The 218289-nt window shown below is 44.1% G+C and overlaps 3 protein-coding genes across 30 annotated transcripts; 2 read left to right on the plus strand and 1 right to left on the minus strand.

Annotated features, from left to right (window-relative positions):
• Window positions 1–2224: 2224 nt before the first annotated feature.
• Window positions 2225–119929, minus strand: C5H11orf24 (chromosome 5 C11orf24 homolog). 25 transcript variants are annotated; one of them, XM_068944630.1, is made up of 10 exons: window positions 119855–119929; window positions 118072–118202; window positions 51678–51799; window positions 38271–38390; window positions 38111–38193; window positions 37893–37941; window positions 36460–36582; window positions 10363–10615; window positions 5237–5353; window positions 2225–4062 (listed from the first exon to the last, which is right to left on the minus strand). In XM_068944630.1, the coding sequence occupies exons 7-10, from the start codon at window positions 36529–36531 to the stop codon at window positions 2903–2905; spliced, it is 1602 nt and encodes a 533-aa protein (XP_068800731.1). In that variant the 5' UTR covers window positions 36532–36582; window positions 37893–37941; window positions 38111–38193; window positions 38271–38390; window positions 51678–51799; window positions 118072–118202; window positions 119855–119929; the 3' UTR covers window positions 2225–2902. The 25 variants fall into 25 exon arrangements, with proteins under 25 accessions (XP_068800731.1, XP_068800726.1, XP_068800743.1 ...); XM_068944625.1 differs by lacking the exon at window positions 37893–37941 and adding an exon at window positions 61431–61923; XM_068944642.1 differs by lacking the exons at window positions 118072–118202; window positions 119855–119929 and adding exons at window positions 41478–41611; window positions 54467–54494 and having other exon boundaries at window positions 10363–10561; window positions 51683–51799.
• A 285-nt stretch (window positions 119930–120214) lies between these two features.
• On the plus strand, window positions 120215–148591 carry KMT5B (lysine methyltransferase 5B). 4 transcript variants are annotated; one of them, XM_068944617.1, is made up of 10 exons: window positions 120215–120947; window positions 126930–127172; window positions 128029–128176; window positions 138310–138475; window positions 139782–139891; window positions 141324–141490; window positions 142199–142218; window positions 142394–142530; window positions 145188–145384; window positions 145915–148591. In XM_068944617.1, exons 2-10 carry the CDS (start codon window positions 127013–127015, stop codon window positions 147381–147383), a joined length of 2574 nt encoding a protein of 857 aa, XP_068800718.1. In that variant the 5' UTR covers window positions 120215–120947; window positions 126930–127012; the 3' UTR covers window positions 147384–148591. The 4 variants fall into 4 exon arrangements, with proteins under 4 accessions (XP_068800718.1, XP_068800719.1, XP_068800720.1 ...); XM_068944618.1 differs by lacking the exons at window positions 120215–120947; window positions 126930–127172; window positions 128029–128176 and adding an exon at window positions 129746–129768; XM_068944619.1 differs by lacking the exons at window positions 120215–120947; window positions 126930–127172; window positions 128029–128176 and adding an exon at window positions 133379–133407.
• A 36862-nt stretch (window positions 148592–185453) lies between these two features.
• On the plus strand, window positions 185454–209474 carry CHKA (choline kinase alpha). Its single transcript, XM_068944644.1, has 12 exons — window positions 185454–186434; window positions 191324–191435; window positions 198528–198581; window positions 202665–202778; window positions 203356–203489; window positions 203787–203891; window positions 204241–204299; window positions 205546–205633; window positions 206542–206650; window positions 206835–206941; window positions 207226–207307; window positions 208045–209474. Exons 1-12 carry the CDS (start codon window positions 186091–186093, stop codon window positions 208102–208104), a joined length of 1368 nt encoding a protein of 455 aa, XP_068800745.1. The 5' UTR covers window positions 185454–186090; the 3' UTR covers window positions 208105–209474.
• Window positions 209475–218289: the final 8815 nt, after the last annotated feature.

The raw sequence follows: 218289 nt of genomic DNA on the forward strand, positions 1-218289 counted from the left end.
CCTATTCCACCTCTGTAATTATACCATGCATATACTCAAATCATTCCTGAAGGTGGTGGTGGTGGTGGTTTTTAAACAAGCAGACTTTGAAAGCTGCTTGTTTAAAAAAGAAAAACAAAAAACCCTATTCTTCTAGAGTTTTAAGTAATGCACCCTTTCTCTCTTTCCCTTCCCCCCAAAATATCAACAACAGGGCTCTGATATTGCCTCAAAGAGGACACAAAACCAATGCAACTTCACAAATTCCTGCTCTATTCCACAGAATCTGGTGTCCAATTTTAAGTCTTCTGCTATGAAGAAATCCAGGGATTTCATAACAGTGCAGTAGTTACTGGAAAGCTCATACAAAAGTTTCCTGTTTCCAGGATAAGCAATTACGAGTTCGATGATCATAGTTTGCCTTTGTGGAAATGGCTCAGGCAACTTTAAGAAGAAAATTACTGCGGACCACTAGCAGAGGACCTGCAACATTGAACCTTTAAACAGGAAGGCACTTCCTATAGAGAGGAACTCACTTGTACAGCCAGGGGAAGTGCAAGGGAAGAGCACTACTGCCTGGCTCCACCCTATCTAAATGCATTTATCTGAGATGCCTAAACGGAGAGAGAGAAAAATGAGCTGAATCTGAGGTAACACCCATCTCTTGGGAGATGGCAGGGACTTGAGAAGTCAACTCTTATCTCAGTATCTGGAATAAAGTGCAAAGACCACATGCTTAGGTCTGTGGTTAGCGCCTCACTTGCTTAAGTCATGCAATTAAGGTGAAACTTGAGTTTACTAATTTACAGTTAAGTCTGCTGTAGAGCAGCATCTGCCTGATGTCTGCTGACAGCTTAAAAGAGTTGTGTTCAGAGGTGAAAGGTCCCAGACATCTCAATAGGGTATAACTCCTCAGCTGCTCTCAGGGATGTTCCTGACACTTGGTTGCATCAGACACTGCACGCGGGCAGTTCCTAGAAGATAGAGAAAATCAGCACTCAAATTCCCTGCCACAGAGAACCGGGACCAATTCCAAAATAGCCTCAAAGTACAATTAAAAAAAAAAATATATATATATATATATACACACACACACAGTCCTGCAAACTTTTCTTCAGGAAGAGTGGTGTGAATTTTATGGCTTACACTTCAAACCTTCCAAGGAGGGAGGCTCCCAAAACCACATCATCCTTTTACCTGGAGAGATGCTCTAACCTGTTGGCATGCGGATGCAGCCAGTGCAAGCGCACCATAAAACTCAACCCAACACTGACAACCACATCAGTTCACTTTTAGAGAGATCTCTTCTCTTTCCTCAGCCCCTTCTAGTTACCCACCCCACACTCCATTTCCTGAAACGTTGTCCTCAAAACCACAAAAGTGGCAAATAAGCCTTTTAGATTGGCAAAGATTCAGGAAACTACCTCCCATTCATTTCTTTTTAACTATCCCTCGTCTCTCCTGCTGCTTGTGCTATTTGCAGCTGTCTTTAGAGCACTTTCAGCTTGAAGATGAACTAGAAGTCAACAAGGTAGCTTCCATCAGGGTAAAATTCCATCCAAATTCTAAACCACCAAGGGATTTGCATAAATAACTGAACCAAAACCAATGATCCCAAGCCTTAGGTTTGCCTATTATCCTGCTCCCATGTAATCTTGAGGCTGGATAAAGTAGAAAAAGCAAATTCATTCAGAGAAGATAAAAGCTATCAAATCTGGTTAAAAAAAAAAAAATATATATATATATATATATATATATATACACACAACACATCTTGATCTAGCCTTTTGCTATTTATATTTAAGTTTCACTCAAATAAGATGCATAAATCACTGCAGAATACTTGCCAAGAATTGAGTGTTTTCTGTTCTCTCAGCTGCAGATCTTAGTAGGAGGTCAGATGGGGGGGTGTATGTGTACGCATGTATAATAGGGATTCCCACTTATTAGCAACTCTGAGCTAGTACTGAAGGAAAAAGAAAAAAGAGCACCTGATGGCTTATGCATAAAAATTAATAAGCTATGCTAAGGTGAAAGATTCCGCATACCTGGTAGACTTTGCAGCATTATGGTTGCAAAGAACAGAGGTCCAACTTTTAAAGATCAGCATCTTCTGTGACACGCCTGCACCTCCAGTGCTGTCTTCAAACTCCCTGTACTTGAAACATTAAAGTATAGCTAATTTGTGCAAGCCAAAAATCTCTCTCTTGCTTCTAAACTAGCAGGGACAGGAATGAAAACAGAATTGCAACAAGACATGCCCTTCCAGGGCTGCATTTATTGAGTGAATACAAAAATAAGATCACGTGAGTGCAGAGGCACAATAATCCGCTCCACAGTGAAAAGCCACCTTGGGTTAGCAGTAAACAGAGTGTTTACAGCACCTTGTAAACAGAACTCTTTACAAGCAGGAAGCATATCAAAACATGGTGCACACTGGATTAAAAGTTCCCTGTTGTAGCAATACTTCACACATCTGGTGAGTTCAAAGCACTTCACAAAAGGTGCGAGCTCCCTCTGTTCCGTTTTACAGAGAGGAGCACACATGATACCAACAAAACACAAAGAACTTACAGTGTAAACAGTTGAAAAAGCGCCACATCATTCCTAGAGGATGACAGCTCACCTCATGTTAGGATCATTTTTGCAGTGAAAAATAATGGCCAAAGCTATTCCGCATTATGGAAAAGTTTTAAAAATGACTACTTTCCTACCGCAATCTGTTGCAAAGTTGAATAAAAAATATATATATATATATACTTTTTGTTCTTAATACAGTACATGGCATTTCTCCTAAATTGCACCAGAAGTAAATTTGGAAGCACTTTCAGTTTGTCTTATAGGCAAATGGGAAAGAAAACCAAGTCAGACAGGCTTTCAATCTCCTTTCCATCTCTCTGCCCCAAGTTTTAGCCCCAACCTTTCACATCTCTGAGTCCACATACATTCCATTGATCAAGTAATCCACTTGCGTGTAATCCTTCTTTTTGTAGCTCTCGTAGGCCTGCGTAAGGAAGAGAACTATAACAGTTATGAAAAAAATCGTACCAAATAAAAGCACTGCGAGAAGCGAACTTTTGTCTACCAAGTACTGAGTCAGAGGCTCAGCAGCAATGAGAAGATACCCGTGGTCTGTGTCCTGAGTTCCTGCAAGGCCTGAAACTGTTGTTCCAGGGGCATTTGCTGGAACTGTGGTCATACGCTTAGTCGAGGGAATGTGAGACATTGACTTTATCTCATGCCCAGTTGTAGCTTGTGTTGTAGGTGCAGTTGTTGAAACCACCGCACTTGTAGCCAATTTACTCAAGGTTGTTGTGGCTGTACTTTCTTCTGGCTCTGGATTTAGTGATGTAACATCAGGTATTGGATTACTGGAATGTGATCTCACCGAAGTAGTGAGTGCAGCAGTGCGAGCAGCAGCAGATGATGATGTTCGGGCATCAGGAGGGATTAGGGTGGTTGTTGCTGTGTTTGTGCTTGGTATCTTTGGGACAACTCCAACAGTGGTGACAGTACTAGAAGGGGAAGTGCGGGCAGCTTTGTTAAACTGCTCTGATGGAGGCAGAGTGCCTGCTTCGGAAGTGACAGCAAGGGGAGGAGAAGGGGATTCTGATATTGGACCAGAGCTACTATTTCCTGATTTTTCGGTGGTGGTCATAGGCTTGGTGACGTTATTGGATACAGAAGCAGTGACGTTATCAGAAGTGGGAGAAGAGGCAGTGGAAGACATGGCTTTAGTAAGGACATCACCAGTACCTTCAGAGGCATTTGAAGCTTTGACACCTGTTTCAGAAGCTGCAGCGAAGACAGTTGTATTTATACCATTTGTGGTTGCAGCTGCAGCAGTGCTGGTAGTCACTGGGGTGGTGGCAGCATTGGTTGCAGTTTTCCCTGGGTGTGTTGTTTCAGTATCATTTACAACCCCAAGCAACCGCCTTGAGTGAATCTTGTGAGTCCAAGCGGTTGAGGAAAGCAGGTTTTCTGTGTTTTGTTGTTCAGTCATTGCATTCACCATCTTCTCCATCTGCTCTGGATACCTTTGGTGGTGAAACAGGTCTGTTCTCCTCTTCCTAAGGACAATTTCTTTAAAAAGACAAAAATCATAGAGTTTCAAAACAATAATTAATAAAGCTCTCAAGCCCAAATCTGATCTCGTGGCCGCACGCAAACCAGAACAGACATTCTGAAGTAGATGCAGCACAACTGGAATAAATCAGTCCTAAAGTCAGCAAGAACATGAAAATGCAGATCCCTGCTTTTATTGCACATAATCCTTTTGGGTTACTCTTTTCATCACAGACCTTTGGCATTTGCTCAACCAGGGAATTAATTCCCAAAAGGGGTGTGATGAAGTACAGAGCTAGAATGTAGAAACATTTGCTCAGCAGAAGCAGCATTACAAATGCCAGTTATGATCTGTGAAAGCTCCTGAGATGACACCTCAAGCTCTCATACAGTTACCCTGCACCAACACAGCCTTCACGCGTGGAGTCATACTTTTCACCTCTCAAAATTGTCTGGAAATTTCCACTTACGCCTTTATGCTTCAGGAGAATTCCCTCCAGAACTAGTGATCTGGATTTCTAGTAACAACCCCACCTACTCATCACAGGACTAGCTGCTAACCAGAGAAACCTTTGCCAACCCAAAAGAACCATGAACAAAGCTGTGTCCTTTTTCTTGTTTGCTTTTTGTTTTTAAAGCTTGTGTACAGCAAAGTCTTGAAAAATACTTCAGAAGATTGATTCCCCAATTACCAACAAGTTCCATTTTGCTCTTGTGTCACTTTTAATTAAAACTGAAGACCTTGGTACGGGAAAGTCACAATGAGCAATTGCTACTAATTCTGCTCTGATTATACAAGCAGTCTGCTGCCTCTGGCACAGCAGTCCTGGCAATCTCAGGAAAACCAATGCCAAGCCATTTCCCCGTTTCTCAAAAAATATAAATACATCTGCTATGCCTTTATTTTCCAAAGGACAGAGTGTGGGGTGCCAATGGCACGGATGAATGATGCCTTTAACATGGAAAGGCCAATAGAGGCTCCTCAAAGACACATCACACATGTAAATGACAGAGTCACAACAAGGCTAGAAAAGCAATTTTCCCAACGGACCAAGTCTATCTACAGAATCATCCTGAAGACATTTCATGACCCATCTTCCCTCAGCTGGAAGCTAGCCAGGGTCTAAGGGTAGGAATTTAAGGTAAAAGCACCAGATCTACGATTTCGCAGGACCCTGAAGCATGGCATTACCTCCAAGCAGATCTTTGATGTCTTGTTCTCTGGCATCCTGACACACACCTAGCTGGCGACACTGCAGGAAGATACAGCGATTCTTGTAGGGCACGGACCAATTGCAGTGCCATTTACCTAAAAACAGCAGAGGGCAAATAAATGGCTAATTGACACTGAACCCCAAAAATCCCATATGCCAAAATAAAATTTACCTTAGTAGGGCTATTAAAAACCATACCTGACCAAAGAATGCTCTTTCAAAGTAAGAAAATAGATTGCTACACACAGTATCATAAACACGCTCTACTTCATGGCTGTGACTCCAAGAAAAATTGAAGAATGAAAAAGCTGACAGCTGGAAGGCTGTCCTTAAAGGATCCTGAGTCAAGCTTGGTGAAAACAGTTGGAAAAGCAATGAGATCGACACAACAGCTTCAGCCCATCTACAGAACTCCCTATTGTTGTCTTGGGTAAAACACCCCCTAAAGAGGGCAATTTGCTCACGCAGACAGGGACAAAGACAGAGAGTGTGCTACAGTTTGGATAGACCCCATCTAAATGCTCACATTTATCTGAAGTGTCTTAATGAGAAGAAAAAAAAGGAAGTGAGCTGAACCTGAGGTAACACCCATCTCCCTTAATGGGAGCTGGCTCTTATCTCAGCACCTGCAGTTGGCGGAAATTCACTCATCTGCTGAAAAACACCACTGGCCAGAGGTGCCATCACATAAATTGTCTTTTAGCATGTTAGATCCCAACATAAGCTAAATCAGCTCATTTAAGTCACCACAGCAGGAACTTTCCTGGCACTCCTTCTAATTTGTTTGGGGGTGTGTCTGCATACGCACAACCAAACTTTGAAGAAAGGAATAATTCCCCTCTAATCAGCACTGCTGAGATATGTCAAACACTGTGCCCAGTTTCGGGCTCCCCAGCAGAAGAGAAAAAAGGGTACTGACAAACTGGAGCGAGTCCTGCACAGGTAACCTAGCTGGTTGCACGGGGGGCTAGAGAACATGATGGACAAGAGCCTGAGAGAAGTTCGGCCTGAAGAACAGAAGGCGAAGAGGAAATCCCATTGCTGTCCCCAGACACCTAACGGAGGGAAAGAGAGAAGACGGAGCCCAATTCCTGTTGGCGGTGCACAGGGATAGGGTGAGAGGCAACAGACAAGTTGCAACACAGGAAATTCCAGCTAAACATAAGGAAGACAATGTTTCCACCACTAGGTCAGTCAAACGCTGGGCCCACAGAGGCTGAACATTCTCCATCAGGCATTGAGCAGCCTGATCTAAGTTGGTTTTGCTTTTGAGCAGGGACCAGAGACCTTAAAAAGTCCCTTCCTGCCTAAATTATGCTGTGATTCTATTCAGTATCTTATCAGCATATAATTAATTTCTGGTACTAGGAAGTAACATGTGCTCTAACAAGGAACACAGGAGAAGATAGCAGTGATCAGTCTGGGATGAAGCAGATGTAATCCACTGACGGGTGGCCAGTTGGACACACAAGCGTATGATAGGAGCAGAAACTCATTTTTGTGTTTGGTTAGAAATGTGAGAAAGGGCAAAGTACATGCACATGTGGCACATATGGCTATATTTAAAGCTCTTATCTACAAAGGCAATTACCCTCACTGAGGATTAAAGCTATGGGGAGCTTGAACTTTTCATAATAAAACATTTACGTTACCACAGTTATTAAAAGTGCTTCTGGAAAATTTATGAACTTAGAGATCCCCCTACCACCAACTGCATTCTGCTTTGACAGCCCTAAAGAAGATAGGAAAGTGGGATTTTACTGACTTGGAAAAAGGTTAAGAAAGTGACTGAAGCCATTTGAACCCTTCAAAAAGTGGTACTTAAAAGTCAAAAAGCAATAAAATGAAGAACTTCTCTATGTGACTGTTGCAGGAGACAGATCAGCAGTCCTCATAAATTAAAATCCACTTCTCATATAGAAATGAATACGTTTAGACACGCTCTGATTTCCAATGCCACGAACTTGGCCCGCATTGATAAGCCATGCTAGCGCAGCATCACAGGCCATCTACTGTAAACTGTAGAATTTCTCACTTCTTGGGAAGGTGAATACAAAAAGCCAATGGCGTTCCTTCCCTTTTCGCTACTTATCTAATTAAAACAGTTCAGAAAGGTCAAGAGAATAACAGGGTCAGCATGGTTAAAGCATGCCAGGTTCTGCTGCCATCAGGACTGCACCCAGCTGCCCAAGATTTCCCCATTGCTTATCAGAACAACTGAGTACCTCTTTACAGATGAACTCACTAGCGCTCCCTCTGACATAAACCCAGAGCGAGGTTCCCACTCATATCTTCATTGCAAGACACTTGCCACCTAGTTTTTTTTTTTTTTTTTTTTTTGCTCACTTCCAGTTTCTTTTTTTCCTGCTCTCTTCTAATTGGAAGAGCAACAAAGGCTATTCCAAGCCATTTTAAGAAATCACACGGGCAGCAGACACCAGGGTCTTGCTGCAAATGGTTTATTTCATTTTTAAACTTGCTGTTGTTGGAAAGAAGTCTCAGCTTCCAAAACAGGAGAGCAAACATCCCCGCGGGCAGGTGGATGCAAAGCATGCGGGTGTATTGTGTTAAGTTGGGAGCAGGGATATTCATTTGTGCAGAGAGGTCATATTTTCCCTTTATTTTCCCCAGAGAGTGCCGGATGGGCCAAAAGTATTACCAGGTGGCTCTGCTCTCTGAGATGTTCCCATTACAGATCCAGACTGGTCACTGCAGATGAAGCTTGGAAGAACTCTGAATATGGGCTGGGGATGCAAAGGGAAGAGCACGAGTTTACCCAACCTCCCAAATGCGAGTTCACTGTGCTCATTAGGCATCTATCTGGGAATTATGGATTGCCAGCTCCTTGCCAAGGCAGGCACTTTCTCCATCACTTATCACTTACCCTAGCAGCATCTGGAGGCTTCAACTCATTGCATTAGACAACGTATACTGGTCACAGAGTTACTAGCCATGCTGTCAGCCCTAGAGAACTCTGCTGCTTTTACTAGCACAAAATTGAAGCGTCAAACTGTCTCATGACGTGGGTACAGCTGTGCCATGACATCTCCTTCCTGTCTCTGTAAGGAAAAAAGCTGCTTCTGAAGTAAGGTACCTTTTTATTAGTTTAATTGTACATCCTGGTCTCTGGTGTGACTACTGGAAGGCTTTGCTGCAATCGCTAGACCAGCGACCATCCCCCTTTCTGTAGGGCACACTGGAGATGTGAATGCACTGGCCAAAGGGGCTCTTCTCATGATAGTTACACTGCTTCTCTAAGCTAGATATATTCTATCAGCAAGGGGCCTTCTGCTGATATAAATTACATCTACCAAAGAGAGCTTAATCAGTTAGGAGTGTTGTTTTTCCATTCCTCTAAGCAACGTAGCTATGAAGAAGAGGAAAAGCTAACTCCCTAGAGCTATCTGCCTTGGCTTAGGACTTAAAACTATAGTACCTTAAAAATAACAACCACTGCTCCTTTGACAGCTACATAGGTGTTACAATGCTGATGTCTAGGACTCTCAAGCCTCCTATTTGCAGTGAAATAGCAAAAAGGCACAAAAATAAATACATTGGGGGGGGGGGGAAGCTGAGAATGAGAGCTATAAAGCTGATCTTAAAGCCTAAAGCTAATCATAAAAAAACAGAACTCCCTAAAAAAAAAAGAGTTCAGGCCTTTCTCTCCAGATGATCTCTCAGCATGTGGTATATATTTGTGCGAGGAGTTTGTATCTTTTCCTCAGACACCAAGTTGTGCAACAGACTGCCTCCAAGAAACAGACAGGAATGAAACTGCTTCAGCTGCTTCCACGCAGCACATAAAGCCTGGTAAGAACAGGTTATACTTTGGGGTTTAATTTTAAATTGTTTCCTGAAGAGGGGCCCATGTTACTTAATTCGAAAGGCTTACCCACCTTTGCCCAAAGCTAACACTCAGCTGGACTCATTCTGTAAGAAACACCACGTCAAGAGAAAAAGTGAAGAGTATGAAAAAGCAACTGAGGTCAACAACAAGGTGAAGCACGCACTCGGACTGTGTCCCTTCCCACCCCTGATCAGACTAACGTCCTTATTTCCCTCAGCTTCCTCCTCTGGAAAAGGCAGCTGATAGCACCCTTTCTACCCTCACAAAGATACTGTGAGGTTAAGATGATATTTGGACAGTGCTTACAGATTCTCAGGTGGAAGACACAAACACGTAGTATTACAGATCCTAAATGCCAGTAGAATCAGTGTGAACAAGTCATCTCTGTATGGTTTACCACTTGAAAGAGCAGAAGCTAAAGTCTTCTAAGCCCTGGTGCCTGGGAGACAAACCCATTCACATCTAACCTCCTAAACTAGAAGCTTAATTTGTCAAGGTGCTTTCTACTGTGAAAGAATAGAGGAAAACCACGTTTGAGAACTCTGAGCATGAAAAAAGGCACCTTGATGATATTTTATCAATCTGAGTTCTAAAAGAAACATCAGACATTCATCCACCTGAGTCAAGTTCTCACCTGTACCATAGCAGTCTGATTCATTGTAGGTGCTAAAAGTTTTCCACATATGGCTAGGTAAGTTAGGGTCCTTAGTAAGGACACCTCTGAAATTTAAGAGTTTAATGCTTTTTAAAAGACAACTCAGAGGGAAACACGTCAGAGAGAGACTAGAGGAAGACTCTGATCTCCCCAGCCCTGTTTAACCCCATGCTCAGTTGCAGGAAAATTAACAACTGGTTTCTTCTAAGGCAGAAGGACACAAATACCAGTGAGCAACAACTACTCGTTCCAGTGCAGCTGTCTACTATAGCACTGTTCACCTGCAAACATCTGGCAGCATGGAGTGATCAGCCTTTAAGTTAAGTGTCCTAACACCATTTGCACGCTACCAGTGCACACCAAGTGCACATGCATGCTGCTTCTTACTAGGCTAGAAAGGCCCTGGGAAATGGTTGTTCTGGATTCAATTTAACTAAAGCTGTCAGAAATTCTTTAGCACCACAGGACTGCACACAGAAGCCATAATTGTAAATGCCTGTAAACAACTGGAATTAAAAAGGATAGTTATCAGGGCAGCAGAAGAGACCTTTAAGGAAGAAAAAAACCCAGCCAGAATGCCTACTAAAGGGCAATAACCTCACCTGAAGCAGCTGGGCCTTTACACGCTTGCCTGCATTGCTTTTCTGTTGTCAGCCTGTTTATTCGCACTATGTGGGCTCCTCTCTCTTTCAGGACAGAAACTCTGTTCTCACACGCACAGAAGGAAATCAGCAGGAGGAACACAATGGCGGTCCACATCTTCAAAGCTGGCCTTGCAGGGAGGCTTCTGTTCCCAGGAGCCTGTAGTACAGAAGGATGTTTTCCTATATCATCCTCAGATCCAATGCGATATACCTATTTTTAAAAAGGGAAAATGATCAATTTATACCAAAAGTTTGCCCCTAAAGTGTTTTATTAAATACAATACATTCCTACCAATAGGCGTGAAAGAGTTTGCAGAAGGAAGGCAAGTATTATTATATACAATATATAGGCAATGAAGCAGAGGGGAAAAGACTATTCCCAAATTCACACAGAGGATCTCTCTTCAGAAAGAGTACTTTGCTCTCCTCCTTCAGACTCCAACAGAAAACGACTCTTAACTCAAAAGCTGCAGGCAGTAGGTTATATACTTTCTTCCTTTTAGTTTCCCCAAGATCCCAAGGTGAGGTTTTAAAGAAACATGTGATGTAACTTCTACAGTCAAGAACACCATAAAGGACAGAAGCAGCTCCGCTGTCTGTTGCTCTGATTTCATTTGGAGGATCTACCTGACTACTGTCAAACCAAATCCTACTGGGGCTACAAAACAGCACAAGGAGGATCAGCAGCATGCGAGGAGCGGAAAGAGAATACTACTTCTGAAAGTGGTTCACCCATTTCTGGGATGTTAACTGACACCTCAAAGCAACAAATATGCAGGAGGTGGCTAACACAGGTGCAGAACTGCTCATGGCTAATCAGGGCTTCAGAGTCAGACTGGTGGGCTTAGCTTAATACAGAGCCAACTTGGAACAGAAGTTACACACACACACAAAGGAGAATCTCGGCTCAGAATCTCTCCCTTTCCACCAAAATCGAGACCAAGTTGATTAGCCCTTCTGAAACACGCCACATCAGTCGTTCGTTAGGAAAGCTGAATTCAGCCTCCAGGTTCTGCTAAGTTTTCAGACTACAGGTGAAAACAGACCACTGCTGGTCCACAAGAAGCAACATGCGTACAAAGCCAAACCTGGAAAGCCCACAGGGAGCAGGAGCACAGACATCCCTTTTGACTCATTCTGGGAACCCTAAGGTTGTTCCCAGGTTCAGCAGAAGGCTTTTCACCAGCTCAAGGACACTGATAATAAAAAGGATCCACAAGCTTGGAATATACCTAGAACCTGGCCCTGCTTTTACACCAAATCAAACCAAGCATCAGGCTTGGTTCATTCTTGCTTTGATTTTCTTGCCGATTACAAGAGCGATTAAAAAACTTCTTAATTCAAAATAAGTAAAAGCCAATAATTCACATCTTAAGCGATTTCTTCAGTAGCAGCTGCTGTGTCTGTGTAATTTCACACCCACAGTGGTCTTCATTTCCCCACATAAAACAATAATTACGCAATGTCTTTTCTTCATTACCGCTAGACAGAAGACTTCTGTCCCCACAGATGGTCTTTCACCCTTGAAGTCACTAGAGCAGACTTTAGTGCATTTCAGAGCAGATCCTCACTTTCTATCTGGAATTACCCTGGTGTTTTCAAGACTTCTTAAAACTTTATGTAAGCAGGTACTTCCAAATAGTCCAGCCTGGACCAGACTAATTGCTTGGTCTCTTCTCTAAGGAGCTTTTAAGGGCAACTCTCCTCCTCACTGAAGAAAGCCTCAGTCCTCATCCTGCAGTTGGGAAAAGAAATCTCATGGCCTTCAAAGAGTGCTGAAGCTCAGTTTTGCCAGACAGCTCAGAAGAGCACGTAACTCTGCAGATGAAGACACAAACACCGTTCATAATAGAACGAGCAGCATGCGTGAACGGTATAAAAAGCAAAGTAAAAACTATTCAGTCTCTTAGGCAAATTAAGACCCTGATTTAGCCATCCATGCAAGGTTTGCCCTGAGCTTTCTCACCGGCCCAAACCGTACTTGCAAATTGAAGAGGCCGAGTTTAGAGCCTTTGGATTCCAAAAAAGCCCAGGTAACACTCGTCAGCTTTGATTTCCAAATTGCCACGTTTTGATGTCTCAACCACTGAACTTTTATTTCCAAGTTTTCACCTCGCTCTGCTTTGTAAAGCCCTGAACAGGGTAACAAGAGTTTTAGCCTCAGAACTACCCTGCCTGGAAAAGGGCAAAGTATACATGGCTACCTCAGTCTTCACAGAGGACACACAACATGCAAGTCCACATTGCACCATCCAGGTCAGAGATAGGGACAAAACTTGATACTAAATTGTAGCGCCTCAAACTCAGCATCCCTAATCACCCTACAAGCTCCCTAAGGAAACGCAACACGCTCCCCAAAGCCCCCTTCCTGCCAACCTTATATTTACTCTGGGAAAAAGAGCTATTCTGCACCCAAAGGACCTTGAAAACATACTGAGCGTTCCTACATCTTCTGCGCTGCCAAAGAGCAGGGGAGCCTGAAACCACCGACGTGCATCACCAACCTTAGCTTGCACACTGCTCTATGGCCTTCTCCCTGGAGGAGACATGAACAGTGTCACACTGGTTTTGTGCAAGCAGGTTTCTCTCTCCAGCCTGAGGTTCATGTCTTGGTTTTCCCATCTGGCAGCTGGAAATATTTCCCAGTCTGACTTGGCAAGAGAAGCCGTGGCAGGGAAAGGCAGCTCATCAGCCCCATCTAGCCCTGCATGCCGGGGACTGCGCCTGCTTTCCAGCCAGCACCAGCTTGACTGGAATCCCACTCCCATTTCACACCAGTACGCGCAGTGCAGACCCACTTACACCAGCTCAAATGCCTGGCCCTGCCACGCTGCATCAGCAAGAGACCCCCTGACCTACCATTGTGCAAGGCACGATGCTGACAAACTGACATCGAGCAGGTACGTACACTTAGGCAAACGGTAGATGGGACCAAAGACTTCCAGATTCTCTTTTTCTTATATTAGAAACAGATGGAGACAGCCTACTTGCCTCTAAGACAGGGAACAGGAGCCAACATGAGGACCCAAAGGCACCAATGGAAAAAAGTGAAAAGAAACATTTGTGTTTTACTCTGCCTCATCACCTGCTTTTGCAAGAGAACATTAGCTGGAGTTGCAACAGCTTCAGTGCGAGAGGAGACAACCTGTGTGACACACACGACACAACCCTCCCCCCCCCCCCCCCCATGACATGGTACACGAGGATCAGCTGCTCAGCAAAGCTGCCCAATTTTCAAAACAGGATTGGTAATGGGAGTTCAAGTTACTTAGCCAAGGAAACTCTGATGTTTTTCCCCATTGTTCTGAGTTCCAAGACTCTTCCACAACTTCGCCTTAGTGTTTTGCGTTGCCATCAGCCTAACACATTCTGTAGTTTAATCATTACAAACTCCAGCTGGGAAGACATGGAAGAGAGAAGGGGAGGATGTGACATACTCTGTCTGCAAGAGACCTTCTCCTTGAGCTGACAGATCCTCATTGCTGACAGACAGCAACTTTGCGCTCTGATCTGTGACTCCTTCAACTTACAGCGAGTGATCCGAGTTCCTTCATTGCCGCTGCAGACACCCCACAAAGACACTCAGAACGCCATTTGTCAATCTGCACATCCATCAGGCTATGCAGAAACGGCTGCAGTTTTTGTTAAGTGACAGATCACAGGCAGAGAGTTAGCAAATATTAGGGGGGGGGAAAAGGCACAAAGAACAAGTTTCACATTTTAAAGAGAGTCCTGCTTACATTTACAATACCTTTTCAGAGTAAAAAGATATATATGTAAAATAATACTTTATAGCCTAGGAAGTGACGCTGAGAACGAATAGGTTATGCAATTATGTAAGCATTTACTATGTTAAAGAACATGGTAAAGGATAACAGCATCCAGTACATCTGTGAATTCATGAATACAAACACAGAGAGCTCTCTTATTAGTAAAGCCAGAAACAATCTATAATAATATCTTCGTAGCCATAGCAACCACCCCCCAAAAGGATAAACATCTCCAGTTACATTTTGTAAATGCAGATGCAATAGCACTTCACAGTTAAAATCTCAACCTTTTCAGGACCAAGAAAACCATCTTAATCAATCTTAATTGACCCAAAAACTAATACATTCGTAAGATCACATGTTGATCGCGCTCGAGGTCTAGAACTCTTGTATTAAAACAGCCTCCTGTCCACTATGAACAGGGATGCTCCGTTTCCCCAACCAAGTTAAGCCACCAGAAGTCCATCCCATCACAGCTGGTTTGGATCTCGCTTAACTGCAACAGCTCCAGGGGAGCTCCAAAGTCCTCTTCCCAGGCAACTGACAGCCTTTCTGGGCTAGAAAAGCACCAGTTCCTGGGGAAGCTCCAAGGACAGACACGTAAGGTTTATCTGGCTTCAGAACAATTCCTCTTTTTGCCCTCACCAAGCACAGTCTCTCCAGTTGATGCTCATTAAAAGCACGGGGGCATCTCAGGCCAAAGCTCCCCTGCTCTGCTTTGCAAGACCCACAGCTAGTAAGAGCAGCAGCCCAAAGCTTTTAAGAGCACTTTATGAGCGGTGGGGCAGAGAGGGGTTGATTTTCAAGGCCTCTGCCGATCCTCCACAGAAAGGCCCAATTTCAGAAGAAAGGGTCAAGTCAGGCCCTGTTTCGAGCACCCAAAATTAACCGAGAAGGGGGGGAAGGAAGAAGAAAAAAAAAAAAGGAAGAGATCACAGGAGAGGTTTTTGAAGACAGCAGCCCAGACACATGATGCCTCTATGCCCTCGTGCGACATTGCCAGTCCCCTAAGAAATGCTGTACCGGACACTCAGCAAAAAACACATCCTGTGCTCACTCAAGTGAGAGATTCAACAGCTCCGTCTGCAACAAAGAGGGTGCAAAGTCATCAGCACCGTCCCAGCCACCGTGGTGATCTACCTCGGTCTAAATAGCTTCAGTTACCCACAAAGTTCTCCTCCCGCAAGCTCTCCTGCCCACCATGAATGCTCCTGCAGCTTTTGACAGACGCATGGCTTACGAGCGCTCTCCCATCACCACGATCTAAGTTGAGCTTCATTCAGGTCTGAAAGGTCTTCCTGAGAAAAGACAGCATCCAAATTAACACCTTGTCCACAACGAGCTCTTCTCAAAGGGAAGCTATGACCACGAAGCCTTCTAATTGCTGGGTGTTAAAACTGCTAAAATGAGCACCAGTAACATAATCTTAATCCCCTTCCAGACGGGGGTGCTGTTTTCCAAACATGGCTGGGGCCCAGCACATAGGTATGATGACTGAAACACTACAAAATAGCTCTGACCCACATGGAAGAGCCACAGCCACCCACAGCTAACATGGGATTAAAGACAGACAGAGGTGCTCCCTCTGCACACATTCAGATGCTCAGAAGTTGGTAAACAACGAGCAGTTTGGAGGAAAGGTACTGCCTTTTAACGGAAATTAAACTGTTTACTTCTTTTGTTGGAAAGTACTGGCTTAATGTACAATTTGCATAATTTCCAAGTCATTTTTTCCCCCCTCTTGGCACTGACACATCCTTACAAGCTTAAAATAATGTTAAAGGTTGTTTAGCAAATCATAATAGTGCCTTTTCATTTTTATAGGGGAGAGGGTGTGTGCACGCACGTAGTACACAAACACAATACATCAACTATAAATACAACAGACAAGCAAGCAGCTCATTTCCAAGTCCAGCATAGGGATAATCAGATGCAGTCATACCTTAACGCAGTCCAGATGACACTTTGGATGCTGTATCAAGCATAAGAAATTTTCTTCCCCCTCCACTTTAGCACAATCCCATATATCCAGATAAATAGCCGCAATTATTACTTACAGATCACTTTTCCTGATTTAACCACTTCCTTCTATAATTACAAGCAATGGGATTTTCTTCCCTGATATTTCCCCCCACTACATTTCTAGCCAGTCCCATATGGCTCTATTTGTATTCAGAGATTCCTAGTAACTCCACTGAGCATCTACCCCGCGCAGCTATGCTCCAGAGAAGTTCTAAGTAGAGTTTCCTCAACCACGCTGCTCCTCAGAAGGCATCCTCTGGCTTAGTCAGAGACAACATGAAGGAAGAAACACTAGTATTCCCATCAGCACAAAGTTCCTGAAAGTCAGAGCAAAATTCACTCTTTGAGAACTACCTGCTTCATCTACTGAGCATCCCCAAGGAAATTAAAAGTCAAACTAAACCACAAAAGAAAGCAAACGAATAACACCTGGGAAAAGGCAGCACTCAGAAGAGTGCAAAGCCTACTTTTACCATCTGCAGCTATAACTCAGCAGGGAACAGGCACACTGGCAAACCAGAATAACTTTGAGTCAACAGCTGAGTGACTGATGACTGTGCAACGTACACACACATCCAGAGGGCACTGCCTGCTGGCTTTCAGAAGCGTTCCTCCCTCCTTGCTCATTTCCCTGTACTCAGGCCAAAGAATCTGTGCAAAAAAACGCAAAGTATTACTTCAAACAACATCCACTTGATTGGGGTGGCGTGGCAGAAGGAGAGTGAACTCTGTGGAATATAAACCCCTCCTCTCCATGCCCTCCCAGCTAGTCTCAGTCGCTCCCGGTTAAGCGGGCACAAGGTGCCTGCAGTGGCTGAACAGAGGTGGAGCCCAGCAAGATGAGAAAGAGGGACTCAGAACCAGACAAAAAAGACAAGGAAGGAGGGTGAGCATGTTTTGGAGATCACGGGCACAAAGGGAGCAAACGGACAAAAGCACTCAGGGCAAACACGATGCTTTGAGCCGTTATCGAGGAGCCAGCAGACCAAAGATTCGTACTTAGGAGCGTGCACAGACTAGAAACGAAATAAGGTCAGAGAGCTGCTAAGAAGTCCTCTCCCTTTCCCCTGGACCATCCCTGCCAGTTTTGGAAGGAAGCTGGGGAGGAAACTGAGATTTTGTACAGGAACCGGCAGGAGGGCACAGAGCAGGCAGGGTGCAGACACACTCACTCCAGGGGGATCTGAGGAAAGGCTGCAGCCCCCAGCACGCTGCACAGCCGCAGGTAGCACACTCTTGCTCACTGCACGAAAGGTATCTGCGCAGCCCACGCTCCCAAGGAGCCACGGGCTGGGCCTGTCGCAGAGAGCAACGCAACACAGTTCCCTGTCCTTTGGGGATATAACGTGAGAGGACACAGTGCAGGATCCTAGGGGCCTCAGTATAATCACAGAGCAGAGAAAACAAGGCTAGGACATACTTTCACAAACAGTGATGCTACTCTCCCATCAAACTGCAAAGACACGAGGCCTGGTCTCAGCTTGCTTGTCAGCTCTCGGCAAAAAAGTGTTATATTGTCAGCTCTCAAAAGAGTGCTATATTTTGCTCTTTGGAAAACCGAATTAAAGCAGGCTTTGCTAGAGACGAGCACTTTTTGTTCTGTGAATCAAGGCCAGAATGCAGGAGCCAAGGATCTGGGCTGCAATCTTGAGAAGCGTTCGGCTTTCCAAGCTTACCTTTAAGGCGAAGATGCACACACGCACAGGTTTTTGGCGAAGCTGCAGTCATGCACAGAAGAGGCAGCACGAAGGTAAAACAGGCCAACTTTTGAATTGAGTCGGCCTAAGCGGGAGGAGAAGAATGGAAGATGAGGGTAATGGTAGGAAAATATCATGGACTTATCCCAACAAGAAAACATAGTTTCGCTTGTGATTTCTCTCTACAGCAGTGCCTGTCATATATGAATTATAACAGCCCCAATGCAATGCCAAAGCCGGCTGGCTGGGGACGTGCAAGAACATCATCACTTTGTTACAGCGTTAAAAGCAAGAATAGCTGGCCCTTCAGAGCATTTTCAAATGATTTCCCTATGTTATGCAAAGAACCTGCCTCAGAGCAAGTAAATCCAGCTTGAACTGTGAATTCAAAACCGCTGTTAAAATGTCCTCCTTATCTCTCCTGTTGACTCACCAGCCACGTGTCTGAGCACAACCTGTTTCTACCAAGCGTCACACATGACAAACAGCAAAGGACAAACTGAGCAGAGGTCGCGAAGCAGAGAGCACGCTAGAGATTACAGGGGAGGAAGAGCATTGCCAGTGACTGGGGAAGAGAGGTCACTGGTGTGCACCCAGTTCCTTGGATTGTACTTCCCAGGACACTGTGTGAAGCACCCCACCTCCTTAGAAAATCCAGGCTAAAGCAAAGATGTTATGGTCACAGGTTAGATCGCTGCCCCAATACAGGCTCTCTGCGCCCACATCGCTTCCAGTGTTAACAAAGTGCTCTGCTTGGAGGAAGACTGGTGTGCAAAGTGGAAAATGCCATGCTTTCAGAGGCAGTTCTGAAGAAAAACATGCCTAGAAATCAGTCGAGCCTTAGGGCATGGATGCATCAGCCAGGCTAGCATGGTAACTGAAGGTGGATCTGGTTAACACCTGGGACTGACATGAGCCCTACAGACCTCAAGGCTTCCGCTAATGCCAAGCGGATAATCTTCACTACCCAGAGCGGCTGACAAACTTTCTACTAACTCATCGCAGGGAGATGAAAAAGATGAAGGGGGACCATAAAGACACTCTGTCACTGCAAGGCTGGTCTAGAAAGTTAACAGCACTGGATTATCATCTCTCTCAAGCCCATTAGCTAATGCAGCACCAATTGCTCATGGCAGTTTGGTCCAGTGCTGCATCACAGGCGACGGACAGGCCTTGCTGGGGCCAGACACCCAGACAACAAGGGTGGCATGAGGACCCAAGCAGAGCTCATCTTGATCAACTTGTCCTGCAGGTCTGCCAGAGCAGGGCTTATCAGTGACCCACTGCAACAGAGCTGACCCTGCAGGTGGGTACATTTTCCCCAAAAGCAGCCTAGCCTGTTCATGGGACTGATTTCTGTAAAACATTGCAGGCCAAAGAGCCCACTGCACCTCAGAGAGGATGAGGCCCTCATCCAACACTAGGATACAAGTTACATGTGCTCTGAAATACGATTCAAAGAATAAACGTTGCCAGCTCAAGTCAGGCAGAATGTCATTTATATTCCTTCTATCACACAACTTCTTTAAAGCTTGACACCACACAGCTGGCTAAGTATTACAGAAGAGCTGGCACATTCCTCCGTGTCAGCAAGCACTCCTTACTGCAGCAGGCAGAGTATAATATTAGATGGACCACTGGCTCAGTCTGCTACAGCCTTTCCTGATGTTTCTCCTGTTTAGCCTCTCTTTCCCTATACAAGTCCACAAAAAAAAAAAAAGTAAAACAAAAAAATTCCTGCAAAGTCAAAGAATACCCAGAGAGACTCCATCACAAAGGAATCTGTTAACGAGAACAGCCAAATAAGTGAAAACATTTTAATTAAGCAGCCTTAAAATTATACATCCTCTCCCACCTTAAATACAAGCCATCTCCTTCAGTTTGCAGCACAGTCTCTGCCTGCGGCTGAATCCCCCATCAATCTGCACAACATGCACCCCACAGTAAAGCTGACTGCAATGTCTGCAGTAGGCATTTACAAGCTCTGGGGAATGAGCCAAAACACACCAATAGTTGCAAAGGACGAACCCAAAAGAACAGAGTATCCTTGTTCAGAGCATCCAACACACACTCTAGATGCACATCGACTGTCCTAGGTGGGAGTTAAGCTAGAGAGTGAGGGATAAACCAGCATCACGGAGCAGGCCACCTGCAAGAGGGCTGCTCTATCCTCTGGCAGTATCATGTGGCAACAATGCTCTTTGGAAGAGGTCTGTAGCTGCTAAAAATCAGTATTTCTTCAGGTGCCACATATTACTTTCTGCCAGAAAATCCTTTCTTCTGCTTGTGAACACCAAAAATAACAGAATTAGAATACATACCTTAAGGTCTCCTTCAAAGAGGTGAAATACCTCACAAATTGGGCTGAGAAACTGCACGTTCACATTGGGATTGGGTTGGCAGGTGAAACTTTCACCACTATAAAGCGCTTCAGGCTCCTGTGGTGACACAGGCACATTACATTACACAGGGCCAAGCTCCCTGGGGACAACTGGGAGAAGCATCTGCACAAGACTGATACCACCGCGATCCTGCAAAAGGCATGGAAAGCTGTTTCCCATGCAACATGGGGACTAACTGCAAACTCCGAGCAGCAGCTCTCAGTCATGCAGATATTAAAGTAACCCTTAAATTTCAGCGTTTTCAGCAAGTCACTCAACCTTCCTTTCTCCGTCAAGAACCCAGAGAGGCAGGAGGTTTTGGTGGTCAGAGGCCATGTCTAACACCTGCCGAGACCCGACTTCAGGTCCCTTCTCCATTTCCAGCTTCCTGCGGAAGCGACGCAGGGCAACTGACTCGCAGTCTTGCACAGATTTAGCTGCAGTGGTTTTTGTGGGCAGTTTTTACTTTAGTTAGTTTTGTTCTGAAGATGTTATCAACTTTACCCATCTCCCAGATCAGACCGCCTCTATCTTTCTGCGACTCAGTTCCCCCACCTGCACTTCTTTCACAGAGCTTGAGGAAGACAAGCACGTTGAGGAAAAAACAACAACAAAAAACCCAAATCCCACCAGATAGCAGGGAGTTGGAGCAGAGAGCATGTGTAGCAGACAAAATCTTGGAGAGAGCACTTTTTCAGAGAGGGCTTCTGAAGAACAGGTTATTGAGAATCTGCACAAATACCTAGAGGTTTGAGCAAGAAATAAAAAGGAAAAAAGATGATGTTCCCAACCTACCTGGCTCAGGATACACAAGTGGCCCCGGGCTATTTAACCCCACGGACTGCTTTTCTAACAGCTGGTAGTGATGGATGGAGAATAAGGAACAATGATTCCCATACCTTATGGGCAAGCTGATCAGAAAATACCTCATCCTCAGCGCTAACAGTTTCTATGCATTTCTTATGCCACTGATGCAGAGAGTTTGCTGGCATTGGTAAGGCTTCATGCCCATCACACTTTGCCTCTGACAAAATAAATGTTAAGGCCCAAAACCCCTCCCCTCAAAAAATCACATCATTATCCATCATCTTCCCTCATCCCTGTTCAGTTCTATGCTCTGCATCTGAGATGGTGATAAGTACTACTCAGTAGGACGCTTTCCCTGTGAAAAATGACCAGGCAGCTCTTTCATTTATGAAAATGTGGCTTGTTTTGGAGTATCTGAAACAATCCAGTTTTAATATAAAGAAAAATGAACTGCCAAAGGCTAACTGCATAAAGCTGGGATTGGACAATAAATCTATCAACACAAATACCTCCGAGGAATAAAAATGTGCACTATGGCTCAGCTGCAACCTTCTCCGGTCTGACCTGTAGAAAAAGAAGCTAACAAATTTTCAGACATACTCCTATCTCATGAGGACAGGAGATCACGCGTAGGGCATTTTACGCTGCATGTTTCAAATTAAGTACGACTTTCAACAAAATCCCCAAGGGAACCACCCCCACAGGCCCCTGTAGGAACTCTGCAGCCACCAAGCTAGTATTGTGGGAGGAGATGAAGTGGGCTAAGAGGCTAGCTCATGATTTGGGTTTCTTGATGTGCCTGCAGAAGCCGATGCTTCGTGCTTGCTGAGAGATGGCCATCGGAAACTAGAACCAGCCCTCTCAAGGAAAAACGCAGCGCATGCTCAGTGGAATAACTTGCGTCTGAGCCGCTGTTAAATTCAAAACTGCCAAGTCTGGAGTTAACAGAGGCCTCCACAAGAAACGATTTCAGCCTGAAGGTACAATTAAGCAAATGTTACTTTTGGAGCAAATAAAACTGAAAACGCATTAAAGTCTGGTCACCTCACCTTCCTCCAAGCCCTGCAGAATTGTACCACAGTCAGCAATTTCCTGGCAATACAGGTCAGGTTAATTTTCACTAAGTTGATAGTTTCAAATACTACCTTCTGGTTCAGAGATTTTTGAGAAATCATTAAGCTCCTCTATAGGTTCACACAGCTGTAATAACAACTTTAGGCATTTAGAAACAGAAGACGTGTCTCCATCCACAACACAAGAGTTCTGCAAGTTTGCTCAGGAATTTAAGCCTGTGCAGTTTTGAGCAGGGTCACGCACAGAAGAGATGGCACCCTACGATACAAAAGCTTGAGGCAACACTGAGAGCGCAGAAACAGAAGAAAATTCAGGCAGCCTGGAAATGGCCAGAACGTGGTCCCAGTGCAAGGACCGAAGAGGAACTTCTGTTCAATGCTAGAAGAATTGGCAGCAAGGACCTTTTGGACCATTTTTGGTCATTTCTCCTTTCTGCAGGGGAGCAGGACCTTTGTGCAAATCCTGAAATATAGAGACAACCTGAAGACACCTAGACTAGAGTGCTCTCTTCTTTTTGGGCTAACAACCCTGTTTGTTTAAAAAAAAAAAAAAAAAGTAGATTTATACAGAAAGGCTGCCAGGTGAGATGCAGCAAAAAGACATTCCAGCTTATCACAAGGTAGCATTATACTAGAAAGCTTTTCACCCTATATATATATTGGCAGAGATCAACAGAATCCTCCCAAACTCTCAAAGCTGGAAAGACATTTATAGCAAGAACAAATGAAGGTTGCTGGCCACATGCCTCCCTGCTTTGTGATTTATACAGCTTGAAAGATGTGGAAATCACAGGGCAGGGTGGGTGGGGAAGCTTAGCCAAGTCCCTTCTTTCCCAAACAAAGGGAGAAACGAATGCAACAGCAGCTCTCGTAACCCTTGCTGGCCTGCCCAGCTGTAGGTTCTTCGTAGCCGATAAAAGCCCTCTCCAAGCCATGCACCAATCTAAATTTAACTTAGGAGTCATCAAAACCTAGAGGAAAAACATCCTTTCCTCTCCCACACTCTTTACCCCTGACGTGTTTTTAAAGCAAACGCAGTTCTCGTTGATCTCTGCAGCCACCAAGACAGCATCTGAAGAACTGCTTCAGCCTAGCTCAGTACTAGTGAGCTCATCACACAGGCAAGGACGACAGCGCTGAGCGCCCTCGGCTAGCTGCTGCTCTGAACCTGAGCTCAACGCTTTCCCAGTGAAAAGGTCTTTGTACTAGTCCTTTATTTACGGGAGAGCTGCACAGGCAGCAACAGGTTCTTCTGAACCTTTCCAGGCTTGATCTGGAAGCTCTATTTATTCATCTTCTGCCACAAGGACCCCAAAGCCATTTCACAGGGTTACCTGCACACCACAGACATCCCCGGGCAAACAGCAGAGCAGCTGGCAAAGAGATTACTACAACCGCGACAGACACTAGTTTGACTCGTACCAAATACATCGAAGTGAAAAGCTGCATTTTGCCGATAATCTTTCTCTCATGGGGTGTTCAGTGTTTTACTAGACAGACGGGGTCCAAATGCAGCATTCCTTCCAGAGCACCCTTTGATGACTCCATGCTTATCTCTGTCCTCAGTTTTTACCCAGTAGCACATCAGGATATAATCTACATCTCTGAAATCTTACCTGCTTTCTTATCCCAACTATATCACATGACCAAATAAAAGATATGAGTTTGCCCCACAAGCTTTGCCTCAACACAAGAGAGTTTCACAGCTTCAGAGTTTGACTGTTTCCTCCTCATCCTTGAAAAGATGGTCCATTTTTTAAAAGCTACCACCCACTTGAAGGGGTGATCTTCAAAAAAAAGAAAAAAGACAATCACCAAGACAAATAGAGCTCCATGGATTTCATCAGCATAGAACAAAAACGCTTTTTTTCAAATTATTTTTGTGCTGCAGGGAAATTGCAAAGGCAGAACATGGCTGGAAGAGAAACGTCCCAGATTTCAGACAAAACAACAGTGCTGTTCTCTCCTGCTCCCTGCCCAAGTTGCTGAAAGTTTCCCTCCCCTTTTCAATGCAGCTCACATAAAGCTGCAGGCTCTGAGGAGGGGTCTCCCACAAGGGAGCACAAAAGAGAGACCATCTCCACCGGCAGCTGCATCTAGAATTAAAGTACACAAGCATCCACAGGAGGGATTAACAAGGCTTTTGTAACAACTCGCACTTTAAACTCGCTCATTTTCCCAAGAGGACGGATGAAACTGAGCAGTCAGGCGACTCGTACTTTCAGCATTCAATGGAAGGATCTTCACTGGAGTGAGCTCTCTTCAAACAAGCTTCATCTGAAACCGTGGAGAAATTAAAGGCTTCCTCTGCCCTACAAAGCAGTACTTCTACCTCCATCAGCTTCCTGACAAAATCCAACTTCTTCCTCAGCACTCAGTTCCTTGGACATTTGAGCCACTTTACAGGAGAGCGCTTTGATTTCCATTGCGTCATCAGGTATATCTGCCCAAGCAGAGAACAGAGCAGAAAAAGTGCCCTGCAGTGAGGATTAAAGGTTCAAACTACATTATTTACTGTGACAGGCGCCTGAAGAGGAGTTATGGGCGGAATATCATTGCTTACTAAATCCTCTACCACTGACAGGTCAAGAGGGAAAGTTCTCTCTCCCCACATATTAATGTCTACACCATCAAATAACCTGTAACCACCTAAACTATTTGTCCACCATTTCAGTCTTTGCTTTTCAAAGGCCCAGCATAATAAGAATCCTTCACTTTTTTCTTGCATTAACCTTCCAGAAGGTGAGAGGAAAAAGTGAATCAAATCACTGAAGACTAACTCCACCCTGTGCCTCTGGAACGCAAGGGTCAGAAGGGAGCACGCACCCTTTTTGCCAGCACTCATCTTCAGTCCTTCAGAAACTCACGTCTTCAGCAGTAGTGAAGCAGCCAGATGTACTAAGGACAAATTAGTGGTATGCAGCTTTTTAATAAAGCAGCACAAGGAAATAAAACCATTAGCTTTAAACTGGCATTACAAACTTGTTCCAAGCTGCTGTAACAGAGGTCATTTACAGGGTCTGAAATACAGTGATAAAATGGTGAGGTTAAGTTTCCTTACAACAATTGTGCAAGCATCTTCATTTTTGTCCAGTGAGAGGGTTTGTACTTTAGCTTGCAAAAAAAGTAAATCAAGCTGTTTACACCTAATTCTTCTTTGCTCACCTACTCTCTCTTCACCTTAACCTTGTTATCAAGGTGATAGCACAAGTAAGAATATACACACAAGTGCAATAAAATTGCCTGTGGGCTCTCTACCACCTCTTGCACATCACCATACAGAAAACACTACGATAAATTTGAGCAGGTATTTTATTTACACATTTTCTCCTGCATTCCTCCTTCATGAAGATGAATCATCAGCATATGAAATCCACTCAGTTATCGCTACACGTTCATTGGATGAAATTCATTGCATCTTGCATGGTAGCAACTGTAAACATGAATGCTTGAATGCCCTGTGGTATATACCTAATGAATCTCAATTTTAGACCATGTATTTTAAATTTAGAAGGCATCTCTGCAGGTGTAATCTAACTGCTTTCAATTTGGTTTTGCAAATAAATGAATGTGTCCCAAGACATACAACAACCTAAGAGCTCACTTAGCACAAGGGTTTGCAGTTTCCAGTCAGTTCCCAGGAGACAACTTGCCCACCCCACAACAGTTTGTATGACATCTGTTTCTAGTTTCAGAGAGGTCAAAGACTGACTGGAGAACCTACCACAGAGAAAGAAGGAACTTGCTAATGGTGGCAAACCCTCCAGCAGCAAGGCAGAGGCAAAGAAAAAGAAAACCAGGTATTTTCTGTTTATATTTTATTCTAAACATCTCCCTTTCATCCAGACATCCCTTTTGAGAATGGGTCATCAGCGTATGAAATCCACTGCTGTTACAGCTGCGCAGTCACTGAACAGATTTCATTGCAACACCAACACGCCTGCTTGAGTGCAATGCAGTATATACCTAACAAGTAGCACGAACTAGGTGTCTTACATGCGTCTGTGGACACTGTTACAATTTTCAAGGGCAAGCTTCCAAAGTAGCAGTCACAAAAACACAAATCCAACTTCCAGATGTTGGAAGATTTCTAAAGCCTAGAAACCCCTGTTCCCTTTGCAACTGAGGGAAGGGCAACAAATGGGAATCCATGAACACAACAGGGTCAAAAGCTGTCATTCGCTAAAGAGCGAATGAAATCAGTGCTATGCAACCCAACTCCTATACTTCGGCTTTTAAAGTTAGCTGGTAACAGAAGCCATCCGTTTTAAGGCTCCATCCAAACCACATGCTCCTTTAAAATTCAAGTAGCAGGTGCCCCAGAACATTATCAGCTCTTTCCACAGAAGCATATTGCCTTGGGCACCAATTCTTCAAACAGGTGAAGCATACGTTTAACTTGATACATGAGAGTAAGCCTAGCAGAACCAATGCAACCTGTGACCTGCATAAAATGAAGTCATATAACTGCTGGCAGGTTCAGTACACTTCCTTTTCACATCAGTATGCAAGTTACTTAGCCCTGCAAGAATTTTTTCTTCCTTTTGGGGGGAGGGGGGGGAACACACAACCGAACACACAACCCTTTTTCTAGTCCCTCTTTCATACATACCCCAGTGAGAAATGCCACCTGAAACAGGACTAAACGGACATGCAGGATGCCATTGCTTTCTCATTCAGCATCCAGGGACTGCATCTCTGGACCAGATTTGGGACTGGCCTCTTATCATCCAGCTCGGGCATCTCAAAGGAGCAATGTGCAAAGGTGACGTGCAGCAGCACTGCCTCCCCTTCACCTCGCGAACCCTGGGCTCACCGGTGCAAGATAACCAAGGCAGGCTCACGGTCAGCAACAGCAGACACTGCCAACACGCATGAATCATCCGCTGGCCCATAAAGTTGCCTTCGGCTGTGGGTCAGCGCTCCACCCTGTTAACAACTTGGCAATAATCAGTCATGACAAGCTGCCCTGCTGGCTTTGCTGCCTGAAATGTGCTTACTAGTCAGGTGTACTCCAGACAAGGTCAGTGATGCGCTCCAGCCTTACTATGTGCCTAGTTTAGCCAAGTCTGCTGTCTCAGAGACAATCACCGCAGTCAGAGCGCATAGAGCCTGCTCTACCCATGATGAAAAAATAAACTGTAAGGTCATCCCTTGAAAGATATTGTAATAAGCTAATGAGAAAAAGATATAGTTGTTGGTGCTAATTATCGCTTTGCTTCATGGCTTCAGGAAGAGTCAACACAGCTTTTGTAGCAAGAAATCCTCTTTCAGACCTGAAGAAATCTTTGAAGCCATACTCGTGAATGACGTAGTACACTTGGATTTCTATAAACTTTTTTGTTGAGGGACCATTTCATAGCTCTAATGCAAATCAAAATACAAATAAAGGCTTTCACACAGATTGATGACGGGTTAAAAGAATAGAAAACAAAGAGCAGAAACAGTCAGTTTTCACAATGACAAGGGGCTATCAGTGAAGCTCCATAGATCGTACTGGGGCCTCCGCTATTCAATACAAACACTGCAACATTTATAACCAAGGCCCAGAAACAATGGCGTGGACATATAATTCAGGTAACAGAAGTCAAAACCTCTTGCGGAGATGCGTCGCTTCAGGGATTCCCTACAGGTATCTCTGAGCACGTTCTACTGGTCAGTTCCTTCAAGCTCTTAGCAGTACACTGGTTTCAGCTGGATGCCAAGGCAAAGGAAAACCATAAGCCCTTTTTAACACAACAGCACGCAAGCACATACTAAAGCAGCGGCAGCAGGCTGGCTCTTGTGCCGAGGGGTAGCGAGACTTCATGGCATGCACGACCGTGATCACAGGGCTACCTACCTCATCTCTCCTGCAAGGCCACCAGCTCAGAGGGGAGACAGGCATCCTTCCCTGCACAGGAGGTAATCTGAGTTGTTATTCTGTGCAGAAGCAACAGAGTAACCCTGCAAGAGTTCTCTTTCCTGTTCGCCCGTCCACAACTCTTGACTGTCTCAGTTCTGCAGAGATTTTAACTTCACAACAGGCAAACTAACTTTATTTTACACCAGGTGGCTTGGCCAGAGCAAGGACTTCCAATTAGACATTGAAGAAGCTGTCTGCACAGTTTTAAACAGACAAAATACACCATACTGAGACTTGCCCTCACACCTGCATAGTGGCGAGGATCGCTTGTCGGCTGCGCTCGCACACCCCTGCACAAGTCACGTCTGTTCAACTCCCAGAACGTCACACGTAAGCGCAGATGCAGTCAGGGCACAACCACATTGTCCCCAACACGTCATCTCCCCAAGAAAAGCACCTTTTGGAAAAGGAAATCACTTCTGGAGCAGAGCACAGGCCGTGCAACAGCCTTACTGAAGGCAACAGAGACAGGAGGTGGCCACCCCTTCCAAACACCTCATCCCAGCAACAGCTTTGCAAAGCAAGGAGGAAGGCAGGCACAAGAAAACCTATCTGCTTTCTGCACCGAGATGCGCAGAAGTCTGTGCCTTCACATTGAAGAAGAGACATGAGCAAAAGCAGAAAAAAGGTGAAAAAAATTGAGGCTTTTTTTCTTTTTTTTAAAACAGCAAGTAAAAATTCAGGGACTTAAGTCTGCCTTTTCTAACACATTTCCTCTGCGTATCAGTCACTGTGGCTTCCCTCATAAAAGCAGCATTTGAAAAATGCATCAATTCCTCCCAAAATACAAGTCATAACCTTAGAACAGAAGCATCAAACGCAGAAATGAAGGACAGTTCATATATAGACTGCACCAACGGCCACATGTGCTTAAATGTACAGTCAGGAAGAGCTGCAAAGTTCAAGGGCACATATGGCACCTCACTATAAAATAAGAAGTGGTCTCCTCTCATAGCACTTAACCTCTTGTTCCCGAAAGACCTCTGCAGAGCAGCACCGTGCTGAGACAACGCAGGAGCTGCCGGTCCTGCGAGCAAAGACATTGCCAGGCATGGCAAGCCTCTGAGCATACATCAGGCTTAACAGTCCTACCTAAGCCTAAACAAGCATCACAAAGAAGCTACTCCACGTCTACCTCAGACCAAGGAAGTTAGAGACCTATCCCACAAAGGCTCCACTATAAAAGGGATTGAAAAGACTAAATAGGTTTTGTGCATTTCAGAATACTCTAGATAAACAATCGGGATTCATTTACAAAAAAGGATCACTGCCAAAACATGCTTGGGGAGAGAGCACATTTGCTCATTCCAAAGCTGATCAAGTTTTCAGGTTCAGACTAGCTGGGCACGCCTACAGGCCCAGCACTCTTCCACATGTGCACGAATGAGATATTTTCCAAACAAAAGCAATTAAGAAATGAAACCTGGGTAGACTTTTTTTTTTTTTTAAAGAACATACAGAGAAGCACACTGCTCCTTTATTAAGCCTCTTTAGGTTAAGGAATGACAGAACCCCACAAAGATTCGCACAGGTTACTGTAAACTCTTGTTGACAAGGATGAACAGTTTTAAAAAAAACAGGAGGAAGTGATAACCTGAAAGAAAACTGGTCTCAGCAGGAAAAGCCCTGGATCAACCCAGCTGAGAAAGGAGGAAAACAAAATATTTAGAGCAATGCTTATGGTCTACCATTAAGTTACCAATTAGACAAGCACCCGGAAGACCCTGGGTAGAGATTTAGGGATTACATGGGTATGCTCTCTGTACTGAGATTGGGAATTTCGACTTATCACAAGACATCTCTCATCCATCAGAAACTCCCACTCTTTACCCATTTAGGCGAGCCAATTTCCTGGCAGTCTTTAGGTAAAAAAAAAAGAGATTTTCACTTCCATGATATTTCTGCATGCTCTGCTTGTTAATCAGACATGGGAAATCGGGTCCAGGTGCTACTGCCAACACCCACTTCTGTCAGAGGGGGAAGGTGTTCAACTATGCCACCAAGACAGACATGCTGATGATGTAAACAGCTTTCACCAAGCAGATTTGCTGACACAGATATACCAGTGTAATCTTTGTAACCCAGGTCGGGCCATTACAAGACAGGGCATCGGTCCAAAACAACACGGTTTAGGCGAGACTGAGGCCAACCCTTTCTCATCTCACAGCGGGGAAAAGGAGGCATGAGAAAACCGAGCGATTTGCCCGTTGCTATAGGAGAAACTGGTCAGAGCTGGAAACTGAAGTCACACCTTCTGAAATGCAGCTCAGTGCCTGAGCTGCAAGAACAGTCTACTTTTCACCTGAAAGCACATATTTACTAAGAATGTCATTAAATCCATCTCAGGAACATCCCCAAAAAATCTGCTGTGGGGGTTTATCTTTTCCGAGGAAGAAGGCAAAGGGAGTGTTTGCATAACTAAGCATAAATCCCATACACATACAAAGAAAAACTAGTTGTGAATAGCATCCAGGGAATAATGTAAAAAAAAAAAAAGAGTCAGGAAATGAAGAATATAGAGGCAGCAAAACATGCAGTAAGCAAAAAATGGTAAGTCTGCTCGCCAGTTAATGGTTGATTGATTTCAACCAGACCTCCAATATTTCCTTTCAACCAGTTTGCACTCACTAACACTCCCATTAGGTCTTTTCTGCGTGTTCATGAATATAGGTCCTGTTCATCAACAGAGACGAATTTTGCCCTCACCCACCTACACATACCCAGCTCCTGGTGACTTCTACAAGATTTCCCTTCACTATTAGACTTGCTTCACAGCAGCTTCAAATCAGCCCAGAAGGAGTAAAAGAAAAAAATTTAAAAAAAAAATCATTTTGAGGGTGGAAATTTAGCAGGCAAACACTTGCAACTGTTTTCTTGCCAGCAGGAGGAGTCATTGGGCCTTTAGGGGAAACAAAAGCCAATATAAGCCTTGACACAGAAGGGGTACAGCTGAAAGCATAGGGGGAAAAAAAAAAACATGTAAAATATTACCAGAAAGCTACACCTCTGAGACTGTCAAAGCATTTTCACAAAGAGATGGAGGAGAAGAAAGGTTTATCCTGCTTTCTAATATAGAGAAGCCAGACAAAGATAGATAGAGGGGAAGGCTCAGCAAAAAGAACATGCTTAATCCTATTAAAATTAATGAGATTTCAGCCCGGTCTCCACACAAAAGTTATATTGGTTTAGCTAAAGTGGATTTAAACCCAGATTTGGTTAAAGTGGTGCAAATTCTCCCCAAACTAAACAAACATAAAGCCACCCTAAACATGTACACAAAATTCCATGTAAATACTCATCCAGTTCACCAAACTAGTTTTTTCTCCCTCCTTTTCTCCCCCCCCACCCCCCCAAAGTAGATAAAACCAGTGCACCTCTCTATCGGAAGTACGTGCTCAAAAGCATAAGCAGTTCTCAAGGCCTGGCACCGAGTCAGCTGGAGGCCAGGGAAGGCAACCCCAACACCCTCCTCCTCCATCGCTGCAGATGCGTCTCCCATCTATCCAGCCAGGCGAATCCTCACTGTCACACCTTGTACTACACAGCAGTACACCTAAAGGGCTCGGAAGGACTGTAGCCTCTCTCTGCCCAACTTTGTATGCATACATAGACATAGTTCCTGATCTCAGTCAAGTTAAAGCAGGCAAACGTTATCAGGTACATGGCAGGGGTGGATAGTCTCTCCCGTTCAGGGGGAGAGGAAGGAAGAAGGAACAGCAGCGGCAGGGCTCAGCCTTGCATCGCTATGCGTAGCTCACGGGGCCTGCCGTACCTCTGCTTCCCTCTCTGTAAAGTTAAGGAATAAAGAAAGTAGCTACAGGGACTCAACGCTTGCAAAATCAAAGGAAGTTGGATGCAAAAAAAGTTAAAATTCAGCCACAAGCAGCAGCAAGCCAGGGTAGGTAACGGTCCTCCTCAGCCACATCTGCTAAGAGCAGAGCACAGCTTGGGTGTCCTTTACAGGACACAGCCTCAGCTAAGACTCCTCAAAGGTAGGAGCTGTATTAAGGCACAGAGATAAACCAGGCCCACCACTACAACTAGCACTGGCTGCCTAGATCTAACTTCCTTTTCAAATGGAGGATCAAATCCAAGCCCCAGCTGGTTCCTCAGGCAGATGTGATGAGAAGATATGTGGCAAGACCTGTAGTCCAACAGCACATGAGGGACGGGCCAGCAGGCTGCAGACTGCCCGTCCCTCTAGCACAGGAGAGGCAGGTTCTTCTCCATCTTCCCTCTAACAGAGGCATGGAATGGCAAAGACTTCAAATCCAGCAGTATAAAACCCGCATTTTCTGTCACTGTTCCTCGAGCTTCTCTTCTCATTGCCCCTGCACCTCATTTTCTCTGCTGCAAGTTAGCCAAAAAGCTACAGCCAACTCAAGTCAGACAGGAGAGAGCCCTTTGGAGCCAGCTATCACAAGGGTGTAAAACAATTGTCAGGCTTCGCTGAACAGGCTTCTCAGCTGCTTGCCTGGCTAGGATAGTACAGAGGGAGGCAATCTACAGGGAAAAAGTTAAACGTACACTTCGCCAAAAAGATGAAACGCCCTAGCCTGGCTTGCTTGGTGCTTCAGTATGAGAACTGAGCTAAGAATCCATATATTTCTGGCTCTCTGCCCTGTTCCTTCCTTCATACCACATTGTCCTACTAGAACAATTAATAAAGAAGAAAGCGCCCAATGTGCTTTCCAAGCGCTCAACAAGTTTTCATTTGAACCGGGAGGAAAGGACACAATTGAAAAGCCGGTCTCTCACACTGCCTTTTATTCCACGCATAGCGCATTATGCAAAGCGCAGTCAGCGACTGCTTCTCCCACCATGGCAACGCAGTCATCGCCGAGGTGGCAGGAGCTACGGCACAGCAGCGCATTGCGATCCCCTTCCGATAGATGACATTGATGACATTGGAAAGCATCAGCTCAGTGCCAGTGCAGCAACAGCCCCGGTTCTGAGCACTGAAATGCATGATCCGATCTTTGAGGCACAGCCAGCAATGACAAAGAAAAACAAAGCCAGTACAGGCGACAGAAGACCACCAGTACTTTTGGCAGTATGCTGATTTGCATCCAAAACTGACTGGAGAAAATGTCATTTCAGTGATAACTGCAATAGCAACATAGCAATGCCATCAGCTAAGGGCAGAGTTTCTAAGAATAACCTTAAAGAACTGAAGTAATGAGGAAGCCAGGCAGCGCAACAGCAAGCAGTTTAGCGCTAGCTCCACTCAACATAGCAGTGAATGGAAACACAGTTTCACTGAACATTAAAACACTTTGCAGTTCTTGTCACCTGCTTATGGTGACAGGGCCTGGACTAAGTGTTCACAGGAACATGCCATAATTGGAGGAAGGAAAAAAAAGAGGGGTGTATTTTTAAGCTAGATCATTTTTCTGATACAGTCCCCCATGCCACCAACAGCAGCATTGAAAAGACTGCAGGCAGAGATGCATAAACTTCTCAAGTCACAGCAAATTTGTTGGAAAACCATATTCTGACTGGCTAAAGTCCGCAGAGCAAGCCGGTGACACAGCCAAAAACAGAGCTTGTGAATTCATGACTCCCAGCAAGAAAGAGTCATCTCGAGAGCCTTACTTTGATGCAAAAGGTGCTTATGGGAAGGAGCCCCTGCACCACACCAGATGCAGCATTTTAATCCAGAAAAGGGATTTATCAAAGGCACTCTGGGGCCTTACCTGCATGGTGACCTTCGTGGATTGTCAGCAGTCAAAAGCTGCAGGCACCAGGACTGACGTTTCCAAAGTACACAGCTAGCTTCAACCTGCAATCACTTGCAGCCTTACTACCATCCCTGTACATCCAGCAACATCCTTATACCCTAGCAGTCAAACTCCACCAATTCCTGTGAGTCTGATTCACAGAAAGGGAGCAATAACTTCAGTCCGAGGAAGCAGAATTTGCATAAGGAACGAATGCATTTTAAGTGCTTGCAAACTCCATATGCTCTAAAGGAAAAAGGGCTAGGAACATCACAGTTTACTTTAGAGGTTTTGTTGGCTTTCCAGCCAACAAGGTCAACAGTCCTTTGAGGGGCATTCTAGATCCAGACTGGCTGGGTATTATTTGCAGAGCAGGTGTGACAAAGGGTTACACCTGCAGGATGGACTGGGAGCTGGGAAGGGAAGCAAACACACTAAGCTAGAGCACACAGATGGCATCCAGCAACAGCACATGCAGCGAGGATACTGCCTTCCCAGTCCTTCAGCTGCTGAGCCGCTGCCCCTTCTCAGGCCCGCAAGGGAAAGCATACCTGCCCCTGCGCCACGGCAGGCTGGTGGGAGGACAGTAACTGCCAAGTTCAGCCTCTTGGAGATTGTAGCTTTTTCCTGACGATCCGTATCGTGGTGAACCATTTTTCTCCCATAGAATTACCTCTCGTTGACCCCATTTTTATGGTTTCGAGTCACAGACTTTTAAGAGGAAAAAAAGCCACGCATATCATCTAGCTTGGCTTCCTAAGCAGCACAAGCCATGGAGTTGCATCCAGCAATTACAAGGGGGAGGAGAGGGTGGGGAGATATCTCACCTACCACATAAATGAACTCTGCACCAGCTGTGTGTTAATAGGGATGAACACCTCTTTCAGAAAGACATCAGATCTTGATTAAAACACTCCAAAGGGCAGAAACTCAGCTGGGGTAGACTGTCATTACTCTACAAGGGAGCTGTAACAATTTACACCAGCTGAGGATCTGCACGCAAGCGCTAGCAAATTCATCACTTTTTCCTCTAGCTTTCCCCAGTGCATAATCGCTCGGGCTGTTAGAAGTTTGTATCAAATGTAAAGTAACAATTAAAGAGGAACAGACACAAGCAGTGTCTGAACATGCGCACGTGTGGGGTCCAGCTATAGGAGCAGGCCTCCGATTTAGTTACACGTCAGAGCAGGAGTTGAGCATGGCTATTTACCACACCCATGCAGGCAAGGCAGAAGTACCATAGGGATATTAGGGCTGTGAGAAAATACACATGCAAGGCATCCATCCACCCGTGTGATTGCTCTGAACAATAAGCATAGCACTGCTCCAAGCCCAGCACATGCACGTCAACCAGGATGAAGCAGCAGATGAATACACCTGCTGCTCTGGTTTGCAAGCGCACAGTGGAGTAGCAGGTTCATTCTGCTCATGTCCAGCTCTCCCATGATTTATCACTGTAAATACTGTGACATAAATCCTTACTGGAGCTGCTTTATGGAGCCTTCAATTTACAAAACTGTTTTGAGCCTGGACAATACTATACAGAACACGTGCTCAGTTGAACACCATGGTTTTACTTGGCGTCAAAGGGCGTGGGGACGTCAGCAAAACTGTATGCTTAAAGCTTAATGGAGAAAAGTTGTAGGGAAAGGGGAAAAAAACAGCAAGAAAAACCACCCAAACAAGTCAAGTCTTCTCCATTTCTTCAGGCAAAGTCTTGGACATTTCTAGCATACATTGCTTAAAACACAAGCACCTCCGTTCCTTAAATGTCCCTGCAACACTGTCCCTTAAAAATTTAGTCAGCCCCACACTCCTGAAAAGTCAGTTACCACATTTAAAAGGGTAACCCTTTTAAGGTATAATGGCTATATACTTTCTATAAGGTAGAAGGTATAATGCCCTGTAATCCAGTTTATGTAGCCAGAGGTTTTTAAATGCATTATCAGGCCTTCAGCATGGATATTTTTCATCACTGAAGCTTGAAATTTCATCCGCAAATTATTTCCATCACCTTTGAAAAGTCTGTGCCAGGAGACTTAATTTAGAAGGCAAAGGCTGCAGGTTGCATGGAAGCTCCAATTAGAATTTCAATAGCAGATAACCAGATGCAAAGTCTGTTTTCTGGCAGATGGTTTTATAAGTCCAGCAGGGAATTTACAATTAAAATAAAAAATGAAGATGTCTGCACCAACGTGTTAAGAGGCACGCAGTCTGAAATTTCCCCCAGAAAAACACAAAAGGGGTGCATGCATGCCTCTGCATGTATACAAATATCTTTTTTTTTTTTAAACTAGAGCCAAACAGCAGACATGCACAGCAAATGCATTAACCTACTATAGACCTGAAAACTAATACAAGTAGATCGCTTCTAAACTAGCCATTGCCATGTAATGGATCGCATTAACATATAGAATAGTAGATGATTACAGTGGAGAAAGTATGATTAGAGTAGAAATACATGAATTTGTGAGAGATACAGACTGGGTGATCAACATGCATCTTCACCTAATTTTCAAAGCTACTCAACTGCTGCAAATCCTCTAGGGTCAAACACCAAACACTCGATGTCTCCAAGTTTACCTCTCCCAGTAAGGGAGCAACTTAGATCAAGGTGGAGGATTAGTATTTCTGTAGGGAGGAAGGGTTGGTTTCTCCTATAAGCAGTCACTTAACTCACTTTACCAGGAGGCAGGAGTGCTCTTGCATGGCCAAGCCTGGCAGGGATGCATTCAGCTAACACAGAGGACATCAAGGCACCTTACTCAAAAGGCTCCTGAGACGAGATTTTTCTTTGCCAATCCTAGAAGAGAAAGTTTGAGAGAGAGCAGAGACAGATGTTAAGGGATTCACTGAAGCTGCCAGAACAGGAACCACAGGACGTTCCCCACAAGATGCTGTACTGGAGAGCTTGATCTCAGAACAGTATTTACTGGAATCCAACTGAATATCCATGCTAGCATGCCCACGGTACAATTAAAGGTACTGGAAACCTTTACTTTGGGTATGATGAGATGAAAAACATCAGTACGATACCATGCAAAATGGGATACCATTTACAAAGGTAATTTCAATATTATATTCTCTACAGTATTTGTTTAGATACAAGAATCTTTTACGTACACACTAAGTCTTTTGTATGAGTGATCTGCTACAGACACCTTAGTTTTGAGGGGGTCTATAATGAAGCAAAAGGAGTAAGATTCACTATAAATCTAACAGGTACCAGCAACAGCCACAGCTGGGAGTAAAGCTAGATAAAGTTACGTTTATGAGGCACATCTCACCAGTACAGAGCTTCCCCTAAAAAAGGGGCAACTTAAGGTCTGCAGCTTGCAACGACTGTCACGTACTCAACTTCCTAGAAACCCATCCTACTGCTAAGGTCCGCTGGGCCTTAAAAGCCAGGCCTGAAGATGTTACAGTTGAGACAGCGGATTACTTGGGGAAGGAAGGCTCAAGGGACGCCCCAAGATTAAACTACCTACTGTGGTGCGGTGCACTGCGGGGGGGGGGGAGGCCAAACGCGAGGGGTCACCGGCGGCGCTACTCGGCCGGGCCGGCGAAACCCGCCTCGCCCCGCCGCCCGCTGTCCCCGTGGCGACCCCCACGGCCGCCCGCACTACCGACGCGGAGGAGCCCGGCCGCCGGGAGAGGCGCTTACCCCGGCGGCGGCCGCACGCCCGGCAGCGGCGCGGCCCGCGGGCAGGAGAGGAGAGCGGCCGCGCACCGCACCGCAGCGCCCCGCCACATGCCACGGCCGCGCCACGCCCCTGGCCGGGCCACGCCTCCGCCGCTGGTTGGTCCGCCCGCCTCCGGCCCCGCCCCGGACACGCCCCCTCCAGTCTCGAACCCCGCCCCCTGCCGCCGCGCCGGAGGGGCGGGGCTTCCCCGCGCCCCGGAAAAGACAGACCCGGCGGGGCGGCCGGCGGAAGTGGCGCGCGCCGCGGGGGCGGGGCTTGGGCCGGCCGGGGAAGAGGCGGGGGGCGCCCCCCTCCCCCGCCGCCGCGAGGGAGCGGGAGCCGTTGGAGCGCGTCACTAACGGTCCGCGCCGCTCGCTAACGGCCGCGGCGGCGGTGAGGGAAAGGCGCGTCGCCGTCACTGCGCGCTTACCTCTCCCCGGCGTCTCTCTACGGCGCTGCGTGGAAACCGCTTGACTTTTCTGCGGGAAGCGGAGGGTTAAACTAACTCACCTCCCCCTCCCTCCCTCCCCTCCTTCACATCTCTTCAGACGCTGCTTAGATTCCCTTTATTTATAGGGGAGCCTCTTCGCTATCACCACGCAAATGCCCCAGAGGGGCGCTCCAGGCTCAGACCCCTATGTTTCGTACCTGCAATCTAGGACGTGCTGGCCAACTCTCAGAAGGCAAAAAGGTGCTTTCGGATGAGGCTCTTTCTCCTTAGGCTGCATTAACTGGATAGAAAAAGACACAGGGTAATGGTTTCTTGCTGCCGGGGATGCGATACGCATCCTACTCACGCTCAACTTACCAAGTAGTGCACTAGCATCCGGACATAACTCTTCTCACGTATTCCTTAAACTATGCCAATCTCTGCTTTAGTAGACACGATGCTCCGTCCATGGCAACGGTACTGTTCCAATGGAGAGCGCTGCCGAGTTAAATACGAAAATAAATAGCATAAATCAGATCCTTGTTCACTATTTCGGCATTTCTAGCGGATTTTCTTTATCCTGCCTCTTGCCTATGCCAAAAGTTTGCGCACCACCAGTCTACAGCTGCTTCGGTGTATAATCAGGGGAAACACTAGCAGCAGCAGAGCTTTGATGCTGTCAGGCACTGCAGAATATATATGTATATATAGGTACATATATACACACACATATACCTCTCTCTGTATAGACGCACACATGCGTGTATGATGTCTGAGGGCACTCGGAAGCAGGGGGCTGACTCCCTGAAATGCCAGAACACACAGGACTTAAGGACTGTAAGACACAGGCCTTTAAGCCCTAGATGCCCATTTTAGATCAAGCGCATTAAAGGCGGCCCCGGCGGGTTATTTCCCGATGGCCCAGGGCCGAATCTTCTAGGTGCGGCGAACACCTTTGCGCGCACAGGCACAGTCCACATTGTGAGATGCTTTATGTAGCGATGGTGACATTGAACAGGTGAAGAAGGAGCCCTTCTTCATTTGAGCCCTTGCTACCTCAAATCACCTAAGGATTTCAGCTGCTGCTGCTAGTCTGGCCATAGATGAAAGCGATGCTGAAATCATTCACACGTTCCTATGTAATTTTAGAACGCAGAAATTTGCTTTTAGAAACGAGCAATGAGGAGGAGGCAGAGTTGATCCCCTGCAACGACAGTTAATTAAAAGCAGACAAAATGCAGAGCTGGCCAGCACTGCGTACAGACACACTTTAAGCTGAGATCTTAGTCCGTACATATCTGTCTGTATATATCATATCGCTATATCATTCCAGCATTCACGTAAGATAGCGAGATCTACTGGAATATTCCCCCCCGCCCCCCTTCCCAGAGAAGGGGGAAGGAAGGGAGAAGCCCTACAGCTCAAGAGAATTAGAAGAGACAGTTGAAAGGGGAGGAAGGATTGTGTGCTGTAGGACAGATTATCTGACAGGACCAAGCACAACAATGGAGCAAATAACGTGAAGCTGTTGAGCAAGCAGAAGGGCAGACGGCCCTGCGGGTTCAGGTAGCGGGGAACAAGCACATTCCTGGGGGAAAAAGTCTCAGGAAATAAAGGAAAGCGTGCGTGGAAAAGCCCAGATACAGAATTGAAGTCTGGGGAAAATGCAGGTATCGAGGAAGAGCTGCGATCGTGCAAACAAAGAGAACGTGATGGCACGAAAGTGCCCTTGCTCACCTCTTTCCCTGTGAGGCACAGGGAACGCCTGTCATTCATGCTATTCCCCTTTGAGCATCCCAAAGGGCAGTATTTTGAAATGTGTTTAAAGATCTTTGCAACTCTACATGCCTCCTGTGAAAAGCTTGGGTGCTAAGATATGCTGGCAATAGCAGGTTTTCATAGAATATAAATGAGGGCTAAGCCACTGTTGATCTTTCAGTTGGTTTGTATTTATTCCAAATTGTCAAGAGAGCAGAGATTATGGGATGTAATGAAATGCCATCAAAGGGGATTGGGCTGGAGATGCAGTAAAGGAGATTTTCGGATATTGGTTTAAACAGAAATGGCTCCAATAAAGTCAAGCTATGTCTCAGATGTTAACCCATTCAGGGATTTTGCACTGCCTGAGCTAGAGACCAAAAGGCAGGTCCATGTTTAAGAAGTATCATACTGCTGTTTTAAGAACCGTGGGTGATTGGGATACGGAGTATTTGCTCTTCTGGGCTACTCAAATAAACCTAGCCAGAGGATGCAACGCAAGGAATAGTCAGGCACCACCTGTTACATCTAAGATGGAACCAAGTCTCTTGAAACATGTGGAAGCTTGAACCTCCCTGCCCTGCAACGGCCTTTTTACTTCAGTGGTAAGACAGGCCCCCACCCTGAAGGGGGAGAGCTGGAGAGAAAGCTATTCTGCTCCCATCTCCCTAGAAGCACAAGAATCATCCCTCCAACTCTGTGTGCAACAGATACAAGCTACTATAACGGTTTAACTTGGTACGGGCCAGAATCACCTCTGATATAATTCCAAATTAAAACAAGAACCTATTTAGCCCACTCTCTTTTTTTTTCATAATCTTTTCACAGAGGACAGGCCTCTGCCAACTCTCAGGCTGCAATTAGGGAAGAGTCTGGATGGAACTGTTGGCAATATGTTTGCAGAGTACTAAATACCATTGAATATGTTCTGTAAATATTTACACTTGGAGGAAGAGATTTGTTCTTTGCATAGTTTGCATGTTGGCATCTGCTCCGCTGAATAAATTACTAATAAAAAAATTACATTATGAAAAAACACCCATGCTTGTTCTTTGGGGCTATTCCATTACAGACAAGGAGGAAGCACATTGCTTGGAAATTACACTGTACACAAAATTTTAGTACTGGACTATGCACCATTGCTCTGTGGAACTGAGGCAGCACGCACTGCCAGAGTACAGCTTTTCCTAGAGAGGAACCCTGGGCTGAGACAAAGAGCATTTTAGCTGGGGAAAGAGTCTTACCTGCAGCCAACTGTACAATGGCTCATTTTGCCATGACAGTCTTGAAGGGATTTGGCCACAGGTCTTCTCTTGTGTTGCATCTTGCACAGCCCTGAATTCAGTCCACCCAAGTCATGACTGTTGCCAATTTTGAGTGTTTTCTGAACATTTTAGCTTCCTGAACCAAGATACTGCAAGAGAACCTCGACTATCATTTTAAAATGGCCTTGGTGTGAGGAAAGGTCTGAAAACGTGAAGCAAGTGCCCCTAAAAGTAGAAACATCAAAAAGCAAATCTCACCTTCAGTGAGCTAAGCTCCTCATGTCTGAGCACTGGTATTGCTATAAGTGACTACCGTCAGTGGATAAGTCAGATTTCATAATTAACATTCCAAATACTCTTTATAAACTTATTTTCAAGCCAACATTTTCATGTAACATCAATTGCAGCAATGTGCACCAAATTAAGGAACTGGTCACGGGACAGAGCATCTAGTTAGTTGCATGTTGTGTTACTATAAAAAATAGAACGCATACAAACAGCTAAAAATGATTGGCTCTGTATATCCACTGAAGGTTCCTACCATGGATATAACATTACTCACAACCCATCAGGATGCTCCAGTTATGTTCAAACTCATATAGCTGTCCCACTGGCATCATTTTACTGCAGCTTCACCATGAAAAATGGATAGCGTGCTCAGCCAGAAATCCTGCCTCTCTGAAGCCATGGGAATCCCTGAAGCACAAGTTAAAACATACATTAATTTCTCACAGCTAAGAAGCAGCAGGAAAGATATTTCTAGCAGTGCATTATCAGACGTACATTGTACTCGACACCATAGCACAACTAACGTCCTGTACTTAACTCACTTTCTTCCTACTGGCTAGTATTGACTACTAGTGCAACCACCAGCTAGGCTTCCCCCCCACTTTTTTGAAGGGTAGACCATTGATGGACTCGAAGAGAAAGTAAGTGCTGAGGGCAGAGGGAGCCTAGGACTGAAGACAGCCACAGCCTGTGCAAGAGATAAGGCAGAAAGAAAGTAGGCGCCAGCAAGCTGTTAAGGCAAGGCCCAGGCAGCTGGGAGCCCAAGAGATGGTCACAGCTACACCCTGGTTGTCGGCTGGTGCCAACAGGAAGCCTTTAGGCTGTGCAAAGGAGCTGGTGGAAGCAGCAAGGTGGAAAGCAGCTCAGGAGAGGTTTCTAAACACAGTCCCACGATGTTACCCTGCTACCATGGAAAAATCACCATGCCAAGGGCAAGTTTCACCCACAGCAAACGTGACGTCCATGTGATGCCAGGGTGGCAGCACAGCCGCAGCTAAACTCTGGGCTGCAGTCAGTGGCTATGCTCCATCAATGTGGCCTGATCTACGCTCCGGTAGGTAAGTGGGGCCACCATACATCACAGGGGCATAGAATCAAACCGTAACTGGAGCCTATGATAGGAATCCCTTCAAATTCCCCAAAGGAGGAGGCCAAATCTGAATTTCTTGGTTGTTCTAACATTTGGATTTTTCCATGACACAGTGGCTCCAAAATTAGAAGGAAGGGGGGAGCATATGCTATTTTCCACTTCTGGTTTGCAATGCTCCTACTAATTTTGTAGAAGCACATAGATGGACCTGTTGTGACAGATATCATACACACACAGAATAAGAGCTGGTCCTTATTCCTAAAGAATTCACCCTGAAGACAACCAGACATGCTTCATCATCACTAGTAGGGGGTGGAAAAAAGAGATGTTTTAAATGTGTTAACTGATGAATTTTCTCTTAACAGAAAGCTCAACTTATGCTTTGACTGGCTAATCCAACGTGCCTTGTCCACACCAGGATTGTAAGCACACCTCTCCTTCTGGCCTAGGTATGACCATTCACAGGAGTAGAAGGGTTGAGAGAAGTGTCGTGCCAAGGACATAGCCAAAAATCTCATAAAAACTGCTATTGACCTGATTTCTGCTCCACTGTGTTTTGCTCTTCCACAGCGATTTCCAAGTGCTTTGCACTGGCTGCTTCCCTTTCAGGAGGGCAGCCCAAGTTGATGCAGAGGGTGTATTTGGGAATAAGAGGTAGGTAGTCCCTTCGGAGAGCAAAGCTTGAAAAGCAACATAAGCAAGAATCCAAACAGCAGAAAAAGTGTGTTGCTGAGCTGGGTGGAAGGGAACAGGGAATCACCAGCCACAGGAAAAAAAAAATTAATGAGAGCAATCACCAAATCGCATGTTTGACTAGAGGTGCTGGGAGGAGTTTTGACCTGAAGGATTAAAGAGTGCTTAAAAAATAATAACCTGGAACCTGAGCACATATTGTGTGTTGCAAGCAGGGTTTGTCCTGCTTTGAGACCAGTCACAACACAGAATCAAGTTCGAGTGCCACCTTCCCAAAGGGGAAGCAGACTTTGCACCCTACTCGATTCCCTGCATGCAATGAATTCAACTCAAATATGATGTTTCCCGCTTTAAACCTCCTTCTCCCTCCCTCTGCACTCCACACAACAGTACCTTGATCCCATGCCAAGAACACCTGAAGATTATGGGCAGCTGAAGCCAGAGTTGACTGAACGCTGTGTAAACAGTGCTGTAGATTTTTTGATTTTTCCAGTGTGTGTGTGCAGGCATTGGATTTGCCAATGAATTTGGCATTGTTTTTTTTCCTCTGCTCTCTGCCTGAACAGTAGCATCCATTGAACCATCACCCTCCTGCCCTTAGAAAGGCAGAGAATGAAGAGACTGTAGCTACTTACATAACTCAAAGAAACAAAGATTATTACAGCAATGCCTGGCGGTGCTGCTCTCAGGCACATGTCTAACAGCGCCTCTGTTAGACACCATTCTTTCCACCACCCTTCCAATCTAGGGTTTATAGCTTGTATTTAAAACGTGAGGTGAACAGAAACTTGGCACAAATGAACTCAGCTTACAACAGAAGCATTTTTGGTTTGTTGTGCTAATAAAGTTATTTTAAAATAAGCCTTTTGACTGGATTTAAACATGTCCTGAGACTTCCCTAGGTAGAGACAGAGACTGTATTATTAACAAGCCATCATAGTCTGTACTTTTAGATTAAAAAAAAAAAAAAAACACAACCCAAACAAATCACACAGCAGTCTAAACAGTGAAAGTACTGATGGAGGAAGAGGTAGCTGATCTAATGATGTAGCATCAGCAGAAACACCTACTTCTTTTTAAATAGGAGAAGACAGAGCAGCAGTACACAGTGCCATTACCCTCTTTGTCCTCATATCAGGTATAGCCAGTGCAGGAGAGGGCAGTTAACCAGTAACATGCTTTCTGGTGATTAGTTTCCTAAATAACAATCTGTTTAGCATTAACCAAGCTGATTATGTATTTTCCCTCTTCAATGTGGGGGACATATACCAGCTGTGGCGAGGTTCAGTAACCACCTAAGGCAGGAGGAAGCAATTACAGTGGAGGACACTGCAGGTGCTGGATTAGAGTTTCCTCTGCAGCCCATGAGCACACTATTGGTTTCCCAGCCTCCACCCAGGAAATCTCAGGACTGCCAAAAAGAGGAGCAGGATGGTGGACGGAGATTTCCTGAACACTGGGAGTTGTTGGACTGACTGGAAAGCAGGCTAGACAAGGGGGTGCATACACACATCCAAGGGATGACTCCCCTTCCCTGAGCCTGTGAGGAAAGAGAGAAGAGTTAAAGCTTCTTCTCCTCACTGCTTTTTTTCCCCTCCATTTGATTAACCCATTGCAAAGAAGTCAGACAAAATGAATGTCTTGGATATGTGCCACCCTTCATGCCCCTTTGGCAACAGAGATGCCCCTACTGGGGAATAAAACCAAAAGGGGGGGGGGGGGGAGGGCAGAGCTGAACTCGGTCTGAAAAGCCTCAGCACCAACACTCACCCATCTTGTTTAAGGCTTTCTCTGACTTTTTCTTCTGCCCTCGTCCCCATTCCAGAAGCAAACCAATGATGTTCAAGTTGCGTGTGTGTACCCTCACATGCCACATGCAAATACAGCAGGCCAACTAAGGGGCTCTTTTGCCTTCACAGTTAGCATCAGCTCGTGGGGAACATGCCCTGCTGTCATACAGCAAAGCTGCAGTACCCCACAGTCCTCCTCCACGTGCTCCAGGCTGGGGTTGAGCCTGCCCTCGCACACACACAAGTGCCCACACAGGCACTTTGCACAGGTGACAGATTAGGGGACACGGAGCTGTCCTTCCAGTATCACAACCGTCCTTCCGCAAGCCTTTACCATAAGGCCACTTTAAGGGGCGCACATCCGTTAGCTGGACCATAGTCACTGCTCAACCACATGGACCACTTCTGAGGGGAGCTGGGTTCAGTCCCTGACTTACACACACCAACAGCTATCACAGGCCCTCTAGGGCCCCTGTCTTAGCTATTGTCTTGACCACCACAAAGAGTTCTTGTCTGTCTAGACACAACCACTGCTCCTGGGACTCTCTCCCCTCAGTGGCAGTTGCCTGAGAGGTCGACCTGTTGGCTAATGATAGAGGTCTTCAGCCAGATCAGTAGAGGTTGCTGGTTTAAGATGACAGTGGTCTTAATGTTCCTGTGACAGGTCATCTTCTATGGGCTCCTGGCAGTTTCACCAGTAGATGGCAATACAGAGACAGAGAAAGACACACACACTCACTCTGCTTCTGCCTTACCACATGTCCTGCTCTTGGCAGATTTGCTGGATGGAAACAGAAACAAGGAGCAGAGGGTGGAGTACCACCCCCTCCTGCAGCAAGGCGCATCTCTGCCTACTTTTTCCCAGCTATTGTGGCCAGTTTAACGAGAGGCCCCACTCTGCCCCTCCACCTGCGTTTTTCAGGTAGAAAACGGTCCCACCAAGATGAACATTTCAGGTTGCTTTGTTTCTTCTGCCCAAATGTCAGGGTTATTTGAACCCAGCAGCTGAGGGAATCCCTCATTGCTCCTGGCTGTATAACTTCCTCCTGGTGGCTTTGCAGAGCCTCCTCCTGCCAGGGAAGCTCTCAGGGATGGCACCCCCCCCCCCCCACTCCAAACCCATAGCCCCCATGTCAGCAACATCTGCACTGCTCACCAGTTGCAGGGTCAGTTTCCTAGCAGGAGCAGCAATGCCCCAGAAGTATCCCTCACATCCCAGAGGATGCCATTAGAGCTGTGCTGGGGACAAGAACACTCCTGCTCTCCTTTGGCTGTACTTCTCCTACATATCTGTGCCCCTTGTGAAGGGGAGGATGGTGTAACACAGCTGCAGTTGGATGGTGTTAGCATGCTAGTAGGGGAGCCTTACTCCCTGCCCCACAAGTTGCCACCAGTTCCTGGGGTAAAGCTGGGACATTTTGAACACCCCATGCACCTCTCTGCTTGCATGTGTCAGTGTGGATAGCTGTGATATGTTGTGCTCAGCCTGCAAAGCTCTCCACAGTCTGAAAGACATGCTCAGAGGTTCAAAGCATCATCCATCCATGCCAGACAGCACACAGATACCTTTGGCTGTAAAAGGGCAGCACACCACATCTGCCAGATGATTGATGTAGTGGCAGAAGAGGCATTTTAGCTGCTTGGTAAGTTATGCATCTACTTTTGACCTTTATTAACTTCAACTTCTGTTCCCTAGGCAAAATGCTTCTGTCTTGGCCTGTAACCAATCTTCTCAGCTGTCTGTTGCTAGTACACAGTTGTGGCACGCTCTGGATTTCATGGTACAACCTGGGTTGTTTGTGAGGTTCCCTAACATGCTGGATTCATGGCAAATGGACCTCCCTTGATATATGCACAACCGAAAGACCACTTCACACAAACAGTGCAAAATAGACCGTCGCCAGCTTTTGAATGTATCCATCAACTTTCCCTCAGGTCTGGTACATTCCTACTGCTCCTTTACTCTGTCCTTCAGATCCAAAGTGCTCTACAATGGACTGCTCTGCCAGGGCCATTTGATTCCCCTTCCCCCCTTCACTGAAAGCAACCCCAAGTGCATCTGAGCTAGTGAGGCTTGATTTCTAGAGACAGGCATCTCATGATTAGATGCTCAGGTGTATAGTAAACCACAAGCATTGACCAAAGCTATTTTTCTGTTGGACAACTTCCCTAGGACTGTTTATTTTCCACAAGACTTACAGGAGCTTAGTACCTTGTCAAACAGGAAAGTAGCCTAGGGACTGGAGAGATCTTAAGGAAGGGCATATAAAATGAACACATACAAAGACAGTAACTCTGTAGCCTATTCTCCTTGGAAGGTCTGTCTCAATGGAAAAGACTTGACCTTACAGCTGCAAAGACCCCTGATCATGGCAGTTCCTCGCCAGCCTGTTCCAGGCTGGCAGAAAACATGTACTGCCTTCATAGTTATAACTAGGTCATTTCACTCTGAAGCCTAACAATAACCACTTAAAAACGTCAGTTCTTTAAAAGTGACACTCAGCTGCTCAAAGAATGAGGATATTCTTCTGTGTCCACCCTGTAACCACACATCTAGATAGTGTTAGGAAAAAAGTCTCTCCAAAAACATACACACAAAATGATATACATGTCCCTAAATCAGTGGGCAGATATTTGCTTTCTTTGGCTTCTCATGCTTTGTTCTCATTAGGAGAATAGACTGAATGCAGAAGCTTTACCTAACAGCAAACTACAGAGTATGCCCCATTAATATTGACACTTACAATTATCTGTTGTCCTCTATATGCAGCCTAAGTGTTGTTTTCTAAGTGGTGCTAAACATATGCACTTACACCAGAAAACACTCCTAAATACAGAGTTGCTATAGAAGGGGTCACCATCCGTGTTCAGGACTTCATAGCTCACCCTGAATGAGAAAACCACCACTTCTGGGCAAACATTGACTCATGATGACCCTTGGAGTTCTGCTTGTCCACAGGAATGACCACCTCTAGCTTGTACATATGCAGAAAACAGATAGCGAGAGGTGTCCCCAGGGTCATCTCTTGATTCAAGTGACTCTCCTATCTCTGAACTCTTTCTGTTCAGAGCCAGGTGTAAAGTACATTTGAAACTGCTGGTCCTTTTGGCTCCTTGATCTGCAAATGTAGAGCTGAAACACTCCAGGCAGACCCTCCCATGCCCAGGATGGGGAGATGCATTGTAGTAATCTAGACAGCAGGAAAAGTATGCTTGCTGCTCCAGGCTGACCCCTATGGTAATCTCTATTTTCTAAATCCAGAGTGCGGAAACTCCAGCCTTGCTCTTCATCAAGGCCATTGGTTTGCTCAAAAGGTATTTGCTAGAGATAAGAGGGAAATCACTACTGAAGGGGGAAATAGAGTGGCCAGGTATGTGAGGGGAGAGGAAAGAAGAGTTTAAGCAGGAGTTGTTGAATGATTTCCTAAGAAATATTTTTACACCAAAGTCCATCAGGTCTGCAAGGAACAATGGTAGTCAGACTAAATCTGCTTTTCAGAAGAGGATACAGAGGGAGGAAAAGGCAAGTAATCACACTGTACTGTCTGAAAATTGTGCCCAAGGGCAGCACAGTACTGCCAGGTGGTTCATATCCTGCAAAAACCCTCACAAACTACAGGGGAGTATCTGCCACCATGAGTCATACGGCATGGGCTGAATTACTTGGCCACAGGCCCATTCAATCAAGACACTTTATTAATACAACCACATAGAAGGACAAACACCAAAGAATAAAGAAATTGTCCCAAACTGACAAGAGAGGGTGTGAAACAGGAGAGAATAAGACAGGCGGTGTCTTGGATAGGGGTGTGGCAAACATGGCAGAGCCCCAGCTGAACACAAACACCCAGAGTCTTGCTGTTACAAAAAGGGCCAAAACAACTTCAGGATGAGTTAAAAGGGGAAGAGCAATTACAGATGTGATTTTGTCTCCCATGTATGACACTGTCAAGACCCATGCTGGTATGCTATGGCCTGTTCTGTTCTTGTTTATTAAAGGACATTGGCTAGCTGGAGGGAGCTATACTCTGTCGGAGCAGAAGAGTTCCATTTCATCAGATCCCAGAAACCATCCTTGGGCTGGCAGAAGCCATGCAGATTGAACATTCTCGAGGAAGAGGAGACAGGACAGGTTACAAAGCTGACAATTCAAAGCTCCTTTCTTGCCTTTTACTCTCATGGCTTTTCCCAGATTGGAGGGAAAAATACAAATACATGACTAGTCCCTCTATTTCCCTAGCCCCTTTCCTTGTAGGTAGTCACAGCATGGTTGAGGTTGGCAGGGACCTCTGGAGATCATCTAGTCCAACTTCCCTGCTCCAGCAGGCTCCTCTAGAGCAAACTTTCCAGGATCACATCCAGACGGGTTTTGAATATCTCCAGGGAAGAAGCTGGGCAACCTGTTCCAATGCTCTGTCACCCTCACAGTAAAGAAGTTTTTTCCTCAGGTTTAGATGGAACTTCCTGTGGTTCAGTTTCTGCCCGTTGCCTCTTGTCCTGTCGCTGGGCACCACGGAGAAGAGGCTGGCCTCATCAATAAGCCATCATAATAAGCCAGTTCAACAGCTGTTAGGTCACTGGGGCTAGTAGCCTTAGCCAAACATTTCATGCCAAGAGAGAAAGAGCAGCAGGTGAGGAGGGAGCCAGTGGAGCTTGTATCAAAGGTCCGTATATCCTAGAGTTGTATTTAGGGAGAGCACAGGAAGAGGAACCTGGGAATTATTCAGGTCTGGCAACCGGCTTTAGGGTCTTGAGTAACATCTGTACATCAGTCTCCCCTCCAGTACTTTCCAAGTATTCCAACAACAATGAGAAATAAGACAACTTACACCCCTGATATTGCAAGACCACAGGAAAAAAAGCAGTAGAACCACATTGGGGGGGAAAAAACAAATCCTTAAACAAATACCCTTGCAGGCTCTTTTCTCTAGCAGTATGAAGCAATACAGATTACGCACTACTTCTCTGCTCTTTTGGTCACCAGAAGGAACCCAAATAGAGCAAGTTTCATCACTAATTCTGACCAGACATAATGCTCACAGCTGCCAGCATTGGAAACAATGCAAACAAACTACCAACACTGCATTAGGTCCTTGCTCCCCTTGCTCCAAGGATGGCACCATGCTATTTAAATTAATAAGGTACTGGGTGCAGTCCTAAACCCTGAGTGGTTGCACAACATATTGAGTAACAAAACACACTGGAAAAAAACAGTCAGCCTGTGCTGACATATGAGTTGAATGAGTGAGATATATAGCCTTCTTTTCATTAATGACTAAGTGCAGCAATTGTTTTTCACTACATCATTCAAGCCACATCAAACCTTAAGCAGAGCAAGCAAGTTAAATACTTCAAAAGCTGTTACCCAAAGTGCCAAAATAAAGCTTCATAGATTTTTAGTAGATCACAAACCATTTAGTAGCTTTTTTCTTTTTTAAGGCTTCCAATGGTCATATAACTCTGGATAACACTAGAGAGCAGAAGGAGATATTACCCTCCCTTCCACAACCTGAACTTTTCATGCCCATGTCTAAAAAGCCTCATGATCCAAATATGTTAGCCTTGGGGGTGTGGTTACAAAGAACAGAAAACCAGAACAAGAGAACCAATAATCTAAAAACTGCTGAAAGATCCCAGCCCCCAAAGCTGGAGCTCCCACAAGAGAGGGCCAGCACCCTCCAGAGGAATAACTATACTCCAGGCACCAGCTCACAGGCCACAAGCTTCCCTCCAATAGGGCTAAGACACTGGGTATCTTCTAAAGAAAGCTATTGCTCAGCTCCCATGCTGGCTGCAGGGACATACCTTCCCTTACATGTTTGCAGGAGCAGCAGACTGGCTTCAGAGATATCTCACTCCAGCAGCTCAACTGACTGCTGAAGACTGATCTTTTGAAAGCAGCAAGATGGGGAGGCAGCAGCAGCTCTAGGCAGAAGTCGGACATGAGGCAGTTCTGACTACAGCAAACCTTCATCTTTCCTTTTTCAGGGCTACCAGGGCCTCCCCTCCCACCCAAAAACACTGTTAAGAGCAGACTGATGGAAACCCCATGGTGAAACTCCCTTGACCTCTAGCCTGACCACTGCTTTCCTCAGTGAGCCTTTAACAGGCCAGACTTCTTGCAGCAGCTGAAGTGCTGAACCAGTGACATGCTGGATTGGCATGTAATTTTATACAAAGAGAGAAGAGGAAACGGTAGACACCAATGCCTATCCCACAACACCCTTAGCAACACCCAGGACCAAAAATAGGAATCATATCTGATCAAGTAGCTCTGCTCTGTGTTATGGGTGAGCAAAGCCTCAAAGAAGGGGAAAAACAGTGCTATGGAGAAATTCACTTCCACTGCAGACTGTGTGGAGGAATGTAGAAAGATAAATTAACCCCTTGTACCTTTGGTGTTTATAAGGCAACATGTTTCAAGGCACTCCTCTCACAAAGGAGAGATACAAATTTGTCACACCCTGATGAAAAAGAAATTGCAAGGAGAAGTGACTTTGAAGATCCACTTACACAGTTCAGTCAGGCTCAAGAGCTTGAGAAAAATGGGAGTAGCTCAAAGATTTAGTTTTTGGCGGTCTTCTCAGGCCTGTGGATGAGCTTCCTGTACAGTTGCCAGGCACAGTAAATACTGTGATGTTTCCAGATACTAGGGAGAGAGAGTATCATTTCTACCCACTATACCAGTTCAGGACTCACCAGATCCAAGTTTGATTCTCAACACTGCTCCAGACATCCTTTATAATCTCCCACTCACCTTTCATGCTAAGCATTTCCAAAGGGATCAGAGGTTTCAGCTGCCAATTTGAGATACTTCAGACATGCCCGGTTTTGGGAAAGCAGGGCATCCACAGAAACAACCCAAGCACAGCTTATTTACAGTATGCTGGAGCCACCTCACCTTACCTCAGCTCTCTTCTCTGTACTTCTCCCACCTCCTGATTGTCACATCTCTTTAAACCACGAGATATCCAAGACAGAAACTAGTTGTTTTCACAGCAAGACCCTCCTTCAAGATGGAGCCTGCAAATTCAGAGGTAACACAGCTGATCAGTATACTCAGTAACAAAGGTAAGTGTTTAAAGATGTTGGCTAATAAATTTTTCAACTGTCTGTTGCCATGCATGGCCAGATAAATCTAAATAATTCTCCACTCACTGTACAGTTCTCAGTGCCCTGGGATTTCCATCACTCTATATGGCTGGGAAGCATAACCTGCTACCAACACCAGGCCCATGGGTGCCCACCTGTGGGGTACTGGAAAGTCAACTATTATTTTTAGTGTTCTTGGGAAGCTGCTGCCTGCTTTTAGTCTCCAGAGTTATCACCTCCCGCCATCACCACAGGACACAGGATTATTTAGCATCCACTCTGACTTCTGCAAGCTTAATGTCAACTGCTTGCTAGATGCCAGGAGACATTACTCATCACAGGAGACTTGAAATGGTTGTTGGCCATATTTTCCTCAGCTAGGCTTTCAAACTGGTTTCATTTTGCCAATGGTTTGTGCTGCAGAGCTACTTCCCCCCCCCCAGCTTTTTTTGCTCACACCGAGTTTCATTAGAGTCCTGTGTCACTGCATGCAGTATATACATGCACCTACCTCCCTATTCAGACAGGTAGCCCTCAGTGCACACGTGCCATTTGAGCTTGTTCCACTACACACACTGGCAATGTTGCCTTTCACATATCTCCATTTTGCCTGCATGCATTGCTGCAAGTCACATACTCCATATGGACTATCCCATGCACACACCATTTATTCTGGGCTGCCTCCCAAAGCAGGCAGTGGAGCCTAAGGGGGCAAGGCCTTGGGATCACAGGCTCCTGGTACAGTTACGGGGAGCTCAGAGGAGGAGCAGCAGCATAGTCTGTATAGGCATGCCAGGAGGGCAGAAGTGGAGCTGTTTGGACCAGCTCCAACCAGGGATGCAGCAGCATTAGTAAAGGTCCAAGGGTTTATTCAGGACCAAGGGGGAAAAGAAGAATCCTTGAGGAGCTGATCTTCTGCAGTGAAAGGAGCACTGCCATTTTGCCCACACAGAGAAGCTGTTTTACTGCACCATTGTGTCTCCCAGCACTGAAATACATCCAAACAATGTGAAGAGAGAGCAGGAGAGTGAGTTAATGAGGACACCATTTCATCTCATGCATCTTAAATTACTATAGAAAGCATGTTTAGATCATGTTTGCAGTTCCCAGGCTTCTGCATGCAGCCTATGTCTCCCTGGTAAACCAGCCACAGATCTAACACTGAACAGGTTCCCACTGCAAGCACTTCCTTTTAATCCTCACATATTGAGGAAAACATTTGTTGCACTGGCTTCATCAAGAAGTGAAGTTTATGGTCCTACCCTTAAGTACATTTGAGACCTGTGGGGTAGAAAGGTTGCAGGAACTCAGCACAGATTACAAGTTGAGACAACAAAAGGAGAAGATCTTGGTAGTACCCCCACCGAGAAGGGGGGGAGGCAAAATGCATATATCTCTTATGAAACAGAAGGGAACCTACACGTGATTTTTCAGAACCCTTCATTTGAAAACTTCCATTTCAGTTCTCCTGTGTCCTGCATGCAGTATATACATGCACCTACCTCCCTATTCAGGCAGGTGGCCCTCAGTGCACACGTGCCATTTGAGCTTGTTCCACTACACACACTGGCAATGTTGCCTTTCACATATCTCCATTTTGCCTGCATGCATTGCTGCAAGTCACATACTCCAGACCAGGGAAAGACCAGGAAATCCAACCCTGATACACAGATCTGTTAGAAATCCCACTTCACGAGCTGAACTGCTCAAAAAGCTTGTTTTGTCCCCCCTGCACAGAGGGGGGCAATAAGCTGCCTGGCTGGATTGCAGCAGAGGTGCTTACTGCTCTAGGAATCACCACAGCCTGCCTCCTACCTAGCTTTTCCTCTGCCTCATCACACAGCAGTGCCAGGAGAGACACAAACCTCAGGGGAAGCCAGCATTTGTTTCCTTATTGAATCTCTAGGGATTGCTGCCGATTTTGTCTTCTCACATTGTTCTCCATCATTAATCAAGATTGTTCACATCAGAGCAGCCAGGAGCCTCACATATAAATGCAGCAGAGCAGCAAGGGAATTGGGAGGAGGAGTTTCAGGAGAGGAACTTTTCAGAAATCAACTCAGATGCCTCAGGCCTGCCTCATCTGCAGCACTGCCAGCTCCAGTTGTTTTGCAGCCATGCAGTAGGGCTTTCAGGGTGTGGAATTCCAGCTCCTTCATCAATAAGGCTTTAGGTACTCCAGCTTTGAAGCTAAAGCCCATTTTTAAACCTTAGGGTTACCAAAAAAACCCCCCAAACAAACAAGAAAGGGGCAAGACAAAAAAATCCTACTTTGTTATTTCAAAATACTTAGCAGTAGATTATAGACTATACACAATGCATATGATCAGTCCAAAGCCACTAGGCAAAAGCAGCCTTAGGCAAATTAACATACCCAAAAAGGGAGCTGGAAGACACACAAGCCCCTTTCACAGGCCTAAAAGGAAAGCAAACTTGACACTAAATTGAAGCCTCCTGTATCCCCAGGCAGGGCAGCCAGACACTACTCCCCACACCACAGCAATTCTCACAGGGAAGCTGCTCTTGGTACAGATACAACCACACACTCCACCACCAGAGGCTTAAAATCACTTACTGTGTCTCCAGCCACACTCTTACCTGGTTAGCAAGGCTCCTCCTGTCAACCAAATTCTCCCACCACCACCCCTGCACAAAGAACCACCCTCTCCCCAGGATCTAGCCAACCCTGAGTTGGGCCCTCCCCTTTTATTGCCCTCTGCACCCTACATCTTCTGCAGGTGGAGCAGAACAGCCTTAAATCCTAATTAGCCCCATCTTGGTCATCCCAGGTGAGGCAGTATTAGAAAAAAGAGGTATCTAAATGTCATTCAGAAGCCACCTCTCCCCTGACAATTCCTGAGCTCATATTGTCACAGCACGGCTAAAAGCCCCAAATCCAACAAGGACGTACAAGTTTTGCCGTCCTCTCAGAAATAATTCTTTTCTCCTGGCAGCTAGTGCCCTAATGCTTCTGACAGCGCCGGGGATTGCTTCATCCCAGCGTGCAAAGTCCCTGCAGGTGTCTCTGGGGTCTTGGTTCTGTGGCCGTGTTTTGGAGGCAGGAGGAGCGATCCATTTTACCACAGGATGTTAGCTCACCTCAGAGGGCAATCCTCCCTCCTCCTCGTGGGTTTTGTTTCTGGATCGCACCAAGGACAGGACATATTGCATCAAAACTGGGTGCTTCTGTTTGCAGCTGTTTCTTCCTGACTCTGGCAATCTTCATGCATGGCCATGCATTTCAGATGCGTAATGTGGCATGCCTGCGTGCCCTAGAGGTGGCTAGCTCCTGCCAACGCCAATCCATATGGACTTATTCAAGTGTAAGAGAGTCCAGGGTTTGACCCCAACCTATAAACATTGCTGTTTCCAAGTGAACTTTTCAAGCTTTTCTTCTGATTTGGGGGTGACAGATGCTCTGCCCCCATGCTCTGACTCCCCAAACGTCTGAGGAAACATGAGCAGGTAAATTAAGCTCCAAATTCATCCTTGTAAACTAGCTGAGTCAGCTGCAATACACTAAAATCTTGTTCCAGCTCAGCTAGCAAGGTCTCTCCCTCAGGGCTGGACCGCAGCGGTTGCCAAAAGAAAACAGAAGGGCTTTAAGGGTGCCAACAATACGGTCAAACTTGCAAACAAGGGCACGGGCAGACCAGTGGGAGTCCTGACCTCACCCTTTGCCAGCCAACCTCTTCCCTCTTTGCTATTCACTAATGTGGATTTAGCCTCAGCTGACAGAAAAATGTGCAAAATATACATGGGCAGAGATTCCTGTATTTCCCTTGATCTCAAGTGTGCAGTTTTCAGTTGCTACTGGAAGCATTCCCCTTAGCGCCCTGTTACAGGGAATCACGCTCACTCTTGAAGAGCAAGCGCTCACGAATGAAAACGGCCACAATAACGCACAACTTGGGTCGCAGCGTTATCTGCTGGGATTACCAGCACAACCGACTGCTGGAAATCTGTGCATAAACAAAGATACCTCGTGGGTGAATAATATGCGGAGTAATATGCAGTTTCTTCACTGCAGACTGTTCTGTGTTCACACATGAGACCTAGGTGGGGAGTTAATTCCCTGCCTCCTAGAAAACAACCCGGACCTCCAGACCCACATCGTACTCTTAATATCCTAAATACTACAATAAATGGCAGAAAGTGTTCTCTTCCTTTTAAATGAGACCACTTGCTGGGAACTAATAAATAAAACCTTAGCTGGTGTTTAAATAAACTAAAAATTACCTGAACCTAACAAATTCACCTCTTACACTTGGGTTTGCTGACCAGGCATCCAGCTGCGTCAGTCTGAGACTCATTCATCGCTGCAGGACCCCAGGGGTGGAATCAAAAGCCCTTTAACGGAATAACATGTGACCTAAGAAAGCCTCTCCCCTTCCACTGTGCACTAGCCTCGGTCTGCCTGGCCCAACGCACCAGCCCAAGAGCAGCGGCAAATATGGGCTAGGACGTGCTGCAGACAGAAGGGGTCCGGCTGCCACCGTCAGGAGTGCTGGTGCAGGACAGGGGATGAGCAGGGTCCATTCAGACCACAGCCAAATTGGGAGCAGGAAAATCTCTGCCTGGGGGCACAGCAAAGGAAATAAATGAGTCTGCAAGATTTTAGAGATTGTTAGAAGAAAATGGGAGGCGGAGAGGGAAAAATGCCAAGCCTTATGTAACAGTGGTGCCTCGCAAACTGCCGTGGGAGAAGAGGCATCCAGGAGGATGCTCTAAGATTTGCTTTCCCGGGGTGGGGGGAGAGACGAAGGATATCGTTGGCAAAAAAAGTGCAAAGGCAGCAATGACTCGGTTAGAAACCAGAAAGGAAGGATGGGACAGCAAGGGGCTGTACTTGTTTGCTGGCATCTCCTACCTCATCTCTCAGGCTTTGCTGATCCCTGCTGACAAAGGTCAACCCAGAACTGGTTGAACAGTTCCCGTTAAGTGCAGCGGACTCCAGATAAGGCCAACAGTGAAGAAAACTGAGCGAGACATGCCAAAACTTCCCTTTGGGAAGGGGCGTGCTGCGGAGGGCACTACCTCCTCCTCCCCCTCCTTTCTGTGGTGTCACCCCAAGGAGGCATTTCTCCTCCTGAGGTCTGCTTTCCTCTCCAACCACAACACACCAACAGCACCCCGGCTCCATCCCAGAGCCGTTACATGAAACGCGCTCAGGCACACACAGCACAGAGCAGCGGTAGGTCACTACCTACCCTCGTCTTGGTCACACGCTGGAGGGCAACCTGTCCCCTGTGCACCCCTCTCTCTCTCTGCCTTGCTCCGATCGCTGACTGCAGCGCAACGGCTGCGGTAAGCAAGCCACAGCCTGCGTACGGAGGGAGCGAGGAGGTAGCTTTGGGCTGGGTGGAAGGGTGGGCAGACACATGGGCTGCGAGTCCCTTTGTGCAAACGCTTCCTGCTCTTGTTGTGGCAGCTTAGCTCAAAAGCTCCTGTCACGCTGATGCTGCTCAGCAGCGTTACAACGTTACGGGCAGGAGAGGAGGAGGGCACACGGCTGAGCTATCTGCAGTGCATCCCCTCCCGTCCCTGCAGGCGCCCAGAACGGCCTTAACCCAGGACCCAGGCACCGGGAGGAGCAGCGGTGGTTGGCATGGCCCGGGAGAAGCACGAGAGGGTGGAAAGCCCTCGTATGCAAATAGGATGTGGAACTGCTTTGCCTTACTTGGAGATACGCTGCGCTCATCACGCGCTAGCCCCACTCCTTTCCTGGTGTGCAGGGAGTATCTGAGAGCAAGAAATAGAGTGACCTCGAAGAGGGGGGGACACTGCAAGTGTCCTTGAAAAGCATCACATACCATTCTTTAGAGGTTGCACTCACACTATTGCAAAGAAACAGTTGGAGGGTAGAGTTGCAAGGGGGTGGAGGTACGGGGAAGCAAAATGGATGCTGTCAGAGAGGGGAGCTACCCTGAGCGGCTGGGGCTGAGGACAGCGCAAAACCCAGCAGACAGCCAAGCCAGAGGGATGAAATGAGAACAAGTGGACAATGGCACAAAGCCAATTTCCCAGAGTCCCCCGAGAGCGTTTCTGCTCCCCACAGGCAGGGCAAAGGGCCTGGTGGACCCCTCAGGATCATACAGAGCCCAGGAGAGGACTTTTCCCTTGCCACTGCGCTCACGCCTGTGGTCACAGCACCGGGTCCTGTGCGTCGTCTGCTCCAGGAATAAGGGCGTTCCTGGCTCAGAGAGCAAAGGATGACCCCAGATGAAAAGAAATGTTGTGACTACAACGCAGCTGGTTCAGAAAGGACACCCAGCCCTGGCATCTCTTTCCCTAGGCTGGGAAACACTCCAGCTTCTCCTGGCAGCCCTGGTAGCCCTCACCCCACTGGGCTCCCTCCCGAGTTCCTATCTGCTCTCTCTCCTAGATGCTTGCGGGAGCTGCACATTTTTGACGCTGCAATTTTTCCTTCCTGCTTGATACCACTTTTCGTGGTACCTGCCACAAGCTTGGCATTACTTGGCCCTTTTCCCCCTACCAAGCACTCTGCCGGAACGGATTGCATCCAGGCAGCACGTGGATTCGTCCCAAAGAGTGCATGCTCCAGCCACGTTGCCAGCAGAAAAGCAGTGTAGGAGATCCAGGGGCGCACGGGTTAAGCCACTCTGCGTTCTGTGGCCGGACAGCCCCAGTGGGTCTCTCCCCTCCCATTTTCTCCCATGAAATAATCAGCCCACTGCAGCCTCGCAGGCATGCAGAGGGGGTCCAGCTGCTCTTGTACAGGCAGGGGTATCCTTTGAGCTGCTGGGGACTAGCTGTCTGAAGGAATCATTTCCAGGGTCGTATTCAGAGTTGAAGGGTAAAATGTAAAGAATAACCAATCACCGAGAAAGCAAATAGAGGTGCAGCCTACTCCAGTGACATTTAGAAGGGAAGCTGCGGTCTCATTGTTCGTACCTCCAACCACTTAAGCATCATTTTGGGGAGAGGAGAGGTTGTTTGGCACGGGCTCTGCCTTTTTAAAAAAAAAAAAGGAAACATGAAGAGATACTCATGTTTGTGGAGGAAAGAACAACACAACCAAATACCACCCCTAGTCTCAAAATGAATTTCCACAGGCTGGTTTAGGAGATGGGCGGCAGGTAAGAATACGGACAGGAAAAGTGCATTTTTCAGCATCATGTCACAGCAAGCAGTGAGATGTGATGGGATGTGATCTGCCTAGCTGGCCTGGCAACCAGCCAGCCCACAGTAAGGCAAGAGGTGCCATGGTTTCACAATGCTGGTAGCTTCCTTTTGTCTGAAAGAGCCTAGCAGTTGCGAAACTAGAGATAAGCAGCTGCCTGGATACCCCAACCCTTTTCCTCTCTGCCATCAAGTTATGAAAATCAGTGGATTCAAAGGAAAAGAGAGGACACAGAGTCTGCTACCAACCCACTGCACATTAGCTGACTGCAGTCCCTAGAGAGCGCGCACAGTTCACAGCCTGCAGCCACTCTGTTGGCATGATATAAGTGGTTCAAGATGGCACGGAAAAAAATCAACAGAGAGAGCTGACCTCTGCCTCCTCTGATACAAAAGCTCAGGAGCCTCAAATGAAGACGGGAGGTGGCAGGTTCAAACCCCTCAGGGGGAGGTGGCTCTTTGCATGATGTGTAGCTAAGCTTGCAGAACTCCCTGCCCCAGGATGTGGTGGATGCTGGACAGGAAAGACTGGGCAGGTTTCAGGATGACAAATGCACCACAGAAGCCATGTTTGGCTCAATTGAGGATGACAAATGCACCATAGAAGCCATGTTTGGCTCAGGTAGTCCCTAAACTATACATTTTTAGAGACTGAGAAAACGTTCAGGAGGAGTTTCACTCCAAGCTTGCTCTTTTTTTACGCTCTCTTACAGGTGTTTGTGATTGCCTACTGCCAGACAGTGGAGAGGACACTAGACTGACCTGGAGGCTGACCATCACTGTACAAGGGAGTCAAGTCATTCACAACTTTTACAGCTGCTCAGTTGCAGCTCTGTGCCAGGGCCCTGAGGGCACCCATAAGCCTTAATTGCCCTGACCAGCCTCACCTGGGACCCTCACCCACACCCTCTGCTTATGGGCCCAGGAGCCCCATTTAAGTTCAGGCCTGGGCCCTGAGCCTGGGTTTGTTATGCTTTGTAAGCATGCTTGCTTCTGATCCTGGAGTGCTGTTTAGATTTCCTGGCTTGATCTTGGACCTGGCTTGATCTTGGACCTTCCTTGCTTTTCCTGATGATCACTGGCCTGCTAATGGGATCTGCTGCTGTCCCTGCTCTGCTCAGCTGGCTCAGGTGCTGTGGGGCTGTGCCCTGTTGGTGAGGTGCTGCCTGGCCTGCACTACGGCCACCCTCAGCTCCTGGATCCCCTTCCCTTGTGTGGAAGCCCTGCTTTTGCTGCTTCCCTGCTACTCTGAAGTGATGCAAGAGCAGTGCTGGGATGTCTGGAAAGGCAGGGTGTAATGCTGCAGTTTAGGAACCTGAAATGGCAAATGGCTGGACTCCTAGTTTGGAAGTTGAGTGTGAAAAGAGGCTAGAAAGGTAGAGAGCTCAGTGCTATGAACAGGGTCTGGACAGATGCATGGGAAAGGCTCTTGGGAGGAGAAGGAGACCTCAGACACACCCCTAAAATAATTTAGGGCCCTTAAATTGTGTTTAGGGCTGGTGTTCTTGAAGCTCCCTCCTGCAGTGAGGCTTATTTATACAATAACCACGGCCTGCTTTAAATGCTAAGCCACCACCATGGGAAGAAGTCCCCTGCAATAGCCACATTCCTCTGCTCTGCATACGCTTGGGATTTATAACTAACTGTAATGGGGGTGTTATGAGCAGGTGCCAGAGGACTAGTTTCTGTGTCCTCTCTTTGCTCTGCTGGAGCAGGAGCTGGATGCAGCTCGCTTGCAGCAAGGCTGCTGTTTTTTCTGGAGTGGACGCAAGCTTGTAAAGCAAGCAGGAGCTGTCATACTCGCACCATAAAACACAGGATGTGAGCAACGCCAGGGTGGTTTACAAGGGCAACAGGCCTCTGGGGAGGGGGAGAGTCCCAAAGGTGAATCTACAGCAAGATTTGGTCCATCAGTCAAGAACGAGGACTGGGCAGTGGGGGCCCATACTAGTTCTGCATTGGTTAGGCACGCTTCACAAAAGCTGGGATTGCTTAGTTAGGTCATTCAGCCAGGTAGTAGGAGAAAACTGCATTTCTCCTACAGGGATAGTGTTTACCAGAGGTAACAAACTGCTTTCTGCTTTGAGCTCAGGTGTCAGCAGCATCCACAGACATTATTTTATCATCAAAGGTCCCTACATATTTTAGACTGGCCTTAGAGCCTCTAATCTTGTCAGAGGTATCTGCTATGCACAGCTGAGCTGAGCTACTGGAACACCACAGGCTTGGAAGGTGTTTCAGTTAACTCCTTTACCTTCAACAACTCTTCCCTGAGACTGGCAGCCCATGTCTCAGATCTTCTTGCCTAGGAGCAATCTGATTCTGCAACAACTTCCCTTTTTAACCCTCCTTTCCAAGGACTGTTTGCAGACCATTAGGCACACCAGCTGGTGATCGCCTCAGGCTCTTTCTCACCTACCTGTCCACCTTGCTTCATCCATTCCTCTCCTTGCTACATTATTTCAGTTACAGGTAACTTATGATTTTGTTTAGCAGTAGACAAGCTGCTATGACTCTTTTCCATGCCATCCTGAGCCTCTTCTCATGCTCTTCCAGTGCTTTTCTGTGGCTGCAGAGGTCAGCTACACGGACGTCCATACCCTTGGGTGAAACGCTGCACTTTGGTTTTTATGCAGCAGTGGTACTGTTTGCTGCTGTAGACTGCAGACTTGGAGTTGGCCTTCTCTGTCTTAGTAACCCACAGAGTGTTAGGTCCATCGAGTGCCTCTGATCTTCTTGTCAGGAATGAAGTTTTCCTCCATGTTTCCATCTCCTGATGCTAATGGGTACCCAGAGAACCAACAGTAGAATTTCTTCCAGGTTTCCTCTGCTTTTCTAGAGAGTTTCAGTCTTGCTGTAGCGTCTTGTCATCTGTCTGCCAGGGTTTCTTCTTAATTTCCTTTTATTTCCCCCTGTGGAGTACAGGAATTTATCAGTGCTTCAGGTTTCTGGAAGAACACTCTTTCCTGAATCCCATTTTCCTGGGTAGGAAACAAGAGCTGCTCCATACCCACATGCTCTGTGGCTGCCACCGACCTTCATGCAGCACTGGAATATCCCCATGTCTTAGCTGTGCTTTCTCCCTGGCTGAGACAGCAGAGCTGCTGCTGCCACCACAGCAGGGTAAAGCTCCCTTTCAGCTCATTGGATCATGTGTTGAAGACAGCTGGAGAGGGAACTGCCAGTCTGCATGAAGTGCTGGACTCTTAAAAACACGGGAGAAACTCCTCTACCTGTTTGTAAACTGGCAACATGAGGCTGTCCTAGTTTGGTAGATTTCTGCCACCCCTTCCTATCACCTTTCCAATATAAATGAAAACTGAAAAGCCGCCTTATTCTGGACTGAAAGTCCTTGCTCCCTGTTCTTCCTCACCTGTTACACTACCCATCTGCATGTGGGCTCACAAGTGAACCTCTCCTGCACTACAGCACTAATGATGAAACTAATGATACAGAGAGGGAGATTGTGCACCCACTTCTCCATCACTGGTACACGCTGCACCGAGGGGTGCCCCGATGGAGAGGAAGGTGTTCTAGTCCCAGTAAATGAGTGCCTGCTGCATGCTGCCATGTGGCCCAGCTCTACTGTTACCTGTGTCATCTACCTCTCCTCTGCAGCATGGGGCGGTTCCTCTTGGCTCTACATAACACAGTAACTTTGCCAGAGGGCAAACAATCACTTTTGTTTTTCAGAACAAAACAGGGATTTGGCAGCAGCGTGGCTTCATGTACTGTTAAATCCACCACTGCTTTCTCCCAGCACTCTCGTGGCATTGCAGCAAGCCATATCTATGTCGCTTCCACTGATACCGATACTGCACCAGCCATACACATTGCACTGAACATCCACAAAGCGAGGAGTCTGCGTCACCTGGGTACTGTTTTTTCAGAAAGGGATTTCTGCCATTCAGCATCTCAGCATTCAGCTGAGGAGTTTTAACTCTGACAACTTCATTTAGACCCCTGAATAGGGTCAGGAGCACTTGGAAAAGTTCAGGTCTTTCCACCTGAACTTCACCATCAAAGGGCTCCGAAGGGCTGAGCATCAGATACAACCGGCAGGCTTGGGTTAACTGCAGCAGACAGGCTCTGCAAACCAAGGGACATGGATGCGATATAGAGCAGCGAGTTGGGCTTTAGACAGCAGCAAAGGCTCCACGTAAGGGGATGCTTCTGGGGCCAGGTCCCCTGTCCTTTCCTGTACGCTCTAGCTAAAAGGCAACAACATCCCATGCTCCGTAGGGAGTCCTAGTGCTTTGTGGCCTCGCAATTCATGTTGTTATTTACATGCAAAGGGCTCCCAAGTCAGCAGGTACAGGACTCTGTGTTGCACAAAGCTTAAAGCACCAGTTCACAAAGTATATAGGAAAGGAGAATTAGACCCTCATTCTCCCCCACTTACTGGTCATTCCTAAACGGCAGGCACCTGCACATCAAGGGTGTAACAGTGTAACTGAGCTTAAGTGCTGCAGCTTTGCCTTACACTCTGTGTACTCTGCCACACTACTTACTTTGGGGAAAATGTTAAGACATACGCCACATTCACTCCTTTCTACATAAGCAGTGATTACCTGCTAGCAAAGGGAAGATAATGTGAATATGTATAGGTAGGAGCAAAGAATTGCAGCCTAAGCAAGAGCAATTAGGCCTGTTTGGATTTCCTTTCTGTTCCTTACTTTGAGGCACTGACAGCAGAATAAGGACAGACATCACTGGTGGCATGGCAGTCTGTACGCACCCGGGGTCAACCCCGTAGCAGTCCAGGATCAATGCTGCACCATTTGCACTGCAGCAAACACAGAGCTGCTTTTCTCTGTGGACCCTTTCCAAGCTCCAGGCTGCAACTCAGTGGATCTGGCTCAGCCTCTCCACCACTTTAAATTAAATGCAGAATAATAATATGCAAAAAAGAGATGCCATCACACAATATTTTCTAGCAGTTAGCACAGCAAACAGAGAAGCATGATAAGAGCTCAGGGAACGGAATTGCTTGGCAGAGCGTTGCTTTGCTAGGCAGCGTCAGTTCATTGGGGTGAAGTCGCCTGTGTTCTCACTGAAGATGATTCTCCGTTTGTAATCTTGGAGAAAGATCTGAACTGTAGTCCCTGGTCAAAAACTAGGGAGGAGGGTGGGGGGAACTCCCTTTGCAAGAGAAGAAAGCAGTTTCCCCTGCTCCCCCAGCCTGGACTCCTGGGTTCTCATCCTGACTCCATCACTGCTTTGCAGTGTGACCCTGCACAAGGTTTGGCAGAGACCTCTCTTAGTGAACGCTCCGTTTGCAGCACCCAAACGAAACAGCAAATCCATTTGCTGGAGGAGTAATTGAGGCATGTGTAACCACTCACACACCAAAGCAGTGCGAGATTCCTCGTGGTCCTGGAAGGCTGGTGAACTCTTCTCAGGGATTTTGATCAGCTTAGAGGATTGTCCCCGGTGCCATACGCAAATTCCAGGGCCTCAAGACAAGATCTGTCCAGGATGCAGGTAGGGACTGTGCAGTTACTCAGACACAGCTGCTCCGCGTGCTGTGAAAGCTCATGGCTATCAGGAAACTGAGCCCTATGGGGCCTTCCAAGTAAATCTGAGCCTGTAGAGCTGGGGGGTGGGGGGGGGAAGGATCGGAGAGGAGAGGAATGGAGAAAGAGAGGGCCCCTTGCCAGGGAGTGAACCATCAGGTTGCTTAATAAAGGTGGCTGCTCCCAACAAAAGATCGTCTCTTTCACTGGGACCTACTGCTCACGCCCATCTCTTTTCTGGGTAAAACACATATCGTGAAGCCGCGGAGTGGAAAGCCGCTGACATGACCTCTGAACGGGGGACAGGCTGGGAGGGTGTAACAGAAAGCTGCTCTAGATTCGGGAGGCAAACGAGAGGCTCTGCAGCTAAGTGGAATCAACGAGTGTAAGAACCACCCTGACAGGCCTCAAGCACATCTGTCACCCTGACTTACATCTCAGCAGAAAATGATGCCTGAGCTCCGAGCTCCCCGTGTAAGGGACGCTCTGTGCAGCATGCAGACGAGACTGCCCAGGCAGTGTGCCTGCTTCCCTCTTCCTTCCCAGCTCCCAGTCCTGGCCAGCTTCTTTCCTGCTCACAAGAACGCCCTCCACCTTCCCTAGAAACCTAGGACTCGAACCAGACATCTACAAAAGGAACTGCTTTGTAGCCCTCCATCCTAAATGCTTCAGACTGCTAAAACACAGGGCTGGCAGCCCAGCTGCAAAGATGATTTCCGAGGGCTACAGCATCAATATCCAGAGGATTTTATTCTCTGCCATGGGAAGACCAAAAACGGTGCCAAAGCCATGACCCTTAAGGGTTTGACGGAAGAAGTTCTGATTTCCTCAGTCTTGAGTTTTATCTAATTATATTTAAGCTGGCTGACACGCAAGGTCACTACCAAAAAGAAAACATAAATGGATGGCACCCCTTCCATAGAGAGGAGGTCAGAAGAAACCTTTAGCTCATTGCTTGTGTTGCTTCTTTTTGTGGACAAGGAGAAATACCCATTGCCTCCTGCTTTTGTTTGTAGATTTGCCAGTGGAAAGGAAAACTAAACATCAGAGGCATTAAAAACTTCCAAAGAGGTCTTTTCTCCCAGTTCTTTGTCAAACATCTTGATTGACTAAGTGCTGACGAAAGCAAATGTGGTTTTAAGTGGATCCCTTTCCTCATCAGTCTCCTTCAAATGAATTCCACTGGCATCTCTGAGGCTGTAATGGTGTTAGCTCTCCCATTTCTGAACTGCTTCAGAGGAAAAAACAGGCGGTATTCGGCATTATCGGTAATGCAAAAAACAAGCTGAGGAAAAAGAACTTTATTTCTCTTTCAGAACAAGAGGTTTCAGGCCTTCTTTAATCCCCATCCCCCAAAGGAGCACAGCTTGTCAAAAAGCTTGTGTTTTGATTTAGAGAGTCTGTGTGACTTTGAGAAGAAGATTTGGCCCTTCCTTGCCAAAATGCAGGTACCGTTGCTGTCGTTCCTGCCTGAGACGAGGTGAGGGTAGATGCCTTCAAGGCAGCTAGCCCAGGAAAGGTGGCCATGAAATCACCCCGGTTGGTGCCCGGGACAAAAGACTTGGAGGGCACGGCACAGAGTCTTACAGGAACCTACCAGCATGACCCCATCCCCAGAGACCCCCAGGGCCTGCAGGCTCCCCTCCCACTCTCCAGCTAGTGTGAGAGGGACAAAAAAGATCACAGTTGTACCAGGGACTGCTGCTGAACAGATGTTTAGGCATTAGTCTGGATTATAGCTTCCTGAGTCACCTACACAACAGATCTTTCATGGAAATGTTTGCTTCAGCCAGATCGGGGCTTTGTTTAATTTTGCAGGAACCTTCTAACTGTAGCTCTCCATTACTGAAGGTGGCCGTGAGCTCGAGTCACTCTGCAGATCTGAATTATCGCACTACTGCTAAAGATTCCTCCTGCCTGCGGCAGCTTGCCTGAAAACCCGCCTGTGGCATGAGCATTTCCCCATATTGTCATGCCAGCTGGAGTCAGTGACTACTGCCTCCTGCTCTGTGTCTACGTGATCTTTTTAGTTCTGTCACCCTTCATGTTTCTGGAGCCAGGAAACATAAAGAGCTGGAGTCTGCTCAGCACGCAGACAGCACCGCTACAAACCGTGACGCAGCCTGGAGCGGCACCGGGCTTGGCGGAAGAGCAGATAAACAAGTGATGAAAGCAGAGATCCATGGTGGGGAGCTGACTTCTCAGGAGGTGGGAAGAGTTATTTTACCATGATGCATGCTTCCTGGCTTGTTGCCAGAAGGTAGCTTCATCCGCCACTACAGTCTCCCTTGTCAGTTGTCTTCCAGCCAGAGGCCCTGGGAAAATCAAGGCCCTCCCTCTGTTGTGCACTGTACACAGTTGTGGTTAGCCACCTGCAAGGGGGAGGCAACGGGGGAGATGCAAAGTTTTGCTCAGCTCCCTGACTTCAGCGTTTAGATTGAAGAAATTCCTACACAGTCGTTTCATTATGTTATGAGTCCCCAGTGTCAGAAATGCAGCTGTTTAACGAGCATTTGCCAGAACTTGGGGCTGCCAGCTCCCCAGGGGCTAAAATCTGGACTAAGACAAGGAAAGAACTGAGGGTTGTGGGGTTTCTTGTAGGAGGACTGGGAAATTTGCTGCTTCGCAGAAGCAGGATATATTAACAATTTGGAAACGCTGCCAGACACATGTCCAATTTGAACCCCAGGTCCTCCTTGGAGGCTGGTGACAGAGCTGAGGAAGAATCAGAAAAGTCAAGAGTCCACTGACTTAAATTACCATTAACTCAACTGCTACCTGAGATGAGGACAGGGCGTTGACCGTGGCCAGGAGATGAATTAAAGGCTTCTTTCCCTTTCTGCGCTACCAGCACAGACAGAGGGAGCAGAGGAGCTGGAAGGTATGTTCAAATAGCCACGAGTTTATTGAAGAATGGTGATTTCTCATTGAGAGAGCTGCCTTGGGCCAACTCCACAAAGATTGTCCGATTCCCAAATCAAAAGCTTTTAGGATGCTGCGTTTGCTTCTGTTTTTCTAGAAGCTCCCTACTAATCCCATTCAGAGCCAGAGGCTTGGGGGCCCACCAAGAGGGAGAGGGTTGCCCTCCTGCCAGCATCGTGGTAAATGTGGCAAAGCCTGCTCTGTACATGGGGGAAGCGAGAATGTTTACAAATGCATCCCTCCATGGGTGTCACTGCTTCTCAGCAAAAAATAATAGCAGAAATAAAAAATGCCCTTAAAACAACAAACTGCCAAAAAAAGGCAAGTGAGGTAATTAAAAAATCTGAACAGTGGTGAATGAGGTGTCCTGGCAGCATCTCCTTGGAATTTGTTCAGTAAAAGCTTTATAAAAGGCATGAGAGAAAGGAAAAGAAGCAGCAAATTAAGGATCCAGTTTTACAAAAAATGAGCCAGGAACCTCCCCACCGAGTAGGTAAATCTTCTTTTCACAGTTCAGGCAAACTATACCATCTAGTCCAACTGCTAGAAAATATTGTGTGAAGGCTCAACATGACACCAGGCTAGGAACGGTACTTTATGGTGGTTCATGCTCATGGCAACCTATGGGTAAGCACTTTAGCGCCTCACTTGCATTCACAAGGAAGGTGGGGTCGGCAGGACGTACAGCTCTGGACAGATATGAAGCCACCCAGGGATGAAGGTTATCCAGCTGCCAGATGCCACTTGGTGCACATTTTCCAGAGACTGAGCTCTCCTCCCAACCAAGAGTCAGGAGTCCCAGTCAGTTCCTGAGGGCTCCTGGATCGTGGTTTAGAGCTTTGGTTTGCTCTGCTTTTTAAAAGAAGTCACTGCCCAGGGGATTAGGATTTTACTCTTTTTGCTGGAATAAGGAGGAACAGTGAAGTCCGGCCCCATGGGTGGATAACAGGATCTGCCACCACCCCACGGCGAGTCAGGTTGCGTACCGCACATACTAGGAGTTACTACCATGGGAACACAGACAGCGGGTATGCGGACAAGGCTGTGGCAGGGGCCCACAGGTTGGCAACCATGTGCAGAGATGGGAGAGGCTTCCTCTTGGGGGAGTGATCTCAGCTGGAAAGCTCCAGGCTCTCCTGGATGAGTTCGGAAGAGCTCAAATTGAAGAGATGTGATACACAGCTTAAACTGAGCAAGAGCGAGTGAGCAAGAGCACTGTGGTTAAACTAAATCAGCCATGCACAGAAAAATGATGGGGAGGTCCACACACCCAGAGTCTGGGTATCTTCACTGCTCGGCACTGGCTTTTCACGTTTCAGAGAGAAACTGAGGTTTACTTAGCCAAGACGCAATCCCCGTGTTGGCCAGACTTTTGAACAGAAAAGGTCAGCCTGCTCTCCCGTCCCCAGGAAGTGCGCTCTGGCAATAAAGACAGTTTGCAGCTTCTGTGATACAAAAACCAAGGCAGTGAAACCCACGGCTAGCCATCAGGCCAGAAAAAGATCAGGAAGCTCCAACCACGGAGCGGTTGCTAAAGGTTCTCAGCACGCAAGGGGGAGGCGATCAGTGATCTGCGTCTTTATGCGGATAAATTCCCAGCCATTTCATGGCTACAGATTTGCTGGCATCAGATAATTGTTAGATTATCAGTAACGTGAGGGGCAGGGACAAGCAATTTATGACGTTTGCACCATGCCCAGCAGAAGTACTGATTCCTCTAACCATCACTGCAATAAAAGTGAATATTAGTTATAAGACCAGCCCTCACTTAGGACTTCAGCACAGCAGTGTGGGGGACTCAGATGAAGTTTCTTTGAAACGACAGCCTTCTCACTCTCTCCTTTCCCCTTCTATCACTGCTTGAGCCAAAGAAAAATCCCCATTAGCAGTTTTCAGTGTGGAACACATGACAAAGATGAGCAGTCTGACCTCTCTGGGAAGCAGACAGTGATACAACCATAACACACACACAGTTCCAAAAGCTTTTTGCACCGGTTTATCGTTAAGCTAACGAGGAGCATCTCACACATCAGCTTGTCAGAGTTCCCTCAGAAAGTTAAATGGTGCACATTTTATTTGTAATTGGGTTCAAATTAAAATATTACTCATGAGAGGGCTGAAATCCTGTTAAGGGTGGATTACGTGCACTAAGCCTCAGGATTTGAATAATGTCAGAGAATATGCTATTCCTTTTAAGAGTCCATTATTTGTTTCTGTCCTCTGCCACCCCAGCAAACTGAATAAATCAATCTCTTCCCCCCTTCCTGGAAAGTGAAAGGGGAAGACTCAACATCTGCTGATGAGAAGCACTTGAGTCATTCGCAATCTGCTGATTGAAGCTGTTCAGTCCAAAGTCTACAACGCAGGGACTACAGCAGCTCCATAGCACCAGGAGCAGGGACAGCCAGCGTAAAGCCCTGGGTCGTACCGGGCGTGCGGAGATCAGCCCACTCTGCTGCTGCATCCTAAATGGCTGAAGACTATCAGTAGGCTTGCCCTTGAATTCAGCTGTGAAGAGGGGAGACAGTGTTGGGAAAATAACCACTTTCCTTGTGCTTGAAGTGGTGTTGGGAACTGAGGAGAAGTGTGCCCAACGTCCTCTGTGCCCTAAAGGGAAATACGTCTGGCTCAGAAGCAGTGAATGAACAAAAGCAACTGGAAGAAATTTTTCCTGAGTTTTTGCTTCCTATTTAGCAACCCACAAGAAAAGGTCTCATGCCTCTCCTCACCAGCCACGCGGATCTGCACTGAAAGAGATTCATTCCCTCCTCCTTCCCGCATGCTAGAGACATACCTTGGGGGGTGAGGGGGGGGGCCAAAATGCAGCAACTGCCTTTACCCTCAAGGAGCCCCGGTACAAGCAAGGGATGAAAGCCAGCCTTGTCCCAGCCTCAGTAGTGCAGACACTGACCAAGGCAATTGGCCAGGAAACAGGATGTGTTGCTGAGGAGAGACACAATTTTAACCACTTCAAAAGGAGCCAGGCAGATTCCTTACTCTGCCCCACTCCTGGCAGAAGGGTCGAATCCTGCAGGCATTACCGTGATAAAGGTGGATGATACTAAGATGCAGTCCTCACACAGAGCTTCTAGCTGGTCTTTGTAGTCGATAACCACTTTCTTTACACCTCGCTCACATACACAGCCACACACACACACGTGCATCAAAGGTCCCTACCACGTCCCCAGACATCGTGTCTTCCTGCCTCGATCATCTGACTAGACTGCGCACGAGCGTTTGTATCCGATCCAGCACAATTAGTCACCATAGCAGCCATTCTGATGTCAGGCTTGAGACTGCTTCATAATCACTGGATTATTTCAGAGAGGGTGGAAAAAAAGCAGCTCAAAAACCTGTCAAACCCAGTGTACTTACGCAGAGAGGCCAGGGCAAGCCCATGGTCAGCCTGGCAAGGCAACCCTGGCTGATGTTGTGGTGCCTTTCCAGGTCCAGAGGGGCTCTAAGAAGACACATCCCATCTAGGGGGCAACATCCTATCTATGGGCAACATCCCATTACTCTCTGGGATGTAACAACAGTAGTGCAGAAGCTGGGAAGAGGATTTTAATGATGCCGGGACTGGCATCCCAAGCAGAAAGGGGGATCGAGTTTGGATGGGGCGGGTATCGCTTCCTTTACAGCTCCTGCCATGGGGGTGGCAGAGGGAGCACGTGTGATGCTGGCCTCAACCAGCCTGGACCAGTGCCTGCAGGTGTTAGGAAGAGATCCAAGGGAGGAGGAGGATGGTGTGATCATACAGGTACGGGGCAGGAGGCTAGTCAGAGAGGAGAGAGACTCTCAGGGCCACCTGGTATCAGACTTCCCTCAAAGAGAGCCATCCCTTTAGCAGGAAAAGAGAATTTGCAACATGTGGTATTTCCTGTGAAAAGCGAAACGATCCTGCTAGGCCAACAGGGGCTTGTGCAGGCGTGAAATCAGCATGAAAGCCGGGGAGGTGCAAAACTGGCAGCCCTGCTAAAGAAGGACATGCTTCGAACAAGGCCTCTTCCTAACAACAACTGCCACTTTATTTCCTGGAGAGATGTCCAAAAGGGACGATTGTCAGTGTGCGTGGTTTTTAAGCTGCTTTCCAAATGCTTTCTAAATAAGGCCACCCCCAGGCTTCCAATCAAGGATCTGACTTGTCTCACAAGAGCCCCCGTCCACAGAGCTCACAGGGCTAGGGCTTTTTTGGGGGTGCCGACTGTGGTGGGTGCACTCGAGCCTGCTGTGCCACCCTCCCGCCCGGTTACAGAGCAGCAGCCCGACCCTGGCGGCACAGGTAGGCACAGGTAGCCCTCCTCTCAGAGGGCTGCCTAGCAGGCAGGTCCAGTGACCTCTCGCTTTAGCTTTGCCTCTACCGTTTCCAGTTGTGGCATGCAGTGTTCTTGTAGAGAAAAACGCACTGGCTTTTTGCTGTGGAAAATTCTGCACTGGAGCAATTTGTGGTCAAAGCAGAGAAAAGTTTAAGCTGTCCCTGGAAGACACCCCAGTGGTCGATGCAATAAGTAAGTCTTCTCACCAGGACTAAGCACAAAGATGTCTTGTGATGACTTTTCCATGCAAAATCTCAATTGCAATCTCCATAAATATGCTTTTTGGGATAAACATTGCTGTTCTTTGATTCTCTTGGGGAGAGAGGAGAGAGAGAGAGGGGAAACAGGAAAAAAAGGGGAGTAGGATGGAGGGAAATATGATGTGACACAGGTTTCCTGTCCTTCACTCCTTCACTGGAAGATGTGATAGAGGGGCAAGGCCCTTCACAAGTGTGGATTTAGCTTTATACCACCCCAGGTGGTATCCTTGCTACACAGACAGAGGGAGCAGAGGCACAGCAGTATGAGGAGTTGCATGGCCGAAGTCACCAAGCAAAGCAGCAGCAGGGCCAGAAACAGGAGCAGAGTCATGACTTCCCAGTCCCATCCTAACTGCCAGGTTTGCTTTTCTCTCAGATTTGCTCAGGCAGGTTTTTGGAAGTTGCTGCTGCAGAAGCAAGAGCACATTAGATGCCATCTGATCCTCTCACCTCACTGGAAGGACCTGCCACTCTGGGCGTCTCAGCTCCTTGGGGCACTTTGGCATCTGGAAACGAGTTGCAGGGAGAGGACAACATATGATTTCCTGGGTGTTTCTTATTCTAGGGAAACTTGATTAAAAAAACAGGCACAGCAAAGCAGCTTCAAAAGCAGTTAAATCTTCCTTGCTTCATTAGCAGCAAATAAGCAGTCCCAGAAGTCTGGCATCATACGTCAGCCTCTCCATGACCAAGGCACCCAGTGCCTCATGAGAAGGCAGATGCCTTCTTGTCACGTAGGCCCAGGGACATTTCTCAGGAGCAGCTTCCTAAAGGGCCTCACCTCCCTATAAAGGGGTGACATCAAGATAAAGGTGAGATCTTTATGCGTGAGGAACAAGAGGTGAGGCACACCATCTTTCACCTTCACCCTACACATCGGAGCAAAGCTCCTCCAGTTACCCTGTTTCCTTCCCTGTCACTTGAGCTAAATCTTAGAAGGTCCCTGCCATCTCAGGAGGAACCACCTGGATGGGAAATACTTGGCATGGCTACTGCCAAGATGGTGCTGTTATTTCCTCCAGCTCAAGCAAGATGCAGAAGCACTGTTACACACCACAACTTGTGTCAGTGGATGTGAGCTTCTAGGGAATGGGAATACGGGGTTGAGATCACACGTGAATAAGATATCGGTAGCATGCAGTACAAGAGGGTCAGCTTTCATAATTGGTTGGGTTGCCCTCCTCATTCATATGGCAGGTAGGGACAGACATGCTTCTTACGCTGTTCCTCTGGAGCGACGGTCAGCCAAGACGAGTATTTTCTAGAGACAGGTGAGAAAAGTGGTGTCTGGGTTCTGCAGTATACAAGCATTTAGGCACAAGCCGAGGAGAAGACACGATACCAGTAATGTCAAATGGCACATACTTGAACATGTTGGGCCAGTTCTGAAATGGAGGCAAAACTTGGATTTATTCTAACTACCTTCTTCTCCCAGTCAACTTAAGGTAATAAGTAAAGCAAGTACTGAGATCTCCTTGGCTAGTAGCTTCCAGGATATCTATCAGTTTTGTTCTTTTACCCACATTACCTTTCCAGCTTGCCTTTCTGTTGCCAGTCCTTTCAATTTAGCAGGGCTAAACACAGCCTTTCTCTTTATTTTTGTATGGGGGTAGGATATGGTCTCAGAGATAACGTCTGTTTGCACATTTATTTTTCCCCTTTTTCTGTCCAGACTTCCAAAGATTCAGCACTAAACTTTTGCTTTGAGCCCTTATCTAGTACAATCAACAAATCTTACGACTGTAGAAGTTTTGCTCACTGAATAAATGAATACAATTTTGCCAATTGAGTAAATTAAATAAAATTCCTCTACCCCTACAAATGTTTGGGGACAGGATTGTTCTCATTGTCTACAGGGAGATGAATAAAACACTAACAACAAAGACCTAAATTAGATCTGAAACGCTGCTATAAATCAAGGGAAAGTTAACTTTCCAGTGGTCTGTCACAAAACCACCAGCTTCCAATCAACCAGATACAGGTCACATTACAATTCCATATTATACCTTATAGCACGGTAAACAGAGGATTTTCACTAGGGAACAGTGGTCAAGGATCGCTGGTTCCTGTCCTGAAGGATCTGCTATGAAGTTTAGCCATTCCGAATCACAACATCTTTTATCGAGGATTACCAATAAGCAGATTATTTTCTCCCTTTCTTGGCAGTGCATCTGAACCAAGCTCTGAGGATAATGTCTAGCCCTGGGCCAATTGTTAACACCGTTGCAAAGACAACTCCCCCATGCAGGAAATGATGCTGCAGAGTAATTGCAAAAACACAGCGCAACCCAGAAAGCAGGAGGATGCATAGCTCTGGGTTATTTCCACACTTGTTTACTTTTCACCATTCCTGGGGTGCAGAACACTTTCAGTACTTCATTCAAAGTGTTCAACTGAAAGGGTAGAGCGTGGAAGGGTTGCTAAAGACCAGTTTCTGCCCATTGCTTATAGACCTAACTGGGCTGGTAAGAACACAGGAAATCATTCTGTGATGGCAAAAGAAAAAATAATTTCCAATAATCTTGCTAGCACTGAAATACCAAACCTAGAGAGAGGCAGAAATTAGGGCTCCCCAGGCACCGATCTGCCTAATCCCAGGGATGGTGTTGCACCCAAAGATCTGGACAATGTGTGAAATCAAGACTAGGAATTTGATGGTGGCTCCTTGAGCACTCACAGATGTTTCCTTTTTTAAAACCACAGCGTGGCTACCTGGCTACCTTCCCTGAGGACTCACTGGTTACCTGAACAGATTGCCTTGGTGTTACTAGCTTCTACAAAGTGACATCAGCAATGCTGTATTTTGCATGCAGTACAGCGTTGGCTCCTCTCAGAGCTTTTCTAGGGTGTTTCGAGGGTGGCAGTGCCAAGCTCTATTAAGGAAGGGACTCAAGATAAAACTCTGCTCTGAATCAGATTCTTCTGCCCGAAAGAGATGCTCTAATACAGTAAGGCCTGGCAGAAGAGCAATCCCACAGCTTCAGTGGGAGCTATTTGGGTCTCAGCCTAGACAAAGATGGTTCCAGTTAATTAATGGCTTTAGTATCCAAAAAGTGTTTATAAAGTCCTAATCTCTGCTGCAGTCCGAAAGCTTTCCTGGTTCTACCACTTTCCACAGAAAGATCTCAAAACAACGTATTGTATTACCTGACACCTCGGACATTGTCTCCCTTTTCCAAGTAGAGAATAAAGACTGAATTTCCAAAGCACCATTTTGGGGTGCTTGATTTTGGCCACCTTTTGGACCATTTTCCAGATGTACCAATTCTTCTTCGTCTCAATTCAACAGTGCTGCAGATGTCTAGTAGTTTTAAAAAGCAAAAAAATGGGCAATTTTTAGTTTGTCATTAAAGAGAGCTTAAAAATCATGAAAAACTGGCTTGAAAAATTTTAACCAGTTCGAATTAGAACGTGGCACTGGATCCAGGCGCCTTGCTCTGAGTTTAGGCTTATGCAGGCCCCTGGCAAAGCTCTCTGGCCGGTCACTGGCTAATAGCCCTATTTGGTGTCAACACAGGGTTGCTGCCAGTGGCAACTCCTGCAGCTGAGTATTTTTGGGAATAGAAGAGCTGCATCACAGGTGACAGCAGCATCCTGCCAGTGTGAAGCACAAGATATGATTTTAAAGATGTATTTTTCTCTGTGTGCGTTCCTCTGGGCTGTTTCCCCTACCCTGACTAGGAAGAGGTCAAATATGTGTCACTAGCACTTTGCAAATCATAAGCACAGTGACTGCTACATTACAGGAGGAACTAAGGCAATACCGAGTCTAAATGCGTTTGCTTGTTTCAAAATGATTAATGAAATAATTGCCAGGTTTGTGGTCATCATTAGACTCCAGGGTTAATGGCACCACCCAGACGAACGCAAACTGAGAGCGTTGGGTTAGACTGCACAGGATCCCTTGCTGTTTCCTGAAGGCATCATGCTGCTCGAGGCAGCAGCCAGCTTAGCACAGCGAACACCTAGGCTGCACGTCAGACTGCTATGAAACGGGAGCTGCAGAGGTGCCTGTTACCCTGGGATCAGCATAGAATTGTCCTCCAAAGGCTGGAAAAGTGGAAAATACCACACCCTCGGCTTCTGAAAATGGCCTTTGTTGCTTCCTCTTTGGCTCAGCCAGCAATCACCATTCTCTTTATGCTGAATTGCACTGGATTAGAGTATACAAGCATGCTGGGAAGACAGCTGCTGGTCAAACAAAGCGCTGGCTTTAACCCTGACACAGGGCATGAGACAATTCTGCGCTTAGGACAGTGAACCTCTGGGCCTCCCCCTCGGCCCGTGCTGAGTCCCTGTTCCACCGGGCTTGATCTGAGCAAGAAGAGCCCCGAACCAAGCGAGGGTGAGGCTGCGCAGCCACTGTGACAACACAAGACGCTGGAGAATGCACGAGGGGCTAAAGCCCATCCTACCTTCCCTCCTTCCCTATCAAATCAGCGTACAGGCCTGGTTCACTGCTTTTTTTTTTCCCTTGAATGCATCTTACAACATCGGGGAGACGCAAGCCTTCAAGCCAGTTTACAGATGAGTAAGAGTCCTGCCTGCGTTCTTCCATTTACTACATGCAGACGAAGGTTTTGTGTGATCTTAATTTCTTTGCAGGGCCACAGAGCAGGCAGTTCGTTTTTCCCTCTCAGCTTTGTTTTATATGCATGTACTTAGGTTATAACTTATGTTATTTTACAGTGTTAAAGAATTAAAAGCCAGAGAAACCACAGAACGTTTTCTGCTGCCAGGGAGCCAGTGACGTACCTGTAATTAAAAGGGAAGGAAACTCATTTCTTTGTTGATTCAGACTGGGCAGGGAGGAGTGGGTTGACTCTCTATTGCCCAAATTAAAATTGGGTAAACCCCATTCCCTGCTGTGGATGGAGAAGTAATCCTTGTATCTTCACTCCTGCTGCCTTCTGCCCTGCTCCTCATTTGACAGACAGGCTGCAGAATGCGCTGCGGTCCTGACCTGCAGCTTCCTTCCTTCATCCCTCCCAGCTCCAAATCCCATTCCTGCATCTCCCAACGTACCGATACTCTAGCTTACAGCACGTCTTGCTCTCTAGACTGCAGCCGCTCTGTGGAGCAAGGAGCCTAAGAACACCATCAGTCCAACAAAAGAGATGACTTTAACATTCAGGAAAGCCCTGGGTCGATAAATGCTATTCTCTGCAGCATTAAGTTGCAGTATGTTGTTTCTCCCACCTTCGGTAGGGGGAGAAGTCTGTCTTCCAAATCAAGATTGTTACAAATTACAGGTTTAATCCCTAACGCCACAAAGCGCTCTCTGTCACCTGAGTGTTTCGGTCCAAGGCATATGCAGCACTCCAGATAAAGATGGACAGATCCTATTAGAAGTGAAATCCTCCACTGCTCATTGCTGTCTTCTGGGGTGGAGGGTACGCATAGCAGCAGCAGCATTGCAAGTGGACAAGGGCAAGGCAGAACTTGTGGTCTCGAGGATTTACTTAATATACAGTTAGCATGCAGCCTTTGTGGGTTAAATGCTCATCTGCTAGCTTCTCTCTCTTGTGAGCTGGAAGTATAATACATGAATCCATGATTTTTTACCTATGGGCTGCAGACCCTTGGCGAACCTACTTGAAAAAGGTCCTGAAAAGTACCAAAGAAAAGTAGGCTTGTCGTCAGGAGGCTCACTTCACATCAGTGCAATCTATCCATCCACTGGAAAAACATTCACAACCAGAAAAGGTTAGAAATGGCTGACATTGACCTAGTTCCGGCTTAGGAAAAGAACAGCGTTTGCATTTAATGTGTTACTGCTATATCGCTTCCATTCCTATTATTACATCCCTTCGCTCTGAACGAGCGCACCGTTCTCCTCAAGAGTGCATGCACGCTCCCATTTGAAAGAGCGCACAGCATTACCTAATGAAAGATGAGACAACAGGTGGATATGACAGATGGGGGACAGCAAGGTAACAGTGTAATAATTAGGATTAGACCCATAAACAACGGTCGTGGCAGACATTACTAGAGACATTTGCATGAAAATTGGTTCTTTGCTTATGAAGAGTTCGTTGCTTCCTGCTGTTCTCACCAAAAAAAACATGCTGGTTTGACATCACACATGGTTGCTATGGAAATGTCGATGCTACCAAAGATAGGACTGAGCTGGATGGCTATAAAAAGTCCTGGAGACCTAGCCTGAGTCCATACACTTTTGGGAAAGGCCTGTGCAGTGTTTATTTTTGGTGGTGGCACAGCAGCCCATCAGGGTGACAAGGGAATGTGACACCCATTTTGGATAAGGGGATGTCACAATACAAGAGCATACCACGCTGCAGGGGAAGCGGGGAGGAAATTAGCGCCACCCTGGCAATAAAGAACAAAGCTCCCGAAAAAGGAAATAAGTTTTAGAAAGAGGAAACACTAGAAACAGAACCTTTCTGTTTCCCAAGAAATGTCATAGACTTTAACAACCTCGTGAGATATGTCTACTAACTAATTTTAAATCTTAGTAAACATGACCTTGCTAACAAATACTACAGCTGCCATTATTTACAGCTAAGCTGTCAGCGGGTCATCATCAGCATTAATATTTTTAGACCTCATTACAAAAAACGGATTTCCCATTTAAACCTGCTGGTTTTTTAAACCAAAGTAATTAAAAAACAAAACAGAACAAAATTTTAAAAAAAGAGCTTTTCTGCCTCCCAGCTGTTGGAAAATGAGGAGTGATACCCTGAGCAAAATGTATCAAACACTGCTGTCAGGCCTCTAAAGGAGAGCTGTACAAAAGCATTGCCTCTATGAGAGAAGGGTTTTACCTCCAGTCAGCCACTTGCCAAATACTTCCGGATGCTGAGTCACGGCCACAGGCAGATTATACGAGGCCAGCTGGAGCCTTCCCGTGCCCAGGAGTCTGCCCCGCCGGTCTGCCACGCAGCGGCGATTTGCCCGTCACTGGCAGCAGCCAGGAGGCCCCGTGTGAGATGCGGCCGCCGCACTTGCAAAGAGGGCAAGGCCGGGGAGGGAGGGGGGCTACACGGTTGAAGGCAGGAAGTGTGTTGGCCAAGGAGTTTCATCTGCTCGGTTTTGTGAGCCGACACCTCTAACATCGGCAGTGTGTTTACAAAATCTGGTACCTATCTGGTTCCAGACATGTTTGAAAGTCAGATCAGGTGATAAAGTGATTCCCTATGTTTTTGAAATTACGGCATAAATCACTGTGGTTTTCGGAGTACGAAAAGGAGCTTTCAGAGGAGCTTCTGCTCCTTGGCAGATTTGCATTTACCTGTGTGTGACTATATTTCAGCGGCTAGTTTTTTCCTGTTGCAGCAGCTGCCTGGAAGATTTGCCTCTGCAAAGCCTAATGCCAGTATTATTTTCATTCTCCATTAAAATAATCCTCAAGCTAGTGATATCAGCCTGTAGCAACGGGTGGCCTTTCTCCTCCAGAATGGCTGATCTTCAGTGCCACAAAGAGTCAGGACAGCACTTTCTTCAAATACCAGTTTGTTCAGCACTGAATGAAACGAGACATAAGAACAGAAGACACAGTTTGGGCGCGCGAGCAACATCCTCACTTTGCACAGGCAAAGCTGTCATACCCTTTTGTACACTCGCGGGTTTCATTCAGACTGGTGAGAAGAATACGGTCAGAGGTGAATGCTATACTCAAAAAGGTTATTTCTGTAGGTCATAAAATGCACACTGCCTGTGATATGGCTGTGCAAATATGATATGGATATTGCATGAAAGCTCATCCTGTCTCCTCGCTGCCCCTTTGTTTTATGCCACAGCAGTTTAGCAAGGCCAGAAATGGCTCTGCACCTCAGCAAGCTCAAGAAAGGCCTGTGGGACTTGTATATAAATGGAGAGTCTAGCACAAACCAAGAAGGGGAAAACTAGATTTTAAATTTTTCTTGATTCAAGAAATTGTTGCAAGTGCCAGCCTGGGGTGAGATCTTGTAGAACTATAAGTAAGGGAATGCAAACTGCTTCACTGCATGCGTCTGCTGGAAATGGTTTGGGGCATGCGCTCTCCCTCCTCAGGGGAGGACAAATAACGCTTTTATTGTATGCCTTGGAAAGAAACAGCCAGGCTTTTATTCAAAAACCCATTGCCCAGCAGCTGAGGCATCCCTAGAACAGCTAAAAGCCTTCTACTTTTTGCTCAAGTTTATATATACCCCTATATACCCCCGATTAAACTTGTTAGTTTTTGTGCCAACATCGCCCGTCAGTTTAACTTTCTCCCCTGCCTGCCTGTGTTTGCACACCTGTTGGATTTCAAGACGGGAATCTTCTCTCCTCCTCCACTCCAGATTACCTGGCTAAACAAGCACAGCCCTTCTAATTTCTTCACTTAGGATAGGATCTTCATTCCTTGATCATCTTAGTAACGTTTTCTTGCCTGTAGTCATTCCAGTTTGAACTAATTTTTCTTGGAAGCAGGAAGCCTGGACAGTGCACAGTATTGCTGATGCAACTTCAGCAGTGTTTATATAGCAGTATTAACTCTGCCTTCACCTGTCATGCAGGATAGATGCCCCCAAAACCATAACACCTTGGCACCTCATAGTCACATCCGATAATCGATCGCTCATCCTTCCCCTTTTCTGTGGCTTCTGACAGGCCTCTCAGCTTTTTTGGCACGAACAGATTTCACTGACGCACACAGAGATGCCCTGAAGGGCATCCTAATATTAACCCAGCCCCTGCTGCTATTAAACTGGAAATTTCCCCTGAGGGCACCACAAGCAATGTCCTGACCACCTCTCCAGTGAGAGTATGTCCTGACCTGCGCATTTTTGCGTGCTGTTCACTGTGTGTTACCAAACACGCAAGTGCAAGCTCAGATCAATGGTTTGGAGCACAGTTACCCAACTCCTAGTCAGAGATCAATGTCCTGGCAATCTTGCAAGAAAAGTTGAGAATGATTATTGGCAACACTTAACGCCACACACATCTGCCATGGCAACAAGTGCTTCAGGGGAGCAGAGTGATGGCCGCCTGCCTGCCACAGTTCAGGCAAACACAGAGAGCTGTGTATAGCACTTTGCTGCCTGCATCATTAGAACTACCCAGGAATCATTAATCCCTCTTCCCACCTTATGCTAGGGGGCTGGGACGTTCCCATCTAAAAGGAAAATGAGTCACAGCACTTCCTTCAGATGCAATTTCTTCATCCTGTCTTAGTCCTCCAAAAGGCGAATGCCAGGGACAATTATTAGCCACAGATGAGCCGTCATAATCATCTGGGTGGCAGAGAATGGCAAAGGTATAGCAGAACCTGGCTGGATGAGAAGACAGACAGACAGTTCCTTTATTATTTCTGTCTCAGAACTGCAATGATTCATTCAGAATGAAAAATGGAGTTGCCTGATTTAAGCAGGAACCTGTCTGTCTGCAGCAGAGAGAGAAACGGGTCTGAAATGAAGCTGTAAGTTGTAGGGTTTTCTTTCTCCTCCCTCTTTCCCCCCACCTTATACTGTTGACCTATGAAGTCACTCAGTGCAAGTTCATTCATTGCTTGATCCCATTTGCTGTCAAGTCCGCTTGGCTTTTAGGTGACGCACGAGAAAGATAACGGCACAGCAGTTTCTAGAGCATGTGTGTTAAACCTGGAGTAGAGGTGCTGGCAACTCAAGAGCATAAGCGCATGGCAGCTACCCTACCCCTGATCTGCCTGGCTTCAGTCTCGCTACCCGCCGAGGCCAGCCCCAGCTGCTCCAGAGAAAAGTGCAAGGAGCCCTGACCGCAGACGGACATGAGATAATCTTTTTCCCTGACACAGCACCCAGCAACTGGTCTGCCCTGGTGGATGCAAACTGCACGTTCCAGTTTGCTATGTCTGCACAAAGGAGCCCTCAAACACCCAGCAAAGCCAAGCGTGGGGGTCCCCTTTTGGGGGGGGGGAGGGAACTCCCTGCAGGTGCAACCCCGCGGAGGAGCTCTGCTCCACCGACAGCCCCCGCATCCCCACGCTGCCTGGCACAAGGGAAAGAAGGAAGGGTGTATCGGGGATGTAACCGGATGCTGCTTTCCAGCCCAGGAAGGACCTGCAACTCCACCCATGCATAAAACCGGAGTTTTATTCTGTAGCAAAACACGGAACAAAACGCTCCATGTGCCCATTACAGACTCCTGCTCCCCAAATCTTTCTTGACTTCCCCTCGTAGCTTCTCCCTGACCTTAGAGGGACAACTGAGCCCCCGCTGGAGCTGTTAACTGAACAGAGGCAAACCAGTGTGTCCTGGAGGCAGGCATACCTGGATATACAGTGCAGACAGGGGAAAACACATAGGTGGAGCAGAGTTATGGCACCCTCTGACCCAACCTGAGACAGGACTGAAGGATCCTAATTTAGGGACCTGCAACCAGTTCCCTGCAGCAACCTCATCTTCACAGCAATACAAAGCTCCTGCATTTACATCGCCAGGTCCTAACGTTTTAGTCTTCACTACTGATATGTCAAGAACAGCTTCTTTTATTTACTATAGGAGCCACCTGTTTTTTTTCCCTGAACTCTGCAGTAGTGCAAAATACTTACTGTTCTTTAAGTAACAGCCAAGTTGCTGTTGCTTCTGCAGCTCTTTTTAAGCAAGCATCTCACCAAGCTTTACCCGTATCAGTGAATTGAGCCTCGCAATCTATCTCCTCTGACAACTATAGAGCATGTTAATCTCATTTTGCAGTTATTTTGCTTTGCTGTATATAAGCTAACCAGATATAGCCAAAAATCACTTGGCACCGCAGAGTCTCTATTTGGAGGACCCTCCATTCAGCTCCTTCTTCTAATGAACAAACAACATCCTCTTTCTACAGCTAAATCAACTGTGCTGCTGGTCTTTATGTGACTTTACTTTCTCTGCCATGGCCATAATGGATGAGTATATGAAGAACACAAGCTTTGTTATCTTTACGGTAATAATTTCTACTGAAAGGTAAATTCCCAGACAGGAAATCTGACTTCACACAAATGGAATCAGTGGAATAACTCAGCAGGCCGAGCACAAAACAGCGCAGACAGTTTCAGCACGGGGAGCCCTCTAAAGGCCAAGTGCATCCTGCCCATCTCACTCTAAGCCACTAGTGCTGGATTTTCATAGCGCACGGACCCCGTCATTGTGATACTGAATGTGTGATGTTGAAATGTGGCAAATGGTATCTGCTTGACAAGGAAGACTGGTCTCCAGATGAACCTTTTAACTAAAAATGGAAACTATGCGCTAAATAAACTAGCAAAAACGTCTTCCAAGTCAGTAGTGAAAACCTGAAACCTTACCCTCTCCAATCTTCCCTTGCCAGCAAGCAGGTTTACCAGCTTCCAAATCCTACGCCGTCCTGTCAGCATGCAAAACTCCCCCCCCCTTCTGAATCAGATTCCCCCCACCCCTTACATGTATAAAACAATACTTGAGGTACTTGGGACAAGCACTTGTCAATGTGCTCATATGTGTCATTGTTTTTCCATCATTGTGTCAGGTCATATCAAAACAAAGTCATTTTAAGAACAGTGGGTGTAATTGTTACAAAAATAGTTAAATGGGCTTTTAGAGGCACAATACCTTCGTTTGAAATAAACACGCCCTTGAGATAATATTGTAGGATGCGACCAAATTTTAGGTAATTTCCACTAGTTGAATGTGTGGGAATATATGTGTGTGGGTTTAAAAAAAATAAATTTAAATTGCTTTGCAGCCCACCTCCTGATGTCTCATAGACCACAGATTAAGAAATGCTCTTCTGTATCAAACCATACCACTTTTTGGAAACCATTTCAAGTTTCCTCTCTTACATAAAACCCTGTTAAGATAGCAGCCCTTAACAGATAAAATAACATAAGCCTTCAGGTTGCATGAAAACAATGGTAAGTATGTTACAGTCGGTCTCCTGGGGATTTTCAGCCAGTCTTACTGGTCTGATGTGTTATACAATGTCTTTAGGGAAGTCCATACTAGCCACAGGTTGTTCCGCCTCAGAACTCGTAACAAAATGATTTTGTGAATTATTTCCAACTCCTGAATCTGTTCTCATTTTCCTCATCCTGGCTGGGCGCTCAGATATCTAGGGTAGATGCTTTTGATGATTCTGCATTTTTTCATCTTTTTCTATGATCTCTGATGATGAGCAAGATATAAGTAGCGACGTCAGCCAGCTGATATCCATTTAAGTCTTCCAACGGTTTCTATCATTTTCAAAGTGGGATGTGACTGACAGGGACTGGCCAGCCACAGAGACATATGGCAACTCAAGATTACTTAGGTACCCAGGTTCTTACAAGTCTCCTTTTTCCCATAGAAGCTCTGACTGGCCAGTACTCATTTAGACTCATCCTTGCACATCCTATTTTGGGGCAAATTCTTTACAGTACGAATTCCACACTCATCAAAATCCAGTCTTGATGGCTGCTGACAGTAGATGTCTCATCATGAATGTCATATATTTTCAGCACAGCCAAGGACTTCCTTATTCTTGAACCGTGGTCCTTTTTTGGTTCCAGCAGTTCTTGGAATCCTACCAGCAAACACGTTTTTGGGCACTTTGTAACATTTGCAGCTCTCAGACTCAGGAGTGCGGCTACTTCTGAGAAACTTGCAGTGTATTCCATTATAACCAGATGATCCCATCATCCCACGCTGAACATTATACCAAAAGGTAGAGGGCTAAAAGAGCGCCCATGAGATGATACAAGCTGGGTCACTGCCCCCAAATCAAGACCAGTTTTCTGAGGCTGTCCAACCTTCCTGACCCTGAGAGCCGCAGACCAATATCTTCATAGGGCTTATAGCCACAAGACAGAGTCCACGTATCTTGGGTGGTGTGTGCAGGGGGAGCTTTAGGAGATGACAGTGTCTCCCCAGGAGTCTCACTCTCTGCTAGAGATGGGCCTGGCCTCGGCTGCATAGCTGGATTCCTGGCCAACGTGGAGATGACAACCTCAGCAGCTCCCACTGCCTCATTTCCTCCAGCAATCAAATATTCAGATAACTCAGCATCATCGACCCCAGCCCAGTCTCATGGCCTCTCACATGGTATAGCCACAGGTTGGTCACATCCTCACAAAACACTTCCATTCTGACTTTTCCCATGAAACTGAAAGTCGCTCACAGAGCACTCTTAGCCCTTTCTCCTGACAACTGCTGTTCTTCTGGCCTGGTCCACGCTTGCTTGCTTTTCTTGCACCTCTGCTCTGCCTTTATTGATATATGTCCAACATACAGCTTCTCTAGTTCTTCCTTTTGGATTCAGTCATTGCTCTTCTCCTGTTCAGTTCAGTATTTTCCCTTTATACAATCAAAGGAATCAGGGCTGTCACAAGACGTTTTGGCTGCCAACTTAGTGTTGCAATCTAACCCAACAATTAGCCACAGGGGCAAGCTGTTACAATCAATGGGGAATGCACAGTCAGTGCCTCCTTGCACCAGCCGGGCTGCAGACTTGGTAGCAGTGAAGCTTCATGCACTGGTCAAAAGTGTTCCTGCAAAAGCTCATTTGTAAAACAGAAAAATGGAGGATGAAGTGATGAAGTTTTATCTCCTTCCTTAACCTGTAGCCTGCTTGCAGCCTTTTTGTTTCTGCCTGATGTGTGTTCTAGACCCATATGCTTGGGGATACAGAGATGCAGATGGTGTTATCATGGAAGTGAAATGCCTGATCCAGACCATCAGACTGTGTATTGACAGATGGAGCATATGCTGTCAAGTATGTTTATCATTACTAAGTAGAACCTGCATTACAACTCCGGGATCGCAAAATACTTGTTGATTTTGGATGCACTGCTCTATCTTTGGGCATACTTCTCCAAGTCCTTTTTTGTGTCCTGCAGTCCACTATTTCATTTTGTTTTGCTTTGTTTAATCTATCTCTATTTTGAAAACAAGGTCATACAGAAAGTTGTGAAGCCTTGTACCTCCACACGCCAGACTTTCTGTCTTTTTTCCATTTGTTTGCTCATCTTGTCTGCAACTATCATAGCGTTCTGCGCATATGTGACTGACAGTCTGTTCCATGACACTATAATTGTACTTTTCTTTGTCATCTTTTCGATCGTTGGACAGCCTCCATGGATAGTTCAACGTCTGTGGGTCAAAAAAAGAATTGCAACAGTGATGTTCTGACATGAACATCACTTGACATCTTTCAGTTCCTTCATGTTGTGGCCTACATACTGGGAGACCTTGTGAACGAGAAATCCTATTGAATCGTATGATCATCAGTGTATGGACTTGCAGACATAACTGAACATGACTAACAGTTTTTGAATTTTTTTTTCCAGGTTGCGGTATGTTCAATATTGCTTGAATCTGTATGTCCTCAAGCAAATTTCCCTTTGAGAACAGTCTCACCTTTGTAAGTAAGTGATTCCTTGTTTGAAATTGATATCCAGCCTCGTTTGGTTTAAGATTATTAGCTCTCACAATTTCCAGTCCTCTCCTCTATTGCTCTTGATGCTAGAGGTTTCTGCTGCCCAGTCAGTTATGCCATCAGCATAGACTTTCTTCTGTGATAGACATAGCACCTGGGCCTGTTATTCTGCCCCGAGAAGTACTTCATTGACTATACTCAGAAAGGCCATGTAAGAATGCAGTATCTGCCAAATGGTGCTCTCAAAGAGAGGATCTTGGAGCGCTTTGTGTCCAGGACAATCTGTCAAAATCCTGCCATTGCATTCAATTTATCTAAGAATTGGGCATCGGATTTTATTTCTTGTGGAAAAGTGAAAACATTCATTTCTCACTTCATTTTTCATTTCATTCAAACTTTCCTTTGTTTTTGTTTAGCTCCTTTGAGTTCATATGGAGTTCTCTGCGCGCTCTTTCCCTGATCCTTAAGGAGTAAATCCAATCTATTGCTTCTTTTATTCTTCATCATGTTGCACAACTATCCTTTTAGCCTCTTTTTTTAAAACGCGAGGAAATTTTCCTGCAGCGCACCCCACAAGCTCTGGATGTGCTATCATATGCTGCTGGGAACTTCCTGCTTGCTGTGAATCCAGGGAGCCTATTGACACCCACACGTGTGGTTCTAGATTGTCCTTCTGAAACAGTGGCACATAGACACTTGATCGGCCTGAAGGACATATGTATTAACTCCAAGCCAGATGACCTACATCTCTAACCTTCCAATGTTTTCCCTTTTATCTGAATGTCCGTGTGCAGTTTCCCAGCTCTATGTACTACGCTTCCAAGCAGCAGTTCTTCGCAGATGCTTTTAACCATTCCGTTTTGACATGCATCTAATATTTCTCCTTCAGTTTCTGTTATTTCATCAGCTTGTGTCCCACTGTCTCTGCTGTTGCAGATGGGCTGTTTGCCACAATTAATTGGAAAATCTTTTTGAGTTTGCTGCTTTGTGCTCTTATGCTTAAGAACATCTCCTCCTCATCACATGAGGAGTCCCTGTCCTCACTCAGTGTGCACATTTTCCTGCATTTTGTGCATATTTTAACAGAATGGCCTGGATTTATAACAGCTTCTGCATATTTCTTCCAACATTTGCGCTGATTGCCACATCACTGGCATTGTTCTCTGCTTTCCATTTTCCTACCATTGACCAATTTTCTTTCTGTTAACCTTTTCCTAACCGATACAGCTACGTGCACCAAGTGATCCTTTCAGCACCCTTCTTTTGAGCTTGTATTTGCATTTGATCTTTTGAATCAGTGTATTCATATTGGACCTTCCCAGCGTCAGACTCACCAGAGTAGCTGTTTATGAACTTTTTTATTGCTGTGCTTTGTGACCGCCTGGTCAGTAAATGTTTGAACGTCCCTTACTGATAGAAATGATTTCTTAGCCTCTGAGAAATCTCTGTGCTGTTTTTCCTTTGCTCCATGCTGTCACCTTGAGCCCTTTCCTGGTAGATAACGTTTTTTACCAAGGACACATGGTCCTCTGGCACTTTTGCTCCTTCTGCAAAATGCCCTGCCTTACCCCCTGCCACCTTCACAGAGCATCATGACCTTATCTTGCTCTTCAGGGTCTGCACTGTCGAGCAATCTTCTCTCCTCCTCCAGTGTAATTGTCCCAGTGGCTTTTAATTGGTCTTTGACGCTTTTTCTTTGACACTTTAGTGTGCTCCCTGTTTCTCAAGGCTGCACAGGCTCAGTATCAGCTTTTAATACTACCTTTCTTTCCAGGTCTTTCACATTCGGCATTACTGTTTTCTTGATGAGCAAGACAGGTTTCAAGATATATCCTTCATTACACATGAAAACTATGCATGAAATAAGATTGTAAAAAGTCCTACTCTTCCCTAGATGTAGGCTGTCACCATTCACTGTCCCTGTGCTCCTCCGTCTGACATTTACCAGCCTGGAGTGCTGAAGAGACACACTGCAATGAACTCGTCTTCAAGCCTGCCCATATGCTACAACTGGATCGCTGCAGAGCATTTCTATCAAACATCTGCATTTCATTAAGTTTCAGGTTTCACTGCAAACGCAGAGCTTCGCTGCTTTCTCTGAAACCTGCCAAATTTCAGAAGCGTTTGGATGAGGCTTGACCAGGGTGACAAATGAAAAATTCGTAAGTTTTGCTTGGACTCACCCACAATTTGACACCAAAAGCTCAATTCTAAGCTGAGTCTGAAAGACTTAAAAACAATTTTTTATTCTCTCCCAAATTAATTATTTAAAATGCAATAATCCAAATTAATGTGACATTCTGGATTTCCAGTAATGGAATAACGCTTGAAAGTTCATAATGTGTACGTCACCTTAATTCTGCTCTCTTCATGCGGATCCAGATGGCTATACAACCAAATATAACCTTATACATTTTTCAGCAATATTTGATAACTCTAAGCTGACATATTCACAGTAAGAATAGTAAGAAACTTACTATTAAATGACTGCAATACTACCTTTTCAGACTATGTGGGCTGGCCTTCGCAATATAAATATTGTGCTTGACCAGTTCATCTTATTGAAACAAAACTGTATTTACTCAGTGACACATTCAGAGATCAGTGACACATTCAGAGATTAGGGACCCCTTATATACAAGAGGGAGGAGGAAAAAGGTTCAGCTTTGGGCCTTTTCTCTACCTTTTTTGAATAAAATACTTGTGGGGGAGAGGATCTCATGAATAAAACCTTCATCCAGTGCCATCTCGCCTTCTGCTTAAATCTATATCCACACGCACACAGCTAAGGGCTTCCGGAAGGATTGCTGCCATTCGGAACACAGTTTACAACATTAAAAGGTTTCCACATGGCTGAAAATTTTCACTGCTCCAGGAATTTGATTGTAACACAAGCGTGGATCTGTTAAAACCAGCTCTGCCTCTCCTTCAGCTTACGAGCATCCGAACGCCAATCATGGAAAAATACAAGCCAGTGTCAACAAAACTCAGACCTGAAGAACTAGCCTTCCTTCCCTCATTCCTGGCCTGCAGCCATGCTACTGCTGGCTGTGATCTTGTCAGACAGTAACCTCAGGAGGGTCAGCCTGGGTGCTAAGTTATATGAAACTCCACTGCCGAGGGGCCAGAGGGGATTTTTGGCAACTGGTTATTTTTTGGTCTTACTGTGTGTTTCCATTCCCTGTGAACTTCATTGTGTGGTTTCAACCCTAATACCACAGCTAAACAATACTGAAGGGCAATCTTTTAGCTGAGCTGAGCTGGACCGTGCCGGATTACTAGAGATCCCACACCGCTCTTCCCAGCGGAGGAGGTTAGCTCTGGGGCTGTGATCGGCTCCATTCCACATCACGACTTCTCCTTCCTGCTCTCTCAACTACTCCAATAGTTTCTGTTCTCCCTTTACAGACCATCATATAACACTCAGGGTCCAAAGAGTGCTGGTGCACGAGCGTGTGTAAAAACGTATGCAGGAGAAAGGTGGAGGGGAGTGCTTACAGTATGCAAAGAGCTTCTAGATTAGTCTGCGGCAAATAAGAAGTAAATGTTAACCCCTGCATGTGTACATACACATATGTGCGTGTACATACACAAATGCAAAGATGGTGAGCCCTGCCCTCGCATTTAGGCAGCAACTGGCATCTTCAGAGTAACTCACAATAGAAAGAACTTCCTTCTGAGGTAAGATAAAGGAGCATCGTCTCTTTCTAACACACAGTGGAAAATAGAAATATGAGCTGTATCTACAAAACAGAGTGTCTACACCAGCCTTATTTGTAGGTATTCGCTGGAACTGAATTAACTAAACCATTGCAGCACCATAGAGACAAGCTTTATGGGCTCAGACGGGCAAACTTCACAGATTCTTCCTGGGGCAGCATAAGACACCCCTGTGCCCAGGTTTCTGCTCATCCTTCTGTGGCACTGACACTCCTTGTAGCACACTTGGCAGAGAGGAGAAGCTGCTGAGTGCTCCAGTTCACAGACCGATACCTTAGTTCGACCTCCCCTTCACCGGCAACAGAAGCTGAAAAGTTGGCCTACGAACGAAGTGCAGATATATATTCCTTTTTGTGTACTTTGGGCTGTGGGCAGTCTCATCCAGCGGACAGATGAGCAGACACTCAGGGCTAGTGATGTCTTAAACCTCTGCAGGCAAAAACGAGTCAGAACCTCACGTGGGACATCCATGATGGCCCAAATCAGACCTCGCATCTGCTCTGATATCAGGGTGTTTCTGGACACTAGATCTCACTGCCCTCCATTAGTGCCACCAAACAGATCTCCTTCAGGGCTCGTTTTCACCAGGGTTACTAATCACTTTGGCAAACTAGACGGCTTGGCTTTTGCACTGACCTGCTGTGTGGCTTAAGATAAGTTGCTACGTAGGCCTCCACCCTTCTGCCTCAGTTTCTTTACTTCTAAACAGGGAGTATGCTGTCAGGCATACAAATACATGCCACTTTGCATTTATAGCTCAAAGCCAAGAATTAACCAAGGCAAGGCTCAGCAAGGATCACTGTGGTGATCGTGTCCAAGTGAAGACACCGACAAAACCAACGCAGCAGCTACCGTGCTTCCGTTTCCTCCCTTTTCCCCATGTTACTGTGCTTAGCGGTAATCTTTGCAGTCCTAATATTGGGAACTGCCCCAAATGCCTTTGCCTTAGATACCATGTGCAAATTGAATTAGGTCTTAGTTTAAGAATATTGTTAAGAAATTTAACAGCTCTGCAGCAACACGTGCAAATCACCCGGTCCCCAATGTCCTTTCCCCAGCCAGCCAGACTATCACAAAAGTGCAATGATGCTGTTACAGAATTAAACATGCTGTAATCCTTCTAGAATGAATTCAATTTTGAAGACAAAACTGCAAAAAATGCAAAGACTTCATTAACCAAGGAAGACTCCATCACCTCCCCAACAAAACTACAGGAGAGAGGAGGGGGGACAACATGCAGCTACATAATTATAACGTTTGTGTTACTGGTGGAGATCGCCGTTGTAAAAGGGAGTCCAAAGCACTTCCTAGATTGCTCTTGTTAGTTCTGCACTCCCCTCAGTTGAGAGCAAAAAGGGGTCCAGCTATGCCAACCTCCTTTTTCACCTTGGCTTCCCACTTGCCTGATGGAAATGCAGATTCTGTGGCCAACAAATGTTATGATTCAGGTTGTCCCCTCTTCCCTGAAAGACTGTTTTGACAGCCTTCTGGGCTAGGGGAAATGAGTTTGAGATTCATCTCCCTTTCTGTTAATGCTCTGAAAGGGCAGAGCCAATCCACAGCCGCAAGTCCAAATTTTTGTTCAGGCTAAGTAAAGGGCTTGAGCAGAAACCTGAGCCTGCCTGAGACTGCCAGGCAAACCAACTACTTGTCAGCTCAGCAAGGAGCACTGCTGCTGCGATACTGTAATCCTATTATCAACCACACAGAAAGACCTATACAGCGGGAGAGGTCACGCTCCCTTCCCTAAACCTGAGCTGAAGTCCCACTCGTATCTCCGAGGCTGGCAAAATATAACCCTCCCGAGCCCAGCAGGCCAGCATCCCCCCCCCCCCCCCCCAGGAGCCATTATTCAGTTTGGGAAGGTTTGTGGTCCCCTCCGTTCTCCAGCAGCGAGGGCAGCAATAAGCATCTGTTATGACACGGATACGGCCTGGCAATTGATAGCTCACTTTCCAGAGGCCACCCAGTCCTCTAGGATTTCTTACCGCTGTGGAGATGGGCTGCATTTCAATGAGCACTGAAGAAAGCACATGCTTCTCAGCTCAACCCAAAGCTCACTGAAGTCAATGGGAGTCTTGTCATTAATTTCAATGAGCTTTGGTACAAACCCTGGCATTCCCATGAGTCATCAGGTTTCTAAGAGGAGTTTACATTATCAACTTTTCCCTGTCTTTCTAATAAGGAACACCTCTTCTCAAAGGGCCCTATAACATAAGCTGAATATTTTGTGTCTGAAGGCCCTAAAAAAGGGAGCGAGTCACGCATCTCTTTCCATCATGCTTTGCAAGATGATGCGATATGACATGGAGCAGTAAGAAAGAAATACCGTTCTTTTCCCTTTTAAAGGAAAATGTTTACTTTATTTTTCCTCCACGGAGGAGGCTAAAGCTTTGGGTCATGCTGTGTTGAGCTCCTTGTGAAGAGCAAGGGGCCAGCATGGCTGGTTTGCACAGGGGAAAACTAAACACAATATTACATGGAGGAGTTTATTGCTAGCCATAAAAATGTAAATGATGTTATTCAAAGCTTTGATTTTATCAATGAGGAGGCTATTTTGCCTACAAAATTTTCCAGCTTAGATTGATTCAGTAACTGAAAATGAAATTATACAGATAAAAAGCTTTCTGCAAGGTTCCAGTAACATCACCACTCCCTGCGACAGCCAACAGCTCTTTGGCTGTACAGTTTAGTTAGAACTTGGATCCTCTAGGCAGAGCTTGTGTTTTCTAGGAGTCTTCTAGGAACACGGCTATGTGATTATATTTTTGATGCTATGGGAAGCAGGAGGCTGGTTTGTATCTCTGGGTCAAATTCATTTATATGCAAACAAGGCATACATCCCTAACTCCAAGTGACACTGCACATGCTTGTACTTGGGAAGAATTTATTCTTTGCACACATCGCTGAATTAAAGTGCAAAGAACTACACTGCAAGCAAGTTATATGTTTTAAGAAAGCCTAAGCAGAGGCTAAAATTGCAATGTTCATAGTGTGCGTTCAGACTCTTGAAAGAATAATGCTTTTCCATTCCTGTTTCTTGGTAGGAGATCGCTAACGGCAGAATCCAAAAGAGTTAGCGTCAACACCCCGCGTAAAATCTTGCATTTGAAGTGTTCTGTCACTTACGGATTTTGTCTGCCTTTAAAGTGTTAAGTATTTTGGTACCTAAGGAAATACGATACCAGGGTGCTGACCTGATCCAGAATTTGCTCTGCTGGTAGGTGGAAAGACATATCTGAGCAATCCTCCAGTTCAGCCACACGTCATGAGACTCAGTTCAAGACTCGCAGAAGAAGCTTTGTGCCCTCTGTTAGACTGGAAGGACTAGGCGGTAATAATGAACCCTTCTGATTTAAGTTTGTGATTCTACCTTTTGGTATTAGGCTCATGGGAACACAGTGCAAAGGCAGAATGATCTTCGTGGCACAGCTGATGGTGACGGTGGCTGTTGCTTAGGAATACACATACAAGCAGAATCAGATGGGGTCTGGGAATGCTTCGAAGAAAGCAATGGCTGGGGTTTTACCACAGAGATTTAAAACCTGAATCCCAAAGAAAATAAAGCAGACTGTTAGCAATGCAGGAGATGACTGCATCATCAAGCAAAGCCTACGGAACCAAAGGACTCTGAAAATAAACAAATGTCACAAGACGGACAGACAATCCACCACGACGAAGAAAGTCAGAGAAGAGATTGTCTGCTTGGCAAGCTGATAATTTAGAAGCAGGTCCTTAAACTCAGACGCATGTCAGAACTACTCCGCTTCAGGCCACCAGCACACAAAGTGAAAAACAATGGACAAGGAGGGAAACAGCAAGGCACACAAAAGGCAAGGAGGAGGTTCTGGCAGAGAAAAAGGAGCTTAAGCAACCATCCCAAGGGCTATTTCTGCTCACACTCCAAGGCTGTCATCCACAAACGTTATGCACCTTCCTGCTCTGTCTTTCTCCTATGCTACAGCAGTGGCTTTAGCAGTCCTGGGCAGGCCTGCCACAGCCACTCACACCCCTCAAGCAAGTTCTGCACAGGGCTTTTCTTAATCCCTGAAACTCTGATCCTCTGGTAGAGCACAATTCTAACAAAACTACGTACTCCAGAGCTGTCTGCAGACGACTGCAGAATGCAGGCAGGATTGCAGATGGCTGCAGAAGGATGGAGACAATCCAGAAATCACCTTTTCCTCCGCAAGTGCTTGTCCCATGACAGGAAATAACAAGAAAAGTTAAGAGTTTGGAGACTGGAATTCAGAGAATGCTTCTGATTAGCTTGTTTTCCTTAGGCATTGCGATCAGTCTGTGTGGCCATTTCCAGGCAGCCACCTTCCCCATGTGTCCCGTCCTACAAAGCAAAAGGAGGTAAGAGGAAATACAATTGGTAATCAAAGAAATTAGTGGGAAATTGGTTCCTGGATAGCCTGTGGGGTCTGACATGCTTTTTTCCTCCCTTTCTAATTCGGGGCTGAGTATCCTTTAACACCCAACAATAATGTAGTGCAAGCCAAGTACAAGATTTTGTTGACAGCTTCTGTACATCTTTTGGACTTAGGAGATTTTTGTTTTGTTCCTGTACATGCTGTTCTTTGGGTCAGGGAAAAGAAGCAAGCTTTGCTCTTAGCAAATGGAGAGAGGTTTAGTGATGGTGCTTTGTCCTTGCTGCAGTTCATGTTGGCTCCTGAGTAAATTCTCGCTCTGATTCGGGGGAGCTCCAGCTTTCTTGAAGAGTCTCAAATAAAGGTAAAAGAGCTGAGGAAATTACACACCTACAGTCACATACAGGTGCTGGTAACAACAGTCAGAGTATAGACTAATTGTTCCATGGAAGAAACACACCGAAGAGAATGCAAACAGTGGATCCAGTAAGATCCAAATCATTTTACAGAATCTTGTGACTAACGCCCCAACCACCTGCAAGATGCTGACACCCGCTCTAGCTCCTCCAGAACAGCTCCACTAGAAACTCCAGGAAACTCCCCTGGGCACACAGGGAGGCAAAGCGATGAAATGGGGTGCTTTCCTCACCTAAGAGAAGGGCCCCCTGCACATGATGGTACTTGCGGTCCCTGAGCTGAAGTGATCTCTGAGAGAGCCTGAGTGCTGCAGGAGAAGCTCTCCAGACCTTCCTGCAGTCTAATATACAGCCTCCCACTGCCCTCCCCATCACCGGACACCGCACATCACCATCAAGTGACAACACATGCCAGATCTCCCTGACACATCACCCTGGGCTGGAGGTCTCGTGCACTGAAGGAGAAATAAGGTGAGGTAGTCAAAGCACAGGGAGGAAACATAGGCCGCCTTCTGGAAATGCTCACGCCACAGCTCCAAAACCAAATTAGTGCTGTTCAGAACTGAATGACCACATTTCCAGTCTGCAGAAGGATGCAGAGGGTTCACTGGGGTGTGGGAGTATAATACAGTGAGGGGAGAGTATCCACAGGGAGACAGAGCAGGGCCACTAACAAGTTCTACTGCACATGCAGGAATAGTAACTTTCAGAGTCTCCTCACTCAGCCAAATTGGACAGGGTTTTTGTGGGGATGGCAAAAACCACCTCTCTGACTCCAGGAATATTTCCTTGCCAAACCTCAGAGTCCTGTGCCAAACCCCTAAGGTACTGATACTTTTTTTTTTTTTTTAACAAATGTTAACATTGGCGTAGCTACCTACATTTTCCCAGCTGAAATAGTTCTCCAAATTAGTTGCATTGCCTGAAAGTGTAAAAAATAAGTCAGCCTGAACCTAAACATACTTCATCTCAATAAGTTTGAAGCTTGAGACATTCTTTAGTAATTGAGAAGGAAGGGGCTGTCCTGGGAAGATATTAGGCATCCCAGACATAACTCCTATCCTCACTCTTCCCCAAAATTAAATCATAAAAGATGCTGTGGCAGATTTATATAAAAGACTCTAATTTTAAAAACTCTTTGTACTGAAAATTTCATGCAAGCAGAAGGTTTTCTCCAACTCCAGAGCCGCATCTCTTTGACATCAATTATGTGAGCATTGGGACAGGGATGTCCACTGACTCCCTTACTCCTCCTTGGATAGGACCGCATTAGTTGCACTTCCTCACGTGGTGCCCCCATTGGCATTATTAAAACTTCTGTCCCACCCTTGCTTTTGTTCCCCTTATGACTGTTTCTCTCTCTTGGAAGACAGATGGAAAAAAGGGTGATGAAAGAGAAGGGGTCTGATCATAAAGTTTTCAGAAGTAGACTGCTTTGGAGTCCCCTCCTCCCCATAAGGTCAAACAAAAAGAACTGCGACCACTAAGCAGAGGCACTTTCACAGGCTCCTTGCACACATGTCAAATCAGCCCTTTTGTGAAAAGTGGGGGGGGAGGGGGGGAGAAGAGCGGAAAAAAAAATGAAAGGTCAGTCGCCTGGATTTTGGAGAAACCAGTGTTTGTGACCAGGCAGCGTGCAGTAAGGAAGTTACTCCATCAGCAGCTCAGACCAAGCACTACAGTAAAGTAACAACATGGGAGTCAGAGAGAAAATAGTGGGGAGGAGGCACAATCTGGATTCACAGAGATTAACTCTTTCCAGCCGTTTCAAAGCTCTCTGCAAAATGCTGCCAAATGACTACAAGAGGGGAAGAGAAAAGTCCATTAACATCACTTTCCCTCCCGTAGCTGGCCAGGAGCACTGGTGACTGAGCTGGGATCTATCTGGTCCATTTTCACCTCTCACCCTGCCTTGGTATCCCGCAACAGAGTGGATTTCCAGCAGCGGAGGTGACCACGCTGCCCAGAAACAGCAGCCGGGTTTTCCTTTCAACTCTCATCAAATGCTGCTTGGTTCCTTTAATTCTTTGGGTTTGCTCCCATTTTCATTATCTCTGCCTTTCTCTTGCTGATGCTGGCTATATCGCACACTTGCTAGCCAGTCCTGCTGAACACAGGCTGCGCTGAACACTCAGCTGCGAGTTTCTGGCTATCCGCAGCTACCATGGTTTTAAACTTGTTTCCTTGGAAGGGGACAGGAAATCCTTCCTTATTGTAGGACGACCTTGGGAGAAGAAAAGAGGATCAGGAGAGTCTGGTGTTTAACTCTTTCCTGAGTGGTCAAAGACTGAAAAAACCTGTTTGGAAATATCTATGTAAATTCCAAACCACCCTTCTCCGCACTGGGGCACCGTGTCTGCCTTTTACTGCCTGTTACGGGCTCTTTCTAAGCACTAGCGCCAAAGGTTTTTGTTTAGCCAGGATGTTCACAGAATGGCTGCTTTTCATACCAAGAGCCACATACTGATGCAAACAAGGCATAAACAAAAGAACTCTCTCTTCAGCCTTTACTACAGTCTTCCTGGACTAAAAACAGCAACAGCCATCCAAGACATCAAGAACAGGAATAGAACACCAGTTGGTAGGTAACTAATTTCCACACCTCAGTTGGTTAATTCACAAACAAACCATAGGCTGCAAGTGAGTCAGCAAGCTTTTTTGGCTCAGAAGGGACAAGCAAAGGTCTGTCTCCTCTCTCTGCTGGACTTCTGGAGGTATTTGGGAGGGGACATGGGGAGCTTCCCTCTGGTGCTGAATTACATCATCAGGACCAAACATTGCCCTTACGCATCTCCTACACCATAACTGGCAACTACTTCAAATCCACAAGCCCAGACACACCTGCTGTCTTTTGCAGGATGACCACATGCAGTTAGTTGGCAGCGCGTGGCCTCCCAGACCAACGCGCTAAGCGCAGGCCTGGGATTAGGCACTGGACGCTGGGTCTGCTCAAGCAGTCTGGGCCACTGGGGCAAGTGACTTCTTGGTCTCACTCTCAACTGCCATTCTTTGTGCTGCGTCTTGCAAGAGCAAGCTCTTCAGAGCTGAGTAACGCAGAGGAGCGACTAATACGTACATTCAGTGCCTGCTAGCATGGTGCCCTAACCCAGAGTTTTTCCTCCAGGCTGTACTGTAAGACCAGTAATGCACAGAGATTATCCAACCCACAATGCAAAAACCATCCTGAACATGCTGAAACAACTTCCAAGAGACTAAAGCAGAGGGAAAGTAAAAATAACATGTTTTGCTTAACAAACAGCAGCAGCAACACCAGACCCATCAGCAAGTAGGCAGTTTAATACCCAGGGTGGGTATTGCGCAGTGTGAGTACGTAAGATGTAAATGGCAAACTCAGAACAGGCTTCCTTGAGTTGGGGCAGCAGGGGTCCAAAAGAAGAGGAAAACTAGCACCTGAGATTTCTGCTGTTAATTCCGTTTATTTAAAATGCAGCAATTCCTTATTCCTTGCAGATTTAGATTCCAGTGAGACATGGGGTTTATGTCAGTCCTGCAAACTATGCATTCCTGTCGCTGTTTTGACAGGATTGCCACTGCTACTTCACAGTCCCCACAGAACACTTCTGTCCGCTATTTCAGGCATCATCTCGTTGCATGTAATCTGGCTGCACAAGGCACAATTAAAGCAGGGTACAAGTCTTGAGTACTGTGACATCCAGCTTTGCGTTTCAGCTTGTGTGGTGTATATGCATGTATGCTGATTCCCGAAATAAGTGGAAGGTGAGAAAGTGCAAATATTTAACCTCTATCTTCCTCCCAGCCCTGCCTCTCTGCATGTATGAAAAGCGATACAGAATTAGGCTTGCACAGGTTTTCACTTTTTCCATATGAAAACTGAAGAGGCCTCAGTGTAACAGAAGAGAAGGCTAAGGGAAAAAAGTAAAATCAGCAAGCAGGTATTGTGAGACAGCAAGACCTTTTCATCCTGCCTCTGTAATCTAGCTGCAGCATTCGCTATCCTAGTTGACATCAGCAGACCGGCTGAAAAGAAATGCCTCCCGGCCCTTACAGCTTCTCATGTGTTGCATCAAATGCTGTCAGTTCAAATTAAGCAACGCTGTTTTCACATTGCATCCTGCCTGCTGCCTGACTTGTTGCACTTTTGCGTGCTACTGCATCATACCCTGGCACAGGCTGGTACTGCCCTGCTCCCTGGATAGTCTGAGGAGGCAGCACCGCCTAATCAGTGAAGCACTGGACTACGGATTGGACTTGCCCAGCTTTGCAGCTCTCTGGAGCTAGTCCATTCACACCCTGTTTCTCTCCAACCTTTTGTTTGGACAGGAGGGTTGTTTGCCATTCAGAGCAGGAGCCTGGTTTGCGCAGCCCACAGTAAACGGATTTCCAGGCTCAGCTAAGTACGTGGTCTCAAATGAATAGCACCAGAACTGAAAACACGGGGAGAGTGCCCAACTTCAGTTACGCTCTATGTTTGATAGCACTTGATGTCCAGATGCTTCCATTTTCTCAGCAGACCGTTTCTCTACTCCTTTGAGAAGAGGCAATGGGGAGGAGAAACATTTGAAAGACACAAACAGATACACCACTTCTTTATGCAGTCTAGCAAGGATTTCTTTTTGACTCAAAAATCATGAACTGGCAAGATTTAAAACCGATTATGTCCTTTTGAAAACAGGAATGGACAAAACCCATACACAACATCTCTGGCCCCTGTGGTTTGCCCTCCTCATTCTTCTGGTTAATATCTTCTTGGCTGTAACACCAAACGCTCTTCATTTCCTCCCAACTGTTAAATGAAGTCACTGGACTGTTGAGCACAAGAGATTAGGCCACAGCAAATACAAATTTTCCCTCATAACACACTGAAGACCATCCTTTCCAGCACGCCAGACTTTTGTAAGGCTACCAAATTAGTGCTCTGTTCTGTCTCCTTAAAGAAGCAGACACTGATTTTCCAGGGCTTTTGGAGCCTACACACACAAGGATTTAGACTGGCTGCTTTAGGAAGACAAAGAAGATGGGACATAAAGAGCTCACAGACTGGTGAATGGCCTACAGAGGTACAACAGAAGCTTCTGTTCTCCCTGTCACATAATACTGCATTCAGCAATATGGAAAGATGGCAAGAGATACAAAGCATCATGCTTCCTCAAACCATGGGTTTAGAATGAGGTATTCATGAGCAGTGACAGGGAGAGCAGAGGAAAAATACCTTAGCTCTGCCTGCCCGCTCCTACACTGTCACCCCAAAGCCTCTTGTTCCCATCAGTCCTGGAGATCACAGCAGTTTAGCAGCACCAAGAATCATTTGTTTGTTTTCTGCTTCAGCACGGGTCAGAACAAAAATTTTCTCTCTCCTAATTTCTGAGACTGTCACTTCATGTTCCCTTTCCAGACGTTCCAATAGCATTTTAGGCCTTCCCCTGCTGGAAGAAATGAGGTTCTACTTTGCACAGCTCAAGCTTTCTTCAGGCAGATTCCTTTGTTCGCTTGGAAGATGTTGCTCATTCCCATGTCCTGCCTAACGTTGCCATGGACTTCAGCTGCAATTATGCCCCCAGGTCCAGGTGGCAAAGGAAATTGCCTCACAATACATAGTATTTTTAACGGGCCACTACACCCATCTCGTAGGAGGACTCCTCTGCCAGAGCATGTTTTACTTCTTCTTTGTCAAGGCACACACTTCACTGCAGTACACCCGCCATTGTGGGGCGGCAAAACAGCCTGCCTTCTCTAGCATGTATAAAAAGAGCATCTCAGCAGGAGAATTCTCTTCCCACATTTTATTCATGAAGCCTACGGCACAGCTGTTCTAACGAAAAATGAAATGCTGGACAAGGTACAGGTTTACATCCTGTAAAGTGTCCTGGAGTTCATATACACTATCCATTTGGATAGACTCCAGCGCTACATGATGGGAAATGCCACTGGAGTCCATGACAGTGAGCCCACGGGACACCCTAAAAAGTTTCCATCCTAAATGTGGAACTGTAGTCTCTTGACTACTTAGTTGCATTTATTGTTCCCTGTCTCCCCTTGTATTGCTTCTCTGGTTCCCAGTGCGTTAATTTATCTTGTCCACAAACCTGAAGTAGCTCTAAATCACTCTTTTCACTGCCTCCATCTTCGCAGATAGGGCATTGTCTTAGTCTGAAGACTTCCAGATGGCGCACAATCGAGTAAAGAAACGCAACTTGCATGTGCTGGGACTTGCACGTATAACCACACCCTTTCAAACCACTTCGAAGGAGTGATCTCAGAGCAGGTTTTCCCAATGAGAGATGCGATCTTCCTCCTGTTGACCTCTGGCAAGGAAATTAAGAGGAAACCTGTCTCGGTAGACCATGCAAGTGTTGCGAGAAACTTTGTTTCTGCTACTGCTCAGAAAAGCCTCTCCTCCTCCTTCTCCTCTTCAGTTGTCCTTCCTGGATTGAAGGAACACTTCTCACTCGGCATGTCCATTCTTTTACGGACACCCTGCTGCCTGAGAAAGGCATACAGTGAAAGACTTTTGCTGTCTCTTTGCTGAACTTGATAATGAGTTGTGCTAAAACCAGTAACACACATTCTCCATGGAACACAGAAAAGCTGGGAAAAACCCAGCTCACACTGGCCACCCCAACAGAAAATCCTCATTTACAGCAAAACGGAGACTGAAGACTTTTGGGCTGTAAATGTCATCATAGCATGGAGTATTAGACTAACCAGACCATATCCTGAAAGCCATCTAACCCCAGCAGCATAAGGATTCATGCAGGCTAATTTACACCTTCTAGTTTACAGTTAGTTCAAGTATCTCTGTGGAGTCTTCAGTGAAAACAAAAACCCTAAGAGGAGGAAGAAAAAAAATTTTCAAAGAAAAACAACTTCAACATTATTCCAATATGAATTGATTGGAAAGAGTAGGCAAGACATGTTTGTTAAATCAAAGGAGCTTTGGATTTTAATCTTCCCTCTGATTTTTTTCCATAGTTCTGGCACTTCATTTAACACGTCTCTGTTCTAGTTCCTAGCTTCTCTCTCTCTGAACAAAGAGCAAGGTGTGACAGTAAGCCAACAACTAAAGATAACAATTAAAGATAACATGACAGCAGTCCATAGGTCCTAAAATTAAGCAAGAGAAGCTATATTCCAAAACTTCCGTAAAGACAATCTGTGAATGAACCTCGCTCCACAACTTTTCTCTTTGCATTTTTCAATTATCAGATAGTTATCAAGCCTCTACAACATAGCCAAGTTCTTCTTTTTCTAGTTCGTCTTTCTTATTGTCTTGTTTGAATGTAAACATGACTCATGGTTAGAATCAGATGTTCAGGGTTCACAGGCCTGTCAGCAGATAATTTCGGGTCTTGTTCCACAGCCACTGAAGCGACCAAGCATTTCAACTTAATCCAGACGCTCTCAGTTTTTTGTTGGAAGTTGCTAATGCAGATTTAAGAGGTTCTTCTCACCACTCCAAGTTACTATCATGCGTTCTCTCAATTACCTGCCTAGGTCTTTCTCACTCCATAGTGTCCTTCCTCTAGCAGACTGACGCTTGGTGGATCAGACATCAGTTACTTTTAGGATGACTGGCACTCATTCTTGTTAGATCCAGACTCCAACAAATCCAGATAGTTAGAAACTCTGACTGTTTAATGAACAGTTCCTATTCAGGACAAGATTCAAAGGCTTCTCCTCAGGTGAAATTCCAGCTTTGTTTACTTTACCAGGACCAGTGCTTTCTCTGGAACTCTAAGTGATATACACATCTAGGCCCAAATCCTAAGAGGCACTTAAGCAACTAAGTGGACGTTGGAAATCTAATTATTCATGGATTTGTGATTAAGTAATATAGTCAAAGTGATGACAAGGATATGTATTTAGCATCTCAGAAATTCAGCCATGCTCAGGAACACCAGGCCAAAAACTATTATAAAACACAGTGAGTCATGAAGAATACAACTGCCATGAAGGTCTCTCAGTTAAATAACCACCTAATGAAAAGTAGAGTCATCCTTGTCAAGATTTGTACTGCAACTCTAAGTCATTTGTGAAGTTTAGAGCTTTGTGATAATCATTTATGTAGATAAGCAGTAGTGTGCATGAGAAGTTAATGTGTTATAATGTGGGGACTTGAATCAATATAACAGAAAGAAGGTAACAACTGGAAAGAAAAATCAGCAGGGAATTTTGAAAGGAAAATATCTTTCTCTCATATTTTGCTCATTACTGGAAAGAAATTGTCGCAAACAAGTACGAATATAGACTTGGGTCATTCCTGATCTAGAGAAATTTAGATTCAGCCCTGTAATATGATTCTATAGCACAAAACGCTCATTAGGTAGAATTTACTAAACTGCCTCACTAAATCTGGAAGAGGATATCCCAGGTTCTCTAATTTGAACCACTTCCATTGTCTTTAAAAAAAAAAAAAAAAAACACACTGTTTCTTATTGTTTACCCCTACTCCTGAAATATTATTATTGTACTTTAAATGAGGCCATCACCGGGACTTGCACAGAGATGCAGAAGGAATACCCAAAGCAGAAGGCGGTGTAATGCAAGTACACATTTGGCCTTCCCTTTAAAAAACACTGTCCATTAAAGACAGAAGACATATCTATATTTTTTCTAAATCTCTTATCTGAGCTGCAGATTGTTAGGATTTTGCCCAGTTCATTCAGAGACTCAGGAATTAGTTTATCGACCAGATGGGAGGAAAAAATGCTGCAGATGAAAAAGGAAAAAAAAAAAAAAAAGAGGGGAGTATTACATATGAAACATAACATCCCTCAGGCTGTTTTGTTACCCAATTGTATTTTCGTTAACATTCAATATTTCTTCTTTTAACTTGCAACTTGTATGCCCTGTATTTTAAGGCATCAAATTATACTGCCATGTTGAGGATTATCTAAACAATCCCAGTAAGTAGGTCAGCCAGTAATTTACTCTTGGTTTATTAGAGGGTGCTAAAAGAAAAGAGCAACACCGTTATTTGTTAAAAGAGCAGCTGGACCCAAACTATTGGGGGAGAAAAAGCCATTAGTTAAAAAAGTGTTTTGTTATGATATCTATCATAATGTATAGCAAAGTCTTTGTTTGCCACACAAGTTTGGGTAGCAAGCAAACACAATTAGAGCAGCCTGTCTTCCATAGCAGGTTAGATTAAGCATCAGGAGGAACAATGCCATGAAAGCTACGTAAGACCCAGGGGACCAAGATGGAGGGTGCACTTGGTTTTGTGTAACCTGATTAAGCTAGGATTTTCCTCAGCCCTGTTAACAGTCTAGAAGCTGCCACTTGAAGAGAAAAAGGTACCAGTCAGATATCTTTGAATCACAAGGAGGACGCTTCTCATTCAGTTACAATTTTGACACACACAAAAGCAAAAATGATTAAGTTGTTCTTGTTAAACTAGAATATTTCGTCTCCCTGGGGCCAGACGTCAGATATTTACTTGTGAATTAATCTCCAATTTCCAAGTGTTCCCACTGGAAATTCTCTCCAGTACTGTAATGCATCAAAAGAATTTTAAAGAGAAGGTATTGATTTTGATGTGTGGCTATAGGTGAACACATAAGGCTAGGATAAAGCTTTTAAAAGACACTAACTGAAACGGCATAGAAGGGATGAAAAGGGCAAAGATCCGGTCTCAGAGCTGTGAGATCAAAGCCCTAACACTTATCCTTCCCTCTGAAAACAACTTCAGCAGCTCCTCCATGTGAATACTCCATGGTTAGGGATTTTCATGCGTTTAGATAATATTTAGGGTAATGTCATGTCTGGTAGAATCATCCCCAGAAAATGGTCACAGAGACCCAGAACTGGCAAATGTATATGTTCATACTATGTATTCTTAAAGAAGGCAAATCGTCATGTTCTTCTGCCTGCCTCAGTTATTTTACAACAGAAGCTGTGCCTGGGCAGTGGTGGTGAACTGAAAGCTTTGCTGGTGTTGGCCTCCTGGAAACAGCAGCTTCCTGGAACGGCACCGCTCAGTTACAGTTTGTCTTTTCCTTTACTCAGAAGCTTTGCTCCTTTCAAACATACTTCATTCATGATACTCACTCTAGCTGGCCTTCAGCAACGCAGGAGACTGATTTCTAAAGTTTAACTGCTGTTGCCCTTCCCTCTCACCAAGAAAAAAATTCTCAATAACCTCTGAAGCAAAAGCATCATTAAATTTCCTGCCAAATCACTGCCAGAGGGTTCCACGGGAAGCTTAACTTTCCACAGGGGCCTACAAGAAGTTAGTAAGAGGGTTTTATTAAGAATGTATTAAAATTATCCTGATAAGATTCCATATTTATAAAAATGGAGAAGGCAAGTGAGACAGTCATGTCCCTCTGCTATGGAAAAGACATAATTGGGGGCAGTAAACAGAAAAAACGGGGTATTCAGAAAGTTGGATATTGGCATTCTGTGAAACCTTTTATCTCTATTTAGCTCTCAGATCTCTGAGTTTACAGCTTGTGGCGGATAACAGGATGCTTCTATTAAATATTGGTGAAGATTAAGCAGCTATGGAATACATTACTGAACGGATTACAAGGACTAGCTTTCCACAGAACGCAGCATGTCTCAGATCCCCGCTGTTCAGAACATTAGGAAACTTCAGGCACACACGCACACAAGCATCTCCATGTTTTAAGGGTTTGGGAAAACAAGTACAGTCTCAAAATATTTTTTTCAAAAACTGAAAGTCAGTAAGTCTGGGTTGTGCCAACCTGACAGGGAGAAACAAATTTCATCAGATATTCAGTTTCGAGCAAAGTCCAAGAATCTTCTCTGGCAGCCCCTGACAGTCTTGTGACTGAAGAGTCTATTAGCCTGGATGCCTCAGACAGTATTGCATGCAGTGCAATCTCTTTCCTTCAAATGACCAGGAATCAACCCATTTAGGACTTCATCCATCAGATTCCATCTGAGCATGAACTAGAAGCCAGCAGAGAGAGAACTGTTTCACATGGCATAGCCATATGAGGAACACATAGTTGACATGACACCTTTTAGATGGCACAAGCACGGACTGCTGTGGAAAGAGGTACACCTCATTTCTCCCCATTGTTCTCTCAAAATTCCTAACCTAATTCCATTGCTGACAGCCAAGCTGTGGCCACGTCATATGTTTCCAGGCCTTGCCTGCAGCAGGATACTGAACAAGTGACCAGATGAACCGAAACAGGAGACTTTGACTGCCTTCGGAGATGCCATGACCCGCACGGCCTTACTCTTTCCTTGAAATAGCACTGAGGAAGGAGTGACACAAAAAAAAAGTACAAGTCTCAATTCACTTTGAGGTGGTAGAGGAAGATGCGGAAGTCAAAAACAGGTAAGCAAAGCCTACTAGTGTCTTTTGTCAGGAAGAAAAGAATAAGGCCAAAGAACATGTCTGTCTCTGCCATGATGACTAAGCATGTCAGTACTTCCATGGTCAAGAGAATCAGAGACAGATTACCTAAAAAGATTGGTGTCAACAGCAGACAGGTGCAAAATCAATGCAGTCACCCTACTTTGCACAGGGGATGCAAATTATCCAGGCTCCAGAGAGTCAGGGGGTGTCAGATATTTGTGAGGGTTGAATCACTTCTCTTCATGAGCTTCTCCTAAAATAGGGCAATTAAAAGTGGAACAGTAAATAAGATTGCAAATGGCAAGAGTATAAACGAGGGTCTAGTAATTCCTCGTCTAAAAACAAGCTTGACTCTGTGCTGCCCTCCCCTCCCCCTACAAACGGCACCGTCAGTCTGTCTTGCGTACCTACTGTCTCACCACAAGACTCTACTGAGACACATGCCTTCCATCAATAGATCACTGGCCAAAATTCCCTCAACAAAATTCCTCTTCAGAGAAGCTTTTGCTTTTGAAGCTGAAAGCTCAGATAAAAATCAAATCATTCTACCCACAAAATATGACAAAACTTTACAAATCAAGAAACAGATCTACAACTACACAAAGACAGCAAGGATTTTGCAAGATGTCTGCTTTGCAGAAACTATCTGATACCATGAATCACCAAATCTCTGGCTTCAAGCCTGTGGCCTTACCATGGCCTGACGTAACATGGTGGAACATAGGCTGGAACATACTCTGACAAACCAGCTCCCTAGCACGCTATTTGGACTCTAGCTACTAAACACTGCTGAACAATACACCAAAAGTCGGGTTACCTCTCTGCTAGCCCTGCAAATACCATTTGCACTTCAGCCAAATACATTTTTTCTGCCTTCAGCGAACAAACTTATGAGGAAAAGTAGTGCAGCTATGAGAACTTTATTCTTCCTTTTTTTGTGTGTCTAGTTTAAGTAATAAATGGATTGCTTCTTCATCAGTGACTCCCACTCAGGAAGGACCATTTGTTTTTTAAGAGCGCAGAGATCGTCACTAGACCCCTGTGGACTGCTTGTCAAAAAACATTTGTCATCTAAAGTTTCGACCCCAACACAAAGCAAACAGAGAAAGAATGCAAAAAAGTATCTGCATTTTTATGAGACTGCAGAAGGTCTCACCTGAAATCCTCACATATAGCTTTGGTTCAAAGACAGATTTGTACAGTTCACAACAGCCTTACCAGCAGTGCCCAACCTGAGGAGCATGAAATGGCTAGAAACAGCGCCGGCAAGGCGATGACTGGAAAGAGAGGGCATCAGTCTGAAACGGCCTCTTTTGGGTAAGGATGTGTGAAACTGGCCAATCCTGTCCTACTGGCCCCGCCTGCTACACCTGATGGATACTGGATGAGGAGGAGAAAAGCCTAGAGAACAGCTTAGCTGGGGTTTAACATGTCTGGCAGACCAGAAATCATCTACAGACTGTAGCCTGACAAAGGAAATGATGCAAGCTAGGAACTTGTGAGCTAGAATTTTGGTGTTTAAGCTGCTTTTGCAACTCAAGTATCACCCTAGGCAGTTTTTTTTTTTTTTGGGGGGGGGGATATTTACTTTTTAGTAAAGCATCTATACTTAAGTGAAATCATTGATCTGTTATGTGTATATTCACTTTCTGGGGAGGGGGGGGGGAAAAAAAAAAGGAAGGCAGAAGCCAAGAGTGTACCTCTATCATAAATTAGGTGTCACTGTGAAAAAAAAACCGTAAAGCAAATTTGTGGCAGTCAAAAGAGTATTCCACCATAATGGAAAGAAAGCCCAGACTGAGCAGGGAGCTAAAATGAAGAACAAGCTCTGGTTTCTCTCACGCAGTATTTTCAAGGAGTTATTGTTACATACCAGCTCTTCTGCTTTCTTGTGGAGAACATTACCAAGAGCAAAGTTGGACTGAAAAAAGAATGATCATTTTTCCATGCTTCCCAATTTCAGCACAGAAATTGTTTCAAAGGGAGGCACAGAACTCTTGTATACTTGATGAAGCTGATGAAAACCTTCATGGATTGCTGTCAAGGTACACTAATCGCTTTGCGTTCAGCACAACACTGCAAATAAAATAACTCCTTTGGATTGGGGCTTTTACACAGTTCCATTTGCACACAGAAACACAAGGAAATCCTTAATGCCAGATCTCTCATCTGGAATTGTGTTGTGGAGACAGGAGTCCCGGCAGAATCTAACAGTCGAATTAGGCATTTGACAAACTGCTGCTCTTACTGTCAGAGTCCTCAGTGAAACCAGGGACTTCCCACTAGCGGTCTTTGACTTTCCCGGAGGTTCACAACCCTTTAGAGGCTGTGCGTGTCCTGCAACCACCTAGAAGCCCCTTCCTTAAGCTCCCTCCCGGTCAACTCACTTGTCACGTCACTTCTTCTTAGAGATTCGAACCTAGCAGCCTTTTCTTGGGACTAAGTATTTATTAGCTGCCTGGCAGCCAGCAGGTAGATATTTTTTCCAGGGTGTTGGGGAGGAGCTGATTTGAAAAGGGCTACGTCGATAAACTGGGCTCTGACTCTCTTAGAGAGAACAGTCACCCTGTGCTAGTGGCAGGTCAGGCCATTATGAACTTTCTTGTTGATCCGACAGCTGTCGGAGTGAGCAGCTTTCTAACAGCATGGTACAACGCACTTCTAAAAGTAGGAGAACTACGAAGCTCTTCTTTGTGTAATAAACCACAGGCAAGAAAAGCCAGGATGTCCTTAAAAGAAGAAGGGGCTCCCCATCAATACTCAGAATTTCTGTTTCAAGGAAAGTTGCCCCTCTTGTCATATGTTCTCTTGCCTTTATATACAGGAATAAGGAAGGACAGCAAAGCACAGAAAGAAGCAGCAAGGTTCATTTACTTCCTGTGTGTAGGCCTGTGGTGAATGGCTACTCTGATCACTCCATCCATGTTCTCACTAACCCATGAGAAGCTGGGGGAAGAATGTGGAAGCTCCTTCTTTACACTGGTGCATCACCAAAGAAGTTTCTCTCTTCTTCTCCACCTCCTCTCAGAGGCATCTTGGGGTTCTTCAAAGTAGTAAAGGGGTTTGGCATTTAAGTGGCTGGCCTTCAGCTACAGACTCAGAGCCCTGAATCATGTGAGACAGATTTGCACTCAGTCATTCAGCACAGGCTGCTGCTTTGTCAATATTTCATTAAAGCACTATCTGCACACCGGGGCCTCCTTTCTCCTGCTGGTAAAACTATACCTTCCCAAAAGCCTGATCCAGGCCTTCAAAACCTGCAGAGATTTCAAGAAAGCTGATTTGGGAATTTCATCTTTGTCCTCAGACAGCGACAGGGTTCACAGGCATTATCACCATCACTACTACCACCACAGTTACTTCCTGTCAGAAGACTGAGGAGGGCCACAAAGTCACAACAAATGGGTATAACCTGCACTTATGATTTGGAAGCAATAATCTCCAGGCTATAGCTTCAACACCTTTGCTTCTTGATAGCCTGAACAAGAGTGCCAATATTTGTTTTCTCATGCTACCAAAGAACATTTTTTCAGCTCCGCTAGGAAACTAGATGAAAGTTCATTCTTCCTCTGAATACAAGGAGAGGGCAAGAATGTGAACAGGTTAAGTTTCAAGAGGACCTTTCACTTCACTACAATGCCCTTTTTAAACACTCTTAAATCACATAGCAAAGCTAAGAGGTAGATTTCATTAACCCATTCATAGGAATAAAAAAAGGATCAGAAAGACAACAAACTAACAAAGGGAGCCAGCAGACTGGTGAAACGTTTCATATGCAAAACTAGAAATTGCATTGAGGAATCAGCCATTCCAGTCCTTTCCCTAACCTCTACAAGGCAACATTTTGGGCAAAGAGATTTTGCACTTTCGCAATGCCTGCTCTGTATAGCACTAGCAAACTGTTCCAACTAAGTAGAAAAGCAGACAGGTAGCTTTTGAGATTGACCAAGAGGAAGGTGTCTTCCACAGAAAATCAAAGTCAGAAGAACAGGCAGGCACACCTGGAACACAATTTTATCCCAACTTTTTGAGTCTCTGATCCCATCCTTCTGTCATGAACGGTATTAGCCACGCTCCCCGAGTTCAGAGTTTGCAGCCACTCCTCTTACATTTGCCATTTTGCAGTTTCACACAAAGGCCACAGTCATCAGCATGGAGCCCATAAAGCAGCAAAAAAACCCACCCAAGCCCAAAAAAAGTGGTTACCCCAGCAAAGCCTAAATCAGATGTACTGGCAATTTCTCACTTGCCTGTATGAAAAAACACATACAGCTAGAACTCTGTGAAACAAATTCAATCTCTTGCATTCCATTTAGCCTTATGGATAACAGAAAGTATTTTCAAAGCTTGGGGGACAGAGACCCAAGCAACCTCCATACACACCAGTGAGAGCAGCCAGGTATTTTTTCCAAACCTAAGGTCTAGACAGAGCAAAAGAAGAATGGAAAGGCCATCTCCAGTGACATTCTCAGTAACACTCCCTAAACAGATTTGGTTTTGTGTTGTGCTAGACCTGTGAAAAACTCCTCAGAGAGTAAGCAGGAAGACAGAAAATATCTTGACGTATTTTACAGTTACAAAGAAGCAGGTCAATTACAGCAACTCCTGAAGCAGTAATAACCAAGGCAGATTTATTGCATTGCTCTTTGGAGACCAATGAGACGTCTATAATATTTAAGCATGGGATGTTATCAAAGCTATCTTTCAATTCCATTGAGATAGACATTCTTATCACAGGCACACTGAGCGACTAAAAAGCCTTAAAACTAAACGTAGGCAAAGGATCTATTTTTCTTTCCACTCAGAGTAAGCAAAGCCTGAAGTTATCTGTCCCAGAAACTCTAGCAGAACCCGCTACTGCACAAACAAAAAGGCCAACTGGACATTATTACCAAAATTTTCAAAAGCAGAGAGTGCCCACTTTGTGGCATTCTACTGGGATCTCTGATTGCAGAAAGAGCAGAACAACCATCTCTCTCAGTCATCCTCAGCTTAGCGCTTTAAATCACTAGTGACTCTGGGAAACCAAAGAGAAAGTTACAGAAAATTCCACCCCTACAGTGTATATATATATGCCTTGGGCCTTCATGAACTTCACCTGAAGTTAAGAAATGGCTCTAAAACAAGGACCATATTTTCCGTAAAATTGTGTGACACTCCCATCTGCAGAACTGTAAGGGTGATACAGCAGAGAAGCTATTTTGCATCTGTGGAGTTGCAGCACCAGAGGATTACCAGGACTGGTGTATTTCTTAGGACTTCAAATAAAACCAAAGTGGTTTTGACTACACAACCGACAGTTGGTACTGTATCCAAATGCCTAACAAGAACTGGTAGACTTCTAAAGGGAGAATATTTTCTGACTTCTTTCCAATATGCTCTCAAAGCTACCTCAGTGAGATACCAGCCTCTATCTTGACAGAGATGTAGGAGAAAAAAGAGGTTCAATAGCTACATGTTAAATCCTAAGCCATTTTCTTCTGTTGCAAGCGTCGATACGTCATCTAGCCCAAACTTGCTTCAGCTTATACTTTCTATTCTAAACTTCACAACAACAAATGAATGAAGAGCCAAGGAGATGATTTAATTCCCCATCCTTTTCCTCCTTCTCTCCTCTTCCCCCCCCCAAAAAAAAATTTTGACTTCTTGCATTCTTCCAAAATGTGTAATCAGGTAGTAGAAGACAACCTTTCCTAGCAATTCATGAACACAGCAAGCTGTTTTGCCTGATGGGAGCACTGCAGAGATGCACTCAACTTATTTTTTGTCACTTGACAGAAATGCTCCATTATTCTAATTTCTAGTCTTTTTGCAAGGAGAAGAAAAATTCATACACTAGCCCTGTAACATGAAGTTAAACTTACACACACGAATTATTCTCCTCACTGCACCATTCCTGGGTAAAGCAGCTTCTCTGGAAACAATAGCTGAAGCTGAGGGCTTAAGGTATCCATAGGGAAAAGAGAATATCATGATTGATTTAAAGCCCTTCTCATGGGATTTACTCTTGGCAAAGTGCCTGCGTGGTTTACGTCAGAAGGGATGCGCAATTCATATGTGGATCCAATTCTCATTATGAGGAAACTGTTTAGTACTAATGGGGACTAACAGGAGTGAGCATCCCATGAATTAAAAGTGCACCTGGGAACCATCTCCCATCAGAAGAAAGCCAAAGGCCCACCTGATTTTGGTAGCAGAGGAAGAAAGAAAGAAAAATACCCTCATCTCTCTCCAATGTAACCAAAAGCAGTGACCAGAAGAAATTACTGTTAGAGTCTATAATCAGATAATAAAACAGAACAGTCTCAGTGCCTGAAAATCTGCAAACAAAAATGTGAAACAAACAGCCTCACACTGGCCTTTGGATTCTTTTAGAAACAGATACTATCTTTCCAGGTGTGAGATGGCTAATATATGCAATATATATTGACAAATAATGCCTTGATCAGCCTTCTCTCTTGGAATTTGATCTGTGCCCTTCAGAAATTTTCCGGAATCCTGTACTTTTTCAAAAAACTTTTACAGTAACAAAGCTTGCAAGGTGAAAAAATGTGCTTGTTGTAATTCTGCCACTTGAGACTAAGCAGTCCATTGTTTGTACATGGTTGGAGCCTCTATACAGTGATAAAAACTACATAGACCATCATTTTGGATTTAGAATCTGTAGCAGATGGATGAAATTCCACCCTCATTTGTAACAGGTGCAGTCTTGGTGATCCAAAAAGACTGCACAGGAGAACCTGGTCCACTGCTACTCACTATGGATCTGTAAATAATAAATAGTATACTGTTTCTTTTGGTAGCCATTCAGGATTAGACCAGATGTAACAACTACCTCCATTTTGCAATATAGAGGAATTGGAGGACAAAGAGCATTAGGCTGCTTGCTGTTGTTTATGGAACAAATTGTCTCATAACTTGCAGAAATAATGCAGGAATGCGGAGAAATAATGGACACAATATCTCCCTGGGAACCCACAATCTTGCACTGATTTGCCAGTCTAAGGGGTGGAAAAGCCAGGCTATGAAAGGGAGACAAGAGAAAGGTGCTGAAGCATAGAACCAGAATAGAACAAGTAGCCTTCCTTGCTGGTGTGATGAAAGAAAATGGAAAATCCCTGCCAATATTATGAATCTTTGAAAAACAATGGAGTTTTGGGAAGACAATAACAACCCCACCCCCACAAAGCATAAAAAAGAGAGCAACGCAACGTAAGGGTGATCTCAACAGACTCTCTTTTTTTTTTTTTGTACAGCATTTTTCATATAAAGTCCAAAATTAACAAGTAGACATGTAGCAACAAACGAGAAAAACTCCACCCACCTGACTTCAGTTTAAAAAGGAAAAGGAAAGAAATGTAATCAGATTCAATTTGAGAGGAAATTAAGGAGCGTGTCTCAGAACTGACTTGGACTGTGCTCCCACTGGTCATCTGCTTTACATATAGTTCCTGAAGAGTGGAAAGGTGAGCAAGTAGAGTCAGGCTTGTGGCTATATATGCTAGTACAAGTCCATAAGCTGTTTTAAAAAGAGCCAAAAGACAGAATTTCATTCTAGAAAGCAGAAGAAAAAAATAGGCTAAATTCTTCCTATGTCTTAGAGATACCTTTCTGTACATTTATGTAATACCTAATATAGTGAGGTTCTGATGTGATTGGGCTTTCTCCATGACACTGTAATAGCGGTAACAGGCTTGCTGAAATTAGTAAACTTGTAATGCCTTCAAAGGGCTTTGCCTCAAGGCAGTGAACAATTTCTGGAGCCTGTTTTTCTTCAACTCCTAAACTTTTGTTTTCTATACAAATAACGCCTTCCTTCTATTTTTTACCTCTTCGATAAAGACAGATCACTCCTACAAACGAATGTTGGTGAAGGAAAGCAGGAGAAAAGCGGCATTTCTTGCTCGGGACAGGAACTACAGCCCTCTCCCAAGGACCAGTAAGATCCAACTATCAACAAACAAAACTCATTTCAGAGGAGAAAGCTGAAAAGGTTTCTCACAGAAATCTAGCAAGCATGCAAACACCCAGTGTAAGTTCTGCAGAGAAATTCTACACTTTTAATACAAGCAATGCACAAAGTTATTTGCAAATGAAGTCTGACTGTTCCTTCCTGCCATGCAACTCCTGATCATACACTCTCGTTTCCTTCTTCCACTCTCTCTGCAACTTACATTACTTGTTGGAAACGTATCCCTTGTTTGAGAAACAAGATCTGATAACATTCTAATCACCTCCTGTTTTGAGGGTGGGCACAAAGGGAATGGAAATGAATACTATTTGATTTCATTGCATGTGCTCACATTTTAGAAGGGTAAGGTCAATTTGATTGGAAGTATTGATCATTTCAGCGAGAACTGAAGGGACCCCCTAAGAATGAGCCTCAGAGGTCAAGGTGGGCTAACATGCAGGATAAACATCTTCTGAGGCCTGCCAAAGAGGAGATTCTCCCTTTCACCATTCATGATTTTTATGGAGAAAGGAAAGGATTTTCTCCCTGATTAGGGAGGGTGATAGGACACGGAACAGCCTCTTCCCTTCCCACAAAGGATTTTGGTTTCCAGGCTCTTATTCTAGCCTTCTCGAGTGCTAGCCTTTTTCCCAAACATCCGGATATCACTAGGGGTAGCACTTTTTAGGACCCACCCCAAGCTATCTTTTCGTTTTGGATACAGCTCGATCTGCACAGAGGCAGCGACTACAACCTTCAGTGCCTCAGTGTTAAGAGATTTCTGGATCAGGAGATACTGACCTTGTTTGCGTTTGATGGCGAGAAAGGAGGAAAAACAGAAGGCCAAGACTTATGTAAATGTTTGCAGATATTGATTAGCTTATTTTAAAAATAAAGGTTTGGTGTTGATATCCATTAGCAGAGAAAGTCTGACTGCTACTGCCTTTACTTCAGACTCAGAGCTCAGCTTTCATACCAGTCATTTCTGCATGTTGCCCCAGTCGCGTAAAAGACCCCTATAATAAGGAAGAAATACAAACCTCCAAATTTTATAAGTAACAATCTGCAGACCCTAAGCAAACACAAGGATGTAATTCACTCTAGGATTTCTGCAGCTGTTAATAAATCACTCAAGCTGCACTCTGGCAGCTTATGACATCAGCAGAACCCCTCAAGTGAATTACAGCCATTAATTTACACAGAGAAGGCCATCTATCATCTATCATTGACCATCTGTTACTGAGAATATGTACATTTTTGATAAATTAATAACATTTCTGAGAGCAAATAACTTTTTATTTTATTCATTTTTACATTCATTTGCAGTGTTTAACTTTGGGTATGTAATTGTCAGTGAAAACTGACTTGCGACATCAGTCAGAGGTGATTACACATTGACTGCAACGGCACACCTCCCAGCACGTTCAGTGAGGCACAGGCATTAGTGTTTAAGGCCACACTCCTGCACTGGTGTAAGTAGAAGGGACTGATTTTCTCAAAGATGTCACAGGAAGATATCCACTTGCTCAGCAGACAAGGACACAAATTCTTAGCGTGCCCATGCCAACGAAAAAATGCTTTGCCACTGTTTGCCGCGTAATTCGCTATTTGAAACCTGTTATCCCTTTGCATAACATCGTTTCTTGCAAACAGTAAAAACAATGGCTATAGAACATCTGCTTGCTGTAAACAGAAGATAAAACATTACCATAACTGCAAGATCAAGTTCATTTCACCTGCTGATTTACTTCAGCTCCTTCCTTGTATTTCTTTCTTTTTCCTCATGTTTCTACTTCACTGCTCTGTTAAAAGCAGCAGAATTGACTGTATGGATTTGGGTTATGGCACATCCAGTTTAAAATTCCAGCAAGAGTGGCTGCGCTTACGAACACACGGTGTTAGTTTTTAAAAGAGAAGGTCATCGTCAATGCTTTGACAAACTTAAGAGATTTTAGTATACGGCACATACGGTAGATAATATTGGAGTGCTTCCGGGCAGCCAAATGGAGAGCTTTGGTGTAATGGAGAACGGCGAGGTCGAACTACTGACAGGAGACGGATGAGGGCACAGCTGACTACTAGAGAGTTCAGTGCTGGCTCAGAGCAGTATCACTGGGAATTACTCAGGATACAGCGAGCCCTGTTCCCAGCTTCTTGGTGTGGTGCTTTTTAACTTTCCCTGCACGAAGAGGCCTTATAGCCTGGCAGACCTACTGAAGTGCCAGAACATATATGACAACGAGGCTTTGTTCTTGGCACATAAACACTCCCAGGCGTTCATTTCAAAAAAACGCTTAGACTGGGCTATGTAAAAGTGCTGCGAAACAAAAGTAAGCAAGAAAACAAATGCCTACGTGGCTGAGTTTAAACTGTCAAGTGGGCAATGGACTTTTCAATTGTGATTATATGCTTGTAGCCCTCAAAATTACCCATTACCAACCACAGTATTTAAGATCAGACCTGCAAATCAAAAAAAAAAACGGACAAACGCATCCCTGGCACACAAGGACACAACACCATTTGCTAATCTAGAGCTGCGTCTTTTTCAACGGAAACTTGAGTTTGGCTTTATATCACTGGAAAGGTTTAGTCGCATTAGTTGTGGTTTTGAATAGGAAGACTAAGGACTGAAGGCCTGATTCTGAAACTGCAGCCGTGGGCAGAATTTCTTACCTATACAATGCCCCAGTAATTGCAACACAGCAGCTTCTACGCATAACTCGAGCCTAAAGTTCAACTTTTGTTCCTTAAAATACACGTTTTTACAAAACCACTCACCATATACATATGTCAATAACTACAATTTTTCACTGAAAACTGGAAAACCAAAAACGTTTGCAGTATTAGGACTATAGTGCAGCAAGATACATGAGATGCTGAAAATGTAAAAGCTATTGTCAAACTGGGAAACATCTACAAAGGCAACAAATAGCAAAAGCAGTTACTTCTAAATTTTATGACTGTAACAATTTAGGAATAATACTAAGAGAATTCAAGACAAGTTCTATCGATTCTTTGCAGCGCTCGCTGAAATAACCTCATCCATTGCATGGCATATACACATAATCTTTCAGTCTCAGAGTCCTATCTTAAAAAATTCTCCAGTAGAAGTCCCAAAATCTTCATAGGTATAGTGAGTAATACGTGCTAGAATGGAGTTTTTACTTCTTTAGAAAATAATGCCACCATCACCATCCTGTGATAACTATTTAAAAATCGTAAAAGTTTCAGATTTCAGAATTCCTGTCCTGCTGAGGAATAAACCTACCATAGTAATTTAGGAAGTGAAACCAACGCTGAAACTATCTATAGGTTTTGCACAACCGAAAATATAATTAAATTTCTGAAATTACATTTCAGTGTAGCTAATCTCCATGTAACGCTGGTTTTCAGAAATGGACATATAAAAAGGTACTGACTATTACAAAGAGAAGGTGTAAAACTGAAATCTAGTCAAATATGAGCAATTAAAAATAGTGTAACACAGCAAACTTATTCCTGAAGCACGCTATCATGGGTTAGGTTTTACTACCCAACTTTCTTATTTTCAAAGACAGTATTTTGTGCTACTATATGAAAGACCTACAAGAGGGAAAGGTTGTAGGAAAAAGGAAAAAAAAGGGGGGGGGAGGGCTTTGACCGTCCTCCTCCTTCCCTGGGGGCTAGGAGGGCACATAGTGCCCTGCCGTGCTCTCCCGAGGTGGGGGGGGAGGGCAGGAAAAGTAGGAGAAATAACAAAACCAATTGCAATCAAACCGAAAACCTTGTTTTTCTTTAACTGTTATAATTGTTGATACAATAGCAGGGGAAATAACGTTCTGAAAAAAAAACATCCTTTCAGACTTAACCTGGGTTTTATCGACAGATCACCTGCTGGAGCCAACAGCAGGCGTGTAAATAACTGTTGGGTGTACACTATTTCAGTCACACTAAGGACTCACCATTCATTGTCGGAATTAGGGAAAACTCTTGTTGCCGGTAAGGCCAAAGCTGGCATCTTCAGTCTAACAATATCTGCGTTTCCGAGATGACTGCAGGGATTCCCATAAGTATACAGAGCAACCTGGTGCATCTATAACACAATGTACAAACGTCATTTTTAATATTATCATAGCGTCACTGTGATGCTATGAATAACCAACTTCGGCTTAAAGTATTTCCTTCAGAGGTGTACAAATTAACCGCAAATGTCTGTAGTAAACTGGTCTAACAATTGGGCACAAAAATCGCAGCTCTGAAGCAATTTCTCATTATTAAATTATAGTAAAATGAATTCAAATAGAAATTTTATTTGTTGGGACACGTGCCGTTTCCAGATATTGTTTTGCTTGCACAATTAAAACAAAATTATATCAAATTCTGAATAAAATTACATTGTTGCATTAAAACCCCTTAGTTTTCCACTATTAATAACGCTAGTAGAAAACTGAGGACTTGGTAGTCCTGGCAAAGAGCTGTAGAGAAGAAAGCTATGTGACAAGTCTTTTCCTTTTCCGGAAACGCTTACGCTACCTTAGAACGAACCCAAATCACCTAAAAGCATCTAGCAAACCTATAAAAACACTGCTCATATTTGACGAATTATACTGCGATCAGCGTATGAATATCATATGCCAAGAAACAAAAGGCAACTGAAAATATTAGGCACACAGTAAAACCTCTGAACTTTGAGCAGAAAACGTTTTGCCTTTGAAATTTTCCAACTTTGGGAAATTTTCGAAAGAGGGCTGGCGATCACCGTGCGAACGAGCTTTTTCACCAGTGTTAATTAATCAAACACTAAACAGCAACACGCTTGCTGCTCACAGAGGTAATTTCTGGTAATTTTTTTTTTTTTTTTTTAAACTGAAAACACCCCGAATAGCCATTGGTTTTAAGAAGCTGGTTTTAAGAAGCGCTTCACCGAGGGCGTACCACGGAGGCGTTTCTCAGGCGAGCTGCTCCCAGGGCTGCCCCAGAGACCCCGCTTCCTCTGAGGACGCCCTCGCCTCGGCGCGCGCCCACGCCCCAACGCCAACGAGCAGCAATTCGGAGCCGTGGCCTGCCTCGAGCGGGGTCTCCCAGGAAAACTCCCGGGAGGCGCCTTAAGGCGGGCAACAGGGTATTAAGAGAGGCTGCCCCTACAAGGGACGGGTTTAGTTTAAAAATAAATAAATAAATAAATAAATCGATTTTGGGGGGGGGGGGTAGTGTTGTGTTTGTTTTTTCCCCTTCAGGCGCCTACTTGAGAGCAGTAGGAAGGAGGCGAAGCCCGCTGCCCAGCCTCTTGGGAGATTGAAAAAAACAAATAAATAAAAATTAAAGCGCAGGGAAAAGGCGGGAAGGGGGGGGGGGGAAGCGGCGGAGCCTCCCTTCCCTCAGCCCTGGGGGGGGGGGAGGGGGAGGAAAGGAGAAAAAGGGCAGTTAGGGGGCGCCCCCTGCCCTCCGCCGAGGCTGCCCCGCGCCTCAGCGCAGAGGAAGGCGACGCCTCGCCCACGCCGTCACCCAGCAGGGGCCATTTTTAAAGAGCTTCTGGCAGGAAGCAGGTGCCGCAGCCCGGGGGCGCTCTGAGGTGATGGCGAACTCCCCCCCCCCCCCAACCCGGGAGAGCGAGGCAGGGCGCTACGTCCCCTCGTAGCCCCCAGGGAAGAAGGAGGAGGACGCTCAAAGCCTCCCCCTTTTTTTTTTCCCCCCTCCTTTTCACCCCCCTACCCCCAGCCGGAGCCACCCCAAAACCCAGCTCGCCTGCGGGGGCGGGAGGGCGGCGACACCGCCCCTCACACACCGTCCCTGGCGTTTAAAGGGCAGCCCCAGGCGGAGGGATCCCTCCGCCGCCGAGCGAGCCGGCCGGGACTTCTTCCGCCCAGCGCCCAGCCGTGGGGGGTGGCCCGGGACTCGTTTTTTTGCCGGCGGGATCCCTCCGCCACCGCGGCGGCACCGCCGCCACCGGCGCCGTCATGGGGGGCAGCGGCCGGCGGGGTCCCTCCGCCGCGGGCGAGGCGCAGGAGCAGCGGCGGCGGCTCGCTGAGCCGTGACCTGTCGCTGCGCCGCCCGGCGTGAGGCGGCGGGGAGCGGCGCAGGTCGCGGCGGGCGTGTGGTGTGCGTGTGTGAAGGGGAGGAGGAGGGGGAGAAAAGGGAGGGCTATGTTTTCTTTGGGGTGGAGTATCCTTCCGCGGCGGGCGCAGGGCTCGGCGCGGCCCGCGGTGTCCCTCCGCCGCCGCGGAGCGCGCAGGCAGGCGGTGTCTCTGCGGACGGTCACCGGCTTCGTCGGAGTGAGGAGAAGAAACTTGAGAGCGCGGTGGCTATAGCGGCTTCTTGCTTGTCGAGGCGAGCCGGCCGGGAGAGGGCTCCCCCGCAGGAGGAAGAGGAGGAGGCGGCGGCGGCGACGGCCGGCGACGGCCGCCGCCCCGCAGGGTCTCCGCGAGGGAGCCCGGCGGACTCTTTCTCGCGGGGCCCGGCGGAGGGATCTCTAGGCGGCTCCCCGCCGCCTCCCCCCCCTGCGTCGCTCGCCCCTCGGCGCCGCCATCTTGGATTTTAATCCGCCATTTTTTTTCCTCCCCCCACTCGGAATTATTTTTTATCATTACCGCTGCTTTTCTTTTTTTTTTCCTTCCTCTTCCCCCCCCCCCCGTGTTTTTCCTCCTCCTTCCTCCCCTTTCTGGCTCAATCTTCTCCTTTTTTTTTTTTTTCCCCCCTTATCCCCCCCCCACCTCCCTCCCTTCCCCCCCCTTTCTCTCCCTTTTCTTTGATGATTCATTTCCCCCCCCCCCCGGTGGCGACTGGGGCAGCACCGGCGGCGGCGGCAGGGGACCCGACACCGCGGCGGGGCAGCCGGCAGGTGAGTGGCGGGAGAGGAGGAGGAGGAGGAGGGGGGCTGCGGGGCAGTATTTTTTGGGGGGGGGGAAGGGAGAAAAACCCGGTGCCGGGGTGACGTTTCGGGCCGCCGACACCGAGGGGACCCGGCCCGGCCCGGTGGCGGCGGTGACAAACCGGGGCCGGTGGCGGTGCCGGCGGGAGGCGAGCCCTAGGGGGCAGCACAGGGCCGGTCCCGCTCCCCATCCGCCTCCCCCTCCACCCACCCCACACACACACTGGTGCGAGTGTCCCCCGCTTGGTTTCTGTCTTTTATTTATATTTTTTGGGGGGGGGGTTGGGTTTTGGGGGAGCCGTGTGGGGAAGTTTTTTGTTCAGCGGATGCCAGCGGCGAGAGCCCACCTGCGGGCTTTCCCCCTCCCCCCAAAATCCCCCCTCCCAAACCCCCTAAGTGACAACAGGCGGCGTAATTTTTTTTTTTTTTTGGGGGGGGGCGGTCTGCCCCGCTTGGTTTTGAAGGAGGCCTGCTTCGGGAGGCTGCTGCCGGCTCGCTCTCCTTGGGGCGAAACGTCTTGTTTCTTGGCTTTTTTTTTCCTTTCTTTCTTTTTTTTTTTATTTACACTTTTCAGGCAGGTTTAAGCCCCCCCCCCCCCTTTCCTCTTTTTTTTTTTTTTTTTTTTTTGCGTCGAAAAGTTTAAAGTCTCGCACGCGTCGCTCGCGGGAAGAGTCAAGGCAAGGGGGGAGAGCGCGGGCCGCCGGGTGGGATGGTGGCGGGGGCGCCGCTCGGGGCAGCCCTGCGTCGGGAGACCGTAGCCTGACTGAGGCTTTCAGTTGTGTGACTGTTAATAATAATAGTAGTGGAATGATAGTAGTCTTCAGTCAACGTGGATCAAACATCTCATCCTATAAAAATTCCGAGGTGGCTGTGTCTTTTTTTTTTTTCTTTTTAGTTCCCCCGTAACGTAGTCCTCTTTTATTTTCATTAAAAACAACGTTTTGTCTTGAACTCCTTTAAGAGTTCTTTCCTGCTGTAAGAAGAAATGCACTTGGAGCTTAATCGCTGGAAAAGCAGGGTGGGTTTGGTTGATCTTTGCGCCGCTGTCTTAGTGCGAGAGCGAGGCAGAAGCACGCGAAGCTCTCTGCTTTGTACCAGTTTTGAGTTGACACACTGGAAAATAGGACTGGTTTGAGGTAATTATTTAGTGCATTGTATATGAAATGAATATGTGGGAGGATAGAAGGGAAATTATTTCCTCGTATATTGAATAGGAGTACTGAGCAGGATTCTTGCTAATTTTTCTGCTCTGTTAACATTGTCTTACCGTAGGACTACAATTCCCAGTGTTCTTTTCTCTTCACACAGCGCTGTGCTTTAACACCACAGGCAGCTGCATTAACATCGTGAGCGTAAGGTCTAATGCTTACTTCTGTGCTTAACTGTGAATCTGAGCCTGTGGTTTGACAATTCAAAGCACTTGGGGGAAATACCAGCTTCAGCATTCCTGACCACTTCCCCAGCCTCTCGTCTCATCTCGCCATATCAGCCTGTTGTACCAACCTTCCAAGAGCAGTTTGAGTCGGTCGGTGGCAGGCGGGGTTAAAACTAACTCTTTTTCTGGTTACCTCCCCAATTCAGTTGCAGCCGGGCTCGCAATCCTGCCTGCCCGTGCGGGGAGAGGGGAGGTGTGGTCATGGGCACAAGCATCTTGGGGGGGCCACAGGGCTGCTCCGGGGCTGCTGAAGGGTCTCTCGAGCTGCAGCGCTGGATGTGCCCGTCCGTCTGTTTGCGAGCGGGGCTGCCGGATCAGGCCACTGTTACCTTCAGGGTGAACCCATGCAAGTTACAGGGCTGAACTGCTACAGCAGCCTTTCCCTCCCTTTAGGTGGTCCTGCTGCTCCCCCTCCTCTGCTGCACCCTGCCTTGCTCTAGTGCCTGCTGGATCGTTTGCTAAATTTGTTCAGTTAATTTTCTGCTGGTGTAATGATCTGCCTTTTTTTCTTCCTGTTGGGTTAACGAGTTAAATTGCTTCATAGAGGGGTCTAGGGAGCACCAGAACTGGCAGAAACGTTTGTGTGAGTTGGCAAGGGGGGCAGGAGGTTCTCCCTCTCCCAGAAGCAGCACACCATTAGTTTGTATCTGTGAAAGGTTTCTAACACTGGAGTTGTTGCGGTGATGTGGGGGAAATCGCACAGCCTTTTTGGGGTGCTTTGCTGTTAGCTTGCCTCAGCCGTTTATTTTGCTTCACTCCGAGAGGGCACCATAGTGGAGGGAGGTGGGGGCAAGGGGAGAAGGGGCAGCGCTTCTGTATGTTCGCTCCCTCTCTGCCCCTCACTTATCCTGTTGCTTTTGTGCCTGCATTGTAATTGGATTACTTTCCAAACTGATATGCAGAAATCATGTGGCTGCAAAAGAACTGGCAGAAGAGAGAAGGTGGGAACGTGCGGACTGACCTATCACGGAGGGACCAGAGCTGTGGCAGCCCCAGTTTTGGATCAGCATCCCGGGGCTGCGGTTCTGCAATAGTTTGAACTGACCTGAGGCAGTTTTGCCATGGTCTTGCACCTTCCCACGTGCCTCAGTTAATCCAGGGTCTGTGCTCAGGTAGTTCAGAGAAGTAACACTGCAGAAAAAGTAAATGTTTCTCGTGGCTTTACTTACTGAAACAGTCATGCTCGAGTCAGACAAAATCAAGAGGGCGTTTAAAATCAAGTGGCTAAAGGTAGCATCTGCAGGGGTGGGACAGCAGTAGCCCCTGCCTAGGTGGCTTTTATATGGTTGTGGAAACGCAGCCTGAACTCCAGAGTCTTTAACTGCTTTGGGACAACCCGACCTCTCTTTAAGATACAACTTTGGTTGCAGGGATTGCGGGCTCCCAGATCTTTTCATTTTTGTGGCCTCTTGTGGGTATAAAGACCTTTGTTCTATGGCTAGTTTTGCTTTGTTTTGCTGTCATTAATAATAATTCATAGTGCAAAGTAAATCGTTGCGTTTCTGTTTGAAGTGAGCCTGTGCTTGCTGGCTTTGCACCCTTTGTGAGCCAGAAGCGTTCTGTGCCTCGTCTGGTTTAATGTAGTTGCCTGAGCTGTCAAAAATAGTGACTGAAATAGGGTTTGAGGCCGTTCTGAGAAACTCCTCAGAGCTGGGCGAGTTTTCCTTCTGCTTTGATTTTGCTAGGAGCCTTTTTTTAAAAAAAGAAAAAATTCTCAGAAACTTAATTTTTTTTCTAATTAGTTTTTTCTTTTTTTAATTCTTTGGATGTGGTGGTTGTGAAATCCTTTACAGCCCGGTGATCCTGTAGAAAAACTGGTTTTGAAATTTTGGTTTCTGAAATTCAAAGGTCAATTGTTCTTTTACAGTTGCTAGTAATGAAACATTTATCTTTTCTCTTGGTACCACTAATTTGTCCAGAAAGCAGAGGGTATGATCACCCAGTCATAGGTGAAATGTTTTGTTGGTATCCTGCATCTGGTTTAGGCTACTATTTTGTTGAGGCAGACTTTCTGCAACTATAGTTCAAGAATATAATTCAAGAATTGCCGCTTTAGATGACTTGAGTTTAAGAAATTAAGACGCCACAGTTTAGAAGGATGTCCCTTGCCAGTCCATGTACTGGAGACCATGAGAAAGGGGAGGATGACCCTGCCTGTTAGGAAACCTTGTGATCCTAGTGTCTGCGCCTGTTTTCTGGAGAGTGGTGAGCAAAATCCACTGCTTCCGTTTAAAAGCTGATCTCTGGCCTTTAATAAACATTTATATAAACAAGCTGTGTTATGGTGGGTTAAAGTAAATGATACTTGACTTTCTTGTGGTCACTGGTATTTGTGAGCTTGTACGTTCCAGGATTTTATTGATTTGGTTTTGTGCAGCTTTTTTTCCGTACGGCAAGACTTTACTGAATTGATATCACAGATGAGAGTGCATAACTTGGGAGGCTCAGATGACTTTTGAGATGCAATTTTGTGGCCGTAGAATCTCTTTCCTCAAATTCATATAGCTTTAGTACGTTTCCCAGTGTAAAAGGATGTAGGCTTTTCGTATGCGTTATAAATATGAGCTGTAGTCTTTACTCAGTCCAGTAAGCACTTTTGAATATATTTGGCTGCATGGATATCTGTTATGAGCTATTTGTCAATATGTGCTTCAGTTCTTAATTGATACTTCTTAACGTTACTGAAATAACATGCTTTCTGAATGTTATTTTTAATAGGCTTAATAGATTTAGAACCTGATAAATGTAATCGATTTTTCATCTTAAGAGCGCCGTTGCAGTGAAATGCTAAATTACTAGATCAGAGGAGCAGAATGTGATTGATCTGTTTTTTGAAACTTGAGGAAATGGGCCTGTAGAACTGCAGTAATATAATAAAAAAGGGTTAAAACCAAAGCGTGGACACTTACATTGAAAGAAAAAAGGTTCCCCAGAAGCTTTCACTGTGCTAGTGAACTTAACAGGATAGATACACCTCAAGTCATAAGTGTCCCATGCCGTTGTGTAGTGTTTTGTAGTGGAAAAGCCCTTTAACAGGAATTTGAGGTATGAGTATATCCCAAGTAAAACTTTTTTTGTTGTTGAATAGGAAGATGAAGATGATCATCTCTTACTGTACTCCCTCCATTCCTGAAGGACTTGTCACTGCAAGCTTGGAGTAGAAAGTATTGAGGGATGGGTAGCAAATTTGCATCTGAAGATGTGATGAAGATCGGCTGATGGTGATGAGGGTGGCAGGAGGAAGGGTGATATTCACTATAAAAAGAATCATGTCTGTTGGTTCTGGCTCTCGAAACTGCTGGTTGAAAGGGAGGATTTGTGTGTTGGGAGAGCAGGAAGAGAGGCTGCAAGATACACACTTGCAGTCCGGAAGCTCTCTGGACACCTCTTATTATTTGGCCAGTATTAGCAAATAGAAGCTAACAGTAGATGGAGACAAAAGTTTCCTGCTTCTGCAAATGTGCTCAGTGTTTATATCTCAGACTGCTAATGTCAGATGAATAACGAATTTTTCATCAGAACTTTTTCTAGGCTTCACCAAGCGAGTTGCTTTTTGATTTACTGTGGGGAGGGCTTCTGTAGTCATCTATGTCAATAGTTTTTACAGCAAAAGCAAATGAAATGTCACTTCTTTCCTAAAATGGAGTGTGGTCTGAGTATTCTTACATGGCCTTCCCACGTTCATTCTTAGCTTTGCTGTCATAAATGCTTTCCTTGTCACTACTATGCTTGTTATGCAGGACTGTCTTAGTATAAATGCTGCTCACCCTCCTGAGGTTCAGACTTCGGCATGAAAGGTCCCTTGCTGTCCTCATGCAGAGCGCACCTTTCTGCAGCTGAAGTGTAGCTATCGTACATGGCAGTTGCCAGAAAGGCTGCCGTATGAGCGTCTTTCCTCCAGTTGCTGCGTGCTGGTATTCATCTACAACAGTGCGACTTCATGATAGGTTTTGTGTGCCTGCGGATGGCACACAAGGATGTTTGCACAATGCCACTTTGTTGTAGAATCAAAACAGGTTATAGATTTTATTAATTTGTGAGTATAATCTTACGTGAAAATGATCTGGTTTTGGAACACACAACAAACAGCTGTGTGTGTATGTATGTGTGTGTATATAGTTGTTCATTATCACTGCACAGTGTATGCATCTGTGTATATATATAGAGAGAGAGAGAGAGAGAGAGGCATGACACGCACACGCGCACATATGTATGTGAAGGTACACAGACACACAGGTACATGCCTGTTGAGTTCTTGAGTTCGAGTTTTTCTTTTCTGAACAATTTATCAGCTTTAGAGTTCAGTCTTTGCTTCCAGATGTGGTAGTCAGCTATAGGACAATAGTCTCTCTGGGTGTTTGCGTCTACAGCAGTTCCCTGTGGCAGTGCTAATGAACAACTTTTTGTTGTTTCTAATGCAAACGCAGATCCCATTCTAATCTTTTTCCTTAAAAGCTATGCTTTGAAAATAGTTTCCCAGCTAGGGCTAATCATTTTTAATGTTTTGCCTCCATCAGGAATTGGAACTGAAAATATTCATCCACTTCTCCAAGCCTTTTGAAAAGTGACTAAATGCGACTGGGTCAGGTTGTCTGTGGGAATGAAGTGGCTGGGAGAATCCAAGAACATGGTGGTGAATGGCAGGAGAAGTGGAAGCAAGTCGTCTAATGACCACCCACAGAATCAGACCAAGTTGCAGCACACGGGAAAGGAGAACCCCAAGACTAGCAAAAATGGAGTTGAGAGAAGATCAAGCAGATGTATGCACTTATTTATGTGGCTTAATGTTGTGTGTGATTCATCTTGCCAGTGTTTAAAGGAGGAGTTTTTAAATTGGGAAGTCAGACTTTTATCTTGGCTTAATTCGTGAAGAAAGCTATGTTCTCAGCATATAGTTATCATCAGATAGATTAATTATGTTTATATGAGTTGTACTAACTCACTTAGGCATTTGGATCTGTTCAGTTTAGTTCAAAAGTGAAGTGAAAATCATTGCACGTAGATTTATTTTGAACCGGTCACGTGCAAAATACATCACTTGTACTAGCTGAGAACCAGTGTGGTTGGAAATAGATTACAGATAAGGTTTGAATTACTAGCCCAGTTGAATGCCTGTATAGACGTAAACCTCATTTTGAATGAAATCACCTATATCAGTAGCAGCTGTGAAGCTGCTTTTAAGGAACATGGGTTTTAATTTTCGTTATTGATTGGGGGTGAAGGACTGAGAACAAAATCAGAGTAAATCTTTATTCAGATTTTGGAAAATCAAGTTCTGTATTTTCATGGCTTTATCTTGTTTATAGGTCTGAAATTTCAGGGGCGATCGTGACTAAACTGTGTACTCCGGAAAGACTTATTTGTATGGGGAGGACACAATTAATTAAACACTTTTTGAATGTTTAATAACCCATAGACATTTTAAAAATACTTTTTCCATTGGCTATCAAATTAACCAACAAATACACGAATGAAAGATTAACTGTGCCCCTACTTCTTCAGACAACTTATCCTCCTCTCTAAGTGTTTCATTCCCTGGCTCTCCCCGACCAGAAACGCAGATCGGCTTTATAGTATGTCCTAAGTGATATCTGATTTCTGCTCTTCTATTCGCAGGTAGCGGTGCTTCAGGATTTGAGGGCCAGAGTCGTTACGTGCCTTCCTCGGGAATGTCTGCCAAGGAACTGTGTGAAAACGATGACCTAGCAACTAGTTTGGTTCTTGATCCCTATTTAGGTTTTCAGACACACAAAATGAATACTAGGTAACTTGTCTTTATTCTTCTAGAAAAGAATTGATCATCTTATTGATGTAATCAGAGGACAGCTATGGAATTGCCTGCATGTTTACAAAAGTCTGAAAAAATGGCAGTTTGTGAGTAGCTTCAGCCTTTAAAATGGTGCTGCATTTGAGACTGGAACTCCGAGCCCTATAACAGCATGCGTTTGTAACTCTTTCATAGGTATTTCTATTAGCCATCCCATCAAATTTTGCTGTAGAATAGGATCTTAATAGATGCTGCTGTTTCCTAGCTTAAGCAGTTAACTATTAGTAAGATGTAAACCGTTAGCCATTTGAAACAATACTGCAAAGGCAGAAGTTAAGTGTTTGGGGAGTTTTCTGTTTATTTCATATGCCTGGGCTTTTTTTACCCTTATCACATCATAAGAAGGGCTTAACCTCCTAGGCACTTCAGTGTTGGTGCCACTTGATCTCAAGTTCATGTGGACCCATGCTGAAGGAATGCTACTCAGACATGTCTATATGTATTCATAAATTATGTGCGCGCTGGGAACCTGCTTGCCAAAATTGCATATACTTTTGCACTGCTATATAACAGTCTGAATGCTTGTGTCCTAAATTCAGCGGGGACTCGTGGTTTAGTTGTTGCATGCTTCTTCCTGGTTTACAGATACGCTACCAACTATAAGCATATTCTATAGATCTCTGTTAAGCTCTTATTTGTGAACAAGATCGGTATTGCTATGCTTAATGGGGAAGCTATATATAAATGGTAAGCTTCTAAGGACAAGAACTGTGTGCTAGTTACTGTAGAAATAAATGGGGGACCTTGATCTGAGCTAGGGTTTCCAGGCAGCACATCATGGGAAAGAGACTGCTTACCCCTTAAACTGTTGCCATGGCTATCTGTAAAGAAGAACAGTTTGCCTATGCGGCACCGTCACGTTACCAGAGTGTCAGTTCAGTAGATTTTGTAGGTATGTAACAAGCCGATTGCTTCAAAAATGACTGCTAAATTAATTGGAATTGTCATGTAAAATAAATGGCTGCTGGCATAACCTGACAGCATGACTTGCACGTGGAACTGTGGTCTTTATAACTGTAAAGACTTACTAAAAGAGATCTTTTTCCCTAGAGCGCAACGTCCATCTGTAAGAGGAATGCTTGCATTCTTCCTGTTGTCTCCATGCTGTTGGTTACAATAGCACGTTGTGCCCAAAACGGTGTCAAGATAGGTACTCTTACAGTTCCGTTAGCATAGTGACTTTGTATTTCCAGTAGTTAATTGAGCTAATTATATATGCTCAACAGCTTTTTTATTTTGTTGCATGAATGGTAGTCTACAGAAGTGCACATGTAGCTAGTTCTTTTGCTTTTTGCTAAGGAAATTGTGTATTCATTATTTAATAGTTGGAGAAGCTGCTTTCATAAATGTTATGTTTTCTGCCGATATGTTTTCAACAGTAAAATACTTTTTTAATTACTGATTTGAAACAAACGACTACACAAAGGCTATCATCATGTATTTCTTCCTTTCTCAGACTTGGAGAACAGTTACAGGCAGTCTTCAAGGACAATAGTTATTAATCTTGGAGCACTATGGGAAATGCTTAGGTGAGGCTTAAAAATTCTATCAGAAACGCATCTTCTTGACTCTTTCTTAATGTCCTGTTGAGAGAGTTTCTGTTGTTGCAATGAATTAAAATAAAGGCATCAGCATAGCTCTTGTTTATCTTGTTGATACAGTGATGACATCTGCTTATTATTGTAGCTGTGTAGCTTAGATCATCTTCCTTCCGTCTAGTAAGACGCAGTCTTTGTGGAAGTCCTGAGATTTATTGTTGCCGTATGACACTGCGGGGAGCGGGGTGGGGTGAAGCCAATGTGAAAAGACTAGACCAGCTCCGAAACATCAGGTGCTGGTACCCGAACGTGTGCCTGTAGTAGAAATTAAGATTTGTAGCTTATGTTTGGGTGTCTTCTGCTTCGGTATGGCAAAGCCATATAAATACTAGTTTGTATGTTAAGGTGAGCTTAAAACAAAACATCCGCTCATGGCAGCAAGCTCTATTTCCTGTTCCCTTTTTCTAATTTGTTTGAAGACATACTGTAGAAATTACTGTGTGCCAAGCATTCTGTTCAGCCGTTGGAAATGCATATGAGGTTTGTATTCTTGCAACCAGCAGGCCAGCATAAATTGATGATGACTTACTGAAGTTGCACTTTACCTTACCTCTGGAAGCCACGTCTGTATTTTTGTATGCATGTCTTCTGCGTGAACACTTTCTGTACTGTCTCATTCGTTAGTTGAAGAGTTTGTAAAGATCTCTTGTTTTGCCCAGAGTAAATTTATATTGATCAGTGAAATAGCTTTTAAAATTCTTGCCAAATATCTGTATTGTTATTGGAGCTTCTTTCCTTTCCTTTCCTTTCTTTTCTTTTTCACTCTTTTCCATCTTCTTTATACTGAGTTTGTGATCTCATGGCAGAGTGGTGAGGAGAACCTGGTTGCTTTTTTCTTTTTTCCAGAAGCCATACAAAGAAAATCCCACGCTTCCTCAAATCCTCTGTCTCAGGAATTTGTGTATGAGTTCTGTTAGCTCTAAAGACAGTGATGTCTGAAAGAGTTGAAAGCTAGTTCTTGAAAAATTTCAATCCCACAGTGATCAGTCAGATCCCACAGTGATCAGTCAGATCACTGACTTTGTCCAGTGTTCCTCTAAAATCTCTTCTTGTCACCAGGGGTTTGATGGACTGCATAAAATGTAGGGCTGGAAATTTCTTATGTGGCTTTACCCCAAAAAAACTTTTGCTTTTTTCAACTTAGATTTCCAAGAGAAAGCAGATTATTTTCAGAGCTTCTGGCCCTCTTCACAGGCCATCTGGTCATTCTTCCCCCAAATCGGTAGCTCTTATCTCGGCAAAATAGTGGGAGAGCAGTTAGTCCAAAAAAACCCATATGTTAGGAAGTGTTATGTTGTCAAATATAGCTATTCTAAGAGGTTTTTGTCACTTCTTGTTCAAATCCTGTTATATCAGACGTTTTTTGTGACAAAAGCTATCTTGGTTGTAAGACTTACTTAGTCATGTGTCTGTCCTGTTTGTAAAAACAAAACCCATTATTGTGCAAACTAACTTACACTCGTAAAAGGCCAAGTGAATTCTTGCTCATCTCACGATCTCTTATTTTCAGATGCAATTCCCTAGGCTGAAGACAGTTGTGAAGTTGCATGCCTTATTGGCTAGTGCACATTTTATTGTATTACCTTGAAAGGTGTTGTTGCTTAAATCTTAAGCCAGACGCCTGATTGTAATACTGCTGGACTGTTATCTGTGACCTGCTGTTGTTTCTTGTTTCCCTAAAGCTCCAGCATCATGTCGGGGAATATCGAGCGCAGTTCCCATATCTTCTAAGTTTCCAAGTAATTTAGGAAGTGCCACAATTTTTTTTCTGTTTTAGGAGAATCTAGAAGTGTGTTTCCTAACTCCATATCGCTGCTTTCAGTGAGGTTACAAACCCTCGGGTGGCAGGGGTGGTTCTGTCTGATAACGTGAGACTAAATGAACAAGGAGAACAGGTTTCCGGAGCAAACACAACAAAGTGTTTGGGGATGTAGCATAGATATTGGAAGCTGCTTTCTCTCAGCATAGTGCCAAGAGCAAGTGCTGGATTTAAAGGGTAAAACATCAGCCATTCCCGATTGTGACAGGGTATGTCACCCTGTGTCCCTTAGGGTCCCTGTGTAGCCATAAAGACATAGGCAAAGCACCAAATGCTGCGTTCCGAATCACTTGCATTCATGGGTCTGTGCTGGACCTCTGAAACGAGCCGAGGAGCAGATTGGAGTAGGAATAATTAAACTCGGTACTCATCTTGAATAAATGGGATTTGGAGTAGAAAAAGCCATTTGCTCTCTGCTCAGTGACTGTAGGTGGCCATGCAGCTAACTTTCGGTGATGTGGCGCTACGGAGGCACTGTGTGAGAGGTACACAACCCTTTTACTTCACGACATACTGTTCCATACTGAAGCTTTTACCTTCTTCAGACCTAAATGTCTGTCTTCTTATTTCAAAAATGATTTTTGTTTGATCACTTTGGTCTAAAATCTGCATTCTCCAATTTTTTTTATTCTTCTTTTGAGCCAATAATTTCATTCAGTAAAGTCCTCTAGTTTGCTTCTGCTTCTCCTCTTCTCCTTCCCAAATACACAATGGCTATGTTGGAATTAACTGTTCAGCGGCTGCTGAATGTTTTGGATACAAAAAAATGCTACTTTTGTACAGTTTCTCTAGTTGCGCTATTAGCTGAACTTAGTAAAAAGTGCTTCATCTCCAAAAGGCGGAGTGGCTTGCACGCCGTAGTCATGCTAAACTGCTAAATTAAATTTATCATGTGGAGTGGCAGAGTAGGAGTGAAGGAAAGGTGGTTTTTTTTTTTCTCTCAGTATTTATTAAATCAAACAAACACAAGGGACTTATTTGCTAATATTATTAAGGAGAATGAAATTGTGTGGCTGTTGGAATTTTCTTTACTTCTATTTTAGGCCATAATTGAGCTTTGACCACACTGACATGTGTAGTTTCAGTTCAAGAAATTTAGATCAAAGTGGATTATTTTCTTCATTAGAAATGTGGTTTTAAATTTTGACCTTCAAAAATTTCATAAATAGCTTTTAATAAAGGTATTCATGCTACAAGTTGCAAAAAGGATATAAAGCCAAAATTTGTGTTAACTAAAGAAATTGTTTCTATGTTGATTATAAATGGTTGGGTTTTTTTCAACTCTTGTTATATTGTGCTGTCTTGAATGCTTAACTGCCTTGCAGCGTTAGTTTTTGTGCTGAATCTCTGACGTTAGATAAACAGTAACGTGCTGTCTTTCCACAGCCACTAAAATAAAATATCTTCTAAACAAAGTGCGTGTTGTTGAAAGGCCACTGGGATGCTGTGTTTTGATAAAATCGCTCTTTCTAATGTTCCCCAGTCAGAACGTTTAAGGAACAGCTTGAGCAGTGTTAAGTCTTTATTGCACCTTAGTGCTGTTTGTCAGATACATACACTATGTGGAGTTCCGTGCGGGATCTCTTGCAGGATCAGTTTATCCTTTTGTTCAAACTCACTGCTGTCAGTGACTGAGCGAGGTACTGTGCTCCTGAACTTACCGGAACCTCTCCTTTAACTTCCTTTATAGGCAAGCATCTCACTGACCTTTGGCTTTATACCTTGGAGTTTCAAGATTAAGTATTCCCGAGGTAAGAGAAACCTGAGAGAGAGAAAGAGCTTTGCTTCCCCAAGCCATTCTCCCAAGTCTTGCTTATTGAGACTACCTCAGTTTGGCCCTTAAGTGGGATAAGACCATCTTCTAGCTGAGTCTGAAATTGCAATGGCCTTAACTTTTTTTGGATCGTGTTGATTAGGGAAAAATAGGGACGTTTGAAAAGTTTCTGTTTTACAGCTTGTCAGGAAGAAGGGATATTAATCTTTCTCTAAAGATACTGTGGTAGCTGAGTTTTTCTCTCTTAACTTATTTTTGAGAACAGAGTGTTTTGCAGCAGCAGCCATGCTCTGTGAGACTTGGCCCCCTAAGCTGTTTGTAGGATGGCTCAAGGGGTCTGTGCGTGTGGGCAGATTCAGATGCCAAGGAATCTTGTTCAGTTTCCATGAGGGACTCTAATAAAGGCACTGTTCATGGGAGCAAACCAGAAGTTTGGGTAAACGTAATTCTGACTTTATTGCCTCTCTGTTCAGAGACTGGGTTGGCTGGCTTGTTTTGCTTGTTGGTTTTCTTTTGCTCTTTCCTATCTATTTTCTTCTTTGAACTAGTCCCTTATTTTACTGGCATTAAAAGCCACTGTCTTTGGCTCAGCTTTCATATATGTTTAGCTGTGGTTTCTTTTCACGTTCTCTTTATGGTGGTGTTGAAAAACAGTTATGCAGCCACTTAGCAGATACCGTATAGACTTCTAACGTCATGTGCCCAGGAATCCCTGTAACATCAAAAGCATGGTACCTAAAGTTGTTTCTGATAACTGATTGGCCTTCTGGTAGGTAGTACTGGGAAAGGCTAAGGAATAAACTGTTTTTTTCATAATACTCCTGGAAGGAGTGAAGTGTCTAAACTAGAATACAACAGGCCCTCAAATTCTTTAGGAAGACTCAACTTTTAGGGTCTCTTGACATACTGGCTTCTTTACTGTCTCAAATCAGCACGTCCCTTTTATAGTCTGCATGGAAAGACACCTCTGAAAATACTGATGCTTTCATGAGGAGTCTGGGTTGTAGTAGTCTGGATTAGCTCATAAGCTTTATATGCTCCCACGTACATCATTGAAATCCGGTGCAGTTTGTGCACTGTTGAGCTTTGAACCACTCAGGCTCACTGCTCAAAGTGTCCTTACGTTTCGTTGAGTTGGGAACCCTTGAAGCTAGATGCTCGACATCATGTTGGTGGGTTCTGATATCCTTCCATGTATCTGCAGACACTTACGTTGCTTGACTGGACCTCCTGCATGTCTTTTGGTGTCACCTCTGTCTTGTCACCGTGTTAAAAAAAAAGCTCAGTAAACTGTTTTGATAGAGATGCTACAGGAGGTCTTGGTGCAATTTTTCAACCCATAAGTATGGAAAGGTTGCCTCAAATGCATGTTCTTTTAAAGACCTAGTTTGTGTTTCAAGTTTCAAGTGCTTGTGTACTGCCTGACGTTCATCTGATCATTTAATGTTTTGGAGTTTTTTACTGTCCCTTCACCCCTTCCCTGTTTCCAGCCTTCTTTGTGATCTTTTCAAGACTTGGGCACATGCTAACTGTTTGTACTTGTAAGAAATAGCGTTACATGAGTTGCTGCTAGGCGTTTAAAGGAATTCCACTGGCAGCGTGTAATGCATGAAATGAGAACCTGCAGAAACATCTGCCGAATGGGATCCGTGGAGGTACACGGGTGGCTCTTTCAGGTGTAGGTGTCTCGTTCTGAGCTACCTAAAGTAGCAAGAAATTTCTAGTCAGCATCTGAGACCAGTATGTGGTGGAACACTTGAAATTTGAGAGTCACTTTTGAGCTTTTAGATACGTTTCTAATGGCTAGAAGATGTAGGGCGTTGATTCTTTTTTCATAGGCTCATCAAGAGCCACTGTTTAGCCTTGATGTCTGCCCTACTTTTTTCTGAAATTTGAATTAAGATACTGGTTTATTTTGCTGGCATTGACCAAGCTTCTTGTTGATAATGAACAAGCACGACCGTGTCTTATCAGCACATAGATTGCCTGTCTCGGATGCTAATGTAATACTGAATGCGATGGTTTTCCTACTTATCTTTGTTCCTGCAGAAAACTTAGCTTAAAAAAAAAGGCAGTGCATTTCTACACATAAAATAAAAAGGAGAAGGCAATCATTCGTTTAGTCCAGCAAGAATAGAAATACCTGAAGACCAGTTATTGAGGAGGAAAACCCGTAGCAATGTTACTGCTGTAACATTGGCAATTAAACGTGTACACAAAATGTTGGCCTGTAACGTTTTTTGCATGTTGATATGCTTTGTAGTTCTGGCGACATAAGTGTGACTGGTTCCTTGTAGGGAAAGTGGTTTCTAATTTAAACGGAAAACGAGAGCAAGTCCTATTCTGAAACTAGTCCGCTTCAGTGTAGGCTATATTATTATGAATACTCTTAATATCTGATGACACTAGGCCTGATGACGTTAGAACTATCAAATCTGGGAAAGGTCTCCTTTTCGTTTTTAGGACAACAGGGAGGTTTCTCCTTCTTGTATCTGACTGACAGTTGAGAGAGACTTCCCTGTGTTACAAAACAGAAATAATAATGCTAGTGTCATCTGTAGTCTGAAGGGATTTTTCTTCCGTGATGGGATCTCAGCAGCTTGTTAAAGACAGTTAACTCTTGCGGGAGATGGGATAGAAATGTCCTTTAATGAAGAATTAATTTGAAACTTCTTGGCATGATACTTCCTGCAATTTTCAGTAGGTATGTTTTAGAAGTGCATCATCTATTTTTTGACAAAAAAACTTGCTATCTTGTTGGATGTTATCCTAGCCAGCAGAAAGCTCATCTAATGCCTTCTTGGAACTACTTACCATTATCTTCTGCTGTGAAAGCTGTAAGGGTTTTTGCTGATAATATTTGTGGTATTCAGGAGATCTAAAGAAAGGATGAGTCATTATATTACAAGGAAGTTTTTCAAATGGTGAATGCAGAGAAGATAGTTCTGTTAGTAGCATGGGACGCTGATAACCTGCGTTGCCAGTGGAGGTGGTATTGCTGTTATGAGGTCTTTCTTTATTGCATTGAGGGCATACATGCAGCATTTTTCTCCTAGTGAAGGAAGTTGAATTTTTTTCATTATTAGTTATTTCTGATTAAATTCTTCCTATTTTGCAAGGTAAAATAAAATCGGAATATACAACACTTAGCATCTTTTGTTCCTTCAGATAAGTTGCATATAAGCAGCACGTCTTTCTTGGTCTTCTCAGAACAAGTCACTGGCAACATTTAACATGCTAAAATGAAGATAAGCCAAGTGATAGAGTAATTTTAAAAAACAGATGATTTTAAAAAACAGTGAGGGAGATGATGAGGTTTCCTTAGACTAACTTCCAGAATTTATTTCCCCTTGTTTACATCTATCACTAAATACAGATAGCAAATACTTCAGCTGGTAAGTAAGAGGAAGTAAAATCAGTCCCCAGTGAAGATAATGACGCTGGTACACACTTCAAGAAACAAGTAATGTGTCTTGTGGATTTGTTCAGTAGATATTAACTTGCTTAACGCTTTTTTTAATGCTTTTACCATTATGCAGTGTAAGCCAAATAGATGTGAGCTGTAAAAACAGCTGCAAAAAATGTTTCTAATGACCCTAGAAAGTCTTTATCTTTGGAAAGAGCCCCCTTGGGTATATTATATGCTCAAAAAAGCAAATAGCCTTTCCCTCCTCCCCCCGAAAATACATATGGCTATGTGTTCAGTCAGAGACTATATATAGGGATTTGGCATAATCTCTAGCCAAATTTTGCTTTCTCTTGATGGCTTTGTATCTTGGAAATGGGCCTCCTGGTCCTTTCAGTCATGTAGGGCACTGTTTTTTTTTTTTTTTTTTGTCACTGAGTATTTCTGTTGAAGATGTGAAGGATACTTTGTCTTAAGTATCAAGCTTTGGGGAAAGCTGGACTTCTCTGCCAATACAGAGGATTTTATTTTTAGATTTTTGTCTACCGGTAATTTTTAGCTACCTAGGTTTCCTTTAGCCAATTTTTCGGAAAGATTGTTACAGTCGCACTGGCTTGTGGAGCATCACTTTTCCACAGATGTAATATCTGTGCTGTGTGGTCTTTGAGAGGCGTGTTTTATATGAATGCATATATAAGTTTGCAGTCTACGTATAAATCCATCTAGTGGATTTGTCAATATAATATGGTTTTGTTAAGGCAACAGTTGATTTGTAAACAATCATCAAAGTAGTTGGGTTTTTTCCTCATTTGAGGTTTGTCGTCTTTTTGAGACTCTTCAGCTGCGCGGCCCAACTGTTGTAGGGTCTCTCTATTTAAAAATCATTAGTGTAGCATGGGAGGCTGTGGAGACCTGAAATTTAAAAAGCCCCTTTTCCTCTCCCCACCCCTCCCAAAAGAAAACACCCCAGCAAGAAGAAAACCCAGAACCGTGTCTAGATCTTTTGGTATTGGGGTCCTGGGAAGCTTACAGCATTTAATTCATCTGCTGATTTTTTTTTTTTTTTTTTTTGGGCATCTGCAGTACTTTTACTGATAGTAAATTGATCAGGAAAGTAAGGACAACGAAGCTTTTGTTATATTTGTTCTTTAGCTGCTTCTTTCCAAATGCTAGGTGTTTAAAAACAGTGGAGGAGTATTCTTCATTGGTTAATCTCATCAGACACTGGTTTGGTAAATACATTTTTGCCTCTCAAGAGAATGGAGAGTTTTAAACTTCCAAGTAGGATGCTTGGCTTTACCTTTGGAGCCCTGGAAACGAGGGTTTGTCACTGGGCTATCTAACGGTCAGTTGCTTTATGCTAGGAGTCAAACGTTTATATGGTTAGCAAAAGAACTCTGTGCTGTGAGTTACTGTGAGGAAGATTTGAGAATGAATAACAGTGGACTGGAATAGCTTTATTCTTTATTTCAGATTTCGACCTATAAAAGGAAGGCAAGAAGAACTAAAAGAGGTGATTGAACGTTTTAAGAAAGATGAGCACTTAGAAAAAGCCTTCAAGTCCTTGACGTCAGGTGACTGGGCCCGGCACTATTTTCTTAACAAGAACAAAATGCAGGAAAGGTTGTTCAAGGAACATGTAGGTGTATTTGTAATTCATGTGCTTTTTCAGATGGTTGAAAGGCTAAGAAAATGTGTTAACAAGTTTGTTAGGAATGCAGCAGTAGTGAAGGAAAGCAGTCCACTGCTCTGTTATACCTTGTTTGATTGCTTTTTAACAGGAACTTTCTTTTGTTTTTTTCAAACCCCGATAGCTCAAAAAGAGGAGGGAAGACAAAGCTAACTTTCCATTGCCTTTGATTTAATAGGCACATGTAGAAAGGAAAACGTGGGCTCTCCTGCTGTGGGCATAAGTCATAAACAGAAGAGAGAATCCCTGCTTCTGGGAGACGAAAGAGTTTTGAGGACTTATTTCAGTCTTTGGCAGATTTTTTTTTTTTTTTCTTTCATCTACAACTATTGTAGATCAAATTTGAGGCCAAAGAAAGACAAAGGAAAAGCAAGAAACCTCATCACCTTAAAATACAGGGGTTGTTTTTGGTACAGGGCTTTTATGTGGGAATACTGTTTCCTCTTCTTCCACTTACCACGCTCCCAAACCCATTTTGTATGTAGTAAAGGATATTGACACTCAAAAGTTGCAAGGAAACCTTAGCCTTTTTTACTTTGAAACAAAAGTTCTCTTCAGGAGTGAGTATAACTTTTTTAAGCTGTTTTTAGATACAACCAAAAGGAATTTGGCCTTTTCCTGCTCTAAAACACAACAGAAGTAGCAGTCTAGAAGAAACTAGACAGCAAATTCTGCTTTCCCAAAGTGTTTGAGTACTGTAGGCTCACTTTGACTAAAGCTGCCAAAAGGAACAACTTTGAAGAGAACTGATCAAGCAATCCTCGAATTCAGTAACTGGTCTTCTCCTGGACAGTAATGTCTCACTGAGACCTGGAAAGAATAAAGTCGGACTGCACAAAATTGTTAGGAAGTATAGATCTCAGTGGTTCTTGGAGATCTGAGCAGAATTCTTGAACACAAATATGCAGTGACTTTAAGAAGAAATTACTGATTTTTCATTGATCTGCTCTGCCATTCAAGGCATCTTTAATTTTTTTTTTTAATTTGAGATATTCAGGTGATCCATGCAAACATTCTTGCTAGTCACTTTTAAGAAATAAGACTTTTAATATAATGTGCATAATTAAAACTTGTAATCCAAGAGTCTCAGGAAATTTGGGATGTGCATTTCAGCAAACAACATTTCTTTACAATATCCGTTTCATATGCATTTTTTTCTTTCAAATTAATTGACTTTCATTATCTTTATATAGAAGCATTCCTGACTGCTTTTGTTTTGCTTTTAACAGAGCAGTGCTATTTTCTTTCATTGCAGGTATTTATTTATTTACGAATGTTTGCAACTGACAGTGGGTTTGAGATACTGCCTTGTAACCGGTATTCTTCTGAGCAAAATGGAGCCAAAATTGTTGCAACGAAAGAATGGTAGGTGATGTAATTTACTATTGCCATTTCTGCCAATTGTTTTGGAAGATGTAGGCTAAAAAAAGTGTAACATAGAATTAAAACTTCAACTAGTAAAATGCCAAGTTAAGTTCCATGTTTCTACTTCTAGATGAAATTTGGAGACCTTTTTTTTTTTTTTTTTTTTAAACAAGGTAACACACAATTCGTGTATCTACAAGATGACAATTTATACATTTGGACTTAGCCATACAGTTTTCTGTATACAATTTAGAGTCATCTTGTTTTCTGTCAGATAATTAGTTTGCTCAAATCAATTAGTCATTAGACTCCTGAGAGAAACATCCATGTCAATATTCTGATCATACTGGATTTATTATAGAAGAAATAATTGTGGGTAGAGTGAATCTTTCTCCATTGTGAAACTGAGGAGTTTTGCATTTATATTTTGATTGTGCAAGATAAGCTTCTCCTGGAAACACAGAATCGGAACTCCATGTGTTTCCCCATCTCGTTTTGTCAGGTCTGAGTTTCATGGGATGCATGTCAGAGGCAGTGCCAGCAGACCCCTGAATTAATCCAGATTTTAAAACAAAATCCCCCTTTCCTCCCTTCCTACCCAGCATCGTTTCTGTTACTTGTTTTGCTGTGTAGCCATACACAGTCACAACAGCACCCCTGCGAGGATGATACGCTTTTGTGTGTAGGCTAGGAGTGAGTGGCCGGGCACGTTCGGCTGGCGGTGTTCGAAATCAGCTGGGCTCTTACACTGAGGTTCTGGCCTCAGCGCATGGGAGAGGAAGTTTTAAGAAGGTTGAGGGTTCTGGCTCCTCACAACTGGTGCTGAAAGTTTGGCAATTGAGGAACGCAGTATAATCAGTATTTCCTCTGGATAATTTTTTGGTTTGAATCTTCCCTTTGACTCTTTGGGGAGGGAGCTTTGCATTAGATGTGTTGAAAAATGGAGTGTTTTTTTGTGCTCTTTAACCCACAAAATTTGGAGTGACCTGAGAGAAGCAGGAAGCCTGCTTCAAAGCTCTGTCAATATCTGAAAAACTGTCAGACGCAAAACTAGCAGGGTGCTCGGCATTCTCTGGAAAGGAGTTTTGCGCTTGACAGACTTGACTTCTGCTTTGTGTCCCTTAAGTATGTTCAGAATCTCCATGCTCGTCCTTGTGAGCGTAATCTGACCAGAATTTGGGAATGCATCTCGCCAGTAGAAGCGGTGCCCTCACAGGAATATGGAAGTTGCCCATGTGTGTCTAGGCTGAGCGTTCGGTGCCACTAATCTGACATGTTGCTGTGAATTAAAACAGTTTTTTTAAGGGTTTAGAAATGCATTAGAAAACACTTGCTGTTATTGACAACTTCTTCTTTTGTGAAATATTCCATGGTATACTTTTGAATTTTTGACATGTATGTTCTTATTTTTACTACTCTCTTTACCCTAAAGGAAACGGAATGATAAAATAGAATTACTTGTGGGCTGTATTGCTGAACTATCAGAAATGGAAGAAAACATGCTGCTGAGACATGGAGAGAATGATTTCAGTGTCATGTATTCCACACGGAAAAACTGTGCTCAGCTGTGGCTTGGTCCTGCTGCATTTATCAATCATGGTGAGTAACAAGTAGACGAAGAGTGTCAAATGACACAAGCAGTTCTCTTCAGAAGGATTTTTATATGTGAAATAAACCACACAGTAGTGAAGAGAACATGTCTGACTTTTGTCTGCTGAATATAACTGGTGTGATTTTGGCATACTGGATTAGGGCAGGACATAATCCTGTTGGGAGTTTCCCCACACCAGAACTAATGGGCTATGTACTGGGAAGCTCACCGGTGCCCCTGGGAAGAGACACCTTCTTCCTTCACAGAGGCTTTGGAACTGGCAGCTGAAGTAGTGGAGCGTATTGCAGCCTGCCTTGAATTTCTGCTGTAGCTAATTAGTGAACTTAGTCTGTAGTACTGTATGTCTTAGATGAGCTCGTTGTGCATTCGTTCACTTTTTACACAGAAATTTCTTGGATTCTGTTGCATTTTTAAGCTCAAGAAAAAACAGGTAGGATTTAAGATAAATCCTGTTACCTTAAGGAAAAGGGAAATTGAACATTTGTAATAGCAAAGGAGAGCTCAGAAACCAAACTATATCAAAACAGGCATCTTCTGATATGCAGCTTTACATGATACTAACAAAACTCCCGGTATTTAGTTGAGATTCTAGAGTTACTGAAGTCAGAGTGCATCCTTACTTTAGATATCTACAACTATTCATGTTTCAGGTCTTATCAACAGTTAATTGACTTTATCTTTTGGACCTTTTTCAGATTGCAGACCTAACTGTAAGGTAAGCAGAAAACTAAAAATAAATAAATAAAGCAACCTATCTAATTTTTTCTCCCCCCTATCCCTGCACCTCTTCCTTCCCAAATGTTTTGTTTTATTTTCTAATTCAAATACTGTTCAACCTTAATGATTAGCCTTTCTTTTTCTATCCCCCTTCCTGTCTTCTCCTTCCCCAGTTTGTATCAACTGGCAGAGATACAGCATGTGTGAAAGCTCTAAGAGATATTGAACCTGGAGAAGAAATCTCTTGTTATTATGGAGATGGCTTTTTTGGAGAGAATAATGAATACTGCGAATGTTACACCTGTGAAAGGTATACACTGATGTAAATAAGTTTCAGGTGGAATTGGGCATATTCATCATATCTTTTTTTTTTTTTGTGAAGCTGAAGGTACTTGATTATGAGCAGTCAAACTTTCTGAAATATTATCATTGCTTCCTAATTATCCATTTCAATGACCCTTTAAGTTGGTACTGAATAGTCAAACTCTTTTTCCCCTTCTCTGTCCTGTAAGCAGCCCAAACAACAAAGATTCTTGCACGTGTTTGTACTGCATAAAGGAATAAAGTGGAATTTGCAAAGAAAAGACTAGAGAGCAGTTACAGACAGCAGACAGTTAGCATCTAACTCCCAACTCCTGCTCTTATTTCTACCAGTAAAAGTAAATTTCATTGATGTTTTTTGTGTTGTCCTGATGGGACTAGACAAAGTAGTTTTTACCATATGTGATTAGAACTTGAGAGTTTATGTATTTCTGAAGATCTACTGGTTTTGGACAGTATCTGGCTATATCTGTCCATTGCACAATAACAGGAAACTTGTTTCTTTGTTTTTCACCTGTGTCATCCCAACCTAGCTTCTTCATAATGTTATTTGGAAGAATTTCATAATCTTTTTCTGAGCTGTTGCAACTTCTGTTACTGTAAGCATAAACAGAGGTTTGGTATCATTTGTGAATCACCTAATTCTCTATTTTAGCAGAAGGAGCTGCAGAGAGCCTATGACAACTCTGTTTGAGCTAACTATAGAAGGAAGAAAGGTACAAAGGACAAAGTATTAATCATATTTAGAAATAGCTTAATACACCCTCATAAAGTTCAGTAATCCTACCTTCAATTTTATTAGCTAGTTTGGTCACTAAACAATTCCAGCAGTTGAAGAGAAAATCTTTTGGTGTGGACCTCCAAGCTCGTATGTTCTTGACAGGTCAAAGAAAAGACTATAGCCTCTATAGGCTCTAGATGGCTACTAGTAAAAATGTATTCCACTTCTGGGAGCTGTTAAGTATTGAATAAATGCTTAGGCAGCATTGTCATTTGTTTCTTACTACTTATTAGCAATGACGTCTGGATTGATAGGTTTTATCCTTGCTCAAGTTTCTTTCACTGTGGCTTTTAATGTAATGGGAACATACTTCCTCTTTCAGGGCAGACTAGTTCCATGTGTCAGAATGTTTTCAGTAACTTTGTGTTTTCATGTACTTTAAAACTTGTATCATCTTCACATTGTAAAACTTAACACTTGTGTAAATCTTAATTATAAGGATCTGTAGGCTGTGCTACAACAGTCAAATAGGAGAGATTTGAAGGGAGGGGGGTTGAGCAAGGGAAAATGTGTCTTTAGCAGAACTCGGGAGCCACCTTAATAGATGCCTGTAGTATGAGAAATGAAATAGGTAGACAAGCCACCTGATGTTGTGTACAGCACCAAAATTAATTTTTAAGTGGCACAATTATGACTGTGCTGTAAAGAGGGTTAATTTGTAATGTTAAAATGTTAGACTTCTGAGAGCCCTTTGGGTATGTTTGGGGGGCGCGGACAAAAAGGTAATCCTATACATACCTCCCCCCCACCCCAAAATCATTACCTATAAAACGTGCCTGTCTTCGCATATGTGCATGTACGCTGCTAGGTGAGTATGTTGGTTCATGCTGACTAACTGGGATAACTGGGCACCAAATAAGACAGACGTATCAGAAGACTGTTCTGGCTGTCTATGGCACTATTCATGTCTGGTCTGAAGTAGCTGTTGTTTGTGCTAAGTTCAGTCTAGTATCTTATTTTAGCTGCCTGTAATTTGCAGAACTCGAAATAATACTGAAAGAATGTTCCATATCAAACATCAGTTAATTTGAGGAAAAATACTGTGCCTGTCTAATAACGTTCAACCCTGAAGAGCTTGAGATCCTCTCTGGTCTCTTTCTGGTGCACTTGCGGTGAAGTTTTGGAGATTTTCTTCCAGTGCAACATGCTGGAATCCAAAAAGAAGTTTTAATATTAATTTTGTGAAGTGCAAACCTACTGAACAATGAAGGGTACGAGAGGGATCCTTGCAGTGGTGGCTGAGGTGCAAGTGCAAGAATTCTGAAAAAATTCTTACCTCCGTCCTTTTCCATGATCACTTTTGGAGTGGGGGGGCTGGAGAGGGAGTTCTAGGCTTACTCAGCCACTTAAGTTTCATGATAAATACATTGCTGGAGTCCTTCAGTTCCAAAGGAAGACAAACCCTAGATGATAAAATAGAATAAAATTATGTAATTTATAACTCTTGCTGATGCAGTAACAAGCATTATAACTGGAGTTGGTACTTTTTTACTAAACATATGTGATTAGTAGAAAAATAATCCTTTTATGTTGTTACCCAAGATAATACCAAATAGTATTTTGAACTACTGTATTTCATTTTCACCTATGTAATTTGATTATGAAATGATCCTAAAATAGAAAAAAAGCAAGGGGGGAGGAAAACACTTTTGCAGTTCTCTCCAGTAATAAATGGGAGGTTTTTCTGCACATCTTACTGAAATGACATACCTATGTAGGTATCTAATTGAAACAGCCCACAAAACGCAAATAAATTCAGTAGTTATTGGCATTGTTTATCTAAATATACCTGGGATTGTATGTGAAACAAAGTTCTAATTTTATGTTAGTAATTATTAACATATGGTATCTTTCTTTTTTTGTAGACGTGGAACTGGTGCTTTTAAATCAAGAGTGGGATTACCAGCACCTACTCCTGTGATTAACAGTAAATATGGACTGAGAGAAACAGATAAACGATTGAACAGACTTAAAAAGTTGGGTGACAGCAGCAAAAATTCAGACAGCCAATCCGTCAGCTCTAACACTGATGCAGATACCACTCAGGAAAAAGCTAATGCAAGTAAGCAAGGGGAAAACTTGGAGTGCAGGATTAAAAGTCTCATAAAAACATCCACTGTGGTGGATTTGCTCTCTTAGTGTTGAGATGCATCTCAAATACTTCTGGTTTTTTACATCAGTAACGTATTCTAGAATCTGAAACTAATTTATGTAGCAAATGACCAGTTTTCCTGAGGTACTTCAAGAACACAAGGTGATATTTTCTTTTTTGTGTATTTATATCAAACTAATCATAGTGTCATGTTTCTAAACATGCCAGTAGTGAGATATCCATTGATAATGGGGGAAGGCAGTGTGAGGGGAGTATATCTGGAATTTAGATGTACTTTGGGTTTGTTTGACAATTCCATTTAGGTCTGAGCTGCAAGTTGAACAGTCTTTCTGCTTCTGAATACCATCTAGCCTGTTTTGCACATTTCGATTAAGAGCATTAAAATAACTACTGTATTGGGTGGGGGGGAAACCTCAGTTTAAATCAGTGTCATAACACAGTCTTTGTGGGTTTTTTTTTTTTTTTTCCCCCACCCACAGCTAACAGAAAATCTTCAATTGGTGTAAAAAAGAACGGCAAGAGTAGGACAATAACAAGACAGTCTATATCAAGAATTCCAGCATCATCAAATTCTACCTCATCTAAACTAACTCATATAAATAATTCCAGGGTACCAAAGAGACTGAAAAAGCCTGCAAAGCCTTTACTTTCAAAGATAAAGTTGAGAAATCAGTGCAAAAGGCCAGAGCAAAAGAATGCTTCTAGAAAGCTTGAAATGGGAAATTTAGTTCTCAAAGAGCCTAAAGTAGTTCTGTATAAAAACTTGCCCATTAAAAAAGATAAAGAATTGGAGGGACCAGTCAAAGTTGCAGTCTCTAGTGGATGCTTAACAAGGCATGCAGCAAGAGAATATAAACTGAATTCTGTGAAAGGTGCTCATGAGCATGGTGATATACCACCCTGCACATATATAACAAGGAGGTCAATGAGAACAAGGATGAATTTGAAGGAGACCTCCGACATAAAGCTTGAACCAAATATGTTGGATAGCTATAAAAATAATTTGCCCGGAACACGATCGGACGTTTTAGAGCAGCAGTCTCATGCGATAAATGAAAATGACTTGGCTCATGGAACATCACATAAAGGGGAGGTGAGGTGCCAGAAAAATGATGCAGGCATGTCAAAAAAGAAATCTCGACAAGGAAAACTTGTGAAACCATCTGCAAAAACAGAAGAAACTGATCTTACGCACAATACACCTGTTGAAGATGAAGTACCGGATTTGATCAGCTCTCATTCAGAACATGGAGAAAGAAATAATGTAGCAGACACACCTGTTGGCTATAAAGACTGTATCCCTGGATCTGGTGGCTGTTCTGTTGTAACATCTGACAATTTTAAAGCAAAGGACAGCTTTAGAACTGCAAAAAGTAAAAAGAAAAGACGAATCACGAGGTATGATGCACAATTAATCCTTGAAAATAGCTCTGGGATCCCTAAACTGACTCTTCGTAGACGCCATGATAGCAGTAGCAAGGCAAATGACCAAGAAAATGATGGAATGAATTCTTCAAAAATAAGCATCAAATTAAGTAAAGACCATGAAAAAGATAATAATTTATATGTAGCAAAGCTAAATAATGGGTTTAACTCAGGATCAGGCAATAGTTCAACAAAATTGAAGATACAGCTAAAACGAGAGGAAGAAAACAAAGGGACGTACCCTGAGGACCTTCATGAAAATGGTATGTGTTGTAGTGAAACACTCTCCCTTTTGGAGTCAAGAATGGAAGTAGATGATTACGGTCACTATGAAGAGGAAACAGCAGATGAATCTTCATCAGAAGAGGATGATGAAGAGGAGGATGACTATGATGATGAATTTGATGACTTTATTCCTCTTCCTCCAGCAAAGAGATTAAGGCTCATTGTTGGCAAGGATTCAATAGATATTGATATTTCTTCCAGGAGGAGAGAAGATCAGTCTTTAAGGCTCAATGCATAAGCTTATAGGTCTTAAACTGACCAGGATGTCATTTTTAAAAAAATAAAAATAAAAAACAACAAAAATTCCATTTGATTATTCCTCAACTGAAGAACTTTCTGAAAAACTTAGTGGCAGCACTTCTTTATTGTTTATTCACCTATCAACGTAATATTGTAGAAAGTGTACAGCATACCGACTCTTCTTAAGTCTGATTTGTGCAAATTTTTATTGTACTTTTTAATAGCCTTCTTATGTGCAATTCTGAGTTAGAGTAAGAGGTAATGCTCTGTTGTAAAATAAAGGCTCAAGCAAAGTTATGAAGTTGCATCAAATCTTTCCATGCAGGACAATGAGAATACAGTGTGGCTACACAATTATTTTCGATCTGTAAGAGCATTAGTTTGCTCTTGCAATATTTGACTAAACAATAAAACAAAAAAAATCATAGTAGCAGCATATTAAGGTTTTCTAGTATATGTTAATATCACCAGCAATGATCTACAGCTTTTCGATTTATTTGCTAGATGTTTTTCCCCCTTGGAGTTTGTCAGTTTTAACACTGTATGCTGTCCCAGACGTACTGTTTGTGGCCTTTGTTATAGTAGCAAACCGTTGGTTGGAAGTCAAATTGATTTCTTTAAAAAAAAGAAAAAAAATTAAAAGGTGTTGACAATTTGCTGACTTTTTAGTACATTATATGTACAAGGGTAGCAGTATGCAGAATAAAAGTTTGGATATGGTGTATTTATTGCTTGTTATGTAAATTAAACACCTTGTATTTAACACTTTTCAATACTTTTAGATAAAATTGTTCTTTGCAAGAATGATTGGTGCTTATTTTTTCAAGAATTTGCTGTGAAACAATGTGATTACAACGGGCAACATTTATCCAATGAACTGCAGCTATCCTAAATTGGTTCTTCATATTTTTCTGTTGCACTTGTAAAATGCTACAAGGAATTTAAAGAAAATCTATTCACTTTAACTTATGATAGTTTTATGAAATTTAAAAAAAAAACAACTAAGTCACAGCTTTTGTTCTGTGGTAACCTATAAAAATGTTTGTCTTTTAAGAACCAGTTGTAAAAGACTGAAAAAATATGTATATGTTGTAAATATTTGTGTGTTGTGAGAAATTTTGTCATAAGAAATTGAGATAACTTGCCAGAAGGGTTTTTAAGTTTAGAAATACATTCATGCCAATAAAATAGGAAATTGTAAACCTAGTTTTAAACTCTGCATCAGTTGGAGTTCTTTTGCTCTTAACGTAGTTCACTTGATACTTCAGAGTCTACTTTATAACAACAGCTTCAGGGCAATCTTTGGCTCTTTTTGATAAAAGAACGTTAGGAAAATTTATTTCTTCTGGGGAGAAATGAACTTGTTCATATGTATAAATCATAACTGACTAACAGATAAGCTGTTTCTCTGAAACAGGTCTAAACTGTCTTCGACTAAAATGATTGTCATAATTGTATAGCACTTTGGAGCATGGTATTTACCCGTTTTTACTAAACCATGTATTAAGGTTTAGAGTGTTTGTATATAGGGGTGTGGAAACGAAAGTCACATCAGAAAGCAAGTGCTGCTGGATCAGTTTATTCCCCTTGAAATATTTAGCTGCGCGGTATTTTCATGTCAAGTCCAACCCTTTCTGTGCAGCAGAGCAAGCACATGTTGTGTTGCATGACGACTGCCTTACCCAGGTTTGAAAGCAGTTGCATGGGAGCTGATCATAATGGTTAAGCCATCTCTGACCTTCAAAGAAATGAAGGATTTTTCAAATAATTCCTTTCAGAATACGTTTCAGTAACGTGTTTGGCTGCAAATCAAACGGTGGAATCTTCTGCTTTCCTCTCGTTTCCCTTCTCATAGTGGAGAATGAAGTGCAGAATTAAACATAATACTTGTAACTTGGTTTTATAATGTCCCTTCTTTGTTAAAGGACAGCTGTGTATCTCATGTACAGAGGGGTATAGAAGATGGGTGGGTCTGTATATAGTGCACAGCCTCTCCTGTCAGACGTGGGCTTTTTAGTTCGTGGAAGACTGAGCACAAATGCTTTGGTAAGTATGCTGCCGTTCTTGAATACCGAGTCAGCTACAGTGAATCGTCTTGCGGGATTTTTAGGCTTACTGTATCATATAAAAGTGGGTTATTAATGATCGGGTTACAGCAAAAATAGCTGGCTTATTTAAGGGTTTACTTCATGCTAGAAAGTTTACCAGCAAACAGTTATGACAAATAACACTAGTACAGCTATTTCAGCAAGAACTCGTTCATGTTTTATCTGGGTGCTGCCGATTCCCCTCTTTCACCCCCATAATCAGTTATCTGTGCTGCTGTTTTGAGTCTCTCTGCTCCCGCCGCTTGGCTGCTTGCGGACTTGTGCTGAATGGGGCCGTGACAACCTTGGCGTTTCTAGCGTGGGGCAGAATCGTAAATCAGCGGGGCGATTGAGGAAAGGGGGATGATGCAGCAAGGAGGCGTTGCCAGCTGTTGTCGGTATTTATCGACCAAGTATGCTCAATAGCAGGTTTAGAGCTTGCTAAATAAGTATCAAGTGATGAAAGCAGATCGTGAAACAGGTGTGAGAAAGTCACAAGAGACTGCTGCCCTCAGAGGTGGAAACTTTTTCTGGAGTTGATGTTCCTACCAGCTCAGCCTTGTACTTCAGCCAACCCCTAAAGGAGCTGGGTTTTTGTTTGGTTGTGTGTGTGGTGTGTTTTTGTTTGTGTTTTGTTTTGGTTTTTTTCTTCCTCCCCAGAAAGAAGTACAAATAGTTCTTTAGACATCAGAAACTCTAGATTGTTCTTGTTCAATGAACAATCTAAAGTGTCTTGTTTTGGAGAATTTGGAGCAAACGCGGTCAGTCATCTCCTGGGTAGGCAGGTCAGCCAGACGTGTCCTGCTGTGCAGATTTCAGCATTACAAATGGCCTTAGGAATAGAAAGTTGATTAAATTTAAATGCTTTCCCCAAGTTGATCAGGTAGGAGGGTATTGTACAACCCCAGTGTTTTCTGTCCTTCCCCAGCCACAGAAAACAGAGCGATTTTTTTTCTTCTTCATTTGTGCATTGGCAGATCACAGTGTTTCCCTAACTTCAGTAGTTGGGGAAGGTGAACAGTGTTTGCGGCACACACGTGAGAGCTTGCCAGGCTGCAAGCAGGGCTGTTTCTCGCTGTCCTATTCAGATCACAAAGTACTGTAATGCTATAGCAATTTGACTCTCAGGGACCCTGTCTAGCCTTTGTGGCTTTATTTCTCAAGGTACTGGGAAGAAAAGATGCAACAGCTGAGTGGGTTTAGAGTGACCACACAGCACATCTTTAGCAGGTTGGAGAACCGGAGGAGATGTGTTACAGACTGGCTTTGTCAGCTAAATAGCTTCGTTGGTGTTACGCATAAAGAGGTGATGAGGCTAAGGAGAAATTGTTACCCCTTGGAGGTGGGCAGGTTGGCTGCTGCTCTGTGAGCATCCTGGCACTCGCCATGTGCACAGAGATGCCGTATAGTTGAGGACAGGTTTAGCAAGAGCTTTTGAGTGTTTGTGGTAACAGGTATAACTTTGCACGTATAACTTAGCTAGCTTGCACCTTTGGTAAAGAGTTCATAGGGAAGGGAGCAAAGGTGCTTTGCAAGACAGAGGCAAACACTTTTCATGAAGTACAATTTTATGGAATTACAAATGGTATTGTATAGCACAGTGAGATTATTAGGGAAGAGGGAGCACTCCTAAGCTGCCTGTTCAAGAGGAGGCTTGCATAGTTTTACTGTGCAGTAAAGACACTGTAAAATACATTACAGGCAGTTTGATCTGGTTGGATAGTATTCGTGCAGATCCCTGAGGGACAGGAAAGACAGTTACTCAGTTTGGTTCTGTCTGCCTTGCGCAGGGCAGGCTACCCTTTCCCATGCTTTTTGGAGTGCTGTGGAAAGCTAGTCTGTTTTTGAGAGGAAAGAGAGATGTGAGAATCAAGCTCTTCTTGCTTCAGAGGTTCAGGGTTTCCCTAGTCTGGAAAATTGTTTGTGCCAAGAAGAACCAACGTTTCTGCAAACAGCAGAAGCTTATGATTGTCAGATGTTACTATAAAGCATCCAAAACGAGTCCCTCTCTGAGCTAATCAAGCAAGCTCTATTTCTACCTCTTCTCTAACTCTAGCTATACCATGCAAGCAATAGGTATTAAACTTGAAAAAAAATGTATTCAATAGAATAAAATTGCTATGAATTCTCTGCAAGATTAATATGAATGTGCTGTTACTGGTTTGGTTACAAATACTTCCCCCCCACACACACACCCAGTGTATTTGTTAGTACTTAATTGTACTAAGTCTCTGTATGTACTTTGAACGCTGAGGTATTAGTTTGCATGTAGCTTACAGTCAATCAGAGCGTTATTCAGCTGTCTGCAATGCATTGGTTTTATTCAGTTATGCTGCCTATGTGTTATACACTGCGTGTTGAATGCATCCAAGATACTCCCAGAGGTATGTGTTTGGGTCTGCTTTTGGCTGCTTTTTCCTAGTTTCTTTCTGTCAGTTTTGCCTAGTACTGCCAGCGCATGCTCTTAAAATAAACTTTAAAACAGAATTGTTCCCCATCTGCGTATGGTCGACTGCCCTTTTTAGAATGAAAGGAGGAAAGTTTGGGAGCCATGCAGAATAAGACTGACTAAAAATGAAAAGTGAAGTCATTTACACATGTGTTTTATCTGCTAGCGTTATGTGCTTTCCTAAATCCCCTTCCCCAGTGAGCATTCTGTCTGGGTTGGGCTGGGTCATAAATAAAACCTACAGCATTTAGCCTTGTATAATCTCTGTTGCCCCTTTACCAAACTCTGCTTCCAAAGTTCACAGAATCACCGAGTGGTAGAGGTTGGCAGGGCTGTGTGGAGATTGCCTGGTCCGACCCCCCCCTGCTCAACCAGGGTCACCTAGAGCAGGCTGCCCAGGACTGTGTTGAGCTGAGTTTTGATTATCTCCAGGGATGGAGACTCACAACCTCTCTGGGCAACCTGCTCCAGTGTTCACCCGCTCTCACTGTGGAAGTGTTTTCTTACATCTTTAGGTTTTCTTTCTGTTATGTTTGTTCTTATGTCTTCTTGCCTTTTTTTCTGTTGTCTTACGTTTGGTTGGAAGTTAGCAAGGTTCTGGTCGGTTCTCTTCGTTTAGCATCGTTTAACGGGATTAATGCTAGATATTTAATAGCTGTTCGTTGCCTGTTGCAGCTACTTCTTTCTTTGTCCACTGAGGGATCTTCTGTTCTAGTCATGCTTGAGTTATATAGCTTGTTTATACTAATCCCATAAGATATTTTTACTATTGCAAGGCTGTTTCAGTATTATTCCTTCTTCCCACAGGCAAAGGAAATCCAGGACTTCTTCCCTGAACTAGGTAGCTGCTCTTGATTTAACTGTAGTTTTACCCAGATCCATCTTTATGTGAAATGTGATCAGAGTAGTTCCTATCACACAGACAGTAGCTTGAATGATGACGTTGGAGGACTGCCAATTGCAGGTACAGGTATGTCGTTATTGAAATAGGTATGGGGTTAGTTAAACAGTGTGGCTCAGGAATTGGCTTGACTTAAAACAAGCAAAAATTCATGGTGCTGATGGTGAGTTTCAGTCAACTACAGAGCTATCAGTGGGTCTAACAAAACATAGATTTTTCCACTGGCGCCTTATGACGTGCATCAGAAGTCAATCCTGTTTCATAATTAAACTTAGTCTTTTCTGCTCCAATTACTATGTTTGGCTGCAACGTTTTACAGCATTGTTTACAGAATTGGCTGTAAACAATAGATCTAAGGTAGAAAATGACAACAGGAATGAGTTGGGTAGAAAGGGATTTTATTCATAATTGCATTAATAAATGATGTTTATGCAGCATTAGGACAGGACTGGTGGGTAACTTGCAGTCAGGGTTATCAAAATCTCTTGGATTGTGTAGGATGCTGAGGCGGAAAGATACAGCCTTTCCAGATCCAGAGATCCTGAGTCCTCTCCTGGAGCTCAAGAACAAGGTCTGCCCAAAACGCTTTATCTCCAAAGATTAGCCGTGGCCTATCCAGTCGCAGTGGTCCGGGATATGCCATGCCTGCACCACCACCTCCTCATAATGCCAAATAATAACTTGGGGGTTCAATATTGCTCATTCTTGAGTGGCTAACAACGATTTCCAACTTTGGAAGAAATAGCAAGCTTTGAGATCCAACCTTAGTTTGACCTTACCTCAGAGCATACATCCTTAGAAAGGAAAACACTACACATGCCTCTAGTATTGACTGTGAGATGGAGTTTGCAATTACTTTTATGTACCGTGTCAAGAAGAACACTTGCAAAAGCATTTAAATCGTTTAAAAGCCTAAATCTGGCTCTTAAAAGTAATTTAGAGTCCAGTGTCTTTAGATCTGCAGTGAAATCCAGCAGTCACTACCTGTACCCCATTTAAAAATGGGACAGTACTTAAGTTCTGAAGTCATGTTAATCTCCCCTTAAAATTCCACTTATTTTCCTCATTTCTTCGTCATGTTTCTGTTTGTAATTGTTGACTTCTTTTTTTAAAGTATTGTAGAAATCCCATGCCTCTTCTGTGTGCGGACTTGCATTTAAAAGCATTGTGAGAAGAAGAAATGTTTTTGTATTTTACTGGGGAGGAAGGTGGCTTTTTTTTTTCTTAGCGGTAAAACAAATTGTTTTAACAGGCAGCTGAGAGGGGACAGGAAACTTCTATACTGAGCTTGAAAAGACCGCAGACAAATTCCTGCTATTCTTACTACTAACTACATAAATATGGTCTAAGTATAGAATAAGACTTATTCTATAGAATGTAACTCAGACAATTCTGAGGCAATTATTTAGTAGCAGAGATTGTTCAGCATCCAACTGACTAATGGATAAGGTTTCCAACTTGGGGAATATATTTTGTAGTAGGATGAAAGTCTTTTTAGGTTTATTGGATTCTTAGCAAAAAATAAAAATAAAATCAAAGCTCTTGCTGTACCTATTTTTAATATATAGTATAGAGTGATAAATGTAATTTCTGGTGAAACCAGCTAAATGTATTATATTTGCATGTTTCAGTTATTTTCATAGATACAGATAGCATCAGGTGTGAATTCCAGATAATAGAAAAATAGCAGAGAGAGAGAGATTGGGAGAACGATTAAAGAAAGGCTAAGGAATTCAGCTGTTAGTGTTCTGAACCGTTTAAATCTTTTAAGAAAGACTGAAATGTAGTGTCTTCTCATCTTCCTTTTTATACAAAAAAAGCTTTGAGGATTGTTGCTTTTAATAAAAAAAACCCAAAAACTCAAATCATTAATATTTCTTATGTTTGTAGTACAAAAATCATTCTAAAGCCATAATTATACCTATGAAACACTGATGCTAGTGTTTGTAAGGCTCTGCTTGATGAAAATGTAAGATGTTTTAGGTATAGCCACTTCACAGGGACTGAGTTTACAACACTGAGCTTCGTTCAGTTATAGGGAAACGCTGGTAGTATCGCTCTTGTGAAGAGCGTAGCAAAGTTGAAGCTGTTACCTGCAAATCAGTCTTCTCTTACTGGTCACTGTCAGAGATTGCATACTGGGATAGACAGAACTTTTTCGGTCTGATGCAGTAAAGACTTCCTTGTACGCAAAGGGCATACAGGATTTTCAGTGACTTGAAGAGAAACCTGAGCGGGAAGAGCTACGAGGAGTGTCTGGTGGGGAGGGAAGGTGTTTGCTGTAGGCCAGTGAGAACAGACATTAAAAAAAGGGGGGAGCTCATTGCTGTCTCAGGCCTGCTTGTGTGTAATTCTTCTGTGTTTGGTTGGGCAGCACTTATGCTGTTAGTAAAAGTGTTATATTCAACTATTGCAGATACTGTTTTTGGGTTAACCAGTAATTAGTTCATAGGTACATACCCCTTCTTGCAGCTCTGTCAGGCAGAGGCCGTGGATGCCATGTCTGTTCTTCGCAAACATCCAGTGAGATGGGATACTTCCCTGCTGAGAGCTGTTTGGGTCACACAGTCCTCCTGCTGCCTTCTCACCGTTTCTGTCTGGGAGTTTGCTGGTTTATGCCATCTTCAGCTGTAAGAGTCTCGAAAGGGTCTTCCGATGGCACATGTCACTCACACAGCTGACCTGCATGCGAGATGCCGCTGCTTGCCCTAGAAAGGGCACATCTATGAAGGGAAAAGGTAAGTCTTTTTTCAAGCTCTGGACACCTAACAGCTTGGGTCTAGGACTCCAGCGCTAGCGGTCAACAGGAGCTGTGAAGGCTGCCCTAAGTAGATAACTACTTGTCCTTGTGCTGATGTGGGCTGCTGGTCCTAAGCATCGCCTTACGGACCACATTGCGTGACATCACGGATGACATTCATCTGCCCTGTGATGTCAGAGCTGATGCGCTGCAACTGCCCAGGGAGGCAGGCATTGGTGGGAGGGCAGTGGAAGACAGAATTCAACTCTGGTGTTGTTCTGTGTCCCTTCAACCTGCCCTGCAGTCTCACTCGATGATCCTTCTCCTCACATATTCTTCCGCGCTTTCAGGATGCGGTATTATGTTGGGTCTAAAAGCTGAGACATACTTCCCCTGCCCACACACAGACATGGCGGTTAATCAGTGATGGGGAAAATGATCCATATAGCCAGCCTACCACTGCAGAAGAGGATTAAAAGTGTGCGTTAATTGCATTTCTTTTAAATGTAAGTTGTAATTCTGAATTTCCTGATTTTACCACTTTTGCTCGGGGAGGAAACAGTACTGTCCTTGTGACACTTTAATCCTTTAGAGTACCTACCTGTAGTCTCAGCTTCAAAATTCGGGTAACTGGATGCTGTTTGTGAGCAGTGTTCATGAACAGGATACTTGCGCCCCATTCCTTTCTGAGTTGTTTGCAAGAATTCATACCTTGCCGCAGAAATATTTTCCAGAAGTTACTTTTCCACATGAAAAGAATAACTATCACCCTCAAGTTGGTGAGGAAACCCTCAAGCGAAGTAATCCTAAAACAGTGCTGTCTTTGAGTCCACAGCTAGCTTGCAAAGGTAATTCCAAATTATAAAAAAGATGAAAATCAAATTGATCACTAATAGTGCAAAAGTCTGTTAAGCTGTCTTTCAAATGTATTTGCATGGAGTAGCAACCTTGCATTTTTAAACAAACAAAAACGTTTCCATGAAGCTGGCTATGCTAAAGCTCCCTTTAAAATCAACGTAGACAACTAGGCGTTTTTCAGAAGTTCATCTTCTCTATCTACTTGAAATTTCCCACAAAATTTGCCCTGAGAGAGCAGCTCTAGAGTCGAATCCTCAAAGTGAAAATCAAAGAAACAAAGAAACCCAAACCCTGCATTTTTTTTCTTGCAAGGCAACTGGCTTCTTTCACATTGGTTAAAGAACGCTGCCATGGCAGTATGCTTTATTTGCTAAATTGCTCTGTAATTGTGCATTTTATTGGTTCATCCTCTGCACCTGTATTACTTAGTGAGAGGCTTACCTGTTGCAAACTAGGCTCAAATGTGGAGGTTAGTAAGTCAGGAAAGGTTTACTGTTACTGTTCCCGGCACAAGGTGGCACTCGCATACCAAGAGAGGGACTTTTCAGCCCTGCAGACGGACTGCCTTTTAGAAGCTATTATACATGTTACAAGCTATTAGTCCATATATTGCTTTTTTAGTCGGTGATATTCCAAGAGTGTATCCGAGTGATACCTGGGGGAAGGAAACTAGGAGGCCAGCAGTGATCTGGAGGGAGGGAACGATTCCAAGGTGCAGAGCAATGCTAGGCAGGGGGGATCAGGGAATAACTTGATGCTGATTGCAGCTGTGCTCTTTCTAGCTTTAATCCTTTTGCATTCCAGCAGGAGGAGGTTCCCTCTTCAGTCCTTTCCAGCCTTATCCGTGCCTGTCTCTGGATTTCTGCTGTTTCCATTAGCCAGAATAACTCCTGCCAAGAGCAGGCAGGCTCTGTGAGCTGCTGCGCCTCGTGTCCAGCTGGTAGCTGCTTGCCATTGTGTCAAAATCCTCAGGCAAGAGGAGGTAGGGGAGAATGGGGCTAGTGGGGAAAATGGTGGAAAGAAGCAGCAATTACACATCCTCCTCTCCTCCACTGGGTCTGTAGGAATCCTTTCTTGGTCAACAGCCAGCATTAACACTTGCCTTAGGAATGCCAAATGCATTCTTCAGGGGGAAAGGTTGTTGGCTGGTCTTAAAGATCTTGAAATCAAGCGAGAACAAGTCGGCTGTTGCCTCTGCTGCTGCTATGCTGTACTTCACTTGCTCAGAGGCTGCACCTTCTTGCCGTACAGTGTCAGCAGCAGAAGGATCCTGGTGTTCTTGTTAACATCTTCTGGAAGACTCTCACATATGGCTTGCTTGATACTTTTCCCCCTGCGCTGCAAGGTATCTAACATCTAGACTGGCCTAGTAGATGCCCCTACTTCTGAGAAATCTTAATGCAAACTATGGGGGAAGAGCAAAGATGTAGCCAAACATTGCCTGGCCTATCTTCAATCCAGGCTGTGTGGCCCTTTCTCTTTGCCTCTTCTGCAGCCCTGGCTTTCAAGACTGGCTGCTCTCACAGAAACCATGAATTTAGACTCAGGACTGTTTCTTCTGCCCATGTCTGTTTTGGATCAAGAATTACCAAGAGCAGCGTGGTAATAATCTACTACTTATATATCACAATGACTTATGAAGGAGGTCAGAATCACTGTCTCAATCTTACCAACAGAGGCATCAGGGCACAGAGATGTGAAGTGGCTTTCTTCAGGGTACTCAGCAGAGAAGTGGTGGACTCAGAAATAGCGCTGGTCTCCCAAATACTGCTTATACTACAGAGAAAAGACTTGTTACTCAGGCACTGCCTTCTCTGCAGGTTTAAGCGTTACCTGACTCTGGCTTGCTAATCTAGTGGCATGATGGTTGTCAGAGATGCAAGAAATCTAGCTTGGCTATCGAAAGCTCTCTTTGTGCCCTTGAGGCACGAAAAGGTGAGGAGGTAGGAAGCTGTGTGAAAGCTAAAGCCTATGTAGATGTATATATTCAGTGAAGAAATAGTCGTAGCTATCAGTAGGAAAAAGGCCCTGAGAGGTGAGCTCTGTCAGAGCTCACTGTGGTAAGTGCCTTTGCCAGAAGTAACAGAGCCCAGGCCAAGGGAGGCAGAAGGGAATATAACCCACACCTCAGCCACCCAGTTTGCATAGGATATCTCTGACAGAGATGGGTCTGTGCCAAAGCACAGGGCTGTGCGCTGCAGAGGCTGAAGCACTGGCTAGCATCACATACTGCAGCCCCAGCTGTAAGGATGGCAGTCTCACGGTAAAAGGGCTGTTTTGTCTCACCAGCCATAGCAGTTTGTTTCAGTGCACAAGAATCGGAGCGCTTGGTTTCCTTGGTCAGGGAAGGCTGCAATAGATCTTATTTTTTTATAGGCTTGAACTTGTCCACCTTATTTTTATTATTTACTTCTCCTGTTCCTGTGTGTCCTTCGTTAGACTTGCCTTACACGTCACCAGGGAATCTGAAGTCTGGCTCCTGATCTCTGTTCTGCCTGTAAAATGGGGATGATACTTCTTGTCACCTGTCTAAACAAACTATAAGCTCCTCAGAACAAGGACTTTTCCTTGTCACGCCAAGTTTTATGTACGTATTATGAGTACTGAATTAGATACGGATAACACCAATAGTTAGGAGAGTTAAAATAATTAAGAGAGGATCTCTTTTCTCTCTTAGCTTATAGCAGCCATAGGGCAATAGTAACTTTCTCCTATTCCTTTTTACCTTTTCTAAAAGCTCTTTTTTCCCTAAAGGCTTACAATCCTCCCTCTTGGTTACTGACTATACAAACCTAGCATGATCTGTAAAAGTGAGACTTTAACCCCTTTTTTGTTGTCAAGCAGCTGCTGTCGCAGTCAATTGAATGCACTTAGGGTAATCGGTTCTTGCAGATCCATTGTGATTCTCCTGGTGGCCCCTCAGATGAGAAGATGGGGTGTCCCTTACAGGGCCTGACTGTTGTGGCACGGCTTCCCAGGCATGGGTGCTGCTGCACTCTAGTGCAAAACGGTGTAAGGAGGAGGATCCTTGGCTTTGGAAAGCAGCTGTAAAGCCAACAGGGAAAGGCTGCTTGTCTCGTGACCTTTGCTGATTGTCCAGTTGCCCAGTGTGGTATCATTTGATGGCTCTTCCAGTAAGACACCTAGGAGTCAGGCAAAGCTTTTTTTTCCCCCTCCTTGCATCACTGGGGTAAAAGCTTCCACAAAGCTGGCATGGCCCATGCTAACTGGACAAGGTGGAGGATTTTGGTCATACTCCAGGGATTTGGAAAGTCCGAGTTCTTTTCCCATCTCTGCCACTGCTTCCTGCTTGCAGGCAAACCTGTCCCCCTTTTCCCATCTGTAAAATGGAAAGAATTGTTGTCATCTTTAATTGTGTATATTTTAAATCACACATTTTCTACAGCAGAGATCATTAACTGGGCAAGGATTTAGAAGGAAGAGGTCTAAAGGGTCTTTAGTTTTACACTAGCATTAGTCACCTGGTTCGGTTTATGTTCATGAACTGCGAAGCTCAACAGTCTCTCACCTCTCCCCCTTTCCCAGTCAGGCAAGGGCTGCATCATGTGGATATTTACTGGTTGTTGTAACATGCCGTTTTGGGGTAGCTGATTTTGATTTTTATTGCAAGATCTTCTAAGCTATCTTCATCAGTAAAATTTTAACTGGACTTGGAATACTAAAGGAGAAAAAAGTAGATAAGAGGTGAATATTCCTCACTGTGAGAGTACATTTCGAGACCATGCTTCTTTCTCCTCACCCACAAACTCTGAAATTTGTCTGTGGCAAGAAATGTCAGCCCCTACTAGCACTCATGACTGGAACTGATTATCCCTGTCCGTTTCCCAGAAAAGAGGCATTTCCACCCCGGTATCCACTCTGAAGAATGCTGTTTCCTGGCTGTAGCGCAATTTTGTTTTGTGGGCAACTCCACTGGTTGAGAATGGAGGATGCTCTGGGTGGTGGTTGGCAGTGGTACTGCAGCAGGGAGAAGGCAGCTTTGCTGGCGTGTGTGCGGGCTGGAGACCTGAGGTTACAGCTTGCTTCGCTGCCCTGGACTCCTCTGGCTAGGATAGAGCTGGGCGCTCGGACAGGCAGCACTGGGGCCTTGCACCCTTTTCTCTCTGACCCTGAAAGCAGAAGAAGCGTCTCTCTGTGGGGCTCTGCAAGGGCATTGTTCGCTTGGAGAAACGGCTGGGTTGCTGTTTTGCCGGTTTTCCCCAGGAGAGGGAGCAAGCCACAGGAATGATATCTAGGGAATGAATCAGCTTGTTCCAACTCCAGCTAAAATGCCTTTACAGCGCTGCTGTGAATGCCCTCTTCCTTTGCTCTCCAGCCCACCTTCACTCTCCTCGTCTTCAACTTGCTCTCCTTCACCTTATGACTTCTCTTGTAACCCTCTAGTACCTTCATCGGTGTCAGCCCATTGAAGCTTGTATTCTGCAAAGCTTATGCACAAGCTGCATTTCACCTCTTTCAGCCTTAAACTGCCTTTACCACCACAGCGCACCTCAAGACTGCTTCTAACCCCCAGGCCAGTGGCCCACCTCTGTATCCCTGCCCTGCTATTCCCCACGTTCAAGTTGCTTCTTTCCCAGCACTGTTCCTGTTCATCCCTGATCTGTGAGTCAAAGAGTAATAGCTCAATGGCAGCTCCTGCAGTCACTATGGTGACAGTGATCAGACAAAACAGGATATCAGTTGACTCAGGAATTTTGGGCTGCTTTGGTGAAAATCTCCCTTGGATCCTAGCAAGGGTAACTTCCAGATGCTTGCTAGCTCTTAAATAACTCTCTCGAGTTGACTGTTTCCCTAGCAGTCTATTGTATTTCCAGTGATACATGCATAGAAAACCAGAGGAAACTTAGGGGTTGTGGAGTTCAAAGCCACTGTTGCCAAAGTTCCTGTCTTTATGGTGTCTCTTATTGCATCAGAAAAAGTTCCAAAAGATAGTACCCTGGTTACTGTGTAGGGAAGGCCTTGTGGTTTCTTACCTTTTTTAATAATAGCCAAGAGGGGATATAACAGAGCTAACCTTGTGATAATTAAGCCTCTGCTGCATTGTGTCTCAGTACATTTGATACAAAAACATTTACTGACACATGCTGTGATTCTTAGTGCTGCTGTAAGCTGAACTGCTCTGGGAAATTTTCCAAGGAATAATGGGCAGATTCTCAAGGGCAAGATGAGGAGGGCAATGCAAAGGTATCACCGCTAACAGCAGTCCTGGCAAACTGGAGTGGCAGAGAGGCTGTCTTAGCAGTGATTGCCACCAATAACTTTCATGTTACTCTATATCTTGATGCTCCAACGGAAAGATTTAAGAGGTTTTGCGTGTGGATGACACACAAGATAGGGGCCAAACTTGAGAGATTTTGCAGCAAAGACTTGGAGTTATGCAGCTGTTAGGGGAAGAAACGGCTCTCGCTGGAGAGAGATCTGTAACTGTCTACTTGGAGTTAGCCTGCCACTGGTAAAGACATATTGAGGCAGAAGCAGTCGTTTAAGGGCATAGTTGTGACAATTAAATCTCTGCTGTATTCTATCCCTGTACGTGTGATGCAAAGGCATCTCCTGATACATGCTGTGATTTTTTTTTAGTGCTGCTGTAAGCTGAACCGCTCTGGGAAGTTTTCCAAGGAGCAGTGGGCAAAATTCTGAAGGACAGGATGAGAAGGACAGCGCAAAGGTAGCGGCACTGTCAGCAGCCCTAGGAAACTGCTCTGGCAGAGATATAGTCGGAGAGAGGGGTAAACGTTTCCATGCGTAGTTCCTTTTTGGTTAGTATAACCTGGCCTGAGCAAGTGCTTGCAATAGCTTGTGTTTTCTAAGCACCCCCAGTACAGCAAGTATTCAGAGGTAACAGTCTCCAGGATCGTGCTTAAGTATTCTGCTGAAGCAGGGACTTGTCCCCTTTTCATTCACGCATGAATGAAGCGTGATTTCAGTTATAAAGCTGTGTGTGTCCTTTCCTTGGGTAGAGTGTATTATCCCTAAACAGCGTTGCAATTCACAAGGCAGTAGCTGGAATGTGGTTTACTTCTGTTAAGTCTTAAGTGTTGCTCTGTCTGTTGTTAGAGAATGTTATCTTAGCCCATCAGATCATGTAGTTCATGTTGATTTTGGAGCCTGGTGGATAATACTAACCAGCGGCCAGGGTAAACAGTTCATACTGCAGCCAAAGTTCACACTAGCAGGTCTGAGTTGTCATCTCTGCTTCCAGTTTGCATTGATGAAATGGGGTCAGAAAAGGAGGGGTCTAGGGGAAGTGGGTGAGGCAGTTTAACTCATGTTGTTGATGTGTCCATTCAAAGGGCAACATCAGAGTCAGCTGAGCATGAGTAAATTCCCATTTATGAGGGCCTGGCCTTAGACTCTGGACCTCCACTGCCTTGAGAATCACTGAAGGGCTGCTGAATGACATGTCCACTGAAACAAGTATGACTTGAACTTTGAGATGAGTCCTCCGTCTTCCTCGGCTGCAGCTTTGTAAAATGCTCTAAGATAACAGCATGTGTTACTTCAGCTCAGAGGAATCTGTTTTGCCATCTCACCAGAGACCAGCTGGCTAGTACCATCCTAGGGCCAATACTCTGGCAGAGCTTGCCACCTCCAGGACTTTCTGTTCAGAAAACATCTCTGGGCAAGGAATTCCTGCTTCCTGTTAAGGCTGGGTGCACTATAGATCTTGTTTGTTGAGACTAACAAGTCACTTCAGGCTTCTTTTTAGTGCCTTCATAGCTCTTTCCTTGGATGTTTTGTTTAGTATTTTGTGCTACTTCCACCGTGCGTCTCAGGTTTTCAAGTTCCTTTTGAAAGATGGCCTTTCCACCTGCTGACACTGGGCTGCTGGAGTTTGACTGTATCCAACAGTTCAACAGCAGTGCTTAAAATGTTATAGCCAGGCACAGGGCGTCTCCCAGGACTTCATCGCTTTTTGCTTTTATGAAATCAGGAAGAGTTGAGTCTAGGGGGACCTATTTAAAGAAGGAGAAAAAAACTAAGATACTACCAAATAGGATAAACTATTGCAAGAAACTAAGTTTAGCTGAAGTTTTGAATGAGGCCATAGACTGGTTCTGACAACCAACAGGTTCTCTGACTTCTACCTGGGAAGAAATCCGTGTAGAGAAGAAACTTCAATGTAAAGGGCTGTGTTTCTGTCCCTTTGTAGAGGAGTCTGATTAAAGGTTGAGGAAGACGGATCTCAAAGTGCTGCTAGGAAGAAAAGGATGTTTGCCTGGATAGGTGTTCTCTGCTGCCCATACTCTATACAGGGCTGTGGATAAGGTTTTCAATTACACCCCACGATAGAGAAAGCAGCCCAAGTCCACAGAGCCCAAGGGTGGCATTTTTCAATAGTATCAGCTGATATAACTGCTGCCACATAAAGCCAATGGCAAATCTGTCCCTGACCTTCGTGTGCCTGACCTAAGCCAGCACTGTACACTTCAGCAAATCCTTCCCTTAGGCTCTAAATTCTGTGAAGTTATGCCACATCTGGGGCGGAAAGAGGACTCGCTGTGTCACCTGCACTCTGAGAGCAAATGGTGCAACCCAAGTGTGGCATGGGACAGTGCTTTATCCTGTAAAGCTCAGCCTGCAGGAATAGCGCTGAATACCTCGTTGAGAAGTAGCAATGGCCAGACCACCGCCAGTGAGTGAGCGTCACTTGTGCGTTTCAGTATTTGCAGAAGGGCATGCTACCGTTCTAGCTGCAAAATACAGGGGAAAAAAGGCGGTTTCTTGTCCGTTAATCAAGGATAGGCCACAGTGTTGGATACTGTGTTTCTGTCCTTATTCTTGGTCAGACATACCGGTTGCTGTGGCTTAAGCCCAACACAGCCTCCCTCCAGACCCTTTCCGCTCAGTTTTGCATTTGGTATTACATGCAGTATGCACAAGCCCTTTTGCTATGAAATGCGACATTATGCCAGACACAGCTCCTTCACCCGGAGCAGAAGGGCAACAAATCTGTTTGCAATGATTTCCACTTAGGAGGTACAACAGAAGCATTGGCCCTATAGCCAAGTTTGTTAGATGCTGCAGAAACCAAAGCCTTCAATCTCCTCTCCTTCAGGAGCTCTGGAAATGGATCAAGACAGGGCAACTGTTGTGAGACAACAGAGAGGCTAAATGGCACTTGCATGAAAGATGGCAACAGGAGGAGGGGGGAGATAGAAAGAAAGGGAGAAGAACAAAGATAAGAGTGACCTTGACAGGAGAGAAAAACAGGCACTGATGGCCCAGGAGACGGAAGTGCAATAGGGCCTGGCAGAGGAAAGGGGAGACCTTGGAAAGATTAACAAGACTAAACTGTACTGAGGAGGAGGGACCTTGCACTGAGATTTCCAAGCAGCTGTGCAACCATTTTCTCATGCAATGAGGCAGATAAACACACACGCACCATAGCCAAGAATAAAGGGGATTTTTCTGTTTTCTTTCTTTGTCAGTTTTGTGAAAACTTTGCCCTTTCTCTGAAGTTGCTGACTTTTCCTCCGAAAGCCACTTCTTCAGAAGGAATGATCAATTTAGCAATTCCCCCAAGTGTGGATTTTAATTACACGTGCCAATATACTGTTTTTGTTTGGAGAAATGTTGTGTAAAAATAGAATTGCTGAGTTTTTACAGCTGGTAGAGCAATAGTGATTTAAAGGAAATTCCTTTCTGTACAAGCCAGGGCATGCCAGATTTACCCCTCCCCTGCAGCTTGTGTCACTGTCCATGCAAGTAGGGCAACTAGTCTGAGCAGGTGACATTTCTCATCTGCTTTGAAATTCCAGGCAATGGCAAATCAGACCCACTGAGGGTCTAAAACTGGTGTCCTGCCAGCTCTGTACCACTCAGTAGGCTCACAGGAGTCTGTAGGGTGTGTTTTACTGCACTGTTGAGTTAGTAAAGCCTCAAAGCTGCCCTTACTTGCACTGAATAGGTTCTGTCTTGGGCCCTAGAGGTGGCTCAGGTGGCTGTTTATTTCTTACCTTTTTCTCCAAGTTCGCTCCCATGCATGTGGAGGATGGGCCCTGCTTTATAAGTAGGAACCTTTGGCCATCTAGGAAGGGTCCGATACCCCACTGTGTTTCAGAGCAAAGCTAAGGACAGATTCTCTTGCGCTTGGGCTCTGGTGAGGACCGTCCTCCTTGTCTGAAACCATCTTCTTTAGCATAGTCAGTCAGTCTCTACATCAAAGGAGCGTGGGGACAGTTTAGATAATGTCAGAACCAGCTAGGGACTTTCCAGCTCCTGGCAGGCAGCGCTTCTCTGTGGGATGCGTCCCATGGGAGTAATGGCAGCAGCCCTCAGCTTCCTCTGGTCTATGTGGCAGGTGGCACAAGCTCAATCCAGGATCTGCAACTTTCGGGCCTCCTTTGACCAGATGCTTCTCAAAAGCAAGATCTTGATGGCTGGTTGGAGCAGAGTGACCTCAGTGGAGGCCTCTTAGCACTCAAAGCAGACAGTCCCTCTGGTTTAACAGCTTTGACAGTTGCTTCTGCTTTCATCTTCCTTTACTTTGCATAAGGGGGGGGGGGTTCTTAGAAGATGACTTTAAAACCTGGCATTCTAGACGAGGTGCTTGTCTTGGCACTGATTGCTTTTATCTTATTAGAAGGGGGGAAAGAGCTTTTCCTCAAGATCATGGATGAGTACCCCGTCCTTCGATACCCTCTTACTGAGCTTTTTGGGCTACTTAAGACCTTGGGTATCAATAGAAAGGCTCCTGTTCATTTGAATAATTGCTGGCTCAGGCCCTCTGCTGTTCAAAGGTCTACTGCATTCTCATCTGGAGAGAACCACTGATGGAGGGAGCCCCTGGCCCGGCAGGGCTGAAGAGCTGATGCCCGGGAGTTACTGATCACCACAGGCTCAGAGAACTTGGCTGTGAATGGTCAAGGTTTTGCACAGGTTGTCAGCGTGGAAGAATAGCATTGGCCTTATCTGCTAAATAATAAACTCATTCAAGAATAACAAAGACACCCAGGAGTCACTTATGGGGACCCTTAATATTCCATAGCATTGGCTGCATGTAAAATAGTAAGTGCGTGACTGAGATTTAGATAGGAATCAGCAAGGGATGCTTAGGATTCCCCTTTTATTATGCTGAGTTGTTGCGCCAGAAGGGTGAGCTGATTCTCTAGTACTGAAGGCAAGATCCCTGCGGTACTTGAGGAAATGGGGCAGGGCAGAAGGCCAGAGATAGAGGATGGAACCAAGTGCTCTCCAAAGAGGGTAAAAAATATGGAAGGGGAAGACTGTCTGCTTTAAGGCATACAGAGATCAATAAGCACCTATGGGGTGTGCTGATAGCAAGAAGCAAGCTTTGTGTGTCATGGGTGAAGGGATCACAGATCTCACCTGAGACCGTGGAAGAACAACAGTAACAGGTGAGTTAAGAACAGAAGACTGGGAGAGAAGAAAATGGAAAAGCAATTGAGTTGTTATAGGACAGCAGAGGAGAGCCAAAGGATGTAGAGTAGCAGTGTGTAATCACTGTTAAACAACTCTCATCAGACAGATCATCTGCCTTTCAGCCTATTTTTGTTTTTCATCTCATTTATTTCCTCCTCTTTTTCTCTCAACTTTTCTCCTTGCATCATGAAAAAATGATTACAGAAGTGGATGTTTCCTGACTATGAAGTGCAGGAGCTGCACATCCCTTCTCCTGATTGTTCCCCTCCTCCTTGTGCTATTTCTTCAAGGAACTCCTCTCCAACAGCAGCAAACCCTTTTCATGTAGAGATGCTATTGTAATTTAGTTTCTTTGGATGTGTCCTTTTTCCATCACAAAACTAGGCACAAAAAGGTAGATTTCCCCGTTTGCTCGGGATGCGTTTGTGACGCTGGGTCCCAGAGGAATAGCTACTGCACAACTGTGGTCTGCCTGTGCAGTGCATGCTCTTAATAATCTGCCTCTGCATGCAAAGCTTTTAAGAAGGCTGGCCAAGGTGGCCTGCTTGCGACACTGCAGGCCTGCAGCTTTGGTACGCAGGAGTAGCTTGTCTTAGGATGGGTTTCACCATGCTGAACTGGAGGCATCCTATCTAAACAGCTATTCTGTACGCTGCACACCTGGCATACACTGAGTTGCTCTCTGGCAGTGCCATAGATTGGTTGTTGGCAAAGATAAAAGGGTTGAACCTTGGAGGAGGTATTTGCTGAACACAGAGATGACTAGCTTCTAATAGATTCCTAGCTCATAGAAAACTTATGTTAAGTAATGTGAATGTCTCCCTTCCCATCATATTTCTGTTGAATAAATATATTCCAGCAAGACAATTAGCTGCGCCTGCAGCTGTGCAAGAAACTTTGGAGTTTATTTTCATTTTCCTTTCAGAAAGTTCTGCTCATCTGATCTGTACACAAGATATCTACCTAAGCTCTCATAGGAGACCTTTAGTTGCCTGTGGTGACTAGGATGTATTTTGGAATATGGGAATTCAATTGGTTCATTTGTCCCTGGCAGTGTGTTTCTTAACACAAACCTCTCAAATGGGGTTGGAGAGTGGGTACAAAACTTCCTTCAGATCTTGCAAGCGTCTAGTTTGGTTGGTTGAATCTTGTCTTGGGGAGGACAGATAGATGCCTGGTGGGTTCTGCATGGAGGCATAGTCTCTGTTTTAACTGGTTTCTGAGCCTTGGAAATGAAAAATGTCTGGAAGTGACACAAGTGAACTTGGAGACAGAAAAGGGGGTTTTATTGATGGATGTGTTTCAGAGGTTTACACCACCGAGCTAGCAAGTAGCCCTGCTTTCTCTTCTCTTCCTCCCCTCTGCCACATTGAAGCATCTACGCTTCCTGTTCCTTTTAGTGCCAGCTAGAGTGATTTACAGTCTTCCTGCAATAAATCCCTTCCAGAAATGTAGTTTCTTAAGTAATTATAAGTGAGCAAAAGAGATTTTGTGCCAGTCATTTGCTCTCTCCAGAAGTGGTAAGAATTAATTTGATGGACAGAGGTGATTTACACTTAGAACAGTTTGGGAATCTCATAGGGAAATGTTTTCTGAGATAGGAAGGGGGGCTCTTTACTCTAACTCCCTCATTCCCAGAATAGTCCTAGGAACCAGAGTTCAAGTCCTTGCTGTATTCCCGCTAGCATTGGTGGTGAACTGGTGGTGATGGCTAGCATGGTAGGGACAACCCTCTTTTACCAAATGCTGCCTTGCAAACTTGGGATTTTGAAAGAACTGGAAAACCACTTGCCAGAAAATTTTATTCGTAATGTCTCTGAGGTATTTCTGCGTTGGAGAGGCAGAGGAGGATGAGGGCAGAATAGGGAAGGTTACTACAAAAGCAGAAACGGTCATCTCTAAAAACTACAGGAACTTCACCTATCTCAAACAGGCAGATCAGCAGTATCTTTTCCTGGCTCTTGGAAGCTGTTAAACTGATGGACTGCAGATATCTGCACTCACTGCCGTGGAGGAGGCTGTCCTCTAAAAGCAGCCTGGCTTCCAGGGCCATATCCAGACCCAAGTACGTTTGGGGAGGGACCAGTATGTGCTGATGTGTGGAATTTGAATTTCCCATGACAATTTTGCCTCAGGAAGGGGAGCTGGCGTTAAGGCTGAAGTTGGAGAGATTTTGCTTTGCGTGGGGCTTAGAGGGAGGCTGCTGCTATTATCTCTGAGAGGCAATGGGCAGGGGGACTGTTGCTCTACAGGCACACTACTTCGAGGTGAAATGTGGACGGTTTCCTCGAGGGGGGGATCTGTTAAGTACCTGCTGGCTCACACATTCCAGGCATTCCTGGGCTCTGCTGTGATGCTCGCACAGCAGCAGCTAATACTGCTTGGGCTGTATAGTCCGGCCTCGGCGAGTGGCTCTTATTTAGCTGGCTCTTATAACACCAGCCAGTTCTCACATCTACCATTCTGATTAGCAAATTCTCTGATTAGCAAATATGGACTAGACTGCAAGCTGCAAATTTGCAGCTGCAACGGCAAGGGAAGATGGAAATGATTTTAGTTCAGTTGTTGCTGTGAACAGGCCTGCCAAAAGCAGGTGAAAGGACTTGCGGTGGGCTGTCCACCATAGTGTTTTCTTCTAAGGGCTATGTTTTCTGGGTGCCGTATGCACGCTCCTAAAACTGTAGTTCCTCATAGCCCTTATCCTTCCCATAGTGGCCGACTCAAATTCTGTTTAGACTGACTGTAAGGGACAGAGATTCACACCATCTCAGTGCCAACAAGCTTGTAAATCATCTACTTAATAGCCCTGGGTGATATAGTATATTAAATACTACAGGCACTAAGAAACCCACACCCTCCTCACTCACCCTCCCCACCGAGAACTGAATCTTGTCCAAAGCTGCACAAACAGGATTCTAAGATAAAGACCTTGGGTAAGAATTACTAAAACAAACAGAGCATGGCGTGGTTTGTTAAGAGACTGGCCTTCTCGAGGCCAAAGGGTGAGCGTGGAAGAACACACCTTACTGAAAAGAAAGCTGAGCGTATTAAAAAAATGCATCTTGGCGCAAGCAAAGCCCTACCTTGAAGCCTCTAATATTTTAATAAATTTAATGTAGCATAGCAGGAGAATCACACAAGTACGAGGTACTCCATGCAGAGGGTTTTGACTGGGCTTTCAATAAACAGTCATTTGAAACCTTCCTAGATACAGAGGGATCCCGTTCTCCCCCTGCTTAGCATAATGCTGTGCAATAGGGTTATGCAGCGTTATGCAGCTCTAGCAGGGAAATTACCTGCCCAGACCTCCATTTCTCTCTTTCCTTTAAAAGTGTTTTCAGAGAATTTAGCAATCATCTGCAAACTGCCTGACTTTGAACATAGAGAAGAGGGGAACAGGAAATTCCCCACTCCACCTCTTCCCTTCTCTGACATACGCAATCAACCCGTCTGTAGCAATGTAGTCCCTGGGGACACATTAGTTCGGTGCCTGTCTATTGATGACTGGCTTGCTGTCACTCTTTTTGTTTTCACATGGATGAAATCCACTGTTAGAACATTAGCTGCTATTGCTGTGGGCTACGTTCTGATTTAAAGGCAAAAAGCTCCAGGTGTCTCATTTTGCTAGCCTCTAATCAGGATCTGGAGGGAGCTTTTTGTAGGTGGTGCGTGATGGACCAGATGGCTGTAGTTTTGGATCAGTAATACCTCCAAACCTGTTACTTTTGCAGATTTTCCCCTAGAAGAGTATGTGGTCTTATAGCTTCAGTCAGTCCTTAGAGCTGATGGCTACATCCCCTTGACTTAAGGCTTGTTTAACTTTCCTATGCTGCTATGGAGCTATTGTTAGTCTGCAGATAAGGGAAGCGCAGATAAGGCAAGTAGCACAGTAAAATAAAAGGATAGGAGGGAACTATTAGTTCCTCTACTGTGTTACTCTCCCTCTCTTTCTCTCTCGATCTCTCTCTCTCTCTCTTTCTGCCTAGTGGCAGGATTGTCCTTCATACTGATCTCTCAAATGTGGAATAACAATAGTAAAGCTTTATTTTTACTGGTTCTCGGCCAAAAACTAGCAGCCAAGCTAAAACAGAAAATATCAGTCCTTCTGCCTTTGCAGCACATGTGCTGGATCTTTGTGCTGATGCTCTGATACTTCTCTAGATCTTTCCTAGGTAGACAAGGGGACAGAGACCTTTGTTCTTCCCCAGGCAGCCTAGGTGATCTAAGTTTGGCCACTGTCTGAGTACAGGCCTCCTGCCCTCTTCACAGCAGGCTGAAGGTCTTCTGCCATCCCAGCTCAAGTAAGGAACAGCCTCCTTTCCTTCCCTCTTGCTTTTGCTGTTGAAGCAAGGAAGTTTTTTATAGCTGCCTGTATCTGCCCCCTTGCTGCTGCTTCTTCCTCTGTGTGTGCATGACAGTCATCTGCCTTTTCAAAGGGGCCCTCATGGTACCCCCTCACGAGCAGGTTGCCATCTCAAAGTTTGAAGTGAAGCAGAAGGTCATTTTAGCTACTATAATCCTTTGACGTGTTCTCCATGTGGGCTGCAGTGCCTGAGTCTAGCGTCCCGGTTGGAGATGAGTGTCAGAAGTCCTGAGTGTTGGCAGAGCCAGTCCACGTGTGTCTGATGGCAAAGCCTCCGCTGAGGGCCAGAACTGGGAGAATGCACAGACTGATTCTCCTGCAAGCGCTTTGCATCTTTCTGGAGTGCAGATGCTCTTTAAGGAAGACCCTACTGCAGAGCTTACAAGCCAGCCAAGGTCCTGCCCCCCTACTAGAAGGGAAAACGTGCACAGTGAGGATGTATGGCTTAGCTATCCCTTCATTTGAGCGAACAGTGGGAAAATAATCAGGAGGCAAACATTGATTCAGAACGAATTCTGAATTATTCTGGATGGTTTTCGTCTTTATTCTAGACATCTACAAAGGTACATACACCTAAGCTGCCCTATCCAGGTTTGTTTTATAGCCAAAGAAAAGAAATTAGTGCTTCTGTTTGAAGCATCTACTTCAGAAATAGGTGGATCACTGGACACTGACTGTATACATAATTTGGGACAATAGCTCAGATGCTCCTCAGATACTGCTACTCAGCTCTGTGGTGAGTCCCACCTTCTGTGTGATGGAATTTCATATAAACCAGACCAGATCTAGGAACCTGAATTGTTCTGCACTGTGAGAGAGGACGATATGGAGAGAAGAAAGATTGTTAATCAACAGTCTATTAAGAAGAAAAAAGTCTTATTAAGCCTGTGACTCTTTCAAGGTTATACAGAAATTGGTGTCTTCTGAATAGGGAAAAATACATGCAAGAGACCCCTGCAGAATTCAACAGGGGAGGAAAAACGCTGTAGACAGCAAGTCACCCTGGTTCAGGACTAGTTTTTCTGGACAATGCAGCCTTAGGAGCCTGATGGAAAACCCCTGGAGGTCTTGCCAGTACATGAAAATGACAGAAATGGGATTTTCTAGAAAGGCAGGTGGTGATTGAAAGCACTTCTATTTTTGTTTTTGAGATCACTCTGTTTCATTCATTTGAGGGTTGAAAGGGAGCAGGAGTTGTTCTTTTAGCTAGGAACTAGGCTTGAACTTTAACTGAGTTGTGTCTTTCTGTGGCACTCAGCCACGTGGCGACAGTGAGCGAGTTTGAGAGGCAGCATCGATTGGAGGAGGCAGCATCGGCAGCAACACGTGGGCTTCATTGACAGCCAGGGCACGCACAAACGCCGGAGTGGCCTGACCCAGGCTGGGGGCTATCACTGATGAGCCTCTGCCTCTGGCTTCCTTGGTATAACAGGATCGCTGGGGCTGTGCCAGGGAATGCTAACGGCTGGGCAGGTACAGGGACACTAGTATCCTCTGTGGGTAAATACACAAAGCCCCAAGTCAAATGGCCTGCCAACAGGAAGGAGATGGTCTGGCTCCACTTTTTTGTTGACAAAGTGCATGGCTGCGTTTTTGTCCTTCAGGTCCTTGACAGTGGACCTCCAGGAGAAGGGAAATGCTGTGTCACAAGCCAAGAGGATAGCTGCGCACTTCAAAACCTCTGTATGGGGAGGATCTCGTCGAGCTCCTGTACCCTCCGTCTGTCGGCAATCTCGGCAAGTTCTCCATCCTTGAATCAAAACCTCTTTAGTAATAGCCTTGGCAGGCACAGCCTTGGCAGGCACAAGTGAACGAAGGAAACCTCTTATGAAGGCTTAAGTAGGCCTTTTCATCTGTTCCCCAAGTAAAAGAATTTTTGTCCACTAGCTGCCTGCTTGGCAGAAACACCAGTTTCAAAGACCCTTGCTAAACAATGTCTGGCAAAATCTATCACACAGGAGCGTAAGAAGCCAAATTAACCACTCATGTGCTTGGAAGAGCTTATTCTTGTCTGAAATCTTTGAGACAACTCCCTGAAGACCTCAGAGTGACACTTCTCTTACGGATATCGTGCTTAGAGTCAGAATTAAGTTGGACTTTTCTCTGTCAATGTGAAGGTCTAATCACAATGATTTTTTGGATTACATGGTTGATGAGTTGGAGTTATTTCTCTTAGCAGAGCCAATTGCTGAGGTAGAGATAAATTTTGGTACTTTTCCATCTCAAGCATGCCCAGAAGGCGCAAGCCTTAGAGGTCTCATTATGTCCTTGTACAGAAGCTGTCATCCTCAGGGAGAAAATCCTTTAAAAATTAAAACAGCTGTGACGCCAGAACAAAATTCCTCCTTTTTGCAGATCCCAGCACATGGGAGAAGTGCTAAGAGGGAATTACACAATGATTAACCATCCCTTGCTCACAGTACTTTCTCTTCTCCAGTACTGCACTGAGCAAGAAAGGTGCCTGCCTGGTAGGCAGCAGTACTCCTTGGTGTTAGTTCCTAAATTGGTCGGTTCAGCATGTGCCTGACCTATTTATCCTTCTGCTGGGTACCATACCATGGCTTTTTCTCTAAAAGGCAGCACAAGGTTTCCTAGGCAGCTGGGGTGCAGACCCTGGAGTAACGTGGAGGAACAAGTAACCTTAGCCCATCTCATCCTCCTGCCCAGATGTGGCAATGGATCACTCCTGTAGCTGTAAGGCGTGCCACACCTTGAGGTGCACAGCTGAGGTCTCCTTCACTGGAAGTCATGTCAGAGAAGTCCTATATGTTGCTAAACAGCCTACGGTCTTTCAGGGCAGGTAGATTTGCAAGGCGCCCTGTCAGAGCCTGCAAGGAAATTGGGGTAGATCTCAGCATCTAGCCAAATCCTGGCTGAAAAAAGAGGCTCCTTATCAGGAGGACTGGCAAGCTAAATGCCTGCAGTGGGTACGGCAGCTTTTGTAGGGCAAAAAAAGGATGGTTACAGACTGGTTTAGAACCAACCCAACTCTGTTTCAGCCGCAGCAGCTAGACTGCGGTAGCAAAAAGGTGCTTAACGCTAACCAGTCTGTCAACCAGTGGACGAAAGAATTTCTTGCACAATTCAGAGCAACATGGTAGCTAACGACATATGTAAGGAAAGGATTTAAAATTGCACAACGTGCTGAGAAATGATATAAGTGGGGATTTTGTCTCATGGCTATTGGCAATTAGAAGGAACTGAGAGATAAGTGAATTTGCTCTGTCCTTCGTTCCATGGATTGTAGGGAGGCTGCGATGGCATCCAAGAAACAGGCTCAACCACAGCAGATGCTGCAGGCCAAAAGTATACAGCTGTGCATGCACAGGACGTATACATGGCAAGTAGAGTCCCTGTGGACAGTGGCTTAAAGAATGATTTTCTGCATGTGCTATATGGCATTGTGAAAAGCATACAATAGTCAAAGCGTCACTTGTAGAGTATTTTGTAGGGCCTAATTGCTCTGAATTCAGTGGCTAGTTGGGTTTTGCATAATAATATCAGTTAAGGCCAGTTTGCCTCAGGAGATGCCTTTTCTGGGAGATGTTTATTTCCAGCCTTTTATGATTTGCAGTGTCTGAGTTGTAGGTGGTGTGATGCTCCAACCTTTGATTCCAGCCACTCCTCTTATGAATAATATCATTAAGAAAACAGTGTTACTCTGAAAGCTAAGATGATGCATAAATTTATTTTCCATGTCTTAAAAAATAAAAAAAACAATGAGCTAATCTGTTCTAGGAGATAAAGGTATGCCTAGCTTCCTCTATTTAAAAGCTGGAGCTGCTTTGATGTAAACATTCTCATCATCATTATTCAAATTGTAGTTTTATTTCTGTGATCTAAACTTTTTTTCCAAAAAATTTGTTTAGTGAATATAGCAATTATAGAGCTGCTCTTAAAAGTGAAAACAAGAGCTGGAAATTTAGAGCAGCTGGCGTGTATTATTCACAGTATACTTATCAGGACTACTTGGGAATGGAGCATACAGGCTCCTTTCTCTAGGTTGCTGGCTTAGGACTTTGGTAAGGCAGTAATGCCCAGAAAACTGGGAAACTCACTGTTGTTCTGATCTGTAACTGTAAAATGTATCCAGAAAGATTTATCTTACTCCTACTCAGAGGAGCAATTGGAATTCAAGGCTAAGCAAAGGAGCTATCTATATTGCAACAGAAGAGCAGATGCTAGTGTGGATGTGGATCACAATACTTTTGTTAGTGTAAAAACGAATAGCAGGGGACGTTCCTTTTCCCTTGAGTTTCCTCAGACTGATGAGAGGCTGCTTCCATTTTCTAAAGTGTGAAAAGTATCCTTCTGTTTTATGATCAAATGTTCCTTTCACTCCAGTTCCTTCCTCTGGATTTTTTGAGCTGGCAGTTGTCATAGCATCTGTATGTCAGCAAATAACCTACGTGTCCCCCTCTCCCCCTGCCTTCGGTGCTCAGTAAAAAAAAAAAATGCATCGTCTCTCACCCCACCGTTCCCAGAAGTTATACCTATCTGCAGCATAAATAATCAAGTAAGTTATTGCTTAGAGAGTGATATATGGTATGATACCTTTTGATTTAATAGCATCAAAAATAGGTTCTGATGGAGAGAGTGTCATTATCACAAGTGAAGCAAAATGCCCTGTTCCTGTGAATTCAGACTGAAGTGAATGCTTTGATGTGAACCTCAAATGCAGAGGGAGTGGTCCTCTCTAAAGTAGTTCAGGCGGCAACTGTAACCTCTTAAACTTCAGTCATATCTCTCATTTGAATCAATATTTGAAACAATATTTACCTAAGACTTAGGCATGATTTATATGGGAGTCTTGGTGTTGTAACAACTGCTCTGTTACTCAATTGGATTCCCAGATGACTGGTTAATACATAACAAGCCAGATTTGTAAATTCAGTTGGTGCAAACTATCATCAGACTGGAAAGGAGACCTCCATGATACTGTATTGTGTTTAATTCATAAATCTGCTAAGTACCTGTAATGGAGTACAACGTGCTCCTGTTAAACTGGCAGCGGGTTTTGTTCTGTTTTCAGAGGGATTCTAGTCTGGATTAATTGCTTAGTGACCATTTTCTACTTATTAGTAATTGTGTTACTTCCTTGGGACAAAATGGAAATAAAGTAGGATTAAATTAGCTACTTACAAAATACCACAGCCAAAAACTCTATATTGTACATGATTCCAGCAAAAATTAACTATGAGCTTAATTCGGAGGTCAAAAGCAGTCCCCAGTTTTGAAGTTTAGGTGTACCACAAAGCCACTTTGGTTGGATATAAAGGTACTTTTATGCCTTACACACCGAGCATTATCAGTGATTCTTTTTGAATGAATCCCATTTGTCTCAATTATGTGGAGTGTTTCACAGATTGTGGGCTGAAAAGTCCACTCTACTTATTTTATATCAATATGATCATAAGATTATCGAAAATCTTAACATCCGTACAATAAGTAGAACATGTTAGTCAAAAATTTTAGGGCAAGGGACTGACTTTACAAATGCTATTTGATATTTCGGAAGAGATTTTTTTCGTAAATCTGTCCAGGTAATTAAGAGGGATGCGGTTTCTCCTATGAACGGAAATGGTGAATTAAAACTCTTCAGACAGGCTGAGAATTCCTCAGTGTTAGTGTCTGTGTAAGACAGACAAGACCTATCATTTCCTAGGTTTCAGGCTAGACCACTTGAAAATCAATGTGTCTGTGTGTGCGTGTGAGGGGAAGAACAACAGACCCAGCTCCCTGAAATGCGTTGACTGCTTCTCTGCTTTGCCAATCCTCCTGTATTTACCCAGTTTGCTCTTCAGCACGTGTATGCTTTTAAGTCTAGTGACCACTTCTTTGGCAAGTAATGCTATGAATAATTATAGTGTTGCATATTTGGACACATTTTCTAACTTAATGACCTTTTTTTAACCTCAGACTGTTAGTCATTATCATGGGGAAGGAACAAGTGTGCCTGAATGACATGTATTGCCAAAGTGATTGCCTAGAATATGTATCTCACCTCTGGCTCTGCCGGTAGAGTCCCATCACTGCCTTTACTGCACGCTTGGCTCCCAAAAGATTCGGAAAGTTCTCTCTCTGCCCCTTTCTTCCCTCAAAAATTGTCCCACTAACATGCCCACTGTGCATGATAGAGGTTTAACAGCCCACAAGGAAATAACCAACTAGAACCCCTTCTTTGGCTGAAATAATAAGCTCTGCCAGGATGTCATGAAAACTACACCACTGCAAACACTTAACTACAACCAGCGCCTGACTCAGAACTACGGTGTCTGGAATCCATATCTGGAATCCACCCTTTTGCATCCTAACAAAGGAAAAAACTGCAGCGTGCTTGAATAACCAGCTGTACTGGAGTTGCAAGTTCCATCACAAATCAGTTATTTCAGCTTGGCATTAGTCCCTTGCTATGCATAGTTAAAATAGCAGACTGTTGCATAATGAGCAAAAGGGGAGGAAAAAATGGTCACTTAGAAATCCATTTTAAGATTTGTCAATAACAGATTTTGAAAAGTTTTAGAAATATCTGCAAGTTTTTATTGTACTACTGGCTGTGTTCAACTTGTTGATGTGAGTGTGCTCTTAGATCTTCTTATATTTAAACGTAGAGCAGTTACTATCATGTTAATGGCAACTATATGAATGCAAGAAGGAAGGCTTTTAATTGCCTTTGCTCTTGCTCCATCCATGAAAGCGTCCAGCGAATGTTCCCAAGTTCTTTGCAATGTACTGGTTCAGAGCGTTTACCACATGCAGTGACGGTGACTGATATCTTGTTATAGTGCTTTACTGGCTTTGTCCTATATGTTTCTCTAAGCAGCTTTCTATTAGTGACTATTACCTCCACGGTATTTAGTTTAGTGGGGTTTTTTTCCCCCTAGGCACCACATCATACCCAGCTCATGTTAGTTAGTCCACTTGTCGTTAGGGGAACGTGCTCCAGCTTGTGCAGCCAATTTGTCTGTATTGCATGCTTGAAACAGCCAGAGCCGGCTCTGGTGTGTTCTTCCCTACAGCAGGTTTCTTTAGCTCTTAGCTATACGTTTCCACAATAGGATTTGTAATGCAGATTAACTATTAGTCCAAGGCCTGGCTATGGGAGACGTCTTGGAAAAGAAGCAATTTAGCACAGTTTAGACCCTTTGGAGAGTTTTCAGTGGTTATTTTGTTCACCTTTAACCATAGGAAAAGGTTGCAAGAAGGCACTATCACAGAAAAGAGACCATATCCAGTTTCTTTTTCCACTAGTAGGCTGAAATCTATTCCCATGGGGCTGCGAGGGGTATGTGAGTGAGCCTATGCACTAGTGGTAGGCTCTCTCTCAGGAGAGGTAGCCGGGGGCCGCCACTGCAAGCCGGAGGCAAGAAAGGGAGGAAAGGAGCCTATTCCTACATAGTTTGAGTGGATCAGACAAGAAATGACAGCAGCGTCACCCGCCAGGCAAAGAGCGCGTTGCTGGCACAGTAACTGTGACTCAGGGCGTCCGGCTATGCCGGCCCCGACTGTAGGTGAGGGGAGCCAAGCTGGTGCGATGGGGAGGCCCGCAATGCCTGCCTCTTGCTGCGGCTTTCTCTTCCTGCCCACAGTGCAGAATGCAGCCCCAGCCTTCCTAGTTTCTTCTGCCAAGCCCTGAACTAATAAACCCCAAGAAGATTAAGAGGGAAGAGAGATGATTCAGTACAGGTAGAGAAGTGGTTACTATAGCAACTGTTTTCTTCTTTGAGCATAGATTGCGAGGGCTCCCTTGCGAGGGAATTTCTCTGCAGTCCCCCAGCTGGGAGGGGAGATCGCTTCAAGAATGGTGTTCAACAAAGCCGGCACGGCTGCACTCTTGAACTCTGCTGGGGATCAGGGGGAGGCCGGGAGAGATTCGTAGGAGGAGAATTTGACTCTCGTCCAAAAGTAAAACAGATGTTGAAGTGCCTGAACTCACGGGAGGTATTAAAAGTGATACTCAGCTGATGGTGTATTGTTCTGTGGGTTGCAGCAAGCTCTGAAGCTGTGCTGTACAATGATACCCCACACCACCAAGAGTTTTGAAGCCAGAGTTTTTAAAAGAACTGCAGAAAATATTTAGCTAATTCCTACTGGATTTTCAAAACCCTTTGAGGTCCTGAGGAAGTTTCTCAAAGCTAGCTGGGCTTCTCCAAGGAGATGCAGTTGGTACAGAGTAAGAAGCGAAATAACTTCTAATATAATAAAGGCTTGGTCAGTCTGACTCCAGGAAAAGTCATTCCCTGGGACTTGAGCCAGGTAATGTTATCTTAGCGTGCTGCTTGGAGTACCTGGCACTGTACAAGCTCTCGTTCTTTCTGGTTATCTCAGACCAACATAGCAAATGAATGAGCATATTATCCTTTTGGCAAGGCTGCTTTCCTGTGTAACGCTTCCCTTATATTTGTAGGAAACATAAATGCCAAGCCAGTGCCTAAGGTAGCTCCCCATCCTTAGCCCTTATTAAACGTTTAACTGTGTGCTCTGGCAGGTGCGCTTCAGGTCCAAAGTTGTAGCTACCCAGTGCACCCAGGTTTTAGCTGGCATTTTCTGCTGGAAACTAAGCAAGCACAGAGGGAAAATAAAACAAGCTGTCTTGTTGGATCATCTTAAATTTAGTCCTGAAATTCTCTCTCCTTAGGGTCAAAGCATGGAAAACATTGCAAATTGCCTTGATGACAGATGAGCAAAGGTGGCTTTGGATGAAATGCCCACGCCCCTATTCTGCAAAGCCTTCTTAGGGTTTATTTTTCCATGCAGCATGGAAAACACGTGCACAGTGAGTAGCTGCCACAGACGACCAGTCGCTTCTCCCAGCCTAGCTCTTTAGCTTCCAGCAGACAGCACCATCTATGGCACTGTTTTTCCTAAGTAACTTAGTCTACTTTTTTAGAAAACAAGCTGAATTACTTTGAGTCGTTGCCTGTTTCTTTCTCTGCCTCCACCAGAGCTCTCAGAAGGGTAATAACCGTGCTGTCAGTGAAGGTAGCTGGGGGGGAAGATGCTCTTGGCATAGGAGAAGGACAGGTCCCTGCAGGGCCCTGGTACGAAGGGAAAAAGCTGGAAGGAGAAAGGTGTGGTGAGGAGCGGCTTTGCTGGAGACGCAGACCTAGGGGAACGTCGTCCTCCACAGTCCCGTTGCCCTTCCTTTTGCGGTAATGTACTCCAGCCCTGAGGAAGGGGGGACAGCTGTGCAGGCTCGCTGTTGCAGCTGCATCCAGCCTAGATGGCTAATGCAACTTCAACCCCTCATAATCCCTGGCTTTTAGAGTTAGCATTTTTTGGCTGTCGATGCAGGGATTAAGAAATAGCAGCCTTAAGATTTGTTTTAAATTCAACGAGGGTCTTCCCAGACCAAGACTTGAAAAGTGAAAAAGGCCTCTCTGCTCCCAGCACAACTCCAGCGCAGAACTGGGCTGAGATTATCCTGCCATGGCAAAATGCTATCCTGTGAGAGCTACACCGTCACCCTCCTTGCAATAACTGCACAGCTCCCATGTCAAAGTCTCTGGCCTCAGCCTAATTTTAGAAATGGGATTCACAAAGCCAGTAGCAACCTGCTCCTGATAAGTAAAGAATGTTTATCAACAACTGCTGTTAAGACTTTTGCAAGCTTTTCAGCTGAAATGGGTATCTGCATCCTTCTACACACCCTTCTGTCACTCTTTCTGTGTCATATGGCAGATCTAGCCTTAACTGGCATTTGATCTTTCCAGCAAAATCTGCTGCTTCTTAATATATTAGCGAGAGAGACTAGTGAAAGAAAAATAAGTGCTTCATGAGTCAGAATTCTAGACTTAGCTCTTCTGTGAGCAATAAGCAGTTTCTACGACGCTAATGCAACTGGGGTAAATAAAATCATGTGTCAATCCAACTGCAATACCCTCTGTGGCTGACATGCAAGTATTACCAAAAAAAAAGGAAAATAAGTATTTTCTACAAAGCTACAAGTTAATAGAAAAAAAAATGGTTTATGTTTTGCTGTCATAGATGAGAAAAGAGACATCTGCCCTCTCCTGATTGAATATTCAATTAAGCTTGGATTTGTAACCAGTGAAAAGTAGAAGGCTTAGTGAGGAAGGGTCTCCATTAGTTTAGAGGAAGTAGTGGACTCCCTGGCCGTTGTATTCTCTGTTCTTCTATATTCTGAATATTCTGTTCAGCTGTTGAAGGAATAGTAAGACTGACATGATTACAGCATGGAGTTGGCGGTAAAATTCATTACAGAGAAAAAAGAAGTGAGTTTCTGTCTGAGGGGAAGGACATTTCTGCGACAAGTACTTTTGTGGCTCTCTATACTGATAGCAGAGGTCATACAAACTTTCAAGCCTCTGTTCACCCCAGAAGAGGGGATCTTAGTTCAGATTGTTCCTTGCTTACAGTGTAATTAGTCACTCTGTGTCTTGTCTTGCCTGTGCCCTAACTCCAGTTATCTCACCATTACTTCCTTGGTGGGCTTTAAAGCTAGGTTATCCAGGGGATGCAGGCAGCCAAAGAACTCTTAATAGATTTAGTTTATTAGATGCCACAGTAGATTAGTCTATTACATGAAATTAAAATTTGAACATAGATACGGAGCCCATGTTTGCTATCTACAAAAAAAAAAAAAAAAAAAGAGTCTGCTAATGCAGTTTGGTTGCTATGGTATAAAACCTGACATCAGGAACATGAAGACATGTTTGCCTTTTTCCATTACTTAAGAAGACGGCTGGTTATCAACTAATCCGTTGAGCAGGATATTGCATTGTCACGTAACAACAAGCTGGTTCTAGTGTACAAATGGAAACAGGGAAGAGGGGTCAATTGCTGAGAACATAATTATGTTTCCCAAGTCTGACTCCAGTATTTTAACTATGCAGTCTTTGAGTGTTTGAGCCAATAATTCATCACTTCTTTTTTTTTTTTTTTTGATTTTTTTTTCTGATGGCTTTTAGGTTTCAATAGATTCTGATGTTAGCAGAAGACTTAGTTTTGTTGAATTTGACTAAGTGCATTATCGAAGTGTAATAGATTCTTCCTCAGGAGCAGAAAAAATAACGTATACGAGTACAAAGAATGACAGGTTTGGTTAGTTTTCTTCTTCTGATTGTTTTATTTGAATGTGGACTTAAAACTTGTGAAAAGTACCATCCTAGTAGCTCTAGGATGAAAAGCTCTCTCTGCTAATCCATTGAAAATATACTGCATGAAGAGCAGCAGTGTGAAGTTCTCATACATTGCTCTTCCTGTGTGCTTTGAGCCTAAGCAGGAGAGGCCTTGGGCAAGACCAGGAGGTTATTTGTTTTGTGTGGGACACATCTTACGTTCAGTGAAGCCAGTACCAGCCTTTCCACATAATTCCACTGGGTTTTGCACTATGCCTTCAGCCTGCTCATCTTTGGCATTGCTGCTTAGGTGCTCAGTAAGACCCACTTCCTGCCACTGCAGTCACATGGCTTCCTGCCTTTTCAAACCGACCACACTTGAAACACACAAGATCATTTTTGAACATGCTGGAGAGAGAACATATTTGAAAGAACTATTACCACAATTTAAAAATGCAAGTCATTTCAGGCAATAATGAATTCCCTTAACCAACATTTACTTCCTGGGATTTTTTTGAAACTAGGAGCGAATTTTGTGAAACAAAATTTAAAAAGAATATAATGGGGGATGAGAGAAAGAAGGAAAAATTATTTTGACAAGTAGCATTATCTATATGCCTTTAATATGAACTAAGCATGCAAGCCCTGTTATTCCCTTTATTTCTAGCATGAGTTCCACTACCACTTTGTTCTTTGCCTTTATTGCACTGTACACACCTGTGGCTCCCCAGAAGATAGATTATGTGTGTTGTAAAACACTCTGAACAGTTGTAAAATAAGGTACACCCTTTTTGTAAACTTAACAGTGAATTACAGTGAGTTACTAATTACTAATAAAGTGTTAAAATAATAAATGAAGTAATCAACAGAACAAATGGCTGAAGGAAATAAGTGCTGGGCTCCACGTGGATCCAGGATGCTTATCAAAATGGAAATCATTACAGGACCGAGGCTCGAGTTAGACTGACTTTAAGAAAGGGTGAGCGTGTTGTAATCAAAAAGATATAAAACAAACACAGTCATAATTTTCCTATCTCCTTCTAAATTCTCTGAGGCTTTTAAAGAGATTGTTTGAGGTTTTGAATCAGAGTTCATGCCTTGGTCTAAGAACAAATGTCAGTGAAATGGCCAGTATCAACAGGTTGGAGTTATCTTGCCTAATAAAAGTGGAGAGAATTCTCTTTCCCCAGGAGAAACAAATCATTTCCCTCTCTGACTTTTCTGCCTTCTCTTTCCACGCTAATGGCACACTAGAAAAATTTGGTCAAATAACTCTAGTCAGAAAAAAAAAGTTCCTGTTAGCAATGCTGTGACAAAGCAGAGTGAAGGTCGAGCACTCAGAAATGGAAGGACCAGTTTGAAAGCCAGAATTTTCCGGTATTTTCACTGTTTCTCCTTCCTGCAGAAAGAGACATCAGCGTTTGTTGCAGAATGAGCTTTCCAGCTGTAGAATTGTTTTTGGGTACTTACCTATCAGTGATGTCCTCAGCTTCTTCAGCAGAGACCTGCAAAAGAAACAGGGATCCTTAAAAGGGGAACCCAGTTTCACTGGAGCCAAGTGCAACCACCCTGATTTACCCTAGCTGAAGAGGTATTTGTTGGGGGATTGGATTGGGGGAGGACGTCACATGGAAATTTTTCCTGTTCAAGCCCCCATATGGGAAAACAAGTTTTGTGGCTATGTGACTGGCATGACACCAGTGCAGCCGCGCATCTGGAGTCTTGTCCCAAGCTGCAGCTCTCAGACAGTGCTATGTAAGTATGGTGCTACAATACTCTAACCAGGAACAATTCCCAGTCCTCTGAACAAGTGAACAGTACCACATGGAAGTTTGTGCTCCTTCTATACGTTGCTATTGACGACTTAATTTGGCAAATTTTGCAAATGAAAAACCATTTTGCAAAAGAAAAGTTGAGGCATTTTGCAAATGAAAAGTTGAGGCACAAAGAGGAGAAAAGGAAACTCATGTCTCTGCTATTCCAGTTTGGCATCCTAACCCATATGTTACCCTTCCTCCAAACTAGGTTCTGGTATGCCTCAGCCATGACTTTGTTTCAGTGGGGCTAAAGCTGACTTGCCAGCACAAAGTGATTCTGATGCCAGATCTGGAACTTCCCTGCCACTTCTCAAAAAAATCCCTGGGCTATTTGGGAGTTTTCCAGCATTGGAGTGCCAAAGTGAAATGCACAGACGGAAAAAGGGAGCAGCAGTGAAATATTTACGGGGGCAAGGGGGGAGAGGAGGGAAGGAGCATGTTGGGAACTCCCTCACACCCCAACACTCCCCAGCTTCAATAATAATCTCTGCAATAATGGCAACTACTATTAAAAGAGCCCACGTGGTACTCATATATACAGTAGAAGACCAGCAAGGGAAAGATAACGGCCAAAAAAAGAAAAAAGCATGGGAGGGCAAAGGTAGTTCAAAGATTAAAGGTGGTTTATTCATTTATTGCTCATTTATGATGAGATGATGCTACCTATTAGGCAACTTTCCCATCCCCTGGGGCTGCAGGAGGGCCTGGAAAGCTGCAGCTCCTTCCAGCTGGCTCCGACACTGCTGCTCCGACATCCCTCATGTGCCACGGTCCTGCACGGAGGCAGCGCTGGCCTTTCTGGTAACAGACGCAGAAAGTCTCCCCAGCACCAAAATTAACCAAGGAAGTCAGCTGAGAAAACACTGCATATGGAACTGATTTTCCTTCTTGTAGATTACTTTGCTTCTTCAGGTATGATTTTTCCTGAGCCAATAGGGACCCGTTTACCATACAGGTATGCATCAGTCCTTGGAAATGGTAATTGAGTAAGTAATTCAATAACTTTCCATAATAGATAGAGTTTAAATAAACTGTTCTTAGTTGTTGTAATGCACTTTGTACAGCACAGAAAATTTTCAGATGTTTTCGGGCCAAGTCACGGGAGTGAATGACACCAGCACATTACGAAGCTTTGGCAGGGCTAGCCCTGCGTAGATACCAGCTCGCTTAAACGCCAAATAACGAACGATGCGATGAGGGCAAGCCCGTGAGGAGACCTAAACCCTGCGCCGGGGCAGTGCCCACCTCAGCCCCGCGTCGAGCCCCAAACCTTCCCCCGCTGAATCCGCCTCAGGTTTGAACGGCGGCCGCCGGGCCGGGCGGCAGGAGAGGGGCCGGCCCCCAGCAGCCGGCACAGCTGGAGCTCCGAGAGGCGGCGAGGACGGCGCTGAGCCCGGCGGGGAGCGAAGGGGAAGCGGGACCCGAGGGGCTGTCGCGGGCCGGGCCACGACCGTTGGGGAGCCGTTGGGGAGCCGTGGCGGGGGGGGGGGGGTGTCACCTTGCGCTGCGCCCCCCGCCCCCGAGCTGCGCGCGCCGGTCACCGGGACAACGGCGGAGCAGCCAATCGGTTCTCTCCGCGCCCCCCCCCCCCCGACAGAGGCGGCTGTGACGGCGCAGGCGGGCGCCTCGTGCTTCCCTGCGCACCAATCACGGGGCGCTCCGGGAGCCGGGAGCCGCGCGCTCGCTCGCTCGCTCTCGCCCCCCCTTTCCCCTACGGGGAGGGGGGAGCAGAAAGCCGGGAGCCAATCAGGGCGGAGGGCGGGGGGGGAAAGCGTGAGGTCAGCGGGCCCGCGTGCCGCGCTGCCTATAAAGAGGGGGGGGTGCCAGCGCGTGGCTCACTCAGCAGCTCGCGCTCGCGGCGAAGGGACGCGCGCGAGGAGCGCACGAACGCAGTCGCGCGCGCAGCCGCTCCACGCCCGCGCTTCGCCGCAACGGCCGCTGCGCCCGCCACCGCCCCCCTCTCGCTCACTCACCCGCTGCCGCCACCGGCCCCTCGCGCGCCATGAAGACCAAGTTCTGTAACGGCGAGACCGAGCCTTCCCCGCTCGGGCTCCTCCTCGGCTGTAGCCCCGGCTCCGGCGGGGGCGGTGGCGTCCTTCCCAGCGCCGGGCAGCCTCCTTCGCCGCCTCCTCTCGCCGACCCCGAGGGGAAAGACCCGGTGGCGACGGGCAGAGGCGGGGGCGCCATGACCCCGCCTTCCCCCTTGCTGCTGCCGCCGCTGCCGGCCGAGGAGGAGCCGCCGCTGGACCCCCGCACGCGGCGCAAGGCGTATCTGTGGTGCAAGGAGTTCCTGCCCGGGGCCTGGCGGGGGCTGCGGGAGGAGCAGCTGTGCATCAGCCCCATCAGGTCAGCGCTGAGGGGAGCGGGGGGAGGAGGCGGCGGTTGGTGGCGGGGGGGGGAGGGGGACTGCAGGGCGGCTGAGGCGCTTCCTCCGGCTGGAGGTGAGGGGGTGAGGGCCTGTGTTCCATCTGCTTTAAAAAAAAAAAAAAAAGCAAAATAATAATAATGAACTGAATTGGTTCCTCTGGGCAGGGGAGGTGGGGGCAGGCTCGGTGCCGCGTGGGGAGCGACCGCGCTTCCGCCTCCCGCCTGGGTCCCGGGCGCTGCGAGCACTCCCCCCCCCGCCCCGCCTTCTCCACCCACACGGGTGGGGAGATGCTGCGTGGCCGCAATGCCAGGCCAGCGGCCCCGGCCCCCCTCACCCCTTCCCCGCAGGGCGCCGCAGCCGGCTGCGCCTGGGGCTCGCTGCGGCAAACCCGGCGCTACGGCAGCGCCGCCAACCTCCCCCACCCCAAATCCCCCCCGGTCCCACCGGCGGCGGAGCTGCTGGGAGCCCTGGCGCTGCCTACGAAGCTCCCTCTTGAAAGCGGTGCCTTGTTTTAGCCGTCCCGAAATTCGCTAGTTAGCCGATAAACGGGGTGTCTCGGCGATGTGAATCATCTCTTAGCACATAGAGTAACAAGTGCTTGTGACTCAGCATGCTGGCAGCTTGCAGGAGACTGTTTTTGGGCAGCAGGTACGCATAAAGCGGGGATGTTCTCGAAGCTGTATGTAACGTGTTTGGGATCCTTGCGGAATTGTCCCTTTTTTGTTTCACTCCTGTATCTTAGTCAGACCAGTGGTAGTTCAGGGTTTCGTTTTTAAGAGCTGCTTGTAGTCGGTCTTGGCGCTCGGTCATCCTACCTGTTCAAACGTAGAGAGTCACACGCAGTTTCAAGGGATATAGTTGTCTCTCTCCCCGAGATGCTCTTAGTTTGCTTTTCAAATGCTTATCGTTTTGTTGGTGCATGCAGTCCATCAAAATCTACCCTCAGTTAGTCATGTTGAAAGAGGGCATAAACTGTTGACAGAGATATATCAGATATACAAAACTGTAATTGAAAACGATCATGCTCACTTCTAAATGTATTAAACAATTAAAAAAGATTAACTCCTTGGAAGCCAGCACCGATTATTCTTTATTTTTAATCACTTCTGTTCACTTCACAGGGATCATAAGTTTATAAAGGGAGAGAGGTTGAGTAGGCTAGTTTGATAATATTTCTGTGATCTGACTTGCTTAATTCTGTTTTCATCGTGTGTATGCCACTGACTTTGAGACTTATTTTCTAAAGGCTTAGGGCAATTATTTCTGCATTTCTTGGAAACTTCTTCCTCTGTTTGAGATACTACTACAAAATGGCTTGATAGTTTCTGGGCTGGGAGGAAGAAGAATTGGGCTGAAATTTAGTGTTGCATCTTACTGATTGGCAGTTGCTCTTTTTGCAAAAGAACTTCACCTCTACCACTTTTGCGGAAGGAGAATGCAATGTGAAATTACTTTGGCTGATTCTGGTTTCACAAAAATCAGGTGTTCAGTGTGTGTTCTCCTGTGTGTCTTTGCCAGTATGGCTGTTCTGGCTGTAGCAGTGCAAATCATGTCTGAACAGCTGTTAGATACTTAATATCAAAGGATGAAGAGGTGCAGACTTTTTATCTTTTGAGAGGGAAGAAATAGATTCACGACTAATCAGAACACAAACATAAGCAAGTCTTAACTACTGTGGTGCTGCTTTTGGGAAAGCTATGGGCAGCTTTGAAAATAGGTGACTCTTTGGAAGGGCTTGTCCTTTAATTTTTAGTAGTAGATTTTTTAACTGATAAGCTTTATCTGTGTAAGGATGAGATATGCTCCTTTGATCCTTAACAAGCTGCTGAGTATATTCTCCTTTATGGAGAGCAATGCTTTTATTGGCCTTCTGTATGAATTACGTTGATTAGAAATAACTTTTAAAGTCTTAAGTGCATAAAACTATAGTGAAATGTCTGTGTAATAGAGTTCAGCCAAAGTGAGGCACTCCTGCTTTGTGGTGGAGAAGAGTTTCTGGGCTTTCATACATTGTATACAGACTGAGCATGTGTTTAAGTAACACTTCTACAAGATTTGTTAGCTTCTACTCTGTTTTTTTTAATAAAGTGAGTTTGAATGTGCTTAGGTCTACTGTTCTTCGCATATTCATACTTTCACCGAATTCTTGAGTGAGGGTAGTAGGTATGTGTTTGTAGTCTTTTTTCTTTTTTAAAAGACTAAGACAGTTTAACACCAAAAATGTAGCTGGTATAACTAACCGATGTTTGGATTGTTTCTGAATAGTCTGCTTTTGCTCTTCATTTCATATCCTTTCCATCTGTTCTGTTTTTTCTACCTGTTCACTTTCACAGTTCAAAGTTACTTTATATCTCTTGTCTTGTAACATCATTTTTGGCTGCCTGCCAAGCCACCTGGTTCTCTTCTGTCTGCTTTCTTGAGCTCATTATGCAGCTGCTGTTTTACCATGTTTTCTTGATTATTTCTCCTCAATCACTGGCTCTAGATCCACAGGTCAACCCCTATTTTCTGTGTAACATCTCCCAGTAAATATAGGTCAGCCAGTTTTTTTGCAAACTTTTCCTCCAGGAAGTCTTTACTTTTCCAGTTGGTTTGTAAGAAAACCCAGGGTATTTTTTTAAAAAAGCGGAGATGAGTGTTAGGTTAGGAGTAAGAACTGCATTTTAGCTGTTTGGATCTGTCATGGCTTCCTGGAATCAAAGCCCAGTACATGGTAATATCAAATACCTACACTGCAGTGCTCTGTGCGTAATGAAGGACTACATATTTTGTGAAAGAAATGACAATATGTCAGAGGTACTACTACTTGACTTCTAGAGCTACTGCAGTTAAGTTGGGAAAGTAGCGTGCTACAGACAAAACTACTTAATTTTTCAATCTATACTACCTCATCCTTTTACAACTAGATACTATATTTGGAGTGTATCTTTTTGAAAGGCCTGTTCTTAATGGTAAGACAGACAAGTTTTTCATTAGAGCAGATTTGCATTTCTGCTTTGCAAGTGAAGCAGGTTTCAGTACTTCTTTTGTACAGCAGAGGAAGGAGAAGTAATGGGGAAAGATCTATACTGCAGGAGGGAAATAAATTTTGTTAATGAATGTATTGAGCAATGAAGAAGATGCAGAAAAACTGTAGAAGGCGTAGTCAAGAAAATATAGGGCGAGAAGACTGTTTTCTTAGTGGAGCTGCTTGAAATAGATACTAGATTAGAGAAGCTAACTTTCTTTATCTAGTGTGTTAACCCAATAGAATATTAAAATGCTACCACTCTCTCTCCTGTCAGGACACAGTAGTAAAACAGTAATTATATGAAAAATTAACGTACTTGTGTAATCCCTGAATAACTGAAACACAGGACTCCCTAGTTTGTGTCTTACTTGATAAGATTTTGATGGTGACTTTAGTCTTATCAAACACAGGAGCAATTTCTTTAAGCTGTTCTAACTTTAAATTTTAATTCTATTCTGAAAATGAGTTATTAAGAATAATAGTGTGAGTATGACTTACATTTGCTACAGCATCACTAATGTATTCTGGTTAAATAGTAAGTCCTTCTAGCTGCCTTCCCAGTGAAACCTGATCTTAATTCAAACTTAGGGGTTATTTTCTTGTGTATAACCAACAGAAATGTCTAATTTCAGTCTTACTGTAATCTGTACCTTTGACACTTGCTTATATTCACTGAGCTTCTATGGATTTAATTAGTCTTGCAATTGAGATTTTTTTTTACAGTGCTTGGGGGGGGGAGGAATCTAGTTTTTTAGCAGTAATATTGATAGGACTGCAAATGAAGGGTATCAATGCCAAATAAGAGGAGCTTTAACAAGCTTATGAAGAGCTTAGTAAATGGAATAACATGAGAACTAGATGAGGATAAATGATGATATGGTAGAGCTTAATATTTTGAGAACATGTATCTCAAGAAAGTACTCTTGGGGTACACTTTAATTTTATTACACCTAATAGCCAGCGGCTCTTTGAGGCATTTCTTAATTTCAAGTGGATCTTTACCTTGATTTGTTAGAAAAACATGAGTAGTCTAATCATAATAGCACAGGGGCTGCAGTCCAAAATGGGATACGAAAGATTATGGCGGTGAGTCTAAAATGGTGTGTTTTCTACTTCAGATCAGTTTCACTGCACAAGGTTTTAGCATGTTTTGCTGTTTTCCTGCTTAGGTATACTTGCTTGCACACATGACAAGACTCCAGCATCGCTTTCCAGTTGGGACTTTGAGTTTGTCAGTTATGTCTCCCATCACCTGAGGAGCAGAAACAGTTTTATATGTTGCTCACATTGTCTGTTCCTGAGTCTGAAAGTAAATGCCTGTATGTCCACCTTGCTTCCTAATCAGTTTCAAGATTTGTATCAGTCAGTAACATCTGCCTTGGCCATCTAGGGGTTATCAAGCAAGTGTGATATTTTTTGCTAAGCTAGCAGTAGAAAAATACTACACAGGTGCATCTGCTTTCATTTTTCCTCAGTGGAACTTACGTGCTGTCAATGCTTTCTGCCAGTGCTACCTTGATCTGAAGCCCTATAAATAACTTAACAGAAGTCTAATTCTCATCTTAGTTGCCTACTGTGTTTTATTTCAATCTAGCTGTAACTTGAGCTCTACTTGGATCATTAGATCTTTATGGTGAACTATGCATAAAGAAGCATGAAGCTATCGCCTCAGTATTTCTTGTTGTTGAAGCCTTGTATGTTGTGAGGTATTGGTAGTCTTACAAAAGTGCTGTTTCTCATGTTAAAGCAGACTAGTCATTCACAATAAAAGGATGTAAAACATGTGTTCATGCATCTTTAATATAGAAAATGTGTGCTCTCCAAATTAGCTGAAGAACATTATCGCTCTCTTCATAGAGGTGGCCTCAGCAACATGTTGTTTCAATGCTCACTCCCCGATACCACTGAGACAGTTGCAGATGAACCACGAAAAGTTCTCCTGCGCTTATACGGTGCAATCCTGCAGGTGGTGAGTATGTAGAGTGCTTTGGGAGTGGGAGGGCTTCCTGTAGCTTAATTATAATGTTTGGAGATCTTAATCTGTGACACACTGCAAGTGTGTGCTGCTTTACTTACTTGGGAATGTGTCTTAGTGGTAGTGGGGTAGACTTCTAGGTTAAGATAGTTCTTTCTAGAGTTTGTTATTGTCTAGAACTTACACTCCTTTCTACACAGATCCTGACTGGCGTCTATCAGCTGAAGGCTCATTTGCTGTCCATTTGATCAGTAATGTTTTGTTTATGTGTTAAGTTTGGACTGTGGTGTTTAAGAACAGTTATTAAAATCTGCTTCTGTACAGTATGTAGGACTCTTGACATAACTAGCAGGAATGCAAGACTAAACCACTTAAAAATATTAATCTTGGTATCACTTATGAATCCTTCTGAGATTAATGTGGAAGCTTTTGTTAAACCTCATACAGTGCTCAGGCATTTTATTAGCGACCTCATGGATAACTGTGTAATAGTTACTGGAAAAAATGATCTACAGTATTGGAATAAAATGAAGTGCAAGCATCCAATACCATACAGCCATCTCATTCCAAAACAAATCTTTGAGTGTGTGATATGCCTTGTAGCTGGCATAGAATCCTAAAAATGTTTGTTAAACACTTTTTTTTACTGACCAAATAAAAGGAAAAACAACATTGGAAGAGTAAGATGTAAATAGCATTGGAATTTGTCAAACCTTAAGTGGTTGGCAAATCTGTTTCAAATTCTAAGCTTTAATATCAATAATATTTTGTAAAGGTGATCTCTTCTAAAGCTAATGGGCTGTTGCTGTGCAACTATACAACAGATTTTCTCTTACCCTACTCTGCTAGACCTTGATTGTATTGTAATGAATCATCATAATGTAACAGTGTTTAACCTTATGAAAAATTACAGCTTCATAAAATTACATTTGGATGTTGGCAATTGTTTCTATTTGACTTAAAGGGTCTGGTTTTATTGTCCATTAATTTGCGATATTTTTCCAATACTCAGTCACTTTAAATAACTGATCCAATATCTGCAGGACATTGACTGCTCTTGAAATTTCAGCCCAGTCTTCCTGCTTCTGCTGCCTTAACCAAGCTTACTTTCAAAATTTCAATGGATACTGTCACTTAACTGACCTTAAAATGTTTTTATATAAATAGCAATATCCACTTTCCCATGGTAGCAAACTTTACCAGAAGTGCGTGAAAGATTCCACTGGTTTGAAATAGCATGGAACGCCTTGCTACCTCACTGTATGTGTTGGGAAAGTTGAACCTTTAAACAAGACGACAATGCAGAAGTTCATTATTTAAGCCAAAGAAAAGAATATTTAAGCTTGAAGAGAAAACAAAAGTAAAGTGGAAAAAAATGTTGATGACAAACTCAGCTGGTTTTCCAAATGATTCCTAGGGATTGATAAGAATTATTTATAATTATGAATTGCTTTACTGTAATGTTGATTTAATACATAGAAGGCTGGAGTAGGAAAATGGGCTGTAAAACTCATGTAGTGTTAGAACTTCTCTTGCCCAAGTGCTGTGACAAAATGTAGTCTCTTCCTGATTTTTTTTTTTTTTTTTTCCCCAAAGGAAAAGTAGACTAGAACTTGGTTGCCCTCCTCTTCCCTCAGGGTTTTTCTTAACTTCTCTGTGCCCCTATTCACTGAAGAAATCGAAATAAAATTTTGGGCTCTAAAATCAAAGAACTAATTCGGTTTTAAAATTGAAAGTGTGTTCATAACTCTCTAACCTTTCTACTCTTGGTGTTGAAGGATCTTTTGAGATGTCTAACTTCCTTTATTTCCGTAGTGGCAGTGAAATGACTGCTCTTGTTGGTGCAGTTCACTAAAGGTTAAGTAAGCAGAGAAAGTCCCAAGGTAAAACTTTCAGATTGCATTGAGGTTCACAATTTCTGTCAACAAACATTTGTCTCTTCCAGCCCCTATATCTTAAATGCAAGTTAAAACATAAGCAAACTGTTTTTTATCGGGGTATTTTGAAAACCTCACTTAGGAGTCTTATGAATTTCTGGGTGGCACAAGCAGAATCTTTGTTAAAAGAATAGCAAATTACTCCCTTTCAGTAAAGTCACTTAACTTTAAAGCCCTTTAGAAATTAAGGGACACTGCTTAAGTAACTTGTGATTTTGAGGCCTTATGCTCAAATAGAGACTTCATTCTCAATTATTTTTAATTCTAACTGCCACTGGGTATTAGTAGTTACCGCTTGTTTGCTTGAGCCTTTGTAGCATGTTTTAACTCTTGTGCATTTTACTTTCTGTTGAAATTGGAGCACAAAACAAGTGATACCAGCTCCTTGTATTCCTTACTGTAAATACTATAGCAACTTGCACCAAATTGAAATAGACATACCTGACAAGTTTAAGTTGCAATTTTGAATAGAAGTGAGAAATAGCTATCAGATACTAACTTAATGAATAATACTGGCACCATGATTTTCTTTGAGCCACCTTTTAAAGGAACTCTTGCAGTTTGAAAATAACCCCAGTTTGCTTATTATGAATTTTGGAAGACACAAATGTCAGTACATGAAACTCATCCAGTATAAACCATGCCAGTTGGCTAAAGCTGCCACACAGGGAAGGCTTTGTGCCTTCCTCTGTCATAGCTGATATGTTTAAGCCAATTTTTTGTGTGCATGAATGTTTTGGGGGGAGTTGGGAGGAGATGAACTGAACTGTCTTGGCCATTATTATGAATGGTCTCACTGGCATGGATGTTTAAAAATCAAGGACTTCTCTTGAGTATATCCTTGAGCAGAACTTTAAGACAAGTATTTGTGCTTGTGACAGGTTAAAGTACTAACCACATTAAAACTCAAATGTTTGAGGCACAATGCAGATATGTCATACATTGGAAAAAGGGAAAGTCTTACTCTACTTCTCTCATCTTTGCTCCAGTTTGGTAACTGAATTTAAAGGGGAGCATTGAAAGTAAAACTTCCTCATTACAAAATGTCTTTAATTGTTGGCTATGTCAGTGTATAACCACTGAAACAAAAGTTTCTCCAGCAATATGCCATTTAATCTTTGGACTTCAAGATTGGATTTCATGTGCAGATCTCTGTAGTGTTTCAACTTAAATTCAGAACAACTAAAACTTCTCACATGTTAGAAATGACAATAGGATTTCAACATATGCTAGCAGCAATCAAAAAAAAGATGAATTTATTTGAAGTTCACCTATCGAAAGATAACTTGGGGATTGATTCCCATTCTTTTACACATGTCAAAAGAACCTTGAACTCTGCTTCACTTGGGGCTCTGTTACTTTGCAACAGCCAAAACAAATTCTTGCTTATAAATGAGGAAAAACAAACCAGTATATCTAATATCCCCCTCTGCTGTCTCAGTTTCCATGTGAGCAGACCTAAATAATTATAAATGGGTGCCACAGTTCTGTGGCAAGTTTTTTTTTCCATACCTGCCTTGCTGCCTTTTATTTTTTGTAACTAAATAAAATGCAGACTGCTGTTGTTACTGTAATTATCAACGTCTTCTGTGATTGTTGGTGTCCATGTTTGTTTGTAGCATGGAGTAACTACAAATCCCTGGCACTGGCAGACGGCTTGAAAGAAACCAAGCACCTCTTACGGGGATATATTTGTGTTGGGTGGAGTTAAGGGTGTTCTGGGGGTAATGTACCACTTTAGTTGTATATGCATGTGTTCTCTGCTGCAGGCTTGCCCATGCGATCGTGCCTAGAGCACTCTGGTTTCCAGGTGACAGACACGATTCACGGTATAGTATGAGATCTCTGAAGTTGGAGCATTCTCTACAGCTTTCATTTTCTTTAGTACTGGATTTCATTGTTTAAAAATTAAGGCTTAAGTAGCACCAGCTACTGTCTGTGCATCTGAACGTTTAGAGCAATAATAAAATATCAAAATATTGCCCCTTCCTTTCCTCTGCTCCCTCATAAGAGAATGGTAACTTGAAGTGAAGAGGATTAGAGATGTCCTTGTGGCTTTTGTAGGACTTGCACTGGAAAATCTTCTTTATACTAGATCCTAGGGCTTCAGTAAGCTAGTTTCAGTTCCTTCAGGTGTGGCATAGATCAGTGATCTAAGGCAGGTTCTCAGAGCAGAAAGATGATGCTTGCTGAATTATTATTGGCTTTCCCATACCTAGTAGTTCACAGGCCAGTGTCTTCCAACAGCTTTTAGAGTTAAGTTTCCACCATATATGTTATTTCTGTAATTTCTCAAGCAGTTCCTTATAGCATTGTAATTCCTTGGGGTTGAAAATACTGACGTACTTTGTTTCAGACCCATTTGAAAACTACTGAGACTGAGTAAACTCAGGAAAATGGAATTATAATGCAAGATTTAAATGTGCAGACAGAGCTAATGGTTACTCTGGGGAAAAAAAGTTGCGAGTTCCTCCTTCCCTTGTACAGAATTCTGCTGTCAAGCTTCTCTTGAGGTTTTGTGGTACAAAGTTCATCTTCTAGCTACAAGAGCAATTCGTTTGGGGCCTTAGGGAGAGAATGATGAGTAACTGGGTTGGCCTTGTTAAACTGCCACATCTAGCTAATGTAGCCAGTGGTCATCTTCTGATGACAGATGAGATAATGTGGAATGTCTTTCAATTCTAGGACTCGGATCTCATACCTGAAAAAGTGCCTTAAAATTAACTTTAAGTGATCAGTGAATCGAAATAGAGACTATAAACAATTTTTGACTTCTGTGCAGCTATAGTAGCTGTCTTTAGTGATGCTTCTTGCCCAAAAGTTTAGTAAGCTTTCTTAATCTGCTTTGAAAATAAACCTTCCCACAATAACAAAAATGGAGTAACTAATTCAAGAGAGAGCTTGCTCTCAAGGTTGTAGAGCGCATGTCTCCTTTCTAGTTAATATTTCCATGCAGAGAGGAACTGATAAGAACGTCCAGGAGGTTTTTGGTCGTTCTCTTTTTGGGGTAATTAAAAGCTATTCACTGGCATTGAAGTAAATAGCTCCTAAAATTGGACTTAAACTCCAATAGCTCACTTCAGTCTATAGGATACTGAATTTTTCGTTGTTTTGGACAAGAACTTGTGAACTAAATGTGTATATCAACTACCTTGTGGTATGAGATGTTTCATTTTGAACCATTGTTCTCATAGGTGATTTTGTCAGAGAATAATCAAATCATACTTTAACATCTGTGCTTTTAAACTTCTATCACTTAAAATTGCATCCTGCTTACTTCATATTCTCCTTGACCACACTTACTGGGGACTTACCTAATTCTAGGCTGAGTGTATGGCCACTTGTGAAGACTGATCCTCTCCAAGCTCCCATTCATATTTGCAAGTTATGTACAAATTAGTTTGTATTCATTTTCCTCTTGACACTGATGTTCTGTGCTGAGGGAACAGAAAAGAGGAAGGGATGCTGCAGAAGTCTGCTTTTCTGATGACTCTGCAGTACACATCCCTAACTGTCTCTTTCTAATGGCACAGTAGATGCCATAAAGATATCTCCAACGCTGATTTGAGGTGTACTCATAGAACTGGCTAGCCTCTTTATACAGTATGACTTCTGGAAAGTGGATGCCAGTTCAGGTTCTAGGGGAAAGCCTAATCTGCTTACCTTCTGATGAACTGAACCATTCTGAGAGCACCATTTATCAGGAAAGACTCCTGGATGGTGAGTAACTTTCTGACTGTTCAAGAAAAATCAGTAAGATGCGACAGTGGTATTGATGTAGGACATGCTTGTTCAGAGAAGCCCTCTGTAAATGACTTAAATATTATTGCGTAGTTGCACATTTAGCCTTAATGGGTGTGTTTTGACTTTATTAATTTCCTTGAAAGGAATATAAACTAATAGTAGTTCTCATATTGTCTTGTTTTAAACTTACTATCGTAATGGAATGGGAAGTACTTGCTGAAAGACCATCGATTCATGTTAACTATACTTCTTCTATAGCTTCTGAAATCCTGTAACTGCATAGCTTGTGTAAATCATTAGCTTGTTGTATGGTACTTAAGGAAGCTGGTGTTGCTTATTGTTAAGTTCATATTTCCACCCTTGTTTTGGACATGTTAGAGCTTTGGAACAGAAAGGTATGCACGTGGTTCTATGAATTGAATGCTTTTATTTAGAAGGTGGAGATGCAGGCTACCTTTATGGGCCTCTAAACCTTGCCTGGTTTAAACAGCCAACGGTGGGATTGCAACATAAGTAGCAGCCACAAACTGTCACTAAATCTAAGCAAATACTTGCTTTCTCTTCTCCTTACCATCAGACCCTCTAAAGGACGAGGTTTTTATTGCATCTTGAATTTTAAATGTGTAGCTCTATTAAAAGTATGTGCCATTGAGGGCTTGTTTGCCGAGGGTGCGGCTTAATACTCTGAAACTGCTTTATAATGACTGTTAACAATCCTAGCAAAATATGTATGGAATTGGTTAGTTTTGCTTGTAGAGTGCAGTTCTTAATGAGACCTTTCTAGCTTACATGGGCAGTTCAGCTGAAGAAAATACTTGGATTTGCACAGCCAGTGGTATATGTACAAATGGCCTAGGCAGCATATTACAAGTGATGAAAATCTGTTCACAAAAAGCTTATAGAATTCTGGAGAATGAGGTGATAGGAAAAGCAAGTGCTTTGCAGGCTTCAAAATGCGACTTTACAAACAAGCTTTAGAAGGACTATTAGTAATCTATAATATCCCTGAAATGCTTTAGCTGTAGGAAGAGTATTTTCCCAGATGTCATACAGAGGGACTTAATGTTCTCATAATTCAATATATTGCAAGTTTGGAAAAACATTTTTAAATCCTGTTTTGAAATAACAGGAAACAATAAAAAAACACCTGTAACCCAGCTTCCGGACTATTTATAGGAGTGGCTTTGTCTCAATGGCACATCCTTTTGAAAGGTTTTGGAATCAGTGAAATAGTGTTGTGGTCAGAGGTCAGATGGATACTAGTGCTGTAGCTGTCACAGATCAAGAGAATGTTGAGTCATCTAGTTAATTATAGCTGGCACTTCTACTCCCTTTGTTCTGGTGGTTGCAAATTAATCATATTAAATTTCATCTTCTCACTTTGTTTGCTTTTTCTCATTTATAGAGGTCCTGTAATAAAGGAGGGTCTGTACAGTCTCAGAAGGAAAATGACTTGCAAGTAAGTAACTTAATTTGTTTGTCTTGCAGAATTTTACAAATAGAAATGTGGTGGTCCTGCTTGTTTTAAGCTAGGAGTTACTCAGTCTGGTGTCTGGACTGCATTTTTAGAATCTGTAAAGAGTAATGAGGAAAATAAGTCCATTTGCTCATAGGTGTAACATTGCTGTGTGGCTATGTGTGTGCCTTGGAAAGATTTAAGCATCCAGTGTTTATAGAACCCTCCCCACACACACACACACACACCCCACAAGGCTGCCTTAATGATTTCTTACCAATCCTAACACTGATACTGCTGCTACTTTTCTTGATACTAGGCTGCTTTCTGTAGTTGAGGGAGGTCAGTACTGTTTTATCTACTGCCTGTTTTACATTATGTCACTTGATTCTTCAGAATGAATTATTTGGAGCTGGAAAGACTTTCGTTCTGAATGTGTTTTTAATTAGTGCTTGGATCAACCATGCTCTGTGAATCTTGAAATTTTGGCATTTGGAACCATTTCTGCTCACCCAGCATAATGTCTAGTTTAGTGTAGCTCATCGTGAGTCATCCAAACAATTTGGTAGTTCAGATTTTTAACCTGACAGTTTTCCTCCTAAGTAAGGAATACCTCTGCAGCATGTTAGCCAGATGCTTTGCTTGCATGCACATCACTTTTTTAATCCCATAATAGTTTTGACTGTGATCTGGGAGGAGACAAGTACATCTTACTCAAGTGTGAGCACTGCTTTTTTCCTCATGTCTCTTGCCCTCTGAGAATGCCATCTGAAACTCCTCAGTTCAAGTGTGGTGTCGTCTCTTCCTTCCCCCCTGCCCAGGGAGTTGAATTCAACTTAAAATGTTTTTGGTTGTTAAATTGCTGCTTTTGAAGTTTTGTTGAACTTTCAGTTAAGCTTACTGGAATAACTTCAGTCAGTTGAACCAAGACTGAACTGAAAAATGTTCTGGTTTGATTGCTAGGTTTTCTTCAGAGATGAAGAATGGAGGTGGCTTTTTTACTGAATCTTTCAGTTAAAAAAAAAAAAATTTCTGAGGCTGTAAAAGAAAACATAACCCAAACAAACTCCACCCTGGTGCCAGCAACTCAGAAATCCTGCAGTACAGGAAGTGAGGCTCTGAACTTCAGAACTGTCCTCGTTTCTTGACTGAAAATAGTGAATCCCATAGTGCTGGAAGTTCTACTTCTGGATCAATGAACTCAAGAATTCCTATCAGGGTGGATTTGATAACTTTCTGGGGTCTAGGCAACAATTCTAGGAAGGTTTGGTCAGGGGAGTTAATAGTATCCTTTGGCAAGAAGAAAACCTCTGGGCAATCCCAAAATTCTCTAGATAACAGATTACTGTAGCTGCTCAGTACTGCTGGGAGTTGTACAGCTGTGACGAGACAGGATAGTCTTCTGCCAGCTCATAGGCTCTTTTAAAGAGGGTTACATGAATCTTACATAGGGATCACTGCAGTTGGTGATTTTTCTCAAAATATTATTTTGTGTGTTTTGTAGCATTTTTGTTATAGCAAGAACAGAGCAAAGTCTTCAGTTCCAGCGGAAGTATTAAAGGCTTTTGATCCATCCTTGCCTGAATTGGAATTGCATACTAGAAAACTCTTGTAAAGGCTCTTTAATTCTTAAGTTTGAAATACAACATTTGGGATGAACTATTCATTTAAGAGTGGTCAAATTCTCTCCAAAAGCTTGCATTAAGTACAAGTGCTCACATTTATACCTGTTACCTAAAATGGAGATTCAAGCCTCAGAGCTTGAATTAACAGACTGTCATCTTGGCAGTGTAAATATCTGAAGGTGCTGAGATACATAATTAGTTATGCACGGTCCTTTTAAAAAAATAATTAGACTGCAGATGAACTTCTAACTGAAGAGTTAAATGTCTGAATTTAAGTGTCTGTATAGCTGAGATCTGGGAGGAGGCTAAGTACATTTTACTCAAGTTTGATAACAGTTAGGATTTTCTCATGTCATTTAGTACCTTATTTCCCCACCTAGGCTTGGCAGTAGGGGTATGGAATGGAGACTTCATAAAAATTCACCGATATCGTTGTGAAGCAGAAACTTTGGCATCTGAGATGTGTAGATTAATGTTATCCAGAGCTATCCTTGGGCTTGTCCTCAAGTGGACTAACCTGTTATAGAGGGGGTCTTTGTGGTGCTCTGTTTAAAGCTTATGTTTGCCTTCTGAATGGTCTGGGTCTGACTCTTTAAACTTGAATATTCTTATCATTCTGCTGCTTTTGGACAGCCTGTACTTACCTCTTGAAGCAGATCTCTCCCAAGGAGAGATGCAGCTATCCTTGTTAATGTTGCTGAAACAAAAGTTGACAAACTTGCAAGCTTGTAGTTATGGACTGTTTTAATGTTCTTTATGTTGAATGTCTCTACTCTAATGTCCCTACTAATAAAGCATCGTTTGCCAAGTTTTCATTTGGAAGTGAAGGACTAGAGAAAACTATGGTTGTTAACTTCTCTGAACCTTATTCTTGTTAATGGATTCTGACTTTTCTTTTAACTTAGGATAAAGTTATCAAGCTGTCTGTCCAAGGAATACTTAGAAGGGCAAAATGAGGAAAAACAGATTTTCTCCTATTCTGAAAAAAATGGACCACATCAGTAGGAATTAATAGGATATTTTCAGAGAAAGAATAATGGAATAATTTGGTTTTGTATAGGATACTGTTCCTTTTTTGTACTGGTATGGTCTTTATTGCTGTTATCGAAGTATCATGAACTGTATTTTTACTCAGATGTGAAAATGAGTAGTTGACCTCTGAATGGGCACAGCCAGAACTGCTGTAACCAAATTTTTGTACCTGGAACAGGCTACGCTTAGTATCTGTGAATGATGGAGTAGACATTCAGCAACCTGTATCTAATTTGATTTTTTGCTGGTTGGCATTAGGCTTTGAAAAGTTCAGATCCTTGGTGGTAAGGGCATGGCCAAGTACCGGAATAACAAGGTGTGGGGCAGTAACTAAAAAGGTTAGAAAGGGTTATCTGCTGTCTGTGACTGCAATGAGGATAGTAATGCAAAAGGCTTTGTAATTCAAAATGCCTGAGAACAACTTTTATTTTTCATTCTGTGCTTATTTTTTACTCTCGTAAATGTCATGGATCAGTCTCCTTTGAAATGAGTTGTACAAATGTAGGCAGTTACTCTTAGCAAATCTCTGGGATTTAAGTACATCTGGATTGCTGCTGGCATATTTGTTAGCTGTAGCGGTATCTTTGTACTGTAGCTTCTGTGTTTACTTGAAGCTAGTCTTACCCATGAAGAAAGCTACCCTTCAGTACCTTTAACTGTATTTGAGACATTTTGTGTTATTGCTGTTAATTTCAAATCATTCATGTTTAAAAAAAGCTAGCTGCTAAGTGATTGGGATGGACTGAATTTATTGATGTAAAGAAGACTTTAAAAAAAAAATTCTTAAAGCTTGTGGTGTATTTGGAGGTGGGGAAGGAAGAATGTTTACTCAGACACTTTCTTAGCAGGAGTTTATTTTTATTTCTGAGGATAACAAAGTCTAATTATTTTCCCCTCTCAAAAAAAGAGGGAAGACCTAAAATGTGCTTAACTGAAACAAATCCTAATTTCTCTGAATGAAAGGCTGATTAGTTCAGTCATTCACTTTGTTTAGTTGCATAGCTAAAATGTCCTTTTTTTGAGGTAGTATTCCAAAGTCTGTTAAAGTAGCTAAGGATAATATTTGTAGTGCCTGAGCTGTGCTTCATTAGCATAAACTGTTTTAGAAAACAAATCTGCAGAGTTTCCACAAGTTAGGGAGGGGAGAGTATTTTGTGTTTTTGCATGGTCTTCCTTTCAGCTGGCCCTAGCAATGATATCTGAAGTCATACATATTTCCTTCCCAATTTTAAACCACAAAGCACAATATTTGTAGTATTCCCATGCTAACTACAAATTATTAGTAGTCAAGAACATTTGGTGAATATAATGCTGAGTCTTTTTTTTTTAATTTTAACCCTTAACTTCCTCACTTGGAGGCAGTGCAGCTCTTGGGGATACTTAACTTCATTTCTGTGCAAGCACCAATTAATGCTTTACTCTTTTGTAGGGGGCAGAAGCCATGGTTCTGGAAAGTGTTATGTTTGCCATTCTTGCAGAGAGAGCTCTTGGCCCAAAGCTGTACGGAATCTTTCCGCAAGGGCGACTGGAGGAGTTCATTCCCGTAAGTCCTGTTCATGATTACAGCTACTGGTTCACTAAGTAGAATGTTTTAATTGATCATGACAAGGAGGTCTCTGGACTGCCCAGGAAAGCAGGGATGTGGGAATGACACATTTGGCAGCTTGTAGTAACTGCTAGCTGTAATTTGATACAGTTACAGTGGGTGTTGGAGAGCCCAATTAAAACTCTTGCCAGGGAGAGAGTTCTAAAAACTCTTTAGCTGCTGCAGAGACTAATAAACGAAGATAAAAAGCCTGTTAAGATACCAAACATAGCATGGGAAGCTATGGGGTAACATTTTCCATTAACAGTGACAAGAGCAAATGCTTTTGATGTTCTTGAACACTTATACTCAGGCTGCTTTGAGGATATTCTTAGTGTGCCATGTGATAATTCTCCAGGCCTTGATCTAGAACGGAGTTAACTAAGAGTCATAAGTAAGCTGGGCTAGTGAAGCCAGCTTTTCCAAAAACAACAGTTTTGTAAGATTATGGGAAAAAAACTTACTGCTTGAGTATTTTATGCTAGTATTGCTATTTCTCAATTAGCTGTCTTAAGAATACTGTGTTTTGTTACAGAGCAGAAAACTAAGTACTGAAGAACTCAGTTTACCTGACATATCTGCTGAAATAGCTGAGAAGATGGCTAGGTTTCATGGCATGAAAATGCCATTTAATAAAGAACCTAAGTGGCTTTTTGGAACAATGGAGAAGTAAGTTATGCAATACTTTTCTTTACTCTAGGGTATGGAAAAAGGTGACCTGCTGTAATCTTGATAAGCAAATCATTCTTCCTAAGCGACTGAGAGTACAATCTGCTTTCACTGCACCCAAAAACTAGTCAAAAACTTCCAGTTACTTGACCTTGAAATTTGCCTTGAAAAATAGTAATGCATTTCTTGCTGTTCTTATTTAAACTTTCTTCGTTTTGGTGTTATTGGTATCTTAGTATGGAAAGACTAACGTACTTATGGTCATAAATACTGTACAATTGCCGTTGTTTTTAACAGATACCTAAATCAAGTGCTGAGGATTAAGTTTACCAAGGAATCCAAAACTAGAAAACTGAACAAACTCCTCAGTTACAATCTGCCCCAGGAATTGAAAAATCTACGGTAGGTCTGTTTTATCTACCACTGTTTACCAATTTGTACAGTTTCAGTATGAATTTGTATATTTAAAAGCATTGTACAGTATAATACCCATATGCGTTTTATTTTAGACTGGAGATTGTTTGGGGTTCTGTAACCACCCTGAGCATATCTCATACAAATGCATACAGTCTGACTTGCTGATCAGTGAAGTCCAACTTCTGTGTGCTGATCCTGTGTTCATAACTGAAGACATAAACTTTTGCTAGAAGTGAATAGCACTTAAAATTCTTCCAACAAAATGAATGTTTTACCTGGAAGTTGAACTGAACAGTGATTTTTGTCACTTAGATCTTATATTGCTGTTTTCTAGAGCTATGCTTGAAGCTACTTCATCACCAGTTATATTTTGCCACAATGACTGCCAAGAAGGTAAGCTGCTGATATTTCAGTGCCTTGCTCAGTGATGCAGTTTTAAGCCTTTTCTGATCACTTGCTTGCTTTCTGACAGGTAATCACATAACCAAGGTCCTGCCCTGGCAGCTGACCTGAAGTAACTGCCTGTGTGCTCCCAGCATGCAACAGTTGCAAAGCAAAATGTATTGGCTTCAGCAACCCTTCAGGCAAATGAAGAGAATGTGTTGAATCATAACTGGGTTAAGCTAAGCATGCACACCTGCTCTGTTAGTGCAGGTCCCCTGATGAAGGGAGCCCTGGGTGTTTCCTGTTGGATCATACCCTTAGCTTTCTGCAACGTACACGAGCAGGACAGAATGGACTTTAGCCCTTTTAAAAGAAAAATACTGTAAGGTATCTTAGTTAGGTACATGTACCTTAAGTACATTAACTGTACTTAAGGTACAGTTAACGGCAAAAACGGAGACTAGGGGAGTATGGCTCAGCAGTTCTCAACATGCACTAGCAAGAAATAGCAGAAAAGCTTTATCTATCTTTTTCAGTATTCATTCCCTGGAAGTCATGGAGTGAACGGTGTTTATTCTGAGCCAGTTTTCCAATGAAATAAGTAGTAGGCAGGAGTCAAGGTGGTGGTTTGTTGTAGTTTGGCTCTTTTTTGGCTCCTTTTCACTGTGTGGAGGGTAAGCTGGGCTGAGCTGGGAGGATGTTATACCAGCATCATGTACAGGGCTGTATCATGTTCTTAGGGGGCCTGGCCTTGTTAGCTCAAGCTGAGGAGTTGAGTTGCTGTTGTGCAGCATGCTGAAATAGCAAAGTGGCCAGTCCCTGGCTTTCAGGCTGTTAAAGACTGGTTCTCACTCCCAATGTTGTGTGACCAGCAGCAGTGCTGTGCAGGTACAGGAGGTATTCACATCTCAAGCTGTGGAAAAACAGTTCAGCAAGGGCTGCCAAGGCTAGCAGTGTCACTTGATTTAGTTGTAAGCTACAGGCAGTGGAAAGGTAGGGCCCCCTGGGAGAGCAAATATAGTTTTCAGCCTGTGCAGAGGTGAAAGCCTTCTCACTTTCAGCTCTACAAGGTTTATATTGTGTATCTCAACTTTCCCTAAGGCCACTGCAACCCAGCTTTTTGTATTGCTTTCCTGCTTGGATGTAAGAGATAACTAGGATGTCTGAATATAATGTTTCTTACGCTGCAGTTTTGCTCTTCTGCACTTTTCCTGTGACTTTATTGAATATGCTGTATTATCTTAACCTTTTTTAGGTAATATCTTGCTTCTGGAGGGCAGAGAGGATTCAGAAAAACAAAAGCTGATGCTTATTGACTTTGAATACAGCAGCTATAATTACCGGTAAATCACTCTAGTCTCCTATTCAACAGGAAAGTATTTTGCTTTCTACAAGCTACAGTGAAAGCAAGTGCTGGATTGCTGATCATTTCTCTATTCTAATGAGTTGTGTTTAGCTCTGTTAGTGGTGGGCAACAGGATGTAACTAATCAGAACTGTTTTGATCCTGATGGCTTTGGGTGTAGAGACAGCTGAGAGACGGTATTGCCCAAGTTTTGGGGGTTCCCTGGCCCTCCAGACTGGAGGGCTTGTTGAGGTGCAAATGGCTCTTCCTGCTTGCACATCAGTTTCTCTAGTAGAGATGAGGATGGTGGATTATGTGTATACGTGTATGTAGGACATCTTTGCTTCCTCACTTCTGCAGTCCTTTCAAACAGTTCTCGTGTGCAAACATTAACAATAATCCTAGTTTTTTCACTACGTGGGTAACCAAAATGCTATCTGTTCTTAAGTATGATCTAAACATGAGGAGCCTTTGAGATAATTAAACATTGTCATAGTTGAAACTTTAATGAAACCTGAATCCCATAATCTAAAAGTGGGATGTATTAAACAGCTTGATCAGTATGACCCCTCTGTCCATAACAATGCTGATGCATTGTTAGAGATGCATTAAAGCATGCTTGGGTGTTCTGTATGCCTTGGTTTAAAACTTAGTAGCAAAATCTAGTGTTTTTATGGAGCTAGTGAAGTTTTGTTGACTGCCCATCTTAGTTTAGTAATTGCTTTAATAATATATTTAAGAAAAAAAAATTGTAGTTGGGCTGTCAATTTTCTACCTCTACTAGCAAAAGGTGCAGTAAGTTGCCTTAAGTTGCCTTGTGCTATTAAAAATAATGATTTTAGGTTTGCCTAAGTAAGAACAGATGGCTTGTATGCAAGTATTGAGGAGTTTGTTTATCTCTTTTCAGAGGATTTGACATCGGAAATCACTTCTGTGAATGGATATATGATTACACATATGAGAAGTACCCATTCTTCAAAGCCAACTTTCTTAATTATCCTTCAAAGAAGCAACAGGTAGGCATGTAGAAGTAGTTAATGCCTCTGTCCACTAGCTTCAGATCATAACTGTCCTTTCTATTTTGGAAGTACTCCAGTACAGTAAATGTTTGGGTGACCTAAATGACAACTTATTCTTTCTTTTGAAAGAGGCAAATGTGTCTTGAGCTCAAGAGTAATCTCTTGATCACTTGCCTTCTAGCTTCATTTTATCTCCAGTTACCTGTCTGCATTCCAAGATGACTTTGAAAATCTCAGCAATGAAGAGAAGTCCAAACTAGAAGAAGAAGTGTTGATAGAAGTTAACAGGTAACAGCTTTTGATGGCAGTGCGAACCAACAATATTCTGAAAACAGTCTGTCTGCTTGAAACCTTTATTGTGGTACTTAGTATACTTCACTGAACAGAGAAATTCTAGCTGAGAAAGGCCTTGAGCTATTGCTATGTGATGAAGAAAGCCTGGCAGCTGCAAGCTCTAGATGTGTTGTATACAGTACTGATGGAGTAAACAAAATATTATAATGTGGGAAAGCTAATGTAATTATTGTATGGAATTACTTCCATAATACCATATATTGTTTTGTAATTTTCAGGTTTGCCCTTGCGTCACACTTCTTCTGGGGTCTGTGGTCTATTATACAAGCAAAGATCTCATCCATTGAGTTTGGGTACCTGGTATGTTTTTAAACATAGTTTCATTTAATTAAAAAATGCATACAATCATAAATAACCTGCAGCACTTTATTGGAAAAAGTGAAATTTCAGGAATTCCCCTCTTCTGTTATATAGCAAGAGTAGCCTTACGTGTCACTTTGCAGTGGAATGAATGATTGCCTTGCAGTGAAGTGATCCTTTTGCAGTAAGGGCCTGTGCAAGAGGGAAGCTAGCACATGCAGGAAGTGCAAAACTGGAAAGTAAATAGTCAAGTGCACATATTCCATGTGGATATCCAGTGTGCAGCAAGACATCTACACCAAGTAGCTTGCTGACCTTTTCAAATAGATCAGCCTAACTTCTTGATATTGCAAAAGTATCAGACTTTTATCAAGGCAAAAAGCATACTGCAAAGTAATACAACTTTAGGTACACTGGATATCCTGCAGGAAACATTGCAGAAGCTACCTTTTTTTTAGTGAAAGCCTGACCTTTTAGTTAAGGTTCTTTCTCTAACACTCTGGCAGCAGCTCTAGTGTTGCAATAGAAGGCTTCAGGAAATTGTACAGGCAAAAAAATCTCTCTAGAGATATTATCTTTCCCAAATAAAGAGCTAATTTAACTCCCCAAGAAGAGGGATTAGGAGGGTAGCACAGTTGATACCTTTATTATGCTTCCCCATCCCAAAAGAGAAAACTCGGATGTATTTACGTTTGCAGATGTAGTTAAGTACTTCATAACATTCCTTATTTCTCTAGGAATATGCATTGTCCAGATTTGATGGGTACTTTGATCAGAAGAAGAAGCTGAAGGTGTGAATGTAGGAGGAGTGGCCTGTTGGTTACTGTACGAAGAGGGCAGCTGGACAGAACTTTCACTGTGCTTAGGCTACTGTATCTGTAACGAAGGGGTCACTGCCTTCTAGTTCCTTGGAAGGCAGGTGTACAATACTGAAGACTGTATAAAAATGATTTGTTTACAGTTTCATAAATACTTGGAATGAGATTGGGAGGCAAAAGTAAAATACAACAGTGCAATATCTTTAAATCCTTTTAATCTAGAAGGTATTTTATATTATGGGAGAAGCTTACAATTAAGTGTCAATACCACATGTATCAGAGCAAACAGTGTTACTGTGAGTATATTTTCTGGGGTTTGACATAATGGTGGATGTTGTAAGCAGAACAGTTGTAAAAGATGATATGTTGTAGACACTGCCTCTTAATGAGAAGGAGAAAAGCAACTGTAGGGGAGACAACTGTTAAACTGTGAAGTAGGCTTAAAATCTTACTGTGAGATTAGGTTCAACATGCTCCGTGAACACTATTTTCAAAAAGCTGCTGATACGTTACGACACCACTTTAACTGTAAAGCAACTAAACACGTTGAAGCGGCGTGCTTTAAAGTGTTATCTGCATACACATGAATGTGTCTCTTATGCTGGTGTGCCTGTAGAGTGAAGTATGAATGAACTTCGGACATTCTGAAGGGGTTTGTCTTGATTTGTTCATTCCACATCCTTCACCAAGAACATGCTTTATTGCCCAGCCTGATTGACTCTTAATATGCTGTGTCCTGCACAGGGGACTCTGGGCTGGCAGCACTGGGAAGAGTGCCTTGAATTGCTCTAGCTACTCCCCAGGTAACTGGATTGGTGTTAACAATACTTGTAATTGGAGCCCATCTCTCTTCTTGACTTGTTTTGCCACAGTATATGGCTGTAAGGATTAGTAGAGCCAAAGACTGCGGAGAACACTTCAGGAAATTGCTGTTCTGCCCAGCTAATGCTTAAGTGGCTTGGGAGGTGCTTTTCTTGTACCTCCAACTTTCATGTTCCAGCAATCCAGTAAAGTGGAGTGTCTTGTGGGGAACAATAACGTGTATATTGAAACTTGAGTATAATCTGTGTACATGTCATCTAAAGATTTCTTTAGATTTTTGGGAACTTGTTTATTTTGAATGTTATTTTGTTTGTGCTTTCTAACACTGTATTATAAATAAACTTTTAAGTCTACCCCTTTTCACTTGTATAGCAAATACTGTTTCAAGCAGCAGTTCATGTGCAGCATTTCATGTACTGTATAGCATAACTTGTAAAAGCTGTCATTTTATTCTCTAGTATAGAGAATCATTTTGCATACACTTGATTCTTAATACTTTATAATAAATACAAAGCACTTAAACATCATAGTTGACATCCTTAAGTCTTCATTATAACTGAAGGATAATACTGATGCTGTTTCTGGCCTTAAGCTATGCTGGAAATACTTTGTCTTGCCTTCAAAGGCAGCCTGAATTAAACTGAGGCTCTGTGCTGTGGGACATTCCTTCCACTTAAATGCATCTTTAGTATTTATTGTACAACTGAATGTCAATAAGAAGCATGATGCAAAAAGGCAGTTAAAGCAAGTGATGAAAGGTAGACTGAAGTGTTTAACGTATATAGTTTTAGTGGTGAGAAAGGGTTTAGGTTTAAGCACTTGACTGTATCTGCATCCTGTTAACCACCCTAAAAGTAAAGGTAAAGACCACTGGTATATGCTGAGTTTTATTGGTACATCAGATGAAGCATTTGCCATCTAAATATCCAGGTAATATATCTAGGCTATTGAAGGCCTCATAGTACTGAAGGTACTATTGTATGCAGTAAACCCAATGGGAATGGCAGGGGTTGAAAGCATTTAAGATGAGGCTATTTGGGTAGTTTAAAAGGACTGTAGTGTGTAAGAGGCTTCCTACAAAATCAGGACTTCTATTGTTTTATATTCCAATGGTAAGCCTAAGTTCTCAGGGATCCCCTGAAGACTATCTGACTCGTACCCATTGTATTTCTTAGTTCTCAGAAGCAAAATGGGAAGGGGGCTCAGTCCCTGTAGTGCTAACTGTAATATGTTGCATCAGAGGTGAAGCCCTTTCTTATAGTTCAGATGGCTGTTATTTGCTAACTGCATTCTCAGAGGAAACTTAGCCACTAAGGTCTTCCTGGCAAAACTGCTTCACAGGTAACTCCCAGAAGTACAGTTGTGCTCAAATATTGCTGTCATTTTCTGCATAAAAAGGCTCCTAACAGAAGCAAAACATGCTTCTGTTCCTCAAAACAGCTCCAACTTCTGTCTTTCTTTTAATGTAAATTAACTTTTAAAGAGGTGAGATTCTCAGAAGTGCTCTCTGTTGGCATGGACACAGGTAAGTCAAACTGCTGAACAGAGACCAATGCTAAATCTGTTCTTCTGAGTGCAATTTTTGTAGCTTGCCTATCAAGGGCAAATTCTTTAAACTTTCTTTGAGAACTTATTTACTGTAGATGACCAGGAACTGGAGCACGGTCGACTTAGTCATACTTGCTGAATCTGTGGCAATCTTGTAGTAATGATAGTTGAACTTAACTTTCAAGCTGACCAAGCAGTTAAATATTTCAGCACTTCTGTAAAAGGATATTGTCTTGTGAAGTTACAGCCATAGGCTTTTGTACAAATGTGGTTAAACGTTTAAATTTCAAAATAGTTATGGTTGATCTGATTTGCCTTAAAGGCAGTTTTAGACTGCTGATTAATCTTCCTTTCAGTTGACTTGCAAATTCATTTGCATTTGAGCTTTTTCTTAAAACATTCATGGGTTTTATACTTCCACTTCAGGAATCTGTGTCTTAGTTGTCAGCGTCCACATCACCTTGCTAGTCCAGACACTGTGGTGAAATGACCTGCTTGTAAGTGGTGAAAACTAGAATTCTGGTGTGAAGATACAGAAACTTACAGGTTATTTTTAAAGGAGATTATCACTTGTCTAGCCAGACAGTTAAGATCCAGGAATTTTAGCTGCCATTAGCTGCCATTTTCAGGTGATTCAGTGGATAAGCAGCATAGTGCAGGTTATACCCCATAGCTTCTACAGTCACTTATGTATGATGAAATCGGAATACTCAGACTTGAAAACTTAATGAGCTGTAGAGTTACTTTTTTTCTAAGGATTTATGCCTGCAAAATTCAGTCTGCACATCTTAGCACTGCATCAGATCCAATATCTTCTGTCTCTTTAAACTAAAAGTGAAACTTTTATATTTCTGGTCTGAACAGGATAGACTCTTAATAAATGCTATTGTGTGAATTAATGAGTGCTGCCACTTAGGTCTTTCATAGTGATGATGCCATTAAATAGAATGAGACTATTACGTCCTTAGGATTACTCTGGTCTGATAATTGGTGAAGGTTTATTTCTAGTCATGCTCTGCTAGAGGGGAGAGGCTGTGAGGTAGCGACACCTCAGCCTCAGAGAGGCCCAGCAAGAAAAAGCAGAAATGCAGCTAGACCTGGATGCACAGATTAAGATATACCATCCAAATTCGTATCATGGATATGATGTCTGTCTTAATGGTTTGTAATATTGATATAAATATATGCTAGGGCTAATGCAATTCCAGCTGAGTGGTATGACACAAGATCATAAGCTGTCATTTAGACTTATGTGTGTGTAAGCTTCTCATCTAGCTGTAAGTGCATGCATATGGAAGTTAAAAGGCTTTGGCAGTAGTTTCTACTGCTGTAATAGCCTTTGTTCTTGTGCCTCCTGCAGAGGTCATAAAGAAGGCAAATTTGCTATGGCCTTCCTCCGATCTTGCTCAATACCAAAGTGAGAAGCCAACACTTCCCTTTTGTACTAAGGTGTTTGTAGCTCAATAATGCTTTTTATGAAATGTATTGGCTTGCCTAATTAGCCATTTTGAAGCCTTTCAGAAGGAAAGAATGGCGTAGTTGAGGTTTTTATACCTGCAGGTATTTTTATCAGGTGTGATTTCCAGTGCAAGAGCCTAAGCATCAAACACTACTTTGTGTGAAACTGTCACAGCAATGGATAGACATGCCAGATGCATGTGCTTTGCCTGCAAAATGGACTATTCCTGTATATATTTTTCTGCTTGGATAGACTAATTCTACATGGATCCAAGGCTAGATTTAAAAAGAGGGCCTAGCAACTCATCTCCCACAGCTAAAGGACAGGCAGGGGGTGTGTGTGTGTGTGTGTGTGCGCAGGTACTGTCCTTGCAGAAGCTGGGGCGAAGTCTCTCCCCTCCCTATGCACACTTAGTGTTCATCATCTAGGTGGAAGGTGTGCCTGGGAACACAAACCGCAAGGAACGACAGGGGCAAAAGGTGTGAGCAGCCCTTTCTGTCAGTATAGTGCAGCACTTGGTCTTTCCATCAAATGCCCTGAGTTGTTTAGTAGTCTCAGCTTCTTTCCACCATGGTAATGTATTTACAAGTTACTTGAGAAGGATTATTTTCTCTTTCCAAGCTTCCTCACTTAATGGGCAGAAGCCACCTCGACAAATCTGTTCCCCAGTACTGAAGGTGGTAACAGGAAAAATTGAACGTGGCTGTATGGCAGTCCTCTTTGAAGCCGCTCTGAGGTGTGAGAGCGTTCTGAGAAGCAATCATCTAGACACAGCATCTTGCAGATCCACTCCCCATCTCTGTGCATCTCAGAATCAGATCTGCTAACGCAAGGGTTTGTGCTTCCTCCTGTGAACTCGGCTGAGCTAGCACTGCAGCGTAAGTGGAAGGAGCTGAGTTTCAATCTTTAAGAGGGATGCAATTATTTATTATGTTCTAGCTGATTGTGGCTGTGGAAACCCCTGAAGGGCACTGAGGCTTGCAGAGCTGTTGTTCAGGGACCTAATTTATCCTGCAGATCCCTTATTACAGATGATCATGGGATGGAAAGACCCTAGCTTAATTCTGGAAGAGTCTGTAAAACTTGGAATTATAAGCTTGTAAGTAGAGCATAATCTGAAAACTACTGAAGGGAGGAGAGCTGTAAGTACAATAGAAATTTGGGACTCTGGCTATAAATACAGTGGTTAGATACTTCCTGCAATGCTTCCTTAACACCATCCAAGAATCCAGTTATGTGGGCATAGAATGAAAGAGAGAGCAAATAAATTCCCAGAATGAAGAAAATTGATTGCCTTTAGCCTAAGTGCCAGCACCTCTGAGCTAATGTGTTCCGCTTTACAACTGCGATGCTGCAGGGTTACTGAGATTCAGCTGATGAGTGACACTGTGTTAAATCAGTGACTGAATGCACTGATGCCTCAAGATACCAGTTTGTCTTCTCTACAGACAGTATCCTCAAAGTCTTCACAGCTTTTCAGGATTGGTAAAACCACAAGTCCAGCAGCTAAAAGTCAACTTACCTGCTGCTGTTTCTCAACCACAATTCAGTGAGATACAGATAGTGCTGGGAGCTGACAGCAGCAGCCAGGCAGCACAGCACAGCCTTGTATTGTTTCTGTAGCTTAGAGAAAAGCAGGTAGGGGGAAGAGGCACTCTTTGCTGTGCCTTACCAAGACAATAAGGCTTTTAACAATTCAAATCCTCCCTGAAAGATCATTGTGGCAGCCTTGCGCAAGCTTCCCTCAGCTTGCAGGCAGGGTTGTTTCTTATGGTAGCCTGGGTCCATGTGAAGCTGCGAATGGAGCCATTTCACAGGAGATGAATCAAAAGCCATATGGTTCTGGACTGAAATAAAATACAGCCTGCACTTCCAGGGCCCTGGCAGAGAGCAAAAAGGAGCTACTGTGCTCAGTACCCGGGTAACAAAGCTGATCTCTAGCAAACAGGCTGCTTGTTCTTTCCTAAGGTGAAATTGGCTTTTTATGACTTTGATTTTCAAAGTATACAGTGCTGCTACTAACTCAGCATTAAGTGTGATTGTATTATAATGTGCAAACAAAGGAATATATATATGACTTGTATCCACCAGTTTCAGCAAATAGGGATCAGCCAATAAAGGCTGAATGCAATTACCTCTTTGAATGCCACTTTGGGAGGAAGCTTCATGACCAAATGTCAGTTTGAGTCCCAGGTGGGTGTAGCACTGAAGTACTTGCCTAATTCCATGCATGTGAGGAACGGTACTGAAACAAAGACAGGAGGGTAAATAGAAGTGCTGTGATTTGCTGCAGGTCACAACAGCCTGTGCCAGAGCCGGGAATGGCACACAGCAGTTGAGTTTCAGCCCCATGTGCTGTGCACCGGACTAAGTATCCTCTCAGAAAGCCTTATAAGTGGTGTCCCTGCTGCCTGTCTTAGAAATGTTACTCCCCCCACCACGCGTGCACACACACTCTTCCCTTCTTACAAAGGTAAAATGCAACTTGGGAATCAGCCATCCTTCCTAATATCCAAAGCCTATGACTTCTGAGGTGCTGTAAAGTGGGAGTTGGCAACTCCTGTTTAAGATGACACACAGCAGAACTTAGGAACTTCAGCATCCAGAGAGCGTATCAGTGGGAAGCAGTGGCTTTCACCTTCCTGTTCCCACTGAGTCTGGAAAACAGCAGAGCCAAGAGATGCAGCCTCGAAGAGGGACAAAAGGTGGCTGGCTGGCTGGCTGCCTGGGTCCTGCTTTGGAGAAAGAGACTCTCCTATCTCCAGCCTGGACGGGTAAAGAAAAGCATTATCTGGAATAATCTCGAAAGTTTGCTGACGTCTGCTCCGACGTTTGCCATCTGGAAACCCTTGGTGTTTCCTCTGCCTGTGGGTTTTTCTCCCTGCTATTGCACTTCCTCCTGTGACCTGAGTGTGCGAGGAAGCTACCATGTGCTGTTTGTTTCCACCACTGTTACTGAAGGAAAGGGCATTGCAACTTCTCTGTTAAAAACCAAAATCTTACATGCTGAATCATTGCACTGAACCCGTGTTCTTTAATTTGAATAGCTGCATCTCACCGCATCATCTTGAACTGTTGTGAATGGGGGATCAGCAGAGACCTTGGCAATATGATGCTGTTGCAAACGTAAATAAAGAGAATAACGCATGGAAAGAAGGAAGCAAGCTAGCCCAGTATAATTACCAAGCAGGAAGAGTATTAAATGATACAGTCATTTTCTCAGGAAAAGATTATAGAGGATTGTGTGTAATGTCTAAGGTCTGAATGGTTTAAAAACTCACCTTAGAATGAAAGTCTAATTAGAAGGCTACAGCTGTAAAGGAAAATGGTAATTTCATAAATCCCTTGGTAGAGTTGTTTGGAAAAATACTGGTTACTCTTTAGGAATAAAATAACCCAAGCAATTCATTCACGTTTGATTATGCTTTGACTGAAAACCCAAGACACGAATGCCAAGTCCTTGAAATCCGCTTTGCGGTCCTGTTGTTTGTTCCACTTTGAAAGTATGAACAGCCTAAAGCAAAATGTAAGTTTTCCATAAAAACGTCATTTGCTTTTCTTTTGCAAGTAATTTTGATTTTTTTTTTAAGGCAGGTTTATAACTACACAGGTTTTTAAGACATGTATATCATATAAATGTTATACATGGTATTCGTGGCTCTATAACTGTACAGGTTTGTTAGCAGATAGTAACGCTTCTTGCTGAGCGGGTGCATCGCATGGTTACGGCCCTTTCTTCCATTCGATTTAATCAAAGGAAAACAAAATAATAATGACCAATAGTCGGACCTGAGCAGCCGTTTTGGCGGCTACATGCTCCAACGTATTTATGTGTTAAACCACTGGGTGTGTCACAGTTTGGCTTCTTACTCCCCAAGAAAGTCAAGATGGCCCCAAAAAAAGATTGGGGGGGGGGGGGGGAGATGCTGGCACTGGAGCCACCGCAAGCAGCAGTTAAATAAGTGCCTCTTGCACGAGTCAGTGGTCTGAGCATAAACCGCCTCCAGTCACTGATTTGTACCTGGGCTGTGCGGCAGGGGGTGAAGCAAAGCACGGGGCTGCCGCCATCTCCTTCCTCCGCCGGCCGCGGGCGAAGCTTGCAGCTGTCCCGGCGTCCCCAAACGCTAGGGAGCGGCTTCCCCCATCTCGGGCCCCTCTGCTGCTATGGAGGGGCCAAAAGGCCTTTCTTCCCATGGAGGAGTAAAGGCCAAGAGGAGGGGGGCTGAGGCGGCCTCCCTGCGCCAGCTGCTGAAATGGCCGCCCTGCCCCAACTGCCAAACTGGCCTCCCCGCCTGGGGGGGGGGGGGGGAGGGAGGAGGGGGAGGAGGCGCGGCGGCCATTTTGTCAGTGCGAAGCCACTGCTCTGAGGAGAGTGGGCGGCTCCTGACATGGCGGCGCCGTCCCTGGGAGGAGAAGCACGTGGCCGGGGAAGGCGAGGACCTACTCCGCCTACGCATGAGGAAAGCTCAGCAACTGACCGAGAAAGAAATTCCCCCCTGCCAGGGTGGTGAGGATAAATCCCAAAGGGGTTTAACGGCAGCTGCCAGGTGATATTTCCCGCATTGAGATAGCAAGAGATGGGAGCGGAGAGAAGAACAACAACAACCAAAAAAGGCCCCAGGACAGGAAGCGACAGGAATGACACCCCCCCCCCCCGGAATGGTCCCTGCCGGGTGGATCAGGCCCGTTTCTCCCCTTCGCGGTTTCAGACGGGGGAGGAGGTTCATTTTGGGAATCGGCCATCCTCCGGGGCTCCCTCCCCGGTGCCTCGATCGCAACAGGAACTCGCCGTTTCTCGCAGCTGTGATGCCTCGCCAAAGGGACAACCCATCCCGGGCCGTGGCGCAGCTATCGCTTCCTGTTAAAAGATGATTTCTGGGGCCTAATACCACCTGTGTTTTGTTGCTGTGGGTTTCTTTTCTCTTTCTGGTAAGCGTCGTTCTGTGCGTGGTGTTGCCGCAGTTTGTATTTTCAACTTTTTCCCGTATGTGAGGTCTAGAAAACTGGATTTCCTTCTTGGCGGAGTGAAAACGTTGCTCTTAATTACCAGTGCCTGAGGGGACCTTCGCGCCTTGTGCTGTGAGCTCGGGGTGCAAGAGCAGGCAACAAAAGAGGGCAATTTCAGCCCGAACCTGATACTGCAGCGGGGATCTCGAGCAAGGATCACCTCGACAAGGATGCCCTGAGGAAAGGGCCCCCAGCATCCTCGCGGCCTCCCAACACCCGGGGCAGGCGTCCCCGTTTCACTTGCTGCTGGAGGCGGGAGCAGAGAACCCAGAGGAACTAGCAAAAAAAAACCAGTCTCCTCTCGCCCTTGGAGTTGCAAAGAGTTTTATATTTCTGATCTCAGACTTCCTGGTAACGTTCCCTTTTTATCTTTGTGTTTCGGAGAGACTTCAGCTTTCAGAGTTCAAATCCTGATTCTATATCTCTGGACACTCTTTGTTTGTTTGTTTTTCCGGTTGGGCTCATCTCCACTTCCAAAATACGAGGTTTGTGTTTGTGCGGCGCACAAGTTTTAGCAACGCTACCTTCAGCGCCAGGTGCGCAACAAGCAGGTTCGCCCTGCCCTTAGGACCCTGCTCTCTTCCCGTGTCAGTTATAAGTCATCTCTGAACTCTGCGATATGCTGGCAATCTTGGCACGGATTTGGCCAAAAACATAAGGTAATTACTTTCCGTTCACATTGTTTATTTTGTTCTTAGAGTAACCTTAACTCAAGTGTATTTGTGCATGGTAGATTCTTTCAGTGGCAGAAGAGTGTAAACCTGGCAATATGAGTTTTAAGCGCGCACACAGAATTGGCTTTATTTTGGAGAGCTGTTAGCATTTCATCGCCGTATCGTCCCTGGCAAAACTGAACGCTCTGCGAGTGCAAGCTTGCTGACCTTTTCAGAAGTACAACGTGTTGATATGGGCTCAAGATACACGTGTAAAGTTGCGAAGGCGTTGGGCAGGCAACATAGGAAGGGTGGGCTTTTGAAAGCCTATCTCCAGTGTGAGATGAAGCTGAAGCCTGACCTTGGAGATGGTCCCGCGAAGCTCTGCGTGCTTCCAGCCGAAGCACCAGCGAGCCATACTGCCGAAGGAAGGTATTTTAATAGCTTTACTGGTGCTCACCAGAACGTGGCCTGAGAGCTGGGCTCAGGCTCTGGTGAAGCTAAGTGTGACTGCTTGGTTTATCCCCTTTGTGTAGCTGGAGGGCAGTGGGTCAATGGCTTATTTACGCTTTTCTTGTCCCAGAAATTGCAACATAGCTTTCCCCGTTCTGATTCTGCTTAACCTGTTCCTTCCCCAGGGGCATCTTTGTGCTTAACCTCAGCCCTGCAGTTCCC

This window comes from Struthio camelus, chromosome 5, assembly GCF_040807025.1.
Source record: "Struthio camelus isolate bStrCam1 chromosome 5, bStrCam1.hap1, whole genome shotgun sequence".
In the NCBI taxonomy this organism is placed as follows: Eukaryota; Metazoa; Chordata; class Aves; order Struthioniformes; family Struthionidae; genus Struthio; species Struthio camelus.

Coding starts and splice junctions, on each gene's coding strand:
- CHKA (XM_068944644.1), top strand. CDS start 186,091: ATGAAGACCAAGTTCTGTAACGGCGAGACCGAGCCTTCCCCGCTCGGG. Junction 186,435..191,323: donor CTGTGCATCAGCCCCATCAG/GTCAGCGCTGAG, acceptor CTCTCTTCATAG/AGGTGGCCTCAGCAACATGT. Junction 203,490..203,786: donor CTTTTTGGAACAATGGAGAA/GTAAGTTATGCA, acceptor TGTTTTTAACAG/ATACCTAAATCAAGTGCTGA.
- C5H11orf24 (XM_068944620.1), bottom strand. Junction 5,354..10,362: donor TAAAGGCCCAGCTGCTTCAG/GTGAGGTTATTG, acceptor TGCTGTTTTTAG/GTAAATGGCACTGCAATTGG. Junction 4,063..5,236: donor CATCAAAGATCTGCTTGGAG/GTAATGCCATGC, acceptor GTCTTTTTAAAG/AAATTGTCCTTAGGAAGAGG.
- KMT5B (XM_068944617.1), top strand. CDS start 127,013: ATGAAGTGGCTGGGAGAATCCAAGAACATGGTGGTGAATGGCAGGAGA. Junction 138,476..139,781: donor AAAGGTTGTTCAAGGAACAT/GTAGGTGTATTT, acceptor CTTTCATTGCAG/GTATTTATTTATTTACGAAT. Junction 141,491..142,198: donor TGCTGCATTTATCAATCATG/GTGAGTAACAAG, acceptor GACCTTTTTCAG/ATTGCAGACCTAACTGTAAG.